The following is a 285,098-nucleotide window of genomic DNA, read 5'->3' on the forward strand; positions in this document are numbered from 1 at the left end:
TTGGCCACCTCAGGGCCACCTCCAGGGTCTCCATAACTGCCTCCTATTAGGCTTTGCCCTACTAGTGTGTTTATTTCTGGAAATTCCTCACTTGGAAGCAAGGTGGAATTAAGGAGTTGTAAGATCAGAGTCAGGAGAGCCAACCCAAAGAACAGGAAGAAATCTATTTGCTTTGTGGTGATAATCCCTTTTTCTGAAAAGAAAACCACATGCCTGTCAGATTTTTAAATGCTGAATGAGTTTTAAAAGAGAAGTTAGAGAAGAAAGATGTCAAACCCCATATGTTCCAGTTATTAGTGCTGTGTAACACAGCAGCCCAAACTTACCGGTGGAAAACAACCGTTTCGCATGCTTGTGGGTCTGTGAGCTGAGAATTCCGACAGAGCACAGCGGCAGGGTTTGTCTCTGCTCCCCCATACCTGGGGCCTCAGCTGGGAAGACATCCCTTGGAGGCACCTTCAGGTACACATCTGGAGGTTGATGCTGGCAGACAGTACGGATCTGGGTTGGTGCCGTTGACCGAAGCATCTCAGTGCGGCCTCTCCATGCAGCCTGGGCTTCCTCACAGCACGGCCTCCCAGAGTAGTCAGACTTCTTACATAGTGAGCTGGGGCTCCGCAAGCATGAGGGCCAGCAGACACGGCAGAAGCTGCATGACTTACCAATCCAGCCTTGAATGTCACACACGGCACTTCCCCCACAGTTCCTTGGTCAGGGCAGTCACAAGGCAACTGAGATTCAAGGGGAAGGGACATAGGCCCCACACCTCAATAGAAAGGTGGCCAGGTCACCTTGTAGAAAAGCGTGGGAATGAAGATACTGTCTCATCCATGTTTGGGAAATACAATCCACCATACCATGTTAGATGCACTGTGCCTCCTGGCTATTGGCTGATGGGGCAGATTGATCCAGCCACCGTATCTACCTACCTTCCTACCTATCTTCTATCTAAATCTATTCCGTCTGTCTATATCTATCTGTCATCTCTCTTTACCTATCGTTTATCTATCATCCATCTCTCTCTCTCTCATGTATTTATCTTTCTGAACTGATATGTCATTTTTCATTTCACTGCCCCTCCCCCTTCCCCCCCCATTCCTATATCAAATGCTTTTAAAGAAATAGGTTTTTAGGAACCTATTCTATTAAAAGTCATCATAGGAGATACTAGTATGATTTTTAATATCAGTTTTTTTTAAATAGTTGTCAAATAAGTGAGGCTGTTGATGATTTTGACTAAAATGGTCTGAGCTATGGCATTTGTAAAAATATATTTTGGTGGCAACATACATAACCAAGCAAACGTCCACTCACAATTTGTCCATCTGCAGTGTGGTGACATTGGCTCCGTACTTCACAAGGTGTCACCATTCTCGCTATCTCTACCTGTATTGTTTCATCTCCAGTAACTTCGACTCTCTGCCCCTTAAGCGAACCATGGAATTTTTCTGCATCCCCTCTCTGCAGCAGGATTCCAGGTTGACCTGGGTTGGGGTCCCCAGGTGGATTAAAAAACAAACAAACAAACAAAAAAAACGAAGCCATTGTCACTGAGTTGATTCCAACACATAGCGACCCTATAGAACAGAGTAGAACAGCCACATAGAGTTTCCAAGGAGTGCCTGGTGGATTTGAACTGCCAACTTTTTGGTTAGCAGAACGGCTCTTAACCACTGAGCCACCAGGGCTCTCCAGGTGGATGGAGGGGGTCAGTTTGGGAAGGTTCAGGCACGCTTCGCTCCTGGCCTTTTCTCTCCACTCGCAGATCGTACACTGATATTCCTGGCCCTTCACACTCCTCCTCCTCACCCCAAAATGGTGGGGAGGAATCCTTATTCATTTCCAGCCCTTGTCCACCATCCTTTCTGGCAGGGCCACTCTGAGCAGACTCACCCCGCTTGGGTCAGGCCCTTCCCTGATTGTACTGCATCCCACACAGTCTTGGCAGTCCCTTGAGTCAAATGCCTTATGGTGTCTGTAAATGCTGCCAAGAAAGTGGGATTGCCGACAATCTTGTGAATTTTGCCCTAGGCTGGAGATCAGAGCCTTGCATTGGAGCCCAGGCTCTCCGGGAGGTGGCTGTGGGACTTCAGTAAATACCTTCTCCTGGGTCTCTGTTCCCACATGCTCACTGCAGGGTCTGGCCAGAGGACCTCAGGGCCAGCCCCATGCACCCTCCATGGGCCACAGCTGTCCCTGCAGCAGCCCCTTAGTGCTGGGCTGCCCTTCTTGGCACCACCAGATACCCTCTCCTCTGTCCATCACCCAGAATTCTAGGCGGCCAGGTCACAAGACCCTTGTGCCAGGAGCAGGTGGAGGGTGGGCACCAGCCCAGCCCCACTTCACGTCAAGGACGTGAGGGCAGGACAAGTACCAGGGCTTTGGCACCCCCGGCCAGTGTGTTTCCAAAATGAGGCATTTTCTTGTATTCTGTGGCTTGTCCCTCTGACTCTGAGAGGGATTGATCCCCAGCCAGCAGATGCCCTAAGACCATGGAGTGGGTTTAACCTGCTTGAATGGGATTTAAATAATAAGTGTAAATACTCGTGCACACACACACACATTTTGAAACCCTTGTTTGCGACTCCAAATTCCAAATAGCCTATCCTTTGCTGTGTTTCTTTTGTGATAACTTAAATAAAGATTGCATTTGGCACTATTCAGTTAAGCTTGAGATCTTAAATATTTATCCTAAAGTGCCTTGTAAAGGGGACGGGGCAGTGACAAGTCTGGGGTTATGCAATGCTCAGTGTGGGAATTTGGCCGCTGGGGTGCTGTGTCTGGAACCTGAGTCCTGAGCCTAGAACCTGGCTATCAAATGTTTATAATGATTGCAAATGGCTAAGGCAAGTGTTGAGCTCATGCCTGAGTCTTACATATACACACATGTGCCATAGCCCTTTGAAGGCCTAACAGAAGTTTTATACCCTTTTAAGAAAAAAAGCTTTATTTTGAAATGTTGGTATATAGGAAATCCATGAAGTGTTTTGGCAAAAAACAAAAACAAACAAACAAAAAAACCAAAAACAAAAATAGCAACAACAAAAGTAACTTTAAAACAATAATTTTAAAAGTTATTATTAAACAATTTGAAAAATTAATAATTTTCTAACGTTCAAAGAAAATGCACAAAAAAAGGCCAAAGGTGATTGAGAGATGAAAGAATCACTTGAATAAATGTCCCAGACCAAATACAAATTAGAAGGCGCAAGAGGGACAAGTGTCTAGGTTAGAAGGTGTATAACCAGCGGGGGAGATGCTCACCAACATGGCACATGTGAGCCCATATTCTGTGTAAATAAAGGCTTCGTGGAAAGCGATAAGCCGCATTTTCAAAAATAAAATAACAAAGAACAGAAATAGACTATTGATAAAACAGGAAATAGCAAAGAATGCTTGTGGAATCTTTTAACCTCTCTACAAAGAGAACTCTGGTTAGTGTAAGTGGTTATAACATACCCAGCCGCGAACAGAAAGTTTGAAGATTCCAGTCTACCCAGAAGTACCTATGAAGAAAAGCTTGGTGATCTACTTCCAAAAAACAGCCATTGAAAACTCTGTAATTGTTGCCGTGTCGGGTGCCATTGAGTTAATTCCCACTCATAGTGACCCCATGTGACAGAGTAGAACTGCCCCATAGGGTTTTCTAGGCTGTAATCTTTATGGGAGCAGGTTGCAAGGCAATTCTCCCACAGAGCAGCTGGGTGGTTTCAAACCGCCAACCTTTGGGTTAGCAGCCAAGCACTTAACCGTTTTTGTCACTGGGCTCCCTTTAAAAAGCCCTGCGAGGCACAGTTCCACTCTTGACACACATGGGGTCGCCATGAGTGAGTCAATTCAACGGCACTGGTTCAACTGTTCATAGTCAAAGGCCCTTCAAGAGGATGGCTGGGGCCATGGGACTCCACACACTTTACCCAGGTATATAAGCTCATGAGCTCATTTGTGTGGGCAAACACCTTCGAGCATCTCTGTGTGCTGGCCCTCCACTAGGAGTAAGAGAGGTGCTCTAAACTACAGGGCGCCATGTTTTAGCCCTGGGAGACTATGTGGGAGTCGGGGAGATGGGCAAAGAGAGTTGGTCAGGTGGTCGTGTTACAAAGGATTTCGTAAGACTCACGGAGTATCAGGAACTGGACAAGAACTTAGAGCCACCAAGCCTGGCGCATCCCAAATGGTGCCAATTTGGGATGATGTTTCCACAGGTTCACAGTAACATGAAACAAAAGGAGGACAATAAACCAAGCTTTTTGTAAAGCTCCCTTTATCATTTTCAGCAGGGACCTTTATTCCAGATTATGTCTTCCTGTTGGCAGGAGACAGTGACCTCAGAAGGCTTTAGAAAGTTGGCAACCCGGGTCGCCTTCTGATGTTTTATTTTACCAATGGATAAACTCCCCCATCCTGGAAGCCCCTGAGCTAACTCAGCGCCTCCCCAGTGCGAAGGGGAAGGCTGCGAGGCCGAGATATAGGCAGGAACTGGGCCAAGGCCAGGTGGGCACTCTGGGGAGGGCAGGTGATGGTCACCTCCTTTGAGGCCCTGGCTATTCCCTGATTCCTCACTCTGACCTTGGAGTGGGAGGGGACCCCCAGTCCCAAGCGGGTGTGCAGCAACTCCTGTGGGGGGCTGATTGCAGGCAGTCAGCGCAGGTGGCAGGTGTAGGCTGCCCCAAGGGAACACCTGGCCATGCCCTCATGACCCCATCTGGGTATCTATCACCTTAGCTTCTGTCACCGCAGCCAATGCTTGTGGCTTCTTGGTCCTCATGCCCTAAGATGGTGATGGGCCCAGGAGGGGGTGGATGGATGGGCCACTGTTTACCTGAAGGAATTGGGAGGTTGGCCAGTTGGAACTTTGGAGAAGTCTGAATTAATCGGCTGTTTTAAATCTAATCTTAGGACTTGGAGAGCATATTGGGCATGTTGAAAAGGCTCGTGACAGCTACTGAAGGTTGTCTCCTTAATGGACCAGGCACACTAGGATTGAGTCTGTCTCCTTAAGGGACCAGGTACAGTAGGATTGGGCCTGTCTCCTTAAGGGACCAGGTGCTCTAGGATTGGGCCTATCTCTTGCTCCAGGTGAACAGTCAGGAGAGATTTCTGAGAACGTTTTCTCAAACTTTTCAAAAACCTGCCTGGCAGTGGTCCTGGGGTCTTGAATTTACATTGCCCATGAGTTTGTTACAAAAAGGCCCCAGGCTTGAAAAGTCAGAATCAGCGTCACCCAAAACAGTGAGCGTTGGTAGGTTTTGTTTTGTCTTACTTTCAAGAACAGGGCTCCTTATGGAGTTAGGATTGCAGTTAAAGAGTCAGGGGTAAAAGCAAGGGCTCTGGGATCAGAAGTACTTCCTCTAGGTGACCCGGAAGAATTCCCTAAATGCCCCAGCCAATGTCCTCATCTGTGAAACGCAGCAGTAAGACCCGTGGACACAGTTGCTGGGACCTGAGAGCGCTGCTTGTAACACGGCCCCTAACTCACCCCAGACCCTCAGTGGGAGCCATTATCGCGGCCATTGTTGCTACAATTATTCTTGCTTACATGGAATGTCCAGTCTCTTCCAGCAGGCAGCCATTCATTAATTACTTTCTGTTCTTCCCACACTTCAAACCTTTGGATGAGGTTGCACGTTTCCATTCGGGCACAACGCCCAGAGCTGGTCACGTGCCCTTCTTCATGCTTCAGCAGCGCCCCTTCCCCATCTCTCCAGGACAGAGCACTGCACAGGATTGTGACTGCTGCCTAGAGAAATGTGCCCCCCGGACTCCAGGCTGCTTAGAGTGCGAATCAAGGCTGATTTCCAGGCCTGACACAGAATAGGAGTAAGATAAAGATTTGTTGGATGTCTCTGAGACTCTTCATAGAACCAACGGATGGGGAGGGGGCCGTGGATTGAAGGTCTGATGCCTACCACCAGCTCTGCGCATGAGAACCCGATACCAGCAGAGCTGTGGCCCCAGGTCCCTGCTGCTGAGCCAAGGGGCCAGGCGTTTCCCACTGTCTCCTGTGTCTGTAGCCTTTCCATAGTGAAGTTTTTCTGTGCTGTCGATGGCATGCAATGATCACCTACTGTGTGTGGGTCCTGACCTGGGTGCTGGGGGGGACCAGCGAGCACCTACTGTGTACAGATTCTGGGCTGAGTGCTGGGGGCACCAGTGAGCACCTACTGTGTGCAGATTCTGGGCTGGTTGCTGGAGGGGCACCAGATCCTAGATTTTGGATGTTGGAGGAGTACCTACTGTGTGCAGGTTCTGGGCTGGGTGATGGGGGGCACTTACTGTGTGCAGTCCTAGGTGCTGGGTGCTGGAGAAACACCAGTGAAACCTATGGGCAGATGGATGAGAATTGGCCCCTACAGTACCGTGTGAAAGTGCTGTGGTCGGGATGTCCCCAGAGGGTCACAGGAACATGGAATGGGGAACATGTTCAGTTGGGAAAGGGTAGGAAGGCTGGAGAACATCAGGGGAAGCTGCCTGGAGGAAAAGACTTTTGTGCAGTGGGCAGATACTCCTGTTTCTACCTTGCTCTGCAGGAATTCTCTCTCCTGTCAGTGGGGGCTGGTCGGTGTCACCAGGCTTGAGGAATGGTGAGCCCCACTCCTCTCTGGGTCTGTTTCCTCACTGGTCAACAAGAGTCTTGCACCTGTCCTTGTTTTATTAAACGAGACATGACTGGGAAGCCCATGAGCAGTCATGCTCTTGTCAGGTGGTGGAGGACTCTTCAGGCTCTCCTGCCTTCCTTGCAGGGCCTGGACCTCTCTGTCTTTCTTCCTTCTCATCTCTCCTTTCCACCTCCTCTCCCAAGGCAGCTGCCTAGCAGGGAAGAACTCCCTTGTGTGTCCGGCCCAAGAGATCAGAGTTGTGTGTGGTGCAAGGGTGCCCTTGCCTGGCTCCCACTTGGCCAGAGCAGCGTCCACCTCAATTCATCAAACCGTTAGGACCACTCCTGCACTGTTTAACTTGGCTGTGGGTGGCTCAGTGAACCTGGGCACCGTGGCCAAGGTAAACTTGCCACTGCAGGAACTCCAGACCCAGCCTGTCCTAAGGGGCCACTCGGGGCTGGGGAGGGGAAATGGTGTTGCTTTCTGAAATGTCAAGGAACCCATCAGCCAAGAACCCCCACCCTGGCACCGCACCATGGGGGATGAAGTGTCCTGGGGAGAGACCAGTGGGTGCCTGGCACACCATGGCCCACAGCAGACTCTGCTTATTAATCAACACAGATTAGTGGAATCTGTCCCAGGCATGAGGGGACAGCGGTGGGTGAAGGAGACACAGACCCTGGTCTCTCGGAGACCCAACCGTGGGAAAAGACAGATACATAAACGACAATGACATCAGGTGATTGTTGGGGCGAGGGGACTGGGCCTTGACAGCAGGTCTGGTTTGGGAAGAATGAGTAGGCGCTGAATTGGCAGCAGTGGGTGGGAGGAGCGTCCAGGTGGAGGGGCTGGCATGGGCACAGGGTACAAGCCATGCGGAGCTGCCGGCATGGCTTGAATGCAGGAGTGACGTGAGAAACAAGAAGACGCCCTCCTAGTTACATCTCCTTGCTCCCTCTTATGCCCCCACCTCAAACACTGAGCTCTAGATACACTGAGTTCCAAGATTTAAAACCCAATACATAATCATTACAGCATATCAGTCAATGACTGGCCAGGAAAACAGAAACCACAGCAGTTATTTCAAACAAAGGGAATTTATTAGAAGGAATTGGTTACACAGATGTTGGGAGGTTGAAAGAGCATAAAGGAAACAGTGACATAATGCAGAGCTGGTAACTTCAGGAAGCTGCTACCACTGCTGGGTCAGGAGGAATGAAAGTGAAGAGACGGGAGGGTGCTGACTGGCTGCTGTTGCCATCTCTGAGGGCATGTGGTGAGGAATAAGCTGGCCTCAAGAGCCAACTGCTGCTGCCAGGGCAACAGTGAAGGACTTAGGAGAAAGCAAGGAGGCTCTCCCTCCAAGACGTGCACGCTACTATTTCTTTAGTGATTTCTATTGACGGATCCCATCATAAAAGCAGTTAGCAAGGAAGGCTGTGAAATGCAGTTTGCAGAGCTTCAGCCCTAGCATCGTACAGCAAAATATAGACAGATGGGTTTGAAACAGAGAGAATAGATGAGTGATAGGTATACACATTACATGTAAATGGAAAAAAGTCCTCGAAATATAAATAAAAAATTTTCAGACTAGATAAAAGAAAATCCAATTCTACACTTCTAATAAGACATATTCCAAAATAGAAGGATATAGAAAAGTTGAATCCAAAAGACGAAAAAAGATATACCATGCAAACACAAACTGTAAGAAACCACTGTAGGGGTACAAATATCAGACGAAACATGTTTTAGGTAAAGACACATTGTTAGAGATCAAGAGGGACATTTCATAGTGATAAAGGATCAGCTCCCATTAGCAACATATAACAATTCTAAACATGTATGTTGTTGTTGTTAGATGCTGTCGAGTCAGTTCTGACTCATGGTGACCCCTGTGTACAGCAGAATGAAACACTGCCCAGTCCTGCGCCATCCTCAGGATTGCTGTTACGCTTGAAGCCATTGTTGTAACCACTGTATCAATTCATTTTGGTGAGGGTCTTCCTCTTTTTTGCCGACCCTCTACTTTACCAAGCATGATGTCCTTCTCTAGGGACTAGTCCCTCCTGATAACATGTCCCAAGTATGTGAGACAAGGTCTCGCCATCCAAGGAGCATTCTGGCTGTACTTCTTCCAAGAAGGATTTGTTCATTCTTCTGGCAACCCATGGTATGTATAGTCAATACTCTTTGCTAACACCGTAATTCAAAGGCATCAACTCTTCTTCGGTCTTCCCTATTCATTGTCCATCTTTCACATGCATATGAGGTGATTGAAAATACCATGGCTTGGGTCAGGCACACCTTAGTCCTCAAGGTTTCATGTTAGTAGGTACATAAAAGAGTGAGAAGAAACTTGTATGTACCTACTAACATATCTTCAAAAAACATAAAGCAAAAACTGACAAAACGAAAATGAAAAATAGACAAATCTATAATCCTAGTGAAAGATTTGAACACATCCCTCCCACAGAGCTATAGAAAAGGTAGTAAGCTAATATATGCTTTGAACAGCACAGTTAGTCAATATGACTTTATTGACATATGTTTTATACAATTGTACTCAACAATTGAAAAATGCACTTCCTTTTCAGGTATACTTGGAATATTTACCAAAATTTATCATAAGCTGGGCTGTGAGTCATGTTTCAACAAAATTCTAATGTTTGAAATAACAGAATATATTCCTTCACAACAGTGGAATTAAGGTAGAAATCAATAATAAAAAGGTAACTAGAGAACCTCCATAAATTTGGAAATTAAGCAAAAAATACTTCTAAAACACTCATGTAAAAGAAAAATAAAAATTGAAAAATACTTTGAATACAAATGATATTAGAACACAGTTTCAATTCTGGAATGCAGCTAAAGCTGTGCCTAGAGAAAAATTTATAGCCTTGAATGCACATTTTAGAAAAGAAGAAAGTCTCAGAATCAATGATTTAAGTATCTATCTCAGGAAGCTAGAAAAGTACCTTCAATTAAACTCAGAGAAAGAAGGGAGGAAAATGATTAAAGGAATAAGACAGGAAACATATTTAGCATGTCCTTTGTGTCTCATGAGTCAAAGCGTTCTTCCAAAGGTCATGAAGATGCTCACATCAGCTCTTCTGCTCACAACTGTTCTTCATGACAATAGGGAAGGGTTAGGCAAGGTTTCAGGGGGACTACTTAGGGGTTAGAGAGGATAAACTTCGACCTGCTCAGGATCAATGACTACGGGTTTGAAATAAGCCAAGTAGGGGCAGTGGTGGTTCAGTGGTAGAATTCTCACCTTCCACGCAGAGACCCGGGTTCGATTCCCAGCCAACGCACCTCATAAGCAGCCACCACTTGTCTGTCAGCAGAGGCTTGTGTGTTGCTATGATGCTGAACAGGTTTCAGTGTAGCTTCAAGATTAAGGTGGGCCAGCAAGAAGGCCCTGGTGATCTACTTCTGAAGAGTCACCGATGACGACTCTATGGGTCCAAGTGGTCCTTCTGCGAAACTGATCATGGGGTTGACGCAAGACTGAGAAGCGTTTTGTTCTGCTGCGAATGGGGTCGCTATGAGTCAGGGGCCAGCTTGAAGGCAGTTAACAACAACAACAAAACAACAAGGCAAAGATAACAGCAAAGACAAATGTGGGCCAGCGGAACCTGAACTCGTCTATTCCCCACAACCCCGGCTGTTGGGAACCAGTGGGGTTCTACTGGACTTTTCCACCTGTGAGTCTCAGAGCTTACTGCCAAGGCCTCAGTGGTCCTTCAGTAAAATGGCAGGCAGGTTGGGGGTGTCTTCATGTCTCTGGATGAGTTGGTCTTATGACCGGTTAGTGAAGACAAAGATCATTTTTTTAAATATGATTTGTTTTATATTTTGTTATTGCTGTTGAAAATATGCACAGTAAAACATACAGCAATTCAATAATTTCTGCGTGTACAATTCAGTGGTCTTGCCTACATTGTTCACATTGTACAACCACTCTCACCCTCCTTTTCCGAATGATTCCTCCACTGTTTCCATAAACTCGCTGCCCCCTAAGGGGAAGCAAAGATTTGGGGCACTGAGGAGGGCAGCCTGGGGCCAATGGAGCCACAGGTGTGGCAGGAGGAGCCCAGGTGTGGAGTCAGGAGGAGGAGGGGACTGGTTGTCACAGGCATGTCACAGGGAGGCTGTCCATGCTGCAGAAGATGGCCAAGACCAGGCCCTGGGGGTTCTCAGCACTGGACCATCAGAAGAAGACCCTGCAGGGGGCCGAGGAGGTAGTCCAGGGAGGGAGAAGAATTCTCAGACCCTGAGGGAGGGCGGCTTCCAGGGCTGGGGTGACCGGTGGTGTGGAACACCTCAGGGGACACCAAGAAGATCTGGTGGCCAAGTGTCCGTGGCCCCATTCATTCCTGACTGTGTATGCTTTGCCTTCTCCTGACATGGCTCTTGTGGAATGTAGCCCAAAATTCTCCTGCAAGTGCCTTAATAAACTCGACCACATCAGTTAGGTCCAGGGCGAGCCCTTGCTTCTCCCCTCTCCAGCCTCCCTGAGCCATTAGCCCACACCCTCCTGAAGACCTGCTGGGAGCCAGACACTTACAGGTTCTTTCCTATTTTTTTCCCTTCGTCTTTTGGCCAAAAAATGCCCCAGGATAATGAAGAAACCTATTTACAGTAGCAATATCCAGTCTGGTGCCTTTTGGAAAGAAATGGCCACAAGAGAATTTCTAAGCAGTTTTTTTTTTTCTATTTGAAGTCTAGTGCCACTGAGGTGGGGCATTTGAAGCTCCGGATCCACTTTTGTTGAGCTGCCCCTTCCAGAGCCCTGCTTCCCACCATGCGAGGGTGGGCCTGGGCAATGCCAGCTTATGAGGCCCATACTTGTCACCAGCCACAAAGCCTGTGGCGGAAGGGAGGCTGCAGGGGGCTGGCACTTCTACTCGCTCAATTGTGTCTCTTGCCTTCTGAACAATCCGTGTTCTGAATGCAGGTTATTTATATCTGCTCTTCAAGGCAGGCCCAGAGAGACAGGGGCTGGCGTGACTCCATGGCCGAATGTCCACACTGCCGACTGTGTTCCAAAAGACTTGGTTCCCCTATAACAAGACCAGTTTCCTTCATGCCAGGTAGTCCAAACTGGCCCTTGGCTGTGGGCAGTGAGTTTTGGCCACCTCTGTAGGTGACCCCCCCTCCCTTCCAGAACCTTCACTTTGGCAGGGAAGCTTGGGCCAGCTGTGAGGCCTGTCTAGTGTCTCCTGCCTCCGTGGACGTGTGTGTAACGAGAGGGAGCCCACATCTGCTCTGACTCACCCTGCAAGCATCCTTTCTGCTGGCCTCACTGCCCCCTCCCGGCCAGGCCTTGAGGCCCCCTGGGTTCCCAGGCTCGGGCTCTGCTTGTGCAGTGCCAGGCCCAGCACTTGGGGTCTCCAAAGGGGGCAGCAGCCTTGGCTACCATGCCAGGTGTGTGAGGGTAGGTTGAGCCAGCTGGGTCCTCTTGTTTGGGAAACGCCTCCTGGATCCCCGGGCTATCCAGGCTGCCACAGCAGGCTGTGAAACCCTGGGTTCTGGAAAGAATGGGTCACTCCACATCTGGCCCTGCTCCCAGGGCCGGGAGAGGCTGCTGTGGGTGGACATCATTTTCACATGGAGTCACGTCCACGTCATCATTCTCTCCTTTTGTTCTCCCAGGAAGCCCCTGGGATGCTGGTCAGCCAGCTGGAGGAAGAAGGATCACCCCCAAGATAAGGCCAGAGGGCAAGGTGGGCAGGTGGGAGCTCAGAGCTTCCAGAAGGGGTAGCAGAGGGCTAGGTCCCAATGGTCTTACCTTGTGCAGCCTCCAGGGCTCTCAGATCCATGCAAGATTCTCCGCCCCACTGGCTTAACCCATGCCCATCTGTCAGTATGTCATATTGTGGGGGCTCCTGTGTTGCTGTGATGCTGGAAGCTATGCCACCGGTACTCCAAATACCAGGAAGCTCACCCATGTTGGACAGGGTTCAACAGAGCTTCTAGACTAAGACAAAAAGAAAGACTAGGAGGAAAGGCCTGGCCATTGACTTCTGAAAATCAGCCATTGAAAATCCTGGGATCACGATAGAATACTGTCTGGCTTGCTCTGGGCGTGTCATCCGGAGGGATCAATCACTGCAGGAGGACATCCTGCCGGGTGAAGTAGAGGGCCACAGAGGGTGAAGGAGATCCTCAGGGAGGTGGATTGGCACAACAGCCACAACGATGGGCTCGAACGTGCCAGCGATCACCAGGATGATGCAGGACCAAGTGATGTTTTGTTCTGTGGTACCTGAGGTCGCCGCAAGGGCAACAATCTACCTGTCTGTATGTGTCTGCTCAGCCGAGCTACAGCACCAGCGTAGGTGCTGCTGGGAAAATACTCTGTAGATGGGATTCAAGTTCGTGTGACGGCAATAGGAAGGCAGCACACCCTTCTAGAAAAATCTCACCAGAGGGTGCACTCCAGGGGTATAAGAAAGCAAGCTGCAAAGCCTCTTACAATGAGGGGGAGGGGGGTCTTGGGGTGAAAGGGCTGGAGGGAGTGATAGGTCGGTTCCATGGGACTTCTTGTAAATTTGGCCATAAAATTGGGAACAGGCATGCATGTCCTCAGAGGGCCCTTGAGGAGTAGACCCTAAGCGTGGAAATGTGTAGATGCCAGCCATGTGATTTCTTCGTTTAATACTATGTGACCCTGGGGTGGGGGGAGGTTCTTTTCTCTACCTGGGCCTCAGTTTCTCTGTTTATAAAACAAAGAAGTGGCCTTTCACCCCTTGAGGGCTACCTTCCTGTACAGCTGGGTCATTCGCTGACTAACAACCAAACCAGTAGTTTTTATTGACCCCGTGTTGTCGGAGCAGGACTGTGCTCCGCTGGGCTTTCAGGGGCTGATGTTTTAGAAGTAGGTCGCCAGGCTTTTCTTCCAAGGTGCCTGTGGGTGGACTTGAACAGCCAGCCTTTTGGTTATCAGCCGAGTGCGTTCCCCGTTTGCAGCGCTCAGGGGCTCCCTTTGATAATGAAGCCCACCCACCTCCCCTCTCCTGGTCTCACTGATTGTTTCAGATTGTGACTCACTACACAGTGTTTGTGTGCTTGTCTGAGGGATAATTTCATTCTGGGGATCTCAGGACACCCCTAGAATGAGTCTGAGGCCCCTTAGGGAACTGTCAAAGCAAGAGTAAATGTTCTGCATTTGTGGTTTGGGACAGGTACGAGGAGAAATCCAGATTCCTGGGGGAGTTGGCCTATGGCTAAGTCCTACTCTTAGCTGGACACCCCGACATCCACTCCCTAGAATGCAGGGGAGCCTGGAGGTGTCACCCCCAAGGTGCTGTTACTGGCCTGGCTTCTGTGAGCCCCGCCATCTCATTTGGGGCAGGACCCAAACCTCAGTCTGCCTTGATTCTGCAACTTTTTCCAAACCCCGAGCATGACTCACGTCTCAGACCGACTAATGGAATTTCTGCACACAGGGCTGAGTCTCTGTCTGTGCTTCCGAGAGGTCCCCCAGCTCCCACCTTTGGGGGCAGCCTGAGAAAGAGAATGTGAAAACACATACCACATTCTTCCGGAATGAAACACTGTCCCTATCAGGGAGGAAGTAATGACAAATAGCCTGAATAATTCTGCATTGAGGCTGGCTGTCTGTAAATTCGCTTAGATTGATTTCATTTGACGAGCCCAGTAATTATCTGAAACCACCGGAGAAGCCGAAGGCCACAGTATTACCAATTACTGACAAAGACCTTAGATTCTCTCTTGTCGCCATTACTGTCCTCCTCCTTCTTCAAGGAGATGAAAACACCAGCCCTGAGTGTAGAGGGGACGGTCCCAGTCCCTGTCCTGTGTATGGACACTGTGACCAAGTCCCCAGAACAAGGCGGTGCCTGGGAGCACTGGCTTTGCTAACTCCACGTTCTAGCGGGGTTGTGAAGAAAGGAGTGACCCTTGTATGGTTAACTGCTACTTGACTTCTCCGTGAGGATGAGAACACACCCTTTTCTCCTGGGCCTTTTATCGGGCACACAGGACAACGGTGGGGGTGCCAGGTTATCACCACCCTGAGCCGAGTGATGAGCGATGGGTGATAAGGGCAGGCAAAAGTGGAGGGCTCCTTGGGCTCCGCAGAGCCAGAGAGCAACAAGGCTGCCATTGTGCAGGCCACAAAGGGCCAGCTTTCTGTTCCCAAACATGAGGGGAGAGGAGCCGACGGGCGCTTCACCAAGAGGGACGTGATAGGGAGACTCGTCCCTGTGGGAACGTGCGCCTGGCTGGATTCTGCCGTGTCTGTGAAGGCCGAGGGGGCAGTGGGTTCAACTTGGTTCACATGAATGAGCACCAGTGGTTAGGGCTGCCTCCCAGAGCTTGTGTTTTGAGTTAGGCTCTGAGCACGTTCATTTTATATCCCCAGCATAGTCCACAGATACGAGAGACACTAGGCAAGTGTTTGACTGAATGAATAAATGAAAGAAAGAGAGAGGGAGAAAGAGAAGGAGAAAAAAAGGTGGAGGAGAAAGAAAAGGAAGGGGAGGGGAGGAAAGGAAGGAAGGAGATGAAGGAAGGAGAGAGGGAGGAGTGAAAGAGAGAATTTCCCATGGAAATGTGACCCTTCTCTCTCTCTCTCTCTCTACTTTGCTGCCCCTCCTCTGCCTTGTGACCCTCCCTCCTGGACTTCTCCACGTCCCCGCTCCGGGTCCTGGTGCCCTTGGAAAGGTTTGTGTACGTTACCACCAGTTCTGGATTCACAATGCGTCAAAACAATTCTCACTTGGAATTAAGAAGAATGGTTGTCCAGCACTTCCCCGTTTGCAGAGCCCTTCCAATACTAGCATCTTATTTGACTGGGTGGACACCCTCTGAGGGAGGCCTTCTCATTACCCTCATGTTACCAAAGACACGATGTTGTAGAAAAGGGTTAGACCAATTGTCCAGGCCAAGCAATTTCCAGGAGGTGGAATATGGGTTGAGTTCATCTTAAAATTCAAATTCCATTCACTCACCTTTGTCTCAATTTCATTCTCAAATTCAATTTCTCTCTTGCTCTCTTTCTGTCACACGCACACACAAACTAAATTGAGATCCTATGTGCTTGGCCCATGGTATTATATACAATAAATATTGGTTGAGGGATCAATAACACCCCAGGTTCAGTTTGTCACTTCTCATTACATTGTGGACATTTGTCCTGTAGCCCAGTCCTCAAAGCTTGCCTTTTAATGTTTGTCTCATCGTGCATTATATTCTTTGGATACACCATAATATATTTAGCCAGTTTGTGTTACTGAATATTGATTTTGTGGTTGCTACCATTTTGCTACTAGTAATCTTATTATATTTACCTAGGCCTGGTTTATCCTTGGGATACAACTCTATTAGGGGAATCTGGAAGTCAAACTGTTGGAATATTTTGATACATCATGCCAAGTTGTCCCCAGAAATCACAACTCGGTTTACACTCTCACCATCAGGACAGATTCCATTTACCCAACCTCACCAACACTGACCATTATCGCTTAAAAAATGCTAATGTTTTTAGAAGGCACACTGCTTTTAATATACATTTCTTTGATTACTAGTGAACTTGAATACTTATTCTGGAAGTTTGTTGAGTGTTTTCAAGCAAGTTTCCTGTTTATATTCTTTTAAAATTTTGCTTCGTTAATCTGAAATAGTTCTTTAAAGACAAGGTATATGAGCCTTTGATGCTCATATCATTTCCAGATATTTTCCACAGTTTGCTTTTTACTTTAATTCACCAAGTTCTTTTACTAATAGAAGCGTAAATAATTTTTACATTTTATTTCATGTTTTCTTCCTTCCCTTCTTACGCTTACAAATGTCTTTCCCATTTTGGAGCTCTATACTTTAAGTTTCGTTTTATGTGTGTGTTTTTTGATTCTTCAGTTCATCTGGAATCTGTTTTGGTGTAAGATAGAACTGTAATTGAACATTTTTCTAAATTACTAACCAACTATCCAATTGTTGGTTGTTTACTGGAGAATTCTTTCTACTTTCACTAATTTCAAATGCTACTTATAATGGTGTATTTCTAGAATTCTGTTCATTTTTACCAATCTCTAGATCTCTTGCTGTCACTTAAGCTGGTGCCAAACATTTAAAATAGTTGAGCTTTATATCCTGTTTCAACCTGGGCTACTGCCTGTTACGACTCACTATTTACTTTTCCAAAAATGCTTTAGCTATTCACACCTGTTTATTCTCTGAGATTAATTTTAAAATTACTTTGTCGAAGTGCCCTCCTGGCAAGAAAGACAGAACTCTCTGAGGCAAAATAACTCGGTATAAGAGGGAGCCCGAGCACCAGGACAGGCCTTCATTATGCTGAGTTTAGGTGAGCTTCAGCATCTATTTTCATGGCCCTCCAGAGGGCAGGGGACAGAGAAAGGCCAGGGCCTGCCCAACGAGGTTTCAGTAGGAGCCTATTGCTGTGACTCAAATGCCTGTCATTGCCAGGGTGAATTACACATACTCCCAGCAAGCCCAGGGGCAGCAAGGAAACTCGTCTATGAAGAATTTGGCACTGAGTGGAGGAAACAAATTCTCCCTGAGAATTTATAACCACAAGTCAGCCCTGTTCCCCAAATGATTTGAGTCCAAACTTATACTACCTGGGTGGTCCAAAAAGCCTCAACCTGAAGATTTATTTTAGAGTGGTACTTGACAGTGAGTGGAAAGACTAAGTTTGAAATCAGGCCTCAAAGAATTTCTCAAAATAAACCCACGATGAAGAATTTTATTTAGCAGTCAAAATCACATTACAGACAATGAAATGGGGGCCCCTGAACAAGATCCAGATAAAAAAACAAAAACAGCAACTGGAAGAATTTGACCAACAGGACTTCACATATTGGAAATATTAGATGAGACTGTAACTATGCGTAATATGTCTAAAGAAATAAAAAGGAAAGATAGAAAATATGAGTAAGAAGAAAAAGAATATGAAAAAAATGAACAAGGAGGTTTGGGAAAGAATCAAACGTAGTTGCTAAAAATGGAAAACCTTATAACTGAAATTAAAAACTCAGTGGACAAATTTAACCACAGATTAGACACAATTAAAGAGAGAATCAATGAACTAGGATAGAGGCGTAGAAATTACCCTGAACACAGCACAGAGACAAAAAGAGCTGAAGATATACAAGAGAGATAAATAACTGTGAGGCTAGAGTGAGAAGGTTTAATTTACATCTAATGAGATGCAAGAGGGGAAATATTTGATGAAATAATGGCTAAGAATTTCCTAGAATGATAAAATATCTCAATCATCATATTTATGAAGCCCATCAAAATTAAAGCAAGGCAAAAAAAAAATCACTCTAAGGGACAGAAAAGTAAAACTGCAGAACCCCAAAGATTAAGAGAAGATCTTAAGCAGACAAAAAGAAAAGGCAAATTTCCTTGGAAGGAATGACAGTTAGATTGACACCTAACTTCCTGACAGCAACATTGGGAAGCCAGAAGACAGTGGAATTATATCTTTACTTTGTTGGCAGGAAGTTGTTGTCTACACTGTCTGTATATACCCAAAGGAAATGTCTTTCAAGTATAATGGAAAAATACACACTTTATAGATTAAAAAAAATGTATCTCTACCAACAAATCTTCCCTAAATGAAATTCTAGAGGATGTATGTAAGGCAGAATGAAAGAAATCTCAGATGACAGATAAGATGAAAGAAGAAATGATGATCAAAAAAGTGGCAAGTGTAATTAGATATTGATTGTGCAAAGCAATAAAAATATAGAGTTAAAAATTACAATAACATAAAAGTCAGAAGGCAATGGCTAAACTTAAAATGTTTTAAACATTTAATGTTTGAGAGTAGAGTAAATGTATTTATTAAATTTGATAAGTTCAATGTATACTTTAAAATTTCTAAGGTAAACATTAAAACAGTAGAAATAGTGTGTATAACTTTCAAACTAGTAAAGAGAAAATTTGGAATGAGGAAAAATTCAATGAATCCAAAGGAAGTAGAAAAGAGAACAAAAAGAAACAAAAGATGCAAGATAGACAACAACTACAAGAAAAATGACAGCAATAAATCCACATATCAGTGATTAAAATAAATATAAATGTACTAAGGACGTCATTAAAAGAAGATGAAAATGGCCAAACCATATAAAAAAAAAAATCAATTATAAGCTGTTTAAAAGAGACTTAGCTAAAATATAAGCATAAGGGAGGTTAAAAATAAAGGATGAAAGTTAATAGACCAAATATATACTAAAAAAAAAAAAAAATGACATACCCAAAACCCAGTGCCGTCAAGTTGATTCCAACTCATAGCGACCCTACAGGACAGAGAAGAACTGCCCCATAGAGTTTCCAAGGAGCACCTGGCGGATTTGAACTGCCAACTCTTTGGTTAGCAGCCATAGCACTTAACCACTACACCACCAGGGTTAGCTAGATTAATATTAGATAAACAGACTTTAGGGGGAAAAAAAGAATAAAACTTTACTGTAATCATTTCCCAAAATGCAAGACATTTACAGCAGTTTAACACACCCATGTCCTTGGTGCTATCATTGCCGTTTACTCTGCTTTTACCTGCATTCCAATATCAAGGAGACATTATTACCGATACTGTCTTAAATAACCAATATTCATTTTTACCTTTTTGAGCCCTCTTTATTCCCTCCTGCAATTCTGTGATTCTATTTGGGGTTATTTTTCTTCAGCCTGAAGAACTTCTTTTAGTATTTCTTGTAGTGCATATACATGAATAAAGCAAGAGATCATTAAAAAGACAGGAGAGAAAGAAAAGACCAAAACGCATGTCAGAAGAGACTCTGAAACTTGTTCTTGAATGTAGAGTACCTAAGGCAAAAGGAAAAAATGATGAAGTAAAAGAGCTGAACAGAGGATTTTCAAAAGGTGGCTCCAGAAGACAAAGTGTTATAATGACATGCACAAAGATCTGGAGTTAGAAAACCAAAAGGGAAGAATATGCTCAGCATTTCTCAAGCTGAAATAACTGAAGAAAAAATTCAAGCCTTGAGTTGCAATACTGAAGGATTCTACAGGAAAAAAAATACTGAATACTGAAGCATTCTACAGGGAAAATATTAAATGACAAAGGAAGCATCAAAGGAGATGGAAGGAATACACAGAGTCACTATACCAAAAAGAATTGCTCGATGTTCATCCATTTCAGGAGGTGACATATGATTAGGAACCGATGGTACTGAAGGACGAAGTCCAAGCTGCACTGAAGGCATTGGCGAAAAACAAGGCTCCGAGAATTGACGGAATATCAATTGAGATGTTTCAACAGACAGATGCAGCACTGGAAGTGCTCACTCGTCTACGCCAAGAAATTTGGAAGACAGCTACCTGGGCAATCAACTGGAAGAGATCCATCTTTATGCCTATTCCCAAGAAAGGTGATCCAACAGAATTTGGAAATTATCAAACAATATCATTAATACCACATGCAAGCAAAATTTTGCTGAAGATCAATCAAAGGCAGCTGCAGCGGTACATCGACAGGGAAATGTCAGAAATTCATGCAGGATTTAGAAGACGACGTGGAACCAGGGATATCATGGATGGATCCTGGCCAAAAGCAGAGAATACCAGAAAGATGTTTACCTGTGTTTTACTGACTATGCTAAAGCATTCGACTGTGTGGATTGTAACAAATAGTGAATAACATTGAGGAGAATGGGAATTCTGGAACACTTAATTGTGCTCATGAGGAATCTGTACAGTCGTTCAAACAGAACAAGGGGGTACTGCACGGTTTAAAGTCAGAAATAATATGCATTGGGGTTGTATCCTTTCACCATAGCCATTCAATCTGTATGCTGAGAAAATAATTTGAGAAGCTGGACTATAGGAAGAAGAACAGGGCATCAAGATTGGAGGAAGGCTCATTAACAACCTGTGATACGCAGAGGACACAACCTTGCTTGCTGAAAGTGAAGAGGACTTGAAGCACTTACTGATGAAGATCAAAGACCACAGCCTTAAGTATGGATTACGCCTCAACAAAAAGAAAAGAAAAATCCTCACAACTGGACCAATAAGCAACATCCAGATAAATGAAGAAAAGATTGAGGTTGTCAAGGATTTCATTTTACTTGGATCCACAATCAACACCCACGGAAACAGCAGTCAAGAAATCAAAAGACGTATTGCATTGAGCAAATTGGCTGCAAGAGATCTCTTTAAAGTGTTAAAAAGCAAAGATATCACCTTGAGGACTAAGGTGTGCCTGATCCAAGCCAGGGTGTTCAATCGCCTCATATGTATGTGAAAGATGGACAATGAATAAAGAAGACCGAAGAACTGACGCCTTTGGATTGTGGCCTTGATGAAGAATATTGAGTATGCCGTGGACTGCCAGAAGAATGAACAAACCTGTCTTGGAAGAAGTACAACCAGAATGCTCCTTAGAAGCAAGGATGGTGAGGCTACATCTCACGTACTCTGGATGTGTTGTCAGGAGGGATCGGTCCCTGGAGAAGGACATCATGCTTGGTAAAGTAGAGGGTCAGTGAAAAAGAGGAAGATCCTCAGCGAGGTGGACTGACACAGTGGCTTCAACAATTGGCTCAAGCAGAGCAACAATTGTGAGGATGGTGCAGGACTGAGCAGTGTTTCCTTTTGTTGTGCACGGAATTGGTATGAGTTGGAACCAAATCAATGGCACCTAACAACAAGAACAATTTTTTAATTATATGAAAACATTTTAATTTCATCCTGATTTGTGAAAGATATTTTCACTGGCTGTAGAATTCTATATTGGCACTTTTTCCTTTAAGCCATTTTAAAGATATTCCATTGCCTTTTGGTTTCCATAGTTTTGTTGAAAATCAGACATAAATCTTACTATTGCTCCTTTGAAGATAATATGTCTTTCCACACTCCCGTCCTCAACCCTGGCTGCTTTTTAAGAGTTAAAAAAAAATTAAAAGTTTACCTTTGATTTTTAGCAAGTTGATTACGATGTGTCTAATAGACTGTAATAAGTCCAAGATCCATATTATAATTTCTAAAGTATTCATTAATCTGAAAAACTGATAAGGGAAAGAATATGAAATAACAAAAAGATTTTTATAGGAAGTTGTATGCTGATTCTGAAATATATATGGAAATGCAAGTGCCTAGAATAAACGCCAAATTATTTTTGAAGAAAAAAATGTTGGAGGGTTTACATGGCCAGCTTTGAAGACTTATTATAAAGATACAGTCCTTAGGACAGTGTGGTTTCAGTGTAAGAATAGAAAATAGACCAATGGAACAAAATAGAGAGTCCATAAATAGCCTTACACAAAGCACCAGTCAAATTCATCGGGGGAAAATGAGAGTCTTTTCAATACGTGGTGTTGAAGCGATTAGCTATGATCTGGAAAACCCAGATTTGGGTTCCTATTTTACCCTATGAGCAAAATTTAACTTGAGATTATAAAAACGGCTTGAGGGTGGCGTCTGACCTCCTCTAGCCCCACAAGGGAGAAGGAGAACTGAACAGCACAAGGCTGACTCCTACAAGGGAGGCCAGATAAGCCTCCTCTGTCCACCATCTTTACCAATTCTGACACCAGCTGTCCCTCCCGCAGCACTCTCTACTTCTCTCCTGGGTTCGAAAATTCATTGCGATGGCCACACAGACTCACAGACCATACTCATGATTATGGGGTTTGTTAGGGAAGCAACAGTTACAATTCAGGCTCAGGAACACTCAGGAGGCAGTTCTTCCACCAGGACGGCCTCTTCCCAAAGACGCTCTCAGGCATACACCTCCCTGGCCCTAGGCCTCTCCCCAAAGCCACTCAGCTTTCTTTTCCATGGGCCAAGAAGCCCACCCCACCAACTCCTGCTGTGGGGTCTCTTCTGCTGTGGCTTCTCACCTCTTCAGGGTTACAGCTCTCTCTCTCTCCTGCTTCCAGGGCTTCTCAGCACCGGGTTTCCAGGACCAAAAGAAGGGCTCTCCGCTCTTGGCTGTTCTTCCTTGGTGGTGGTAGGATCCTCCTCTCTGCTCTGGAATTGGCTCTCTTTTAAGGCAAAACTGACCAACCCCCTTGGTAGGCCACAATTACCCTATTACACAGTCTCCCACCCCATTACCCTGGTGGGGGTTACAAGACCATGGGTAGAAAGGCCACATATAAAAGTAATTAACCGCACCACAGAAATGGATCATAAACCTAATTGTGAAAGATAAAACTACAAACCTTCTAAAAGGCAATATTGGAGAATATCTTCATAACCTTGGGGTAGGAAAAGATTACTTAAACCAGACACAAAATGCCTGAAGCATTAAGGTAATGAATGATACAGTTAAAAACATTGTTAAGAAAGTGCAAAGGCAGATGAGGAGAAAAATATCTGCATTGTATGTATCTACAAGGAATTTTGACCAAAGTATTGTAAAGAACTCCTAAAACTTATCAATAAAAAGACAAAAAACCTAATTTTAAAAATGGGCAAAAGACGTAAGAGTACAAGCTATCTGAACGGCGGATAAGCACGTGAGATCACAGTCAACATCGTTAGTCAGCAGGGAAATTTAAACCATGATGAGACGCAGATAGGCCCACTACAACTGCTAAACTTAACGAGACTCAGCAATCATTTGTAAGTAACTTTCCAAGAGAAATAGAATTCCAAACTCACAGAAGCACACGTATAAAAAGGTTTTTTGTTTGCTTCCCTCGAATCGGCCCAACTCATGGCAACCCCACGCACAACCCTACGCACGATGGGATCCGGCTGTTGAGAACCATTGGGTCTCCACTGGCTGAGTTTTCAAGAAGTAGGTCATCAGGGCCTTTCACAAAAACGTTTGCAGAAACTTTATCCACGGTAGCCCCAAACGGGACACGGCCCGTATATTCATCAAAGCAGAATGGATAAGCACACTGTGGTATATCCATGCAATGGAATACTTGTCGGCAATAAAAAAGAACAAACTATGGATACCCACAACATGGATGGATCTCCAGACACGATGCCGAGTGAAAGAAGCTAGACACAAAAGTACATACTGTATAATTCCATTTATTCAAATTTCAAGAATAGATAAAACTAATCTACAATGCTGAAACCCAGATTAGTGGTTACCTCTGGGGGTGGGGCAGCCCTGGTGGTGCAGGGGTTAAGTGTTTGGCTGTTAACCAAAAGGTCGGTGGTTCAAATCCACCAGCTGCTCCTTGGAAGCCCTATGGGGCAGTTGTGCTCCGCCCTACAGGGTCGCTATGAGTTGGAATCGACTCGCTAGCAACTATGAGTTGGAATCGACTCGCTAGCAATGGGTTTGGTTTGGTTTTGGGTTCTGGAGGTGGTATTGGCTGGAAAGGTCATGACGGAATCTTCTGGAGTAACATAGATGTTGCATATTTCGTCTGGGAGGTGTTCATGTGAGCACAAACATATGTAAAATTCATTGAAATGTGCGCTAAAGATGGATGTATTTTACCCTGTTTTAATTACACTTTGATGAACATATTGCTAAAAAGTTACCTAAATACCAGCATTTAAAATATAAAATAATTAAAAATAAACCTTTAAAAGCATGCTCCAGCTCTTCTGTGGAGAAAATTGTGAGTTTTCTTTAGGGTCTTTACAGAAAATGTAAATAAATCATGAGATACCACATTTGGTAATGGTAGACTTTCATAAAATGGTCATTTTTCCCAAATTGAAATATTGACCAGTGGGATTCCAATAAAACTCCCAACTGTGTGGGTACAACTTGAAAAGCTGCGTGTTTGGATATTTATGTAGAATATTGGGGAATCAAGAATAATAAGACCCTCCTGAAAAAGAAAAATATGGTGGGAGAATTGGACTTTTTAGAGTTCAAGGATTATTGTAAAACTGAAGTAAGTAACTGTAGTAATTTTTCAGGAATAAACAAAGCAGCCAATGGGATAAAATAGAGATCTCACAAAACAGGCCTGAACCCTGATTTATGATGTAGACAGCATTGCAGAGCACAAAGGTAACAATGGCCTTTTACACAAATGATTCAAAGGTGATTAGTTATCTAAATAAACAAAAGAAAATAAATTGGACTCCCCTCCCACCTCACAGTATTCAGAAAAACTAATTACAGGTTGATTACAGATCTAAATTGGAAGGCAAAATTGTAACAACTCTTGGAGATATTACAGGACAATATGTTTCTGACCTCAGGGTAGGAAGGATTTCTGAAACCAGACAACCAACAACGGTGAATTCCATAAGGGAAAAGAGGAATTGCACTGGCCCCACTGAACTTAGAAACTTTCGGTTATTAAACAGAATACAAAGAGTGAAGAAACAAGCCCTCGAACTAGAAAACTTTATTTGCAACCCATAGCTAAAAAAAGTCGCAGTGCTCCAAATTTATAAAAAAACAAAATGAAACAAAAATCTGTCACCATCGAGTAGATTCCGACTCATAGCAACCCTACAGGGCAGAGCGGAACTGCCCCATGGGGTTTCCAAGGAGCAGCTGGTAGATTCAAACGGCCTGTCTTTTGGTTAGCGGCCAAGCTCTTTAACCACTGTGCCACCAAGGCTCCTGTAAATCAATAAAAGGATAAAAATATTAAGAAAAATGGTCAAAAGACTTAACAGGCACTTCACAAAGCGGGGAAATTGAACGGTCAGCAAACAGATACAAAGGCATGCAACCTCATTAATCATCAAGGAAATGTCGACAAGTCCAAAGCGTTATACCGTTTCACACAAACAGTATTGGTAAAAAATGAAAAATTCTAAAACTATCATAGGTGTTGGCAAGCATGTGAAATAGCAGCAGGCTTCTTATAACTGCTGCCTGGAATGTAGATTGGTTTGACCACTTTAGAAAACAATAGGGCTGCTTGCAGTGACAAGGTGTGGAAACCCCCCCAGATATCCATCCATACAGGCACGGACTCAGAAACTGTGTTATATTCATATAATGGAGAACCATACAAGGGTAACGAGGAAAAAACCAAAGCTGCGTTCAACGAGATAGATGAATCTCAGAAATTAAATGCTGGATAAAAATGCAAGTGGAAGAGAAAGGCAGTGAGTATGACTCCATGCGTGTAAATTGTAAAAACATGCGAATCTGCACATATCGAGAAGTAAAAGTGTGATAACCCTATACAGAAACCATAGGGAAGGTAGACACACATTAGGAGTCTGGTGACCTTCCAGAGAGAAAGAGAAGGGATGGGATTGAAGAGGGGTGCGCAGGAACGTTCGATGTCTAGCCTGGCGTTGGGGATATGAATCTTTGCTGTATGTTCTTGTTATACTCAGCAACTGTTTAATAAAGATTCTTTTTCATCAATCCAATATTTAACGGAAACAATATTTTTTAATTTACGGAGATGAAGCCCATGTCCAGTTACTGGGACAAACCCTACTTGGTCCTGGTGTATTGCTCATGAAGCATGTTACTGATTTGACTTCCTCCCCCCGGTTCAGGGATTTCCATCTCAATTCATAGGTGACGGTGGTCTGCAGAGTCTGTGAGGCAGTGCTTTGTGGGAATTAAGGTGACCGGCTCTCTCGTAAGACATCCAGGTTTGAACGCTGATTATGCTGTTTATTAGCCATGTGAAGGTAGGCACAGAACTTAACTTTTCTGTGCCTCAGTTTCCCCTATGTAAAACAGGGGATAATAACTATACCCATACCATTCAATGAGCAAAATGTTTAAGTGTTTAGCCCACAAAAGCATTCACATGTTAATCTTTATTATATACATATATATTTTTTTAATGCTACTACTTTTTTGTTGTTGTTTTGCCCTGCTTTTCCTCCCAATCAATAGACTATTTTTAAGAACAGTTTTGGGTTTACAGAAAAATTGAGCAGATAGTACAGCGTTCCCATATACCCCCCTTCCTTGAACGAAGTTTCCCTTGTTCTTAACGTCTTGCTAGTGTGGTGCACTTGTTACAACCGATAAACAAATACTGATACGTCGTTTTTAACCAAGGTCCGTAGTTTACGGTATGGTTCGATCTTAGTGTTCTACAGCTCTGTGGGTTTTCACAAAAGCTTAATGTCATGTATCCACCATTACAGTATCACGCAGAATAGTTTTGCTGCCTTAAAAATGCCTTGCACCCCCTAGTCTTCCCTCCCTGTCCCCAAATTCCTGGCAACCACTGGTCTGTTAACTGTCTGTCTAGCTTTGCCTTTTCCAGAATGTCATAGAGTTGAAATCCTAAAGTATGTAGCCTTTTCAGACTGTCTTCTTTTACTTAGCAAAATGCATTTAAGGTTCGTCCATGTCTTTTCATGGCTTGATGGCTCATATCCTTTTATTGCTGAATAATACTCCACTGTATGGATGTACCACAGTTGCTTTATCCATTTACTGATTGGCAGACATCTTGGTTGCTTCTAATATTTGGCAATTATGAATAGAGCTGCTATAAACAATTGTGTAATTTTGTGTGTGTGTGGACATGTTTTCAATTCATTTATGTAAATACCTAGGAGAATGACTGCTGGATAGTTTGTATGTTAAGACTGGGTTTAGCTTTAGAAGAAACTGCCAGACTGTCTTGCAAAGGTGGCTGTAGCATTTTGCATTCCCATCCTCGGCGAGAGTTCCTGTGGCTCCGCTTTCTCACTAGCACTTGATATTGTCAGTGTTTTGGGCTGTAGCCATTCTAAGAGGTGTGTAGTGGTCTCTTATTGTTTCTTTAATTTGCAATGCTCTGATGACATTATGTTCAGCCCCAGTGAGGGACTCACCCTTACTTTAAGCCAATAGTGGTGATTCTGTTCTTTTTGCCTAGGACTAGTGTAGGAAGGCCCATGAAGGGAATTCTGCTAGGGTAGGCAGTGGAGGGGTGGTTCTGGGAAAGGTTCTTGGCTCTTAAAAAATCCTCAGAAGACCTGGTCCTCTTCTGGCTTGGGACACTGGTGTATAGGGCATCATGCCTGGCTGCCATCTTGCATCCCTGCCAAGGAGGGAACATGGGAAGAGCTGGGCTTCTGAGTTCCACTAAGCTACTCCATCAACCAGCCCTGCAGCCACCTGGCTTTAGCTCCTGTTTGTCTCCTGAGACCTTCACGCCCCTTAGTGCTAGGCCTCTCAGCGCTCGGATGAGGCCACCTTGCTGGAGAATCAGAGCTCTTCCTGCAATCCTCTAAGAGTGTCGCCAGCCCTCTGCCCTGGGAGTGGGCTGAAGGCCAGAGCCCCTTTCCTCTAGCTGTTCTCGCTGCCTTCTGTCCCTGGCCTGCTGTCCAGCCTCCTTTCCCCCAGAGCTTCTCTCTGGCTCCTGGCTGCTGGAGCCCAGGAGAAGCAGACGAGAACAGATCCTCCATTCCTGCCCTGTGGTCACCAGCCAAGTGCCCTGAGAACCGCAAGCTGTAGGGCTATCTCAAAGCCCTCTCTCCCTCACCCCTGCTCCACTCAGGCTGTTTCCTGTCCTATGTTCCAACTTACAGCCCAGGAGCTTTTACGAGTGGCCTTGGTCCTCACATGTGGATTTCCTCCTGTGGGGACGCCAAGCGCTGGCTCCCCGACTGATGCTGAAACCATCTGCTCTGCGTCCTGACGGGCCAGGGCCAGAACCCTCCTGGCTCCACTCCCCTCTCCTCTTGGTTCTCTTGCCAGGAAGGGTTTGATGTGTTCCATTCTAAGACCAGCAGCATGTGTTTGTCCTGTGGCTCGTCCACTTCCCTTCCTGCAGACTCTCAGACGCGCCTGGCCCTGGGCCCCTCCCTGGGACCCAGGGTGGATCTGGAGGCCACAGGATACCTGTCCAGGGCCTGAGGCCCCTCTCCGCCTTGTTCAGAATGACAGCTTGGGCCAGTAAGGTGGCTGGAGGAGCCTGCAGGCAGGGGCTCTGGGTGCTCTAGAGTACTGGGAGTCAGAGGTGTTTGGGGGTGCATCCTGGGCCCTGAGAGGATGGCTAGGTCTCCTAGAGGAAAGGGGAAGGAAGGTGTGAAGTGGAGGAGGTAGAGACCTCGGGGGGCGGAGGCAGCACAGAGAGGGGAGGGCACCCTGGCCTCCAGCTTTGCAGACTCTGCCATAGGTATGTTGGGTGTAGCTGTGTCCTCTGGCTTTGCAGACCCCACCACAGGTGTGTTGGGTGTAGCTGTGTCCTCTGGCTTTGCAGACCCCACCACAGGTGTGTTGCGTGTAGCTGTGTCCTCTGGCTTTGCAGACCCTACCACAAGTGTGCTGGGTGTAGCCATGCTTTCCGGCTTTGCAGACCTTGCCACAGGTGTGTTGGGTGTAGCTGTGTCCTCTGGCTTTGCAGACCCTACCACAAGTGTGCAGGGTGTAGCCATGCTTTCCAGCTTTGCAGACCTTGCCACAGGTGTGTTGGGTGTAGCTGTGTCCTCTGGCTTTGCAGACCCTACCACAAGTGTGCTGGGTGTAGGCTGCTCTCCAGCTTTGCAGACCCTGCCATGGGTGCATGGGGTGTAGCCGTGCTCTCCAGCTATCAGTTTGTCAGCCCTCTGTCCTGGGAGCAGCTGCTCTTTGCATCTTTGCATATGGCAGTCATGGTGGCGTGACTGTGCCATCAGTCAGCAGCTAGTGGTGAACTTGGGGCTCAGTCGCCAGGCTGCCTGTGCTGAATCCCTGCACCCCAACCCCAGCACCTGCTGACCCCACTCCAGCTTCTCCATAACACTGGATTCTAGTGATCTATGTCCATGTCTGTCTCCTCAGTGGGATTTCAGGGTTTGTCCTTGGGTGGCAAAAATGGTTAAGTGCTCGGCTGCTAACCAAAAGTTTGGAGGTTCAAATCCACCCAGAGGCACCTCAGAAGAAAGGTCTGGCAATTCACTCCTCAAATCAGCCACTGACAACCCTATGGGGCACAATTCTACTCTGACACACGTGGGGCCACCATGAGTCAGGGTTGACTCGATGGCAACTGAGGGTTTTGTTTTTGTTTGACGGGCTCAGTAAGTGCCCGTGGCGGGCTGACAGAGCGCGGGTCTGGGTCCGGCTGGGCCAGGATGGGAATGAGAGAGGGACAGGCTTGTGGGTGCTGACCTGGTCCTGTAAGTGTGGGGACACAGAGAGATAGGCAAGGGTCGCTCTCACCAAGTCGCCACATCCATTTGTGATGGTCACCACAGCCATCACGTTGGACATAGTGGGGACATGGCTGCGTCCTGGGTCACTCGCAGCCAGTGTGCAGGCTGCAGGCCGGGGGTGGTCTCCCTCTCCATTTGCCGCCACCTCTGGTGTGTGGGGGGAGGGAAAGGTAATCTGGAAAGATAAACTATCCGAAGAGTCCTTTCCGCCCGACCTCCCCGAGGACTAACCCTTGACACTTGCTGGATTAGAAAAAGTGGCTCTTCACGAAGGGCAGGCCTGGGCCGACCCTGCCCAGGGAGGATGGAGAGGCCCAGCAGAGAAGCTGTGCTCACAGGAGGGAGGAGAGGCCTGCACACCCCGATCAGCGCATGTCCCTTGGGCAGCACCCCCATGCCAGCAGGTCTTGAGCCCCACTGTGACTCCTCTCCCCAAGACGACTGTGGTACTTGCCCTCTCAGGCTCAGCAGGAGAGGCCATGGGCACAGCAGGATGGGGCTAGGATCAGATCCTGGAGCGTCTGTACCCAGACCCCTTTGCCCTCTCCAGGTTAGTGCTGAGCTGACTGGGGCTGGGCAGAAGCCACCTGACCTCCAGGTTAGTGCTGAGCTGACTTGGCCTGGGCGGCAGCCCCCTGACCCCAGGTTAGGGCTGAGCTGATATTGGCATTGCTGCCCAGGCCTCTCCATTGTAGCACCCGTGTGCTGAGTTGGCAGCATCTTGGTTACACCTCCAGCTCCTCAGATTGACCCAGAGAGCCTTGGCAAGAGGCACCATGGCCTTGTATTTACTGCTGGCGTGGCCAGGATGATCAGAGCTGGCACTCAGCAGACATGACCCACAAACAGGCATGCTAGCTATTCTTGGCATTTTTGTAAATTGTAGGGGGGCATATCTATACATCTGTTCCCACAAAACCGTGGCATGCAGGGGACAGACCCTCTGGGGGCAGACATAGCAGGGGCTCAGTCCGAACACTCTGCCTCTGTGAGAGCCCCTGAGATGGGCCCACTTTGCCCAGCTGAGCTCGAGGGGGCTGCCAGCCGTCCTTACCATGCTGGACCTGCCCACTCACCCACGCAGCCTCCAAGCCCCACCCTCACCACAGCTGACGTGTCCTCCACTCAGCCAAGCCCCAGTGCTGCCCGGCCGAGCCCTGACTCCGTCCCCTTTGCAGATCCAGATGCAGTGTCCAGCAATTTTGGTTCTTGGCTCACCCTCCCCACCGACCTGCAAGTACCAATTTGGAGGGAGAGATTTTCGGCTGGGCATAAAAAAAGGGACCAGGCAGAGCTATAAATAGAAGGTCTGGTCCCTGAGGGAGCCCTGGTGGTGCAGTGGTTAAGGTCTGGGCTGCTAATGGAAAGGTTGGTGGTTCGAACCCAGTAGCGGGTGTGCAGGAGAAAATAGTTGGTGGTCTGCTCCCATAGAGAATACAGCCTGGAAACCCGACGAGGCAGTTCTACTCTGTCCTGTAGGGTCGCTAGGAGTTGGAATCAACTCTACAGTAATGGGTGTAGTTTTCAGTTTGGTCTTGTCCTCCGGGTTAGAATCCCTTCTGGGGTGACAGTGACTCAGGCTGGTTTGGTGATTTAGGGAAGAACAGCCTGGTTGTTGAGACAGGGCCTGGTAGGTCCCGGAGATGGGACAGTGGGGTTGTCTTTCCTCCTGTGAGGTGGTGGAGGAGCCCGGGTTCTGATAAGCCACAGCCGGAAGGCTTTTCCTGATAATGTGTCACGTGGACGGTGAGCCTTGACGAGGTGGCATTAACCCTGGGCACTAATTAACCAGGCAGAGATTGATGTTAATGAGAAAAGGCTGCACGTGTATCCCAGGATATGAGCAGCCTGGGCTGACCCCCCCACCCAGGATCAGGTGGACGTGGTTCAAGTGGGAGGTCAGCAGGCCACAACTTCAGGACCGGAGTGTTGGGGACAACTGTCCCAGGCATGCCCCTTCAGGTTTTATGACTGTGGACAAACCCCCTGCCTCTTCTGCACAAGGAGACAGTTGGGCTTGATTAGGACTTGGCCAACAAGGGCCCAAGGCCGTGGTGGTTCGGTGGTGGAACTCTCCCCTTCCATGGGGAGACCCGAGTTGGACTCCTGGCCACTGCACCTCGTGTGCAGCCACCGCCCACCCGTCAGTGGGGCTGGGTGTTGCTGAGATGCTGAATGGATTTCACTGGAGCTTCCAGACTAAGATGGACTAGGAAGATAGGCCTGTTGGCCTGCTTCTGAAAACCAGCCAGTGAGTACTCTGTGGGTCACAATGGTCCTATCCACAACCTGTCATGGGGATGGCGTAGGACAGGGCAGTGTTTCGTTCTGTTGTGCAGGTGGTTGCTGTAAGTTAGGGATTAACTCTACTGCAGCCAAAAGCAACAACAAACTAGGGCCCAGGGGCCAACTCCACCCCACCACCAGTTTTTATGCAGCCCATGAGCTAAGGATGGCTTTCCCATTTTTAAGAGATTGGAAAAAAAAAAATCATGACACGTAAAAATTATATGCTATTCAACTTTCAGTGTGCATACAGTTTTATTGGAGTAAAGCCACACCCATCCATTTGCCCGTCTGTGGCTGTTCTCGCTCTAGAAGGTAGAATTGAGTAGTTGTAACGGAGACCATATGGCCTGAAAAACTGCAAATATTTACTACCTGGCTGTTTAAGAAAAAGTTTCGAACTTTTCTAGGTCAAGGGTCTGACCCTGTAGGTGATGGACCCCGTGAGCAGCTGCTGAGAACTGGCTTCTCTCCCCAGAGAAAGACGGTCTGAACATACACTCGTACATGCAGTTCTGGGGACAACCTGCTAGAAAGTCCAGCCACAGACCCCCAACCATGCATGGACACGAGACTGCTAATTCCTGGAGCCCTGGCTGGCTCAGTGGTTAAGAGCTATAGTGAGCTACAGCTGCTAACCAAAAGGTCAGCAATTTGAATACATCAGCTGCTCCTTGGAAACCCTGTGGAGCAGTTCTACTCTGTCCTGTAGGGTCACCATGAGTCGGAATTGACTTGACGGCAAGAGTCTTTTTTTTTTAGCTTTAGACTTTTGGTTCTTAAAAAGGATAATTTGCCCCCAAGGGATATCTGGTCATGCTGGAGACATTTTTGTTGTCACTAATGGGAGGGTGCTACTGGCATCCAATGGGTAGAGGTCAGGAAGGCTGCAAAACGTCCTGCAGTGCACAGGACAAACCCCATGACAATCAGTTTTCCAGCCCCAAACGTCACGAACGCTGAGGTTGAAAATCCCTCCTCTCGAGAAACAAGATTCTAGCTGTGTGTGAATCGTCTGAGTCAGAAGCTGGGAGCTGGGAAGCTGGGCAGGGCAGAAGGCAGACCCAGGGGACAGACCCCAGGAGGCAGACCCCAGAGACAGACCCTGGAGACCGACCCCAGGAAGCAGCCCCTGGGAGGCCTCAGGATCTCCCACTAGAGCTGAGCTGCACCCACAGGATGTTCTCTGACCCCCTCTCTGGGTACCTGTGGGTTGGGCACTGGGGCACTAAAGGAAGATAGCTCACACTTTTAATTCACTTTACTGATAGCTGGGGGCGGGCGCACAAAGACAGCGCGGCTGACTGCAGACAAGGCCCTTCATGATTAACAGCCCGCTGCCCACCTTGGCCTCCTGCACCCTCTCCTTCTTACAGCTCTGAGCCTCACGCACAGCCTGAGGTCACCCTTCACTTTTGTTTCTTGAAACTTCTTTACTTTGCCTTTTGAACTCTTGCTTACTCTTTAAGACTCAACAGTGGTTCTTCTCCATACTGACTGACTGACTTCCTTCCCTCCCTCCCTCCCTCCCTCCCTCCGTCCTTCCCTTTCTTCCTTCCTTCCCTCTCTCCCTCCCTCCTTCCCTCTGTCCTTCCTCCATCCCTCCTTTTCTCCTTTCTCTCCCTTTCCTTCCTGCAAGTCATCCTTCCCATCCATTTGTCTATCGGTCCATTCAGTCCATGTCTCCTCCCGCCTTCCCCTTCCTCTCCCGTTCCCTCCCTCCTCTCCCCAGAATTAGCTTTCGCCTTCTCTGGGTATACACACCACTTTGTATGTGCTTCTAAAACAGAGCTTTTCCTGGTGTGTTGTAGTGAGCTGTTGACACTTGCTTATGTCGTTGCCACCAAACAGGCTCCACAAAGCCAGGGGCTACACTTTGTTCCACGTTGTAACTCCAGTGCTGAGTGCCAGACCCGGGCCTGGGTGGGTGCTCTTTAGAGAACTGATGACTGAATGGAAACAGGGAGCAGCCTGAGATCATATGGAACAAGCATATGGCCTGGGAGTGGGAAGAGCGCCGTGGGCTCAGGGTAATTGGGGAAAGTTCCTTGGAGACAGCCGGCAGACTTGGCAGGAAGGGCAGGGCTGCCCTGGGCAGGAGGGAGGTTTCCAGGCTGGAGAGCGAACGGCAGGGGCAGCCCCACAGCCTGACAGACAGCCTTTCAGAGCTTTCTTCTGGGTCCCTCTGATGAATTTTCCAGAACTCAAGCGAATCCAGAGCAGGCTCTGCAAGCCCTGAATGGACAGAAATCAGCACATGGGCCTGGCTGGGGCCAAGAGTACATGATTCATTCTCAAGACTCTGGCTCTGGGTTCCCTCGCCAGCTCTCTCTGCCTGAAGGTTGTTGCCATTAAACTTTCTGGAGGGCTGAAGATGTTTTTCAGTGGCCAGGACTTACTCATAAGCTCTGTGACAATTATTGTGTTTCTAAGCCACTGGTTTTAAGGCAGAAAAGACGGTTGTTGTCATCTGAGGTACCCAGAGAGCAGTAAGCTATAATTTGGGAGGTCAAAGAAACCAGGAGTGTGTCACCTTCGCCCGGCAAACACTAAGGCCTCGGGGCTGCAGAGGGAAAGAGGACAGGACCCCTTGGGCCTGACGCAGACCCCTGGCCCAATGATGGGAATGAAGGAGGCCCTGGAGCCAATGCCCGTACGTGAGCAGTTCCCTCACGAGTTCCAAGGTCTGGGCTAATTGTGGGCTTAAGCTCCACCCTCTGTAAAGACAGTGTCTATTAGTTCACCATTGCTGGTCAGAAGCCCTGGAAGCTCCTTGAACATGAAGATCCTGGGTGTCAGGGTCTGGGCCCCTCTGAGCAGAATCCCCAGGGGTAGGGCCCAGGGATCTGCATTTTTAGCGGGTGCCCCAGCTGGTTGTGGGTCCATCGAGGTCCTAGACAGAGCTGTCCAACGCGGTGCTGTGTGACGATGGAACATTCTACGTATGGGCTGTGCGGTTGGTAGCCACAGTGTCCACTGAGCATTGAAAAGTGGCTAGTGCTGCTGAGACACTGCATTTTAAATTTTATTGAATGTAATGAATTTTATATTCATATTTACATAACCATGTGTAGCTAGAAGCTCCCCGATTGGACAGTGCTTTTTGGAACCATTGCACTGGGTAAGCCCACAGTCTTACCCATTGCCGTTGAGTTGATTGTGACTTAAAGTAACACTATAGGACAGAGTAGAACTGCCCCATTGGGTTTCCAAGGACTGCCTGGAGGATTCAGAGAGTCTGGTATAAGTTTTACCCGTTAGGAAAGCTACCAAAAAAAAAAAAAAAAAAAGAATCGAGTTGATTCTGACTCATAGCAACTATATAGGACAGAGTAGAACTGCCCCATAGAGCTTCCAAGGAGTGCCTGATAGACTCCAACTGCCAACCTTTTTGATTAGTAGCCATAGCACTTAACCACTACGCCACCAGGATTTCCAGAAAACTACAGCTATTATAAACTTCACTTGCTGAGCACTTTCTCTGCTCTTGGTGTTGGAGAAGCTCACAGTGTGGGTGACCCTATTTCATCCTCAGCAGAACCCAGTGAGGTGGAAGCGGAACTGCAGAGGGATAAGACCATTGCTCGAGGACACAAGACCAGCCAGGTCTTTCAGACCACTTTGACAGATCTGCAATGTAATATAGGGAGAATGTAAATAAAAAAAAACCGAATCCATTGCCGTCGAGTGGATTCAACTCATAGTGACCCTATAGGACAGAGCAGAAGTGACCCATAGGGTTTCCAAAGTGGATTCGAATTGCTGACCTTTTGGTTAGCAGCCAAGCTCTTAGCCAGTGCGCCACCAGGGCCCCAGAAGGAAGAATATAGTCCTATCTTACGACTGGGTCTTCATATTATCTCAGAGAGATTCTTTTTTCAGAACCAGAAGAAGAAAATACTCTTCAGTCCTTGCAGGGAAAAATAAGACCCCAAAAATCCACTGGCCAACTGGGCTACCTCTCTCAGCTTCTCTGTGCAAAGGAACTGCTGACGTTCCAGAAGCCAGCCCTAGAGCAGACACCAAATGATTTTCAAGGCTCGATACCATCTTAAGCTTTGTCTCCTCAGAGGCCTGACACTCTGGCTTTCCACTCAAATGTCCCCCACCTGACTCTAGTCCTGCATCCAGCATCACCCACAGTGGCCCTCCCAGCTCAGGGCCCACCTACCGTAAGGGCTCATGCTCCTTAGTCATCTGCGGCCCCACCACTGGGGCTGGGCAGTGAGGCCTATCTGTTGACCTACCCACATGCCGGGCCCTCTCCCTAGAGGATGGGCTGCTTCTGTCCTTCCAGACACCACCAGCCTGTACAATTGCTAACCAGCCGAGGGTGACGGTGCCTTTCCTGCCAGCTGACTCACTCAGCCTTGAGGATACATGGATGGGGTACAGTTTTCCTGGAGCCATTAGCCTCCTCCCAAAGAAGAGGGGAAAGTAGGTCAGCCCCATGCATTAGGTGAGACATTGGCCCACGGGCCTTCCTGCCTCTACAGCTGACACTTCTCAAGTGCAGGTGGCCTCTCAGTGTCATGCCAACTACGGTGGCCTTTTGAGCATAACCTATACTTGCTGTCTTTGCAAGTAACAGAGTTTCCCCTGACCCCAACTCAAGACACCGAGTGGTTTCAGCACAGGGCAGAGCTAGTTGGCATGACCCGAGCAGTGGAGGCATTAGGGTGTAGTGATTCAGGCAAAAAGCATGAGCTGTGGAGCCGGAAGACTGGATTCCTGCTCAAGCTTGGAAGTTTCCCTAGCCCAGCTAAGCTCCAGAAAACAGGACCCACCTCCAGAGATTGTTGTATGAATGATATCCGATTTTGTGGATCACGTGCCTTACACAGTGCTTGGAAGACGTCAGGCTCTCACTTGGTGGAATCTATTGAGCCATTCCTTGGAAACCCCATGGGGCGGTTCTACTCTGTCCTATAGGGTGGCTGTGAGTTGGAATTGACTTGACAGCAATGGGATTATTTATACTTGGATTTCCTGTTTGGCACAAATGGCAAATGCACTCAGCTAGTAACCAAAAGGTTGGAGGTTTGAGTCCACCCAGAGGCACCTTGGAAGAAAGGCCTGGTTATCTACTTCCAAAAAATCGGCCACTGAAAACCCTGTGGACACAGTTCAACTCTGCCACACATGGCACCATAAATTGGACTTGACTCAACGGCAGCTGGTTACTGTCTGCACTGTTACCATCATTTTTGAATTTGGGAGGTAGCCATTCTACATGGAAAAAAGACTGAACCTATGGCTGGAGGCCAAGAACCCCTACCTAGGCCTTGCTGCAAACAAGCCCAGTGGTGTGGGGCACCCTTGGCTCCCACTTGCCCTCTTTATTCTTCCTGTAAGTTTCTCAAGAAGCATGAAAGAAACGGTGTGTCAGAACGTGTTGAATGAACCGTAAACAGCAAGCAAATGGAAGGAAATGTTTCCATTAATTGGATAACACTTGTCCTCTTACCGACAACACTAGCTCAATGTTGATCTTCAGGCAAATGTGACCAGTGCCCCAGAAAGACTGCTGGTCATCCCGGTTTCAAATCTACCATTGATTATTTTAATTTGTTTCAAAAGTAAGCAAAACAAAGCAGCATGTCTTGTATCCAGGTTGTCAAGTTGCTGGTCTGAATAGGAGCCTGTCAATCGTCTGTTTGTGAAGCAGCCCCAGACCCCCCGAGAGAGCAGGGACAGTGGGAGAGCTGTGACGGGACGGTCCTCCTGGGTGCTTCCTGAGAATAACGGGACAGTGCTTGCTTGCGTGCCAAGCAGCTCACCCTTGAGAGCGGTCCAACTTTGAAGTGCTGTGGTTTGAATGCAGATGAGAGACCTGTTGGTACCACGAAGTGAAGTCTTGCTTTGGGCCGGGCCTGTGCGCGGAGCTGTACACGCATCACACGTTTCCCCAGGAGGACAACCGGCTGGTCCCAACAGGAGGAGGCAGGCACGGTGGTGACTGGCTGCGGAGCAGGGAGGGGCTTTGTTCTCAATGAAAGTATCTCCTTCACTCTGAAAATGGACTGAATTTGAAGGGACCCTCAGACAGGAAACAGGCTGGGGCCTGGAGAGGGCCCTTGTGGCTCTAAGACAAATGTGGAGCGAAAGGAGAATGGTTTCCCCAACATCTGGCCAGTGGTGTTCCTTCTCTGCTCTGGGCCCATATGGAATAATTCTTTTTCCACATGACGGTCCTTCAAACATCTGAAGACAGCTGTTTAGGATAGACGGCTTCTTCAGAATGCAGATGGCTGCCCCAGAGGAAGTCCCAGCTTTGAAAATGGATCAAGCGAATATCCTGCTCCTCATCCTGCCCTAAGGGCTCCATGTATGACCTGAAGATTCCAGGGAAAGATGGCAGCCACCACCTGGGCCTCAAGGAAGATGGACCAAGGGCAGGTCCAGCTAAGTGTAAACCAGTGGGTAAATGCTTAACAACCAACTCTTCAGGGGAAAAAGCCCTGATGTGTAGCGTTTGCCAATTTCTGTGCTGTAAAGGCCCCCACTGCCACAAATTCCAAGCCGCCAACATGGCGTCAGTGAACATGGCGTTGGGGAAACATGGGCAGGTGAATAGACTCAGGCAAGGCAGGGAGTCAGGGTCAAGGTGAGGGCACCCAGGTTCTGCAGGGACAAAGGGGAGAGACATGAGGGGGTCTGGTCCTTGGGACAGGGGAAAGGCTCCTGCCAGTCTGGAATTGTTACTCATGTTTAGATCTCTACCTGTCTGAGGTGTGCACACCAGCCAGTTCAGAAACCAACCCCAGTCAGAAGCCTCCATGACTGGCTCCCCCTGCCTAGGTTAAAGCCAGTCTGATGTTAGCAACCCAAGTTGAGTCCATTCTGCGTGCCAGGCACTGTTGTCAGGATGTGTAATACCTCATTTGATCCTCGTGACACCATGTACAGCTTCTTACTCTACAGATGAGGAAACTGAGGCCCAGAGAGGCTAAGCACGTCTGGTGTTAACACCTCCCTCAGGAAAGGGCTCAGCGTCTCTACCTGGGGTCAGAGCAAGAAGCAGGGGTGGAAGAGAGGACCATGGCACAGACGCCGGCAGAGGGAGGCCAGGCTGGGTCTCTTCTCCCACCGGACGCCCTCCCTCCTCCTCCCGTCCTTCCTCACTGAATCCCCTTGCCCCAAAACTTCACAGCTGTCCTGCCTGGGGTGGGAAGCCAGGCCGCTGCTGCCGAGACCTGCAGGAGTGGAAAATCTCTGACCTTAGTTCTGCCGGTTCCCATTAAAACAAATCTCCTGTTGACAAAAATAAAGAGAACCACATCGACGCCTGCATTGACTGCGTGTTGCTTTCATTCTCCGGCGAGGAGCTCAATCCCGTGCCCCACACTGGCACCAGCCCATGGGCTTCAAAGGCAGAAATTCCTCTCTGGGAAGGGGCTTTGGCTGGGAGCCTGGTAAATGGAAGTGCCTCCCAGAGCAGGGGGAAGGGAGCAGCAGAGATACCCAGACCCAGAGTCTCGTTAACGAAGCACAACAAATCTCCTTCATGTTCCTTGGCACGGAGCTCAGATTGCCCTAAGCTGAGAGACGGGATGGTCGTGGCAAGCCTGGCCTGCAAAGCCAGCACTTTCTGAGCTCTGGTAAGTGGAAGGCCTGAGGTGGCACCACTGGGTGGCCGGCTCCTGGTGCCAGGGGCCATTTGCAGCTGCCAAGGGCCGGACAGAGGAGAACGAGTGGGTAGCAGGCGGAGTGGACACGGCGCCTCCAATTCCCAACTCCGGTGGGATTTCCGCCTGGTCTTTCCCATCTTTGCGCTCTGGGTTTTCTAGATGGGAAACAAGAGTTCACTTCCTGGGGCTGCCCCAACAAATCAGCACACACGGGGTGCTTACTAACAGCCAAATGGTCCTCTCAAGGTCCTGGAGGCCGAGTCTAAAATCCTGGTGTCTGGTGTCTGCAGGCCCCGATCCGCTTGAGGCCCTTGGCGAGGCCCTTCCCTGCCTTTCTCAGCTTCGGGCAGTGGGTGGCCAGCTGCCTTGGCTTGTGGCCTCATCACTCCAGCCTCTCCTCTGTGTCTGTCTCCTCTTTTCTGTCCTTTCGGGACATTTGTCATTGGATTTAGAGCCTGTCTTAGTTTATTAGTGCTGCTGAGACAGCAATACCACAAGGGGGTTATTTTAAAGAACAGGAATTTATTTTCTCAGTTCAGGGGGCAAGAAGTCTGAATTCAGGGCATGGCTCTAGGGGGAGGTTCTTCTTTATCAGTAACCCCAGAAGTCCCTTGACATTCCTCAGTGTCTGTCACTGTATGTCTCTGTGTCTATTCTGCTCTTTTTATAACTCAGAAGCAATTAGGTTTAGGACCCACCATACTCTGGTATGAGCTCATTAAAAAACAAAAAACCAAACCCCTTGCTGTTGAGTTGATTCCTACTCACAGAGACCCTATAGGACAGATTAGAACTGCCCCATAGGGTTCCCAAGGAGCGACCAGTAGATTCGAACTGCTGACCTTTTGGTCAGCAGCTGAACACGTAACCACTGCGCCACTAAGTCTCATTAACATAACAAAAACTCCTATTTCCACATAGGATATAGCCACGGTACAGGGACCAGGACGTCAGGACATATTTTGGGGGAACACAATTCAATCCCTAGCAGGGCCTAACTAGGCAATCCAAGATGATGCCCCATTTCCAGGTTGTTGACTTAATCACATCTGCTGAGCCCCTTTCTCCAAATAAGGTCACACTCACAGGTTTCAGGGATTTGGATGTGGACAAATCATTGGGGGGGGGGTCACTGTTTAGCCCACTACACACAGTGTTGGTTACAACACTTGTCAAGTACATACAGTCACACCTAGGTACCTGCGAGGGATTGGTGCCAGGACACCCCCCTGCCCCAGCAGATACCAAAGTCTGAGGATGCTCGAGTCCCTTATATAATGGAGTGGTCTTTGCATATAAACTACGCACATCCTCCTGTGGACTTTAAACCTCATCTCTAAAAAAAAAAAAAACTATGTTACCTGTAATACCTAATACAACATAATACAACATAAAGGCTATGTAAATAGTTGTTATACTGTATCATTTAGGAAATAATGCCAAGGAAAAAAGTCTGTACAGCTTCAGCACAGATGCAATGTTCAGTGCAGACGCAACATTGTCAGCCTAACTACACAGTACACGCCAGATGCGAGGCCAACAACCCGCGAACGACGAGTGATGGAGAGAGACTGAGGATCTGGGAGACGGCGGAGGCTACAGCAGGGGATGCCTGCACTCCGTTGTTTTTTAACTTTCAGTCCGTGGCTGGTTGAATCCACGGACGTGGAACCTGCTGACGTGGAGGACTTAAGGTATGTAAAAGGCAGAGATGCGTAGGATGTTTCTCTTTATACGGACTTGCACAACTTTGGGCAAGTAGCTCTATCTCCTGGCTAGTTAATGAGAATGAATGATAATGATAACAATTAACCCCATGGCTGTCAAGTAGATTCTGACTCATAGCAACGCTGTAGGATAGAGTAGACCTGCTCCATAGCGTTTCCAAGATGAGGCTGGTGGATTCAAACTGCCAACCTTTTGGTTAGCAGCCGAGCTCTTCACCACTGTGCCACAGGGACCCTAATGATCAGGGGGGTACTGTTAATCAATGCCAGCAGCCTCCACCTGTGAGCTTCTGTTGTGCTCACCATTACTCTCCAACCCTCTATCCTCTGAGAAGGATAAGCTTCCTCTCACTCCAGCCCCGCTCTGATGACCATCCACCCTCTGCCCCTCGGTGCTGCTTGGTGGCTGAGTGTGCCAGTGGAGAGCCCATGCCAGTGGTGAGCCATCTGTGCCCAAGCTCCAGGCTACTCATGTCTGGGCCTGGTGTGGTCCAGTGGCCATACCACTGCCCTGGAATACCTTGCCACGCCTTTTCTTCACTCCACTCATCACCTCCTGCCCATCCCTGTTCTCAGCCCATGATCCTACTGCTTATTTCACGGAGGACAGAATCCACAGAAGAGAATTTTCACGCGCCCCAAATTCACAACCCCACCTGCATCCATGCCCTAAGCGCTGCCTTCTCCGTGGTTAACCTGGTGAGCTGCCCGTGCCTGCTCTCGGATGGTGGGGAAGGGAGACGTGCAGACAGCCCGTTATCATCACTCTGCTGCCTCCAGTTGCTCACCCCAATGCCCCTGCGCACCTGGGAACAGCTCACACCTCCGGCTGCAGAAGCCCCATGGAGCTCCGGGGCTGTACTTGCCTCAGCAGCTGGGACCCTGAGGCTTGAGGGTTGTTGCCCCCAACTGGGGATGGCTTCCTGGGCAGAGTCATCTGTGTCCACCAGGATCCCCCATAAGGTCTGGGAGGAGAATGGTTCAGGTTCAGGGGCAGGATTTGTCCCTGGGGACCAGGTGAGCTGCCCACCTCTCCCTGTCTCCCTGAGCCTGCACCTCTTCTTCCAAGGGCCCAGTCTGGAGTAGATACAGCAGGTATGTAGGTGCCTCTGTCTCAGCTGTGACCCCAGCAGTGTTGAGGGCTGGCCCAGGCCAGAAGCCTTCTCTCAGGTGCACCCCTTTGGTCAAGAAAGGGGAGAGGTTCCCAAGAGGCTATGTCACTGGGCCAGGTGGGCTAAGGGCTCTGGGCTTATGTTGCCAGACCTGCCACCTGGTGCTTCCCACCCCCTTCCCCAAGCCCCATCCCTGCCTGGGTCTGCCCACCTGGCCCAGAGTCATCAGACACCCTCAAATCCTAGAGCCACGGTAACAAATGGCCACAGCTTGGTGGCTTGAAACAACAGAAATGTATTCTCTCATGGTTCTGGAGGCCAGAAGTCCACATCAAGGTGTTGGCAGAAGGATCTACAGGAGGACCTTTCCTTGTCTCTTCCAGTTCTTGGTGGCCCCAGGATTCCTTGCCTTATGGCCTCATCATTCCACTCTCTGCTTGTCTTCACATAGCCTCCTCCTCTGTGTCTCGCCTCTTCTCTCTTTTAGAAGGACCCTTGTCTTTGGATGTAGGGTCCACCTGGATAACCTGGGATGATCTTATTTTGAGAGCCTTCACTTAGTTACATCTGTACCTTTTTCCAAATAAGGCCACAGTCACAGGTTCTAGGGATCAGCAGGTGGACATATCTTTGGGATCCATTATCAACTTACCACAGTCAGACCTACCCAGTGTCCCCCAGCATTAGCTCCTCCCCAAGGCCCTCCCAATGTCCCTGTTCTGCTCCCCATCAGGCCCCTAGTGTCACCTCCTGATCTGATCAATACCAAAGAGTGTGCACCCTAGCGTGACCAGGCTGGGAATGGAATCCTCGCCCTCTTCTTGGGAACTATACAACCTCAAGGCCCATTTGTAAATGCTCTGGTGTGAATGCTTACCTGCAAAATGGTGCCAGTAGAGATCAAAGAAGATGTTAGGGCAGCTGGCACATGCTGGGCTCTTGCCAACATCACCATCATTCGCTTCTTCATTCCTATCCTGAGTCATAGGCATCTACTCAATGGCTCAGCCCATGGAACCACTGCAATCATCCTGAGGACCCATGAATTCATGTGCTGAGTTGGAGTCCAGTTTGGGAGACTCATTTTAAATTCTATATTGTATTTTGCTTCCTCTTATGGAAGAAAATCTAATTTGGGAGGTATTTCCATAAAAACATGGGTTTAATACTAAAATGAAAACAAATAAAACCAGAGCCTATTGGAAAAGTCAACAACCCCAGAGAGTGTTTGACATTTCCTAGCCCTGCGCCATCTCATGAGGGCTACACTGGGCTCTGCTGCATGTCAGCTACAGCCTCACAGCTGCGCCATGCTCTCAGTACACAGGAAATGCACCCTGAACCTGGCTGCACGGTGAGTACGATTGACCCCTTTCTCCAAACATGGCCAACTCCGGCCTCAGAGCCTTCTCAGCCCCAGTGTGGTGGGGCTCATGAAAACATAGCCCTGTTTTATCATGTCCAGGATTGCAGTGGGCTGAATGGTAGCCTCCAAAAGATACGTCCACATCCTAACTCCTGGTACCTGTGGATGTGACCTTATTTGGAAATAGGATTTTTGCAAATGTCATTAGGGATTTCAAGGTGAGTTCACCCTGGATTACCTGTGTGGGCCCTAAACACAATGATGACTGGGAAGAGAAGGGGACAGAGACACAGAGACAGCCAAGTGAAGACAGAGCAGAGACTACCACAACCAGGGAGCCCCTGGGTTCACCAGCAGCTGGGAGAGACTAGGCAGGGTTCTTCCCTACAGCTTTTGGAGGGAGCGTGCCAAGCCTACACCTGGATCTCAGCCTTGGGGCCCCAGGACTGTGAAAGGATAAATCTCTGCTGTTGGAAGCCATCATGTTTATGGTACTTTGTTATGGAAGTCCCAAGGCACTAATATTGAGCATTCTGACTGTACCGCTTCCAAGACAGATTTGTTCGTTCTTCTAGCAGTCCATGGTATATTCAATACTCTTTGCCAACACCATAATTCAAAGGCATTAATTTTTCAGTCTTATTCGGTAATGCAAGGACCAAAGGCAGCATGGATACAGGGTTGGAACTTCTTGAAATTAAGCTTGATTGTTTTGACCAATGAGCAGGATATTTTTGCCCTGCCTGGATGCTGTTTTTGTTGTGTGCTGCCAAGTTCATTCTGATTCATAGCAACCCTACAGTAAAAAGTAGAACAGCCCCCAGAGCATTTCCTAGGCTGTAATCTTTATGGGAGTAGATCACCAGGTCTCTTTCCCATGGAGCAGCTGGTGGATTCGGACCACTAACCTTTTGGTTAGCAGCTGAGTGCTTAACCATTGTGCCACCAGGGTTCCTGGATGCTATCCCTCCCATAACCCCTCACGCCCAGTGGCTAGGGAGGAGCGTCTTGATGAGGGGAGTGCCTGGATGGTGCACACACCTTAGCACCTGCTGGTGGCAGAGTGGTTAAGTGCTACGGCTGCGAACCAAAGTGTTGGCAGTTTGAATCTGCTAGGTGCTCCTTGGAAACTCTATGGGGCGGTTCTACTCTGTCCTATGGGGTCGTTATGAGTCGGAATTGACTGGACGGCCCTGGGTTTGGGTATTTTTTTGGTTTGCAGTAGGGTAGAAACCTCTCACTCTTATGAGAAATTCCTCTACATTATGTCATCATCATCCCCTTCCCTCCCCAGTGTAGAGTAAGAAGGAGGTGTGTGGAGCACCAGGGACCCCGGAGAGAGCCATGCTCAGATCTGGGGGCTGGGCTGTTCTACCAGTTCCACTTACGAGGTAAGTCTTTTGCCCCTCTGCCTTAGGCTGGGTTCTCTAGAGAAGCAAAACCAGTAAAGTGTTGTTGTTGTTGTTAGGTGCCATCGAGTCGGTTCCGACTCATAGTGACCCTATGCACAAGAGAACGAAACACTGCCCAGTCCTGAGCCATCCTTACAATCGTTGTCATGCTTGAGCTCATTGTTGCAGCCACTGTGTCAATCCACCTCGTTGAGGGTCTTCCTCTTTTCCGCTGACCCTGTACTCTGCCAAGCATGATGTCTTTCTCCAGGGACTGATCCCTCCTGACAATATGTCAGAACTATGTAAGAGCACTCTCGCCATCCTCGCTTCTAAGGAGCATTCTGGTTGTACTTCTTCCACTGCTATTCATGAGGTTTTCACTGGCTAATGCTTTTCAGAAGTAGACTGCCAGGTCCTTCTTCCTAGTCTGTCTTAGTCTGGAAGCTCAGCTGAAACCTGTCCTCCATGGGTGACCCTGCTGGTATCTGAATACCAGTAGCATAGCTTCCAGCATCGCAGCAACATACAAGCCTCCACAGTATGACAAACTGACAGACACGTGGGGGAGTAAAGTGTATAAATATGTATAGAGAGAGATTGTATCAAGGAAATGGCTCATGTGGTTGTACAGACTGAAACATCCCAAGTCCATGGGTCAGGCTGGAAGGCTTCTGCTGATCCACGTAGCCACAGGGGCTGTTGAACCGAAGATCAGCTGGTCAGACAGCAGAACTCTGGCTCACAGCCTTCAAAGACTGACAAATCCCAAGATTGGCAGGCAAGATGGTGGGTAAGCTGCTAGCTCAAGTCTCAAGAACCGGAGATCAGATGAATGAAAGCCAGCTGTGGGATCCAAGGTGAGCAAAAGCCCATAAGCCTTGATGGAGAGTTCACCTATATTGGATAAGGGCTACACCCTCAAGAAAACTCCCTTTCAACAGATTGGTTACTCACAGAGATCCTATCATGGAGGTGATCACATTAGATCAAATCTCATCATGAAAGTGATCACATCACCATGTTGTTGCAGTTGAGTTGGTTCCAACTCATAGCCACCCCTATGTACAACAGAATGAAACACTGCCTTGTCCTGCGCCATTCTCACAATTATTGTTATGTTTAAGCTCATTCTTGTAGCCACTGTGTCAATCCATCAAGTTGAGGGTCTTCCTCTCCTTCACTGACCCTCTACTTTACCAAGTATGATGTCCTTCTCCAGTGACTGATCCCTTCTGACAACATGTCCAAAGTACGTGAGACGAAGTCTAGCCATCCTTGCTTCTAAGGAGCATTTTGGTCATACTTCTTCCAAGAGAGATTTGTTTGTTCTTTTGGCAGTCCATGGTATATTCAATATTCTTCACCAACACCGTAATTCAAAGGTGTCAATTCTTCTTCGGTCTTCCTTATTCATCATCCAGCTTTCATGTGCCTATGAGGTGACTGAAAACACCATGGCTTGGGTAACGTGTACCTTAGTCTTCAAGGTGACATCATTGATTTTCACCACTTTAAGGAGGTCTTTTGCAGCAGATTCTTGACTGCTGCTTCCATGGGTGTTGACTATGGATCCAAGTAAAACAACGTCTTTGACAACTTCAATCTTTTCTCCGTTTATCATGATCTTGCTCATTGGTCCAGGTGTGAGGATTTTTGTTTTCTTTATGTTGAGGTGTAATCCATGCTGAAGGCTGTGGTCTTTGATCTTCATTAGTAAGTGCTTCAGGTCCTCTTCACTTTCAGCAAGCAAGTTTGTGTCATCTGCATATCGAAGGTTGTTAAGGAGTCTTCCTCCAATCCTGATGCCCGGTTCTTCTTCATATAGTCCAGCTTCTCAGATTATTTGCTCAGTATACAGATTGAATAGGTATGGTGAAAGGATACTATCCTGACCCACACCTTTCCTGACTTTAAACCATAAAATATCCCCTCGTTCTGTTCGAATGACTGCCTTCTGATCTATGTACAGGTACCTCAAGAGCACAATAAAGTGTTCTGGAATTCCCATTCTTTGCAATGTTATCTATAATTTGTTATGATCCACACAGTCGACTGCCTTTGCATAGTCAATAAAACACAGGTAAACATCCTTCTGGTATTCTCTGCTTTCAGCCAGGATCCATCTGACATCAGCAATGACTTCCCTGGTTCCACGTCCTCTTTTGAATCCGGCTTGAATTTCTGGCAGCTCCCTGTCAATATACTGCTGCAGCGGCTTTTGAATGATCTTCAGCAAAATTTTGTTTGCATGTGATATTAATGATATTGTTCTATAATTTCCACATTTGGTTGGATCACCTTTCTTGGGAATAGGCATAAATACGAATATTTTCCAGTCAGTTGGCCAGGTAGCTGTCTTCCAAATTTTGGCATAGACTAGTGAGCACTTCCAGCATTGCATCCGTTTGTTGAAACATCTCAACTGATATTCTGTCCATTCCTGTACCCTTGTTTTTCGCCAATGCCTTCAGTGCAGCTTGGACTTCTTCCTTTGGTACCATCAGTTCCTGATCATGTTACCTCCTGAAAAGGTTGAACACCGACCAATTCTTTTTGGTATAATGACTCTGTGTATTCCTTCCATCTTCTTTTGATGATTCCTGCGTCACTGAATGTTTTCCCCGTTGAATCCTTCAATATTGCCACTTGAGGTTTGAATTGTTTCTTCAGTTCTTTCAGCCTGAGAAATGCCTACCGTGTTCTTTCCTTTAGGTTTTCCATCTCCAGCTCTTTGCGCATGTTATTATAAAACTTTACTCTGTCCTCTAGAAGCCACCCTTTGAAATCCTCTGTTCAACTCTTTTACTTCATCATTTCTTCCTTTTACTTTAGCTACTTGACATTCAAGGGCAAGTTTCAGAGTCTATTCTAACATCCCTTTGGTCTTTTCTTTCTTTCCTGACTTTTTAATGACCTCTTGCTTTCTTCATGGATGATGTCCTTGATGTGGTTTCACAAACTGTCTGGTCTTCAGTCTTTAGTCTTCAGCACATCAAATGTATTCTTGAGATGGTGTCTAAATTCAGGTGAAATATACTCAAAGTTGTATTTTGGCTCTCAGGGACTTGTTCTAATTTTCTTCAGCTTCAACTTGAACTTGCATGTGACCAATTCATGGTCAGCCCCTGGCCTTGTTCTGACTGATGATACTGAGCTTTTCCATTGTCTTTTTCCACAGATGTAGTCGATTTGATTCCTGTGTATTCCTTCTGGAGAGGCCCACATGTATAGTTGCCATTTATGTTGATGAAAAAAGATATTTGCAGTGAAGAAGTTGTTGGTCTTGCAAAATTCTATCATGAGATCTCTAGCACCGTTTCTATCACCAAGGCCATGTTTTCCAACTACCAGTCCTTCTTCTTGGTTTCCAACTTTTGGATTCCAGTCACCAGGAATTATCAGTGCATCCTGATCGCGTGTTCAACTTTAGACTGCAGAAGGTGGTAAAAATCTCTAATTTCTTCATATTTCGCCTTAGTGGTTGGTGTGTAAATGTGAATAATAGCCGTATTAACTGGTCTTCCTTTAGGCCTATGGATATTATTCCTGACAGCAATGTATCTCAGGATAGAGCTTGAACTGTTCTTATTGACGACAAATGCAACACCATTCCTGTTCAAGTTGGCATAGTAGACCATACGATCCTCCAATTCAAAATGGCCAATACCAGTCCATTTCAGCTCACTAATGTCTGGGATATCAATGTTTATGCATTCCATTTCATTTTTGCCAACTTCCAATTTTCCTAGATTCATACTTCGTACATTCCAGGTTCCAATTATTAATGGATGTTTGCAGCTGTTTCTTCTCACTTTGAGTCGTGCCACATCAGCAAATGGAGGTTCCAAAAGCTTGACTCCATTCACGTCATTAAGATCAACTCCACTTGAGGAGGCAGCTCTTCCCCAGTCATCTCTGAGTGCCTTCCAACCTGGGGGGCTCATCTTCCAGCAATATCAGGCAAGGTTCTGCTGCCATTCGTAAGGTTTTCACAGGCTAATTCTTTTCAGAAGTAGACTGCCGGGTCCTTCTTCCTAGTCTGTCTTAGTCTGGAAGCTCAGCTAAAACCTGTCCGCCATGGGTGACCCTGCTATATTTGAGTACCGGTGGCATAGCTTCCAGCATCACAGCAACACACAAGCCCCCACAGTACGACAAACTACATAATAACTGCCAAATCACTGAGAATAATGGCCCAGCCAAGCTGACACACAACCTTAAGGATCACACTCTCTGAGGCTCAGTTTCCCTGGTTGCTCGACTGAGGGGATCAGCTTGGACCACAAGCTCTGTGTCCACACAGTCTGAGAGGCCTGATAGTGAGTCATCTCAGATAACCCTCACGATGACCATGCAGGGTGCCAACTCTGACCCATTTAGAGGTGGAGCTGGGGGTCACAGTAGCCCTCAGTAAGAGGCAGGCACAGCTGTTCATACTCAAAACCCTGTTCATTTTGGGTACCAGGGATACTGGGACTGAGGGAAGATCCCACGAGGTCTCAGCTGTGGAGGTGCTGTCACAGATACCCTAGAAATGGTGTTGGAATCTGGGGGGTTCCGTTAAGTTGTCATGAATATTCCACTGACTGGCAAGTGTCGCTCCATCCACGCAGACAGGTCTTTACAATAATTAAAAATAGCCATATTTGCAACAGACGTTTTTCTTAGGCTGTAAGCTCAACCTTTATCTATGAACATTTTCCTGGAGGTGTCACGCCAAGCTGGTCCCAGTCTGGAGAAGGAGCCTTGGCATGCATTGTTGGAGCCAAGGATAAACTCAGTCCTTGTCCATCCTGAGCCACTTGCCTGGAAGTCCCATTATCTTGCGGAGTTTTCTTGGCAGCTGGTAGAAGCACCGAGGTCCAGGAAACCCAGCCTGCGTGCACACGACATGAAAACGGAGCCGGGTCATGGGGAGCAGAGCCAGGGACAGGAAAGGTGGCGCAGCGAGGGTACGGCTGGGCTGCTCTCCCCATCAGTGTCAGCGCCTTGGCCTCTGAGATTTGTACCACTCTGTCCCTTCACTCCAGGTGGTGGCTCTTCGGCTGCTTTGAGCTGGACTTCCTGGCTGTTGTCAGACGCTTTGCAGCTCTGATGCAAAGAACCCCAGCCTCTTGCTTGCCTTGTACGTTGTGTCTGAAGTCCAATTGGTGATGGGTCTTGTTGGCACAGGTGTGATTAACTGGGCTAGGTGTCCTGGCGCTGTGGAGTCCTTGGGTAAGTTCTCAGGAAAAGAGATCCTTTGCTGGACTCTGGCTTGGGGGCACTGGAGGAGGTGAGGGCAGAAGAGGCCATCTTAGTGAAGCCTTTCACTCCATGGAGTGTGGACATTTAGACTGGGAGCACCAATACCAGTGTTTGCCAAGTCCATCACCAGTCAAGCGACCCCTTGTGCATCAGAGGAGAACTGTGTTCAATAGGGTTTTTGGTGGCTGATAGTTTGGAAGTAGATTGCCAGGTCTTTCTTCCAAGGCACCTCTGGTCGGGCTTGAACCTCCAACCTTTTGGTTAGTGACTGAACACTAACCATCTGCACTACCCAGGGACTACGTACCCTTGGAAAAGACCGTCAAAACTGTTTGAGTAAACCCATGGAGTTTTAGGTGGAAACACGGGCCGGGGAGTTTAGTGTGAAAATAGGTCCAGAACGTCAGGCTCCTGATTCCCATGAGGGTGCTTCCTAGGACACCTCCACCCACTTGCCTGCTCATTCCCAAATCCTGATTGAGCATCACTGCGGCCTAGGTGCTGGGGAAGTAGAGATAAGGCATAGTGGCACCCTGTGGAGGCTTGCGACCACATGTGTCCCGAGGCCTGTCTTCACCCATGATGTTGACAGCATCTGCTCACACATGCACACACCTGGGGGTGCTTCCCCTTTGCGCCCTTGGCACCTGGATGGGGAGGCTCTCCTGACTCAGCAGGTACCTCACTGTGCACTGGGAAGAAGGGTGAGAGGGCTTCAGGTGGGGCTGAGTCCTAAACTGTGTCGTGGTCACCTCCACACTCTGCCCCAACTCTCATGCCCAGCATAGGGGTGTCACAGAGGAGAGGTGCAATGGCATTTGTGGGCAAAGCCAGGGAGACACCCAGAAGGCCCAGCCATCAGAGGTGCCCCATCCTCCCTGGTGGACGGGAGGATGCGTTAGGTAGATAAAAGAAAGCCTCATTGTTCCGGAAAACAGGGTGTCCATTCCTGGGTTCCTCCAAAAGGCCCACCGACTGGGATTGCCCAGCGAAGCCTGGAGATTTCAGGACCAGCCCTTGGCCCACTGGCCAGCCCCGCATTCCTATACCCTCCTAAACCCTTCACTGATCCGACCTGAAGACAGCTTCACAAACAGGTGACTACAGTGGCTTTGTCCTGGACCGTTACGGTGGAAGACTGTCCCATAATAGTTAGGAGATTGTGGTTGTTGTTAGTTGCCGTCAAGTTGGCTCCAGCCAGCTTGTACATGACCCCATGTACAAAGGAAGGAAAAGCTGCCCAGTCCAGTGCTATCCCCACGACTGGTTGGGGATCAGACTATTGTGATCCGTAGTGTTTTCACTGGCTGATTTGCAGAAGCAGATAACCAGGCCTTTCTTCCTAGTCCATTGTCGTCTGGAACCTCTGTTAAAAACCATTCAACATCACAGCAACATGCAAGCTTCCACTGACGGACGGGTAGTGACTGCACGTGAGGTGTGTTGTCTGGGAATCGAAACCTGGTCTTCCGCATGGAAGGCGAGAATTCTATTACTGAATTGCTCGGGATTAGTGGGGTCTCCCCCATCCCACTCCAGTTTGGAAGGAGAGTTTGGCTGGCTCCTTGAGCTGAGAAAGACACAGCCCGCATGTGGCAAGGGTCAGCTTCATGGGTCAGAAATTAAACCCGGGGCAGCGCGGGGCAGTGGCAAGGGCTCCTGGAGCAAAACAGAACCCGCCTGGTCAGTTGTGGGTGCTCTCTGATTGACCACTTCCTTGTCCACCCTCCACTGACCAGGAGCAGTGTTTCCCAGGGGTTAGAGGTCCGAGCCAGGAAGGTCTGGATTCAGGTGTGGGGGCTGTGTCATCCTTGCTGTTTGAGCAAGTAGCCTCACCTCCCCAAGCCTCTCTTGCCTCCTATCTCCATGAGCTACTGGTGCACTGATGAGGCCCTGCGTGCAAAGTGGGGGTAGCTGCAGGCAGGGGCAGTGGGCTTGTGGGATCCGAGGGAGGAGAGCGCTGGCAGCAGGGCACAGGGAGCAGAGAAAGAGGGGACTCATACCTCTCAGCTCCCACATGTGCCGGCTTGTCCTCACCCATCTTCTCTTCGAAGCTTCCCCAGCACCCCAGGGCAGGGGCTCCTCACCCCATTTCACAGATAAAGAGCAGAGGCTGCTCACAGTTGAGAACTCACTTGCCCAAGGTCACAGGGCTGGTGACCAGCACTGCTGGGATTCTCATGGAAGTCTGTGTTGTCCCAGGACACCAGCTGTAGGATCAGCCATAGCTCCAGTGTGGGCTGCAGGGTTCACCATCCTCCTTGGCAACTGAGGGGCCTCACTGCCTGAGGCATCCCCATAGGTGTAGGCAGGCGTGGGGCCCTGCCAGCCACTCTGTGGCTCGTGCAGTCCCTCCTGGCCACCCAGGCTCCAGAGGACCATGAATTAACTCTTCGAGGGCAAGCAGGCAGCTGGCCCCCCAGGTCCCACAAGGACGAGCTACCCATGTTCCTCCCCTCCACTGGGTGTGTGCTGCCACCTGTGACAGAAGGAGGAAGGGAAAGAATCTGGCTGCCCCGCAAGGACTTCGACCTGGGAACGGAGCCCCATTTCTCAGCCAGGCAGTGACTGTAGGGGTTGGTGTGCCTCTTAGGATCAAGGACTCCACATCAACTCCACAAGAGGGGCAGCACTTGCTGCTTCTCACGGACACCCTGTCGGGGGCCACCGCTCTTTGCAGCTTAGAAAAGGAATGAGCAGGAACACTCGGCCATGGAAAGAGAAGTCAGGCAATCAGATCCCAGGGACAAAGCGCGGGCCACGCCTGACCTGCCTCCCTCTCTGTGGGCACCATGGAGATGTGCAGAGTGCCATCGGTAGAGGGGTGTGCATGGTGATGGGCTGGACCAGAATGGGGGTGATCACAGAAGGTGTGGGAAACACACACGCAAGCCCGCAGCCCCCTCTAACCTTGGAGTAGCTCCAGTGCTTTCCTGGCTAATGTGGCAGGACCTGGAGCATGAGCGCACGGGGTCACCAGCCCTGTACAAGGGACTCTGCGTATAATCGATAGGGGACGCTGGGTTTCGGTCAGTCTCCACCAGGCATCACTGTGTGAAGTGTCCAGAGGCTCAGTGCCTTTCTACTGGAAGGCAGGCATTTGGCCCAGATAGAGACCTGGGTTCAAATCCTACCTCTAGCACTGAGGAGGGGAGGCTTTGGGCAAGGCCTTACCTCTGGGATCCCCAATTTCCTTATCTATAAAGAGGCGAAATTGAAGCATTGCCTCCTGGTGCTGTGAGAGCTGTGCAAGCAGGGGGCCCAGCGCATCATGCACCGGAGGGTCGGCTGACATTCTTATTATCACCTATAGAATTCCAGCGGCGTGCAAATTGGGACTGGCAGCTTGGTCATTCTCAGGCTTCCTGGGCTCACAGACCAGGCAGCCGAGTTCCGGGACTTTCCTCTGAGTTTCTGATGGAAAAGAAACTTGCCTAAACACCCAACTCTGGGCTTGCGTGAAGGTGAAAACCCACTTTGTCAGCTTGGCCAGCCATCGCACCCCTTGCTCCCCAAGAGTGGAGAAAATGCACCCCTCCTGGCCGGTCGCAGCCATATGCCATGAGTCCTTCTTGTCGTCCCTGAGACCTCCACTCTGGGCCTTCACTTTCAGCTCCCAGGCCGCAGCTCAGACGCCGGCCCTGAGTTAGAGGTCGGAGGGCGGCTGATGGGCGCAGACTCACACGTGCAAAGGAGACATTCCTTAAACTGGAACCGGAAAGCCTGCACTATCTTCTGATAACCAGGCCACCGGCCTGTGTCAGCGCCCAGGCTGGGGAGGAGGGGTCTGAGGAGCAGCTGGCCCTCCAAGTGGGGCTGGGGCTGGGGGCTCAGGGACAGGTGGAATCTCCCTCGTCAACTTGGTTGGGAGAGTAAAGGAAGGGCTGGGGCTACATGGCTGAGGCCAATGACTCCAGCTTAACCAAAAATACACAAACACACACACAGATACACACGTCCACACACACACACATAGACACATACGCACGCACACATAGGCACACCTATGTATACACACATACATACATGCACACACACATACATGCACACACACACACACTTCTCCTTGATCACATATGTGATTTATACAGTTAAGGAAACAAAACTCAGAAACTCATGCTCTCACACCTTTCTGGGTCTGCGTATAGAGCCCTGTTATGGATTGAATTGAGTCCCCCCAAAATATGTGTTGTAAATCCTAACCTCTAAACCCCCGGTTATAATCCCATTGGGGTGGGTTGTCTTAGTTATGTTAATAAGGCAGGATTAGTGTAGGGTGTATTTTGAGTCAATCTCTTTTGAGACATAAAAGATTAAACAAGCAGTGAGCGAGCAGAGGTGGGGGAAGAGAGAAGCCAAGCCACGTGAAGATCGCCCAGGGCAGAAGCTCGGAGAGACAAGGACCTTCCTCCAGGGCCAACACAGAGAGAAAACCTTCCCCTAGAGCTGGTGCCCTGAATTTGGACTTCTAGCCTCCTAAACTGTGAGAGAATAAATTTCTGTTTGTTAAAGCCACCCACTTGTGGTATTTCTGTTATAGCAGCACTAGATGACTAAGACAGCCCCATCTTTCTTTTTGTGCCATATCTACACCTGGGAGATGTGTGTGACAGGTGTGTAAGCGAAAGCCAACTAACCAGGGTATCACCAGCGGGGGGTGGTGGGGTCTTGCCAGCATCCCTGAGCTGGACTTCACCCTGTCCAGAGGGTGGGAATTGATGCACACTTGGGGAATTTCACGCCTGGCCTGGAGCTGTAACTGGAGCCAGGGAGCAGGGGGGTCCAGCCCTGTCGGGCATCAGGGAAGGGGATTGTTTGTACAAAGGGGATGGAGATGGCTTAGGGTTTGAAAGCCATCTTAAGTCACAGGGATTCTCTCTCTCTTTAAAAACAAGCCCTGCAGCTCTCTGAAAAGAGGTGTGAGTCATAGCAGGCAGGCAAGGTGGCTTCTGGGAGGCCTCCTAGGCCTGGGGAGCCTGGTGGAAGAGTCCCCTCCCCCCTGAACTCACCCTGGAAGTCAAGGCGCTGGGGTGCTGGGTGCTGGGGGTGCTGGGAGGAAGACTTCTTAAGGCCTTAAAGAAAAGAAAGCAGAAAAAGCCTAGCTCAGGAGCTCTTTCCCCAGGGGGTCCCTCACGCCCTCTCCCCCCTCTTGTCAGTGGGCAGAGGGGATGTCCCCTTTGGTTTCCTTCTGGGAGTCCCTAGGAGTTTCCAGAGTGGGTGTGGGGGAGGGATGGGGAGGGGGAGCCGGGCAGGAAGACTTCACTCCGTTAATGCCCCAGATGGACCAACGTCCGGGCGCTCTGGGGATCTCCTGGACAGCCCGACCCTGACTCCCACCGGTGCAAGTGAAGCTAGGGGAGGCGGGGGCGCGCTCTCTTTCGGGCAATCTGCCGGCCAGCCTTGGGCGCCCAATCTGGCTGGATTCAAAGTTCAGTCTCCGCCCAGAAGGGGAGCTCCGACTCCTCCACATTCAAGAAAAAGTTAGCCAGGGCAAGCTGCGATTCTCTTTTTTAATTCAAAGTGATCAAACTTCGGGCCCTCTGCACTGCTTTCTGGAGCTCCGCCAGGCGTGGGCACCTTGAGTGGGGAAGGTGGGGGCCGGGAGGAGGGGGGCGCGGGGCTCAGGGCCACCCTCGCCCGACCGCTCCAGGAGAAGGGCCGGCCCATCCCCTCGGCCCGCCCGCGTCCCCACCCCGCGCCCCGCGCCCAGTGGGAGGCGGGGGCCGGGCCGGCAGCGCGCAGCCGGGGCTCTGATTCGCTGCGGGCGTCGGGGAGCGACAGCCGCTGGGAGGCCTGCCAGTGGAGAGGAGGGACGAAAGGGGAAAAGTGCTCGGCGCCGGGGCGAGTCCGCACTCCCGTCCCCGCGGCTGGCGCAAGACTCCAGAGCAAGCGCCCAAGGGAGCGGGTCGCGGGGCGGAGAGGCGGCGGGAGGGGCTGCAGAGAAGTAGGAGCGAGCGAACGCCGGGGGGTCCCGGCTGTCCTGCGCGCCAAGGCCAGACTCCCTCCAGGACAGCCGCCGCCACAAAGCACCGAGAGCCGGCAAGGGCGCCCATGACTTCCTAGAGTTGTGTGTCCTCGCCGAGTCGCTGTCCGGGCGTCCCCCGCTTCCCCGCGCCCCGTGCGCCCCCCGCGCCCCGCCGGCATGGACGTCCACACCCGCTGGAAAGCGCGCAATCCGCGCCGCCCGGACGCCCCGCTGTCGCCGTTGCTGCTGCTGCCGCTGCTGCTGCTGTGGGCGCCGCCTCCGAGCCGCGCAGGTAAGGGCTCCGGGCCCCGGGTGCGGGACAGGGTGTCTGTCACCCGCCCGGGCGCGCTGTCATTCCTGGCGCCGGCGCCTTTCCGTGCTGCCTGCGAAACTTTCCCCCCTGGGCTTCTGGAATGCTAGGGCCGAGTCTGGGAATGCCGTTCGCTGGGGGCCCTGAGGGGGAGAGGAGCCAGCACAATACCCGCGGACTCCGCAGCCTCCTCCCCAGCCCGGCCGGCCAGTTGGGGCTGTCGCGCAAGCGGGAACAAGGACTGCGCGTTGCAGACCTGGGAGGTTGTCCATGAGGCAGGCCAAATCTTTCCTGAGACCCCTGTGTTGTCGGCCAGGAGCGCAGGCGCCAGCCCCGTCCCACGTAGCCCCACCACAAGTCCAGGCAGGGTCGCCCCCTAGAGTCACAGCCCTTCAGTTCTGGCCTGGACTCCTGGAGGGCACTGGGGGGACAGTGTCACAGAGGCCCCCAGCCTTGGGCTTGCCCTCTCCCTCTAGGCTGAGGAACTTTGGGTAGGCCAGGTTCTTGCCACCCTGGCACCTGCGTGTTCAGTGGCAGTGGGGAGCCCTGGAGGGTGGCAGAGCAGCCCTGCTTCAGATCCCACTCCAATGAGCCTGATGCCCTGGGAGGCAGCTTCTCTCCCAGAGCTGGGACACGCCGGGCAAAGCTACTGAGGCAATCCTGTGAGTGGGGTGGATGGCCAGAGTTGTGGGATTCCTTCTGCCCGGGGTCTGCCCTTAGAAGGGGCCCCGTCCAGAGGAGGTCTCTAGGGACCACAGGGTCTCTCCCTGCCTGGGTCCTCCAAGCTGCATTCCCTCAACATCCTGTTGGGAGAATCACCTTCTGTGATTGGCTGTTGGATGGGCCCCAGGCCTCTGACCTCCTCATTGATGGATAAGGAGAGGAAGGCTCAGCTGGGCTTGTCCCAGATCATGGAGAGTCAGGAGGGGGCCACGGCTCCACAGCACGAGACCAGCCAGACATCCCCCAGCGAGGAGGGACAGGCTCACTGCTTTCCTTTCTCTTTCCACTTTGTAATTTGAAGACATTTGGAAAGAATCACTTTCCATGTGCCTCTTGCCAGTTACAATGTTTTCCCCCCTCTTTTCCTGGCACAGTTAGCACTTGGTGGGCTCAGGAGGGCCAGCAGGAGTCTGGGTGTGGGGTGGCTCCGGGGCTCTGGGAGATGTCCTTACCCTGTACAGACTGCCTTTCCGTGTCAGGGGAGGGGGGTAAGGTGAAGGTTCTGGACAGTGCAGGTCTCTGGAAGAGTGGTGGTGGGATGGGGTGGCGAGGGATGTGGTCTGGGAACCAGCTGCCACCTGGGCCCCCTCCCTCAGTCCTGTCCTAGCTCCTCTGAGAGATCTGTCCCCCCTCCCCAGGGGATCTGTCCCCTTCAGGGAAAGGCCAGGACTAGGGCTGGATGGGTAGACCACGAATTTGCAGGGTCTAGGATGTTGGTCGCTTTGCCTATCCCTCTCCCCCCGTGTCCCCTGCTGCGTCCCTGTTTTCTGATTTCTCTCCCGAACGGAGCTTTTAAGTGTGGGCCCTGGACAGCAGTGTGGTGGGGGCACAGGTAGGGGCTGCCCCATCCTGGACAGCTTGCTTTTGTCAAAGCAGGCTATGTCGCAGTGTGTGAAGACGTCGCTTTTCTGGGTGGGCTTCACAAACCTCTTTCCAGCTCCCAGGGTGGGTCTCCCTTTGAGGTCACCCGCAGTGCGTGGCCGGAGCGGCAGCTGCCTGCCCACTGGGGATGTGCAGGGGGCGGGTGAAGGTCCTGCGAGCGCCTGTTCGCCTCTCCATCTTGGGACTTGCCAGATGTTTTCCAACTGTTCTCTGAACATGGCTCGTTTCCCGACCTTCTTGGCCAAGCGTGTGAAGGAATGAGAAGTCCGATTTCATTTGGGGCTGCTTAACATCACGCTGGGGGAGGGAGAGTATGTGAAGTGAAACGTGACCCCGATATTTGGAAATTGAGGTCATCTCCTCTGCACCTCATTGGTGAGCACCAGTCACATGACTGCTTTTTGCAAGAATTTGTGGGAAGCATCGGCCAAGTTCTGTGGGACTTCCATCAAATGGTTAAATTTCCTCTGACTCAATGAAGTTGGCTGGAAAGACATCCTTTTCCACCCCCAACCCCATTAACGCACAGTTAGTGGGAGGAGCCCAGAAGCCCCTCCACCCCCGTCTAGCCCAGATTTCAGTGCCCGGAGGGGTTGGCATTTCGGTCACTTCCCCAGGGATGTGACTACCCAGCAGTGGCCCTGGTCAGGCGTTTCTTCCTGGTGTTGAAGCTCCAAGTTCCTTCTCTGATAATGTCGCCTCAGGGCTGTTCCTGGGGTGCTGGCCAGAGCCTGCCCCTTCACCCCACCCTTCAGATATTTCTGGACTCTCCTGGCAGCCCCGCCCTGAGAGCACAGCTGATGCGCTGCCCGCCCAGGCCTCCTGTGTCTGGTCCTGTCTCCCTCCTCCTCCTCCCTGGGCTCCAAGGGAGACCTCAGGCTCCCCTTCCCTCCTCCTGGGTCCCAAACTTTGTTGGGTGGGTAGAGGGACGTGGGGGAACTGACACCCACCAACTCTTCCTCAGCCCCTGCTAAGTGACAGTGACTTGGGGAGGGCAGATTGCCCCCCCCCCACTGCCAGTCATCGGCACCTCTGAAGGTGCCGTGTTTGCTGGCTGGTTGGAGGCAGAAGCCCAGGTCTGCTTTTAAGGCACCCTGCAGGGCCCTCCTTCCCCGGTTCTAGGCTTTGCCAGCACTCAGTGGAGGTGGTGGTGACTGCTCTGAGTCATTTGCTGGCACTTGTCTGATCCTGAGCAAGGCCCTGCGCCCATGTCCTTGCCTCGGCCCCTTAGCAGTGAAGGAGGGGCTGGTGCTCCAAGGCCAGCAGGGACCCCAGGCTGGAGCTTTCTGACCCCTCTCTCCTTCCTTTCCCTCCCTCCCTTCTTCCCCTCTCTTTCCCCCCTACCCTCTTCTCCTCTCTCCCTCTCTTTCCCACTGCTCCTTCCTTCTCTTCCTTCCTCTCTCCTCCCCTCCCTGCCTTCAAGAGGCCCCGAAACCTTCTATTGGTCTCAGTCACCACCAGTGCTTTACCCATCAGAGACCTGCCTGGCCCTGTAGAACTGTGGGGAGACCCAGGTGAATGGTGCGGGGCCCCTGGCTCCAGGAGTTCAGGGTCTGGTGGGCACAACAGACATGGACACTGTTCATTTCACTCTGGGGCTCACATGGAAACTGCTCAGTGCCCTTTCACACAAACTGGGAGAGCTAACTCCACTGGAGAGATCCAGGGAAGCTTCCTGGAGGAGGTGATGCTAAACTTGGCCTTTTCCTCCCCTCCTTCCCCTTCCTTAGTGGGTGCCCTCCTCCACCTCGGGTTTTAATCTGTCCCTCCTCCTGGCAGGGACTGTGCACCCTGCCGCAGTGTCTTGGAGCCTGCTCCCCTTGGCTGGAAAGCCCCTCATTAACTTGGCTGGCCATGCCCCAGCCCATAGTTGCCCTCGGAGGGCCACGTGGCCAGCAGAACTCACTTCTTCTGAGAGACAGGAAGTGCCACAAAGGAGAACAAGCTTCCTTGGGTGGAGGGGGGAGGGCTTTAGGGATCCTCGAGAGTTCGGTATCAGACTAGCTTCCGGAACCCTCAATCTGCTCCCCGCCTCCTGTGCCTCCTCCCGGGCATCTGTCCACACTTACACCCTGGAGTAGTTGCTTGAGAACCCCTGGAGCCTCAGGCTGGGAGGGGCCAGAGGCACTCTGGTTTCGGTCTGCAGCTCTGCAGACACATTGACGGACCTCAAGGCAGTGGCTCGGGAAGTGGCCCCCTGGCACGATTCTGGCCCCTGTGGGGATGACTGGGCAGTCGGAGGTGGAAGACCACCCACATGGGAGGCCCACTCCTTGGCAGTCAGATTGTCCAACCCCAGGGCAGCATGGGTGCGCTGACTTCTCTGCCTCTAACAGGACTTGGGGAGGGAGGTTTGGCAGGGCTAGGGCCAGTTGCAGGGGCCTCAGTTTCCCCCTCCGGGAAACGGGGAGAAGCATATCATTGCTTTGAGGAGTTGTCTTGAAGACTGACTGAGGCGACGCATGTGTGTCAACTGCTTTGTAGGGTGCCTGGCTCACAGCACCAGAAAATCATTCCCAGTCGAATCAACTCCAACTCATGGGGACCCCAAGCGTGTCAGAGCAGAACTGGGCTCCACGGGGTTTTCAGTGGCCGGTTTTTTGGGACTAGACCCCTAGGCCTTTCTTCCAAGGCTCCTCTGGGCAGACTCTTAAGCACTGGGTACATGGAGGACGCTCCTTTCACTGCCACCCTTAGCGGTGTGTTTGTAAAGGCAAGTAGCATAACGTTAGCGCAGTTCTCTTCAGATTTAAGGGTTTCAGAAGCACAAAGCGTTCCTTCCACACGTGTGTGTGTCTGCTTCTCCAGCTGCCTCTTGAGCCAAGTACATGGAAGGGGGGGGCCCCAGGTGTCAGGCTGTGTGTGTGATTGTTTGTGTGTGAGTGTGCATGTGAGTGTGTGTGAGTGTGCACGTGAGTGTGTGTGTATGTGTGGGTGTGAGAGTGTTAATGTGTGAGTGTATGTGTGAGTGTGTGAGTGTATGTGTGTGAGTGTGTGTCAGTGAGTGTGCATGTGAGTGTGAGTTTGTGTAAGTGAATGTATGTGTGTGAGTGTGTGAGTGTATGTGTGTGTGAGTGTGTGTGCATGTGAGTGTGTAAGTGTGATGTGTGGGTGCGTGTGAGTGTGTGTGCATGTGTGTGAGTGTGTGAGTGTGCATGTGAGTGTGCATGTGTGAGTGTGTTTGAGCGTGTGTGTGAGTGTGAGTGTGCATGAGTGTGTCTGTGAGTGTAAGTGTGTGTGAGTGTGAGTGTGTGTGAGTGTAGGTGTGAGAGTGTAGGTGTGAGTGTGCATGTAAGTGTGTGTGTGAGTGAGTGTGTGAGTGTGCGTGTGAGTGTGTGTGTGAGTGAGTGAGTGTGTGAGACAGATGGTTAATGTCACCAGTCCCCTGCAGCCACAAAGCGGAGGAGGCGTGGGTCCCGGGCAAGAGCACTGAGGGGGCTCTCAGTCCCCAAGGGGCCCAGTCCTGGCCCCGCTGTCCATAAGCCCCACCTCCCCGAGCCTCAGTTCCTCATCTGCATGTTGGGTACAGTCCTGAATTGCCTCATGAGGTCGCTGTACAGATCATTGTACAGATCGACTCAGGGCTGCACCTGTGTGTGAGTGTGTGTGTGGTCGGGTGCATGCATGTGGCTGTAATGTGTGCGTCCATGTGATTTATGTATGCTGTGTGTTTTCGTGGGAGTCCCTGCCTGGCACCCACAAAAACCCAGGGACTCCCACAAAAACACACAGCCACACATATATCAGGTGCACACACACATTACACACACACGCACACAACCCAGCACATGCACACGCACAGACGTGTGCATGCCTGGCCACTCTGTGTGTGTGTTTGTGTGTGCACATGTGTGTATGGTCTGTACACACCCATGGCCCAAGTACAAGTGTGGCATGGCCCTCCCATGAACAGTGTCCACGTCTGTCCCGCCCACCAGACTGTGAACTGGAACCAGGGCCCCACCCCATTCACTGCGACAGTGTCCTCTGCAGGCAGTTGTGATGTCTCTCCCTTCCGTGACCCTCCCCCACACCAGACAGGTGGTGAGGGGTGGACACACAGCAGGGAGCCCCTGGATGACCGCGACGCTCCGCTCGTCCTCAGGGCAGGGAATTCCACCTGGGCCAGGTGCTGGGATGAGTCCTGTTTTACCCACAGGAGGGCGGTGCTGTCACAGCTCTGCTTCCCTCTGACTCGGCCAGGTGTTCATTTTGGGATGTCTGGCCCAGTCTTGGATATATGGGAACCCTGAAGAGGGCCTGCCTTGACCCTTCCCAGAGGAGCCCCAGGACACAGGAGGAAGACCAGGGGGTGGCCTGAAGCTGGACCATCTGGGCTCAAGTCTTGGCTTCCCTTCTCACCACTGCACATTTAGCCACTTGGTGCCTTGGTTTCCCCACCTGAAGTATGGGGTGCTGAGTGGAAATACTGCAGGACTTTTATGAGGGTTCAGTGCACCTCATTGCCCCTATTTTGTCCCTCCTGACCCAAGGAGCATGAGGCTGTGGTGGAGGGTCGGGTGCCAGCTCCCAGCTCCTGCCTGTCAGCCAGGGGGTCGCTCCTCCCTCCTGGGGCTGAAATCATGAGGAGGAACTGCACAGAACGTGGGTTTATCAGCGCTGCTCATTGCTCCTCTGAGGCCTGAGGCTGGGCAGCTGTGGGGCAGGTCAAGTCCAGCATGCCCCTCCTTGCCATTGTCATGAGTAGGAATTCAGGTCCAGAGATGTGAACAGACCCGGCAATGCCCTGGCCCAGGACTCTGGTCTCCTGGCTCTGCAACACCACTACACCTGGGTGGGCGATGAGTGGAGAAGGGTGGGTCTCTGGGGGCTCCATTTGAGGGGTGGGCTCAGGTGGGGGCTTTGCTGTCAGAGACTATTCCCAGCTGGGCCTGGCCCAGGTCCCTGGAGGGAGCTTTACAGAATGGATGACTTCATGGCTGAGTGTGTGCTGTGGGCAACGGGGGCTCTGTGCGTCTCCCGCGTCAGAGAACTGAGGCCAGCCTCACAGCAGCTTGACCGGAGGAGCGGTTTTCCTGGAAGTTTCCCAACCTAAGTACTAACCCCACATTAGCGGCGAATGTCATCAGCTTTAGGTGACTCAGAACTGAGACATGGAATCACAGTCTGACCCAGTTTTCTTAAAATTTAATTACGCGGCACAAAGGGTGGGAGCCCAGCCCCTGGGTCGGGGTCTTTGCCCAGGAGATGGGAACACCTTCATTTTCTGCCTTCCTTACCTGGGCTTTTGGGGAAATACATTCTTCTGTCCTTTCTGTACTGCCAGCACCTTGGCAATGGGGTTTCTCTTGACCTCCATATTTTTAATCAATGTCACAAAATGACATAAAAATGTGGGCATGACCCCTGGACACCCTGCTAACTCAGAACTGAAGCCACTCCCAAAGTCCACCTTTCAGCCAAGGACTAGACTGGCTTATAAACCAAACAATAACACGTGTGAGGAACGTGCTTCTTAGTTCAGTCAAGTATACAAGACCAAATGGGCAACACCTGCCCAAAAGCAAAGAGGAGAAGGCAGGAAGGGACAGGAAACCTGGACCAACTGACACGGAGAACCCAGAGTGGAAAGGGAAAGGGGGAGAGTGCTGACACATTGTGGGGATTGCAACCAACGTCACAAAACAACTTGTGTATAAATTTTAGAATAAGAAACTAATTTGTGCTGTAAACTTTCACATAAAACACAATAAAATTTTTTTAAAAAGTGGCATGTAGGGGGAGTGATTTAATTTAAAAGCTCCCACCCTTACATTTGAAAAAAAAAAAAATCTCCAATGAAAAGGAGGGTGAGCTTTAATGTCAACAGAAAATCGGAGGTGACTGTGACCCTGTCGGCCCTGGGCTCCTGGGAAGGGGAAGCGGTGCCCCACCGTGAGCGCGGCCGTGGGCTTGTTCTCTCCCGACAGGGGTGAGCGGAGGGAATACAGGAGGCCCCCACGCGAGAAGCCTGCAGGGCTGAGGCTTTGTCTGACAAGCGTTTGCATCGCATCAGAGGTGTGCTGGGCATGGAGGGTGCACAGGTGAGCAAAGGGCTCGCTGACCTGCCTTACACGGAGCGGGTAGTTAAAGCCTTCAGCAGCCAGACCCCAGGGCCACCAGCCAATCAGAGTGAGCCAGGTGCGGCACTGGCCAATCAGAGTCCAGCCTGCCTTACAGCCGGCGGCTGGGGCCACCCCCTGGAGGGCTCAGAGGAAGGTGCCCTCGATGCTCTGCGGGGCGTGGGCGAGCCCTGCCTTAGGCTCCGCTCCGGCTTACTCAGGGCCTGCGCGGCGGTGTTGCCTGTGGAGTGGGGATGGCTCGTGACCCTCACCATTCTGCAGCTGAGAAATGGAGGCTCTGCAAGCCCGTTTGACCCAAGAGCTCACCCTCCTGCCCAGGGTGTATTTCCTACAGTCCTGTAACCCCAGAACCCATTGCTATGGAGTCAGTTCTGCCTCACAGCGACCCTACAGGGCGGAATAGAGCTGCCCTGTAGGGTTTCCAAGACCACATCTTTCCCCCGCGGAGCCGCTGGTAGGTTCGAACCACCCACCTTTCAGTTAGCAGCCGAGAGCTTAACCACTGTCCCACCAGGGCGCCCTAGCCCTGTAGGCCCACCTGAATTGCCCCTGACCATGCTCCAGTTCAGGGGACAGGGCGTGGGCCTATTCGGTGGCAGGGCAAGTCCCCTGCTTCTGGCTCTCCTTGCTGTGGGAGAATCCTGGCGGGCAGGGGTTTTGAGCTTCAGACAGGGATGCGTGACCCCACACATGGGCGCCCCAGTGACTCAGAACTGACACAGGGAACCACAGTCTGACCTACTTTTCTCAAAATTCACTCGGGGGTAGCAGTCTGAGCCTTGGTGTCTCCTCTTCCTCCTCCTTCTTTAATGTTGTTGTTGGTTTCTGTCCAGTCCCTTCCGATTCATGGTGACCCCATGTGTGCAGGGTAGAGCTGCTCCTTAGGATTTTCAAGGCCCCGGCCTTTCAGGACCAGATCGCCAGGCCTGTCTTCTGAGGTGCCTGTGGCTGGGTCCGACCTCCAACCCTCTGCCTAGTAGCTGAGCGTTTAACCATTCGCACTACTCAGGGGCTGTTCTTTTCACATAGACCGTACTTTTTAGAGGAGCTGAAGGTTTACTGAATAATTGTGGGAAAGTACAGAGAGTTCCCTCGTACTCCCTCTCCCCCTGCTCGGGCTCTCCTCTCCTCACCATCTTGCGCTCGCTTGGTATATTCGTTACATGATTAATAACTGAAGTCCATAGTTTACGCCAAGGAGACCTAGTGGTGCAGTGCTTAAATGCTCAGCTGCTAGCCAAAAGGCTGGCAATTCAAACCCACCAGCTGCTCTGTGGGAGAAAGACCTCCCATAAAGATGACAGCCTAGAAGATCCTATGGGGCAGTTGTACTCTATCGCTCTGAGTAGGAATGGACTTGAGGGCAGTGGGTTTTTTGCAGTTCATACCAGGGTTCACTCTCGGTCCTGTGACCGTGACAAATGCTCCATGCCACACGTCCACCACGACAGTGTCCACACCACAGCCTTCTCGTTTTGACACATCGAGGCGCACACTCAAGAGCTCGGGTGGGCTCCCCTTTGCCAGCCAAGCTTCCATCTTGCCCCCCTCTTTGGGAGCACACTGGCACAGCTGTGTGCAGAGTGGACCCAAGGGATCCTGTCCCACTTGGGTTGGTACTCAAGCCTGTTCAGGGGAGTGGAAACAAGCAATGGGTGTGGGGGAGCAGGCCGAGTGGGGAGCCCGGTAAGAGGGAAAGTGGCCGTGGGCACCCGAGAGAGGGCTCACCTCACTGCTATGGCCAGAAGGTCACCTCAGGCCCTCTAGCTGGGTTCGATCTTGGGAAGCCGGAGCAGCGTTTGCAAGGGGCCCTTTTGGGGGAGAAGCTTCCTCGTGTTTCCACGACCTTCCCAGCGCTGCTGACGAGGTGACGGGCTGTGTTTGTGCTGGTTTCTGCTTTCACTTTTTCTTACCTCTTTGTGAACCATCTGAAACGCTGGCTCTCCTTCCCGTCCACTCAGCGTTCTTCCTCAGGAGGAAGGAGAGGAATGTGGGCGTTGATGCTGCCTTTCCTTTTTTCTGGGTCCGGTGCCCCTGCAGCCCTGGTGTTTGCTGCAAAGCTCTTAGCAGAGGGCCCAGCACTTGGCTCCCCACATGTCAGCAGATGTCATCGGAACACTGATAATAATAATGGCGATTGTTATGTAAAAAACCAGTAAAAAACAAAGACAAAACAAACAAACAAACAAAACATTTGGTGTGGAGTTGACGCTGACTCATGGCAATTCCGTGTCTGTCTGAGGTCAGAGTAGAACTGTGCTTCACAGAATTATCAGTGGCTGGTTTTTCAGAAGTAGATTGCCAGGCCTTTCTTCTGAGGCACCTCTAGGTGGATTCAACCACCAACGTTTTAATCAGCAGCTGATCCCGTTGACTTTTTTGCACCGCCCAGAGGTGCCCTTAATAATGTGCAGTTACCAGGTACTAATTGTTAATGGTACTATAGATTGTGTAATTGTCACATAAAACCAGACCAAACCCAGTGCCGTTGAGTTGATTCTGACTCATAGCGACCCTACAGGACAGAGTAGAACTGCCCCATAGAGTTTCCAAGGAGCACCTGGCGGATTCGAACTGCCAATCCTTTGGCTAGCAGCTGTAGCACTTAACAACTACGCCACCAGGGTTTCCATTGTTACATATTGTTACTGTTATTATTGGCAGGGGGGTGGTAGTTGCTATAAAGTGCAAACCCAGACAAAGCTGGTGTTTGCGGGTTCAGGGGGTACAAGGAGGCCTCGGGAGGGCAGGACAGTTAGCGCAATGGGGCACGGCTGGGCGGCCAGAGGCGGCCTTGTAACTGAGGTGGGGAGTCTGGTGTGTGTGGTGCCTTTTGCAGATGATGTGGGCAGGCTACCTTTCACTGTTTGTGAGAGCAGGGGCCGCTTCGGCCATGCTTTCTTACCCAGGAGCGTGAGGGGCTGACCGTGAGAACAAGTCCCACATGGAGGCCTACCCCTGTTCTTTCTCTTGCTGGCCCTCCCCGTCCTGTGATGCTGCTCGCTAGAACCTTCCAAGGGGGAAGGAGGATCAAGGCGGAAGCAGCACAGGCTATGCCTGAGTTGGGTTTCCTACCCGGGACCAGCATGTCCTCACATGCCCCTTAGTCTGGGCCCTTCTCAGGGGACACGCCCCTCCTCCCTCTCCGGGCCAGGTTCCGTCCAATTGCAAACAGCTGCCTGGCCCGAGAGCGGGTATGCTGGGCTGTAGAGGCTGCTCTTCAGGGCCTGGTCAGTGTGGGGAGCACATGGAGGCCTAAGTGGAGTCAGTGACCCTCCTGTTCCCCGCCTGCTTCTGCCCTCTGGAGCCCAGGGGACGTGGTGGGCAGATGGACGACTTGACCATCTTGCAGGCCCTGTGCTCAGGCAGAAAAAAGCTACAGGCTGGTCAGTCTTTGTGCCCCGGGAGGGGGCAGCTGGGCTCCACGCCGGCTGGGGTGCAGGCTTCTGAGGCCTCGTGGGGGTCCAGTGGTCGATGCCAAAGTGAAGAGGAAAGAGCACAGGACACGTGAGGGCTGAGTGTTGCCTGGGGAGGGTCCTGGAGATGAGAGCTGAGCTTCTCTCCTTCTCTTTCTCCCCTTTCCCTTTACCTCTTCTCTCTTGCTTTTTTTAAAATCTGTGTCCTAAGAGCCTTTACGTGCTGTTTTATCTTGATGGTATCTTTCCAAAGTAAGAAGAATCATCCCCAATCTAAGAGTGAGAAGACTGAGGCCGAAGGAGCCCCCTAGCTAATAGTGGCAGAGCCGAAGCCTTCACAATAGCCTTCTGTTTCTGGAAAGAACCTGGCTCTGTCCAGCCTTTTGGGAACACACCAGTGCTCAGAGCAAGTGCCTTCCAAGCTTGAGTGCCACAGTGAGGGGCCTTGGGCTCCAACTGGAGGCACGGCCACTTCTTTCAACTTTGCTGGTGTCTTTGTCCCAACAGTAGAGGCAGGGAGAAGAACAGGGCTTGGTGAAGCCAGTGGCCACATGGATGGCCCTTTGTCCTCCCACCCTTTTGTCTCCTCTGGCCCCGCTGGTGGTGGGTGCTGGGGCCCAGGCTTCAGAAGGATGCCATACCTTTTGGTTCCTGTCCTTCAGCACCCACTTTCCACTTGGGTCCTGGGCTCCACGGTGTCCTCCTTGTCCTGTGTCAGATGCAATCTTGGGGATTAGGTCTGGAGCCTTGCACTCAACCTCAAGTGGAGTGTTTTATTCAGGGGGCGAGCTGCCCAAGTCTGAGCCATTTTTTCCATTTTAGGGGAAAGGAAAGAGTGATAAAGCAGAGTATAGCCAGGTAGGTCCTGCCTGTTTAATATCAGCTGACACACCATGGAAAACATGTGGGAATCCCTGCCAGCAAGCTAAATGTAAAAGATAAGGGCAGGAGTGCCTTTTACAGCGCCCCTCTGAGGGCAGGGCCGGGGTTGGCCAATAGATCAGATGTTCCTTGAGCTAAGCTGGTATAGCTTAGCCAGAACCTCTTCCAGGTTGGGGAAGCTGGGCCATGACAGGGATCCATATCTTTAAACCACCAGTATTTCAGAAAAGAGATATCAAAGCCCCTGAGAGAAGGAGGGCCCTGAGGCTCAGTCACTGAACCCACCCTTTGGTTTTATTAGCAAAGGCCTGTGATGTGTCCAAAAAACTGATGAGTCCTCAGGTTTGCCAGGGTCAAGGCCCCAAAAGTTCTACTCTTGTTTTTCCTTTAAAGTGGACCCGGAGTCCTAAAGAGCTGCCAAACTTCTCAGAAATTTTATTGCCCAGGCAACTCACCTACCCCTGCTCCAATCAGATTCTACTCTGCCATGTGAAAAATTGAGGGGCTTCATTTATTTGAAGCTAAGGGAATGGGGCTTATCCTGCTTTTGTGATCCTAGGCATTTCTCATTTTAAATCACCTCAGTAGGCAGAATTCACAGTTTAGAATGGTAAAGAGAGGCCCTAGCTCATTGTAAGGACCCTGAATCCTCAAATTTAAGTGAACTGTTAAAAAAAAAAAAAAAAAAAAAAATTTTTTTTTTTTTCCTGTCTGGCCAGAGAACAAGTGTGGAAGTGTTCCACCTAGAGGTCAGCTCTACTAGACATTGTGAATAGGTAGGCTAGGCTTGGGTTGATATAACACTCTCATGGTAAGACCTCAAAGAAGTCATCTCCTTCTGAGTCTCAGTGTCCTCATGTGTAAAACAGAGCTGATGATGTCTACCTCACAGATCTGTGGTGAGAGCCTAGGGAGGCAGAAGCCACACCTCCACAAAAACAAGCAGGTCTGTCTGGACCTCTGTTACACTGCACAAGCCTGCAGCATAGGCGATGCTTAACAAATAGTTGTTGCATTGAAGTGAAAGTGTTTTGTAAACTCTGAAGGGGTCCCTTAAACCAGAGTGTGGCCATGTTTTAGGCAGGCTTTCTGGAGCAGGGTGGGCAGAAGTCAGGAGGCCCGGGAGGCCCTAATACACGTGGCTGCCTTGGCTTTTCTGGGCGAGGGTGGAGGGCTCCAGGAGGGTGACTTGCACTCATCTTCCCAGGTGTCTGGCAGAGTTGAGTGTGCTGGGTTGGATGTCCCAGACAGGCCAGAAGAAACAGAGGATTTTCAGGATCACTCGGGGAATTGGTCAGAGAGTGTGGGAGAATGCTTTCTCTGGGTGCCTCCAGGGGTCACGTCCACCATGCTGTTCAGGTCGGGATCCATGAGCTCAAGGCACCACTGGGTTTTCCCCTGTCTGACACTAATAGAGACTCAATGACGTGTTGCCACACTTCACATAGCAACCTCCGCCATCCCAGATCTTTCAAGGACTCCCCAAGCCAGTGGCCAGTTTGTGATGAGGTATGTGTGTGCATGTGACATGTGCATAAGCAACGTGGGCACCCTCTTTGTGGCATCTCCACTCCTGTTGGCACGTTGCTGAGCAATTTTTGAATGGCTCCTGTGACCTGAATACTTTCTATCTGTGGTATTTTAGTCCATTCGACAAACTGTCAGGTCAGATTGATGTCCTCTCTCTGTGGGTGAAGACACTGAGGTGACTCAATGAACAAGGAACAGACCTGAGATTGGAATGTGGTCCCCTGTGACTCTGGCTTCTCACTCTTCGCACACCCTACTCCATCACCCCCCTCCACCACCAAACCCTGTTCCACCTCTTGATCGTTCTCCCGGCTATCACCCTACTCCTTCTTAGCTGCAGCCTTTTCAGATGAATCTTTTCAGCCCCTTGAGTCTAACTTCATACCAAACTCCTTTTAATTATAGGATCAATCATCTTATCCTATAAATAACTTCCAGATACCCCACTTTCAGCCATGTTTGGGGAATTCTTTAAATACTGTCAGCTTTTCTGTCCACTCTCCTTTCAACCACATCTTTGCCTTCGAGCTCTTACCTTGAACCGCTGTGCCCCAAGACTTCCAGGGGGTGACGCGATTGTTTGCAGTGCCTACCTTCTGCTCTTCAGCCCTGGTCACAGACCCAGCAACGTGGACATTACATGCGCAAGGCCACACTCCCTGGCATGGTTACTTAGGTGGTAGCTGTGACTTAGCTCTTCTGTGCCTGCCTCTTGGTTTCCAGGATCCGGCCCTCACTGTGCTGACTTTAAACCCAAGGGAGAGCCAGGGCTCAGGCAGCAGCCTTTCTCTATATACTTTGATGCCTGGCCAATATCTCGGCAGAAAAAAAAAAAAAAAAAAAAAAAAAAACCCTCTGAAGAAAGCTAGTCTGGTCTCTTCCCAATCACTTATTAAAGTATTTCCTGATTGGATTTCTCAATAGTACGTATGGTGGGCACACACTGCACCTGAGTGAGACCTGCCCCGGCGTCTGTGCTGTCCTGAGTTGCCCGTCTCTGGGATATGTCAGGCTTACATTTAACACATTTTTCTCTGACAACTCAGCTGGTTTCTCTCCCAGTCTTGCTGCTCCCTTCCTTTCCACCCTAACTTTCCCAACACCCCAGGGAACAGTGAAGTGAGGTTCTCAGGCCTTCTAGGGCCAGCTTGGCAGGCCTGGTTCCCTCTCAGCATCCAAACCTATCTCTAACTCCAGGCACAGCACTTCCTGCCCAAGGCTGTTCACACCTTCCCAGTGAGGCGCTCCTTGGGAGGTGGGGGCTGAGGGTCCGGAGTGAGGCTGATGCAAGAGAGCAGGCCTGTTGAAAGAGTGTCTTGGAATATTTCTCCACTCTGTCAGTGCAGCCTACTGCTCTTATCGCTCCTCTGATCGTGTTCCTGGCCTCAGCTTTCACAGCTTTGAAATGGATGCAGACCTGGGCAGGTGCCAGTTTTGGATGGGAATGAGATAGCTCACAAGAAACCCTCAGCCTTGGAAATCAGTGCACCAAATCTGCTGTTAATCATGGTCTTTGTTGGGTCACAGATTCTGCACCAAAACCCATAATTCTAAACCAAGCTTTGAACTGATTCTGCTCAGTTCAGTCATGGCTGAGGAAGCATCACCAAAACAGACCCAAAATTTTGAAGTTGTGTTGTATAGGAAAGATAGCCAGAACAGGAAAAATTATAAGTCGAAGCCCTGGTAGGAACTTAATCTCCGTCTTAGAGAACAAGGGCAGCATACACGTTGCATAGCAACCAAACCTCTTGACCTAGGATTTTGAGCACAGCCTGAAGCAGTGCTGCCCTGGTCAAAGATGGTGGCACCCCACACAAAGATGGTGGCTGACCGCACCGCTTTGAATGTGTGAGGCTCTCCTACAGTTCTGCCAATAATCCAGTCTCATGCATCAGGCTCCTGTAAGGGATCACTACGCCTTCTCCAAGTCTCCCATTCTAGGGCTTTGACCTGTAATTTTTTCTGTTCCTGTACTACGCCAAATCGGCCAAATTGTAAAACTCTGGGTCTGTTTCTGTTTTTCTTCACTGGCTATGACTGAACCAGGTGGAACCATTTCGAAGCCTTGCTCTAAACCCAGAGCTGCTAACAGTAAGAGAACCTTGGCCTGCCCCATTAATAAACTAGTAAATGTTTTAGCTCACAAAAATGTGCTCTGCCAGGCTTCACAATTGAAAATTGAATAAAAATGTTGCTGCTGTTGCTAGCTGCCTTTGAGTCAGCCCCTGACTCATGGAGACTTCATGCACAGTGGAACAAAACGTTGTCTGGTCCTGAGCCATCTCCACAGTGGATTACGGACAAGGTTGTTGGGATCCATAGGACTTTCGTTGGCTGATTTTTGGAAGTGGATCACCAAGCCTTTCTTCCTAGTCCGTCTTAGTCTGGAAGCTCTGCCGAAACCTGTTCAGTATCATAGCAACACACAAGCCTCCAGCGACAGACGGGTGGTTGCGGTGCATGAGATGCACTGGCTGGGAATCGAACCCTGGTCTCCCACATGGAAGGCGAGAATTCTACCACCCATGCCTCATGTGTAAAAATAGTGCTTCTAACTTAAACTCAATGTATGATCTGCTCTGGTAAAGATTACAGCCCGGGAAACCCTATGGGGCAGTTCTCCTCTCTCCTACAGAGTTGCTATGAGTGGGAATTGACTTGGCGGCACACAACAATAACAGTAACAGCAAACAACAACGTTTAAAGCAGTGTGGATGGTTTTGCTAAGGAGGCTGAAGAAACCACCCCCTAAAATTTATTTCTGCATCTGCCGAGCCCTGTGCTCTGCATGTCACTGTGGCTGGTGTGCAGGATACAGCCTTGCCTGGAGGGCGGGGGGACAGGCTTCATGGAGTGGAGGGGACGGCCCTGTCTTCCGACACTCGTTCTCATGACAGCCCTGCGGGAGCACGAGAAGTGCCCGTTTGAGTGTCAGGGACCCCAAGGGGCAGAGATCAGCAGTCAGAGGTCACATTGATGACCAGGGCAGAGCCAGGATCCAGCCGACTCCTACCATACCTAGCTCTGTGTCCCCAACATAAGCCTGCTTGAAGTGAAGGGCCCTAGGTCTGTGCACTGCAGACTTGGAGGGCACCCACGGGGTGCTGAGCCCAGGGGGCCAGGCGGAAGCTGGCCTGGTGTTGGGGTGAGCTCGTGCTCCCCAGGACATCCACGGGAACACAGTGCAGACGCTGAGAGGAGAGCCACTTGGCTGGGAGGTGCGTGAGGAGGCATCCCCCTAGCCTGGGCAGACCATGGCCTCTCAGGGCACACCCTCTTGCTTCTGTCTCCTCCTCTTCCTCCTTCCTTTATAATATGTATATATTTTAATACGAACAGGTATAAATAAGAAAATAAATGTCACCCATAATTCCCAAACTGGGGCTCCCCTGGGTCTGAGTACAAAGAAAAGAGACTGGAGGGAGGTCCATCACTGTGCTGTTCTGGGAACACCAGCCAATGCTCCTGTTCCCGTTGGAAGTGAAGGCCTTGGCTCTGAGCCCAGCAGACTTTGACTTTCTCAAATTATAGTACATAAAAAAAAAAGTAGCCGTTGAGTAGTCAGCTCCAACTCATGGGAACCCCACATGTGCAGCGTAGAACTGTGCTCCATAGGGTTTTCATGGCTGTGACCTTTCAGAAGTAGATCACCAGGCGTATCTTCTGAGGCTCCTTTGGGTGGACTTGAACTGCCAGCCTTTCAGTTCGTATCCAGGTGCTTAATAGTTTGCACCACACAGGGACACTTGCAAGATAGCATAGGCATCCATGCATCATCCATGACTGCTGTAACAATCCTATGGATGGAGTCCTCATTCATTTAAAGCACCCTTTAGGGTTGGGCATTTGGGTTGTTTCCAGTTTTTCAGTATCATAAGTAATCTTGCATGGACAAAACCACCCTCCTACCGGAGAAGCTCCCACTGTGGGTTCTAGAGTCGTCCTGGGGGCACACTGGAGGCGGTGGAGGGCTGCATGTTGAGAGGCTGAGTGGACAGCAGAACCTCTACCGTGCGGGACAGTCAGATGAAGGGGACAGTCAGCTGAGGGGAATGTAGCTCCCTGGCTTTTAAAGTGTGACCCCCACAGGAGTCTCAGATTTGATAAAGGCAGTACTTCACGTCAGCTGGGAAAGGAAGGCTTAGTCATCGGGTTGGGTGGGATTCAAGGAGAAGCCATCTGGGAAAAAGAAGTTGGACCCCTGCCTTCCTCTTGCAACAAAATGCATTCCAGATGGATCAAAGACTTGAACTTTAAAAACGAAACCATAAAACTACTAGAAGAAAACAATCTGGGTTTTACAGTCCGGAGATGGGAAGCCCATGCTAAGCATGACATAAGCCCCAGAAGTTATAAAGAAAAACACTTGACTTTGTAACAGTCAAGATTTCTGCCTGGTCCAAACAAAATGCAACCAACCACTGTAAGAAAAGTATTTACAAAATATATAACAGAAAGGAGGCCGATGTGCTTACAATACACAAAGAATTCCTGCAAATCCATTAAAAAAGATCAGCCACCAAACAAAACATGGAAAAAGGCGTGGATAATTCTTAGACAAAAATACAAATAACTTATAAGCTTGTGAGAGGATGTTTAATCTAACTCCTGTGGAACGAATGCAGATTAAGCCCCAGGGAGAACCATTTCTCACCTCCCAGACCGGCAAAGAACAACAGCCGAGGATGTGGGCTGTTGGCGAGAGCAGGGGAAGGCACTTACTTCCCAGTGTCTACTAGGATGTTGTATGCAGGGACCCTTTGAACCAGCACTTCCACTTCTAGGAGTGTGTCCTGTAGATAACTCAGACGTGTGTGCGGAGACCCATGCACGAGGACAGCCACTGTGTAGAAGAGCAGAAGATGGGAACCCTTACATGCCCACCAAGAGGGGGCTATTTAGATAAACTGTGCATCCATAGAATAGAATCTGGGCAGCAGCTGAAAGAACATGGAAATTGAGGACTCTCCAAGACACATTAAGTAAAGAAAAGCAATCTGAAGAACGCTCCTCATAGCACCAATCCATCACTATAAAAAGAAAGAAGACCCTTGAATTGAGGTTTGTCTGTGTCTGGGTTATGTGGAAGGGTGCACAGACACCTGGGACTATAGTTGTTTCATGGTGGGCAGCTGGGTGCCAGCATACTCTGGCAGCTTTCGAGTTGTGTGCGTGCATCCATCATCCAGACAGCTGGAGGTAGGCAGGTAGGCAGGAAGGCAGGTATGCAGATAACAGAGACAAAGTGAAGTGTGGGGTGGCAGGTCTGGGGCTGCTGTTTCCTCACTGGCAGGCAGCTGCTTTTGGCTGGAACAACCTAGTCCACTGAAAAAGTGTGTGGTCTTAAAACAAAGAACAGAAAGAAGACCCACAAGGAAGGGGCCGTTTGATGGCGTGTGTATCATTCAGGAATTGGCAACATGGTCTGAGAATAGGAACAAGCACTAAAGTCCATAGTTTACATGAGGGTTCACTCTGTGTTGACCCGTCCTATAGCTGTAGACAAACGCATCAAACCCTGTGTCCACCATCACAGTATCATATAGAATAGTTTCACTGCCCTAAAAATGCCCCGTGTTCCACCTATTCACCCTCCCCGCACTCCCTGGAAACCACTCATCAGTCCACTGTCTCTGAAGCTTTGCCTTTCCCAGAATGTCATAGAGTTGGAGTCCTGCAGCTTGGACCCTTTTTAGCCTGACTTCTTTCACTTAGCAATGTGCACTGAAGGCTTCTCCATGTCTTTTCGTGGTTTGATAGCTCGTTTCTTTTTATTGCTGAATGATATTCCGTTGTATGGATGTACCACAGTTTGTTTATCCATTACCTGTTGAAAGACATCTAGGTTGCTTCCAAGTTTTAGGAATTATGAATAGAGTTGCCATAAACATAAGTGCGCAGGTTTTTATGTGGACATGCATTTTCAGCTCGTCTGGGTAAATACACCTAGGAGCACAATTGCTGGATCCTTTGGTCAGCCTATGTTTAACTTGGTAAGAAACAGCCACTGTCTCCCAAGTGGCTGCACCATTTTGCATTCCCATCAGCAATGAATGAGGGCTCCTGTTGCCCCACCACCTGCTAGCATTTTCAGTCATGAGGCTTCGAGAGTCCATTATCTGGAGGACCTCAGGTGCTGACCGTCAGGGGAGGAGGTAGTGACCCCCACCTGGCACCAGGGAGGGGACTGTGTGGGGTTGAGGGGTAGCAGAGATCCGTCTGTCCTAGAAAAGAGGCTGAAATCCCCGCTCCCTCCCTGGGACTTTGTGTCTTGTTTCTAGAAGCCCTCTGTTGGAACATACACTTTTCCTCAAAGCTATGGGAGCGATTATTCCCACCCGAGGAGGCCGAGCTGGTCTGTCTTCTCGGAATGCAGAGCTGGGAGGGAATGAGTCGAGACTCATTTATTCACTTGATTATCTGATGGTGTTATGGATGTGCTGGGCGTGTTGTGTAATCATGGTGCCAGATGCCAGAAACAAAAGGATGGCTGGGGTCATCCAGCCCCGCAGCCTGTTGGGGTTGGATAATCGCAGGAGTGCATGATGGGTTTGTTAGTTGAGCCGCCTGAAATTGCTATGTTGTGGGCTCCCAATCATCAAGTTTTAGCCATTTCACATGGTTCAAATGAATACGAAAAAAGCAAGCGCTGAGGAAGGCCCCCAATCTGTGTTTGGGGGTTTAGGAAATCTTTCTCAGAGGTAGCACCTAAGCTTTGGTCTGGATGATGGTAGGGATTCCCCAGGAGTGGGGGTGAAGGGATAGGAGATTCCAAGCAGAGGAAACAGGTTGTGCTGTGATGCTGTGAGATCCTGGCCTTTCAGTAAGAGCTTTAGTGTGGCTGGATCAGAGCATAAGTGGGGGTGGCAGGAGAACTGGAGTGGCAAGAGTTGAGGCCTTGAGTATCTTTAATTAAGTTTAAATTGACAAAGGTGTGTTGTCGTCTTCATCCACCTATACATACATTCAAGCATCTAGCCACTCATCTACCCACCTGTCCATCCATGCCGTCCAACTACCCACTCATTCATCCATCCACCCATCCATTCACCCACCCACTTACCTGCCTATCTATCCACCTGTCTTAGTTATCTAGTGTTGCTATAACAGAAATACCACAAGTGGATGGCTTTAACAAACAGGAATTTATTCTCTCACAGTCTAGGAGGCTAGAAGTCCAAATTTAGGACAGTAGTCTAGAGGAAGACTTTCTCTCTCTGTAGGTTCTGGGGGAATGTCCTTGCCATCAATCTTCCCCTGGTCTAGGAGCTTCTCAGTGCAGGAACCCCAGGTCCAAAGCATGCACTCCACTCTTGGCGCTTCTTTCTTGCTGGTATGAGGCCCCTGCCTTCTCTGCTTGATTCTTTCCTTTAGATTTCAAAAGAGATTGACTCAAGAAACAGCCTAATCCTGTAGATTGAGTCCTGCCTCATTAACATAACTGCCTCTAATCCTGCCTCATTAACATCATACAGGTTAGGATTTACAACACATAGGATAATCGCATCAGATCACAATATGTTGGACAACCACACAGCCCTGGGACTCATAGCCTAGCCAATTTGACACACATATCTGGGGGACAAAATTCTCAATCCATAACACCATCCAAATCATAAATCCACCCAATCCATCCATACATACACTCATCTATTTAGTTATAAATGCACCCAGCCACCCATTCATCCAGTTATCCATCCATCCATTCATCCATCCAACCATAAAACCATTACTCCATCCACATACCCATGCATCCAAATCATAAATCCACCCAAACATCCATCCATACACTCATCCACCCACTCACCCACCCTCCCATCCACCCATGCATCCACCCATGCATCCATGCATCCATCCACGCATCCATCCACGCATCTACCCACGCATCCATCCATCCACCCACCCATCCATCCATCCACCCATCCACCCACCCACCCACCCATCCATCCATCCATCCATCCATCCATCCATCCATCCATCCATCCATCCATCCATCCATCCATCCAACCATCCTTCCATTCATCCATTCCTTCACAGATCGATCCATTCTTCCATCACAGTGTGGGGCTTCCCTCTCTACCACCCCACTTTGCGTTATTGCTTTACCTAGGGTGGCTTATGACCACCTCAGATGTCTGCTGTCTACACCAGAGCTCCTTGAGGCTAAGAAGGGCTGATTCACTCCAATTTCTGCAGACCTTAGCATGGTACCGTAGCCTTGATTCTCAAGCTCTGTTTGTTTGTTGGCTTTAACTGAGGAGACATGATAAATCCAGTTGCAACAGCAGCGGGCTGTACAGCCAGGATAGTAATGAGGTGTCGATTGCTTAGCAGTTAAGAGAGGAGGAGGCCCCTGCGGGCCCTCAGCCCAGGTGGAGTTTAGACAGGTGAGGAGCAGCCAGGGAAGCGTGCCGATTGGCAGGAAAGCTTGCGATGACTCCGTCTGGGGACCGGGAGGTGGGAGGTCCAAGGGTCTCAGGGCACTTGGTCAGAGGTTCAGAGACCACACCTTTTCTTGACTATAGAAGTGCATTACAGCGAATTTGAAAAATGTCAAAATAGCTTTTTCTTTTCCTTTTCCTTTTTCTTCACATTTTCTCCTTTCCGTGGTTGAGCTCACGTGTAGAAACGGTATCGTGTCCCACCCTCAGCCGTGACACTTCTCCCGTTGCTATGAACTCTGGAGCTATCTTGGTGGATGCCTCACGTCCCCTTGTATGCTCGCGTTTACAGTTTACTTAACGGCCACTCTGATGTTGGGTTTGGGTTGTTTCCAGTTGTTTGCTGTTATAAATAACACTTGAATGAACATCTTTCTGGTGAATCCTTTCTGCCTCTCTGATTATTTCCTTAGGGTAGATTCCTAGACGTTGATTCACTGCACCAAAGCATAGGAACACTTTAAAGCCCTTTGTGTATTGCAGAACTACATTTCAACCAAAGTGGGCAAATTGCACCTGGCCTACCATGCTGTGGTCGACATTATGATCAGTCATTGAATTCGTGTGGACCCCTTGTTATAGAACTGGGGCTCCTTACCCCACTATAAGCCAGACGTTCTCCTCTTCCTGATTCTGGGGAGGAGTAGGGAGCCTCTATTTAATGCTGGTGGCCTCATAGGGCCATTTACTGGACCTCTGGTCACTAGGGTTTTTATATGACACCATTTCCTCATCTAAAGAATGGGCAGTAACTCCAATTCTACAGGGTTATGGTGAGGAATTGAATTATTAGTAAGATTAGTAACTCAAGTGTATTCAGACTTCACATCCCTCCTCCCATTCAGTCAGAAGACATAAGGGAATCTTCTAGAACTTACTAGGCATTCAGTAGATGCTGATTATCTTCCCTGCCCTTCTTTCCCTCTGGTTGGTGGTGGGTATATTTGCTGAGTCCCTGCTGTGGGCAGGCCAGGCTCTTATGAACAGAGCCAGAAGAGTTGACAGTGATATCAGGGTCTTCTCACCTCCAAGCAGTCGCATCAAAAGGATGTCCCTGGGGTCTGCACTGGGACAGTGGTGAAGGGTAGGGCAGCGTGGAGCTGGTGTCCGGGAGTGCCACAGAGGAAGATGCCTGGTCTGGGGTGGGGAGGCCGGGAGTGCCACAGAGGAAGATGCCTGGTCTGGGGTGGGGAGGCCGGGAGTGCCACAGAGGAAGATGCCTGGTCTGGGGTGGGGAGGAAAGACCTGCCTTTGTCTTTGGCTGCAGCACCTGCCTGGTTTGTCTGGGGCCACAGGATGGGCTCTTCTGATGAACTTCCCAGCAGTGAAAATGGTCTGCGTTATCACCACACATTCTTGTGCTTCACCCACTTCCAAGAGGGCTGGCTGAGGTTTCTGGGCCTGGAGCTGGTCCACCCGGCGGAGCCCTTGGAACTTGACTTCATTGTCCTGAGCCCTGAAGGTTGAGCTAACCCATTGAGTGTGGGGGCCAGGGGACTCAGCTGGGATTGGTACTGTAGCCTCATGGGTGAGGACAGTGCAGATCCCGTTCTTAGTTCTGCCCCCAATTTGTGGTGCATCCTTTGGGGTAACTTACGTAGACATCGTCCAATTATGTGTCCACGTAGCTGGCTCTGAGTCACAGTGCTGAGTATTTTGACAACTTGCATAGCGCTGTAATTGAAAAATGCCTTCTGGTCCTGGGGGAAATCCTGTAAAATATAAGTAGTCCTCCAAAGGTCAGAGTGACCCACTGCGGTGTTCCTCTCCTTGAATCTCGTAATTGGATAAGATAACGTCAGAGCCGAATCACTCTAATATGCTCTAGCTGCGGCTCCATACGAGGGCTGTTCATTCTGGCGGGGGCGTGAAGGCGTTGATGGGATAGACGGCGGCTTTAACTTCTAACAGAAAACTTACTCCTTTTGACTCCATCTATCAGATTATGGTTTGGGATGAGATTGTTTGCCGGGTAGCATTTCATAAGTGCTAAACCATCTCCAGTGGCCAATTGCTTTTTGCTTCTAAAGCTGTCTTTTCTAATATGAATTTAAAGCAAACACCAGCCAATGCCAGTGCTGGGAGCACAAACAATGAGACAACAATGCATTCGCCTTTTGTCTACATTTCAGTCTGAAAGGGCGAGGGTGAGATGGAGCCAGGCCTTGATGAGGGCCCTGTGGGCACCGTGGGCCCGTTTCAAATGTCAGCCTCCTGTGAAATGTAGGCATTCCTGAGAAATGCAAACACAGCCTTGTTTTACAAAGGCCAGTTAAGACTTGCCCACCATAAGGCAAAGACCAAAAGGACTGTGACTGCCTTGCGGTTCTGGGTAGGCATGGGGAGGAAGGGTATTTAATTGTATAATGTCATTTCCTGCTGGACACTAACTAAATAGCATTTGTTATTCTGTTAACGTTTTAGTATAAAAGCAATACATGCCCATCATGGAAATGTTAAAAACTACCAAAAAGAAAGAAGAAGACTGAAAATTAATCATAATTCCTTACTTGTTTAAGCCACGATGATGCTGAGAACGATGGTTTCTATTAAGAGCAACCAAATAAATGACTAAATGAACATTTTGATGTAATTACTTCCCAGCATTTGTTCTATGCCTGTGTTTATAAAACTGGCATTATTTGCTACATTGTGATAGTTTTTTAAACATAAAATATGATGATCAAGTCTCAGTAAACTAGGTATCAAAGGGAAATTCCTCAATGATGAAGGCCATCTATGTGAAATCTGCAAACTGAATGCTCTCCCCCAAAGATCAGGAACAAGGCAAGGATGGCTGCTGTCATCACCTCTATTCAACGATATATTCATTGAGGTCCTATCCAGTGCAATAAGGCAAGAAAAAGAAGTAAAAGCCATGCAGATTGGAAAGAAAGAATGCAGATTAGAAATGAAGAAGGAAAATTCCTTTATTCACAGGCCACACAATTGTCTAAGTAAAAAAAGTCTAAGGAGTCTGTAGAAAAGCTTCTACAACTAATAAGTAAGTTTAGCATGGTCATAGGACACAGAAGTCAATTGTATTTCTACAATGGAAAAAAATATTTATTACACTGTGCAATGGAATATCACTCAGCGATAAAAAGAAAGAAACTAGTAACACACAAAGCAATGTGAATATGAAAACGTTATACTAAGCGCAATAAGTCAGACACAGAAGACTACATATATGGCATGATTCTCTCTACATGACGTTCAAGAAAAGCAAAGCTGTAGGGACAGGAAACAGATCAGTGGTTGGCAGAGGCCAGGGGGTGAGGAGGGGGCCCGGGGAGCTTTCCGAAGTGATTCGAGTATTCTATGTCTTGACTGTGAGGGTTGGAACATTGAGCTTCTCTCAGGTTTTTGGTGTGGGCCGTAATGTTGAGGTGAACATCTCTAATTAGGTACCTGCGCTGATTGTTAATTCATTATTAGAGTTTGATTTTAACAAGTGGGTGATGAGTATGAGTGCTTTTAAGACTTTTGGTTCCAAGTGTGAAATTGTCCCCTAGAAAGGTGTCAATTTAGACGCCCATCTGTATTGAATGAAATCTACAAACTGAATGGTTTCTCTCTACCATCAGGGAGAAGGCAAGGTTGATATCACTCCTATTCAACAATGTACCCATCGAGGTCCTATCCAGTGCAATATTCACTTCCTTATTATTTACATCCACTTATTTATATCCTTGCCAGGTTTGGGTTCATCATACATATATATGTATGTATGTATGTATATATATATTTATACACACACACGTATTTGTTTTGGAAAGGAGACAATGGAGTCATTTTAATTTGTGTTTAACTGTCACTGACATTGAACACTATTTGTTTGACCTTCCCTCACCTTTTTAGTTGCAAGAGTTTTTATTTATTTATTTTTTTACCCTATGGTATTTCTCTCCTAGTTTATTTGCTTTTTATTGTGGTTATCCATTGCTGCATAGAAACCACCCTGAAACTTAGTGTCTTAAACCAACAGCAATCTTATTTTATATGTAAATCTGCATTTTGGGTAGGCCATAGTGGGAACAGCCTGTCTGCTCCACATAGTGTCAAACTGGATAGCTGGACTGGGCTGGCGAATCCATTTCCATGAAGATTTTCCTGCATGGCAGGCAAGTTAGTCCTGGCTGTTGGCTGGGGACCTGAGTTTCTTGGCACATGGGACTCTCCAAGGGGCTGCTTGGGTTTCCTCACAGTATCGAATCTGGGTTCCAAAACAGAGAATTCTAAGAAATGCAAGAAGTAGAGCCTACCAGCTTCTTAAAGCCTTGACCCTCAACTGGCATGGCACCCCTTCGCTCATACTGTGGCAACAAGGAGCTGCAGAGACCACTTGGATTCTAGGGGAGGGAGCATAGACACCGCTTCTTGATGGGAGGTTGTGTTTGAGAATTTGTGGCCATTTTTAAACTACCACACTAAAAAAAGCTGTTTTTGTACTTTTCTTTGATCATTAAAAATTATACCGTTTTTATGTACATGTATACTTATGGAGATTTTAAGAAGTAGAGGTATATAGAGGATTTCATGGAATGAACTGTGTCCCCCCAAAATATGTGTCAACTTGGTTAAGCCATGATTCCCAGTATTGTGTGGTTGTCCTCAATTTTGTGATTATAATTTTCTGGTGTGTTGTAAATTCTAATCTATGCTGTGCTTAATGAGGCAAGATTAGATTATGTTAAAGAGGATTAGGGTGGGATTGTAACACCCACACTAAGGTCACATCCCTGATCCAACGTAAAAGGAGTTTCCGTGGGGTATGGCCTACACCACCTTTTATTTTACAACAGATGAAAGGGAAGCAAGCAGAGTGTGGAGGACCTCATACCACCAAGAAAGCAGCACTGGAAGCAGAGTGTGTCCTTTGGGCCCAGGGTCTGTGCGTGAGAAACTCCTCGACCAGGGGAAGATTGATGACAATGATTTTCCTCCAGGGTCGGCAGAGCTGATGCCCTGAATTTGGACTTGTAACATACTAGGCTGTGACAGAATAAATTTCTCTTTGTTGAAGCCATCCACTTGTGGTATTTCTGTCACAGCAGCACTAGATGACTAAGACAGAGAGTGATAAGCAGACATTCCCCTATATCATTCTGTCAAATCTCTTCCTCTTCCCAGTGGTAACCCGTTAACAATTTAATTGGTCTCATACTTATATACACATGTTTTTGTGTGTGCATTTACACTGTGTGTTTGCAGATTATATACACCCTTTTAATTTATTTTAACATAATAATGGATCATGCATTTGTTTACCTTAATATAAAAGAGAACATGTCTTTTGGATTTCTCTGTGTTTTTACTAAATGACATGTTCTTGGCTGTCTTTCCACATCAGGACATCTAGACTGACCTCATCCTTTCCAGCCTCCCCGGAGCACATCATTGATGTAACTATGGTTTATTGAACCAGTGCCCGATTGATGGGCCTTTCTTTTGTCTCTAGACTTCTCTGTTGCAAATGATACTGTCTTGGGCATCTTTGCACCTATGGAATCAAGTCTGTGGTTCAGCTCGAACAGTAGAAACGCCAGGTCAGCATCCTAATTGAGATACTGCAAAGGTGTCCCCTGAGGAGCTTTGCTCTCCCACTGCCATTTATCTGGAATCCACAGAACACGTGTTTCCTTTGTTGGCTTGTTGTTGGTTGGACTGTCGGTTGGTTGGTTCGTTCATTCAACTTACTGAGTGTCCACACTGGACTAAGCACCTTTCCCTCTGTGGATTAGGGGTAAGATTTGTCCCTTTGCTCAATCAGTTCACCCTTTGTGGAAATAGCAGGCCCAAATTTCAGTGCCAGCGGCGGGGGGTGGGGGGGGGCGTGGAGTGTCAGGTTGTGACTGGGGTGCTGGAATGCTGTGGGAGCAGGGACACCAAGATTTGGAGATTCTTCTCAATTTATGGTGGGGGCTTTGCACCCTCCTCAAGCTTCCTTAGGCGAGTGGGTCTCTTTGGCCATCACTTTGACTGGTCACAGTGACTCTTGAGGGTGGGAGGGGGCCCAAGAGCATCATTAGTGCTACTACGTTCAGCTGCCACTCATGGCATCCCCAATGAGGGAGGTCTGTTCTTACCCCCCCCCACATCGGGGAAACTGAGGCTCAGCATGGTGGAGCTGCTGTTGATTTTAGGGTATATCCCTGTACCTGGTTCCACTGAGCATTTAAGTAGAGAGGAGAACGTTTCTCATTGGCTTCTGATGGAGAGGACTCTACAATCACGATCACCTGCAGAAAGTTGGGCAGCCCCTGTGGGGACATGAGGGCTAGAAATGCTCGTATCAGTACCATCGGGTTTGCCTCTGACTCTGGAAGAAAAAAAAAAAAAAACAGGGTTAATTCAGAAAGGTGACAAAGAACCTTCCAAACATACTCAACACATGGCGAGTGCTTGTTAAAACATTGCTGATAGGATGAATGCTGAATGAATGAAGCTACCCATGGAACGTGAGGCAGGCCTCAGTGACCGGCGCCTTTGACCATTTCAAGCTTGAACTCAGCTGGGGCCTGGGAGCATCTGACTAGAAGCTGCGCGTCTGTGGTGGTCTTACACCTGCCCTCCAGCGTACATTAGTGAGTGTCCACTGTGGGCCTGGGCCAGGCCTTGTGGCAGAGATTGAAGACACAGCCCGCCATCTAGGGCGCCCTCCACCAGAGTGACCCTGGCTGACCCAATACAGCTAACCTACCCTCTGAGCCCTCCTGGAAGCACACAGACCTGTGCCAACAGAACCTCTCCTGGCATGCTGGAATTGGCCCTGTTGTCATCCCCACATTTTTCTCTGGAACAAGGAGATAAACCGCCTTTGAGGAGCTAAGATTAATCATTTGGTTCCCCATCCAGCCTGCTGGCTCTGATCCTGGAACAGCTCTCGCTGGCAGCGCAGTGTGTGTGCATGGAGCTTAGCCTCCCTCTTTTGCTGGGGCGTGGTGTCTGTTGCGATGTTAGTAAATGATATTGAGGAACGATGGGGTGAGAGAGACATAGATACAGATGTCTATATAAATATATAATATATAGATATCCGTATTTATGTCCCTCTCACCCATTATTCCTCAATATCATTAATAAAGATAAAACCCCTATGCGTTTGTCTGTTTGTCGTACTGTGAGGGCTTGTGTGTTGCCATGATGTTGGGAGCTATGTCACCGGTATTCAAATACCAGCAGGGTCACCCATGGAGGACAGGTTTCAGCAGAGCATCCAGGCTAAGATGGACTAGGAGGAAGGACCTGGCAGTCTACTTCTGAAAAGCCTTAGCCAGTGAAAACCTTATGAATAGCAGCGGAACATTGTCTGATGCAGTGTCAGAAGATGGGCCCCCCAGGTTGGAAGGCACTCAAAAGATGACTGGGGATGAGCTGCCTCCTCAGAGTAGACTCAACTTTAATGATGTGGATGGAGTCAAGCTTCTGGGACCTTCATTTGCTGATGTGGCAGGACTCAAAATAAGAAGAAACAGCTGCAAATATCCATTAATAATCAGAACCTGGAATGTACGAAGTATGAATCTAGGAAAATTGGAAGTCATCAAAAATGAAATGGAACACAAAAAGATCCATATCCTAGGCTTTAGTGAGCTGAAATGGACTGGTGTTGGCCATTTTGAATCAGACAATCATATGGTCTACTATGCCAGGAATGACAACTTGAAGAGGAATAGTGTTGCATTCATCATCAAAAAGAACATTTCAAGATCTATCCTGAAGCACAACGCTATCAGTGATAGGATAATATCCATACGCCTACCAGTTAATATGACTGTTATTTAAATTTATGCACCACCCACTAAGGCCAAAGATGAAGAAACTGAAGATTTTTACCAACTTCTGCAGTCTGAAATTGATTGAACATGCTATCAGGATCCACTGATAATTACTGGTGATTGGAATGCACAAGTTGGAAACAAAGAAGGATTGGTAGTTGCAAAATATGGCCTTGGTGATAGAAACGATGGTGGAGATCGCATGATTGAATCTTGTAAGACCAGTGACTTCTTCATTGCAAATACCTTTTTTCACCAACATAAACAGCAACTGTACACATAGGCCTCACCAGATAGAATACACAGGAATCAAATTGACTACATCCGTGGAAAGAGATAATGGAAAAGCTCAATATCACCAGTCAGTACAAGGCCAGGGGCCGACTATGGATCAGACCATCAATTACTCATATGCAAGTTCAAGTTGAAACTGAAGAAAATTAGAACAAGTCCACGAGAACCTAAGTACAACCTTGAGTATATCCCACCTGAATTTAGAGACCATCTCAAGAATAGATTTGATGAGTTGAAAACTAATGATCAAAGACCGGACAAGTTGTGGAATTACATCAAGGACATCATACATGAAGAAAGCAAGACATCATTAAAAAGACAGGAGAGAAAAAATAGAGCAAAACGAATGTCAGAAGAGACTCTGAAACTTGTTCTTGAATGTGGGGCAGCTAAAGCAAAAGGAGAAAGTGATGAAATAAAAGAGCTGAACAGATGATTTGAAAGGGTAGCTTGAGAAGGCAAAGTAAAGTATTACGATGACACGTGCAAAGACCTGGAGATAGAAAACTAAAAGGGAAGAACACACTCAGCATTTCTCAAGCTGTAAGAACTGAGGAAAAAATACTGAAGGATTCTATGGGGAAAATATTAACCGCTGCAGGAAGCTTCAAAAGAAGATGAAGGACTACAGAGAGTCACTATACCAAAAAGAATTGGTCGATGTCCAACCATTTCAAGAGGTGGCATATGATCTGGAACCGACGGTACTGACGGAAGAAGTCCAAGCTGCTCTGAAGGCATTGGTGAAAAACAAGGCTCCAGGAATTGATGGAATATCAATTGAGATGTTTCAACAAACAGATGAAGCTCCAGAAGTGCTCACTCTTCTATGCCAAGAAGTTTGAAAGACAGCTACCTGGACAGCCCACTGGAAAAGATCCATATTTATGCCTATTCCCAAGAGCGGTGATCCAACTGAATGTGGAAATTATTGAACAATATCATTAGTATCACACGCAAGCAAAATTTTCCTGAAAACCATTCAAAAGCAGCTGCAGCAGTATATCAACAGGGAACTGCCAGAAATTCAAGCCGGATTCAGAAGAGGACGCAGAACCAGGGATATCATTGCCGATGTCAGATGGATCCTGGCTGAAAGCAGAGAATACCAGAAGGATGTTTACCTGTGTTTTATTGACTATGCAAAGGCGTTCGACTGTGTGGGTCATACCAAACTATGGATAACACTGCAGAGAATGAGACCTCCGGAACACTCAGTCGTGCTCGTGAGGAATCTGTGCATGGATCAAGGCAGTTGTTCAGACAGAGCAAGGGGATGCCGCATGGTGTAAAGTCAGGAAAGGTGTATGTCACTGTTGTGTCCTTTCACCACACCTGTTCAGTCTGTATGCTGAGCAAATAGTCTGAGAAGCCAGACCATATGAAGAAGAATGGGGCATCAGAATGGGAAGAAGATTAATTAACAACCTGCGTTATACAGATGGCACAACCTTACTTGCTGAAAGTGAAGAGGATTTGAAGCACTTACTGGTGAAGATCAAAGACTACAGCCTTCAGTATGGATTGTACCTCAACATAAAGTAAACAAAAATCCCCACAAATGGACCGTGATAAATGGGGAGGAAATTGAGTTTGTCAAGGGTTTCATTTTACTTGGATCCACAATCAACATCCATGGAAGAAGCAGTCAAGAAATCAAAAGACACATTGCTTTGGGGAAATTGGCTCCAAGAGATGTCTTTAAAGTGTTAAAAAGCAAAGATGTCACTTAAGGACTAAGGTGTACCTGACCTAAGCCATGGTGTTTTCAATTGCCTCATATGCATGCGAAAGCTGGACAGTGAATAAGGAAGACGGAAGAACTGACACCTTTGTATTGTGGTGTTGGCGAAGAATATTGACTATCCCATGGACTGCTAAAAGAACAACAAATCTGTCTTGAAAGAATTACAGCCAGAATGCTCCTTAGAAGTGAGGATGGCGAGACTAGGTCTCACGTACCTCGGACATGTTATCAGAAGGGATCATGCTTGGTAAAGTAGAGGGTCAGGGAAAAAGAGGAAGACCCTCGATGAGAAGGATCGACACAGTGGCTGTCATGATGGGTTCAAACATAGGAACAACTGTGAGGATGGCATAGGACTGGGCAGTGTTTCATTCTGTTGTACACAGGGTTGCTATGAGTCAGAACCGACTTGACGGTACCTAACAACAACAAACAACAACTACTACAACAACATAAAAAAACATAAAGACGATGAAAAGCAGTGAGGACCAACAAAAGGACAGTGCTGAACAGGGGCTGTGAGCAGTGGGCCACATCCCTTATTTCCTGGTGGCCTTCTATGGTGACATTTCCTGCCCGCTCTGGGTGTAGACTGTCAGGACGATCTGCAGCGGCTATAGCCATTGGAGATGAGGAAGCTGGCCTCCTCCGTGTGGCCCAGCTCTGCCTGACCAGGGCTTCCTCTGCTGTCCGATGAGCTTGCCCTGCTGGAGATGAACTCCCTTTGCCAGGAACACTCCTTGAGTGGCTTGAGGGTGAGGCTTGAACGTCAGCAGAGGAGTTCACGCTGGAGGAGCAGGAGGAAGCCACCAAGAGTGTTGATCAGGGGTGGACGGGATGAGGCCGGTGTTCCAGGTGGGTGCAGGGAAACTTATTTTCCCTGTGTGACCCTGAGCCTGGCCATACACCCTGAGTTGATATGCACCAAGGATCATGTCCCCCCAAAGGAAGTCCACCTCCACCGTGGACACCGCCTGAGGGTGAGTGTGAGGTGGGAGAGGGAAGGGATCTGTAGCCGCGAGGTGAGGGCAGCCCCCCTGGACAGCTCCAGGGGTCCCCACATCCCTACCCTGCCCCGAGGTGGGGGCAGTCCCCCACCCACACAGTTCCAGGCCTCTGCATGTCCCCGCCCTGCCCCAGCTCTGTTCCCAGTGGGGTCACTGAGTAAGAAGTTCAAATGGAGACTTCACATGGCCTGCTTGGTTTTCCCCTGCCCGGTGAACCCCTGAGGAGGCCCTGTGCTCCAAAGGGAGGCCTAGTGGGGGAGCCTGCATCCTGGGGCGCGTTATCCTCCATGGCCACCTCTCCCTGGCTCATTGCTCAGGCCTGGCGCTTTAAGGGCTGTGGATCTTCTTGCTTCCAGAAGCCTGGGAAGGGAGAGAGTAGAGACAGCAGTGAGAACAGAGACCCTTCCACAGAGGTGGGATGGGGGGTGTAGGGGTGGGGATGGGCGTGTGTGGGTGTCGGGGGTTGGGGGTGGAGATGGAGTGTGGGGTGTAGGGGATATGGGGGTGGGGATGGGGGTGTGGGGGTGTGGAGGAGGGGATGGGGGTGTGGAGGTGTGATGGTGGGTCGGGCCCCGGGCTGGCTCTCTGAAAACCTGCAGAAAATGTGGTGTTCACTAAGAAACACTGGAAGTGTCTGCTGGGCCCTGTGCTAGACCAGGAGTCCACTGGCAACAGGCAGGCTGGGCCCCACCCTCCTGGAGTCCACAGCCCAGGAAAGGAGACGGATGTTATACAGGTAATTTGCATAGGCAGTTATATATTTACAACAATGGAAAGACAAACGCAGTCAGAGCTATGAGGCCATGGGACTGCACGTGGGGAGGAAAGCAGGCCACTGTGGTCCAGAGGACCAGTCCTTGGCTCCACGCTTTCAGGAGCCTATGATGAGAGTGTGAAGGTCAGGAACCTCAGCGGGGTGGAATAGAAGCTGAGGATGGCTTGGTCCTCATCGGCTTCTCACTCCCCTTCTCAGGACCTCGTTTTCTGATTCCGTTGTTGTCCATGGCCCTTTCTAGCTCTGATATTAGTTCTATCCTGGGAAATTCTGAAGACTTAAACCTTGGGGGTTATTTAGAGAGCTCTGAAGTTTTGTCTTGAAGATAATGATGTTGACTTTGGAGCATGCAAAAAACTTCATCCCCACCCCATTTCCTTCTTGCTCTCCCCAGCTGGCTTTTTCTATCAAGTCTGTCTTGCTGGCTTGGCTCTAACTGCCCACAGGCCTTTGCAGGCCTTGGCCCTGGGCTCAGAGTCTGGAGAACTTGGTGATACAGATTAAATTTGGGGCTGTGACTTCTGGGCTCCAGGGCTGAGGCAGAGATACTGTCTCCTTCCAGCTGAGAGGCCTGGGGTCCCAACATAGTGGCCAAGTTTCCACAGGAAGGGGCAGTATCACCGCTGCTGGGTGCTGGGGACTCAAGCCATTTGCTTCTCCTTGCCTCAGCAGTGCCGCTGGGGACCCGTGATCTTGAGTTTTCTGTGACAGTTTCTAGAAACCCATGGTGGTCCTTTATAGCATTGAGGGAGGGGGTGCGGATGGGCTGACTATGCATGCTTGCCCTGGAAGCCTGACTCCTGGGGCAGAGGGAGCAGGCCTGCTGGGGAGGTGGGGGCAAGGGTTGAAAATAACCTTCTAATAGGGTAAAGGTGGTATCCTCCAACCCCCTACTCCATCCCCCCTGCCGGCTCTGACCTGAGAAGGGACCCAGGACCTGGAGACTAGCAGATAGATGGCAGTGGCGCTCATGAGAAGCACTACTTGTTATAACATAGCCGTGGACACTGCTCCATCTTAGGGGACCACCAGGACTTGGGGAGTCCGAGGGCACGCTACAGACTCTTAGGCCTGGAGGCCTCCTCTGTAAATTTGCTGGCAAGAGAAAGCAGGTTGTGATAAACCACGAGTTCCCAACCCGAACCTTTAGGGCGGCAGAAAAATAACCACACACTGTCTGGCATGGACGCAGACACCTGGACTTCAAAGGCAATCTTTCCCGATTAGCTGGTGTTTAAAAATATGCGTGGCTTGTTTTTTTATTTAGGAAAAAAAAAAAAGTGGATTTAGAATGGAAGACCCAGGTGCAGCACTAGCACCGCCTCTTGGGGAGTTTGACTGTCTCTGTCCTTAAGCCCAGCTTCCCTCCGGGCAGATAAAACAGTAGCCTCTACTCTGTTGCGTCCTGGGGTACCACGAGAGCAAGTCCGATGCCATACAGTGACAGTAACCCAGCGTGCAAGGGAAGGGATGTTTGCTCATTTTTCCTTGCAAAAGTAGCAACAGTAGTGAAGCCGTTATCTTCCCCTTCCCTCTGTGGGTCACGTGTAAAAGCCTCGGGCTCACTCATTCAGTCGCTCAACAGACTTGGTTGAGCACCTAATGTGTGCTGGCCCTGTGCGGGGCAGGATGGATGACCAAGCCCCGCCCCACACGCCCCGCCCAGCCACAAGGCCCCACCCACACCAGAAGCCCCGCCCACACTGGCTTCTCCCACAGGTCCAGTCCACCCTCGAGGCCCGGCCCAGCACACCGTGGCCTCGCTCCACCCACCTGGCCACGCCCACCCAGCACCATAGGCCCCGCCCAGGGCTACGCAGCTCCACCCTGTCCCACACGGCCTCCCCCACACTACCGGGTCCCCGCCCAGCCCCACCCAGACTTGCCCAGACCACCCCAACAGTGCACGGTCCCGGCCAGAATCACAGACCCTAAGACTCCACCTCTCCCTACATGGCCCCGCCCAGACTGGGGGGCCCCGCCCAGACCGGGGGCCCTGCCCCGCGCTTCACCGCCCAGCCCACTCGGCAGCCCGCCACTTCTGGTCCTGCCCTGCTCCTGTCACCATCTGTGGTTCGGCGAAGTGGAAGCAGCCCAAGGCACGCCCATGGCCCCTAGGCCTGCATTTCTGGCTGTGAGTCACTTTTGTTCTCTCTGATCCCCCAACTCCTTCACCACGTGCTCCAAGCAATGAGAGCTGATGTCAGCAGTTACCGGGGGCTCCTTTGAGCATTGCCATTCCTGGGGCTAGCAGAATAGGGCAGCATGGCGCACAGCAGCGGTATGGGGTTGGAGGATTCCGGATTCCATTCCGAGGACACAACCCTTGTAGCTCCAGGTGGTGGCCTCAGGCCGGCTCTCACTCCCTGCCTTGCCCCTTCCTTAAAGCAGGATATTTTCTGTCTGTTTGCACGCGCAGCTGAGCTATGGTCTTAACTGAGTGGGTCCACTTACAAAGACAGGTGCTACTGAGCCTATGATTGGCGATTGAGCCCTGGCAGGTGGAAGCCCTGGCCTCAGTCACCCCTTTTTGTTTCTAGCACCACAGAGGGGTGTCCAGGTGCCAGCTGACTGTTGGGGGCCAACTTAAAATCCTGCCAGAAGCCTCCTCCTCACTCCGTCTGCTCTTGTGGGTGCCAGGTGCCCGTAGACACCTCGCAGCTATCCTAGCCCCAGGAGGAGAGTGGGGCACTGGTTGGGTGGTGGGCTGTGCAGGTGCCCTGCTGAGGTCGGTTGTGCTATAGGCTTTAGGGAGTGGTTCTCAGCTCAGCAGTTTGGTGTGAGTCCTGTCATCCCCGGCCTCACGTTGCAGGCATGTTGTGCTCTGCAGTGTTCTGGGTCTGCTTCAGTACCTGTGTCCGGCCAGCTGAGTGTGACAAGGAGCTCGGAAATTCTTGTCATAGCTCTGGGACGGCACTGGTCAGCTGAATTAACAGATGATTGTGGATACACTTATGAGGGCCGGGTCACCCTTGTGTGGCTAGCTGAGACATTGCCATCGGCTGTTGAAACGTTTGACTACTTAGATGACCAATTGTAAAATTTGTCTCTGGCACCCCTACCTCCTGATTTGCACCATTTGCTCATCCACCCACCCATCCATCCACTGATCCACCCATCCACCCATCTACCCGTCCATCCGTCCGCCCGTCTGCCCGCCTGTCGGTCCACCCAGCCACCCACCCAGCCACCCACCCAATCACCCATCTACCCATCCATCCACCAACCCAAGCAAACAGTGCGAGGTTACAGCATCACACATAAGAAGGTCACGCAGCTTTACTCAGGCCCTGGAGGGTGGGGGGAGTGTTATTGACCCCTTGTCACGCAGTGGATGTCTCCTGGGGCACTTCTTCTCTTGTTCTTGTTGTCGTTAGGTGCTGTGGAGTTGGTTCCGACTCGTAGCCACCCTCTGCACAACAGAACGAAACACTGCCTGAGCCTACGCCATCCTCACAGTTGTTACTATGCTTGAAACCATTGTTGCAGCCACTGTGTCAATCCATCTCTTTGAGGGTCTTCCTCTTTTTCACTGACCCTCTACTTTACCAAGCATGATGTCCTTCTCCAGGAACTGATTCTTCCTGATAACACGTCCAAAGCATGTGAGACCTAGTCTCGCCAGCCTTGCTTCTAAGGAGCATTCTGGTTGTACTTCTTCCAAGACAGATTTGTTCGTTCTTTCGGCAGTCCATGGTATGTTCGATATTCTTCGTCAACACCACAATTCAAAGGTGTCGGTTCTTCTTCGGTCAGCTTTATTCACTGTCCAGCTTTTGCATGCATGTAAGGAGATTGAAAATGCCATGGCTTGGATCAGGTGCACCTTAGTCCTCAATGTGACATCCTTGCTTTGCAACACTTTAAAGAAATCTTTTGCAGCGGATTTACCCAGTGGAATGCGTCTTTTGATTTCTTGGCTGCAGCTTCCATGGGTGTTGATTATGGATCCAAGTAAAACGAAATCCCTGACAGCCTCAGTCTTCTCTCCGTTTATCACAATGTTGCTCATTGGTTCAGTTGTCAGGATTTTTGTTTTCTTTATGTTGAGGTGTAATCCATGTTGAAGGCTGTGGTCTTTGATCTTCATCAGTAAGTGCTTTGAGTCCTCTTCACTTTCAGCAAGCAAGGTTGTGTCATTTGCATATTGCAGGTTGTTAATGAGTCTTCCTCCAATCCTGACTCCCAGTTCTTCTTCATACAGTCCAGCTTCTCGGATTATTTGCTCAGCATACAGATTGAATAGGTATGGTGAAAGGATACAACCCTGATGCATACCTTTCCTGACTTTAAACCCATCAGTCCCCTTGTTCCATTCAAACAACTGCTTTTTGGTCTGTGTAAAGGTTCCTCATGAGCACAATTAAGTGTCCTGGAATTCCCATTCTCCGGAACATTATCCATAATTTGTTATGATTCACATCATAGTTCAGTGCTTTGCACAATCAATAAAACACAGGTAAACATCCTTCTGGTATTCTCTGCTTTCAGCCAGGATCCATCTGACATCAGCAATGATATCCCTGGTCCCACATCCTCTTCTGAAACTGGCCTGAATTTCTGGCAGTTCCCTGTCGATATACTGCTGCAGCCATTTATGAATGATCTTCAGCAAAATTTTACTTGTGTGCGATATTAATGATATTGTTAAATAATTTCCACATTTGGTTGGATCACCTTTCTTGGGAATAGGCATAAATATGGATCTCTTTCAGTTGATTTGCCAGGTGGCTGTCTTCCAAGTTTCTTGGCATAGAGAAGTGAGCGCCTCCAGCGCTGTATCCATTTGTTGAAACATCTCAATTGATATTCTGTCAGTTCCTGCAGCCTTGTTTGTCAGCAATGCCTTCAGTGAAGCTTGGATTTCTTCCTTCAAAACCATCAGTTCCTGATCATGTGTTACCTCCTGAAATGGTTGAACATAAACCAACTCTTTTTGGTATAATGACTCTGTGTATTCCTTCCATCTTCTTTTGATGCTTCCTGCATCGTTTTACTAAGCGTCTTCTCTTAGGGAAACCAAAAGTCCTAGAGCAATGTACAATGGGCAATGAGGCCAACAGAAGCTTTGGCCCTCTCTCCTTCTCCCTGTGCTCTGCCCCAGCCGTGGCCCAGTTTCCTTCAGGGCCTGGCAGCTCTGCTGTGTCCTGCGAAGTGTGGTGCCCAGGGACCTGAGACAGTAAAGGCTCAGCTGAGGCCCACATCTGGGTTTTGTGTGCAGTTTAGCAGGAAAGTGGGTCGGGGTGATCCAACCTTAGCATCAATCTTGTGGTCGAGGTGGAATGTACAGCCCCCGTAGAGGGTCCAGACAGAGGAGTCATTCCAACAGGCAGCTCCAGAGCCTCTCTCCTCCCGCTCTCAGCACAAGGGTCTCACCAGCAACGCCACTGGAAAACCTGCATGAGCCAGGGGAGGGGACGGCCCACTGGAGCCATGAATGGGGGGACTGGGTGGGGGGTCTCTCACAATGTGTGCCCACAGATCTGCTCATTGGCGGCCTGTCCCTCTGTGTTCTGAGCCCAGGTCATATCCGTCTCATGTCTGAGGCAGATGCCCCACGATCCATGGTGTTACAGCCACTAGGAAGGTGAAGTCCAACTTGGCCTGGCCAGCCCCACATCCACCATCACCACACTCATCCCTCTCCACTGCCTCCCCAAGTAGGGAAAAGAGCACCCTAGAATGTGCCTGCATTCCTCTTCACAGAAGTTCAGGTTAGGCAGATTGACAAGGCCGTGTGGAGCTGAGAGAAAAGGACTAATCAGACTTTTGGATGAGGTGTGCAGTGCAGATGTGTGGAGCCAGGCTCCGGTCACCTCCGCCGGCCTTCCCAGAGAGAGAAACTGCTGCCTCTGGCAGAGTCCCCGATCATCACAGGGCACACAGGGCTCACACTTGTGCCTGGATTTGCACCCACCAGTCACCCGCACAGGCCAGCTCTCCTGTGTGCTCTGAGGCGTGCTCATTGCCTTTTCCCACACTGTCACCTGGTATGCCCCTGGACAGACGGTGGAGTCCTGGGCCATCATGTCCCTCAGTGCTGTGTCTCCACACCCAACACCAGGTTGGCCCAGGGAGGGCCTCAACAAACTGTTGTAGGAAAGGATAGCTCCTGGGAGGGCCCCAGCCTGGGACGTGGGTGTTAGGACTAGAACTCAGGCCCTGACTCTAGGCTTGGCCCCCTCTTCCATTGAGACCTTGGCACCATATGTGCCAATGGCATGCATCCATCCATCCAACTGTCCATCCATCCATCCATGCATCCATCCACACATCTATCCATGTATCCATCTATGCGTCCATCCGTCCATCCATCCGTCCATGCGTCAGTCCATGCATCCATCCGTCCATTTGTCTGTCCATCCGTCCATCCACCCATCCACCCATCTACCTTATTATCCACACCATTATCCATGCCTCCATGCCTCCAGGATTCCGAGCCTCCATGCCTCCATACACCCATGCATCCATGCATCCATGGATCCATGTATCCATCCATCTGTCCATCCATCCGTCTGTCCGTCCACCCATCCACCCATCCACCCGTCCACCCATCCATCCATTTACTTTGTCATTCACTCTGTTATCCATCCATCCATTCTATCATCCATCCATCCATGCATCCATCCATCTACCCTATCATCCACACCATTATCCATCCATCCATGCATCCATCCATCCATTCATCCAACCATCCATCTCTTGTCATCCACCCTATCATCCATCCATCCATTCTGTCTTACATCCATTCATGCGTTCATCCATATATCCATCCACCCTGCCATCCATTCTATCATACATCCATTCATCCAACCATCTGTCTACCTTGTCATCTACTCTATTATCCATCCATCCTATTATCCATCCATCCATTCATCAGTCCATCCATCCATCCGTCCATCCATCTATTCATCCACCCACCCTATTATGTATCCATGCATTCTAGTATCCATCTGACCGTCTGTCCATCTATCCATCCACCCTATCATCTGTCCATCCATTCTAGTATCCATCAGTTCGTCCGTCCGTCCGTCCGTCCGTCCATCCATCCATCCATCCACGTGTCTGTATTTGTATTTGTGCCTCTCCTACGTACCAGGATTTTCACTCCTGTATTTCTCTCCAGGGTCTTCGTGCTGCTGTCTGTGGCCCATGGCACCTGGAACATGTTTCAAATTCTTTCTCAATTGCCACCTTTCTCCCTTTGCCCTTTCCTTCATGGGTCTGCAAATGGAAATCTTCTACCTTGACATTAAAACGGCCCCTGAGGATGCTGGCGCTTTAATGACAGGTGTTTCTGGAGATAAGTGAAAGTGATTCCAGGCAGAGTTATGCTTGTCTAACTGGTCATTTGTGGGATGTGGCCAGGGGCCTTCCTTGGGCTTGTGTTGAAGGTGTCATGTCCATGAAGCTGGCCTTGGAGTCCTGACTGCGGGGAGCCTGGAGTGAATGCTCCTGTGATGGAGACTGGGACTCAGAGCGGCTTGTGCTGGTGACTAGAGGGCAGCTCCTCGTGCCAGGCAGGGCTGGGGTGAGGCAGAGGTTGAGCTGGCTGTTAGGAGAAAGGGTTTGAATGCAGGGAAAGAGGTGCTGACACAGTCATTGGAAGAGCTGGGGGGCTGGGGGTCAAGGGGCCTCATTGGAAGCTTATGTTCAGAGCCCCACGGCCACAGGACAGCAGCTGAGCAGACCTCCAGGAGCTGCTGCGTGTGCCGCAGGTCCCTGTGAAACCGGCCCCAAGGCCCTGGGATGTGAGTCACCTGTGATTGCTTTTCTGGCTGGTGCCCTAAGACCCTGCCACCAGCATGGATCACTGCTGGAGGGAAGGCAGCCTCTACCTCCTGGCTGGTGGAATCTGATTTGCACTCTGACCTGGCCAGCATCTGGGGAGTGTGGTTTTAGCGCTCCACAGGAAGCCATTTTGGAGGTGGGCACGCTGGAGTCTGAGGGAGCCAGGGCCTGGTACCTGCTGCCGCCCCTCTTCTGGGTCTCTTTGATCCCTTCACACGCGTGTCCCGGCTGAGCCAGGTCATGGCCAGGTGATGCGGAAGCTCAAAGCTTTGTTCCTAAGGCTTTGGAGGTGGCCTCCCTGGGAACCTGTAGGCACATCTAACGCAGCTGTTACATCCAATAGCTCGGACAGCCTAGTTGGGTGCCGAGACTACACCGTCTGTTCCATTTCTGTCTCCCCTGAGCAGCCAGAACCCACGGAGAGGCCTGAGGGGACCGATGGTGGTGTTCTCCCTGCTCAGCATGGAGGAGGGAAGGGAAGGAAGAAGGGGCAGTGTTCGTAAAGCGGGGACGAAGGGCTGGGAAGGGTGCTCGGGGCACTATCCCTCCTGCCTTCTCTCCCTGGATGTACCAAGGCCTTCTCCTAGAGGTGGGGGCCTGGCTTTCAAACCCCCACCCAGATGTCCCCAAAGCTGGTGCTGTTTTCCAGTGGCCTTCTCACCCTGGTAGAGAAACAGGCTCTGAGTTTCTCAAGAAATCACTGTTGGAGCCGAGGGCTTGGTGTCCAGGGCACGGGAAGCTCACAGAACGCCTGGGCCTGCCAGATCCGTCCCGGGCCCTTCCCACACCTTCTTCAAACTTCAAAACATTTTTCTATCTGGCACAGGAAGCCCCTGGCCAGTGGGAGGGGTGGCACCAGGCCTGGGAAAGGGCTGATGGCCTCTTCCACTTGTTATAAAGATCTATAAACATGTCCACTGGGCTACTGGCAAACAGCTCCGCCCTGCAGCAATGGAGAACACAGGTCCCAGGCCTGTGGGTCTGGGAAGAGTATCGTGGGCTTGTTATGATGGGAATCCCAGAGTCCTGCATGGTCTTCGCTCTTTTCTTGGGCCATCGCTGGTCTTGGCGTCACATCTCAGAGATGAGCCAGGGCACGGCATCGTGGCCTGTCCAGCAGGTGAACTGGCATCGGTGTGGCTGGCTGTGCCTGCTGCCAGTGTCCAGGCCTGGGGCTTCACCACGTAGCTTGCCAGGCACCTGAAATGGGTGCTGTGTCTGACGTCGAGCTGACAAGCAGCTGGGAGGGCTTCGTGGGGGGCAGAGTGGGGGCACAGATGCATGAGGGACCACCACCCTGGGCGAGGACTGGACTCTGGCTGGATCCGAGAGCTGCTGGAGAGGTCAGAGGGGCCATGAGAGGAAGCGGCTCTGTCCCTGAGGGAGGCAGGCCCCGCTGGCAGCAGTGTCCTGGGTGCCTGGGTCTGTGGGCATTGCAGGTGTTTGCAACTGCCCTCTCTGCCCCCCTCCCACCCATTAAGGTTTCTGTGCGGAAAGTGGGAGATGCACAGCCTCCGGGCTCCTGGTCGCTCGGTTTCGTTGGCAGGAGGAGTGCAGCAAGGCCAGCTGCAGAAATGGCGTTGCTGGAGCAGGAACCCAGAAACTCTGGAGGAGGGATATGTAGCGCCTCCCCCAGAGAATGTGGGCCGGGGGACGTGCTGCTGATGGAGAGGAGCCTTGCTGACTTCCCTCCCTCCCTGGGGTCTCCTTTGGAGCCTGGTCCGGGCTGAAGTCTCCCCGCTCCTGGCTTCTCCTTGGGGGGCACACCGCACTCACCACCTGATCCTGGCGTTTGTCCACCTTCTGGGGTCCCCTCCTGGGGCCTCTTGATAAGGTGTGGCTGGGTGAGCGGGGCGGTTGCACGGCCATCCTGGACCCACCCTTGCTAACGGTGGCACTGAGGCCCCGGAGCTGTAGTTGGCTGTGGGCTTCCCCAGAAGCCGGTGAAGGGGAGCCAGCATACCGGGTCCTTCTCACCTCCAGATCTCTCACTCTTGTTAAAAAAGTGGGACTTTCCTCTTGAGCAGCCGGGGGTCGAGCTATGTCTGCAGCATCTTCTGAGGGTCAGAAATCTGAGGAGGTGGGAGTGGTGTGGGGGGTAGGCTCTGATTCCAAACGCTCTAGGTATCTCCAGGGAGGGGAGCTTCGTGGTGTGCCCCCCTTACCTCTCTGTGGCTAATCTGCCCCTCCCGCCTCTCATTTCAGCTCAGCCAGCAGACCTCCTGAAGGTTCTAGATTTTCACAATTTGCCTGATGGAATAACAAAGACGACGGGTTTCTGCGCAACACGGCGATCTTCCAAAGGCCCAGACGTTGCCTACAGAGTCACCAAGGATGCCCAGCTCAGCGCACCGACCAGGCAGCTGTACCCTGGTGAGTATGGGTGTCCGACGCTCTGGGCTCCAGTTGGGGTGCAGGGCTGGGGGAATAGGCACAGTGTTCCAGGAACCCCCGACTTGATCTCATTGTATGGGAACCCATCTAAGCAGCCGTCCCCATACGCCAGTAAAGATGGGTGTGTAAGGCCCAGGCTAGCCCCCTCGCTCTCCGGGGCCAGCGTCTCTCTGGCAGAAGAGGTGGATGGTTCCTGGGGACACGGTTAAGAGAAACTGCGGGGTCACAGGAGAGGAAGTGCCTCCAGACAAAGGCTTAATTGGGAGCAGTGAGTGGCATTAAGAAATGCATGAATCAAACACTGCTGCTCTTAGCAAGGGAGCCGAGGCCGCAAGGAGAATCAACTGCCAGGTGCCAGATCCCTGCTTTTAATTACACGCCTGGAGCAGGAGCAGTGCCAGCGCTCAGAGGCATCCAGGTCGTCCCTGTCACCTGGCCTTGGGCAGTGTATCCCCCCAACCCCCATCAATTAAACCCTCGAGCTTATCTGGGCATGTGTAGATAAGCCAGAGAGTGATAAGCTCTTCCCCTGCCCTGGGCACTGGAGGCTGGGCCTGGAAGGAGCTGCTCTTTCTGGTCCAGGTAGAAAGGGGCCAGGGGCAGGTGGACACACCTGTCATTCTTCGAAGACTGTGCCCTATCTCCTGGGGGCCTGCACGTGACCCCAACACTGAACCTGGACTTGGGGTTGTCTTTTGTCAGTCCCACAGCCCGACCGAGTCCCAGAAGGATCCACTCTTTTTTAGGCTGGCTGTGCTTCCTCCCACCCTTCCACTCATGACTCGGTACCTGTCCCCAGCTAAGCTCCCACCTCCTTTAAGTCCACGGTGCTTTCCAGAGCTTGTGTCTGAGAGAGACCGGGTCAGTCTTTTCAGGAATATCATTTTGGATTGATAGGATGGCTCAGAGACCTCTGTCCCTGCCTATAGCTCTGCAGAGAGGAGGCAAGGCAGCCAGGGACCCTCCCCAGCACAAGACCTCTCAAAAGGTCTGTCTTTGGGTGAGCAGACCCTCAGCCCCGCAGTGTCTCATCTGCCAGTAATAATGGGCCCTGCGGTGGCTCCCTGGTGTACTGAAAGCCCAGTGACCTTCCCTCACCAGAACCATGGGGGTGTCATGTTTCCAAACACCTAGAAGCAGTTTCCCTGTGTTTTCAGGAGAACACATCTTTAGAATCACCCCCTGCGTGGAGTTGCCATGAGTCGGAATTGACTTGGCTGCTAACAACATCTGCGTGCTTATTTGCATGCTTGCCCGGAATTTGCGTGCTTTCCTGCCCCGTGTACCTGGCGTGAGAATTCCTGAGCTGGAAACATCAGGGTGGGCCTCCGGGAAAGGCCTGGGAGGGCTGACTGCAAGGACCCTGTGGACTCTGAGCTTCAGGGTGAACTGCCCTGGGCAGCAGGTACATACCGCTGTCCCATAAAAAGCACATATTTTGGAAATAAGGGGTCCTACTCCCTTGGATCCCTTATTTTTTAATTCAACTTTTATTATGTAATCCCAATATTATTCAAATTTATGCTAATTTAACCACTAAAGCCAAAGGTGAGAAAATTGAAAATTTTTACCGACTTCTGCAGTCTGAAATGAATCAAGCGTGCAATCAAAATACATTGATTGGAATGCCAAAGTTGGAAACAAAGAAGAAGGATCTGTAGTTGTGAAATATGGCCTTGGTGATAGAATCTATGCTGGTGATCACATGATAGAATTTTGCGAGACCAGCAACTTCTTCATTGCAGATACCTTTTTTCAACAACATAAATGGCAACTATACATGTGGATGTCACCAAATGGAAAACACAGGAGTCAAATCGACTACATCTGTGGAGACAGTAGAAAAAAACCCAACATCATCCATCAGTCAGAACAAAGCTAGGGGCTGACTGCGGAACAGACCCTCAGTTGCACATATGCAGGTTTAAGCTGAAGCTGAAGAAAATTAGAGCAAGTCCATAAGAGCTAAAATACGACCTTGAGTATATCCTACCTGAACTTGGAGACCATCTCGAGAATCGATTTGACCCAGTGAACACTAATGACTGAAAACCAGACAGTTGTGGGATGACATCAAGGACATCATACATGAAGAAAGCAAGAGGTCATTAAAAAGATGGGAAAGAAAGAAGAGACCAAAATGGATGTCAGAAGAGACTCTGAAACTTGCTCTTGAACATCGAGTAGCTAAAGCGAATGGAAGAAATGATGAAGTAAAGGAGCTAAATAGAAGATTTCAAAGGGCAGCTCGAGAAGACAAAGTGAAGTTTTATAATGACATGTGCAAAGACCTGGAGTTAGAAAACCAAAAGGGAAGAACAGCCTCGGCATTTTTCAAGCTTGAAAAACTGAAGAAAAAATTCGATCCTCCAGTTGCAATTTTGAAGAATTTTATGAGCAAAATATTGAACGATGCAGGAAGCGTAACAAGAAGATGGAAGGAATACACAGAGTCACTGTACAAAAAGAATTGGTTGACGTTCAACCATTTCAGGAGGTAGCATATGATCAGGAACCGATGGTATTGACGGAAGAGGTCCAAGCTACACTGAAGGTAGTGGCGAAAAACAAGGCTCCAGGAATTGACGGAATACCAATTCAGATGTTTCAACAAGCGGATGCAGTGCTGGAAGTGCTCACTTGTCTATGCCAAGAAATTTCGAAGACAGCTACCTAGCCAAACAACTGGAAGAGATCCATATTTGTGTGCATTCCAAAGGAAGGTGATCCAACAAAATGAGGAAATTATCAAACAGTATCTTTAATATCACACACAAGTAAACTTTTGCTGAAGATAATTCAGAAAGTGTTACAGCAGTACATCGACAGGGAACTGCCAGAAATTCAAGCTGGATTCAGAAGAGGATGTGGAATGAGGGATGTCATTGCTGATGTCAGATGGATCTTGACGAAAGAGAATACCAGAAAGACATTTACCTGTGTTTTACTGACTATGTGGATCGTAACCAATTATGGATGATATTGCAAAGTATGGGAATTCCAGAGCACTTAACTGTGCTCAGGAGGAACGTGTACGTAGACGAAGAGGCAATCATTCGAACAGAGCGAGGGGTTACTGCATGGTTTAAAATCAGAAAAAGTGTCTGTAAAGGTTGTATCCTTTCACCACAATTAATTTATATGCTGGGCAAATAATCCGAGAAGCTGGACTATATGAAGAAGAACGGGGCATCAGGATTGGAGGAAGACTCATTAACAACCTGCGTTATGCACATGACACAACCTTGCTTGCTGAAAGTGAAGAGGACTTGAAGCACTTACTGATGAAGATCAAAGACCACAGCCTTCAGTATGGATTACACCTCAATATAAAGAAAACAAAAATCCTCACAACTGGACCAATGAGCAACATCATCATAAATGGAGAAAAGATTGAAGCTGTCAAGGATTTCCTTTTACTTAGATCCACAATCAGTGCCCATGGAAGCTGTAATCAAGAAATCAAATGGTGTATTTACTGCATTGGGCAAATCTGCTGCAAAAGACCTCTTTAAAGTGTCGAGAAGCAAAGATGTCACTTTGAGGACTAAGGTGTGCCGGACCCAAGCCATATTTTCAATGGCCTCATATTCAAGGGAAAACTGGACAATGAATAAGGAAGACTGAAGAAGAATCAAAGCAGGTGAATTACGGTGTTGGTGGAGTATTGACTATGCCCCGGACTGCCAGAAGGACAAGCGTGCCTGTCTTGGAGGAAGTACGAGAGTGCTCCCTGGAAGTGAGGACGGCGAGGCTTTGTCTCATGTACTTAGGACATGTTATAAGGCGGGACTGGTCACCGGAGAAGGACATTATGCTTGGCGGTGGTGATACTGTTCGATAATTTCTGCATTTTCAGAGGAAAAGAGGAAGGGCCCTGGAAGAGATGGATTGACACATTGGCTGCAAAAATGGGCTCAAACAGCAAGATTGTGAGGATGGCACAGGACTGGACAGTGTTTCGTTCTGTTGTTCATAGGGTCACTATGAGTTGGAACTGACTCGAGGATACCTAACAACTCCCTTGGAGATAAGCCCCAGACAGTTAGCTGACAGTTATTTGGCCCTTGCCCTTATCACACAACTCAAGGTCATTGGCACAACAGATTTACTGCAGCTTGTGTCTTTATGTCACCCTCCCTGTTGGATTATCTTGTGGTAAGAAATATCACAGGGTCTCAAGAATCAAGGCTAATTGTTGCCAAAGCCGGTGGGGATCCCTTAACAAGAAGCTGTGGAATTTTGATTTAAGTACAGGCTTATTTTTTTTTTAAGCTCTCAAATTAGTAACTTGATTAGACAGCCAAAGAGATTAAATTGCTTTTACAGGGTCTTCTACCATTAATAAGCTTATACAGAAGAATGGATATATAAACACAAAGCTGGAGCTTGCTTTGGAACTATTTAAATTATAGGGGTTTCTTGGGGTCTGTTCTGCAGGCCCCAGAGTGTTGAGATGGGGGACACTGTTGAAGGGATGTTGTCAGAGAGGCGTGCACCGGGACTCTGCTTACCTCCCATCTAACCACAGGACACGACAGTCTCTGCTCCTTCCTCCCTTGTAAACCTCCGAGTAGGCATACCTTTGCAGTCTTTTGAGCTTTGGTGTCCCTGGGACCCTCTTTCAGAGTGGGGTGCAGAAGGTCAGTCTCAGATTTGCTGTTAGAAGGCGCTCAGAACACGCAGGACAACCATGTGAAGTGGCTGTTGGTGTGGGGAAAGGTGGTGACGTAGCAGCCAATTCCTGGGGCTCTGTCCGATATCTGGGGGGCCAGGAGACCCGCAGGCACAAATCTGGGGAGCGGGCGGCAGGATCTGTGCAGGGTCTCACCCCCCAGGCCCAGACCTGAGCTCCAGGCAGCCTTCGGGGCAGGACTGTGGTGTAGATGGGTTTTCTCGGTGCAGCCCTTCCTGGGCCCATGGACCGGCCCTCCCCCCGGGCACCTCCCAGCGTCCAGGTGTCTGCAGTCACCTCCTCAGAGGGCTGCCTGGCCACCAGGCCACAGTTAGTCCTCAATCCTCATCATTATCTTGCAGCCTCCTCCCCCGTAGCCACCCCCTCCAATTCGCACTTATTTAATTAACCCTTTTTTGTCTCCATAGTTAAAGTGTCGCTTCCTGAGGGCAAGGGCCATGTCTTTCCCACCGTGTCCCCCGGTTCCTGGCACACAGTGGGGACCAATCACTTTTGATGACAGGGCTAATCAAATGAGCAATCAGTGTGCCCAACAACTGCTCCCATGGCGTACGTAGTATGAGGTAGTTCAACGGCAAATGCATCTCTTAAACTCCTGCCGCGCACCTCAAATGCTCCAGGGCCTTTGGGCCTCTGCCGAAGTCAATAGGGAGTAACCGAGTGAAAGAATCGGGCCTCCCGCCGAGCCCACCTCTCCAGGGGACTTGTCTCTACGAAATAAAATATGAAGCCTTCGACAGCCGGCTCCCTCTCCCAGACGCCCAGTTAGATTATAAAACACTCCGGCGCCCGGCTCATGTCAGCCGCAGAATGGACTATCTCCGGAGTGACAGTAAATCCATTGTTATTTTGCTGGGAGATAGATTAACGTTAAACATAATTTATCCTTTCAGGCCATCTGAGCTGAGAAAATTTGTTACCATAGTGATTTTAAAAATGGTGAAACACCATTTTATGAGCCGACAAGGTGGAGGGTAGTGTGGCCGGAAGCGGTGGATCGCCCACAGGGGAGTGGGTCCCTAAATGCCTGTTCTGCTCATCGTTCTGGAGGGAGCGATGCGGGGCGGGGCGGGGGGCTCTTGGACTCGGACCACCGCTGTACAGCCGCCCTGGATGTGGACAATGACCCCTGAGATGCTTGAGGACAAGCATCACCCCTGAGCCCCTTGATGACCGATCACTCTCAGGGACCATTTCAGGTCACCATGAACAGCTGCCGGCCACACAGTCAGGAGTCCTGGCAGTGGGGGTGTCCCGCAGTTGGGGTGTCCCCAGCAGGCACACACAGCAGGTCTCACTCGACCCCCTGCTCCCACTTTTGAAGGGACAGGGTGAAGCTGATGGATGTGACCGTGGTGGTCTCCACAGACTTGTTCCGAAATGGCTGCCCGTGGGAAGGGCAGCCCGGCTGTCCCCTAGTAAGGCCAGCCTTTCTTTACAGAGACCAGAGCACTGGCCCCCCTCCCCGCCCCCTGTGGAGCTGTTCTCAGTGCTGGGAGCGAGGCCTTGAGCCAGGCCTCCTGGAGCTCCCCCCAGAGCCTGGAGGAGGGCTAAGCCTGCAGGGCACAGCAAGCAGACCCGGTGCCCCCAGCTCTAGGGCTGCTGGACACTTGTAGGGAGGGATTGGGGCTCCTCAGAATGGATGTCCTAACTTGGCCTCCTGTCTTATGTGGTGCTCTGTGCCTGCGTCTGGAGGCCCAGTGGGCTGCAGCCTGCAGCTGCCATGGTGCTTCTTTTTACCTGGCCTTTGAGACCTCCCCCTTCCCTGGTAGCCTTTGAGGTCCCTGTCTTCGCAGCATGGTCACCAGCCCCACTCTGTTGAGTGATTGGAGGCGGAAGAGGTGCGCTGCTGGCTGTCCCCAATTCTACCAGCAGAGGGCGCTCCCAGACAGCGCTCGTAGTGACAACCGCCTAGACCCAGCTCTATCATCCAGCAGGGCTCTGGCGCCTGGGCCAACTGGTTGACCTTGTTACAATCCCAATGAAAGGCTGGAGCTGGAATGGACTGCTTTTCCTATTCTGTGTATAAGGCAGAGTCACTGCCCTCAGCAGCATTACCAAGGCCGAGGTGGTCAGAGTGGCAGGCCGGTGCCCTGGTCCTCGGCATGGCCTGGCTGATGTCTCTCTGCCGCCAGCTCCTTCTGGCTGGTTGTGAGAAGCCCATTGTCTCAGGCTGAGGGTCTCTGGAGGGCTTGACTGCACGTCCATTTGCTGCCGTGACATCCACCAACCCCCAGCCTCTGGGAAGAATTGCAAATTGCACTCGGTGAGAGAATTGCTGACTTCTCACCAGGATCAATACAGAGAGAGGAGGGGGCCAAGCCCCGCTTCACAGCCAAGGGTGGACCAAGGGCGAGCGTGAGGGGAAGTCTGCAGCGGCAGGGAGTGGGCTTGGGCGGACTGGGCGGGCCGGCCCGACCACACTGCTTCTAACGGCCTCTAATGGTTTCTGGCCTGTGTTGTGGGGGCATTCTCCCCATCAACGTGCCAGGTGTTTCATCTATGTTGTAATTTGGACTGAAGTCTTCTTATTTCCTTCTGCTTTCTTCTCTGTTTTCACATGAGCCAGGGAATGTCACAGAGCGCAGTTCTGGACAAGGTCCCACACCTGTGCCCTCCTTGTCCCCTTCTCTCTGCCCTTCCCCACCTCCTGTGTGTGTTTGATGAGACGCAGTCTGGTGGGCACAGCTCTAGGCCCCACGGGGGATTCCAAGATGCCTCAGAAACAGCCCTACCCACAGGAAGCTCACAGTCTAGAGGGCTCCAATGAGGATTTTCTGCACAAATGTGTTGAGACGTAGGAACTGAGTGAGAGACTTGAGGGGGAGCAGCCGGGAGGACCAGAGGGGCTTCATGGAGGAGTCTGTGTGAGCTGAGCCTTGACGGGGATAGATGGGACACGAAGCGATTGGGAAGGGTTGCAGGGACAGTTTGATCAAAGGGCAGATGTGCTCCTGAGCGTGTCTGCAGGAAGCTGTGTGCTGGGCACGGCTGGGGCTTCCCAACAGCCTTGTTACCCCTGTCCTCTGTTGCAGCGTCTGCCTTTCCCGAGGACTTCTCCATCCTAGCCACTGTGAAAGCCAAGAAGGGCAGCCAGGCCTTCCTGGTGTCCATCTACAACGAGCAGGGCATCCAGCAGATCGGCCTGGAGATGGGCCGCTCCCCCGTCTTCCTGTACGAGGACCACACAGGGAAACCTGGCCCGGAGGACTACCCTCTCTTCCGCGGCATCAACCTGTCAGATGGCAAGTAAGTGGGCACATTCGGAAACCAGTTCTTCTTCCACCAGGGGACAGAGCAGGGTGCCTAAAGCCGCTGGCCAGAGGTGGGGCATTAGAGCTGGTGGGCGGTGGGCAGGGCTGAGACGCCCCAGGTTTGGCACCACATGGAGAGACCCTGTGTCCCAGACGCCAGCCTCAGCTTATCCTCTGAGGCTTTGGGGAAGGACAGGAGGACAGCCTCCTCCCTGGGCCTCCGTTTCCTTCTGTAAAACATGAGAAAGTACCTCGGACGCTGGCCTCGGCAAGTCAGAGGGGACATAGGAGGTTGTGTGGTCGCCCCCAGCTTGTTCTAGGAGAGATTTAAGGCATTCTTCAAGGCACAGACGCATTAGACGTGTGAGTCAATGATTTAAAAAAAGACAAGGCTTGCCAGAACTCTGTCAGGTGCTCAGCTAGACACCGTGGCTCGGAATCTCGTCTGTGGCTGGACACTTCTGAGGCCACGCACGGTGACCTTTGAAGGCCTTCTGAATTGATTCCTGGGTTCCTCGTTAAGAGCTTCAGGTAGACCCACTGATTTCCCCACTTCCCATCCAGACTGAGTCCTCTTTGGCAGCCTCCCATTTGTCATCGGTGGTCCCGCTCATACACGTAAGACCCTAACCGGAAACCAAAAACCCGTTGCCAGTGAGTTGACTCTGACTCATGGCGACCCTGTGCATGTCAGAGTAGAATTGTACTCTGTAGGGTTTTCAATGACTGACTTTTTTGGAAGTAGATTGCCAGGCCTTTCTTCGAGTTTCCTCTGGGTGGACTTGAATGTCCACCCTTCCGTTTAGCAGCAGAGCACGAACGGGACCGTCACCTCCCTGCCCTTCCACTGATGGAGTGACAGGTGCTGTTGGTGGGCCCAGGCCGGATGTTGAGCACCAGGTGTCCAGGCCTGCACTGGTGTCTGAGCACACACCGGGGACTCCACGCATCTTCTCCCACTGGGGTTGCCTGACGAGATTGCAGGGTCCGAGTGGTCGTCCTCACCTTAAGATGACAAATCTGGGGTCGGGTGAGCATGCGGAGCTTGCACGCAGCCCCACTGGGTTGCTGGGACGTGAGCCCCTTGCTTGTCTGATGTGAGATCTGAAGGCTGAGCCGTCAGTGCTCTGCCCCAAGGATGGTGAGGGAGTAACTGGGAGCACAGTCACCCTGTATCGATATTCCAAGACCACAACCCCCCTTCACCTGCCCGGCGTGTCTGCTTCTCTGCAGGTGGCATAGAGTTGCTCTCAGCATCCACAAGAAAAATGTCACTCTGGTCCTGGACTGCAAAAAGAGGACCACCAAGTTCCTGGACCGCAGTGACCACCCCATCATCGACGTCAATGGCATCATTGTCTTCGGCACCAGGATCCTGGATGAGGAGGTGTTCGAGGTAAGCGGGAGGGGCTGCTGGCCCCAGTGTAGACGCCCTGAGAGGGGCTGGCCCTCGTACAGATCCGCCACGGTGCTGGTGGGAAGTCTGTCTCTGCAGTCGAGGACCAGGTAGGCTTCGGGGAGGGGGCCCTGTTTCTGGGCCTGAAGCTGCTGCTGCTGTCTTGTGGGGAGTGAGAGGCCAGACTTGGTGTCAGCCACACGGGGGCAGCATGGCCGCTGTGGTCCAAGGAGCCCATGTATGTGTCTCCAGTGTGCCGGTGTGGAAGGATGGAGGCTTTGGCGAGCCCTGACCTGTGGCTTGTAGAAACGTGTGTGCCACCTTCAGAACCCGAAGGGCTGCCCTGGAGAGAGAGCAGCCACCTTTGGGGTGGACTCAGGGCAGAGCTGGCCCAGTGGGTGACGCCGCAGGAAGGCATAGCTGATGCCCTAACTCTGGGGTGTTGGAACCGGGTCTGGCCTGGAGCCTGGGGAGGCTGGGCAGAGCAGAGCGGGTTGGTTCCAGGAACCCCACATCAAACCACGGATTCCTGCCTCTCTCTCCTTACTGTATTGGGATTCAGCCTAAGATAGAGTTGGGAAACTTCGTTCCACTGCCAAAAAGTAGGTTGGGAAGCTCTGCCGTTGATCAGGGCTTCCCAAATGCCTTGGAACCACCTGGGACCCTGTGAAAACCAGATTCCCAGGCCCTGCCTCCTGAGGTGCTGGGGCCCCAGGTCTGTGGCAGAGCCTTGAAATCTCTATTTCTAAAAAGCGCTCAGGGGACTGACGTGCCCTCTGGCTGGGGTTAGAGGGTGGCCAGGCCCTCTGCCGTGCTTCCTTTTCTTTCACACGATCGGGCTTGGTGGGACTTAGTGTTTGAACCAAGGGCCCCATGTAGGCTAAAATGTGTTTGAAAACCGTCAGGCTAGAAAGTCTTTAAGGGCGGTCCCAGCTCTCGGATGTCATCATGGGGTCCCAGACGCAGAGGCCAGGACGGGGTACCACTTCTTTCCCAAATTCCCAGGAGCCATAATGGGCTCCCCAGGGTCCCTACAGACTCAGCCCCGTCAGAATGGCCTACTCTTGGCTATTTCACTGCCACGTCTGCTGGTCCCACAGCTGGTGGTGGGGGCCTCTGGGATCATGGTCTTTGCAGTGACTCGGGGCCCCCAAGCCGGATGCTTAGGCTGAACTTCTGCCCCCGACTTGGTCCCAGCAGCGCTGTGCTGAGGGCACACTTGGCTTCTTCACCAGAAAGATGAATAAACCCAGAAAATGCTGCTGCCCTTGAGTTGACCTCAGCTCTTGGTGACCCCATGTGCTTCACGGTAGAGGTGTGTGCCATAGGGTTTTCGATGGCTGATTTTTAAGCCGTAGATTGCCAGACCTTTCTTCCAAGGTGCCTCTGGGCAGGCTCAAACCACCAGCCTTTCCCACGTGCTCATTCTGTTTCATTTTAACCATAGCGACGCCTCCTGAGGTGTGTCCTAGGCACATAAGAAGAATGGCGTTCTGGAGGTCTTCTCTTTCTACAAAATTGTGATGTGGACACGTAGCATGACCATGAAGAATAAGTCACACAGAGCGGCTGGTCTTGGACGGGCCCACCTGGGTTGCACTCTCAGCTCCACCACGTGCTGGACGTGGGGCCTTGGGCAAGCCGCCCTAACCTTTCTCAGCCTCAGCTCCCCCATCTGTAAAATGGGATGATAAATGTCGCTACTTCCCAGATCCCTGGCAGGAATTAAATGAGGCTCAGTGCTGGAGACCTGCACGCTCCCCCTCACACACCTGCTTTGTACTGCTGCCTTGTTCTGGGTACCAAATGCAGCCGGGTGGTCCAGTGTGGACAGCAAACAAAAGAGCCAAACAGCTACCTGGACATGGAGGGGGGGGAACCTGTAAAGGAGGGAGGGGTGAGTGCTTGGTTCCCACGGGCAGCTGGGGCTCCTCAGCCAAGAGGAGGTGGCTTCCTGGCCTTTCTGCTGGGGAGGTGTTAAAAGATTGGGGCCGAGTGTCGTGATCACCACTGGATCTAGGTAAAGCAAGTGTTGTCGGTGAGCTGCTGGTCCTTGTTTGCAAAATGGGGATCGCAGTAATGGCACCTTGAGGGCTGTGGGGCTTGCCGGGGCTCAGGTACGAAGCCTCGCTGCCTGCTCAGAGACTGGAGCTGGCTTTGTGGTGGCTGCTGCTCTGTCCACGTCTGTGTGGACAGGGTCCGGGTCCAGAGGTGGGAAGGTGAGCCGAGGCTGGGCAGCGGCATCGGGGAGCTCGGGTTGACTTAGGGTGCAGTAGCTTTTCTGCACTGTGCCAGCTCTTTGTTGTTCCCAGAGCCTCTCGGGTGATGACCATGTACCTTTTATTATGAAGATTCAGGAAAATGAAAAGAAAATGATCCTAAAACAAATACCGCTCCCTTGGTTTTCTCGCAGATCGGGAAAGGCTGTTTTCCGTAGACACGATACGTTAAAGAGTGACAGCACCGTAGGTTTTTCAAAATAAAATGAACCAAATTCAGTAGGCTTTGTTTTCCTTCTCTGCTTGTCATCCCAACAAGCGCTGCGGTCCCACGCTGCGCCTCAGGGAAGCAGAATTGTGTTGGAAACCGTGGGTCACAGGTCTGCTCCGAGCCCGCGTCCCTGGCGAGCTCTTGCTTCCAGTTGTGGAATTCGAGTTGCAGGAGAGACTTGGCAGGAGCCGCTCCAATGGCTTTGTTGACCACGGTTGCTGGCGGCCCGGGGAAGTGTCCTCCAGCCCCGGAGTTTCCTGGCCTTCCCTGGCCCTTGGGCACGTTCGCGCTGGAACGCAGGACCTGGCTGTCTCCGCGGAGACAGCGGAACGGAGCGCAGCGAGGCTGTCGGGGGCCCCGCCGTGGCCTTCTCCGAACCGTGTCAAACTCCTGTGAGCTGGCCTCTGATTGCAGACCCCCTTTGTCACCGCAGGTGGAGCAGAATTTTTCTTTCTTTTGAAATAGCAGTGACTTAACCCTTTATTTTCTTGAAGATTCCAGCTCATGGATCTTCCTGCTTTCGCCACGTGCTTCTCTGGGAGACTTAAAAAGGAGGGGCCAGCACCTCCGAAAACCCTTCCGCCGCAGCCCCACCTGGCAGGGCGGCCTCCTCTCATCGAAAGTCCATTTGCTGCCAGCTCTGTGGCGCTTTCTCTGAGCAAATGGACTTTCATTTCATTTCAAAAATCTGTTTGAGGCACCGCGGCTTTTCCCGGGGTGCATGCAGCCCCACAGAGGCCCCTTTTCCACAGAGAAGCACTGTTGAGGGAGCGTGGAGGGGTAGAGACTGCCCGGGGCAAAATAAACGCCTCTCTAGCAGCGCCTAGCTTTAGCCAGATGACACTGTGCACGTGTGCCCTGGGTGCAGGCTCTGGGCCTGGGTGTGTGGCCTGGGCCAGAGTTTAGCAGCACCCCCCTCCCCTGCCCCATCTACCTGGGCCCAACCTCCCTGCCTCCCCAGCCCTGGTTACTGCCTGGCTCTAAGGGGCTGCCTTGCTATACAGGGAAGGAGGGACACAGCCGTGGCCCTCAGAGCCCTCCCGGGAGGAAGATGGGACACAGCTGTTCCCCTAAAGATCCCCCGGGAGGAAGGAGGGACATAGCTGTCCCCCGCAAGGTCCCCCAGAAGAAGGAACAGCCATTCCACCCAAAGCCTCCCAAAGAGGAAGAGTATACTGGGAAGAGGAGGTTCCCTCCGGGTTTGCAGGCCTCAGGCCTCCAGCCACCCTTGCACTGTCCAGCCAGATGACCTGACCATCACTGAGACTCCCTGAGCCCAGCGTCTTCACCTAAACACCAGGCGTGACCAAGCCGCACTTCGGGTTGTGGTGGGTGAGACGGATCCTCCCCACGATGGCCATACCTCTGAGGGCCACACGAGCTGGGCAGACTCAGAGCCTGACCGTCAGGGCTGGGGGTGTCTTGGAGGCTCTCTGGGCTGATGGAGATGGTCACCTGCCCACCACGTCGGCAGCAGTGTTATTGGCCCTGATGGCACCACCATGCGTGGCTCTTAGTTGCCTCCACTTTTCCTGACTTGCCATGTGAGTTAGGGGCTGGGACCCCTCCTTGAGAAGCAGGCTTTGGGGCCTGGGGAAGGTGGAGCTGCGTGGAGACACCAGTGCCCTCGTCTGTGCTGAAAAAGTCGAGGGAAAGGACTGGCTGAGGGCCCGCAGCACGAAGCAGGGTTAGCACTCCAGGATTGCTCACGAGCTGCCTCCTCCGTCCTCCGGGAGGTGAGGCTCGGGCTGTCCCTGTACAGAGCCTGTGCCATGAGATGGCAGGGGGTTGGGTTGACCTGATGCAGGCCAGGCTGGCTCTACAGGGTCACTTTGCCACCTCCTGGTGACAGGTGACTGACCAACATGTCCTCTGGGAGCAGCATGATGAAGACGGGCCCTGCAGTGCGGTGGTGGGGGGACCCTTCCTCTCTGGACAAGCTGCAAACAGGAGGGGGACATAGAGGAGGAGGAACCAGCAAGCTCTGAGCCAGGAGCCAAGTCTGCTTTGAAACGGTTGAAGGTTTCAAGGGGCAACAAGACCAAACAGACTGTAAACTTGAGCTTTCTCTGCAAATTCCCTGGAAGTTGGCGGGAAAAATTAAGCCATCAGCAGCAGTCCCTGCCTGCTGTCCAGCATCCCAACATTGTGAAGGCTGCACGGGTGATCTAACCCCTGAGACCTTTTTTCCAGTGCCCTGGCTTTTCCACTGATGTGCTTTTTCCTGGAGGCTGGCTTCCCGACAGGGTGGCGCCCCTGCTGAGGCATCTCTCTCAGCAGTCCTCCAGGTGGCCTGGAAACTCTCTCATGAACAGAGGGCCATCGGCACATATGGGCCAAGCCTGGAGTCAGGGCCTGCGTTCAAGTCCTAACACCCACGTCCCAGGCTGGGGTCCTGCCAGGAACCAACCTTTCCTACAACAGCTTGTTGAGGCCCTCCCTGGGCCAGCCTGGTGTTGGGTGTGGAGACACAGCACTGAGGGACATGATGGCCCAGGACCTCACCGTCAGGCCAGGGGCGTGCCAGGTGACAGTGTGGGAAAAGGCAGCGAGCACGCCTCAGAGCACGCAGGAGAGCTGGCCTGTGCGGGTGACTGGTGGGTGCAAATCCGGGCACAAGTGTGAGCCCTGTGTGCCCTGTGACGATCGGGGACTCTGCCAGAGGCAGCAGTTTCTCTCTCTGGGAAGGCCGGCGGAGGTGACCGGAGCCTGGCTCCACACATCTGCACTGCACACCTCATCTGAAAGTCTGATTAGTCCTTTTCTCTCAGCTCCACACGGCCTTGTCAACCTGCCTAACCTGAACTTCTGTGAAGAGGAACGCAGGCACATTCTAGGGTGCTCTTTTCCCTACTTAGGGAGGCGGTGGAGGGGGATGAGTGTGGTGATGGTGGATGTGGGGCTGGCCGGGCCAAGCTGGACTTCACCTTCCTAGTGGCTGCACCACCATGGATCGTGGGGCATCTGCCTCAGACATGAGACGGATATGACCTGGGCTCAGAACACAGAGAGACCGGCCGCCAATGAGCAGATCTGTGGGCACACATTGTGAGAGACCCCCCACCCAGTCCCCCCATTCATGGCTCCAGTGGGCCGTCCCCTCCCCTGGCTCATGCAGGTTTTCCAGTGATGTTGCTGGTGAGACCCTTGTGCTGAGAGCGGGAGGAGGGAGGCTCTGGAGCTGCCTGTTGGAATGACTGCTCTGTCTGGACCCTCTACGGGGGCTGTACATTCCACCTCGACCACAAGATTGATGCTAACGTTGGATCACCCCGACCCACTTTCCTGCTAAACTGCACACAAAACCCAGATGTGGGCCTCAGCTGAGCTTGGCTTCACCATCTCAGATCCCTGGGCACCACCCTTCCCAGGACACAGCAGAGCTGCCAGGCCCTGAAGGGAACTGGACCACGGCTGGGGCAGAGCACAGGGAGCAGGAGAGAGGGCCAAAGCTTCCACTGGCCTCACTGCCCCTTGTACATTGCCCTAGGACTTTTGGTTTCCCTAAGAGAAGACGCTTAGTAAAACGATGCAGGAAGCATCAAAAGAAGATGGAAGGAATACACAGAGTCATTATACCAAAAAGAGCTGGTTCACGTTCAGCCATTTCAGGAGGTAACACATGATCAGGAACTGATGGTATTGAAGGAAGAAATCCAAGCTTCACTGAAGGCATTGCTGACAAACAAGACTGCAGGAACTGACAGAATATCAATTGAGATGTTTCAACAAACAGATGCAGCCCTGGAAGTGTTCACTTGTCTATGCCAAGAAACTTAGAAGACAGCTTCCTGGCCAACTGACTGAAAGAGATCCATATTTATGCCTATTCCCAAGAAAGGTGATCCAACCGAATGCGAAATTATTCAACAATATCATTAATATCGCACACAAGCAAAATTTTGCTGAAGATCATTCAAAAACGGCTGCAGCAGTATATTGACAGGGAACTGCCAGAAATTCAGGCCGGTTTCAGAAGAGGACGTGGGACCAGGGATATCATTGCTGATGTCAGATGGATCCTGGCTAAAAGCAGAGAATACCAGAAGGATGTTTACCTGTGTTTTATTGACTATGCTGTGTGGATCATAACAAATTATGGATAAAGTTGCGGAGAATGGGAATTCCAGAGCACTTAATTGTGCTCCTGAGGAACCTTTACATAGATCAAGAGGCAGTTATTTGAACAGAACAAGGGGACTGATCAGTTTAAAGTCAGGAAAGGTATGCATCAGGGTTGTATCCTTTCACCATACCTATTCAATCTGTATGCTGAGCAAATAATCCGAGAAGCTGGACTATATGAAGAAGAACTGGGAGTCAGGATTGGAGGAAGACTCATTAACAACCTGCAATATGCAAATGACACAACCTTGCTTGCTGAAAGTGAAGAGGACTCAAAGCACTTACTGATGAAGATCAAAGACCACAGCCTTCAACATGGATTACACCTCAACTAAAGAAAACAAAAATCCTCACAACTGAACCAATGAGCAACATCATGATAAACGGAGAGAAGACTGAGGTTGTCTGGGATTTCGTTTTACTTGGATCCACAATCAACAGCCATGGAAGCAGCAGCCAAGAAATCAAAAGACGCATTCCATTGGGTAAATCCGCTGTAAAAGATTTCTTTAAAGTGTTGCAAAGCAAGGATGTCACATTGAGGACTAAGGTGCACCTGATCCAAGCCATGGCATTTTCAATCTCCTTACATGCATGCAAAAGCTGGACAGTGAATAAAGCTGACCGAAGAAGAACTGACACCTTTGAATTGTGGTGTTGACGAAGAATATCGAACATACCATGGACTGCCAAAAGAACGAACAAATCTGTCTTGGACAAAGTACAACCAGAATGCTCCTTAGAAGCAAGGCTGGCGAGACTAGGTCTCACATGCTTTGGACGTGTTATCAGGAAGAATCAGTCCCTGGAGAAGGACATCATGCTTGGTAAAGTAGAGGGTCAGTGAAAAAGAGGAAGACTCTCAAAGAGATGGATTGACACAATGGCTGCAACAATGGTTTCAAGCATAGTAACAACTGTGAGGATGGTGTAGGCTCAGGCAGTGTTTCGTTCTGTTGTGCAGAGGGTGGCTACGAGTCGGAACCAACTCCACAGCACCTAACGACAACAAGAACAAGAGAAGAAGTGCCCCAGGAGACATCCACTGCGTGACAAGGGGTCAATAACACTCCCCCCACCCTCCGGGGCCTGAGTAAAGCTGCGTGACCTTCTTATGTGTGATGCTGTAACCTCGCACTGTTTGCTTGGGTTGGTGGATGGATGGGTAGATGGGTGATTGGGTGGGTGGCTGGGTGGGTGGCTGGGTGGACCGACAGGCGGGCGGACGGGCAGGCGGATGGACGGGTAGATGGGTGGATGGGTGGGTGGGTGGACAGACAGACGGACGGATGGATGGGTGGATGGGTGAGTGGGTGGGTGGGTGGATGAATGGGTGGGTAGATGGATGGGTGGATGGATAGGTGGATGGGTGGATGGATTGGTGAGTGGGTGGGTGGGTGGATGGATGGGTGGGTGGGTGGGTGAATGGATGGGTGGATGGATGGGTGGATGGGTGGATGGATTGGTGAGTGGGTGGGTGGGTGGTTGGATGGGTGGGTGGGTGGGTGAATGGATGGGTGGATGGATGGGTGGATGAAGGGATGGATGGGAGGGTGAGTGGGTAGATGAATGCATGGGCGAGTGGGTGGGTGAAAGGATGAATGGAAGGATGGAAGGAAGGATGGATGAGTGGATGAATGGATAGGTGTGGGTGGATGTATGGGTGGATGGATGGATGGCAGGGAAGATGTCACTCAAAATGGGAAGTGTGGAACACAGCATGTGGAGCAGCTCTGGCCTCTAAAACAAATCACACCTCCCCATACCGCCTACCTGTCCCTCCTCCCTTCACCTCCCACCTTGGCAGGAAGGTGTGTGTTCTGCGTTAAGGTGAGAATTGTTCTGATGGTTGTTGATTTGCAGGAAGACCTGGGAGTCAGAGTCAGGTCTGTCACATCTGCAGATAATGCCAAGTTAATATATTGGTTGACAGAATAAAGACACAGAAAGATTTTTCAGGCTGGGACTATATCCTGGAACCAAGCAAATGAAATTCAATAAAGATGAACGAATTTCTGCTCTCGGGTTCCAAACAATCCATTGTGCTGGTGCAGGCTGAGGAGACGTGGTAGCAGAGTGTTTTGTATGGAAAAGACTTAGGGGTTTACGGATGTCAAACCCGTTAGCGACTGTGTGTGTGACCTGGCGGTTGTGGGTGGCACTAGACACAGAAGGCAGGGCGGTAAAGGGTCTGGAAGCTCTGCCACATGGAAGCTAAGTTGAAGAGGTGGGAGGTGAGCCTGGAACAACACAGGCAGGACGGAGAGGAGAGCCGGTGACCTGAGTATGACGAAGTGTCCAGTGGGGAGGGAATGTGGTGTTGGCAGAACGAGAACAAACGAATGGGATGGTCATGGGTGTGAACCTTTTAACCTTCACCTCCTCCTTCAGGTCCCAGCTCTGAGCTTATGTCCTCCGTGATGCCTCCCCTGACCTTCCCAGGCAGAATGAATTACTCCTTTGCCTGTGCTACCTCTCAAAGGTGCACAAAGGACTCATCCTTAAGATGTGAAGTCAGGGATACTGACTTATTCATTGTTATGTCCACAAGGCTTATCATGGCAGGTGCTAAAATTGCTGGTTGAATGAATGAAAAAAAAAAAAAAAACGAGCAGTAGGAGCTGAGTGCCTTGTGAGGTCCTTCATGCTAGTGAGAGGTATTCCAGAAAGGCTTGTGACCCTTTGTCAGGGGCTGAGGACTGCTGATGGTGGTAGTGGTGGTGGGGTGATGGCAGTGATGATGATGATGGTGGTGGTATTGGCAGTGGTGATGGTAATGATGGTGGTGATGGTAGTGATGATGGTAATGATGGTGGTACTTCTGATGATGATGATGGTAGTAGTGATGGTGATGATGGTAGCGATGGTGGTGACGGTAATGGTGGCAGTGATGTTGTGGCAATGGTGGTAATGATGGTAGTACTGGTGATGGTGGTGGTTGTGATATTGATGGTGATGGTGACAATGATGATGATGATGGTGGTGGAGGTGATGGTAGTGATGATGATGGTGTTGATAGTGTAGATGATGCTGATGGTAGTGATGGTGGTGGTGATGGTGATGGTGGCGGTGGTGGTGGCGGTGGTGATGGTGATGATGGTGGTGGTGATGGTGTTGGTTGTGGAGGTGATGATGGAGGCTGGGATTACTTAGGCCTCGCATGTGCAGGCACACTGCTCAGTGCTCTGCACATGTGACCACGTTCAGTACCAAGGACACTTGTGTGCAGTAGACCCGTTGTCCTCACTTCACGATTGCACTAACAGGCCTACTGAGATTGAGCGATTTGCCTAAGATCTCACAGCCCACGAGGGGGGTGACAGTGCCCCCGGACCTTGCTTCCTCTGTGGAGCTGCGCCCAGGGTGTGGTTCCGTTCCTGCCTGGAGCTTGGCACGGCTGTCAGTGAGCCCTGTGTTCAGCGAGGCCCCCGTGCTCCAGGGTTAACCCTGTGTGCACTGCCCCTGGATGCCCAGGTGGAGGGAAGCTTGGGGCCCATTTCATTCGTGTGCCACCAGGTTAGAATGGGGTTTTGTAACCGTGGCCGGGTGCTTTCTATGGCCCTCGAAATGTCCAATTGCAGACTCAAGGGCCACATAGTTGGCCCAGAAGGGACACGAGGTCCATGCACTATGTCCTGTGAGCTTGCTGAGGGGGTGGGCATGTGGGTCTGGTCCTGCCCTGCTCTCCTGGTGGAGCCGAGGCCATTCCCCTGCTCCTCGCCGACCCTCTCCTAGTTCGCCAGGCTGACTTCTAGCCTCCAAGGCCAGGTCCACCCTCTGGCCCCCCATGCACCCCCTCCCCGGTGGCCAAGACACAGGCGTGGATTTCTCAGCCAGCGCCGTCCTGAGTAAACTTGATCCTACACACCCCTGGAGCCTCACTGGCTGGTGGCCGTAGGTGAGAATTTTACTGGGACTTGTGGAGGCCATGGGGGGCAGGGGGTGGTGGGGATGTGGACCAGGTTGAGGGACCTGGGGGACGGCAGCAGAAAGTGGCTTCACCCCCATGGCTGTATTTCTCTAACACCCTGCTAATACTGTTAAAATCATTCTCAGATTCCACAGATACCCTGAAAATCGGAAACAATGATGTAGACCCCCTCTGGTGTAGGGCACTTTCTTTTTCCACTCTGATGACTTGTGGGTGACAATATCCAAAATATCCAAATGAGGCTTATTCGGGCCCACAAGAGCGTGGAGAGAGAGGGGAATCGGGAGGCCTTTTACTAGCTGAGTCTGCTGGGAAATGGCCCGTGGACGGGGGAGCCCTCCAGAAGCTGCCAACCACCCTCACTGGTCCTGTCCATCTTAGAAATTCGAGGGATCCCGGGGGAGCCGATGCTTGGCGAGGGTGGATGTTGGTTTGAGTGCTTTGCCCCGGCTGTGTCCCTGGCTATGTCCCTAGCAGGTTCCGAGCCTGGGTCATCTCTTGTTGCGATGTGTGATCGCACGTGCCTGAAATCCCTCAGCTGGCGAGGGCACACTTTAGATTTTAACTCAGGTGTGGAGTTCCTGGTGGTGCACATGATTAAGTGCTCTCCGCTAGCTGAAAGTTGGTGGTTCGAACCCACACAGAAGTGCTTTGGAAGAAAGCCTTAGCGACTTCCTTCTAAAACATCAGCCATTGAAAACCCCGTGGAGCCCAGTTCTATTCTGACACACGTGGGGTTGCCTTGACCTGGAGTTGACTCGATAGCAACCGGTTTGGCTTTGGTTTGGTGCCGGCCCCAGAGTCCTGGGACTCCCCCAGCCTCACCTCCCTCCTTCCATGATCTCGAGGCTGGGGACGCCCTGCCGGACCCTCTGTGAGTCACAGGGCAGCCTCTGCACCAGGTGGCCCCAACTCTACCCATGCTGCGAGGTGCCCACGTAGTGTGGAAAGAGCTCTCTGCCTGCCAGCCCAGTGGTCAAGGACACTGGGGAGGGCTGTGTCTGAGGCGTGTTGCCAGTGAGAGGGCTGGCGCTCCCCTCTGGTTTTTGCTCCAAGGAGAACGTACTTGCCAACCATCTCTCCTGCAGCCTCGAACAAGCAGGGTTTGTCTTCGCAAATTATTTGTCTGTCTCAGCTTACAGGCAGGAGTGCTCGGGCTAAAATTAGCCAGCACACGCCACAGGAAAAGCTAGAGCGGTCGGCTGGGATTCCTGTGGTGCCTGTTTGGGTTGGAAGAGGCCGTCCATGGTGCGGGGAGGCACAGTGGGGCTGGCCAGGGTGAGGCTGAAAGGAGGGGCGCAGAATGAATGGAACAGGAAGGAAATAGGAGAGCAGGCGTGTGATGGAGGGAGTGAAGCCCCACAGAGTGACTGCCGGTTGGGGGGCTCCACCGGGGCATCCCTCTCAGGCGGGCACTGCGTTCCCCGTCTCCGCGCTCCCCTGGGTTGCGCAGGCTCTCCAATGAAAACTTTGCTGTTTCCTCAGCTCATACAGCCACACGGCCTGGAGGAAATCTCATTCTGGGAAAAGGCAGAACTGCCTCTCTCAGCAAAACGCCCCTGGCTCTGCCAGAGCCAAGGACAACACGCGCCCACCATGGCTGAGCTGTCTTGTGGGTCGTGGGCTGCCCAGCCTGTCCCCGGTGGGAAGACTGACCTTGGCCGGCTTGGTGGGGTGGAATGGCCGTGATGACCACCAGGCAGGCGCTGGAGCCTCTTGGGGGCTCAGCAGAGCTTTGCTGATCTTGCAGGGCCAGAAAGGAGGGTGTGCGAAGCGGGAAATTGTGGTTGGTTATCAGAAGGAGGGGTGGGCTGAACCACCTGGCACAGGTGTCTCTGGGCAGGTGGCTTTGGGCACCTGCAGGGCAAGTAGGTCTTGGGAGTGTGCCTGTAACGTTAGACTGAGTGGTTCGAGGGCTGGGCCTGGCAATCAAAGCGTGGAACTGGGTGTGGCCTGAATGCCTGTGCATGGCTGAGCCTGCCCAGCTTGTAGGCCATGTGTGAACTGAAAGCCCAGGGCTTCACTGTGGGGTTTGAACTCAAGGGGAGAGCAGACAGTAGGCAGTATTCCTGGGAGCTGCAGGGGCCGTACCTGAGACCCAGGAAACCCCCACTGTGCCTCGCCCATGCTGTGCACCCTGCTGAGAGTGACTTGCCTCTCTGAGCCTCCCCTTGTGCATCTGTGAAATGGGGCAGGGGAGAGGGGCATGGCTCCCCTCTCCTGCAAGGCTGTGAGGATGGGGTATGTGTGAACACCCCAGAACTGCACATCTGCAATGGGGGTGAGAGAAGGGTGCGGCTCACCCCTCCTAGAGTGACTGTGAGGATAGAGTATGTATGAGCACCCAGGATTGCCAGTCACAGGAAGAGACGAGGAAGTTGCTCTCAAGGACACATGCCAGGGGCTGGGCTGGGGCCACAGTGAACCCCCAGGGCCTTTCTGGAGGCACGAGGGCACAGCCAGTCCCACTGAGGATGTCTGGTGTGTAAGCATGAGGCATCATGGGGGTGGGAGTGATCACAGGGGTGGTGGGGCCCATGCGGTGCGGGACATGGCTACCTGGGAGCCCACCTGTGTGAGGCAGGTAGGGGACTGCCCAGGCAGGTGCCTATCTAGCACCCTTTGGCAGTCAGAGCGCTGGAGACCTAGGGCCCTCAGGGCCATCCTCGGAAGCTCTCAGTCTTGTCAAGACCACTTTACAAGGTCCTCATCATCAGCCACACCCACCCTGCCAGTCACAGGGGGCAGTAGGACCAGGAGAACAAGCCCAGCCCTGGATGAGGCCAGGGTCTCCCCCTCCCTGGGGAGACAGGCTGTGCACCGAGGCACAGGGGGCAGCAGGACCAGGAGAACAAGGCCAGCCCTGGGCGAGGCCAGGGTCTCCCCCTCCCTGGGGAGACAGACTGTGCACCGAGGCACAGGGGGCAGCAGGACCAGGAGAAGAAGCCCAGCCCCGAACGAGGCCAGGGTCTCCCCCACCCTGGGGAGACAGGCTGTGCACCAAGGCACAGGGGCAGCAGGACCAGGAGAAGAAGCCCAGCCCTGGGTGAGGCCAGGGTCTCCCCCTCCCTGGGGAGACAGACTGTGCACCAAGGCACAGGGGCAGCAGGACCAGGAGAAGAAGCCCAGCCCTGGACGAGGCCAGGGTCTCCCCAGCAGGCAGTTCGCACACCGAGACAAATGGCTTAGCGAGATAATCCAGCTCCTGTCAGAGCTTCTCCTGGAATTTCTGCCAGCTGTCCACTGGGACATGGAGGTGACCCCTGTTTGCTCCACCTGAAGCCCATGTCCCCGTTGCTTCTCTGGGTCTGGGACCCTGGTGACCTGAAGGCAGGCTTGTTCTCCATGGGTCAGGTGTGGCAGTGTTCAAATGAGAATTGTGCAATTTTTCTTAGAGCCACTGTAGCAAAGTGCCACATGCTGGTGGGTGGGTGAGTGGGTGGTGGTGGGGGGGAACTTACACAACGTAAATAACTCTCTCACAGTTCTGGAGGCCAGGAGCCCAAGTTCAAAGTGTCAGCATGGTGGCACTCCCTCTGGAAGCTCTAGGGGAGGGTCCTTCCTTGTCTCTCCCAGTGCCTGGTGGCCCCAGCATTCCTTGGCTTGTGGCTGCATCACTCCAGTCTCTGCTCCCTCTTCACATGGCCTCCCTCTCTGTGTCTGTGTACCTCCCCTTTCGTAAGGAAACCAGTCACACTGGATCAGGAGTCACCCTTCTCTAGTGTGGCCTCATGTTAACTGATGACATCCGCAAAGACCCTGTTTCCAAACAAGGTCACGTTCACAGGTGCCTGCTGGCAATTACGACTTGAACACATCTTTTCGAGGGACTCAGTTCAACCCTTAACAGGCATCCTGGGCTTGGCTCTGCTGTGGTTTCTGCAGGGCATAACAAGGAATTGGTGAAGACGCATGAGAAAGTCATGTCGCTGACAGGGAGGGATACAGGACACCTCGCCTGGCAGCACACATGCACACATGCACACACATGCAGAAGCACACATGTGTACACACATGTGTACACACATGCATATTCATGCATACAAACACATGCACACAACCACACTAACAAACACACATGCATACACAATAAATGCACACACGTACACACACACGTACACCCCAGACCACCGGGCACCCGGGTCCTGCTGCTCGGCCTGTAGGGGAGGGGATGGGCCTGGTTCTGGGGTGCCTGCTTGCGTGTGGTTGGGGCATGTTTGGGCTCCAGGCCAGCATCATGAAGAAGTGGAGGCCAGCAGAAAATGAAATCCCATAACTCAGAGCTTCCTCCCATCGCGAAGGCGGAGCAGGCAGAGTTGGAGCTTCAGCCTGCATTTCTGGGGTGATTTGTCTTCGCCGCCTTCCTAGGGTGCGGAGCCGTGGACACCGAGGGGTGCTTAGGAACTGTGTCGGAGGATGGGGGTGGGGAGAAAAGGGGTGACTCTGAGGAAGGCTTTGAGGGAGGGGACTTGTGCCCATCCTTCTGACCCAGGGATGGGGTGTGTGTGTGTGTGCAAGTGACACCCCAAACCACACCCAGAATGAGAGGGAAGCCCGGCTGCCTCTGGGGCAGCAGCATGTCGACACCTGCTGGGTGCTTGAGGGGGCATGGCAGGCTGTTCTTTCCTCGGGGCCCTCAGAGGTATCCCTCCTCCCGCAGAGGCCCTTCTTTGGGCGCCTGGGGTGTGGGTCCGCCATGTGGGGAGAGAAGCGGTGGCGAGGGGGATGGAACCCTGGAAGAGGGCCTGGGGTCTTGAGCTGACCTGTTCTGGCACCTCAGTTTCCCCTTCTCCATGGTGGAGGTCAGGACGAGGTTCCAGGGTCTCAAGCTGAGCCCACTCCCAAGGAGCTCTGTGCACAGGCCCTGGCACCTGCGCCTCAGTTTCCCTTCCCCACGGTGGGGGGTTGGGTGGATGCCTGCTCTCTGACAGACCTGTCCACAGCACAAACACATGTTTTCTGGTGTGAGAACTTACCAGAGGACTGGTGGGAAAAGGTCTTGAAAACAAGCAGGGGCATCTGCAGAGGAGGGAGGGGCATTTGAAACAAAGGGGGGTCCATGCCTGCAGGGGCTGCGCAGGCCCTGCCTTAGGTGACTGATCCCAGGCTGATCAGTAGGGACTGAAGAAGTCCACCGGTGGTCTGAGGGCCAGCCAGCACCAATGTCCTTGGGTTCCACAGAGCCGTGGTCTGGCCTGGCCTTTACTGTTGGTTCTCTTTGGGTGTCTGGAGTGTGGTGTGCCCGTGCACCGGGATGAGCGCAGACCACCATGTGGAGGCAGGGATGGGTGGCCTCTTGCTGGGCCCTCAGGGGCAGAGAGGGGCTGGACATGTCCACCAGCCCTGGGGACCTTGGGATTCTCTGTGAGGCAGGCCCTTTAACCAGCCACTGTAACACAATGGAGAACCAAAAATTCCAATCAGCTGCTGTCAAGTGGATCCCGACTTACGGCGACCGCATGTGTGTCAGAGAAGAGCTGTGCTCCACAGGGCTTCAGTGGCTGATTTGTCGGAAGTAGGCCACGAGGCCTTTCTCTGAGGCACCTCTGCCTGGACTCAAACCTCCAGCCTTTTGGTTGGCAGCTGAGCACGTTAACTGTTTGCACCATCCAAACAAACAAACAAATTCAAAACTTCTTACCATGAAGTCCATTCCGACTCATGGCGACCCCGTGTGTTACGGAGTAGAACTGCTCCATAGGGTTTTCTTGGATGTAATCCTGACAGAAGCAGATCGCCAGGTCTATCTTCTGCAGAGCAGCTGGGCGGGTTCGAACCGCTAACCTTTGGGTTAGTAGCTGAGTGCAAACCATTTGTACTACCTAGACCCCCCCCAAAAAAAAAGACCCAGAGACTGCTAAATTGAGGGGTGCTCCCCAAGGGTTCCAAGGTTTCCTGTCCCCTACTGTAGCATTTGGAGAACAGATGGGCAGATGCCTAGCTGCTGGGGCAGGAGAAAACGCTTTATCTGAGTTGGATGAGATTTGAACTAGAAGTCACATTGCTTCCTTCACAAAAATGTGTGGTTTTGATTCACGGTTCCTGTCATATGGTTCACGTCTGCTGGAGGGTTTAAAACATGGGCCAGGTGCCTCTGACATCCGAAGGGGAGCAGGGATGAGAGAGGAGAGGGGAAAGGGGAGAGGGAGGAGGCGGCTCTGCCAAAGCCCAGGGGGTGAGAGGGCAGCAGGGAGGGAAGAGGGACCCTGCCTCTTGCTTGGGGTGGGCGTTGGGAGAAGAACCAACAGGCAGGGAGCTGAGGTGTGGGTGAGGGGGCCGCTCTCTTGTCCCCCAGTGTCTGGAAAACCTGACAGCCTCCCTCACAAAGGCATCGGGCCGGGGAGGCCCAGCAGCAGGCAGCTGTCTGTGGTCACTCTCTGTACCCTCAGCCCCGACCCTCTCCTTGTTGGCTGAAGTCCTGGCGCTGACGCCTGCCTGTGGAGGAACCCATTGGCCAGCCCCAGGTGCAGCAGCCCTTTGGCAGGGACCTGTAACTGTCTTGAGCCACCGTTTTTGGCTTGTCCTTGAGAGGGTGCGGGTTTGGAGGGTGGGGCAGAGCCTTTGCCTTCATGGTAGAGACCTGGGCTTGGGGGGAACGGGCAGTACCTGTGTGTGTGCACGTGTGCGTGTGTGTTGGGGGGCATGAAGTGCTTCGCTGAAAGCCCAGGCAGCAGGTGCATTCGTGCCCAGGGGCACCAGCTCGTCTTGGGGCTCAGGCAGCCAGAAGAATGTGCGTCCCAGCCTGGAGGCATTTCACTCTAGATGCGGGCACAGGAGGGGGCACATCTGTGGGTGTTTGGGGTCCTATCAGCCACTCCCCCAGCGCTGCTCTTAGTGCCCATCAGGGATATCCTGAGGGACGTGGGTGCCCCTGAGGGCCTGAAATACTGCCGCTGGGGATTCTTTTAGGTGAGCCAATCTTGGCCTCCCGCCCCCCTCCTCTTTTTTTGAAGCAAAATTCACACCACGTAAAATCCGCCTTTTTGAAGCATACAGCTCTGTGCCGGTTAGTGCAGTCACGGTGTTGTGTACACCACCTCCTCTGGTTCCAGAACATTCTCACCACCCCACAGGAGACCCTGCGCCCATTAAGCAGTTCCTCCCCATCCCCCCGCCCCCAGCCCCTGGCAATCACTCGTCTGTGTCTGTCTCTGTGCGTTTGTCTGTTCTAGATATTTCGCGTAAGGGGGCCATACAATGTCTCCGTATGTGTGGGCCTTATTTCGCACGGCATGATGTTTTCAGGGTTCGTCTGTGATGTAGCGTGTGTCAGAACTCATTGCTCTTCACTAATACCCCATTGTGTGGGTGGACCACATTGTGTGTATCTACTCATCTGCTGATGGACACTCGGCTTGTTCCCCCCTTATTGTGAATAATGCTGCAATGAACATTGGTGTACAAGTTTTTGTTTGAGTCCCTGTTTTCAAGCCTCTTGGATATATACCTAGAAGTGGAATTTCTGGGTCATATGTTAATTTCTGCGTTTAAGTCTTTGAGGAACCAAGCATTGCCTCTTAAAAGTAAAAGCCTCCAGTGGTTGGGGGGCAATGGGGAGGAGGCAGGGTGTTTCTAAGCCCTCTCAGTTTAGGGTTTGTTTAAGGTTGCATCCCCCACCTACAGCAGACAAAAGCTCTGTGCACTAGGTCTGGCCCATAACAGCTGCTCAACAGGTGTCTGGTGGGTGGATGGGTAGATGGACAGATGGATGGGTAGGTGGGTGGGTGGCTGGCTGAGTGGGTAGGTGGGTGGAGAGAAGGATGGTTGGGTGGCTGGGTAGATGGGTGGATGGAAGGGCAAGCAGGCAAGCCTGGCTTGAGTGGCTCTTGGGGTGCAGTCCCTAGGGAGGAAGGCCAGCACTGAGAACAGGCCCCTCCCATGGTCTAACCTAGGCTCCTGTCAGCCTCAAGAAGTCAGGCTCTGTCTTGGCTACATGGATCCCCTGTGTGCCTGCTTGTTCACGGTGCCTGTCCTTTTTCAGGGTGACATCCAGCAGCTGCTCTTCGTCGCGGACCACCGGGCGGCTTATGATTATTGTGAGCACTACAGCCCTGACTGTGACACTGCAGTCCCTGATACCCCCCAGTCGCAGGACCCCAATCCTGATGAATACGTGAGTCAGCTCTGGTCTGGGTCACGTTGGGGGCTGGGGGAAAACCACCTGGGAAGGGGCTGGTTCTGGCAGGCAGGGCGGGAGGGAAGGGACATCTAAGCCATGGGACCCCCGCTTTAAATCATCCCACTGGGCAAGAATGTGAATTGGCAGAGGGATGAATTTTGGGGTGCCAAAGGGATCAGTTCACAAGAGGGTGTTGTTCAGTAACTTCTCTTCTCCAAACTGGCCCTAGATGGTAACAGGGGGGCCCTCTTACTCCCTGGCTTAAGGCCTGGGGAGGCACTGTGAGCCAATGTCAACGCTGACCTCTGTGGGCCGAGTGTCTGGAGGGGCTGCCTGGGCCTGCCAGTGGGTGGGGCTTAGGGCTGTTGAAGGTAGAATAAGCCGGTCCCCCCAGAGTGGCAGCGAGTCTGAAGAACAGCCATGCCTGGAGCATGTTCAGGACACGTCTCACGCCTTCATCCCTCTACTGTGACCTGCTGGGTTTGTGGTCAGCCGGGCGCATCCATGCACCCGCACACTGCAGCCCTGCCTCTGTTTACTTTTTTGGCTATCTTTCTACAACTTCCAAATAATGAATACCCCCTCCCCGTTCAGATCGGACTCATGTCTCAAGTAGCATGAAATCCTGGACTGTCCCCTCGGGTCTCCCCTTTCTCCCGCATGTGTCAGAGCAGAGCCAAGTGCACCCTCCTGAGCTGGGGATCCCAGGGAGTAGGGGCCAGAGCCCAGACCGCTCTTACAAACCCAAGAAGTAGGGCTCAGAAGGAATACCCCAATGGAATCCCGCAGCCGAGATCCTTACCTGCCCTGTCCTAGGTGCTATGTGGGAAGGGTTGGGGGACAAGGCCACCTCCTGTCACTGTGGTACCTCCCGTGGCCCCCAGGTTTGTGTTTTGGGGCTGAGGGTCAGAGAAGATTCTGAGTGACAGTACAGTGCCGTGCAACCCCACAGTCTGGCTGGCTGTGGGTTCTACAACTTCTGGGACTCAGTTCTCATTGGCTTCTGCTCGGGGGACCTGGGGTACCCCGTTTCCTCCCTCGCTTCTCCAGGGGCTGACTCAGCTTCCCAAGGAGGCCTCTGCTCTGTGGTGTCCACTGTGCACTTTTTTTTTTTTAGCTTATAATTTTTAAATAATACTTTATTGTGTTGTCGGTGAAAATTTTCAAAAATTAGGTTCCCATTTGACAATTTCTATATAAATTGCTCAGTGACATTAGTTCCATTTTTCACAACATGCCAACATTCTCTTTAGTTGCAGTCTGATTGTTCCCTTTCCAGTACCCTAGTTTCCCTGCCTCTTATCCTCTCGTCTTTGCTTTAGTGTGATTGTTGGCCTCTGGGCTCATTTGGATGGTTTTTAATGGAGCACTGCACACACGGGTAATAGCCTTTATTTTGTGTGCCAGTCTGTTATTTCACTAAAGGGTGGTCTCGGGGGGTAGTTTCAGTTCAAGCTTTGAAGAGTATCTCAGAGCGACAGCCTCTGAGAGTCCTCTAGTCTCAACTGGTTCGGGAAGTCTGGACTTTATAAGAATTTGAGTTCTGCTCTGCATTTTTCTCCCGTTCTACCTGGGTCCATCTATTGTGGCCCTGATCACAACAGTTGGTAGCTGGGCACCATCTAGTTCTTCTGGTCTCAGGGTAGATGAGGTCGTGGTTTGTGTAGCCTATCAGACCTGTAGACTAGTTTCTTCTCGGAGACTTTGGTGTGGGGACCACACTTCCTGGGCTGAGACCTGCACTGTGACCTCCATGGCCCCACTCCTCCCTCATGCTACTGGTTGACTTTCAGTACCCAGAAGGAGACGGTGAGGGTGACACCTATTATTATGAGTATCCATACTATGAAGACCCTGATGACCTGGGGAAAGAAACTGCCCCCACCAAGAAGCCCGTGGAAGCTGCTCGAGAAACCACAGAGATTCCCGAGGTGAGGGCCAAAAAGGGTGGGCTGGGGGGGGATGCTGTCCTGGGAGCCCATGGGTGCAGGGGTGGGATCAGGGCAGAGGAGACATGCTGAGTGAGTGGGTGCAGGGTGGGATGGGGTGGAGTAGGTGAGCTGAGTGAGTGGGTGCAGGGGGATGGAGTGGAGGAGGTGACCTGAGTAAGTGGGTGTAGGGTGGGGGACAGGGTGTAGGAGGTGTGCCAAGTGAGTGGGTGCAGGGGGAATGGGATGGACGAGGTGAGGTGAGTGAGTGGGTGCAGGGGGGATGGGGTGGAGGGGGTATGCCAAGTGAGTGGGTATGGGGGGACAGGGTGGAGGAGGTGTGCTGAGTGAGTGGGTGCAGAGGGGACAGGGTGGAGGAGGTGAGCTGAGTGTGTGGGCGCAGGGGGGATGGGGTAGATCAGGCATACTGAGTGAGTGGGTATGGGGGACTGGGTGGAGGAGGTATGCTGAGTGAGTGGGTGCAAGTGGGAGGGGGTGGAGAAGGTGTACAGAGTGGGTGCAGGGGGATGGGGTGGATGAGGTGAGCTGAGTGTGTGGGTACAGAGGGGATGGAGTGGAGGAGGTGAGCTGAGTGAGTGGGCTCTTTGGTGGCTTCTGGAGATTGGTGTGAATGGGAGGCGGTAGAGCTCTGTCAGGGAGGAAACGTGGCCGAGTGACTGTGGCTAGTCCTTGGGGATTAGACAAAGGTGCTCCCCCATGTTGGTGTGAAGGAAATTGTCCCCACAGGGCGACTGGGCCCAGCTCTGGTCCTGACTCTTCGTCCGTCAGCCTGGGCCCTTGGGCAGGCCGGTAGGGCTTGGGGCTGTTCCCTCAACTGTCCACGCAGGGGGGAGAGCAGGAGGAGGGCTCAGTGGGAGCTAGTCCCCGAGGTCGCACCTCTGTGAATGGCCAGCTCCCCACCTGGGACACCGGGGTAAGGACGCAGGGGCGTGGGCAGCGGTGGAGACACTGCGTGGAGATGCTCAGCGTGTCCCAGGGCAGCAAGCGCTCAGTGGCGCTGCTATTGTTTTGGGGCTGAATTGTTACACCCTCTAGTCTGCCGGAGAGAATTTTAAATACATTAGGGAGATGTGTGCCTGACTGTGAGTTTCAGTGTGTGAGGGAGTATGTTTGAGTGAGTGTGGCTGTGACTGTATGTGAGTGAGTGTGTGGGGGTTAAAAGCGTGTGTGCATGTGTGTGCAAGCATGAGTGTGTTGCATTAGATGTGAGTGTGTGGGTGTTGTGAGTGAATATTTGTGTAAGTGTATACGTGAGTGTGTGTTTGTGTATGTGAGTGTGTCTGAGTGTGTATGTGTGAATGTGAGTGTAAGAGTGTGAGGATAGATGTGTTTTATGTGTGTGTATGTGTGTCTGAGTGTGTGTGTGTGAATGAGTGTGAAGATAGATGTGAGTTTCATGTGTGTGTGAGCGTGTGTGTGCATCCTTCCAGAGATGCTTGAACGTGTGCACATGGGGAATCCAGACCCCAGGGCCCCGCTGCCCCGTAAAGCTGCCCGTCTCTGCTGTGGCTACTAGGAGCTGACCCTGCCGCCCACGGAAGCCCCTACTGTGCCCGAGACCAGAGAGGGGCCTGGGAAGGAGGATGACCCTGGCATTGGGGACTACGACTACGTGCCGAGTGAGGATTACTACACGCCTTCGCCCTATGAGGACATCAACTACGGCGAGGGCATCGAGAACCCTGACCAGCCCACCGACCCCGGGCCAGCGGCCGAATTTCCCACCAGCACTGAGGCCACCACCAACGCGTCCAGCGTAATTTCTGTCCCTCCACGTTGGCTGGCTCGGGGAGAAGGGGAAAGGGCCGAGGCTAGGGGTCAGGAGACCTGAGCTCTCCATTCTCTGCTTCTCGCCCTTGGGTGTCCTTGGGTGGCTCCCATGTCTCCAGTCCCACCAAACGCTGGCCTTGGACCCTTTGCAGCAGTCGTTTTAAGTGGTCCCTAAGAGAGTCCATTATGAGCAAGCCTGGAATCACTGGCTTGCTGAATTATCTCAGGGCGGTCGATTTTTCAGCTGCGAAATGGAGAGAGCAATCCCTGCCCTCCTGGTCTCTTGGGTTTAGGTGGAGATGGAGAGGAGGAGCAAGTTTGCAGACACGATTTCCGCCCACGAGGAGCTGGGGTCTGGGAGCAGGCGGGGTGGACAGATACACGGGCTGGGGATCCAGAAAAATCAGAACATGCCTGGAAGGTGGGCGGAGCTGGGTGAGACAATGGCCTCACGGGCGGGCCGCCCTGGACTGGGACCCCTGCCCAGTCAGCAGTTATCTGGGTGAGCTTAGACATCTGTGGCACCTCTCTGAGCCCCGTTTTCTCACTGGCAAATGGCAGTAACAATGCCCCTCCTGAGTTACTGAGGGATATTCAGATCAGGATAGTGTGTGCTGGAAATGACCATGGTGTGAGCAGAGCTCCTGGCTTCCAGAGGGGCATGTGGATCCTGTGGTTCTGGACCCCAGCAGCAGACGTGGATTTGGGACACTTAACCCCAGGTCCCCGAGGCCCTGCTGAAGCCCCCTGGCTGCGGGCCACCTTCCTCAGGGGCACAGGGCAGCCTAGCTCTGCCCTTTCTTGTCCTGGGGCCTTGGGCAGCTTTGGGGGATGGCTTTCCCCTCGTGAGAGGGAAAGATGTGTAAAGAGGGTACAAGGGGCCCCAAGACCTCGCCCAACAGGCCAGCCCCACTCTCTACGCTCAGGCGCTCTGTGGCTTAGGAGGCCGCTGGCCTGAAGGCCTGGGGTTGTCTGACCCAAGCCCTGGGTGGGAAGGATGTGTCTGTCCAGCTCACCGTGGTGGCTTTGCTGCACACTCGCACCTTCCCAGGTGACCCTCTTCTTCCTCCTCTCCTCTCCAGCCAGCACTGTCCCCAGAGGAAGGGAAGGATGACTTTGACGGGGAATTCACTGAAGAAACCATCAAGAATCTCGACGAGAACTACTACGACCCATACTTCGACCCCACCATCTCCCCATCAGAGATTGGGCCTGGGATGCCAGCGAACCAGGATACCGTCTATGAAGGGGTGAGCAGCTCAGGCGGCCCGGCAGGAGGCGGCCGGAGGGTGTTGGGAGGGAGGCGGCTCCCCTGGGCCCTCTGCAGGGGTGAGGGCAGCCCTCCCGGGGCACAGTGGCAGTGCGGTGGGCTACAGGAGCAGGGCGCCATCTGGAAACCTGAGTTTTAAGGGGTCTCAGGTGCTTAGAATTGGATTCTGAATGATTCATGCTCTGTGGCACCATCGCCGCCCCGGTTCCTGCGTGACCTTCTTGTAACTGGCCCGTTTACTCATTTATTAGAACCAGAATGTAGCGCCCCGGGCCCCTCCTCTGTCCACTGCACCTTGTTCTCCTGGGCGGGGGCGATGCCCACTGTTAGTAGCCCCCTTGTTTTGCTGAGTCATGTGGACTTTGTGTAACCTGTACTTCCCTCTTCCCTCCTCTCTCTTTTTCTCTCTCCATTTGCCCTTGACCGACCCCAGATTGGAGGACCCCGGGGCGAGAAGGGCCAAAAGGGAGAACCTGCAATCATCGAGCCAGTAAGATCACTATCTTCTCTTCTCTCTGGACCAGGGGGGTTGGCTGCTTTAAGGACATGGCGAGTTATGGGGGTGTGACCAGGTCCACAGGTCTACTGAACCCTGTTCTTTGGGTCACCATATAAGCTGCCTAAGCACATAGTGTCTACTCACTGCTTATTACTAAAACATTCTAGAAGCTCCTGTGGTGGTGGATAGTCTAGACTCTGATTGCCCGGGTGGGTACACGCGATGGTCATTGATCAAAACTCTGCGTTGTACACTTACTGTCTATGCTTTTTCAATGTGTGTGAATGTCACCGCCATGAAATAGAAGCTCAAACTTTTTAGGAGGGCAGAGTCCCTTTGGAGGAGGGTCAATGAGGATTGGCTACATAAATTATCAATTTGGTTCTAAAACTCTGGAAAACATCAATGTACCCAGCAATGGTAGAGAATAGTTAGTGAAGGGCTTTGTCGACCCTGGCCTCTTACCCAATGGTTTGGAGTAAGTTTGACCAATTGTTGAAACATGGAAAACTGCTTATGAAACCATGTCAAGGGGATTAGATAAAACAGCATTGCCCTGACACTGCAGTCGAGTGCAACTCAGCTGTGTTAGGTAATGGATCATGGGTAAGTTAAAAAACAAAGCTAAATTGCTGATAATGTCTTAAAGTGGTTAAACGTAACGGAGGGAGTTCTGGATTCCTTTCGTGGATCAGTAGGTGTCGGTGGTGGGATAGTTTTCTGCCTCCGATTAGCCTGTGGTCTGCTTGGGAGCCAAGAGTCTACCCTGTAGTCTCAATTGCCACGGTAGTTGGGCATGGTGCCACGCAGATCAGCTGTTCTGGGCGTGGCCTCCACAGCTGTACAGTGGGGGGGGACACACAGTAGTGTGGGCTGGGACACAGCTCTGGATGGCTGGAGGGTGGGAGGAGCCAGCTCCCCAGGCCCACCCTGCCACGTCCTCCAAGTGCCATAGGGAGGAGACAAGTCCTGCAGCCACGGCCAGGCAGGAGGCGGAGGCTAGACTATTGCTTCTGAGGCCACAACTGGTTCCTGAAGGCTGAACTCAGGATACCACGTCAGGGGCTCCCGGGGACTCTGAGGCCCTTCAGATTCCTGGGATGGAGAATTCTAGTCACACTCCATGCTCCTGTGGCACTGGGGAGGTTCTGGAAGATTCTGTGACCAGTGCCACTTAGCAAGCCCTGTTTCTCCAGAATTCATTCGTTCCAGAAAGACCCTCAGGTCCAGGGCCAGGCAGGCAGGGTGTGTCTAAAGTAGGGGTTCAGCAGGTGTTTCTAGGGATGGAGCTCACAGGAGGCCGAGGTCCTAGTGGTCAGCCCTTTCCCTGACCACTGAAGTGTCTAAAATGATAGAGAGGGTGTCTTGTTCGGCTCTGTGCACCCCAACACAGGCTGCGCTGTCCATCTCCCTACCCAACTTGATGCCATCTCCATGCTGAGTGGCTGAACACAGAACCTGACTACCCTGGATCAAGTTGCCCTGGTCAGAGGGGCCGTGCTTTGCTGGCCCCTCCTCCGGCCAGGCCTGAGTTCTCGCCATGGTCCTGTTCAGGGATGGGATGTGGTGGCCCCACTGGGCTGCTAGACACACATCCTTCTCTTAAACTGGGAGCCTCCCCGCTTCCATGTTCTCTGCAGATCCAAGGAGGTTGGGGCTCTCTGGAGGCCCAAGGATTGGGGGGTGCAGGGGACAGGGAAACGGTGCCAAGGGAGACCCAGTGAAGAATCCCAATGCCAACTCCCCATGCAGGGAAAATGGAGCCACGGAGAAGAAGAATGGCAGCTTGGTCAGAATCATCCCCAAAGAATGTGGCTGAGGGAGCTCGTCCCAGTCTTTGCTGGGAGTTTTGCCAGAGGGTCAACAGCACCAAACGTCGCTCCTCTGGGGTCCGTGCTCTGCAGGTCTCCCTGGGGTAGGGACTTACTGCAGTGTTGCCCCGAAGGTTGACTGTCTTGGTCCTAGGTGGACCTGCTTTTGACTTTGTGTGTCTTCCGTGGTGTCCCTACTGCTTCAGTGAAAGGGAACTTTTGCCTGGGGAAGGAGACAGGGTCCCAGGAAAGGGCAGGTCCCCATGGCTCAGCTGAGTCCCAGGCTTTGGTCTCTTCCTGGGAAGGGCCAAGTTCCGGGCTTTGGTCCTTCCTGGGGCAGGCCAGGCTGACTCCTCTGTCTGGGTGACCTCTGCGTTCTCTCGTTCTCTGGAGGAGCCAACTCTAAGTGTGGACGTGGCATCCAGCTCAGTGAGGAGGGGTGTGTGCAGTAGGAGCCCAGGCTGTCCCACTTCAAGGCTCTGGCCAAGTGGGCAGTGGACAAGGGTGGACAAGAGGAGAGGGCTGAGAACATAGAGGTGGCCAACCAAAATATCATGTCTCCAGAAAATCCACTTCTTTGGGGAAAACGAACCATCTGGATGCAGTTAAGGAAGGAGCCCTGTGCTGCCCCACCCCTGCACTTCCCTCCTTCCCAACCCCCAGCCCGTTTGGGTGTCCGAGGGGCCTTTGTCCAGTCCGCCTAGAGGCATCATGTAAACAGCTGGAATTTCTCAACCTGGAGCATTGCCAGATGTCCTCGGCGTCTTAGCTCCCACCAACAGATGGCAGGGTCCTGAGAGATGGCCTGCGTGAGTCCGGCCAGCTGGCCTCGTGGGGGTACTGGCCCTGCAGTGGTGGAGGGCACTGTCTCCTCTCTTCCCCATCACCTGCCCTCATCAGCTCCCTCTTGGGAACTGCCCACTCACTGCAGACGGAGCTCATGGACCCAGCTCCTTCTCCCCACCCACGACTGGGCCACGGTTGGCTGTTCCCGCTCAGAGCCGGCACCTTCTGGCATCAGTCAGCAGCTTCGGAGGCTCCCTGAGAGGACAGGAATCTACTCAGTTGAGAGGTTCATCAGCAACACGGTGGTGCTGGCCGGGCTGATGGAGTCCCCAAGGGCCTCGAGGTCCCAGATTCAATGGCTGACATCACTGGCTAACGGCCATCAGAAGACACACGGATCGCCTTCTGTTGTTCGCTTTTTTTTTGTAATTTGCTATTTAACTGATTGGTAAAGTAAAGGGTTAGCGAAAATGAGAGAAACTCTCCCTGAGATGGATTGACACAACAGCCATAGCAGGGGCTCAAACATATGAAAGATCGTGAGGCCGGCAGGACTGGGCAGTGTTCATTCTGTCGTACAGAGGTCGCCGTGAGCCAGGGCCAAGTCAGCGGCAAGTGACAGCACCGTTTAGCTGGTGGGTGGGCCTCCATTGAGTGTCGTCTAGAGTTCAGCAAAGTGTGAGAACTTGAGCTTGTTGTTACTGTCCCCAGGTGAATTTTGAGACAGGCGGTAGCTGTGGGGAGTGGAACATTGCCTGACCGCCCGCGGCACGAAGTTAAATGACGCAAGGTGGTTGGTCTCAGAGAATGGGAATGGGAAGATGGGCTCACGGTGGCGGTGTCCGCACAGGAAACTGGAGACCTCTCCCTCCACTAAAATTGCTCATCCAGCGATTCCCAACTTCCTTCCTGTGCCGACCCGGACTGATCCGGCCGCCCTCCCGTGAGACCTCAGCTCAGCGTCACCCCAGGTTCCCGAGAACAAAAATCCGTGTGTTTGGGAAGAAGGCAGCTGCGGTCCCCCGGGGCAGACTCGGTCAGCGACTTCTCACTGAATCCCAGCTCCGCTTTGAGCCTCCTCAGCTGCCTGGGTCAGAGGGGAAATGGGAGCTGGGATTTGTGAAGCTGTTTGGATGAACTCGTGGTGTACACCACAGGCACAAATATTTCTGTGTGTGCATATGTGTAAACACAGCCCGTGTCTTCATGGCACCTGGGCTTCGGAGCTGGAGGGCTGTGTGTCCCCCGCCCCGTGCCCAACCCCGAGTGGTCCCTGGGGCTCTGGTGGCCCTTTAACTCTGAAGCAGTTGGGATTTCCCCAGAGGATCCTTTACTTCCGATGAAAACCCTTGGCACAGCAGCAGGGACATCCGGAGAATACCAGCGGGGTGTGTCCTGGTCTTGGGCGGGGGGGCGGGGGGAGGCAGGGACCTACCAGGGCCAGGTCAGGTCCTCGCTCCTGCTCACCCTGCTGCAGTGGCTGTGAGAATCTGTCCACTGTCCAAGCACGCAACATTCATGCAGCCTAAGAGCAGGGCTGCCTAGCAGGGCCTGGCACAGCGTACACGTCAGGGGACCCTCACACACATCTCGACTGCTTTCTGAGTTTGCAGACCCCTGCAGGGGTCAGCCCTTCCCTTCCCCTCTAAGGGGACATTGAGCACTGCAGGGAGTGGGGGTGCCTGACCCTGGGGTGGCTGGGTCAGGAGGGCTGGGCAGGGGCTGGGTGAGGAAGGCAAGCGCTGGGGGGCGTTGGTCAGGGAGCCCGTCATTAGGAATGGAACCCCAGGCTCCATCCACTGCCCATGCTGCCTCTCCCTGTGGGGCTCAGGCAGGTGGGGACCCCATTATTTGGAGTAGAGAGAGTGAGGCCCAGAGAGGCTCGAGGCAGGGAAGACCTTGGCCCGTGAGGTGAGGGTCAGAGGGGCGTTCCTGGGCTGGGGGAGGGTGCCTGGGCGTCTGCGTGAACTTGGAACGTTCGTTGCTCACTTTAGGCTGCGCGCCCTGTGCATGCTGGGAGCACCCTGCCTGGAGGGAGGAGGGCTGAGCCCCGTGTAGCCGTGTGGGCAGTCCAGCCCTGCGGGGGCGGGATGGAAGCCCAGCAGGCAGCGGCCATGATGCCTCTTGTCCCCTGTTCCTCCCTCACCCTGACCTGGGCCCCAGTCCTAAGCTGACTCCCTCTAGGTTGCCGTCACCCTGCAGCTACCTGGGCACTCACCCTCGGGTGGTTGGGAGGCCTGGAGGGGACCAGAGGGGGCCTGGCAGGCTGGATCCCCCTCCTCTCCTCTCAGTGTCGTGAGGGAGCCTGCCGGGCCCTGACCAGGGCTCGTCATTGTGCCTGGGGACTCTAGGGTGACAGTGATCACAGCCCCCACAGTCTCCTCCTGATGGAGACGTCCTCCGAGAGGACGACAGGTAGGTAGACAGACAGTCAGACAGGCAGATAGCTGCCTTTGCTTGGCTCCAACTCACGGCAACCCCATGCACAACAGAACAAGAAGTTCCCGGTCCTGAGCCGCCTTCGTGACTGCCGGCACCGGCACGCCGAGTCTGTTGTTGCAGCCGCTGTGATTTTTCAGCGCCTTCCAACCCAGGGGGCTCAGCTTCGGCGCTTTGTTAGACAGTGTTCTGTGGTGATCCGTCCACAGGGTTTTCATCGGCTGATTTTCAGAACCAGATCGCCAGGCCTTTCTTTCTAGTCTGTCTTAGTCTGGAAGCTCTGCTGAAACCTGTCCACCATGGGTGACTTCCCCGTATGTGAAATACCTGTGGTGGTACAGCATCACAGTGACACACAAGCCACCCAGTATGACGGGCTGACAGAGGGGTGGTGAGAGGGACAGTAGAGGCTGCTAAGTCTGCAGCCTCTTGTCCTCTGATCCCAGAGGCTTCCACCCTCTGGGGTCTCAGGAGACTCCCCTGCTGGACTCACAGGGCTTCTCTTCTCTCCCAGGGCATGCTCCTGGAAGGGCCGCCCGGCCCCGAAGGCCCCGCTGTGAGTATCAGCTGTTGTCCCCACAGCTTGCGGGAGGTGCCACTCCTCCGGGGTTGGTGACCACCTTAAAGCCCCTGGGTGGAAAAGAGGGGACTCGGGGGGCCATCACCTTTAGCAGGAACCCTTGGCCCAGCACTTCTGGACCCCACCTCCGCCCTCGAATGGGTAGGCGGGAGGCGTGGGGCGGCATCTCTTCCTCCTGTCCTAATTTTATTTTTAATTCTAGGGTCTTCCAGGACCTCCAGGAACTACGGGTCCCACTGGCCAAGTGGGTGACCCTGGAGAGAGGGTAAGCCGGAGTTCCCTGAGACCACGCGCTCTGGGGGCTCATCTGTGCATCCTCCCGCCCAGGCTGTCTGTGTGTCCTCCTGATCTGTGGTCCTCGCTCCTCCTCAGATATGGAGACGGCAGCAGGCACATGCTGTCCTGCCCAAATCTCCCCTCGCCCCACTTACCTCTGATCCCACCCTCCCATGTTGAGGGCCTCAGCAGGTGTCGTGGAGGTCCGCCATCATAGACCCCGGGCAGGGGCAGGAGGAGCCAGCAGCCCATGAACCCGCCGAGGTGCGGTGCCCGACACACTAAGTGGCTCTCCCACCCGGCACTGCTCAAACAAACCACAGCAACAGCCATAATCATAGCCCAGGAGCCTTGAGTACCCTTCTGTGCCGTGCCCGGGGTGGCCTCCTTCCACGGCATCTGCCTCTGTCCTTCCTCAGCTTGTGAGCTTCCTCCGCCCCAATTCCCCATCTCTCACACCTCCTTACTGAAAATCAGAGGCGGACTTGGGGGCCCCTGGCCCCTGGTCTAGTGAATGAGATTTCTCTCTCTGCCCAACAGGAGGCTTCTGCCCTGACACCTAGTGGGGGCTCACAGTACTGCAGCCTCGAGGGCACGTGTCGGGCTGGGTTGCCTTTGTTTCTCTTTTCTTCCTCTGGTTTTCCTGCCAGGCTAGTAGACATGGGTACGACTGCATCCAGGTTAAGTGCTGATACTCGGACGGCAAGTTGCAGATATGAGAAACAGGCTGTGTTTGCATCTGGATGGCCTTCTACCTCTGGGATTGGGACCTGATGGGGATGTGGTGGGTGGGTGGACAGGTGGACAGATGGTCTGGTCATGTGGACAGCGTATTACTGGCAGAGCGCCAATGGGCCTGACTTCCTCTGGGGCAGTCGTGTGGGGAGATGGCTGTGTGGAGGTGGGGTGTGCTTGTCAGCCCGGGTGGGGTGGCGGAGAGCTCCACAGACGCAGGGGGGACTGGCCATGGCCCTGGACTCCAGGTTCTGGTGGGAAGCAGGGAGGACAGGACAAGCCAGTGCAGGAAGGAGAGCAGGGAGGGGCCTCGCTAGAGGAGGCGGAGGAGGAAGGCAGGAAGGCGTGGCTGACCTTTGGGAGGAAACAGGAGCTGGGCGAGCAGTAGGGGGTGGGAGGGTCTCCATCCTGCAGGGCACTGAGGGGCCTGTGACAGCAGGGCAGCCAGGCTGGGCCACAGATGACATCCCTCATGTATCTGTTGCTTCTCTGCTTCTAGTCCAGAATAGGTGGTCCTGTCACATGGTGAGGGGTGTGGCCAGAGGCAGGGGCCCTGGCTGGCCTCTGCCTGCCCAGCTTTCCCATGTCCCCCAGCTTGACAGCCTGGTATGTCCGCCCTGGCCCAGCCTGCCTTGTCAGCCCAGCCTGGTACTGGACCGGCTTGAGCTCACAGGGCTGGGGCTGCAGTCTTACCCCAGCTCACTCTGGAGACCCTTTACCCCAGATCTGGGTCAGATGGGGTGGACAGCCAAGCTCCCCTGCACAAAGCGGTCACCAGGTGACCCATGTGAGTGCGACTGAGTCCAGCACCAAGGCTGGCTGACCACGCGCTTTGGGAAGCCCAGTTTCCTCTCCACGCGGCGCTCTGGAATGGTAGGACTGTGAGCTGTGGATGGAGGGAAATTGTAGGTGTGACCAGAGCACCCTTGAGGGGGAACCCCTTGTGCCCCGCACCCCTTGTGCCCTGCACCTCTCTCTAAGGCCATGTGCTTCAAGGGGGCTCTGTGAACCCAGTCCCATGTGACAGTCGATGGATATGTTTTCTGTTTTGGGTGCTGTGGCTAAGACCATCCTGAGACTCCACTGCCTGCTGGATACTTTAGTTCTCATTTAAAAAATAAGTTGCTTTACCTTCTCACGGACTCCCAGGAGTCCCAGCTGGTGCTGACCAGCCTCTGCGGTCTGTCACCTCAAGAGATTTTGCACAGATTTTCTATTTGCAGTATATTTATTTTTTTTGGTTAGAGCAGTAATCACTTTCTTGGGCCTGTGATTGGCTTGAAGTGAAGCCCCTCCCACCCTCTCAGATTACGTGGGTTCTCCCCTGGAAACCCTCAGGAATTCTGTGTACAAGCTTCCTTCCAGGAGCATTCCCTGTCAGAATGGAGGCCCCTTCTTGTGTGCTTCAAGTGTGCAGGGCACCTTGGCAAAGGTGCACCGAGACGTGCGTGCATGCACGCACACACGTACACACACTATAGGTTAATGCCAGCAGTGGTGTCAGCGCAGTGTTGGGGGCAGGTGTAGGGTGTGTGAGCCCTGTTCTTAGCAGCCTGGCCTTGAATGACTTCTGGCTGTTTCCGGTCACGCTCACTTCCTAGGATAAGTCTTGTCCCCTTGAGGTGTTGGTAGGATTTCTCTCAGCTTGGGGTGCAGTTCCAGAAGAACCTCGGCTAAGGTGCCTCCCCTACAGGCCCTGGAGTCAGTGCACAGCTCCCAAAGGGGACTGTGGGCTGGAGGACTCATTTGACCATGTAGATTCTGGGATATAAAAGGAAATCAAGCACGGGTTATGGAGAGAGAAGGGAGGGAGAGAGAACACAGAACATTCTATAGGAAAGGAACAAGAGTCAAGGTCACAGGTCAGGGTCTGGCTTAGGTGTGCTGTCGTCACACCTGGTTGTGGGGACCTGCTGGGGTTGTCACTAGCATTCATAAATGACCACACACGCACAGCCATGCTTGTCCTTCTCGTGCCGGCCTGGTCATGGCTGCAGGTCTCTCTGAGAGTTCTTGTCTTTGGCTATCCACATGTGATGAGATCCCTTGGCACCAGCTCCCTGGTGTCAGTCCTTGTGAGGGAGAAGCCTCAGGCATCAGCTTCCCTGTCCGTGCCTCAGCCATGGGCCCTTTGCATGGAACTCTGAAAGCTCCTGGGACAGTGTCTAGCTCATGGTGGATGCTTGGTGAGCATCTGGTGGATGGGTGGATGGGTGGATGGATGGATGGATGGATGGATGGATGGATGGATGGATGGATGGATGGATGGATGGATGGGTGGGTGGGTGGGTGGATGGATGGATGGATGGGTGGGTGGGTGGGTGGGTGGGTGGGTGGATGGATGGATGGATGGATGGATGGATGGATGGGTGGATGGATGGATGGATGGAAGGATGGATGGATGGGTGGGTGGGTGGATGGATGGATGGATGGATGGATGGATGGATGGATGGATGGATGGATGGATGGAAGGATGGATGGATGGGTGGGTGGGTGGATGAATGGGTGGATGAATGGGTAGATGTTGTATTAGTGTCCTGTGGCTGCTGCCAACAAGTTACCACACACCAGGAGGCTTAAAACAATAGGAATTTGTTCTGTTAGAGTTCTGGAGGCCAGAAGTCCCAAATCAAGGTGTTGGCAGGACCATGTTCCCTCTCAAGGCTCTAGGCAAGGACCTTTCTTTGTGTCCTCTAGTTTCCGGTGGCTCTAGGCATTCCTGGGCTTGTGGCTGCATCACTGCAGTCTCTGCCTCTGTGGTCACATGGACTCTCCTCTCTGTATCTTCTTCGTGCATCTTTTTCAAGGGCACTGGTCATTGGATATAGGGCCACCCATGTAACTCAGGGTGACCTCACCTCAGGATCCTTAACTTAATTGCATTTGAAGAGACCCTTTTTTCCAAATAAGACCACTATGACAGGTTCTAGGGATGAGGATGTGAACACATCTTTGGGGCCACCATTCAGCCTGCTGTGGACGGTTCCTCATGTGTCCCTCTGAACAGCCAGGTGTTGCTATGATGTCCTGGCTACACACCACAGTGGCAGGGAACCTTCCAGAAGGTGGCGACTTCGCCCTTTTGTGGGCATGATGGGGTCACAGTCCTCACTGTAACTCTGGTTGTTCCTCTCCATGGAATATCATGGTGGCTGAGCTGGGGCCTCCTACGTCTTTTTGTTATTCCCCTTGAGCCCTCTGCAAGCCAGAAGGCCCCTCTGTCCATATACGTGAGCAAACTGGGGGATCATTCTCCTGAGAGGGGACAAAGGCTGACAGTAGAAACAAGCCCCAGACAAGTACTGGTAAGGCCCTCAAGATCTTGTCGACCTGTGAGTGCGTAGAAAACCTTGGCACAATGTGGACTTTTCCGGCCCACTCCAGGGTGATTGGAGTTTGGAGGGGTTGGGAAGAGCCCCTGTATCCAGTTTTCAGATCCAGAGCAGAAACTGACCGCCAAAACTTTTACCAAACTGTTCCCAAGCTGTGTGCACACAGGAGTTGAACCTAAAAGGGAACAGTCATGGGCACTTTGGGGATCTATGGAGATCAACCTCACACTCCTTTTCTGGGTCTTTCTAAGAGCCCAAAGACTCCTTTGCCCTTTGGGTCCCCATCTCCCCCCACCCCCCATTAGGTGAACATTCCCAGGCTTTCCTTGCTGCTCTGACCCCGCCCACAGTGGGGGTGGCCCAGTGCAGACCACTCGATGCCTACTCCCAGCTAACTGGTCCAGCCCCTCCCCTCTGCACAAGATACCCTTCCCTTCCTTGGGAACTCCGTGTTAAACACCCGCAACCTCTGAACTTGGACATTGAAGGCCTTATTTTATACCTGGCATGAGTTTAACATCAAGAACTCTTTTATGCCAGTGCTTTAAACGTTTTTTTGTTTGACCAAGTTACGGCATTGATTTGGGGGCCAACCGATCAAGTAATACAGAAAAACGCGTGTTCTCTTAGGCACCAAGGCCCAGCGGTAGCTTTATTCCGTCTTTAGCCCAGTAGCTGGAACTGGCTTGTCGGAGTGGCAGCGGCACCTCTGTGCAGAACACTGGCCGCCTACCAGAATGAGAGCTACATCACAGGCCCGTGCTTTTTGGAGCGAAAACGGGAAGTGGTATTGAGACTTAGCCTCATCTTCCAGCTTGCAGGACGAAGTCTTTATGCAGATGAACCGTGTGTATTGGCAATAGTAAATCCAAGTTCAGCCTCATGGCTATGTAGGACTCGTGTTTTTAACCTTTGGGTGTGTGCTAACTCATCCAGTGTTTGTGGGTTGGGGGAACCCACCTTTTTTTTTATTTTTATTTTGGAAACCCTGGTGGCATAGTGGTTAAGTGCTGTGGCTGCTAACCAAAGGGTTGGCAGTTCGAATCTGCCAGGCACTCCTTGGAAACTCTATGGGGCAGTTCTACTCTGTCTCATAGGGTCTCTATGAGCCGGAATCGGCTTGACGGCACTGGGTTTGGTTTTTGGTTTGGTATTGTGCTCTAAGTGAAAGTTTACGAATCAAGTCAGTCTCACACAAAAACCTATACACGCCTTGCTGTATATTCCCAATTGCTTCCCCCCTAATGAGACAGCCCGCTCCCTCCCTCCACTCTCTCTTTTCGTGTCCATTTCACCAGCTTCTAACCCCCTCTACCCTCTCACCTCCCTTCCAGACAGGAGATGCCAACATAGCCTCAAGTGTCCACCTGATCCAAGAAGCTTACTCCTCACCAGCATCCCTCTCCATCCCATTGTCCAGTCTAATCCCTGCCTGAAGAGTTGGCTTGGGAAATGGTTCCTGTCCTGGGCCAACAGAAGGTCTGGGGGGCATGACCACTGGGGTCCTTCTAGTGTCAGTCAGACCATTAAGTCTGGTCTTTTTATGAGAATTTGGTGTTTGCTTCCCACTGCTCTCCTTTTCCCTCAGGGGTTCTCTGTTGTGTTCCCTGTCAGGGCAGTCATTGCTTATAGCCAGGCACCATCTAGCTCGTCTGGTCTCAGGCTGGTGTAGTCTCTGATTTATGTGGCCCTTTCTGTCTCTTGGGCTCATAATTATCTTCTGTCTTTGGTGTTCTTCATTCTCCTTTGCTCCAGGTGGGTTGAGACCAATTGATGCATCTTATATGGCCGCTTGTTAGCATTTAAGACCCCAGACACCACTCTTCCAAGTGGGATGCAGAATGTTTTCTTAATAGACTTTATTATGCCAATTAACTTACATGGGAGGAGGGGTGCACCTTGTGTTCCAATTCTGATGTGAGCGTCGGCCCTGGGCAGAGAAGGAGGATCATGGTGGGGGGAGCTTTATTTCCTTTCTCTTCCGAAGCTGTCTCTCTCTTCCAGGCTTTGGGCCATCCTTGCTCACCACTGTCACATTCTCTGGGATCGTTGGGGTTGTAGGAAGTGTTCAGAGTGAGAGCAGAATTGCTTTCACAGCCCCTGACACTGAAGTTTCACCTCTGTGGCTTAGCCAGAGCTGGGGGGAAGAGCCTGAAATGTGGGTCTTTGAAAGTCAACCACAGTGGACCAGGGGCCGCCCCTAGTGTGCTGGCTTCTAGCAAACATGCCGTGAAAACAGGAGCGTGCACACGTACACACATGCACGCACATACGCATACCATATGAGCAGGAGCATGCGTGCACATGTGCACAAACACACACACCACATAGATGGCATCTTGTCCCTGGGAGACATGGACCCCATAGCTTTCAGCTGTGGATTTGGGTCAGGATTGAGTCTGAGGCAGAAAGCTCAGATGTGAGCAGCTGTCGGCGTCAGATCTCCAAGAGAAAAACTGGGCAGCAAAACGTGTTCTGGATTTTTCTTTTGTAAGCAGGATTTTCATCTTCTGAGAGTGTCTTTCAAAATGGCAGGCGAGGGCAGTTCGGCTGTCTCCATCAGCAAACTGCTGCTGTTGTTAGTTGCCATCAAGTTGGTTCTGACTTCTGGCAACCTGAAGTGTGCAGAGTAGAACTGCTCCACAGGGTTTTCAACGGGTGTGGTCTTTAGGAAGCAGATGGCCAGACTTGTCTTCTAAGGTGCCTCTGGGTGGGTTCGAACCGCCAACCTTTTGGCTAGCAGTTGAGCACTTAACTGTTTGCATCACCCAGGGACTCCTCCTTTAGCAATAAACAGGTGTAAATCCTTTGACCCCGCAGCTCCACTTCCAGAAATCAACGTAACGGAGTATTCATTGGGGCAGTGGTGTCATGATGAAAACTGGACCCATCCAGGCATGCATCAGGAGCGGACAGGTTAAATAAATGACTAGCCCACCATGCGGGGGACTACAGCCGTTCTGTAATGATGGCGAGCCACACAAATGTCCAGGTTTGCCGTGAAGAGAAAAGGCAAATTGCCTTAATGACTCCATTAGAAAGTGAAAGAAGACAGCCTCCCACCCCACACAGCCCTGCAGAATAACAAACAGGTTATGTGTGATGTGTGTTGTGTGAGCTTCCAGCTCTTTCTCTGCACAGACGGAATTGTAGCCCCAGTTAGTTCTGGGGAGAGAACAGGGGCTTCCACTTTTCACTTTCTGTAAATCGGTATTATAGACCATTTTAGAAGAACGCAGGTTCCTCCGTAATTAAGACATGACTCTAAAGAAAAGAAACGGCAGGCAGATTTTGGTTCAAGTTCAGATGGTTCCACATCTTTCTGGACCTTTCCAGAAGAACCACCTGCTTCTTGTCTTCTCAGCCGGGAATTAGGAATCAGTCCTGTGCCTCTGCCCTGGGAGCAGTGCTGTTGGTGGTGTTAACATCCTCGCTGGAGCTTAGCAATTGTTGGTGTGAAAGCTGGGGACTGTACCCCGCCCTCCTCATGTGTGGCCTAGGGGGTCCCTCACTTTGGCCGGATGGGAGTTAAACGTCCGTCTGTATGCGAAACAAACCTCGTCAACTCCCAGCTAGCTGGGAGCCTGCCTGGATTAGTGACAAAGCTGAGTGATACAACATGTTGTGAAAGTAAGCCGTCTTACCAGCTTTCTCTCCATGTGGTCCTGAGCTGGCCAGGGCTCATCTCGAGCCTGTATGTCCTGCCTCAGCGGCCAGAAGGGCCCAGCTGTCGTTGGTATATTAATGGGTTATGGGAATTGCCTGAGGTGAGCCTGTGTTCCTGTGGACTGTGCTCCTGAACTTCATTCCCTGTGTCTGTCGAAGCAAGTGGACACTTGGGCCAAGTGTCCATCTGAGCTGCCACACGCGCAAAGTTAGTGAGGCTGGACCAGTGATGTGTCGCCTCCCGGGCAAGGCAGGAGGGCTGGGCCTCTCAGCTGTGATCCCTGATTCCTTGGGCTGCACCTGTGGACACTGGGTGGACAGTATCCCAACGCCACATCCCTGCCACCTCTAGGCGTTGCTCAGCCTCACCCCGTCCCTCTGCTCAAGCCGGCCACAGAGCTGGATTGCAGTCTCCACCTTTCTGTTCTGCCACTCTCCTCCAGCTCAGCTCAGACCTCCTGCCCTCCTCACTTCCTCCTTGGAAGCCTCCAATGGTCCCAGCCCACAGCGATGCTCCTAGCTTCTCTGGGCTTTCTGGAACATTCCCTGCCATGGGTCAGTGTTGCTCTGTGCTTATGCTGTGAGTCTCGTGGCTGAGCTGCCCTCGTCCTCCTCCTGCACAGCTCCCCCATCCCTCACTGTACTCTGACCCTGCTCTCTTCGCCTCCTCTATCCCAGGGTCCCCCTGGACGCCCAGGCCTCCCTGGGGCCGATGGCCTGCCTGGACCTCCTGGGACCATGCTCATGCTGCCGGTGAGTGTCCTTATTTGGGGGGGAGCCCTTTCCTCAGGGCTCAAAGTGCGGTGGTGAGGAGGGGGCCAGCAATTTGTGGCACCCTTCCTCAGCCTCAGGTCAACCCCAGTGGGCCAGGCTGCTCTGGAGAAGCCGCTGAGTCCTGTGGGAGAGGCTCAGGGCAGCCATCCTCGCTAGAGGGGGTGGTACCCCACCTCCCAGCAGAGGTGAGGGTGAACGGGGTCCCCTCAAGCACAGCATGTCGACACCGGCCGGACCACTCACCTCTGGACCCACCTACGGGCAAGGGAAGAGGGGATAGGGAGCCCTGGGTGACCCCGTGCCTTACACCCACAGTTCCGGTTCGGAGGGGGTGGCGACGCGGGCTCCAAAGGCCCCATGGTCTCAGCCCAGGAGTCCCAGGCTCAAGCCATTCTGCAACAGGCCCGGGTGAGTGCAGTGTGGGCCCCTGCGGGGGCGGGGGGCGGTGGGGCCCAGAGCTTGGGGGAGTGTCTTCCCTGCCTCAAGGAGTACACCAGTGGCTGGTAGACTGTCCCCTCGCCCTGTCCAGTTGTCAGCACCGGGGAAGTTTTAGAGGCTGCCCAGGGACCCCTCATCCGCACTGACCACCCAGTCCCAGATGGGGAAGTGACAGCTGGAACCTCGTGGGGGGCTCCTGGGCTGCCCCACCCGGATGGCCCTATGGGCTGCATCCCTTTCCCTTCACCCGTTGGCCTCCTCCTCTGCCTGGTCCTCTACAAGGTCCTGGAGGTGGAAGGAAATGCCCCCATGGCTCCGAAAGGGGCTCCCTGGGAGGGGGCTGGGCAGAGCCAGGCCCCCTGGGAAAGAGCCCTGGGCGCCAAGCTCCTTGCTGGCTCTCTGCTCGGTCCCCAAAAGCAGGGCCCACAGAGGGGATTTGCCTCCCTGCTAATTAGCTAATTAGATTGTGCTAAGCAATGTAGCTCCGGATTGCTGACTGCCAGGGATGGGACCAAAGGCTGCCCCAGGGGGCGGGGGCATCTTCGAGGAGCACCCTTAATGGGGCATCGCAGGAAACTGCTAAATTTGCGCAGTATTTAGGCAGCCAGCAGTGGAGTGGATGTCAATGACGGAGCGCCTGCGTAATTACAGGACAGAGCAGCGTGGAGTTGCTGCTGGGAAGCAAATTGCCTGGAAGCTGCCATAGGAGCGTAACAAACCCCATTTTCTGCGCTGGGGTTATCGACTTGGGGCTGCCTGGCTGCCTTTAGTCTGTGCTGAGTGGTGGTGTGCTTAGGGTATTTGATAAAGCAAAGACCTTCCATGTTTAAAACTGGGATTCCAGCGAGCGGCTCTTAAAGGAGGTGGCTGAGCCGTGTGGGCTGGCGAGCCACGGTCAGATGGGTCACGGTAGGTGGCAGAGCCGGGACGTGGCGTGGCCTTGGCTCCTGACAGTGAGAACGCGAAGGGCAGGCGCGTCTGGGCTGGGCCCTTGGTGGCTGCAGTCTGACAGCAGCTCTTCCCTGGGTCTGGACGCCCTGGGAAAGGCTCCCACTCTCCCGGCATCCCCCCAGTTGCAGGAGTGCTTGTGGTGCCTCTGGGGTAGGGGGTGAAATCCCCCTCCGTCACTCAGTGTGAGCTGCTCCGGGGTTGAAGACACCCCCCGCCTGGCCCAGGAGGGGAGGGAGCGTTTTGCATCCTGCAGCGGAGTTGGGGCTGAGGCAGATCCTCTCCATGAGCAGGGCGGGCTGGGAAAAGAGAGGGGATAGGCTGGAGGCTCCAGGCACCCCAAGTGGACAGAGGGCCCCCCAAAGGGAGGAAATGGGCACTGAGAGCCCCAGGGGAACAGCGCTGGTGGGTTCTGGAAGGGTCTGGGGGTCTTCTGACCATCGCTTCCTTCCTGGCCATGCCACTTTGGCCACTCCGTGGCATGTCCGTTTTCTCTTGCAGTTGGCTCTGAGGGGACCGGCTGGCCCAATGGGTCTCACCGGCAGACCAGGCCCCATGGTGAGTTGTTGGCACGTCTGGAGCTTGGCGTTGAGTCAGGTCTTCCCTGCTTGTGCCCACTGCAGAGTGGGGGCTGTGGGCGTGTTGACACAGCTGACATCTTTCCCCAGGCTCTGCTTTTCAGGGGTGGGCGGGGGGGAACAAGCCACGTCTTCCTGGTGCTACAGCCCCTCGTGGTGGGAGTGGGTGGGTCGCCTTCCTTGGAACAGGCAACTGTGCTGGGAGTTCACCCAGGGGATCCCAGGGCTGGAGCTGACAACAGTGATGCCTAGGGATGGCCCCTGCTGCAGGGGCGGTGAGGGGGTGTGCCAAGCTGACCCTGGAAGGGACACTCCTGAAGCTGTTACCAGACAGCACCAGCCCTCCCTGACACGTTAGCAGGAGAGTGTGTCTGAGGGGTGGGAGGGGCCCCAGGTAGCCAGGGGGCTGGGGATGTCCAGGGAAGACTTCAGTCCGTAAGTGGCAGCACCACCTCCGCTTGGGACCGGGGACCCTGAGCCTCGTTGGTTCTGGGCCCTCCATCATCGTTTACACCCGTGTTTCCAAAAGGCGGAGGCAGCTTCCTGCCCTCTCCTTCCCTAGCACCATCTCAGCTTTATCTCCCCTGGGCTTTCTCCTCCGAGCGGACGTTAATCCAGAATGTGTTTCCATAGGGTCCGCCTGGGAGTGGAGGCCTGAAGGGCGAGCCTGGAGACATGGGGCCACAGGTAGGTGGGGACGGGCCCGGGGGTCTTGGGTGGGCATTTCTGGAACTGCTGGCGTGGTGATGCCACATGCTGCACTTCTTCGAGGGAATTGGGGGAGACTGTTGTTGCTTTGGGCAAAGCTGAAAGCAGGACAGAACTAAGACCAGGAACTAGCCGGCTTACAGCTATCCCCGGCCCTTGCTCAGTGAGCGGATCCTGGGCCCGGTCCAGCACTGCCTGATTGGTGGAAGCCAGGGCCAGGGCCGGGGCCATGTGGGCAAGCACAAGGACAGGCATAGCTCTTTTCTTGAAGAAAACGGGCACCCCAATGACTCTCTGTCCTCTGGTTCCTGGCAGGGTCCCCGAGGGGTGCAGGGCCCGCCTGGCCCCACAGGAAAGCCTGGAAGAAGGGTGAGTGTTTCATGCTTGGATCATGCATTGGGGGGGCCTGGGGGGCCACAGAAGCCTCCTTGCTGGTGGAGCCCCATCACGCCTCACTGACGGAGCCCCATCACGCCTCACTGACGGAGCCCCATCACCCCTCACTGACGGAGCCCCATCACCCCTCACTGACGGAGCCCCATCAGCTGTGGGCTTGCTCCAACCATAGCGCAGCGGGGGCCGGCAGGACTGCAGAAAGCCGGCTTCTCCCGGGTTCACAAGGCGTGTCCATCTCCAAGGCCACTTCCAGGGCCAGCACCGTGAGCCCCAGGCAGCTGCCCGGGAGGGGCTCTCTGAGGGCCCCCCCACCCCTGCCGCCTAGACCTCTGTCCTGAGCATGCTAATTTAGTTTGATATATATATATATATATATATTTTAATTAAAACAATTTCATAGGCCCTTTGGGGGCAGGAATTGAGAGGACAAAATTCTCAGTGGGCCTTGTTTCTTTGAGGCAGCCTTGTTCTTCTAGAACCAAACTGTTGCCAACTCCCGGTGACCCTACACGTGTCCGAGGGGGACCGTGGCCTCCAGGGTCCATTTCTAACGGCTGAGTTTTCGGAAGGAGATCACTAGATCTTTCTTCTGAGGCAGCTGGGTGGACTCGAAGCTCCAAATTTTCGGTGAGCAGCCGAGTGCGTTAATCATTCATGCCACCCGGCGATTCCATGTCTCCAGAAATGAGCCTGGTTTGGGGGATGTGGCCGGGGGGCTGCTTGGTGTTCCTGCACCCCACCGACTCTCCTGGCCCCCAGGGCTTTCTGTCTGGAAGGCAGGTCTAGTGAATGAACTAGTTTGTTTCCATGTGACCGTGGCTACTGAAAGAGGCTGTGCCTTTACGAGTTAACGATCAGCACCCAGGCAGCCAGGGACACCACACTCACCCGTACCAGGCGCTAGCAAAGGCCTTCAGCCAGTGAGTGTTTCTGGTGAGTGAGGGAAGTGTATTTGCCCTTGTGTCGTATTGACTCAGGTGTGAACTGTTTCTGGTGAGTGAGGGAAGTGTATTTGCCCTTGTGTCGTATTGACTCAGGTGTGAACTGTTCCTGGTGAGTGAGGGAAGTGTATTTGCCCTTGTGTCGTATTGACTCAGGTGTGAACTGTTCCTGGTGAGTGAGGGAAGTGTATTTGCCCTTGTGTCGTATTGACTCAGGTGTGAACCTTTGCAAAGAACGCTGAGCACAGATGCTGCAGTTCCCTGCTTTCACTTCCAGAGTATGAAAACAACAACAACAACAAAAACATCCAAACCCATTGCTGTCAAGTCGATTCCAACTCACAGCGACCCTATAAGACAGAGTACAACTGCCCCCTAGGGCTTCCAAGGCTGTAATGTTTATGGAAGCAGACCGTCACATCTTTCTCCCTCAGAGCAGCTGGGGGATTTGAACAGCTGACCTTTTGGTTAGCAGCCGTGCGCTTGACCACTGTGCCAGCAGGGCTCCTTTTTTGGAGTATAAAACCCAAAGACCAAACCTGTTGCTGTTGAGTTGATTCCGACTCATAGCGACCCTACAGGACCGAGTAGAACCGCCCCATAGTGTTTCCAAGGAGCAGCTGGTGAATTTGAACTGCTGACCTTTTGGTTAGGAGCTGAGTTCTTAACCACCGTCACCAGGACTCCGAAAAGAGTAATCCCGTGTGCCTGGGGGAGTTAACTGTCAGGATAACTGAATGACCTGTGGAGGGGATCCAGGCGCGAGGCAGAGTCGGACTAGAAGATTCTCAAGGGGTCGTCCGACTCTGGAGGGCTGTGGTTCCTGAGCGGACTCCTGGGAGATGTAGCTGGAACCAGATTCTGAGGTCTATTTCATTGAGGTTTTCTTGGCATCTCTGTAATCGCATCTTGTCGAGTTCCGCTAGAATTAATCTGTTTTATCAGCCAGGGAATCACAAGGTAAAAACTCAAGAGGGAAGAGAAAATATATGGGAAGGGATTTACATTGTGACTAGTAGCTGAGTCATAGCCCCCCCCGCCAAAAAATCGAACTTGTTGCAGCTGAGTTGATTGCAATTGATGGAGACCCCCTGTGTGCAGAGAACTGTGCTCCACAGAGTTTTCAGCAGTAGGTTGCCAGGCCTTTCTTCTGAGGCACGTCAGGGTGGATTTGAACCTTTTGGTTAGCACCCGAGCACATAACCGTTTGCGCACCACAGGGTCTCCTTTTGTCCCATCAGGGCTGTGCGTACGCGTAAGCGGTAAGGCAGCGAGAGCCCCGGCGAGGCCCTGAAGGAGCAGGTGGAGGGAGGCTTAGAGCCGGTGGCCGGTGTGCGGAGCTGGTTCTTTGCTCACGTGGCCCACACAGAGGGAGTCCTGCCAGAACATTCTGCAGAGCAGTGTCGTGCTGCGGACTTGCGTACTATCTCCTTTTAATCCTCCCCACTGTTTTTGGAGATTTCAGGAGCTCGGCCCCCGACTAGCTGGGCAGCGTCTCGTTCAGCCGGGCTGCTCGATACCTTTTCTGAGACGGTTCATCCTTGTGGCCCCATAACCTTTAAGCAGAGGGAGCCCAGCCCTTTCCTATTATCTGTTGCGTCCTCTGTTTTCCTCTCTGCTGCTCGGGGTGCTGCTTTCACAGCATTTGTTGTGCTTTGAGAGACCAAAGCCCAGGTTAGCCGACGTCCTGGTGGCTTGGCCTTCAGGAAGTGGCGTCTGGACCTCTGTGAGCAGAGTGAACTGGCAAGCCCACGCTTGGCCCATGGGGAGCGGGGAAGGGAGAAGCAGGGAGCCCAGCCGCCCCGTTCTCCTCTCAGGTGCCCCTTGATCTGGTCTCCAATGTGCTTTGCTGATGCTCCTTGTTAGTACGTCAAGGTCTGGCCAAGTTTAATGATGGCTGGCAGGGTCTCCGTCCCCATCTCGGTGGTCACGGCCTAGCGGGGCTCTCCTGTGTGCGTGATTGTGGGAGCTTTGGGGTGGATCTTAGAAGACCCAGGCTGTGTCCGTCAGCCCATGGCCAATGAGGTGGGGGCTGTGGCTTGTCTGTGGCGGCACAGTAGCTGGCAGTATCGGCCAGAGAGCAGCTATCAGGGATGAGGTGGCTGAATTAGTCTGGACCTGCATCTGGGCACTCGTGTGGTCTCAGTAGAACATCACCTTCTGGGCCCCGGTTCCTTCTGTAGTCTGGTGGCCTGACTGGATGCTTGCTTCCTCTCCCTGTGACTCTCTGGCCTGTAATCTGACTTCCACATGCAGAGAGTAATGGGCGTGCAGGTACGTCAGCGGATGCTCTCACCTGAGAGAGCGGCCCCACATGGACATAGCTTTTCATCACTGTTGCCCCTGCCTGGTCTCATCTGCCTAGTCCTGTCATCTCCTCAGAAGCTCAAGGGGGGCAGGTGCCTCCTCCCCATTGGCGTGCAGGATAGAGAGGCTCGGCAAGACCAGCACCCTGTTCTAATTCCTACAGTGTGAGGCGTGGAGCAGCCTCAGGGGTCCTGTGTCTTGGTCCTCTGGACCAGCCTAGCCAAAGGGCTGTGGCCCATGGTGGCCATGTCTCCAGTGTCCCTCAACTTAGTAGACCAGGAAACTCCCTCTCAGTAGCCTTGGTGACCTGGCCACTCTTGTACTGACGATTCACCCTCCTCTTTTCCAGGGGCGGGCTGGGAGTGATGGAGCAAGAGGAATGCCTGGACAAACCGGCCCCAAGGTAAGGCTGCCACTTCCTGCTATCTTGGTGCCCTGGACCACGGTCACCATCATGGCCATCATCATGATGGTGACATGGCCAGTGTACTGTTTACGTGATGGCTGTGATCATGGTGACAGATAATGGCCTCCAACACTTACCCACATCTGGGGTAGAAGCTTGGGGGTGAGGAGGGTTCTGTCTGGATGTGTCACTCTGTGGGACGTTGACATGGACATGGGTTGGTCAGGGGAATTTTATGATCAAGCTTGATGGCTGCAGTTGGGTTTCTGAAAGGTGGAAACAAATTTGCAGTGGAAATCATGGGGGATGGACTTCCAACTGTGAAAACTATTCATGAACATTCAGATGAAAGTATCTCACACACGTGGGAGCTGACGCAGGGAATACATGGCCTTCAAGTTGCCAGGGAGCTCCTGAGTGTAGTCCAGGGAGCCGGGAGCCTTCTTGTCCAGCTGTGGAGTGTCCGGGCTCCTGGTGTTGGTGGGAGTGAATAGACACTGCGTGAGTGAAAGTAAGAGCCCAGGTTTGTGCGTGAACGACATCTGCACTGGGGTAGCTGGTGGCCTTTGAAACTCCAGTCCCTGTATCTGTGAGGTTCAGAGCATCCATTCCTCCGCGCCCAACTTTGCTGTGACATTTCTCCTCCATTCTTGGTCCTCCTGGAAGGCCATGCCAGGGGCAGAGGGAATATGGATCTTTTCCGATGAGAGACTACCATGGGGGCAGCAGATGTGATTAGAAGGGAGGCTAGAGACTAGGTCACCACACAGGGCCAGATGTCCACTGTGCCTGGTCACCTCATCACCGGCATGGTTGAACTCTAAAGAGCTTCACTGAGCCTGAGCTACTAAGCTCTCTGGTTCTGTGGCCTGGGCTGATAAGAGGAAGACAGGACTGACTCAGTGCATCTGCCTCTGTAGATTCACCATCTTCCCTCAACCACGGAAGTACTGAGAGCCTAAGTCATCTCACCCTTGCTTCACCTCCCCTGGTTTGCAATAGTCATGAGTTGGGGTGCTGTTCCTGGGTGACGAAAGTCGGGCTGGCTGGGGAGCCAGGGTGTCAGAGGCCTGCCAGCGCTGGTCCATTCTCCAAGTGAGCATAGAGCACCTACAGTGTCAGGTGACTTTTGGCACTGAGGACACGGTGAGGAGCAAGGTCCCTGCTTTCAGGACCTGCCCTCAGGTGGGGAGGGGACAGCAGACACACACGCGCTGACACTGCAGCTGTCACCTGAAGGCTGAGCTCACCACAGTCTGTGACTCTGTGATAAAAGCCACCTCTCCCTTTGCCAGCCTTTGCTGGCGTCTGGGGAGAAGAGGCTGGGATTGCAGACCAAAGCAGAGAAATGCCCATCACACATGAGGGCCATGGTAGGGTAGGGGGATCCTGGGGTCCCAGGGTGCATGGACGCAGGTGTAGCCCACCTGTGTGGATGGTCTCTGAAGGTCTCTGTTCTTCTCACAGGGTGACCGTGGCTTTGATGGCTTGGCCGGCTTGCCGGGTGAGAAGGGCCACCGGGTAAGTATTTCCTCTGAGAGTCCCCAGAACAAAGTCCTGAAGGGGAGGCCCTTCAGCGAGCCTTTGGGTTCCTGGGTGGGGTTGAAGTGCCTCGATTCTGCAGGGGTCGTGCCAACTGATCTGGTAGGAGTCAGGGCTGGAAATGAAAGCCAAGACGATTCCTCTGTGGAGGGAAGCTCAGCCCCCAAACTGGGTTCTGGTCTGCAGTTTATAGAGAAACAGCCAGTCAGCCCGCTCACTGGGGGCCGTACGAGGGGAAAGGAGGAGTCCTTCCTTTCAGAAATGTGCTGAGTGTTCAAGTCTCAGTTGCTGCAAATGGCCGCCATTTTGAGAATTGCTGAGGGAACCTTGCACCATTAAATGGAAATCCTGGGAGGTTGGGCACGTCTGAGTGCCTGCTCCGATTGAAGAGGGTTGGGGTGTCTTTGGGGAGAGAGACCTGTGAGCAAGCAGGGGGCTTCCCTCAGCACCAGGTGTACCCCAGCGGGAGCTCTGGGAGGCCACCAGAGCGGGCCATCTCCTCCACATGTGGCCTTACAGCTGATTTTAAATCCGTGGCTCAGCAGGAAGGGGCTTCTGCTGTCCCTGTCTGAGTCACCCCAGGGGCATGTCTTTATCCTCTGTGGATGGGCTTGGGAGCTTGGAAACATCCATGAATAACTCAGAGCCTCTTCGGGTCAGGCTCGGGCCACTCATTTTGGGTCAGGCATGTGGAAGGGCTGCAAGTAGTTAGGATGGGATTCCCAAAGAGGAATTCTGGAAATGCTTCCAAGAGCTGGCTCTGTCTGCTCCGGGGCTCTTCTGCCAGGCAGCCCCTTGGAGTCCCCGTGTGCCTCTCCCCGTGGCCTGCGTGCCCGTATTGTCATCTCCTCCCTTCCCTGTGGTCTCTGGGGTAGATGGACATGGCAGTTATGTTTTGGCATATTGTGAGTTTACATGCATGAACACCCACACACACCTGTACATGCATATATGCTCACTCATGTGCACGCATACGTACATACACACACGCATGCACACACACACGTTTACTGACTTTGCCAGGTGGATTTCTCCATGACATTTCATAACGTTTGAGGAACAGGCTGTCACAATTTAGCCAGAGCCTATGCGCGTTCTCCAACAGCCATGTGAAAACAGGACACGCAGCCACAGGACTGGTCCCTGAGCTGACAGGGACAGCTGACAGCTGCTTGACTGACTGACACACATGTCTTGAGCACCTACTGTGTGCAGGGCCCTGAAGCTGCAGGGAACTGGGGTGACATAGCCCTGACCCTCACGGAGGCCACCATCCTGAGTAGTGGCTCTGCTGGGGGCTGGAGTGACCCTGCGTCAAGTGGCTTCAGGGACCTGCCTCAGTGTCCTGGGCTGCCCTCCTGTCTGCGGACTCCTGCCTGCCCCCAATGCATGCTCAGCCTGGCAAACGTCCCCCCTTCAGGACCTCTGTGCTGCCTCTGATAAGGTTCTATGCAACCAGCCATCAGCCCAGTCACTCCAGTGTCCGTGAGCTCCAAAAGGATCTTATCCCAAACTGGGAAAGCCTTCGGACTACTTATACGTTTCAGAATCAGACTTAGAGAAAAACTAAATGGGGGGCTGGAGACAAGCTGTGTGTGAACTACCAGGGATGGCTGACGCTGACCTTGCTTCCTAGGGTGACCCTGGTCCTTCTGGCCCCCCGGGACCTCCGGGAGAAGACGGAGAAAGGGTGCGTATTCTGTGTTCTCTCTCCTTGCACCTGTCTGCCTGATCTCTCCATGGTTTGGGCAGGAAAACTGACGGAATCCAGACTTTGTGTGACTGGCCGCCTATGTGCTGGGGTGCGGGCTGGGGAAGACGAGGATCTGAATGCGAGGCAGCCTGGTGGTGGCAGCGGGCCACCCAGACTTAGAGAAAAGCAGATCACCAGTGCCCACCATTTATGTTACCATTGTTGCTGATGCGTGGAGCTCAGGAGTGGCTTTCAGCTGTCAGGAGCTCGGAAAGGATGCGCCTGACTGTGGGAGACAGGTACCCCAGATCACGCTGGAAGGGGGATTTCGGGGGAGCCAAGGAGCTTCACAGCTCAGTTCATCTCCCCTGAGGTGTTGGATGGAGGCGTCCAGAATGGGGAGCCAGGGGACTTAGGGGCAAGGGTCAGGGGAGGCACGTAGGGAGTCATGGACCTGGAGGCAGCCAGGGCACAGTCACTGGGAATGTGTGACCAGAAGAAGGGAGTGGAAGCTGTTGTCCAAGGTGGGGGCAGGGGCCGGAGTCAGGCTCCTAAACAGGGGCTCGTGCACCCCGCAGCTTGTAGTGCTGTCACGTGCGCCTTCTTGGGGGTCGAGGCTAAGCATCTTCTTTAGACCATAGCACGGGTCTGCTATGGTGTAGAATGTGCCAACTGCAGTTTTTGGCCCCTCTTCCCCTCCAGCCCCAGCCGCCCCAGTAGCTCAGACATTTTCAGCGGCTTTAAGGGTCTTTTAGGGAAATGTTTAAGCAGCCATGGTAAATGAGAACAAGGAGCAGGAGGGAGTGAGGAGGCAGGCTCCAGCAGCATTGCTGTCCTTCCTCGCTTTCCGCTGACATTGTCATTGACACGGCCTGGTCACCCAAACGGGCCTCAGCTTGTCACCTGCTAGATGAGGAAGGAGAGGGGCACTCCCCTAGACGTACACCTCCAAATTCTGTGCTTCTCCAGGCAGAGGAGGGGGGTGCACTTATGTGCACGTGTGTGTGCACGTGTGCACGTGTGGTCATGTGCGTGTGTGTGTGCGTGTGTGTGTGCATACACATGTATGAGTATGTGCGTGTGTGTGTACTGCGTGAATGTGTATACCCATGAGTGTGTATATGTGTGTTCACGGGTAGGAGTGTGTGTGTGCCTGCACACATGTGAATGTGCGTGTGTGTTGTATGAATGTGTATGTGTGTACATGCACAGGTGTGTGAGTGTGTCTGTGTGGTGATAGGCAGAGAGAAGCTGAGTGTGACAGTATCTCCGGTGTGTGAGCCCGGCAAGGGCAGAATGTGCCCTCCAGAACCAGAAGGAAAGGCTGATTTGCTCTGCTGGGTGTGTTTCTGACCCTGGTGGAGACACCTGGCTCCCAGGGCTTGGCCCAGGGATCTCGTGGTTCCCAGAGCCCAGGCTTCACCTCTCACCTGCAGCATCCACACACCTACCAGGGCTGCTGGTGTGAGCACATTCTGGACTGTTTTGGCTGGTATGTGGCCACAGCTCCAGCCTGCTGATGGCTGCATCATCACAGGGAATGGTCTCTTGTGGTGACCTGCCTGTACAGCTTGTCCCTACAGCCCGCCTCTTCTCTCCCCACAGGGCGATGATGGAGAAGTCGGGCCCCGAGGGCTGCCTGGGGAACCCGTAAGTCTCCGGCTGGGTGGAACTCTGGACTGCATCACGGGGATGACCCCTTGGGGGCTGGCTTGGAGCACAGTCTAGAATGGGTGTGGAGTAGAGACTGAAACAGTAGCCTGGCCTGGAGAAGTGAGGCAGACCCGGGTGTTACCCTGGGAAAGAAGGAAGGGCACATCAGGAGGTGGGCGGGGTGCTCTCAGGAGTGGATCCTGGGGGCCTCCGCTGGCGAAGAAGCCCAGGCCTTGAGAGGGTGTGGTTGGGTCTCTAGGCCACAATCTGGGGGGGGGGGTCTCCAGGCCACATCATGGGCTCTCCAGGCTACATCATGGGCGTCCAGGCTGCATCTTGGGGGGGGTCTCCAGGCCGCATCCTGGGGCCCCAGGCTAGATCGTGCGGGTGTCTGGGCTGTATCATGGCGTCTCCAGGCCACATCCTGGGGGATCTAGGCCACATGATGGGGATGTCTGGGCTGTCTCTGGGAAGAAGGAGACCCTTCAGACTGCGGCCTCTGAGCTGAATCAGCCAAGCTGGCTGCTGGTGTAGACCGCCACGCCTTCCAAAGCAGAGCCCTCAGCAGCCTGCCTCTGACCCAGGCATAGAAAAGCTCTTTCGCCTTAAACGCACTCATTTTTAGGCCCAAACAAAATGTCCTCGACAACAAAGGACATCAGTCACTTCTCACCTGCCATTGCTTTTTACACGCCCCCTTCCCCACCCTCCCTGTCAGAGTGTGCCTGTCACTGTGGATTGATGGGGGCGTCGCCGCGCTGCATGGAGGAGGGTGCCGGGTGGCAGGTGCCGGCTCGTGGGTACTGATTCCGCCCTCGGTGCCTGCCTAGCTGTTAAGGCGGATTTGTCAGCCCGCTCGCTCCTAACACATATCTGAGCAGTATCTTCTGGGCTATTAACTTCTAAAAAAACATTTATATGACTGGGTATTAAGATAATGAAAGCAACATTTAAGTGGCAATGAACGTGGGCAGGATTTCTCTTCCATGGGATCTAACAAGGTTCTGTAAAATTAAGGGCACTTGAATCCACGGCCTTGGTCACAGGCTCCCTAGCTCCCTGGTAGGCAGGTGGGTGGGGGAGATTCAGGGCGGGCTCCCTTTGGGCAGCTCCTAGGCACAGACACATGCATTGTACACGCCTGTCACCCACTGCCTGAGAAGGGAATGACCTATCTCGGTCCGAGGTGGCTGCCCCAGAAAAGCGGTGAGCTTCAGGCTTCTCTCCAGGCACCTGGTCAGGCTGTCCCCAGCTGAGACCTAGTTTCGCCCATAGTCTCCCCCCCGAACCCTCCAACTCTCTGATATCAGAAACACCCTGGAATATTATTGCCGAGAGAGAGGCCTGAGCCGGTGACCAGAAGTCACACAAAGGCGCCATGGGCAGCAGGATGTGGTTGTGCAGCCTGGCTCTGGGAGGCTCACGTGCTGCCTGCCCTGTTCTTGCACCGGACATAGGCTGCCGACTAGAAAGGCCCCCTGTCCTGGAGGACGCCCCTTCCTTCCCCCGTCTGGACTCCCCAGTTCCAGGCACCTCCTGCCCTCTGGTTCCCAGTGCAGAGGTGGGGAGGTGGGGGTCAGGAGACAAGCAGGGCAGGGAGGGAGCCTGGGGACCCAGCCACAGCCAAGGCTCTCTCCAGGGTGGGGGCGGGGGGCAGTGGGGCTCAGGGCAGAAGGGTTTGCCTGGAGAACAGGGAGATGGGATGGGCATCCAGGCGGTGTTTGACTCTTCCTTGCTCTTCTCTCTTGCAGGGTCCTCGTGGTCTGCTTGGGCCAAAGGGGCCTCCGGGCCCTCCTGGACCCCCGGTATGTCCTGCTGCCCCTTTGCTTGTCTGTGCCCTGAGATCAGCTGCTGAGCTTAGCGGCCTACTCGGGCCTTCAGGCTCCTCATCTGAGCTGACCTCATGCAAACCCACCTGTGCAATGTGGGCCTTCAGGCTCCTCATCTGAGCTGACCTCGTGCAAACCTGCCTGTGCAATGTAGGGCTTTAGCAGGCCTCTGAGCCCAGAGCAAAGGAAACAGCTGCAGCCGGTGGGGTTTGCAGACCTCAGACAAGCTGACTCCACGGCCCTCCCGTTTCCTAGCTTCCCCTTTCCAGGCACAAAGCCCGGGTTATTTCTGGTACACCAGGGCTTGGAACTGGTTCCTTCCTGTTGGAACCCCTGCTGAGAATTTGCACTTCTAGGAAGTTCCCAGGTGATGCTAATGCTGCTGGTTAGGGACCAGTTCCGAGAAGCACTGGCAGAGCAGTGGTCTGAAAATTTATTATACAGAAGAACCCGAGAAGCTGGACTATATGAAAAGGAACGGGGCATCAGGATCAGAGGAAGACTCATTAACAACCTGCGTTATGCAGATGACACAACCTTGCTTGCTGAGAGTGAAGAGGACTTGAAGCACTTACTGATGAACATCAAAGACCACAGCCTTCAGGATGGATTGTACCTCAACATAAAGAAAACAAAAATCCTCACAACTGGACCAGTAAGCAACATCATGATAAAGTGGCAAAAGATTGAAGTTGTCAAGGATTTCATTTTACTCGGATCCACAACCAAAACCCATGGAAGCAGCACTCAAGAAATCAAAAGATGCATTGCATTGGGCAAATCTGCTACGAAAGACCTCTTTAAAGTGTTGAAAAGCAGAGATGTCACCTTGAAGACTAAGGTGCACATGAAACAAGTCTTGTAGTTTTTAATTGCCTCCTATGCATGCGAAATCTGGACGATGAATAAAGAAGCCTGGAGAAGAGCTGACACCTTTAGCTGTGGTGCTGGAGAAGAGTACTGAATATACCAAGGACTGCCAGAGGGACGAGCAAATCCGTTCTGGAAGAAATACAACCAAAATGCTCCTTAGGGGCAAGGATGGCGAGACTACAACTCACATACTCTGGACATGTTTTCAGGAGGGCTGAGTCCCTGGAGAAGGACATCGTGCTTGGTAAAGTAGAGTCAGCAAAAAAGAGGCAGACCCTGGATGAGATGGATTGGCACAGTGGCTGCAACAGCGGGCTCAAGCGTAACAATGTTTGTGAAGATGGCACGGGTCTGGGCAGTGTTTTGTTCTGTTGTACATGGGTTTGCTATGAGTCAGAACTGACTGGACAGCACCTAACAACAACAACAACAACAACAACAAGAATCACCTGGGATCTCGTCACACTATAGATTCCGATTCAGCATATCTGGGGTAGAAATGCACATTCTCAGCAGGGGTTTGAACAGGAACTAATAGGTTTGAAGCCCTGTGTTAGGAGCACTATCTTGACTCGCATTTCAGGGCTCTGGCAGGAGACCGAAGCCCTGGGTTCCAGCCTCACCAGGGCTGGGCCTATCCCTTCACCCTTCCTAGGCCCCTGCCCTCCTTTCACTACACTGAGGGCCTGCCCAGGTTATGCTCAGGGCCTAGGCAGCTGGTTAACCCATAGCTGAGGACCCCCATGAGCTGCAAAGTGGGGGTGGATTGAAGATCCAGCCCGTCCCCTTCACAAAAGGTGCCCCATCATCTGATACGCCTCAGGCAGGGTCCACACCAGGGGAGGGTCTTCTTTCTGAGCCTCATGGGTTCTGCTACATTCAATCTCTTTCCTCCTAAACCCCCCACAGGGTGTGACTGGCATGGACGGCCAGCCCGGCCCAAAAGGAAACGTGGTGAGTCACGGGGTCCCGTGGCAAGGCCTCTGGGTAGATGTTCACTGGGCATGATCTAGATGTGGGGGATCTGTTGCTTTCAAAATTAGATGGGAGTGAAGAGGAGGGTGCAGACTCCCAGTCCCTGGCCACTGTGCATGCCAATGCAAGAGGCCTTGCACCAATCTGAGCCTCTGACGCTTGCTCCATCTCGAGCCGGGCCCAGCCAGTGCACACGTGGAGGGGGTGGAATTCCCTCCTCACGGTGCCCTGTGAGCTGGTGGTGCACACGTGCTGTGAAAAGCCCCGGAGAGAAGGCCCGTGGGTGCCAGGTCTACTTTGAGGGCATTTGGGAGACTTTATTTTTGAGTCTCAGATGGGCCAAACGGTGAATGTTCTGCGCACATGGGGTCGCCATGTGTGGGAATCAACTGGACGGCAACCGGTTTTTTAACTGGTGGGAGACTTGAGCACGACAGGATGATTTGGGCGTTCTCTGCCAAATAAAATATTTTTGAACAATTTCCTTCATGGACTACTTGGACATGTTTGCATAAACAAGCTAGTGTTCCTTACAAAAAAAAACCCATTGCCATTGAATCAATCCTGAGTTACAGCGACCCTACAGGACACAGTCGAACTGCCCCATACGGTTTCCAAGGAGTGGCTGGTGATTTGAACTGCCGACCTTTTGGTTGGAAACCAACCTCTTAACCACTGCGCCACCAGGGCTCCAAACTGACCTGTCAGGAGTGCCCCTTACATGGGGTCAATGTTGAGTGCTTGGAGGTCATGCGTTCTAGTTGGGTCTCTGGGTGCGGCCCTGCCTGCCTCGTCCTGTCTGGGCTGTTCCGGAGTGTCTGGTGTTGTTGGGGGCAGTTAAGAGCAGACTGAAAAGACAGCTGGTCAGGATGGTGGGGGGAGACCCCCAGGGAGGGCTGGCTGCGGTCAGCGGCCCCTCCCCCTCCTCCAGGGCCCACCGCAGTGCCTTTGCTTTTGTTTCCCGTAGGGTCCCCAGGGAGAACCGGGCCCCCCGGGCCAGCAGGGTAATCCAGGTGCCCAGGTAAGTGCGTGGGGGGGAGGGAATGTTCATTCGTCAGGTGGTGGGGTTGCTGGTGCAGCTCTCCAAGTGCATTATGCTGGGAGCAAGCAGCCCCTGAGCCCTGGCCCTCCGCCACCTGCCTGGCCCAAGGGTGACCGCAGCAGGAGGTGGCCAAGCCGGGCCCCGAGAGGAAGAGGGTCGGAGGGAAGGTGGGTGGGTGGAGGGGCTCTGCGTTGTTGGTGCCCTGGCCTCTCCCACCTGCTCTTCCCCTTGCAGGGTCTTCCCGGCCCCCAGGGTGCGATCGGGCCTCCAGGAGAAAAGGTAGGGGGCCTGAGTGGGCGAGGGAGGGGGCCAGGGCACAAGGTGACTGCAGCGTGCAGCCTGGGGAGGGGTGCTGGCCGTCCCAGCTCGTCCTCCGCCTGTGTCCACCCGAGGCGCAGTGGTCTCTTTTCTTCCACGAGCTGAGCAGTGAGCTGTGAGGAAGACAAACTGGAGCTTTGTCCCCACGTACTCATACATCCACATGTTCACTCATTCATCCTCTCGGTGTATCTAGGGTTGTCAGAGTGAACCTCCCCACCAAAAAAAAAAATGCCTTTAAATTTGAGCTGTTCAGTGTTTATCTGAAATCTGAATGTAACTGGACATCGCGCGCGTGTGTGTGTGTGTGTGTGTCTATGTTCTGCGTGTGTGTGTGTTTCAAAATCCGGCGGCCCTAGATAAGTCTTCAGCACCTAGCACTGTGTCCTAGGTCTCCAGAAAGAGCCATAGAGACTATGGAGGCTGGTCCCTCCTGGCTGTGGCCTAACCCCAGGCCCTAGGCATTTTAATTAATTCACAGTGCCTTGGTTTTTTGCCTGGGACCAGCACAGTTATCTCTGAGGTGGTAGTTCTCAGCACATAGAACCCCTGGAAGGCTTGTCTAAACACAGATTCCTGGGTCCACCTGAGTTTCTGACTGAATAGGTGAGGGGAGGGCCTGGGAATATGCATTTCTAACAAGATCCCTGGGGATGCTGCTGCTGGTGCTTCAGGGAACACAGTTTGGGAACCACTGCCTCAGGGATTGATGTGCCGGTGTGCCCCACAAGGTGAGGTTTAACTGAGAAGGCCCACGCAGCCTTGGTCTCGGGGGAGACAGGCTGGCCCAGGAAGGGTGCTGCCGAGGGGCCAAGGAGGCTGGCCATCCTGAAGGTGGCACCAGGACAGGCTCCCGGAAGACTGGCACCTAAACAGGAGGGCGTGGAGGGAGGGGGAAGTGCATTGTGCTTTGTGGTAACTTTCGGAAGGCCCTGGAAACAGTCGGGGTGAAGGCCTCCGCATGGGTTGTTGCAGGCACTGGAGGCTTTGAAGAGGGAGCAGAGCGCCCCTGGCCCAGCCTTTCAACTACTGTCCTGGGGACAGGCAGGGAGGCTGGCCAACTCCAGAAGGAAGAGAACCCCCAGGCATGTCCTTACAGAGCCTCTGATTTGTTCTAGGGCCCCTTGGGTAAACCAGGACTCCCAGGGATGCCTGGCGCTGATGGACCCCCGGTGAGTACCCCTGCCCTCCTCACTCCCCCAGTACCTGCCCCAGAGATGGGGGCTGGAAAGTCGCATTAGATAACTAAGACAGCTGCCTCCCCTTCCATGCTCCAGGGTGAGGGGATGGTGGGTCTACTTGACAGTCTTCCAGCTCTGTTAATGAACACCCATCCCGTTCAAGAGCTTGATTGCTCAGGAACTACTGGGTTTGGGGCATGCTTTTCGTAACGTGTTAGGCACGTTAGTCAACATTGGTGTGTGCTGTCTAGTTTCTGGAGCTCAACCTTGCATAGTTAGCTATCGGGGGCATTGGCTGGGCTCCAAGACGTGGAATGTGTCACTGGTGTTTGAAGGGAAGGGGCCGGGCGTGGTGTGTGTATTTTTGGTGTTTGTGTACTGAGGTGGGTGGTGGTTAACAAATGCTTTCGGGACGTGTGAGCACACAGCTGCAGAGCCAAATTAGATACCACCTAGAAATAGCAAGTTAGTGACGAGTGCAATCTGTGGGAAGGCCAGCGAAGGACGAGGAGTGGGGGGTGTGTGGGCGTGTTCGTGTGTGAGAGCCCGTCTGCACCCACAACACTCTCCGTAAGCTGCTGCTGAGATTTTTTTTAGAGTATTCAATAGATGCTGAATAGAAACCCTATTTCAGAAAACAAGATGAGCTAAACGAATTATTCAAGACTCAGTGTATTTTACTGTTTTAATAACGCCGTTTTAAAAGCTCAACTAGAAAGTTACTTACGTTAACAGTTAACTGGTGATGTTTGACAGGAGACTGTCTATTTCTTTCCCTATGGCCGAGAATCAGTTGGTCCCAGGCTCCATGTCACAGGCCACCATCTCTCGCCTCAGCCAGCGGGTCACAGCCATGGCCAGGTCCATGTGCACCACCCACTTTGGGGACCTCCAGTCACCCGGCCCTTTGGGAGCTTGGTGCTGAGCGCTTAGTATTCTGAGATGTGTCATTCATAGCCTTTAATTTACAATTCCACGTAACTGTGTGTTCTAATCATAAAAACAGTGCATCTGGTTAGAGAAAATTAGGAAGATAAAATGACGCAATGAAAACCACCCCTGATCACGTCTCTGAAGGTTAGCTGCTGGTAACAGGTGGAGGTATATCCTTCCAGACATTTTTGCTATTTGTATCCTGCAGCATGTAATGGGACTGGATCCTAGAGGCAGGAGACCCTGGTGGGTGTGGGACGGGCCACTTCCATGACTAGAGGTACCCCTCAGGGTCCACAGACGACGGTTACCCCTCAGCCCTAGAATCCCCTTCCCCACATCCCGGACATTTAAACTTTAAAATCTGAGGGTGCGTTGGTTACCATTGGAGTGTGGCCATGCTGGCTCACTGACGTTGTTGTTGTTGTCAGGTGCCATTGAGTCAGTTCCGACTCCTAGCGAGCCCAGGTGCAACAGAATGAACCCTGCCCAGTCCTGCACCATCCCCATAATTGTTACTGTTTGAGCCCATTGTTGTAGCCACTGTGTCAGTCCATCTCACTGAGGGCCTTCCTCTTTTTCCCTGACCCTCTGCTTTACCAAGCATGATGTCCTTCTCCAGGGACTGATCCCTCCTGAGAACATGTCCAAAGTATGTGAGATGTAGTCTCAGCATCCTTGCTTCTAAAGAGCATTCTAGCTGTACTTCTTCCAAAACAGATTTGTTCATTCTTCTGGCACTCCACAGTGTATTCAATATTCTTCACCAGCACCCTAATTCTAATTCAAAGGCACCAATTCTTTCGTCTTCCTTCTTCATCGTCCAGCTTTCACATGCATAAGAGGCAATTGAAAATACCATGGCTTGGGTCAGGCACATCTTAGTCCTCAAAGTGACATCTTTGCTTTTTTAGCATTTGAAAGGGGTCTTTTACAGCAGATTTGCCCAATACAATATGTTATTTGATTTCTTGACTGCTGCTTCCATGGGCAGTGATTGACATTGAAGGAACTTAAAACAAACAAACAAAAAAAAGAACAGGGAAAAGACTAATACTCTATGCCTTGAGAAGTAGCTCTCATTGTTTTATGCAAATTTGGAAAAGGCAACCAACAAATCAAAATAAAACAAAAACATTTACAAAGGCAGCCAGCAAAACAAAGTAAAACAAAAACAGTTGCTGTTGAGTTAATGCTGACTCCTGGCAACCCCATGTGTGCCAGGTAGAACTGTGCTCCAGAACTGTGCTCCAGGACTGTGCTCCAGAACTGTGCTCCAGAACATTTTCAGTGGCTCATTTTTTGTAGACGGCCAGACCTTTCTTCCCAGGTGCTTCTGGGTGGACTCGAACCTTCAACCTTTGGGTCAGCAGCTGAGTGCTTTGACTGTGTGGTCCTCCCAGGGACTCCAGAAAGGCAACACATTGTTCATAAACCTTCAAGGGAAGTGTTTGTTTTTCTTGGTTTGGTTTGGTTTTGATTTCCGTTAAAGGAAGGAAGGAGGGAGGAAGGAAGGAAAGAGGAAAGGAAGGAGGGAAGGGAAGAAAGAAGGTGATTTAAAATTCATCTAGAAGTGTGGAGTGTTTCCAAGCACACTCAGTGTGCTTAAGTGTATTGTTAAATAATCCCTCATAGCCCACAGGAGGGAAATGGTTAATGAACCATGGCCCCCACAGAATAGTATGGAGCTAGTAATGATCAAATTTTAAGGAATATCCAGTGACACGAGAAAATGCTCGCAGTAGGATATAAAATTAAAATAAATCATACGATGCCAATTTTGCGTTGCGTGTATGTAGAGAAAATAGATCAGAAGGGGCTTTATCACAAATTACCCGTGGTTGCCTCTGAGTGGTGAGGTTATGAAGGATTTTAATTTTCTTTTCCCCTTGCCTAATGAGCATATATTACTTTTTTAATCAGAAAAAAATCAGATACAAATAATTTAAGCTTTATTATTTTTCCATTATAAAGGTATTGCTCATTATGGAATATTGGAAAATGCAGCAAGTGGAAAGAGAGAGGAAAGTGGTCCCCGCTTTTTATTGTGGACAAATCAATCATGCTGATCATTTTGGTCTATTTCCTTTTAGTCTTTTTCTGTTCAAGGATTTTTAATAAGAGAGTTTTGTTTTCCTCGCATAGTTACTCTGATTTTATAAACTTGACTTCAGATATATCTAAGGATATGCGGGAGTCCCTGGGTGATATGAACTGTTCACGTGCTCAGCTGCTAACTGAAAGGTTGGCGGTTCAAGGCCGCCCAGAGGCACCTCAGAAGAACGGCCTGGTGATCTACTTCCAAAAATCAGCTCTGAGAGCCTTATGGGGCACGGTTCTCTTTCGACACACATGGGGTCACCGTGACTCAGAATTGACTCAAGGGCAACTGGCTAAAGAAGTGTGGCCTCAATTCAAATAATAGTGATAACAGTAATTGCAGACATCTGCAGGTCATTTACTGTGTGTGGACACTATTCTAAGTGCTTTGTAAACATCCAACTGCTTTGTGAATATCCTCTTTGTAACCTACCGAGCAGATTCGTGGTACAGGTGTATGGTAACCCCTAATATACAAAATTGTTCCCTGAGTGGCCCAGATGTGGGTTCTGCTCCCCAGTGGGTGACTCTGAAGCTTGGGGCTTGACCACCCACAGGCCACCCCACCTGGTTCCTGTAATAAAGGCCCTGTAAACACAGTAAAGGTCCACCAAGGCCGCAGAAGAGGCAGAAGGGGCAGGACCCCCAGGCTGGGGGCTAGCTGAGCAGCTGGGAGCCTCCACCCCTCCTGCTGCGGCTTCCTCAGGGTGGGAATAGGCAGGGTCCTACAGGGGCCTGGATTTCCTCCCAGGCCGGTGCCCCCAGGTTACCACGCCCATGGGCTCCCTGTGGGCACCACCCTCGGCAAAGGAACATGCGCACCCTCCGACTCCCTTTGCCAGATTTAGAGCGATCAGCTCTTTGGAAGGCGTCTACTCCAACTGCACAACTAATGAGGCTGAGAAAGAAGACACGCAGACCAGTTGTTCAAAGAGATGAGACCCAGGTCTCCATAGCACTGCTGTCATTTGGTCTGTGGGCGGCCAAAAGAGATGTTCGGGACTTGGAGGGCTATCAGACTGCAGGAGCGTCCAACCCCACCTCATTTTGCTCATGAGGAAGTGGAGGCCCAGGGTGGGCGGTGACCTTGCTGAGGTCACACAGCGGGTCAGATGTAGCCAGGGTAGAACTGAGGGCTCCAGACCCCTCCGGCCAGCATCCCCACCACTCCACAAGGTCACCTCTTCTCACTGGAATTCCTGGGGGCGGGACTGTATATGGCTGTGTCTTTATCATATGCGTTTGGCCCCCTGATGTGAACCCGAAGGTATTAAATCCCCAGGACCAGTCAGAGAAACTCCTCTCTGACAAGGGAGTTCAGTCTGGGCCCAGGCTGATGGGGATGGTGGCCAGAGGGACGTGGCCATTTCCGCCGGACCTCAGTTTCATACCTGTCATGTCGGGTGTACATCCCTGCACCTCCCATCTCCCCTCTGGGCCTCCACTGGGATGTCAAGGCACCAGTATGGACACCCGTAAGCATGTGGGACCCCTCATGAGTGACAGGATTCTGCTTCTGCCCGGCCCTGCCTTTCTTTGTGTTCCTTCATAATTAGTGACCCCGTGTTTCTACTGCTCCAGGAGGCTCTGGTGCCTGGCACTCAGATCCCCGGCCTTCATTCCTGGTCTGGATGGGGCTCACTCTGCTGAGCCATCATTAGCAAAGGCCGTGGTGTCTGTGCCAGTCCACCTTCTGTGGGGCCCATGCCGGAGGGCAGGCTGGGTCCAGCTGAGTTGGGGATCACCTGGGCAGGGCCAGGCCTCACCCTTGCTCTCTGGTTTCTAAACCTGTTCCCCTCCATCATCCACCCTGACAAGGGTGAGGCAATGGTTATTGTCCCCATTTTACAGATGAGGCACCTGAGGCTCGGGGCTACATAACAAGCTTAGGGTCACATGGCTGTGAGTGACTGAGCCACACTTGGCTGCTCTGGGTGATGTCAAGTCAAGTCTGTGGGGAGGGAAGAGGGGAGGGGCTTGGCTGCCATCGTCCCACATCTAGAATGCTAAAGATGAAGCTGAGCATGAGGGGGGCTGGTTTCAGAGGTGGCAGCTGACTAACGGAGGCTTCTTTTTTGTGGCAGGGGCACCCCGGTAAAGAAGGTCCCCCAGGAGAGAAAGGAGGACAGGTGGGTACTCGCTGCACCCTGGCTCCCACTGGCGGCTCATAGAGAGCAGGCCTGGGGTTCTCAGCTCTGCTTCTGCCCTGGGACACCCCAGTGAGCCGAGGACAGCTCCAACCCTTCCTCAGGTGCCCTACCTGGGGGCCCTTACATGGAGCCTGCAGGGGCCTTTGTCATCTCTGCCCTTGGGAGCCCTCACTGTCTCGGCCACCGAGGCCTGGACTTGCCCCCTACTCCTGATTAGCACGGGTAATGGGTGCAGGTACGGTCATAATCCACAGTGCCCTGGTGTTCAGCCCTGACCTTGACCACGACCCAGCTGGATGATCTTGTGGTTCCGGGCTGGAGGGCTGAAGAGGTGATGGAATGCTGACCCAGGCAGGGGTTGGAATTGGAAGAATCTGGACAGATGAGGAGCTAGGGTCTGGTCAGCGCTGGGGATGGAGGTTCCTCCCAAGGGCATCATTGTGATCTCTCTGCTCATAGCAAGAGGGGAATATGGGGGTGAGAGATGCACTGTAGCCAGCCAGGCTGGGGTGAACCTCACGCTGTCCAATGAGATGGTGCTAATGGCCTTTTCCCTCTGGTTATAGGGTCCACCTGGCCCCCAGGGTCCAATCGGCTATCCAGGGCCTCGAGGAGTCAAGGTGAGAATCTCGCAGATCCATGTCTACCTGGAAGTCAAGGTTGGGTGTACAAGGCAGGGTTTGGAGGTTTTAGGGACCCCTCCGTGGTTAACCTCCCAGTCACATGAGTGCAGTGATTGGGCCCCAGGATGGCGGAACTGAGCTGTGAACTCAGGAAGGGCTGGTTCGGTGCAGAGGGCACTCACAAGTCAGGCTGCGGCAAAGCAGCAGGCACAGTAGCCATCTGTCAGCAGGACAGTCTCCTTAGCCTCTGGCCTCTTCCACTGTTACCCGGTGTCTTCATTGGCTAGTGCTGTTGTGACGCAAATACCACAGTGGGTGACTTTAAAGAAGAGAATTATTTCCTCACAGTTCAGGAGGCTGGAAGTCTGAATTTAGGGCGCAAGCTCTAGGGGAGGGCTCTCTCTGCTCTGGGGCAGGTCCTTGTCTCGGCTTCTGTAGCCCCGGTATCCCTCGATTCCTTGGCGATATTCACGTGGCTTCTGTCTTCTCCCCATTTGTGATTGCTTCTACGTCTGATCCGCTCTTTGTATAACTCAATAGTGCTTAGGTTTAGGACCCACCCTATACTAACAGGAAACCCTGGTGGCATAGTGGTCAGCAGGTCAAATCTACCAGGAGCTCCTTGGAAACCACAGGGGACAGTTCTACTCTGTCCTACGGTGTCACGATGAATCGAAATCCACTAGACAGCAATGGGTTGTTTTTTCCCTACACCAATATGGCCTCATTAACATGACAAAGAAACCTTCTTCTTAAACAGAATCACACCCACAGGTATAGGGGTCAGGACTCCAACACATATTTTCGGGGGAAGCAATTCAATCCATAGCACTCCGTGACCACTCCCTGCTGCTGTCTGGAGCCACCTGCCCACTCGGATCTTGGGCGGGGGAACAGCTTGGGGCTCTTTCCTGTCCTTCTGTGCCATTTTCACTCTAAAGGAGCGAGAAGGCTGTGTTCTTGCCGAAGGCATCGGGCTGACCAGAGTTGTTAGGTGGTGGAGTTGGCGCGAGGTGTTCACTTACAGTCATGTTCTGCTGTTTTAAAGGCTCAGGAACCTTATTAAATGGGCCCAGAGCTCCAGAGCGATATCTCAAATACAGGCCCCGTCTGTTGCATCCGAGCAAACTGTGTTTGCTTTGAACTGTGTGATTCAATCTTGAGGTGTGCTGCCCCGGGGCACACCTGGGCGCATTTCTATGCAGAGGGCTGTGCCTCAGGAGCGTGGCGGGGGGCGCTCTTCTCCGAGAACACCGGCATTGCCGCCTCTGCAAGCTCCAGGCTTCAAGCAAATGGTGTATCTTGCCTTCCAAGCGATTTCAGCTGAGTTTGAAGGAAACATAGTTTAGCTCGAGCAGTTTGCGTAAACACACCCGTCGGCCCCTGCCCTGGCCCACCTAGGGTATGATGCTGTGTATTTTCCAAGTGTTTCTACACATTGCTTCACCCCGGGTGCCCCGGCCTGCCGTGTGGCCATGGAAACCCTGAGCCTCCAGGGACACTCCCAGAGTCACACTAGAAATTGATGCACTCAGGACTGTGCTCGGCCCTAATCCAGCGCCCTGCCCTTGACCCCGAGGGCCCCGACTCCCGGGTTCTAGGGATCAAGCCAAAGTGTAAGAGCCACCAAGAAGAGACTTCCCAGTGGCTGGGGGCCTGGTCTCTGTGGTGGGCTTCTTCTGGCACGCCTAGTGAGTTTCCTAGGGTGATAAATCTAGCAGAAATGCTGATTATGTCAGCTCTCTGCATGTTTATTTTGCAAATTCTTGCCTTGTAACAAAAGCCTTTGCCAGCTACCGTACATGGCTAATGGCACAATGCGGCTTCCGCTAGCTGAAAAGGTGTTTGATTTAAGCGCTTGTGAGGAATGCCCTCATCTTGTCTATCCAATTAAAATTCACTCGTGACGGGAGCAATCCAGTCAGACTTGGAAGCAGAGGGTGGAAGGAAGCAGAGATTCAAAGTTATTTTCATCAGAGAAATAGATCGTCACGTTCCTGTGTGTTTGAAAGCGTCAGTGGTATCCACAGCCTAATGAGCTATGGGCCCTGGACGGAAGTGGTGGCCGAGGCGGGATTGATGGGCTGGTTACTGCCATGTAGAAGGATGTCCCTTGGTCAGGGGAAAGCTGATTGTTGCCCACCAAAGCCCTGCCTTCTTCCTGAGAAAGGGCCCCCTGGGTCTTCCTTGGACATCACTGAGCTATAAGCTGCCTCCGTGCCCCCCTCTGCCTTGGCCCCTTTATAAGGGGCATCTGTTTGGGGTTGACTGTCAGCAAAATCAAACCCACCCTCATTAGCCTGTAGCACATTAGCCTGCAAACCCACCCTCATTAGCCGGCAGTTTGGGCTGGCAGAAGCCGACAAACACGAATTTGCACTGAGACTCGGGACCCTGCCCTCTCTGGGCTTCTCTTTCCATATTTGCCAGTCTGAGTGACTTCCCCCTCTAGGCCATTCTGAACCTCTTTTCCCCTCTTCCAATGCCGGCCACACCAGGGGCTTAATCAGGGGTCCAGTCCATGGTTCTCCACCAGGGCCATTCTGCTGCCCTCCCCCGCACCAACCTGGGGGACTTTTGGCATGTCTTAGTAGTCACCTAGTGGTGCTGTAACAGAAATACCACAAGTGGATGGCCTTAATAAAGAGAAATTTATTCTCTCATGATCTAGTAGGTTATAGGTCCAAATTCAGGGTGTCATCTCCAGGGGAAGGGTTTCTCTCTGCCTCGGCTCTGGAGGAAGGTCCTTGTCCTCAATCTTCCCGTGGTCAAGGAGCTTCTCAGGCACAGGGACCCCGGTCCAAAGGATGCGCTGTGTTCCTGGCACTGCTTTCTTGATGGTATGAGGTCCCCACCCTCTGCTTGCTTCCTTTCCTTTTATCTCTTGTAAGATAAAAGGTGGTGCAGGGCACACCCCAGGGAAACTCCCTTTACGTTGAATCAGGGATGTGACCTGGCAAGGGTTTTACAATCCCACCCTCATCCTCTTTAACATAAAATTACAAAGACAAGATGGAGGATGACCACAGAATACTGGAAATCCTGGCCTAACCAAGTTGATACACACATTTTTGGGGGGACATAATTCAATCCATGAGAGGCCATATCTAGGACATTTTTCTTTCTTTGTTTTAATTTGTTTATTTTATTGTACTTTAGATGAAAGTTGACAGAAAAACTATCTTCTCATTAAACAGTACACATACTGTTTTATGACATTGGTTAACAACCTTACAACATGTCAACACTCTTCCTTCTTGACCTTGGGTTCCCTATTACCAGCTTTCCTGTTCCCTCCTGCCTTCTAGTTGTCTGGGGACATTTTTCATTGTCACAGATGGGAGTGCTGCTGGCGTCTTGTGGGTGCACAGTACATAGGACGGCCCCACCACAAGGAACGTCCAACCCCAGATGTCAGTAGTGGGGTCTATCTGAATGCAGCAGGTTCTTCTATCTGCTCATCCCTGCCCCAGTCTGTGATGGGATCCTAGCTCTAGGCTTGAGAAGGATCCCAGTGATTCTCTAATCTTGCCTTCTGGTTTTCAGAAGGGCGTGGAGAGGGGAAGGACCCTCCTGTTGCACACACAGCAAAGGTGAGGAAGCTGTGCCTGACCCCACTGCCCCCTGGGCCTGTGGTCGGATGTTTGCTGCTGTGGAAGGAGGCCCTGCACAGCTCCACCTCTTCCAGTTAACACCAGGGGGCAGAAGCTGGACCCAGGCATCTCCTTCCATTCGAGATCAGGCGTGATTTAGTGGGTGATATCCTGGATCCCGCATTGGGGGAATCCCTTTGATGTTCTTGATCACACCTGCGGTTTTCCTGTGCATTTCACAGAAAATCAGTGGAATCCAGGACTGAAATTTTATTTAACGAGTATGCAGAGATTCAAGACCGACCACCTAAGGAGCACGTACTCCTGATCTCTCTCCTTTGAGTGGTCTTAGTGCGGTGGGTTCGGAGCCCTTGTTCTGTGGAGATGGTGGGCTCTGGGTCCCCCAGGTCTGGGTCAACCTGGGCAGCTCCTCAGCCCCTGTTTTCCTGTGGGGGCTCCTAGGTAAATCACCTGGGAAGAAAGCGTTCTGCTGGGAAAAGTAAAAGGGCTTGAAAAGCACTAACCTAGTGATCAAGCACTTGACTACCAGCCAAAAGACTGGTGGTTCAAACCCCCCCAGGGGCACCTGGGAAGACAGGCCTGGCCACCTGCTTCTGAAAGGCCACAGCCTGAAAACCCTATGGACACGTTGGGTCACTGTGAGTCAGATCGACTGGACGGCAACTAACCACAACAACACATGGCAGCTGGCCACCTGCCTTACTGCTCATCTTCATGGATTCTTCTGGGCCATGCATATTTTTAAGCCACTACTGTATTCGGGGGAGCCTGGTGGTACAGTGCTTAAAGGGCTCAGCTGCTAACCCAAAGGTCAGTGGTTCGAACCCACCAGCCACTCTGGGAGAGAAAGACATGGCAGTCTGCTTCTGTCAAGATTTACAGCCTTGGAAACCCCATGGGGCAGTTCTACTCTGTCCTATAGGGTCCCTATGAATCAGAACTGACTCGATGGCAATGGGTTGATGGACTGTGTGCGGGAGCTATGCAAGGCGGCTTTGTTGGGGCTCTACTGGGCTGTGTCCCTAATCCAGCCTGTGGACACTGGCTCACGACATGTCCCTCCTGTTTGTGTGTGATTCCTCGTGTTTGGTCCAATTCCATGTCATGGGCTCAGTTTGAAGCAAGCGGTGGAGAAAGGCTCGCTTGGAGCCAGGTCTCCCTGCCTGAGCCTGGGCCCTTTCCGTGTTCACACCTGCTGTGCCCCATATAGTTCCTGATTCCAGCTCTAGATCTGTGTACAGCAATGATCCAGACACCCACAGCGCTGGCCCGTATTAGTGTATTTAATGACGGGCTGAGTTAGTAAGGTCCGTCCTGAGGCCACCTTGCTGCCAGGTTCCTCCCACCCACCCCTGCCTTTCCCGCCCACCTCCACTGTGTACTCCAAGGCCAGTGCTGTGAACCCAGGTATCACGGCATCTCCTTTAGGGTGCTGGCCTAGGCGCCGAGCAGGGTGGCGTTGCCAGCAACAGGCGTAAGTGTGCACAGACACCAAGGTCTCTCCTACAGTCAGGGTCTCAGGGTGATAGGGCATGGTCCCCCGTCTGGCAGCACGAAGTGCCTCTGATTGGGGGCTGACAAAGCCGGGGGCTTCAGAGCCATCACTCCCTGGCCAAACCCCAGCTCTGCGGAGTGGGCCTCCTGTCTCCACCTCTCCATCCCTCTCCCCACCTCCCCAGCATTTCTCAGACCCCTACTCCACCCAGGCCCCCAGAGAGGGAAAAGGCTCAGAGCTGCCAAGTCCACTGGAATTTCTGGCCACAAGAGGGCAGCTGGCAGCCTGTGGTCCTCGGAAGGGGGAGGAGGTGAGAGGACACACATCTCACCTGGGGATCCTGTGGGCAGGTAGCCTGAAAAAGCCTTGGGCAGCAGGGGTCATCTCTGTGCAAAAGGTCTCCCTCTCTGAGGCCTGAGCAGCTGGGTGTGGCTGCTTCTCCGACTTTGTTGCCCTGGGTGTGGCACAGGTACCAAAAGAGCCCAGGTAGATCTGGCCCCTGCCCTTAGGTTCTTGTTTGTTACTGGGGTTGTGGAAGGATGTGTCCTGGACTGATTATAATCCTAATTAGTAGTCATAATAGCTATAATTAATAATTACTAGCGATAATAATGGTAATTCCAGTGGAGGCCCTGCATGGGGCACGCGGCTAAGCGCTTGACTTCTAGCCAAAAGGTTAGATGTTTGAATCCACCTAGAGGCACCTTGGAAGAAAGGCCTGGACGTGTGCTTCTGAAAGGTTCCAGCCATGGAAAACCCTGTGGAGCACAGTTGTACTCTGACATACATGGGGTCGCCATGAGTCAGAATTGACTCCATAGCACCTAACAACAATAATAAATATTATATATAATTACTATTATTAATAAGAAAGAATCAAAATAACAAGATGATGCAAAAACAAAACGAAACACCAAACCCGTTGCCATCGAGACAATTTCGACTCATAGTGACCCTATAGGACAGATTAGAACTGCCCCATAGAGTTTCCAAAGAGCGCATGGTGGGTGGATTCAAACTGCCAACTTTTTGGTTAGCAGCCGTAGCACTAAACCACTATGCCATAAGGGTTTCCACAGCTACCGTTTATTGAGAACCTACTGTGTGCCAGGCACTGGCCCCAGGGCTTTACTGGGGCCTCTCTCTCTGGGTATTATCTCCACTTCCCAAATGAGGAAACTGAGGCACACAGACGTCTGGATGTTGTCAGAGGCCACAGAGGGGGGCAGGACCTCAGCAAGTCTGCCTGACTCTAGAGCCCACGCCTTGCTTCCCCCACAAACCTCGGGGAGAGTCAGGGATGTTTCTAGAGGGGGCAGGATGCTAGTGTGGGAAACGGGAAGCCTTCACGTGGTGTGCGGATGTGGGGTGGGATCCTTGGAAGGCGAGTCCGGGGCTCGGGTTAAGTCAGGATGGGGTGGGCCACCTGCACACGGCGGCTAAGGACAGGCCTTGGCCTCCCCAAGGTCTCTCCATGGGAAGGAGCCTCTCTCCTGAGAGTGGGGGGCGCAGGTGGAGGGACTCGGCCTGGGTGACGGGGCACAGGGCTGCAGGGGCTTCACCTGACTCTCGTACGAGCCTCGTGGAGGCCACGATTGTAACTGCTCCTACTTTCCTGTGTCCCAGGGGGCAGATGGCATCCGCGGCTTGAAGGGCACCAAGGGTGAGAAGGTGAGTGTCAGCAGGTTCCTGCACAGTGGCCTCTGGCCTGTCACGGGGTGGCCCTGTGGTGACGGCACCCTGATAAAATAATATAAAAAATAAACTGGGGCTGAGGTCTCCGCTGAGTGTGAGCAGGAGGGAGCTGACACCACTCTGGGCAGGAGCTTGTTTATTCGCAAAGGAGAAATGGTAAGTGGAAGGGGACAGGCCCCCAGGGGTGCGTCTCCCTGGGGTGGGCCTGGGCTGGGCTGCAAGCTCTCTGCCCACGGCGAGGGACCCGGCCCCAGACACAGCATGCAGACCCCACACCTGCACAAACCCCAAAGCTCGGCTCGTTCACCAGTTCCTGGGTCTGCAGTAGAGAGCGGACAAGACAGCTGCTCGGAGATGCGGATGCTGACTGGACGGCAGGCTTGCTCCCTGACTGGCCATGCGAGCTTCCCGGCCACCTCACCAGGCAGCTCAACAGACAACCCCCCTAGCTGTTGGCATTTCCCCTCAAGCAGCCCTTGCAGTTGCAGAAGCTCGCACATGGGCAGCAAGGCCGTGAGAAGACGGAGTGGAGCCTGCTCACGGGGGGGCCTCAAGCCACGTCCACCTGGCAGACCTGGCCTTGGACTGTAGACGTTCACGAATGTACAGTGATGGCCCAGAAAACCATGCCATTTGGCTGGTTGGTGCTGTGGGCTGGGAGCCAATGGAACATTCTGGATAATAAGTAGTGAAGCTCTGCAGCCGTGTGTGCCCTGAAGAGCTGGCACGCCTGAACAAAGTTGGACTGTGTGGCTGGCCACTGTTCTTTCTAGGAGGGGTGATGCTCAGAGAAGGTGCCAGGAGGCCCAGAGCTGAATTCAGTGTCCACGAGGGCAAGTGCGGCCTGATGGGCCCCTCCCTCTGCTAGCCCACCCCACCGGCCTCCCTGTCCTTCGGGGAAGCTGTTTTAGTGTACGTTGTCCGTGAGGCACATCAGACCCCTTGCTGTGCACAATGTGGGGTTCTGGGGGATTCGGGGAGGCGGGCGGGTGCAGGGACCTGATCTCGCTGGATGATGGCTGCAGAGACATCATTGGGTTCTCTCCTGTGGACTTTGTTGGCCTTAAGATCATTCTCAAGGAGTCACTGAGTGGCCACACCAGGTCTGGGTGGGCCCTACGTCTTTGCTCAGCAGTGTCTGCTGCATGCCTTTTTTCTGGGTGGTTGCCCCCAGAAGGAGCAGCATAAAGGTGCCCACCGTCCAATGCACCGCCTCCCAAAGCACGGATAGAACGAGCAGAAGACCCTGAAGCTGGCACTCAGCACTCAGCACTCAGCACCCAGCACCCAGCACCCAGCACTCAGCACCCAGCACTCAGCACAGCTCCTAGGCCATTCATCTGCTCTCCCGGGGCTCCAGAAACACGTAACTGGGGGTGCCCACCACAAGGACACCGCTGTCTAATGAAGCCCGTCCGGGCTTGGGGACAAGCACGTCCCCTTCCAGCAGGTGCCTCCCCCTTGACCCCGTGTCCAGGAGTCCCTCCTCGCTGGTCCGGGTGCTGCACCACTCAGCACCTCCCCTCCTGCTACAGGTGGCTTTCTGAGCACGTCCTTCTGGGGAGGCAGTACACCCAGGGCAGAATGTCCGAGGGGTCTCTCTCTGTGGCTTCCTGAGGGTGAAGTCCAGGCTAGGAACTGGAGCAGACAGCAGACCACTGACCCTGAGAGGCTCACTTGCAAATCCCCACATCCACAAATGCCCTGATACGCACGGCTCCCTCTCCCAGAAAATGCCGGAAGGTGTGTCTGAAAGCCTTCAGCAGCCGCCGCCCCTGGGCAGCTCTGCCTGCAGGAGACGCAGCTCTGCCTGGTGTCTGCCCGGCTGGCCTCTCAGCACCTTTCTTCTGCAATGCCGGCAACGGCAGCTTGTCTTCTTTGGGGGCATTCTTCCAGCTCCCCCTCCTCACACTCGGGCTGTTCACCAGGGGCTGGGTCTACAGTGGTGAGTGGACGGATGCTGACTGGGCAGTGGGCTTGCCCTTGCCCCCAGGTGCAGAGCTTTTAGACAGCCTGGGCTGCGGCCCCCACTGCAGCCCCCCGGCCGGAACTGCAGGGCTTCACATCTGTGAATGCAGATGGCTGCAGGCAGCAAGCTTCACGGGGGACAGGCCCTGCAGCGTGGTCTGGGTGGGAGACGCTGTGCGGGGTGTGGCCCTGTTGTGAGCAGGGGTCACGTCTGCACGGAAGCAGTCCGTTCATCTAGACAAAGGCCCTTCTTGTCCCACTGTCCAGGGTGAAGACGGCTTTCCTGGGTTTAAAGGAGACATGGGCATCAAGGGTGACCGGGTGAGTGTTTGGGGTCTGGGGTTCGGGTCAGGGAAAGGCGGGGCGAGTCTGTGGGAGAGGCTGGGGTGTTTGAGGCCACAGGGTGGCTTCTCAGAATGGGGGGATCCTCCTGCAGAGAGTGCTGGTGGGGGTGTAGGGGCGGCAGGGGGCTAAGGCCAGGGCTTTCTTCAGCTCCCCTGTCTCAGCTTCCAAGCTCCAAGGCCAGGTGGATCTTACCCCTCTGTGGCCTGGGACGAGTGTCCACATCCCACATGGGTGCCCTATTGCTGCCAGAACAAAACACCACATGTGGGCAGCCCTAGAGAGCAGGGATTTGTTTTCTCAGCCTGGAGGCTAGAAGTCCGAGTCAGGGTCTTGGCCGTGTTGCATCCTTCTGTGGGCCTCTCTCCTGGTTTCTCGTGCCTACCGGCGAGCCTTGGCATTCCTTTGCTTATAGATGACTCTCACATGGTGTCTGTCTTCTCCCGCGTGTGTGTCTGGCCTATTTTGTTCTTTTATAAGACACCATCAGAAAGGATTCTGACAACAACTACAACACAGAAGGGGTTAGGTTTAGGACCACTCTGCTACCTACTGTTGTTGTCCATAGGGTCGCTATGAATGGGAACCGACTCTACAGCACCTAACAACCACCACTAACGACCTCATTCATGTAATGAAAGAAACCTGTATTTCCAAACCACATCCCATTCACAGCCACAGGGGTCAGGACTTCCACATTGCTTCTGGGGACACGATTCAACCCATAACAAGGTCAATGGAGATGTTTTTACCTGGCCAACGCTCTGGATTGAAGAGCAATTCGTATGGCTGAAGAACAGTGACGTGGGATGAGAGAGGAGGGATCTGCAGACACAAGGCCACAAGGATGGCACTCCAGGGCTGTGCCATGGCCAGAGCTGGGTGGCTCCGGGGGAGCCCTTGGAGCCCCTCGGTGCCACAGGCTCCTCTCTAGAACCACCAGCAGCTCTGAGTTCTACAGTCCTGCCCGGGGCTGTCAGGAGAAGCTGCGGCACCAGGTTGCTTTTTAATGAACAATGTAGCTCAGCTCCAGAGAAAGCGGGTCGCAGCTGGGAGAGGAGGGATCTGCTTGCAGTGGGGGACGCCCAGCTGAAAGCCGCCCGCTGGGCTGTGTTCCTGTAAACAAGGAGCCGGTGATGCAGAGGCTGCTCAGGGAGGTTTCAGGGTAGCTGGCTCTGCTGAGCACTCTGAAGCCTCCCCAACAACTCCAGGACGGATAGTAGCCAGGCAGAGGGAATGGGGTGCCTTCCTCTGCCATGCAGGTGAGCACAGCATGGCGGCAGAGCCTCGAGCACCTGCACGGACACCTGTCAGCTTAGACGGGCTTGTCATCGGCTGCTGCAATGATCCCCCTGCAAACCAGGTTCTGTGGGCATCTCCAAGCCTGCCAGAACAGGGGTGCTGTGTGTGCTTGGTGGCACTGTGCCCCACGGCAGGCAGGTGGCACAAGCCAGCTGTGTCTCTACCAGAGCTGGGGAGAACTCATTCACAGCGGTCATGTCCCAGTCATGTGGCTCTGAAGACACCTCCCTAGAACTTTCTCCATAGCTAAGGGCCCCTCTCAGCTTGACCTGACCAAGTCCTTTTATCCCTCCTCTGATGACGAAGCTCACATTTGGGGTCCATATGACGAGGTACAACTTCAAAGGAGATGGCACAAAAGACATTCCATGGTCCTTCTGCTCAGGCCCCGTGAGCAAAGTTCCTGTTGGCACGGAGGGGGGGTGGAGCGCTTCCCGAGGCCCAGGGAACAAGGTCATTCATCTTCATTTCCCCCAGAGAACGCAGCCCTGGCCTGGCATTTCACAGATGCCCAGTAAATGACGGGGGATTATCTCGTTGAGCTAGAGGAACGGTTCTCAGGGACCAAGCACTCCTGGCCTGCAGGCGAGCTGGCGCTTAGGAGGAGGGAAGTTTTTAGCCTTTATTATCATGCGACGCACATTTTGGCTTGGGGCTGCACAGCTGGTGTGCAGCTGCTCTTGGGAACACACTCTCAGAGGAGCGCTCAGCTATAGGCAGACGGGGGGATGCCAGGGTGGCCATTCAGGGGCTCACTGTGGCTCTGCTCCTGACCTTGGCAAGCCCCTTCCTTGTCCAGGCCAAGGCCTTCCATCCATGACTTGGGGATGGTGAGTGAGGCAACAGTTAGCCCCTTCCATCTCTGGAGTGACATCCTGTGGGTCTCCTGTGGACCCCTTGGGCCCAGGTAACCACACAGTTTAGGGACCTATGACCCATTTCACCACCTCTTGGAGTTTCAGAAGGACAAGGTAGTGCCCCCTTCTATCCCCCAGTGCAGGCTGTCCTGCTGTATTTTGGGAGGTAGGCCAATGGTGGCTCGAATGGTTTGGACTTGACTATTAACCTAAAGGTTGTCTGTTCAAACCCAGCCAGTGGCACCACGGAAGAAAGGCCTGGTGACCTACTTACTTAGAGATTACGGCCAAGAGAACCCTACATACCCATGTACCCACTGCCCTCGAGTCTGTTCTTACTCACAGCGACCCTACACGACAGAACAGAAGTGCTCCATAGAGCTTCCAAGGAGCAGCTGGTGGATTCGAACCCTACAGAGCAGTTCTACTTTGCACACATGGGGTTGCCAGGAGGCAGAATTCACTGAACGGCAACGAATTTAGGTTTTTTTTTTCCTTCCTTCCTGGGCTTCTTTCCATTTTATTTTGGGAAGCAGCAATTTCAGAGCTCCTATTGTTCACTGGTTGTTTCAGCCAAGAGGCTCTGGATTTGGAACCAGTAACAGGCCTGCCTCGGGAAGGGAGGCAGCGGTCCCCAGCCGAGCCCCGCCCTTTACCTCAGGAGGGTCCTGCTCTGTCAGCGACACGCCCACGGGCCATCACCTGGGGAGACATGTGTGCTGGGATCACTGAGCGGCTCTTAGGACTAGCTGCCTGGGGTGCGACCCCTCGCCCCCAGGAAGCTGGTGGGAGGTGTGCATGGGCAGTGGAGGCCTGCGGCGGAGGGTCTTCCTCATCTTCTCTTCTCTGACTTGCAGGGAGAGATCGGCCCGCCTGGTCCCCGAGGAGAAGATGGTCCTGAAGGTCCAAAGGGTCGAGGAGGTCCCAATGGTGACCCTGGCCCCCTGGGGCCCACTGGGGAGAAGGTAGGGAAGCAGGGCCTGAGCTGGGGGCTCTGACCTTGCTAGACTCCACGAGCCTTTCCTGGTGCCTTGGGTTCCAGGCCGGGGACTTGAATCGGCTGAGCTGTCGTGGTGGGGTAGGCTTGACCGAGGGTCTTGGCTCCGTCTCACCCCTCCACCTGGGACTCAGGCCACCCTCCCAGCAAAAACATTTGCTGGCTAAGCGATCCTTTCTTGTCCCGAGTGTGATCCTCTGTCCACTCCTCACACCCGCGGGAGCAGCTTCCTCGGGCTTTCAGAGCTGGGAAGTCTGAGCCGAGACACCCGTAGGCACCATTCTCATGTGGGTGAGCTGTCTTCTGCCAGCCCCCTGCCCCTACAGGGGGAGGATAGCCATGCCCCCGTGGCAGTGAAGGCACCTGTTGAGTCGGCAGGACCCACTGGGGATGGGCTCCCCTGGCCCCAGAAGGGGGTGCAGCAAACTTCCCACCGCCTCTCCCTGAGGCTAGAACGCTTTTGCCGAAGGTTAAGAAAAATCTCACCGGTAAAGAATACCTGGGGCCGTGTCTTTAACCATTTCGGCTTCAGAGATGGCATCTGATCTTTTCTTGCTGGGCCTTTGCCTTAAACCAGGCCAGGGGTTGCTGGAGACCCATCTACCTCATGGGTGCACAGACGCCACCCTGGAAGGACCGGCCGGGGCCTCCCCGTGATGACTGTGTTCTTCAGCCTTTGGAAACTGTGTCGCCTGTCACAGCACGCTGGCTTTCTGTCAGCTCTGAGAGGATGGCTGGAGAACACCATTTAATGGAACTCTTGTCTTTCCTCAGGGAAAACTCGGAGTCCCCGGATTGCCAGGGTACCCGGGAAGACAAGGGCCTAAGGTAATTTACATCCTCACATCCTGTTAGGTTTATGGGGATGCCTTAAGGATGCCCCCAGCCCGTCCTCACCCTGTCCCACTCCATCCGATTCCTCAGCGCCTTCCCATCCCTAGGAGAGCTTCAACGGCATAAACGGGTGTCGGGGCCCCTGGGCCTCTTGGGGTTCCTTCACACACAGCCTGGGCACTCACTTGGCTGAGGTGGAAGGGGGCGCGCGCACAACCAATGGGGCTTTCAGGGAAGGGAACAGACCCAGAGCTGAGGGTGGGCAGTACGCCTGCCTCGGCCCCACCGCCCGCTGCCCGGCAGGGCCCGTCCCCCACTGCAGTGCCCACATAGGACTGTCCCCTTTCAGCTCTGACTAGCTTTGGAGATTCCAAGGTCATTTGCTCCTTCATGAGATTCAGTGAAAGATGGAAACCTTTCCAGTGTGAAATCATGCCCTAATTTCAGTGAAACAGTGCCTTAAGGCTTTGGAAATCATTTAAAACATTATTTTTCCCCCTTGAATCCCACACTTGGATCTTCCTTAAAAAATAACTGGCTGCCTGGCACGGGAGACACAGTGAACAGCTGAGAATCCCTGGTCCCTCCGATTTGCACCCTGTGTTGTTTCTGCATGCTGTCAGCTTCTAGGACTCAAGACAGTCTCAGCAGAGGCGCTGTGGGCTGGCGTCTCAGGTCTGGGCATTTCCACGCCCCTGAAGGAACGTCTGTCTGATCCTGTCCTTCCTGTGCTGAACCCACAGACACCCCCAGGGTGTGCAAGTCCACCCCCAACACACAGGAGGGGGTGGGCTTTTGTGTTGTATCTGAAGTTCCTGCAGATCATGCCGTTGTCACCTGTTGGCTGGGTGAAGGGGAGCTTGATGGACACACCTTCCCTCTTTAAACACAAGTCCACTTGGGGAAGGAGAAGAGAGGGGAGGAGAGAGGAGGGGAGGGGAGAGAAGAGGAGGAGAGGGGGAGCTGACTTTTGGGGCGAGCAGGGCAGGTAGACATCAAGCCCAGGCAGCTTTAGGAAGGTGAGGGTGTGACTTTCAACTGCCCGTGTGTCCCGTGGGCAGTGATTAAATGCAGAAATGGCTCCCACACGCAGTGACCCCAACCTCAGTGGGGCTCTGGCAGCCCCCGTACCCCAAGTGTCCTCGCTGCTGTCCTCTGCTGGATCGGGAGGTGGGCACATGAGTGGGCTGACCGAGCGCAGCCCCCTAGGGGAGAAGCAAGATTCGGGACTTCATGCACTCTTCAGGGGTGCAAGCGGGTCAGGTCAGGACTTTAGACCACATGGGGAGGGGAGGCCTGTGAGGGCAGCTGCCAGCACCCACGTCTGTGGACGGGCGATACAACCCTCATTGTCCGGGGAGCTAGCCGGCTTTCCTCTTGCACATCGCAGCGGTTTGGGCATCCACCAGATGAAAGCCCTTGTGCTCATCTCTAGTCTGTGTGTCCCTGTAGAGAGCTGGATTGAGTGGCTGTTCGATGCCACAGTGGGTGCCTTTGCATTTGTTCTGATCTTGAAGGCTGCCATTCTTTATTTAGTGGCATCCTGGGAAGATAACGAAGCATGGCAACAAGGAACGACAAACAAAATGTCACTAATGGGAGACACATGCCTCTTTGCCTCCAGCAAATTCTTATAGTATCATCCCCTCTTCTTCCAGGCTAGCTGCATTATGCAGACGTGGTGTGTGGGCAGAAGGTGGAGGGGCAGCATGGTTGAGACTGAGTTTGGAATTTTAAATTTGGAGTCTAGGAGATAATTGGGAAGTATTTGTCTGGTGGGTGGATGGGTGGATGGATAGGCAAGTGGGTGGGTGGGAAGATATGTGGACAGATCCATGAATAATGAATAATAATAATGAATAATTATAATAATGAATAATAAAATGTGGTAGGTGAGTGGATAGGTGAGTGGGCAGGTGAGTAGATGGATGCGTGGTTTGGTGGGTGGATGGTGGGTGGGTGGATGAAGAGGTAAGTGGGTTGGTGAGAAGATGGGTGGGTGGGTGGGTGAGTGAGTAAGTGGATGAGTAGATGGGTGGGAAGGTGGGGGGTGGATGGGTGAGCAAATGGGTGAAAGGGTGGATGGGTGGGTGGGTGAGTAGATGGATAAGTGAATGGGTAGGTGAGTGGATGGATGAGTAGGTGGGTGCGTGGATGGGTGAGTGGATGGGTGAGTGAATGGATGGGCAAATCGGTGGGTGGATGGATGGTTGGGTCAGTGGATGTATGGGTGGGGGGCAGATGAGTGGGTGGGTGGATGGATGGGTGAGTTGGTGGATAAGTGGATGGGTGAGTGAATGGATAGGCAGATGGGTGGGTGAATGGATCAGTGGATGGGTGGGTGGATGGATGGGTGGGTGGGTGGATGGGTGAGTGCGTGAGTGGTTGGGTGGATAGATAAGTAGATAACTGGGTGGATGGATGGATGGGTGGGTGGGTGGGTAGACGAATGGGTGAGTGGATGGGTGAGTGAGTGAATGGATGGGTCAATGGATAAGTGGATGGCTGGGTGAATGGATGGGTGGGTGGGTGAGTGGATAGGTAGGTGGGTGAGTTCATGGGTCAATGGATAAGTGGATGGCTGGGTGAATGGATGGGTGGGTGGGTGAATGGATGGGTAGGTGGGTGAGTGATGAGTAGGTTGATGAGTGGATGGGTGAGTTGGCGAGTGGATGGACTTCCTATCAGGGACATTAACTACAAACACAGACCCATACTTCAGTTGCAGCACAGCCAACCCTTCTGGCCCAGCTTTTATGCAAGTTTCTTAAATTTCTCTTTTTCAGGGTTCCATTGGGTTTCCTGGATTTCCTGGCGCCAATGGAGAGAAGGGCGGCAGGGTAAGCACAGCCTGGCCTCTGGTCAGGCAGCTTCCCAGGGATGTTCCCAAGTCCACGGCCTGTTTGTTTCTCAACCACTCTCTGCCAACCCTGTCTTTCAGAATGGCCCACTTGAGCCCCTGGCCTTTAGCACTAAGAGCGGCGACTCTTCCTGATGCCGGGCTGGGTGGTGATGTGACAGGGATGCCAGCAGACAGGGAAGAGAGCATGTCAAGAGAGAAAATAGAGCTTTCTAGTAAACAACAGCTCCCAGCCAGCTCCTTCCAGTCATTAGTGGGAACCAGCTTCCTCTCTTTACCCCAGCGGCCATTCCTCCAGACTGGATTTAAAAGTTTTCTTTTGATATTTCCTACTACCTCCATGCAAGTCCAAGGTGCATCGTCCCCCTGTCATTACCAAGCTGCTATCATCCTGGAACACCCACCAGGGTGTGATGGGTCGTCATGAACAGAGGCGTACTGCTGGGTGGGGGAGCTGTGTTCCTCCCCAGCTGCCTGAGTCCCTACTAGCCAGGAGGCGGCTCTGGGCGCTCATCACTAAATCCTCAGCCCTGCAGAGTGCTGGCCATCAGATAGGATGCAGAGCCCACCATAGGCCTTCGATGCTGAGCTGGCCTTGCCCATGGGCACCTGGGGACAGAGGCTGTTGGAGCTGTGCATACGGGACAGCGGTGGCAGGGCACCGGCGAGGACCCCAGAGAGACGTGGCCCCCCCGTGTGCTGCCACAGAGCCGAGCCTTAGCCACACCCCTGCCGTTGTCCCCCACACAGCCTCTCCCGGGAGAGACAGAGCAATGGGATGTGACATGCTGCTCCCGCTGTCGTTCTTGAGTTAATGCCGAGTTCATGTGCTCCCGAAAGCAGGGAGAAAGGCCTCAACCAACCAAAGCTCATGCAAGCAGACACATGTCCTGCCCGGGCCACACACCAGAAAAGCAGAGGCTGTGCTGAGGCCATGTGGCAGCAGGGACACGGAGGGAGCCAGGCCCGTGGCCGAGGAGCAGGAGAGGTCTGTGCACCGCGGTGGTGCCCCAGCACTGCCCTCTGCATGCAGGCCCCAGGGCCGGCCGAAGCCCTTGGTGGCTCGGATGTGGTGGGGCTAAGACCGGATGGTGGCCTCTCTGCTCAGCAGCAACGCGCTGTTCCTCCACCTCTGTCGGGCTGCCAGCTTACCCTGAGCAGGGTGGACGTGGCTGGACCCCTCGGCTGCGCTGAAAGCCGTGCTCTGCGTTGGCTTATGAACCACCCACATGAACTGCCCCCATCCAGACCTGTGTCCCTGATCCAGGAGCAGCTGGGCGGCGTGGGCACGATCCAGGAGACAGCTGCTGGGAGAGACATGGCTGTGAGGAGGGACTTCTCCTGGCCACCGTGTGGCTCCCAGATAGAGGATTCACGCAGGTCTCTACACAGGGTTGGCTTTCCAGCTGAAGATGACTTTCCTGGCTTCTCCAAGTTTATGAGGAATTTTGGTTTTTCTGGTCCCTTCAGATGCTACAACTATGGTGTGTGTGTGCGTGCGTCCGTGCATGGGTGTATGGGAATGCGTGTGTGTGTATAGATGAGACTGGTGGGGCTGAGGTCACAGGCTGGGTCCCATTGGGACCCTGTAGGGAGAAGGGGCTGCTGGAGAGTCTGTGTATGATGGGGCCTGGGTCATGTTCTGGAAGGATCCCTGGAGCTGCTGAGTTGAAGATGAACAGTAGCAGGGCAAAGGGGAGGGGGAGGCAGGGAGGGGGCTGTGGCAGTATCCTGGCACGAGGATGGTGACACTGATCCGGGCAGTGGCTGAGGAGGTGGGGGAAGCCGTAGGTAGAGCCCACGGGCTTGGTGCCATCCTATAAAACTGGTTACTTACTAAGGCTTTGGCTGCGATTTAAAAGTGCTTCCCAAGAATCTCAAATAGGAACGATTACAATTTTGGACTGCCACACCTGTCATTGTTCCCGCAGAGACAGTGGTTGAGTGGCAGGGCTGGGGAAGTCAGCTGGCACAGGGACGCCCCAGCCAAGGCTCCTGGTCTGTGTCTGGGTGAACCCTGTGCCCAGGTCTCCCCTGGCTCCATCTCAGGGAGCTGCTGGACAAAGGCTGGAGATAGCGCAAGGCTGAGTCAAGACTCTCCAGCCCCTTCTAGACCCCTCCAGGCCCCAGACCACGGGTCAGCATGTCTGTGGTCACAGGGCACAGTGGCGCCAGGCCACGTGGGGGAGGTGAAGGCACTGCTGTCTGTTGCTTTGGGTGCACATCGCAGCATGGACTTGGGGCCAAGACCACGGCCCCGTTTTCTGTGGAGCCCACGGTAATGGTGACACCTTGTGAGATGGAGCCCCAGCCATCTTCATCGCCATCAGCAAGAATCACAGCCTCCCCATCAGGAAGCCACCTGCAGCCCCTCATGCACAAACCTGCTGCTCAGCCGGCACCAGCGGAAGGTGTTTAAGTTGAGGGGATGGCTGGCAATTGTTTAGATGGTGGAGCTGCTCTACACTGAGCTCAGGACCACAGGGCATGTGGGTCTGCAGCGCCAGGGACCCTCCCGGTGGGGCTTAGCCCTCCAACTCAGGCTGCTGAGTGGGGCTGCCCAGGCATCTGCAGGGGGGCGGGCCAGGCAGGTCCTGCAAATGGACCCAACTCTGGATTCACCATGAAGACCCGTGTTGGGTCTGCAGAAGCACCTGGATGCTGGTTTACTACCTGGGCCTTCGGTGGCCCAAGGCCACTCCATGTCCCAATGTGTGGCTGTCCTCGCTTGCTCTTTGGCTTTGGGATTCCTCGTAGCTGTGGGTTTTCATTTTGTGGCAGCTTGTTTATTGAGGATGCCGAGTGCTGGGCGCCACACAGGCACAGGGGATGCAGGTGCGCAAGCCTGATGCCCTCGCACAGTACAGAGGGTCTTGCCAGTGCTCCAGCACCCACGAGGACGGAACAGGAGGTCTGGGAAGGTGTCGGGAGGCAGGGACTAGGGTGTAGCCGAGACCTGCAAGGTGGACAGAGATTGGGTAAGTGAGGTGGAGTGGGAGGAGCTCAAAGCACCTCAGAGGGCAGGGAGAAGGCCTACAGGTGGCTGGGCCCAGCAAGCAAAGGCATGGGGGCTGCGTGTGGGAGGAGATGACAGGGCTGCAGAGCCTGGCCGGGGCTGGCAGAGCCTGGGAGAGCCTGGCAGAGCCCGGCAGAGCCCGGCAGGGACCAGCAGGGCCAGTAGCCCATCGGGGGTATTCTTTGCCCCAAGGAATGGTTGGAGATCCATGGAAGCGTGTGGTGGGGCAGTGACATGGAGGACTAAATGTAGTTCTGTCCCCAGAGTAGGGGATGGGTGGGAAAGGGCAGAAGGGCTGTGAGGGGGGTCAGGCCAAAAGTCTGTGCTCCTCTGGAGAGGGCTTTTTAAACCTCTATTTGGATATTCTGCTCAGGTGGAAGCTTCTCAGTGCTAGGATGCTAGGCATGACCAAGTGTACCGTGAGTGTGTGTGTGTGCGCGTGTGTATATATACATGAGTTTGTGCACACGTGTGTGTCCAAGGGCTGCCTGCGAACCTGTGGACCGCTCTCCTGCCTGCCCAGTCTCAGAGGTGGTGATTGGTTCTGTGGAAGGTCGAAACGTCAGCTATTGGTTAAACGGGACAACCACGGAGCATAAGCAGCAGGACAACCACGGAGTATAAGCAATAGTCTTCCACCAAGAGCTGGCTGTGGCTGAAGGAAGAGAAACAGGGTGACGGCCATCCCTGGCCTGGGCCTGGGCCAACACGGAGCCTGGGAGCCAGGGCTGTGGAGAGCCGTCCTTTAGAAATGCCCGCCAGCCACTGAAGCATTCAAGACCTCCCCTCCCTGTGCATTCAGCTTCTTGGCTTGAGACCATCCAGGCTGCCTTGGCAGGGACAGAGGACATGGGCGAAGACTGCAGACTGGGGGGACATCCTGCCCGACAGCTCATCAGGGCCTTGAGTCAGTTTACAAAGAGCACTGGTGAGCAAGAGGCTGACCAGAGGCCCAGGTGGACTTGGTGGCTGGCCCGCCATTTTGCTTCCTACAAGGTCTTCCTGCCTGTGCCTCACACACCATCTCCAGCTGTACCTGGACGGTACATGTGCTGTGAGCTGGGCCACAATCCGTGCCATCGGCTGATACTGTTTAGGGTGGAGGCTTTGGGCTTTGGTGTTGGTGATGGAGATGGAGGCAGATGAGAAAACCCAGCAGTGTGGGTCACCCACAAATGGCAAGCACTAGCCAGGTTCGGCTGTGGTGATAAACACTGGTGAAACGTTTATCCTTGAAGAAAGCAGATGTTTCATTCATGGTCTACATGCAAATATTTTTTTGAAGCCAAAGGATCTTCCTGTGTAATTAAAATACAGGAGCCAGAGTGTGTTGGTAAAAGGCAACATAATTAACTCATCATTATAAATGGTTTTATTAGACTCATTTCAAAACAGGAGACCCTAGAAAGCAGTGCTGGAGCTGGCAGCCAATGAATGAGAGATGGTCGGAGGACGCTTATCAGGGGCCTTAATGGCACAGATCCCTCTCGGCTTTATCGTTAGAAACCAGGATACAATCTGGGCAAACGAATTGAGAAGCTGCTGAGTACAGGACCTACATCCCATCTATTACTCCCATATGTGGTGGTGAACTACATTTTTCAGCTGTTATGTCTTTGCTTGGGGGGAAAGAAAAGCATTTCCCTGTGGTTTGGAAAATGCAACACAGCTGCAGCAAGAGAAAAGAGAGTCTAAATTCTATGGGAAGAGAAGAAATGGGCTCTTGGATATATATGATTTATATGTTAAATTCTGAGTTTACTTGTCTGCAGAGCCTGCTGAAAATTTAATGGCTAACACTCTTAACTGTAGCACAAATAAATTATGTATGAAAGGGGTTGCCTTTCCTCCCTGTTCTTACAATAACGATACCCCCCTGCTGAGAAGGAGGGAGCTGTGGGAAGAGGGCTGGGGGGGCAGCTTTGTGGGAAAGAGAAGAGATGAGGGCAGTAAACATCCATCAGACAGCAAGACTGGATTCCAGCAGCACTTGGGCAGGAATGGGGAGACCCGGGCAGTGAGCCGCGACGCGTTTCCTCAGCCTGACAGGTCTCCTGTGGAACCAGAGCTGGGGAAGCTGTCCCAAGGCCTCTCGATATCCGCGGGGGGGGGGACTCCTGGCAGGGGTGTGCATTGCACAAGTGATTGACCACCCCTCTTCTTTGATTCTAGGGGACCCCTGGAAAGCCGGGACCAAGGGGACAGCGCGGCCCAACGGTAACTGTCCTTGTGGCTCTCGGGCGTCTGAGAGTGCACATGGGTGGGGTGGGCAGGGAAACTCTGTGAGTGGGGAGAATTCAGGGCTGACCTTCCTCCCTTCTCTGTCTGTACAGGGTCCGAGGGGTGAGAGAGGCCCACGGGGCATCACGGGGAAACCTGGCCCCAAGGTATGTCTACGTATGTATGTGGTGTCTCTGAGGTGGCCAACCTGAAGTGGGGCCACCATCAGCCCCCCATCACAATGCCGCTGAGACATGGAGCCCCAGGGGTGATTCGTAGTTTTTTTTCATTAAAAAAAAAAAAAAGAACTTTTCTTGGAGATATAGAAAAACATGCATGTCGATCCGCCTTCGAAAGGTCTGAGCCTTGAAAACCCTATGGGCGGTACTTTGCACACGCTGGGTTGCTGTGAGCCGGAGGCAACATGACTGCAACTAATAACCACAGTTGAAGACGCAGCTCTTCTCCTCCAGCTAGGTCAATCCAATCACGCGGCTGCACATGACCCCCGCAGGACATGGCTCTGTCCCCTAAAGACAGTGGGTCTGTGGCCTGAGAATGCCAGGCCCAGCTGGACTCTGGGCAGACTGCCTTCCTGGGGTAGACGTGCCCAGTTCTGCAGGGGGCCTTAGTTCTCCTCTGAAGGGGCTTTGCAGGCTGCAGAGAGACCTTTGCCAGAAACCTGAAGAAAGTTCTCTCTGCCTTGGGTGAGCCCAACCCACACCTTCCTTCTGCCGAGTGCTGTTGAAGCCCCTCCCCAAATCGTGAATCTGGAAGCTTCGACATCAGGCTGTTCCCATTCCATTTGGACCTAATTCTAAGTACGATCTTGCTAAAAGTGCCCTGGGGGCACAGTGGCTAGGAGCTCGGCTGCTGACGCGAAGGTCTGCGGTTCAGACCCGCAGCGGCCCTTTGGTAGCCCAGTGGGCCAGTTCTACCTGTCCTACAGGGTCGCTATGAGTCAGTGTCTATTCAACGACAACAGGTTTGGTTATTTTTGTTGTTGTTTTGTTTCGTCTTGCTAAAGAGGTGACCCTTCTGGTTGGCTTGGGGACAGAATGAGCTGTCCTCCCAGCCGGCTGCAGTGAGCCCAAATAATAAAACCCGTTGTTGTCCAGACGACTCTGACTCTTGGTGACCCCACGTGTGTCGCAGCAGAACTGTGCTCCATGGGGTTTTCAATGGCAGATTTTTTGGACGTAGATCACCAGGCCTTTCTTGGGAGGTGCCTCTGGGTGAACTGAGCCTCCAGCCTCCCAGTTAGTGGCCAAGCACTTAACCGTCTGCATCGCCCACGGACTCTGCCCACCAGCAGGCTACAGTCAGTGCTTCCGTAATCAGCTCTGGGGCCCTACTGCGCTCTCCCAGAAGCCGACCTAATGCTCACCTGCCAGGAACTAAGAACTTGATGGGACAGCAGCTGTTACGGGTCAGGGTGGCTTTACAGCAGAGCCTGTGTCTGTCTTGGTGTGAATTTCCATGTGTTGCTTGCCTGGAGCACAGCATTCCTCTCACCACAGGGGGCTGTCCTCTTCTCCCTGGAAAGTCAGGACCCTGGGCTGTCAGGTGGGTGTAAGGAGTCAGGAGGACGCAGCCTTGGGAGCACTGAGCAGCTCTAATGCTCTCCATCCTTTCTGAGGGTCAGGGTGACCTTCAGGAGCCCCTAGTGCACAGCATTGGCTCTGAAATTATGACGATGTCATGGCCAGGGTCTTTGATCAAAGTAATAAATAATAATAAGCTTTTCCCTGCTTTCTCCCGAGGGCAACTCCGGAGGTGATGGACCGGCTGGCCCTCCTGGGGAACGGGTAAGTGCCCCTGAATCTCCAGGAGGGAGTCATAATGCAGATGCCCCTGCTGCTTTCTTCTTGGGGTTGGCGGGGAGAGGGAGTGTGGCTTCACCCTCCTGGGGAGAGGGGTTTTCTCAAAGTCCTAATGGTGGATCGGTGACTCCTACTCTGGGATTGAAGTCTCCTGTTAGTTGGAGACCCCTACTCCATCCACTTGCCCTGGGTCTCAGGGTTTTGGAGGTGCTGAGATGTTGGAAAACTGGGTCCTTGCCCCATCCAGTCCCTGAGGGGCCTGTGACCTTTGTCTGTGACTCAGCTTCCTCCAGTCCCTTGTCTGGGCCTCCTCTTTACCATCTGAGAAGGAAGGAACTGGATTAGGTAGAGCTCAGGTTATGGGGAAGGAGCTGGACTAGGTGGAGCTCAGGTTATGGGGAAGGAGCTGGACTAGGTGGAGATCAGGTTATGGGGAAGGAGCTGGACTAGGTGGAGCTCAGGTTATGGGGAAGGAGCTGGACTAGGTGGAGATCAGGTTATGGGGAAGGAGCTGGACTAGGTGGAGATCAGGTTATGGGGAAGGAGCTGGACTAGGTGGAGCTCAGGTTATGGGGAAGGAGCTGGACTAGGTGGAGCTCAGGTTATGGGGAAGGAGCTGGACTAGGTGGAGATCAGGTTATGGAGAGCACTAAGGAATGGTGCTTGCACGCAGAGTCAACGGGTTGGAGTGGGTAGCAGTTGGGGACTGCCTGGCCCCTGCACCCTGGGGAGGACTTCTCTCTTCACACTGATCATTCTCTGTCCCCAGGGACCCAATGGACCTCAAGGACCCACAGGGTTTCCTGGACCCAAGGGCCCCCCTGTAAGTAGCTTCTTGTCCTTGCTGAGCTGGCGTATCTGAATGATCTAACCTTGGCGTTTCCTGGGAACACTTGTCCTTCCCTGAGGGCTCACGTGGTCTCATCACTGTGGGGCACCGGGAGGAGGGAAGCATGAGGCGAAACTCTGAGGGCTCGGGGTGAGGGGAACGTTCCTGGCTTGTAGACCCAGTGCTCCAGTCTCTGCCCCCGTCTTCATGCGGCCTCCTCCTCTCCATCTCTCCATGTCTTCAAACCCCTCACTCCTTGTAGGACACCAGTCACTGGATTAGGGCTCACCCTAATCAAGTATGACCTCACCTTAACTTGACCTCATCTGCAAAGACCTATTTCCAAATAAGGTCATGTTCACAGGTACTGGGGGTTAGCAGTCCAGCACATCTTCTTGGGGGACATGATTCAACCCACAAGAGATGCAATGTATCACTCTTTCCTTTAATACCCCTGCAAAAAGAACAAAGCCACCTGACAATGGGAACTGTTACCTACCTGGCTGCAATAGAGGGCCGCGGTCAGGAAGGAGTTTGGCTTTCTGAGTTGGACAGACTTAGGTTAAAGTCCGATTGTGCACCATCTTGGCCATGACTGTGGGGAGCTGTTACACTTTGCCTTGCCTCTGTTCCTCCGCCGGGAGACGAGGAGGTAGCGTGCATGTGTCTGGGGCGTTGTGAGAGTTTGATGAGGTGATTCGCAGGGAGGCAGAACGTGTGTCCTGCTCAGGACGGGCTCCACCTGTGCATCACCTTATCAGCACCTCTGCTGAGGTGATTGCCTGGTCAGAGGACACCCGTGGGCTAGAGCCATTGAAACCAAGTGGCCATTTTTGTTGCCCAGAGTGGCGTTAAAACTGAAGGTGCGAGCTGCCCAGAACTGAATGAGACTTCTTTCCTTCGCTTCTTTCTCTAGGGCCCCCCAGGCAAGGATGGGCTCCCAGGACACCCTGGACAGAGAGGCGAGACCGTGAGTATTGGGGCACTGGGGTCATGGGCTGCCGTCTTTCTCCCTCCTGATTTTCTCTGAGCCCCACAGTGGGCACTGCCTCTGCTCATGGCGAGGTCTAGGAAGAACCCACCTGCTTGGGAGAGACTGGGCAGCCTCGAGCAGGTCCCAGAGGGCCGGCGTCTTCTGCTGATGTGGCGCCAGGCCTGTGGTGGAGAGCCCGGGGCTGGGAACAACTGTGCGTTCTATGGTATCTGGATGCAGGGGCAAGGGCTGATCTTAGCAACTTTGGTCTCAAAGGTCATGCCACAAACCACCATGACTCAAAAAAAAAAAATGTCACCAGTATGTTGGAACCTTGTCCAGCCAACCGTTTCTGTCTTCCTCCAGAATAATTTTGAGTACAACCAGTTTCAACTACACGCATTTTCACTGAAAAAGTAGCTGGGACGGTTCTAGTTTCATCTGTACACTCCGTGTTATTTTATGTTGCAGAACTTCAGAGAGAACTTCACCAACCCCAGCAGTGTTTATCTTGGTTGTTCCTGCTCTGGGGTTGATGGTGCAGGGTTTGGAGTGCTCCTTCGACACCTTCTTTTATAGTGTTAAAACAAAAATCCTATTAAGCCAATAATTGAAATTGATTGAAGTTTATTTAATACGCAATTTGCAAATCGGGGTAACATCTCTGACTAGAGAGTCAAAAATATTCCCAAGAAGAAAAATCTTTTACAGTTTCTTATATGCCAGCTTATTGCTAGCAATTACACATTGGTATGGAAACAGGGCCAGAACAGTGTTGACAAAACAACATTTTCTTGGAAAATAATTCAGAATATTACTGATTCATCCTACATCATAGCTCTAGGTCTGACTTTTGGAGTTTCTTTTGCTGAAACTACACTTTGATAATTCTTTAAAAGAGCACAGTGCCCATCGTAAAGTGCTCTTTACTAAGTAGCTTAAGTAGTAAAGGCTATTGTTTGACTGAAAGGTGACTTTTAGAAAACCAGTTTCCTCAAGGCTCAAAGGTCGTCTCAGGATGGTAGCTTGGGTGGGTCACCTCAGCCTCCATAGAATCAGAAATCTGGATTCCACAAGAATTAAAAACTCCATTTTACAAGCAGGTAGGTGATGAACCATGTTGAAATTGGGCCTTTCCTTGGGCACTCAGCTGTGCTCATAACAGGTGTCGTTACAACCGAGGATCACCATCGGCCTTGCCCTTGCCCTTGCCCTTAGACGTTTCTGTAGAGGTAACGCCATCTACACCTCCAGCATTTTCAGTTGGAAGAGAAGGCATTTATCAGAAACGGGATCTTTTTTCTGGCTCCATTAGCCACCTGGGACTTGGCCCAGCTTCAAGCCCTATTCAGGGAAGGTGTACCCTGGGGAAAGGTGTGGATGCATCTGTGATTTTAGGCTCCAGCCTGTGACCAGCTGGGGACCTGCAGTGCTCCCCTGACCTCCAAGTTCCTGTGTTCCTTCTCTGTACTTGCACCCCTGCACCCGGCTGAAAGGACGGACATGCAGTGTGGGTGTAGATGCCGGGTGGGCACGCCACGGGCTTGCGGAACGACCCTTGGCCTCTGCAGCCAGGTTCCTTGTACAGAGGGACTCTCACAGCAAAAGCGGGCTCTGCAAGAAATGGGTTCTGAACGCCATATTTAATAGGTTCTTGGCATCTGCTTTTAGAAAGACCATTTTTGTCCCTGTTCGGCTCATTGTGATGGAACCTCTTTTAATTATATCTTTGCCGGTGTTCTCTGCACGGTGCACAGGGCCTGATTAATGGAGATTACTCTGCCCCTTTGTTTACAGAGAAAAATTAAAACGTATCTTCTGAGCCCGGCACATTTTTCTTGAATGCCTTTCTGAGGAGACAAGATAAAAGGTTTTGCATATTGTGTGCTTTTTCCCTCTGACTTATTCTGGGAAGATTCTGGTAAAATAATTAGGCTGCTTGTCTCTGCTTGGAAAAGAGTATACCTGCTTCTCAGCCACCTTCTGCCATGCCCCTGCAGTGACGCTGAGGTCCCCGGCACAAAACATCTCCACTACAGGATAGTCCGGATACCCTCACGGGAAAGGTCATCCCTGGGGTCCTGACTTTGTTCTTTCATCTGAAAATGAAAACACACGTGGTTATTATTTCTTCTAAATGTGAGTCAACAGTCTATTTCTCAGCAAAGGGCTAAAGATGAACCCCGCCCTCACTAGCCCTGGGTAGTTCCGGCCACGGGACAAATGGGGGCCTTTCTCACCTCAGCTGTTAACACCGACATGAACAGAGCTTGATGAGATGCCTACTCCACTTGGCTGCTGTCCTCTCCCACTGAGCAGGTGGACGCCCTGGCCCAGTCCACCGCCCCTTGTCCCTGATTCTGTAAAGGCCACCTGCAGACGACACGGCACAGGGCAATGGCCACTTCAGCCCATCGTGTGCAGCTCGGCTGGGGTAAGGCAGAGAGCCCCCTGGAATTTGCAAGGAAGCTGAGTCTTGCTCGCACGTGGGCAGCCGTGACAGTGATACAGGGCATCTGGCCCCCCATCAGGCACCTGGGGATTAAAGGAAGCAGCTTCCCTCTCCAGACTCTAGCATTTCCTTCTAAAGACCTCCCAGGTGTGACATGTGTGCATCTCTGCCTGTGTCACCTGGGGCTGCAGATGGCGCCTCGTCACACGGGCCCAGCTCTGCAGACGGCACCAGGAATGAAGCTGGCCTTGCCTCACAGCCAGCTTCCTCCTTTGAAGGAGCCTACATCCAGCACAGCCAAGTTATTAAAAGCTAAGGCAGACTTCTTCCCCACATGTGACTGTGCAGAGCAGAAAGGCAACCTCCCTGCTGAATGGAGGTAATAATACACCTGAGCCGCTGGGTTTTGGAAGCATCGAGCTCTCGCTCTCTCTTCATTTGATGAAGCCCAGAGGAGCGAGCCGGTTAAATTCCCTGTTGTGCGTCTGAGGCATCAAGGAAGAAAGCAGAAAGAAGCCCACAAAGCCACTCATGAGAACAGCACAGAGATAGCTCCCAAGCCGAGATCCTGGCAGCTGAGAAATGGCACCGAGTCTGCTCGGAAAGTGAAGGTTTAGTGACATGATAAAAATGAGTGATTTTAAAACCTGTGTCTCAGCACAAAAACACAGGAGTGGAAAAGCAGGTAGTGAAACTAATGTTTCTGGCTTCATTACCTTCGTGGAATTCATCCCAAAATGAAACACGAGAACTAGGCCCTCTCAAATGAAGTCTGGAGCGTCCACTGTTTGGGGGTTGGGGCGGAGGAAGCCTTTGAGTGAGAACCATGGTGTGTGGCGTTGGTGGGAGCTGCTCCTCAGTATGGACTTCTGTCTCTTCACAGGGATTCCAAGGCAAGACTGGCCCTCCAGGCCCCCCAGGTGTGGTTGGCCCTCAGGTGAGATACAGCATCTCTGCTTTCATTGGGCATCCAGCGTCTTAGTCGGAGTTCTCTAGAGAAACAGAACCAGTAACATAGGCAACCGGTTGATACTGAGTTGATTTTGACTCCTGGTGACCCCATGTATGTCAGAGTAGAACTGTGCTCCATACGGTTCTCAGTGGTTGACTTTTCAGAAGTAGATGGCCAGGCCTTTCTTCTGAGGTGCCTCTGGGTGGACTCAAACCTCCAACCTTTTGATGAGCAGCTGAGCCCGTTAACTATTCGCACCACCTGGGGACTTGTTAGGATAGGTAGCTATGCCTATCTATATTGGTAGAGAGGAGAAATACAAAAAAAAAGAGATAGATGTAGAAAAACTGTTTGATTTTGAGGAACTGGCTCACATGGTTGTGGGAACTGGCAAGTCCGAAATCCATTGGCGACACACCGGGGTAGAGATCCCAGCAGAGCTATGTCCCCAGGTTGGCAGGTCAGGTGACAGGGGTTCTGGCAGGGTGTCTGTTTGTAGCCTGGAGGCAGAACACACCCTGGGGAAGCTCCCTTTTTGCTGTTTGGGCTTCAACTGATTGGACAAGGCCTATCATATGGTGAATGACTTAAATGCATGTAAACCAAAACCAAACCCAGTGCCGTCGAGTTGATTCTGACTCATAGCAACCCTATAGGACAGAGGAGAACTGCCCCATAGAGTTTCCAAGGAGCATCTGGCGGATTCGAACTGCTGTCCCTTTGGTTAGCAGCCATAGCACTTAACCACTACGCCACCTCTAACTACTCGGTAATAGCCTCTAGACTAGTGTTTGACGCAACTGGGCTCACAGCCTGGTCGTGTTGGCACATAAAATTCACCACCACGTCCACTGTCACCCACGCACGCAGCAGAGGGGAACATGGCTCCGGTGTCCTGTCCCCCAGGACCCTGTAGATGCCGCTAGTAGCAAGTCCTGAGTCACGTGAGTTGCTTGTTAACATTGGGAGAGGCTCTGCTCCCTGAGGGAATGGTCCTGGCCAGGCAAGTGGAGCAGGTATAGCAGCTTGAGGCCTGGGGGTAAGGCGGGCAGTTGGGCCAGGCTCCAGGGTTTGTGCGCACCCTGAGGAGAGGAGCCAGCTGTGTGGGCTGCCCCTGGTTGCTGGTGTCCAAGGCAGCCTGGTTCTCTTGCCCCAATCCCGCCTGGCTCCTCAGTGGAGGAGTGGCCCACAGTGGGATGGACAGCTCAGAGTAGCAGGCCAGGCAGCAGGGGGGCCTTGTATCTTGGCAGCTTCTCCCCAAATGGGGCGGTGAATGAGTATTGACCCACCGCGCCACAGCTCTGAGTCCTCACAGCGCGCTGCCCTCATGTGGCTCCCCTCCGTGGCTGCCTTCCCAACCACGTCCTGGGGGGTGCAAGCTGTGCCTGCTGGATGAAGGCACGTCGGATGGGGAAAGAGTGCCAGGCCCCGTGTGGGCCATCAGCAGGACGTTTAACAGTATCGACCATGCTTACTTGCTTTACTTTCCAGATTTTGCTGGAAGGAGACGGTGTACAAAGGAGAATGGAGGCTGGGTGGGCGTGGGGTGGGCCTCTGCCTCCGAGACCAGGGCTGTCCTTAGACTTAGGACAGGGGTCAAGCCCTTGCACGTCACTTGAAAATGTGTCTGTGGCTAACACTGTTTGTCCCCACAGGGTCCCACGGGAGAGACTGGTCCAATGGGCGAGCGCGGCCACCCCGGGCCCCCAGGGCCCCCCGGTGAGCAGGGGCTCCCAGGCGTGGCCGGGAAAGAGGGGACAAAGGTGAGTTCCTTGGATCCTCCCTGTCAGGTTGTTTCCAGATTTGGAATTATCCCTTGCTCTGTTCTGACAAGCAGGCAATTTCCCAAACAAAGTTTCTGGACGCCATAGCTCTCACTCCAAGTCTCTGCTGTGTGAACCAGGACGTGAGCTGGCCTCGTGGGGCAGGGAGGGCAGGGAGCTGGAGAGGGCCGTCTCTGGGCTGCAGGCTGGGTCCTGCCCACAGCTCTTCCCTGCTGCTGCCCGGTGCAGGGATGGACAAACGCCCTTCTAGCTCCATGGGTCTGAAGAGAGCTCAGTAGACAGGGCAAATGCTCTTACCACTTCCTGCGTCTGACACGATTCAGTGGAGAGCAGACTTAAGACACCCAGCCGAGAGGTTAAAAATAAACTAAATATCAGTGGTGTGCTTACTTCCCGCGTCTCAGCCTGCTCTCTGTGTGTCCCCTTTTTGTACCTCTGAAGCCTCTTTCCTGCCAGCGGGGTCCTCCCGGTTAGGGGGCCATGACTTCCTATGATTTAGCATGAAAATAAACAGGCCTTCCCTGAAAAAGGGAGCCACAGGAAAATAGAAGTTCTCCAGCCTTTTACATGACCACACATAAAAAAAGAGTAGGCTTAAAAACCAAGAATGCGTGTAATAGGGTTGCTGTGAATCTGAAACACACCGGTTGTGCATTGCCATCGAGTTGATTCCTACTCATGGTTGGCTCTATAGGACAGAGTACAAGAGCCCCATAGGGTTTCCAAGGCTGTAAATCTTTACGGAAGCAGGTTGCCACATCTTTCTCCTGTATTGCAGCTGGTGGGTTTGAACCTCCGACATTTTGGTTAGCAGCCAAGCTCGTAACCACTGGGCCACCAGGGCTTCTTTTATATATACATGTGTGTCTGTGTATCCCATATATTATTCCATATATCCCAATATATTATTAATAATGTTATTATATTATGTATAGACCTGGTTTTATGTGTATATACACATATAAAACCCGTATAGGGTAGCTATGAGTCGGAATCGATGGTAGTGGGTGTGGTTTGGATATACATACATATATATTTATAAGTATATGTGTGTATATATATACATATGTGACTACATATATACGTATGTAAATAAAATACAGTGAAGCAAAAAAAAATTGAAAAATTTATAGATGTAATTTTTTCTGTATTTATTTGCTTCACTTTGTGTGTGTGTGTGTGTGTGTGTGTGTCCCAGCCACGGAGAGAGACCTTGAGTGTGGAGAAAGGTGAAAGGTGCCCCTTTCTGTAGGGGCCATTCAGGCGGGAGGCCAAAAGCATTTGACTTGCTGGTCTGGAAAGACCCCCTTGCTCCCAAGCTGGACCCCAGAGAAAATTCTAGAAGATGTTAGAGATTTCTTGTACCTCAGGGAAGGTATAAGGCTCAGGGGGCATATCTCTTCAGTAATTTGGCTTCCGGCTAGGATCAAATACCTGGAGCCACAAGGCCATTTGGGGTCACACTTTGAGTGTTTGTTTTAGCCATGGGGCCCTTTTTCTAAGTGGAGTCTGAAGAGGAGCCCAGACATACAGAGCCAGTGGTTGTAGAGCTGGAGCAGCTGTGCGCAGAGACTTTTGCAGCCCCTCACAGCCCTCGCAGCTATCCTGGTCCTGGGGGAGGGACCCTGGAGCCCCACAGAGCTTTCTGGGCAAGGCACCGAGCAGGCCATGCCTCCCAGCTGAGAGATCAGGGGGGCCCACGTGTGTGGAGCTGCCACCAGGTCCAGGCCAGACGCAGAAACTTTTTTTGAAGTAGGGGGTCACTGCAGGTTCACCTCCCAGTCCAGCCAGTCCCAGCTGGGCATCAAAGAAACCCCAGCTGTTCCCGGGAGACCTGCTTGTAGCCACCACATCTCCACAGCTGGCAGGGGCAGAGAAGCTAACTGACGGCTCTGTTTCAGGGTGACCCTGGCCCCGCTGGCATCCCTGGGAAGGATGGACCTCCAGGACTGCGTGGCTTCCCTGGGGACAGAGGGCTTCCTGGCCCAGTGGTGAGTGTGGGCCAGATGGGACGTGAGGTTGGACAGCGCTGGGCCCAGCCTGTCCCTGCAGGGCCCTCACCTCATTCTCATTACTTCACAGGGAGCTCTTGGACTGAAAGGCAACGAAGGCCCCCCCGGCCCCCCGGGGCCTGCGGTGAGTGGTTCTGGCCTGGCACAAAGCCCTCTCTCCCTTCTTCTATCTCGAACTTGCTCTGGAGGCAGGATGGGTGGTCCCGAGGGCGGGAGAGGGTACCTGCCGTCCTGGGCCCTCCGTGTGGCCTGTGAAGGGCGTGGTGGAGGAGGTGGGGTGTGAGGATCCCCTGTAAATCATAGAGCGTGTAGGAGCAGAGCAATGAGTGCTGCGGGGGGCAGGTGGCCCCAAAAGGGAGAACGAGGCCAGGTCCATGGGGGAGAGAAGGGTCTTTGAAGGCAGCAAGTAAAGAGGACATGTCTCTAGACACGTGGGGGTGGCAGATGAGTGCCTGAGATGGCGGGGGGAGAATATAAGAGGGGCCAGATCACACAGAGCCTCAAACGCCGGGGCAGACGGACTGTGCCTGCACACGGCCATTGGGAGCTGTGGTGGGCTCCAGAGTGAGTGAGCGAGGGGTAGGATCAAGTGAGGCTTTGGGGACTCATATTCACAGTTTGAAAGCCTTTGAAACAAACCGTTTTCTTGGCCCAACCCAGGGATCTCCAGGAGAGAGAGGCCCCGCTGGTGCTGCCGGTCCCATTGGAATTCCAGGGCGCCCCGGGCCCCAGGGTCCTCCGGGACCAGCTGGAGAGAAAGGGGCACCTGTAAGTACTGCCCAGGAAGGGGGTGCAGTGGGGGCCCCCAATGGACTGGGGCTACGGGGTTCCTCACATGTACAGCCTTGTCCCTCCCCTGCTGTGTCCCTGTGGGAGTTCTCTGGGGTGTTTATGGGATGGTGGCAGAAGGGCTGGGTGGGTTTATAGTGTGTTCCATGGTGTCCTGACTGTGGCCCAGTTGGAGGGTTCCAGTGTTTCCATGTCTTCCAGGGAGTACTGAGCTGGGGCTGGGTGGGGACATGTGGGCCATGTACTGGCTAGTTCTCAGACGGACAAGGGCCTGGCTCAGATGCCATGCCTGCCCTGCAGACAGAGGGAGGAGACAATGTACCGAGTGAAATAAATCAGACGTGCAGGCCCCTGTGGGTCATAACAGATCATCATGCTACTCAATGTCATGGTCACGGGCCTTTAACACAGCAGTGATCAGAAGGGTGATAAACAGAGTAGGGCTGATCAAGAGCCAGGTTCTTCCAGGAGGCCTGTGTCCCAGGTGTGATGTTTGACCATTTCTATGCATGCCCCTCAATGTGTCGTGGGTGAGGAAGCAAAGAGAGCCTCTGGCCTCGGGTTTATGTAGAGTAACCTGGAGGGCTAAGGCTGGATAGCATGGGAAAGGTGAAAGGGGGTAAGAGGGAGGGGCCTTTGTTTGGGTACAACGGCCTGGCCATCCTGGCACCAAGAAGGTGTCTTTTGTTCAGGTGCAAAATAAAATAACCAGGAAGGACATTCCTTCTCCTCTAGCTACAAGATTCATTTAGTAAGCCTGCATTTTCTGATTCGTGATTCACTGGGACAAAGTGCCTTTCCTGGGGTCTGTACTAAGTACATGGTGGGGTTGGCCCGGTGCCGGGTGGTACCTTCAATGCACAGAGACAGGGAAAGTTACTGTGTGCCTAGAAGAGGGAAGAAGGTTTCTCTGGCAAGGAAAAGGGACAGGGAGAGACAGAGACCCAATTCCCAGCCTCTGATCAGAGAATGCTCTGAGCCCAGGGCCTCAGCTTAGGCAGTCTGGACAGGAATCATAGAGGCAGACTGTCCTCCTGAATGAGGACTGGGTACACTGTACCCTCAGTGGACTTGGTCAGAGTCCCCTCAGGGTGCCATGTGTGTGGACAAGACATGCCACCTGCTATATGGACAGTCTCTCCCTGTGGCTGGAGCCCATGGCCATCTCTTTGAGAAGAGGTGCTCCCCTCTCTGGTTGGCAGCACATGTGAAGACAGAATGCCTACCCACACAGGGCAGGGGGATGTGTGATGGGAAGAAGTGAAACATGGACCTCTGACCCCACAACAGCCTGGCCTGTCTGTGAACCCCGAGCCCCAAATTGTACAGGCTTTGGGAAAGCTCAGGGTAGGGAGAGCATGTTTGCCAAGCCTGCCCAAATACTGGGTTCCATGAAGGAGATTAATGAATGCCCCTTCTTGCCTTGTGCTCAACTACCCTGTGGCATCACGGAAGAAAGGCCTGGCAGTCTACTTCCATAAGGATTATAGCCATTGGAAATGCTATGGCGCAGTTCTACTGTGAAACTTGTGGGGTTGCCACGAGTCAGAACTGACTCGCTGGCAGTGGGTTTCTTCTTGCCTTGGAAACTTCCTGGAACACACACTGCTACCCCTTCTTGCAAGCCTCCTCCCCAAAGTAACTCATGAGACGCCCCTGACTGCTTTGGAGTGGCTTACTCTGGTCCATGTCTGACGTGAGCCACACGAGTTGAACCTTCCACCGTGCTGTGCATTCAAACGGCCGTGGGGTGAGCCTCAGCTCAGTGTCCCCTCTGAATTTAGAATGGGAGAGTGGGCCTGAGTTCTGGGAATGAGCCAGTGACCACACAGACATCACAGATGAGATAGGATGTGGGTGCTGACTGGTTTGAGTTAGGGGGGTGTCATTTCCCTCGTTCCGCTCGTGGCCGTTCATGGGTAGAAAGAAGAGCCTGGTTGCATTCTTTGGGCAAAGGCTCCCCATCAAAACCTCACTGGAAACACCTGTGCTGTTGAGAATAAGTTCAATATGATATCAGGGATAAAAAGACAGTTTTAATGACATCTGATCATTTCCAACGAGGCACCCAGGACATTGATCTCGCTGAATAATGCTGTAGAAAACTGTGCGTTCAGCGTATAGAAATGACACACAAATCCATCGGGAACGGTTTGGTTCACTGTTGTGAGACAGTAAACATTTAAGCAGAAACTTAGCAGGAACTGTGCTCTCCAGCTAAAAGCTGTCATCCCGCAGAATAGCTCCAGAGGGAAGACAAGGTCGAGAGAAGGTCAGGGCATCTCCCAGAGCGCCAGCCTGATGTGTAATGTGGGACAGAAAAGTCCCAGGCAAGGTCTGTCTATAGCCTGCCATTTTTCCTGGCTTAACTAGAGTAGAAATTTATATGAATAGGAGCTAAGTTTGAGGAGTAGACAGTGACTTGTGCAGGAAGGAAAGGAGAAGAGGGGAGGAAGCCGAGCCCACCTCTCTGTCCCCTAGTGAGTGGAGGTTGGCTGCGTTCAGATCCGAGCACTGAATGTCCATTTCCTCCTTCGTCCCCCCTTCCCAGCGTGCACACCCCTTGTCCGTGTGTCTGTTGGAAGACGGGGGTTCACTGGCTCGTGTGAGAAGTTCCGGCTGCTCGCAGGGTGGTGTGATGTCTGACAGAGTTGAGCAAAGCAAGAACTTAGGGCCGTTTGAGATTGCCCAGGGGCAGTTATGATGCAAATGAATCGGTCATGATGAGAGGAAGATAGCGTGTGTGTGCACGTGAGAGTGTGTATGAGCGTATCCACGTGCGTGTATGCATGTGTCAGTGTGTGCGTGTGTGTGTGTGTGTGGGTGCACAGGGAGGCGTATCGGCAGAGAACTGAAAGCGTGAGAAAGGCGGTGGCAGGGGCTGGCTTTCAGGCCCCCGGCCACTAGCCTCAGCATGACTTGAGAGCTGTACACGTGGGCTCGGAAACGATTTGGCTGAGTTTGAGCCCTGGCTCTACTACTTGCTCACGATGCCTCCGTTTCCCCATCTGTAAGAGAGTGGCACTTCACAGGATGACTGTGGATGAGTGTGATGGTGCCTGGCTCAGAGCCGGCCCTCAGTGTCCCTGCTGAAACCCACTGGGATGGAGGCGACATCAATCCCCAAGAACTCCTGACTTTTCCCCAGGGCTCCCCTCTGGGGTGATGATGTGGGGCCAGATGTCCATGCGATGGAGCCACGTCTGACCAGGAGTTTTCTGTCCTCTCTAGGGTGAGAAAGGGCCACAAGGCCCGGCTGGCCGAGATGGTCTTCAGGGCCCTGTGGGGCTCCCTGGCCCAGCAGGCCCTGTGGGTGCCCCTGGAGAAGATGGAGACAAGGTGAGTGGATCACGGCAAGTCCTCCTACTGCAGACGGTGCCCAGGGGCCACAGAGGCTGATGCCGGCGGGGCAAGGTGGTCGTTTTAAAAGGAGCCCAGCCAGGTATAGGGCTTAGCGACAGGACAGCATGCCCACCTGTGGCCCCGGCAGTGTGGATGTTCTAGAAGCAGCCCATAGGTGAGTGGAGCTGAGCGAGACCTCCTTCATGCTTGGGGAACTTTGAGCCGGTCTCCTGTGCGGTTCCGATGTCCCGGACAGCTGCCATCAGGAGCCAAGGCCAAGAAAAATGCCCCGTGCTCCCCGAGTCATTCACATTCTGACTGTGTGGAACCCTAGGTAACGAGGCTCCACTCAATGTCTATTTTTAAATGTCTTCACTCGAATTATCAAGGCTCCCTTCATTAAGACCGTGCTTTACAGTCCTAACGTGATCACCGCAGGCGCTCATATTTTGTGCCTCGTTTAATGCAGGCAGTGAAATTTAGCTCTTTAGTCTAACGTTCTACTTGTGATCAGTCTCTGGTGACATTTCTGACTTTGTCACCTCTGTGTGGATGGAGCCTCGCACCCCAGGGTGGAAAGCCAACACCGGAGAAGGCTTTAATGACTTCTTTGGAAACATAGTAATTGAGTTGCCTATTACTGTGCCCTCACAATGCAGCCCAATCTGAAAACAAAGTAAATATTTTCAGCCTGAGTTTTCCCCACATTTTCAACTCTACTAAAATTCTGCATAAAGTAAGATGAAGGCACTGTTCCTTTTATGCCTTGTATTAAAAAAGGAAATAAAATTAATATATGGCAATAGTTCTTCTTGGGAAAGTTATCGAGCCACCTGGAGAAATCATTCTTAATCGCCAGGAAACATTAATTACGGGGATGGGAATGTCCACGTGGATAGGGGCTGTCTAAGGGAATCTTCCACTGTCTTCCCCAGGGCGAGATCGGAGAGCCGGGACAGAAAGGGAGCAAAGGGGACAAGGGCGAGCAGGTAAGAAGCACCTCAGTGCATGCGGACGGCTGTCGGTGTCAGGGGTGACCCACTGTGGAGCTCACATGGCTGGTGCGACGTGTGGACTTTATGATGACTGGTGGGATGCAGCTGACTGAATTTCCCGTCCCGTTAAAATCTCCTCTATGTGTCTGTAAGCGTATGTGTGTGAATGTATTGCAGGTGTATGTATATGTACACGTGTATGTTATAAATCTGTTGCTGTCCAGTTGATTCTGACCCATAGTGACCCTACAGGACAGAGTAGAACTGCCCCGTAGAGTTTCTAAGGGGCGGCTGGTGGATTTGAACTGCTGACCTTTTGGTTAGCAGCTGTGTCACTTAACTGCACCACCAGGGCTCCTGTATATGTATGTGCACGTATGTATGAGTATACACAAGTATACGTGTATGGATGTATGAGTATGTGTGTACATATGTGTTTATATGTATATATGTGTGGGTGTCTATAAGTATATGCGTGTCTATGCATGTGCATACATGTGTATGTATGTGTACGTGTATGTAAGTATATATGTGTGTATATATTGCATGTTTATATTAGTATATGCATATAAATGTATATCTGTATATGTATGCACGTAGATGTGTTTGCATGTATGTGCATGTATGTGTGCATGTATGTTATATGTATACACACATGTGTGTATATGTATATGTGTGTGTGTATACACACATATGTATGTATGGGAACAGAAAACTGTGTAGGTTTTGTGAAGTGAAACAAACGGAGCACTTTTGTCCCTGAGGATTCTGGTTCTAGACATGCTCACTGCCCACAATCCCGAGGAAAGCAGGCTATTCCCGCGGAGGCAGCACGCTGACCAAACACCTGTTCATTTCCCCTTCCTTTCCTTTTCCCTCCGTCTGCTCTGAAATGCCTGCGTGCCTTTGCGAAAGCCCTGTGCTTGGCCACCAGCTTCCTGGCAGTGGCTGTGAGACAGCCTCTTAGCCCCCGGTATCTATGTTCCCAGCAGGAAGTGCCTCTGTTCCTGCGGGCCCCGTCACAGTGGGGCTGCCCTCCACCACAGGTCAGGCCTCTGAGCGCAGTGGTGCCCCGTTCACCCTTGGGCTCCCCTCTCCACCCTCAGACCTCCAAGTGCCGCGTGGGAATGGGGCCAGGACCTCTGGCGGCCCCTGAGCTCCTTGGCCTCAGCTGTGTCTCTGGAAGCAACCTCGTGTCTCTGTTGTCCCCTACAGGGTCCTCCAGGGCCTACAGGTCCTCAAGGCCCCATTGGACAGCCAGGCCCCTCTGTAAGTATCTGTTGTTAATGACCCTCAGAAAGACCCACCCTGAAAACCGAGGTGTCACCAGCGTCTCATTCTCATCCTCGATTGGATGATTTCCCTGCAGGGCGCGGACGGCGAGCCAGGGCCTCGGGGCCAGCAGGGCCTTTTCGGGCAGAAAGGTGACGAAGGCCCACGAGGCTTCCCGGGTCCCCCCGGGCCTGTGGGGCTGCAGGTAAGGGTGCAGTTTTCACGGCGGCCAGGGAGGACTGTGGGTGCTCCTGAACCTGTCTGTGTCCCCTCCCCTCCTGCCTGTCCTTCAAGGCTGGGCTGCAGAGGGCCCCCCGCGGCCTCCCCATGGCATTGGAAGCGTGGCAGGCGCTGTGGTCCCAGACAGGCCGGTGGCACCTCTCCTAACCACAGAGGTTCATTCCTACTCTCATGTAAAACCTGGAAAATACTGATAAACTGTAAGAAAGAAAACAAGGGTGACTTCTAGAGATCCTCCCCATTTCCTTTCCAGACCCTCGGAGTGTGCGTGTAAACACACATGCCATTTTATCTGGTTTTTACAAAATGCGAAGCATGCTGTATGCCTGGAAAGCTCTGTGCCCAGCGTCCCCCGTTCCACGTCACGTCATGTGTTCTGTTGAATGTCATGGAGTGATCTTTGAGCACACGACTTTTTATGTTTGAAAACATATGATTTCTTCCCATTGGCCTGGTATTTCAGCATGTGGCTGTGGGATAATGGGTTCAAACATCTCCCTCCTGTTGGTTCGTTAGGTTTTATTGTTTTACAGAATACTCAGTTAAGCACCTTGTCCATAAATCTTGGAATATTTGGCTAATTATCTCCTGGGGCTGAGTTCTGAGAACTGGAATGACGGGAAGTCCTCACACTTTGCTGTACGTGTGCGAACACGTTCCAGAGGCTCTGGGTCTCCCGGTTGTGTTGGCAGAAGAACAAAAATGTCTGTGTGTTTGATAGACCGGCGGTGACCGCGTAGTCCCTGACCACTTCCTCTTCCCGCCCAGGGTTTGCCAGGACCTCCGGGGGAGAAGGGTGAGACAGGAGATGTGGGCCAGATGGTAAGTGTGATGGGGACACAGGACCGGGCCATGGCAGCTGGTTTATGTTTTGAGAAAAGGTTTGCATTTCCTCTGTGCTCAACGTCACTCCCTTCTCTAGGGCCCTCCAGGTCCCCCTGGCCCCCGAGGACCCTCTGGAGCTCCAGGTGCTGACGGGCCACAAGGCCCTCCAGGTGGAATCGGAAACCCGGGTGCAGTCGGGGAGAAGGTGACGCCTCTTAACTGGTTATAGTTGTCAGCTCCCAGCTGTGGGAGAGGACTGGGGCGTGTATGTGCATGTGTGTGCATGTGTGTGTGTACCTGGGTGTGTGCTTCTGTGCATGTACACAGATGTATGTTGCTGGGTTGTTCCTGTCGAATGCCTTTCAAAACTAAGAAATGGAGCAGGGCTGCTCTGACATGTTGATTGGCGACAACTTCTGGCAAAATTTCCAAACGATGCCACTGCCAGGAAAGCCCCTGCCACCCGTCTCCAAGATTGAGCTCTGAGAGAAATAATTATGTGTTCCTTGAAGTGCTGTAGTTGCTACTTTTAGTTTCTATTTCAGTCAAATTCTTAGCTTTGTATAGTCCAGGGTCCAATTCATGCAATCTGATGAATTTTAGGGCTTGGACTCTCAAAATGACTGAATAAGCAGGATGTGCGTGTGTGTGTGCATGCGTGTGTGTGCGTGTGTGAGTCGTGTGTGCATGTGTGCGTGTGTGTGTGTGTAATGGGTGTACCCTGTCAGGATCAGACTCCACTCCTGTGCTCACGAGTTCTCACTAGTCTAAGTGAATGCATCTTGGTTCCTTTGGATAAAAGGAAATAAAAATGCAAGCTCTCGTTCCGTGGCATTCCCTGTGTGCTGCTTCCAGAGATTTCTTTCTGACTTCTGACCATTAAATTGAAAGAAATCCACCGTCACTGCTCATTTTTATGATAAGGAAATTAAAGAGAAGCGGCCTTGCTGAGGCTACAAGTTAACGGTGTTTGTCCTCTGCTGCGAGGGGCGCCCTCTGTCTGTGCCCGCAGAGGCCTCCCTGCCTCCACTCACTCAGCTTCCCTTCCGCTGCCCTGTTCCTGCGTCTCCCGGCCTGCTGTGCTGCCTTCTCTCTCTGCCTTTGTACAAGCCGTCCTTGCCTGTAGATCTGTCCCCGCCACCTTCAAATCCCGACTTCCCCGAGAGAACCTCTTCCTCACCCACCCTTGCTATCCAGTGGCCCTCCCTGCGACCTCAGGTGTCCACATGAACTACTGTCACCTCTTCATGCCCTGACCCTGACTGAGGGTCCCTCCCCATCCTGGGGGCTGTTTGAGGACAGCACCCACTGTGTCACTGACCCCGGGTCCCTGGGGACGTGAAAGATGCTTAAAGCTAGAGCAGCGCCTGTCGCTACATCCATAACCGTGTGCTGCTTTCTCCTTAGGGTGAGCCTGGTGAAGCTGGGGAACCTGGCCTTCCGGGAGAAGGGGGCCCCCCGGTGAGTGGGCTTTGGGGGAGGGTGGACAGGGTGCTGGGTCGGAAGCCCTGAATCTGCCTAAGCTTTCTCATCCATGTAATGGGGTCATAACCCCTCCTGTGCTGACCTGGCAGGATTACCATTAAAAAAGGGGAAGAGAAGGTGTGATGGAGAGAGACGGTATGTGTGCTTGTGTGCACGCAAATCTTAGCGGCTAGCACCAGGACCAGTTAGCTACTCTGCCGTCTGGTGTTCAGGTCCCTTTCAGGGGTTGTCATAAATGTGAGGTGGGACTGTGGTCACCCTCATCACCCTAAAGGCTAGAGTTTGGCTGGGGCCAGCAGAGCAAAAAGGCCCCTGGGGCCACGTAAAGACATCATCTTTAACAGCAGCAGTGCTCTTTCTCACTGTCCTGGTATACTGGGGACCAGCACTGTGTCCGTCTCCCTCCTGATACACTGGGGACCAGCGCTGTGTCCGTCTCCCTCCTGATACACTGGGGACCGGTGCTGTGTCCCATCTTTGTCAGGTTGTGGGGGTCGAGGGGGAGAGCTATGGCTGGGAAGAGACGGTTCTCCCGTCTAGAACCAGCGAGTTGGTCAGAGGGATGCTCGCTATGAGGCTGTCCTACGGAGGCTTTCAGGCCCAGGCGGCCACCAGCCTCTTGGTCTCTAGCCACCCCCTCTTCCCGAGAACCACGGGACTCAGGGATGGGTCTGGGCCCTGCAGCCCCTCATGGTCCATGCTGCCTGCATTCATCCAGAGGTCAGCCCATCTGTACACAAGCCAAGTACAGCAAGTACACAAGCTCCCAGGCCCAGCCTTATGGGGCAGACAGGGGCTGACCCCGCAGGTCACAGCTAAGGGCCAAGGGGAAGCGGAACAGCTGTCAGCCACAGTCAGCGCTCACCAGGTGTCAGTTAAATGGGCGATGTGGCATGAACTGGGGTGAGGCACCCCCTTTGGCCGCCGTGAGGTCTACTCTGCACAATATGGACACCTGCCTTTCTCTCCAGGGGCCCAAAGGAGAAAGAGGGGAGAAGGGCGAGTCGGGCCCTTCTGGTGCTGCTGGACCCCCCGGACCCAAAGGACCCCCTGGAGATGACGGCCCCAAAGGCAGCCCGGTGAGTAACTCTGTGAGCTGTGTATGCCCATGACCCTAGGGCCTAAGCCCTACATCCCAGGTTAGGCTGAGAAGTCGAGGTTCACTCCTGCTCAGGGAAAAGGTCCATGACCATTACATGTCTTAGGGTGATTGTTCCAAAGTCTAGAAATTTCCAAAGCAGCTACTGAACCCAGTAGTCAGACAAGAAGAGGAGACTTGGGTTAGAGAAGAAGGCCTTCAGGTGCCCGTCTTTGGCGAACTCCTCGTCTTTGTGGACGAGGCTGAAATGCCCCGTGTGATGACGCCCAGGCTTCCACAGATGCTCTCTCCCCTGGCCTGCCCCTGAGTTTGCATTAGGGGGGGCTCTGTGCTCAGAAAGTCCAGGTTCTGGCCTTGGCCTAGAACTCCCAGGGCATGGGGCAATGTGAGCAGGCACCTGGACTTTCTTTGCCTGTCTCTGGAAGGGGGAGTTCTGATCCTGGCCTCGCCCACCTGTTAGGCTTCCTGTGTGGGTGGATGAGGTTGTTTCCAGTAAGGGGCCTCCTGTGTTGTAGAGTGCACTGTAGGCGACTGTTAGAACATTCTAGGAGCTAGATGGGACAGGATGGCTGCCTTGGTGCAGCAAGGGGCCGGGCAGTGTGTGGCCTCCACCAGGTTGCTCATGTCCTTGCATGCCTCTCTTTCCTTTTCAGGGCCCTGTGGGCTTCCCCGGAGATCCTGGTCCCCCTGGAGAGCCGGGCCCTGCGGTAGGTATCACAAAGTCAAGGCCACTCGGTCCCGCCACAGCCTTGGGGCTGCCCTTTGCCGGCCCTATGTCTTTTCCCTTCTAGTTGTTTCTCTTTGATGAATCAGAAGGGCTTGTCTAGGACACAGCACTCTCCCCAAAGGCATCCACACTCAGAACTAGACAGGGGGCACGTGCTTCCGTTCTGAGCACACTGGGTGCGGCTCCGGGTGGGCTGGGGTTTCGGGAAGGGACCGGGGATGTGTTGGGTGTCGGTGAGTGGACTCAGGGTGCAGGCGGCAGGAAGTAACCTGGTCTTGTCCCCACAGGGTCAAGATGGTCCACCTGGGGACAAAGGAGACGATGGCGAACCCGGGCAAACGGTGCGTCTGCCACAATCAGAGCCGCCTGGGTGCTCTGGCCTGGGCTCTCGGTGGAGGGTGTCAGCGTGGGTTCTGGGACTTCACAGCCTGCTCTGTTCATTTTTAAGAAAAGCGCGTGCCCAGTTACCTGCTGATGTTACTTCTTATCCAAGCTGGGTCACGAACTCCCTCTGAGGGTCTGCTGGAGGCAGGTGCATCCATACCAGCCATTGTGCACACAGCTCAGGGATTTCTTGGCCCGCACTCAAGGCTGACCCAGAGCTTCTGGATTCACCTGTATTTCTACCCAGCAAGGCCTCTGTCTCTCCTGCTGCAGCCTCTCCCAGCTTTCGCCCTGTGAGCTGGGACCACATTAGGCACTGCATTGCATACTTGACATTGAGGGCTTGAAACAGATGGAGCCCTGGTGGCTCGGTGATTAAGAGCTTGGTTGGTAACTAAAAGGTCAGCAGTTCAAATCCACAGGTTCCTCCTTGGAAACCCTCTGGGGCAGTTCTGCTCTGTCCTGTAGGGTCACTATGAGTCAGAATTGACTCGACAGCAATGGGTTAGGTTTTTTTTTTGCGGGGGGGCGGTCAAGCTAAGATAGTTCCCCTGCAATGGCGTAGAGCCCTGGACAGGATCATGTGATAGTGACCCCAGTTCTTACAGCTCCCTCCCCCCCATACCCCACACTAAGCGTGGCAAACTGCTGTCAGAAATTAGGGACCCAGAGGCCAGAGGTCCATGTCACTGATCTTAGATGGGCAGCAATGCCAAGGAAGGGTTAAGGGCTCGAGCCCCATGGTGGTCCCCTGGGCCTGTGTGCTGTTTCCACCACTTCTGCCTGGGGGTGGGGGGCCGTATTTATCTCCTCAAAGTGAGCCCTGTAGGGGGGAGCTGTCCTCTGAGTGCAGCGAGGCTGTGGGCAGGAGTTGGGACTCCATCACAGCCACTGAAGGAAAGGGAATTCCTGGGGAGACCTTCACATTCTACCTCGGAAAGGAGAGAGAGGCCACGCCACGGAAAGCCTAGGTGGAATTACAGTGTGGCATTAGCCTCAGACGAGCCCAGACGGCCCTGTCTGAGTCTCACAGCCCTGGATTCCTGAATATCCATGTGTTCTTTCTCCAATGCCAGGGATCCCCAGGACCGACTGGTGAGCCGGGTCCATCTGGGCCTCCAGGAAAAAGGGTAAATATTTTTGCAAGCACGTCTTTGCCTGGCGATTTCCTGCATGAAACGCGTGCCCCCTTACCCACCCCAAGCGTGGACCCTGAGCACTCTCAGCAACGCCGACGGGGACCCTGCTGAGTTTGAGCGCACTTTCGACTCAGCTTCCCGTCACGCCATCAGATTGCAGGCATGAGCGCAATGCGCCAGCTTCTTCATGATCAGCCAACTGCTAACACCATCCGTAACATCCATCCTGGAAGGAAAACACCCACAAAGCGGAAAATCCTTCACTATGTCAGACCTTTCTGAGAAGTCAGGACGCAAAGGCATGGGTTTGCATGCTGACTAATTCAGTCGTTTGCTGGGGCCGCAATAAGCTAGGCTGTCTGATGTGGAACCAGGCAAAGGGCCCCAGGTTCAGGGCAGAGGAGCACCGCCCAGGCTGGCAGAGGTCTGGAGGGACCTTGCTGCAGCAGCCAGGAGCCGTGTGCCGCCCCTCCCATCCTTTCCGGCCTCCTTCACGCCCAGGCCTGTCTCCCCAGACCCTGAGCTCATCACGCCGTGTCTGCCAGTCAAGCTTGTCACGTGTGGCTTTCTTGTTTCTTCCAGGGTCCCCCCGGCCCTGCAGGCCCTGAAGGAAGACAAGGAGAGAAAGGAGCCAAGGTAACATGCTTCTAGCCAGGCCTTCTGGAGTGCTACTGGCATAGTGCGGGTGGGTAGGCAGTAGGGGGTTTGGACCTAGTAAAGCCACAGGGCAGAGAGGAGCTGCTGGCCGGCCTCAGACAGGGGCCTGGCTCCCGTTGGAAACCTGGGAGAGAGGACGAATCTTCTGCAAAGGAAGCTAGCTCTGTGGGGGCACTGGACCCTGTGGCAGTGATTCCCGACGCCACAAGTCTGTCCGCCCTGCAGCCTGAGGGAGGTGGATGGTGGGCACTGGGGTCACAAAGACTGGGTTAAAGTCCTGCTCCGCCACAAACTGGTGACTTCCCTCTGGACCACTGACCTGGCCAGGCCTCTGCATCTTCACCCCTGAGGTGGAGATGAGGACAAGGCCACCCTCCTGGGGCTGAAGAGGCAAGGGAGCATGGGACCTGGCATCCAGAGCACCCAGAACATTCTCTCAATGGAGGTTTGGGGGGCCCGGCCTGGATGGCACCTCCACCTCCCTCCCGGAGATGCTGTGTAATTAAGTGACAGTACAAATCACATGGCCTGTTTAGGAATGGTGGCCATGACTCCTGGGGTGGCTGACTCCATCAGGGTAGCTGTGACCACCATGTCCCCCGTGAAGGATGTAACCACCATGTCCACTATGACTGCCATGTCCACTGTGGCAGTCATGTTCACCGGGGTAGCTGTGACCACTGGGGTGGTGGTAGCCATCGTGTTCACTGTGACTACCCTGTCTGCCACAGTGCTGTGTCTGGTACAGTGTCTGGGGTCACCATATGACTGAACATCCACTGTGACACCCCTGTTCACTGCGACTGCCACGTCCACAGTGGTGGCCATGACCACTATGTCCACTGTGCTGGCTATGACCACTATGTCCACTCTGGTGGCTGTGACCACCATGGTGATGATTGGTGTGACCCCCATGGTGGTGGTTGGTGTGGTCAGTGGGAGACTGGGGTGCCCAGCTGGCTGAGGAACTGAGTGGGACAGGGAATTGGCTATGAGAGCTTCCTGAAAGAGTGTGGAGAATTTGGGGTAGCCCCTGGATACCTGGGGGGATCTGGGGTTCCCTCAAATGCACCCTGGAGTTTGGGAGCACTGGGTTGTTGTGACCAGGTGTTCCAAGCCCCTTGACGCCACTTCTCTGTTCTCCTCACGCCCTGTAGGGAGAAGCCGGTTTGGAAGGCCCTCCTGGGAAGACTGGCCCCATTGGCCCCCAGGGGGCGCCAGGCAAGCCCGGGCCTGATGGCCTGCGGGGGATCCCAGGACCTGTGGTGAGTGGGCTGTGGCCTGGGAGGGAGCCTGCGGTCATGGGGTGGCAGCAGAGGGGCTGCCAGGGGAGGGACTTGGGCATGGGAAGGGGCCGTACACAGCTCATGGGGGCTCACGTGGAGGGTCGGCTGTGTTTCAGGGTGAACAAGGTCTCCCAGGATCCCCAGGCCCAGACGGTCCCCCCGGCCCCATGGTGAGTGGTGTCTCCATGAAGCTCCTCGTGGCAGTGGTGGGAAAGCGTGGTTTGTCCCTGAGACCTGGGGACAAGGAGTATGACCCCTCTGCCTTCTCCCGCAGGGCCCCCCTGGACTCCCCGGCCTCAAAGGAGACTCAGGTCCCAAAGGTGAAAAGGTAAGATGGGTTTGCAGGTGCCCGTGTGGTCCTGACTGGGCCCTTCGGCTGCCGTGGTTTCCAGCCCAACCAGATAGTGATGTCTCACCACGTTTGCCCCAGGCCTCTGTAGGCTCGCAACAGGCCCCACAAGATGGCAACACAAGGAAAAACTTATGTATATATACAGGTTTCTCCTGTAATCTGAAAGTAGAGCGTTCCTATGAAACCTTTCGTAAGCTAAAATGGCGTGAAGTGAATAAACAATTACCATTAACTTATATGGGAAATATTTTTGAGAGTTTCCAGGCCCAAAAAATAACCTACAGGGTCACACGGATAACACATGGAAGCTAAATTAACACAAGCGTAGAGCTATGAGTCAGAGTCGACTCGACGGCACTGGGTGTTGGTTTATAATAAAAGTGGGAATGACAGGGTGAATGCCCAGCCTGTATGAAGTAGAAATCATGTCTGTACAGGATTTTTTTTACAGGACTTACGGGAAGCGGGAAGATGCGAGCATAGGGAAGGCTGGGAGGTAGCCCCATGGCCTGGCTGGCAATGGCACGTGGGGCTGGGTTGAAGGGTGGGGTTCAAATCCCACAGAAGAGCAGGATTTATATTAGCTGTGTGTGGAGGGATGAGTCCTGCAGTTAGAAAAATGCACGGGGGACGCACAGGGGACCATAAGTTGAGGATGGGGTCTCTTGATGCGTGGAGCTTTACATCACCGGACATTTGATTGGATGTGGCTGGGTTCTTCAATAAGGGAGGAGGAGTTTGAAAGGAGGAGCTTGGTCAAGCTGCTAAGTAAACAGGGTGGCTACTCTGGGTGTGGAAACCCTGGTGGCATTGTGGTTAAGTGCTACAGCTGCTAACCAAAATGTCGGCAGTTCGAATCCACCAGGCACTCCTTGGAAACCCGATGGGGCAGTTCTACCCTGTCCTATAGGGCCGACTCAACAGCGACAGGTTTTGTGGTTTTTTTTTTTTTTTTGGTTTTTGGCTCTGGGCGTGTGCTGCTTCGTTAACGGCTTGCTGCGAAACTAACACTGAACGCTATTTCTGCTTTTCGCCTTTTTTTTCCCTGAAAGCGAAACCCCTCTTTGAATTTCTTTTGGTTAGCAAAAGCAGGTACTAATGTAGATCTTTCATAAAAGTGAAGGGGCGTAAAGCGAACTTTTGAAAGTGGAGGATACCTGCGTACTGGTTCTGAGGCTCGGTCCCTGCCTTCGGGGTGCTCTCTGAGCGGTTTGGGAGACGCACGAGGCCCACATGAAGTGGGCAAAGAACATGCCACATCCCACTGGGCGTGGAGGTCCAGCTAAGGGTGTCCCGGATCCAAGGCGCAGATGCTCACTCGGACACAGCGTCCTCAGCTGCTTCCTGGAGGACATGTGTGGGGCGCTTTGCAGTGGGGGAAACCTTTTTTTATTTTTATTTTCTTCTTCTTTTTTTTTAGTTGGTGGTGATTTTTCCCATTTACATTGCTTTACTTACAAACATAAAACATACTCACAAGCCAAACAACCAGCTGTGTATAAAGAAGGCAACGAAGAGTCTTTCTTTTCCACTCCAATGCCATCACTGCTACGTACCCCCAGCCCCCCAAGTAATGAAATTTGGAAGAATCCTTCCAGAGCTTTCTATGGGCTCATATAAAATGAACAAGCGTATACAGGCATATGTAGAGGATTTTTGTTCTCTAAAAAAACATAAAAAATGATGATTGTAATACCCTGCATCTTACTTTCCATGACAGTACATAAATGTTGCTTTTGATCATTTAACAAAGGATGTGTACATTCGACATGGAAAAATGGGAAAATTCATATGAGTAAAAACACAAACATAAAAATTATCACTCAGGAAAAAACCCCTTCTACAAGTTTGCTCGATATCTGTTTTTTCAGGTATAACTTTTACCAGATAAGGGGTCACGTCATGCCTACTGTCTTGTTGACTTACTGTCTTGCGAGGTTGTTTCCCTTCCATGAGATGCTGAGCAAGGACTTGTGGTGTCCCAGGCAGTGGGCATGCCACTGTTTCTAACTGGCACCTGCGGTTGAACGTAAGGTTCCTGGGTGGTGCAAACAGTTTGCACTTGACTATTAACCTAAAGGTTGGCAGTTCGAACCCACCCAGCAGCACCGTGGAAGAATGCTCTGGTGATCTGCTTCCAAAAGATTCCAAAAAAACCCAAAAACCCATTGCTGTCAAGTTAATTCCAACTCATAGCAACCCTACAGGACAGAGTAGTACCACCCCATAGGGTTTCCAAGGCTGTGCAACCCTCCAGGATAGAGTAGTACCACCCTATAGGGTTTCCAAGGCTGTGCAACCCTCCAGGACAGAGTAGTACCACCCCATAGGGTTTCCAAGGCTGTGCAACCCTCCAGGACAGAGTAGTACCACCCCATAGGGTTTCCAAGGCTGTAACCTTTATGGAAGCAGAGCGTCACATCCAAGAAAACTCTATGGAGCAGTTCTACTCGGTAACGTGTGGGGTTGCCAGGATTCAGGATCAACTTGATGGCAACGGGTTTGGTTTTATTGGTGATTGGACATGAGGCAGTGCCCCCAATGCTCCTTCTTGCCTTTGTCTTCTGACAGGGTCATCCAGGCTTGATTGGACTCATCGGGCCTCCAGGAGAACAGGGGGAGAAAGGTGACCGTGGCCTCCCTGGCCCGCAGGGCTCTTCCGGCCCCAAGGGAGAACAGGTACGTGAGGCAGATGCCCAGTGAAGCTCCTTGCTGGCTAGGAGCTCTGTTCTAAGATGAGGTCCTGTGAGTCTATGAAATTCTTAGAATGATCAAAAACCCAAGTGCCACACAATGAAGGTGAAGGAGGAGAGCAATTTCTCCCAACATGAAGTTCAGTGCCCACTCAGCCTACCTCTGCCAGTGCTCTTAGCTGACACCCTGCTGGGCAGGCAGTGCTGGACGTGGGATCAAGGTGGGAGTCAGTGCTGGACGTGGGGTCAAGGTGGAAGTCAGTGCTGGACATGGGGTCAAGGTGGGAGTCAGTGTTGAACGCGGGGTCAAGGCGGGAGTCAGTGCTGGACGTGGGGTCAAGGTGAGGGCTGCTATAGGGGCCTTCCACACACAGTGCTGGGTAATGGATGCATGTGATCGTCACTCTGAACCCCTGGTTTGGCCTGGGCAACGTGGGAAGGGGCCAGTGGGGCGGGACGTTCTTGCAGCGGCCAGAATGTGGAACCATGTTTAGGCTGCCAAGGACAGACAGAGAGGACAGGGCTCCCAGCACTTCCTGCCCTTGGGGCCTGCTCTCAGGGAGAGACCAGCACTATGAACAGAGACAGCAGAGAGAGAAAGAACAGTCCAGGACCAGGTGGTGGAGGGGACGGGGGATGGGCATAAGTCAGTTCGGTATTTCAAATTACAACAGTGAAAGCCATGTCCTACCTCCAAGTAGATGCCAGAGAGTTCCTCCAGGCGGGTCGGGGCAGTGGTGCCTGGGCGGTCAGCCTCACCTGCAAGGACAGGTGACATCCATCAGGGCAGCGGCCCCGTTGTTGGAGGGCGTCCATTAGGAGAAGGAAGAGGAAAGTGGCCAGGTCGACAAGAATGCTTTCCAGGATCCCTTCTTCCGAGTGACGATAACCCTGTGTTTTCTTCTCTTTTCTAGGGTATCACTGGTCCGTCTGGCCCGATTGGCCCCCCAGGACCCCCTGGTTTGCCGGTGTGTACCTGGAAGGGGGCGTGGTTCCCTCTGTTGTTGCTGAGGGAGGTTGGGTCCCAGTCTGGGTGTGTGGCCAGAGTGACGGGGAAGTCAGGGGAGACAGCCAAGGTTGGGGTCCACAGCCTAGGTCAGGGTTGGGGCCTCCAGGATTGTTTGCTCATAACCCAAAGTTGGGGTTCAGAGTGAGGACAGCAAGGAACTGGGGCTGCTGGGCCCTGGTTTGGGGTGGGGACGGAACAGGGGGAGCTTTTGTCTCTGGGCCTTCTAGGAAGATCCTAAACTTAAGGACGGTTGTCTGTAGGCATCTCGGGAAGGTCAGGGAGAAAGAATCGTGCTGCCTCGGCACTCCCAGTCAGCACGGAGGCAGCCTGGCCCAGGCGGGAGGAGTGGGGAGGCCCCGTGTACAGGCACCCCAGCCTGGGCCCCCCAACATTGATGTGAAACCCAGGGCCCCCATACACGGGCTGTGAAGCCCAGAACTCCAGAGACTTCCGTGGCCTCAAGCCTCCACTTGCCCAGCCCAGCCATTTCCAGAGCTGACCCGAGAGAGGGCATGTCTGTTTGGGCCCTGAGGCCAGGATGCCTGCTTTCCCCTCTAGCTCAGCGCCTCCAGCTGGGGAGGGGGTGGGTTGACCTGGGCAGATAACGGTGAGCCTGCGGGGTGAGCCCCAGTGCCCCCGGCCGTCCCTGCCTCCCCAGCCCCATAGTGCGTGGAGTCTTGCAGGGAGGGGCTGGCACGCAGAGGCGATAAGGCCTGGGCAGGACTGTGGTCAAGCGTATGCCCTAGGCGAGAGCACCGTCAGCTCCTAATTCTGTGACTTCCGCCCCCGCAGGGCCCTCCTGGTCCAAAAGGCGCCAAGGGCTCCTCGGTAAGTGGCTGCGTCCTGGACCCCACGCCACCGGCGTGTGGGTGTGGAGGGGAATGGTATGTCCTATGGGTGGAGACCATCTGTGCACCCTGCAGTCTGTTGCTCAGGCTCTGCCCTCCTCTATATTGTCCCGAGCACAAGTCCACCTGGTCAGCTGGTAGACCCAGGTGTGCGCGCCACCCACCCTGCCTTAGGAGAAGGGACCCCCCCCCGAAGTCCTCTTCCAGGGGACTGCATGGAGGCCCACGTGTCCTCCCCCGCACTGCAGACCTGTCCCTTTTCCCCTTACACTGTGTCACCTCTCCACAAAGGTCCCCAAGGCTGTTCTAGAGCTCAAGGATGATTTGTTCTCTCTTTTTTCCCCCAGGGTCCCACTGGCCCGAAGGGTGAGGCAGGCCAGCCAGGCCCCCCCGGCCTGCCGGTAAGTGGCCGGTGCAGCCTGGGGCAGGGCTCGGGGTTCCTGGTAATGAAAGGAGGTTGAGTGAAGCACTGTGCACGTGGTGCCCCGTAAGAGGCCTGTGTGGCCTGGCCCTCCCTGGGATGAAGCACGGCAGGTCACACAAGGCCCTGCCATGGAGCTCACGGCTCACTCTCCCTGGGAAGCCCAAAGAGGAGGACAATGTGTGTGTGTGTATGTGTGTGTGTGTGAATGTGTGTGAGTATACCTGTGTGAGTGTGTGTGTGTACATATGTGTGTATGGGTGTGCTGAGGGTGTGATGTGAATGTGTGTGAGTTTACGTATGTGTGTATGAGTGTGTTACGTGTGTTCTGTGTGTGCGGTGTGTATGTGGGTGTACCTGTGTGAATGTGTGAGTGTATGTATGTGTGTACCTGTGTGAGTGTGTGTGTGTATGTGTGTATGGGTGTGTTGAGGGTGCAATGTGTGTGTGGTGTGAGTGTACCTGTGAGTGTACATATGTGTGTATGAGTGTGGTGTGTGTGTGATGTGTGTGAGTATACCTGTGTGTGTATGTGTACGTATGTGTGTATGGGTGTGGTGAGGGTGCGATATGAGTGTGTGTGAGTGTTGGAGGTGCTCTGATGTATAGGATGAAGCTCAGTTGTGCACCAGGATGTGGTGATTGTGACATGCTGACACCCCTACCAGCCCCTTTGGCTGTGAGTCTCACGACCCCCACCCTCGTTCTCGGGGGCCCTCCTGCATGGCCCAAATGGCTTGTGCTCTCAGCCCCAAGCTGGGGCTGCCGTGGCAAGACGGAGGAGACCCCCACATCCTCGAGGCATGGCTTCAGTCACGTTGGCAAAGAAGCAGACGTGGTGACAATGTAGGTGTGAGCGGTGACTGTGGCTCCAGAGGGCAGTCATCTCAGACAGGCAGGGAGGGCCTGCAGAGCTGGCACTGGACCTGGTGGTAGGGATGGACAGGTGCATCCAAGGAGGAGGGAAGAAAAGGTGCTGAGAGGAACAGGTGCCGTGCGGCGGGGACCCCACGCTGCTCTGGCTGTGCGCCTTCCTCAGAAGCGTCCAGTCCTCTCCACCCACCATTCCCTCTCCCGCCCCCAGGGCCCCCCAGGTGAGGTCATCCAGCCCCTGCCGATCCAGGCATCCAGAACCAGGCGGAACATCGACGCCAGCCAGCTGATGGATGAAGGCAACAATGAGAACTACATGGACTATGCCGATGGCATGGAGGAGATCTTTGGCTCGCTCAACTCCCTGAAGCTGGAGATAGAGCAGATGAAGCGGCCGCTGGGCACACAGCAGAACCCTGCCCGCACCTGCAAGGACCTGCAGCTCTGCCACCCTGACTTCCCTGACGGTAGGGATGGGGCCTGGGGGTGTGGGCAGGTGGGCAGGGCCTGGACAGTAGGGGTGGGGCCTAGATGGTGGGGTGGAGCCTGGCAGGGCAGGGCGTGGAGTGTGGGCAGGGCCTGGGCAGTAGAGGTGGGACCTGGATGGTAGGGGCAGGGCCTTGGCACATGGGGCAGGGCCTTGGCACATGAGGCAGGGCCTAGAGGAGGCAGGGCCTTGCAGGTGGGAGAGGGGCCTGAGTGCGTGGGCAGGGCCTGGATGTTGGGTGGGCATGGTGGGTGTAGCGGGGCCAGCCCCCTCATGGGTGCAATAGGCCCTGGAAGACAAACAGAGCCTGGCAAGGCCAGTAGCTTGGCAGTAGTGGGACACAGGACTTGGAGTCAGGAGTCACTTTGCCTCTCTCAGCCTCAGTTTCCCCATCTGTGAAGACCCTTCTTCACCTTATGGGATCATCACTTACTGAGGTGAAGTGGTCCTTGGGAATCAGGCATTAAGAGGTCGAGGCTTGAGGTTGTACAGACCTGGGTTCTCATCTCGTCTAAGCCATTTCCTTGGTCCTAACCTATAAAAAGGGAATAAAAATATCCACCCATTAGGGGACATTGCCAAGTGAGACACGCAGAAAACACTGACCCTGTTGTTAGCGTTGGCTGCCACCGCTGCTGTTACAGTTAGCACTAGTCTTACCATGGCTCTTAGTGTCACTATTGGAAACCCTGGTGGCACAGTGGTTAAGAGCTACGGCTGCTGACCAAAGGGTTGGCAGTTTGAATCCACCAGGCGCTCCTTGGAAGCTCTATGGGGCGGTTCTACCCTGTCCTGTAGGGTCGCTGTGAGTCGGAACCAACTCGACGGCAACGGGTTTGGTTTGGTTTTTCAGTATCGCCATTAGTATTGCTGGAAACCCTGGTGGCGTGGTGGCGTGGTGGCTATTAGTATTCCTGTTAGTATCAGTACTGGCATTACTGTCAGTAGTACTATTAATACTACTATCAGTGTCACTATTAGGACCACTGTCATCGCTACTATCAGTATCACTATTGGTATCGCTACTAGTGTTATTACTATCAGCACCACGATCAGGACGACTGTCAGTGTCACTATGACTAGCGGTATCACTGTTACTACTACTAGCAGTACCGCTATTACTATTACTGTCGGTATCACTGTTACTAGCGGTACCGCTATTACTATTACTGTCGGTATCAGTATCAGCACTCCTGTCGCTATCGCTAGGAGCCCTGGGTGGCACACACGGCTGGCCCTTTGAATTCCTCTGGAGGCGCCTTGGAAAACTGTCCCGCTTCCAAAAGATCACAGCCCTGAAAATGCAGTTCCGCTCTGCACATGAGCTGGAATCGAACTGACAACGAACAACAACAAATTAGTGTCACCCTTGGGGTCAGGATGGGTATCATAGTATTAGGACTTGGGAAAACAAACTCTGGGGAATCATAGGATGTCAGTCATCCTCATTCTTACCATCTTTAAATCAAGACTGCTCACCTACTGAAAAAAATAGGATTTGTTCCGTGTTTCCCCTGGTGAGCCTCCTGATTCTCCTGCGGGATTTGAGGGGGCTGTCTGTGGTTGCAGTGGACTCTGCTCCGAGGGCATGGATTTTCGTTGTTCAGTCTAGAACGTTCTCTGTACTTTTGTCCACCCACCGAGTGGGCAGTGCCCCGCCCAGCCCTGCTCCTCAGAACACGCATGGAAGTACTTCACGCCCCGGCCCTCCTCGGGACTTCACCCCCAGCCCTCCTCGGGGCTTCACCCCCAGCCCTCCTCGGGACTTCACCCCCAGCCGTCCTCGGGACTTCACCCCCAGCCGTCCTCGGGACTTCACCCCCAGCCCTCCTCGGGGCTTCACCCCCAGCCCTCCTCGGGACTTCACCCCCAGCCTTCCTCGGGGCTTCACCCCCAGCCGTCCTTGGGACTTCATGCCCCAGCCCTCCTCGGGACTTCGCCCCAGCCACCCTAGGGAAATGAACCTGTCCATGGCTCTTTGTGGGCCCAGTAGGAAAAGCAAAGTGCAGCCCATGAGCCCCAGAAAGGCTGTGGTGGTGGCACTATGGCCCAGGCCCTGCATCCTAGCCGCTGGGCTCACATGCGCCAGTGTGTCTGGATTCGTCTGGGGACCAGCTCTCATGAGCCTCCCGCCTCTCCCGTCTCTCTATCAGGTGAATACTGGGTGGACCCCAACCAAGGATGCTCCAGGGACTCCTTCAAAGTCTACTGTAACTTCACGGCCGGGGGGTCCACCTGCATCTTCCCTGATAAGAAGTCTGAGGGGGTGAGTGCCTTTTCTCTCAGCCCCTCAGCAATGAGGGCTGTCACACGCAGGCAGCGTTAGAAGGAAAGTTAGCAGTTGGTCTGTTTCCTAATTAAGGGCTTTCTTCCAGAAGTAGACCTTAGGCTGTTTTAAGGAGACATTTTAACAATAAAAGGGTGTCGCGGATCCTCGGGTCACGGAAGGGGGGTGGGACCGCACTCACACTGCTGGGGTTTCCACTGGCCACCCCAGTGCTCCAAGTGGGACTGTCGGTCAGTAAAGTCCTCTAAGAGGCCTCGGGGGTCTTTCTGACCTGAGGCCAACTGGCCTCCACTGCAGGACATTCAGGGCAAGTGTAAAGTGACCTGAAGAGATCTGCTGGAGGCCACCATTTTGCTTAAATTCTGAGTGTGAGCTTGTTCCCGTGGGATCTGCTCAGCCTCCTCCGAGCGCAGTGCGTTGTTGTGAATGCTGCTTAGGAGCCCCGGAAACACAGTGGTTAAGCACTCAGCGGCTAACCAAGAGGTCAGCGGTTCAAACCTACCAGACGCTCCGAGGGAGAAAAACCTGGCAACCCGCTCCCGTAAAGATTACAGCTTCGGAAACCCTGTGGGGCAGTTCTAGTCTGTCCTTCAGGTTGCTGTGAGTTGGAACGGACTCCACAGCACCTCACAGCAACGGAAATCTTTGTAGTAAAGACTTTGGTTAGTGAGGCCCTGAGTCACTGAGACTTTGCAGTGTCACTTCGACAGCCACCTCTGTGGTCTTTCAAGGGCCTCACCTGTGGCGGGAGTGCGTGTGTGTGGACAGGTGTGTGCAAGGGTGTGTGTGGGGATCAGTGTGTACATGGGTGTGTGTGAGCGGTTGTGTGGTGTGTGTGGGGGAATAGGTGTGCATGGGTGTGTGTGAGCAGTTGTGTGGTGTGGGGGGGTTGGTGTGTGCATGGGCACGTTTAAGTGGTTGCATGGTGGGTATGTGTGGATAGGTGTGTACCTTGGTGTGTATGAGCAGTTGTGTGGTGGATAAGTGTAAGCATGAGTGTGTGTGAACAGTTGTGTGGTGTGTGGGGTAGGTGTGTGGTGTGTGTGGGCAGTTGAGTGGCATACGTGTGGGGGTCGGAGAGTGCACGGGTGTGTGTGAGTGGTTGTGTGGTGTGTGAGGGTCAGTATGTGGTGTCTGTGAGTGGTTGTGTGGGTGTGTGTGACAGGTGTGTGCATGGGTGTGTGTTAGCAGCTGTGTAAGTGTATGTGGATAAGTGTGTGGTGTGTGTATGACTGGTTGTGATGTGTGGGGGTAGGTCTGTAGTGGGTGTGTGTGAGCGATTATGTGGGTGTATGGGGGAGGGTTGAGGTGTGCGTGAGTGGTTGTGTGGATGCATGTGGACAGGTGTGAACATCGGTGTGTGTGAGTGGCTGTGTGGTGTGTGGATAGGTGTGTGGTGTGTGTGTGTGAACGGTTGTGTGGTATGTGGGGAGGGTGTGTATCTGTTCCATGAGCACCTGAGCCCAGCAGCTCCTGTGTGGCCTGAGACCGTGGCCTTGTTGGGCTGGCTGCCCTGTGCAGAGCAGACAGGGCAGGACAGGCAGGCTCCTGTGCAGAGCGGACACGGCAGGACAGGCAGGCTCCTGTGCAGAGCGGACACGGCAGGACAGGCAGGCTCCTGTGCAGAGCGGACACGGCAGGACAGGCAGGCTCCTGTGCAGAGCGGACACGGCAGGACAGGCAGGCTCCTGTGCAGAGCGGACACGGCAGGACAGGCAGGCTCCTGTGCAGAGCGGACACGGCAGGACAGGCAGGCTCCTGTGCGGAGCGGACACGGCAGGACAGGCAGGCTCCTGTGCGGAGCGGACACGGCAGGACAGGCAGGCTCCTGTGCGGAGCGGACACGGCAGGACAGGCAGGCTCAGGGCTGGTCACAGCACCAGAGATGGCGCCACAGAGAGGACGCTGAGCCTCCGGCCACAGGATCCCATCTCTCACAGAGCGAAGCCTCCCAGGCTGAGACAGTCTGGAAACCAGGGAGTATTTCAGGACACAGATGGCTTCTTCAAGGACCCCACAGGGCGGTGTGATGTCTGTGATGAAGAGGACATTCCTTGGAGGGCACTGGTCAGCGGCCAGGGCCTGTCAGACACTGCCCTTCTCCGACAACTCATCTCCGCACCTGTAAGACGGGTCCAGTTACAGAACTTACCTCAAAGAAGATGCTGTCTGGAAACTTGGCCTGGTGCCTGGCACGAAAATTTGAGAGTTTACCTGTTCTGAATTTAACAACATTTACACAGCTCTGAATCTGACGGCGAAGGAACAGGCATCACGGATGGGTCTCCAGGCCCAGATGCTACCCGCCTGTCTACCCTGCCCAGGTGTTGCCGTTTCTCAAACACGTGGCTGAGGCAGGAGTCCCCTTGGCACAGGCAGCAAGGAGGGTGGGGTCTTGCCCTGGTGGCGCTGGAGCCCAGGCCCAAGGGTTGAAGTCCTGTTACTGGGAAGATGACCCAGACGTCAGCCACAGGGTTGGCTGCATCCAGCCTGAACAGAAGCTCCTTGGAACATCCCTCTTAGTCGGCCAGTTGTGCGACCTGAAACAAAGCAGCCATTTTCTGGAGGCCACAGCTAAAACACCCAAACGTGCATTCCCTCCTAAATGCGCCCAGAGGCCGCTCCTTTGTGAGGGAGAGCAGCTGAGTTCCCAGGGCCGTGTACCACTGCTCCCTAAAACACACTGTAGGTGCGGGTCAGGAAGACAGAAGCAGATGCCTAATGCTGCCTGGGAAGATGTGTGGGGCCACATAGCACCCTCCCCAGCATTCCCAGAACAGACTTGCTGTGGCTGAAAGAGGCCAGTGAAAGCCTAGGACCCTCCATCTCGGCTCTTGTTTTCTTTAACCTCCTTGAGAACTAGGATGAAGTTCATGCTGCTGGCCTCATGGCCTGAGAAGGAGCACAGTGGGCCCCAAAGCACAGAGGCCTCTTGGGGCTCTGGGACATCCGTGGCTCAGTGAGCATGGGGCTGCTGAGGGGCCCCACGCTCCTCGCTCTTGCTTGACATGTGCCACCCAGCCAGGCATCTCTGGGGCCGGGCTGGGCATGGAGTCCCTCGGACAGACCACCTCACCCTCGAGGCAGCAATCTAAGGCAGAGGTGGACCAAGCATGAGCTCGTTGGCATCACTGAGCCTGCCCCACGGCCCTGTCCCCAGAAGATCTCACCTTTACATGACCCGCGCTCGGCCGTGACAGTGGGCAGGTTTGGAGACAGAAGTAAGAGAGGTTGGAGGTCCCTGGAGGGGCCGGAGGCAGACTGGCCACCCCTTGTCCTCCAGTGAATCCCTTTGCTGGCTCAAGGTCACCTTGAAGGAGGAGGCCTGGAGCATCAGGACAAGGATTCAGACTCTGCTTCAGTTGAGAATGACTTGGGCTGGGCCCTGGCAGAGGTCTCATGGGACTTGGGTAGGTGAAGGTGGGGATAGTGGCCTCGTGGGCCCTTACAGTCCCCTCCAGAGTCTCTGCACCTGCCCAGGTACATCCATGGGCAGCCAGCAGTGGGGAATGGGCCGCGCACTCACCCACCCACTCAGTCACTCACACGCTCACCCACCCAGTCACTGACCCACTCATCCACCCAGTCACTCACCTACCCTCCCACTCACTCACTTACTCATCCACTTGTCCATCTACCCACCCACCCACTTACCCACCCATTCATCCAGTCATTCATTTGTGCATGCATTCATTCCATAGCACTTCTGTGCTGGGCTGTCTGGGGTCCTATGGCCTGAGCCTCTGCAGAAACCAGACCCCACACAGGAAGGCCCCCCCACTACGGGGCAGAGTGACCACTCCTGATGAAGCGATGCGTCGTGAGGAGCCCTTGTTCCCTTGTCAACAGAGGCCCCTTGTAGCTCCCTGGGAGGACCCGCCAGCCCCGGTCGTCAGTCCCAGAGAGGACAGCCCACCACCACACCCACTCACTCTCACACACTCATACGTGCTCACACGCACATAAATACACTCACACACACGCTCACACACTCATATACACACTCACTAAATATCCATACACACGCTCGCCAAGCTTATACACGTGTATATGCCCACTCAACACACACTGTCTCACATGCTTACACTCACTCGGCACTCACACACTTGCTCGCACTCTCATAAATGTAATCACTCAACACACACACGCTCACACACTCACATCTATACTCCTGCTCAACACACACTCACACATCCGCGCGCTCTTATTCTCTCATACACACACTCACAGAGTTGGTCTGGTGTATCCATAGCACCCCGGGGTGCCCTGGCAGGGTCGCTGCCCACCACAGTCCCTGGGTGGAGGCCGTGAGAGGGAGCCCCACCCCAGAGGTTGTGAGGCTCCCACGAGAATGCCGGCACCCCCCGCCGCCCAGCAGCCGACGTTGACTCTCACTACCATTATCATCGTCCTTGTGGTCTCTGAGAATCCATTCATTCATGCGGTCACCCGTCCACTCAACAAGCATCCCTGAGCATTCGCTAAATGCGGAGCACTGTGACAGACGCTGTATACACAAACATCGACAGAACAAGTGTGAGATACAGAAGGTGAAAGAATGCAGAACGAGATCCCGCATGGGGGCACGTGAGCGAGCGCCTGCCTCCCCCTAAGCACGGGGTGCTGTGTCACCCTCTTCTCCTCACTGCAGCCTGGGCCCTGGAGCCTTGTCCTCACGGGTAAGGTGCCTGCATCTAAGCGTGTCCTTTGGCATCCTTTCCAGCGATGGCGGAGGCAGGAGGGGCCGGGGAGAACGTGTGCAGGAGGCATGCAGGAAGCAGGAGCGTTTCTGGCAGAGGCCGGAGAATAACCCTTTCGTTTTCTCTGTTTCTCTCCCTCTCCACTACCCCCCTCGATGTCTAGGCCAGAATCACTTCTTGGCCCAAAGAGAACCCGGGTTCCTGGTTCAGTGAATTCAAGCGCGGTAAACTGGTAAGGCACCTCACACTTCTTGGCGGTTGTCACTTTAAACCCGCCACGTCTCCTATCTTGCAGAGTAAAATGGCCCGCTGGCCCAAAGAGCAGCCCTCCACCTGGTATAGTCAGTACAAGCGCGGGTCCCTGGTAAGTGGCCACCCAGGCACTGCCTGCTTGCGGCTCAGCCTGGCTCGGCTCTGCATGGCACTCACTGCCGTGTGCCACGCCCGCTCGTGCCCATTCCAGGGAACTCCTTCATGCTCGCCACTCGACCCCAGGACTCGCAGTAGGTGCCGAGTCCTTCCTGCCCACCCGTGCCCACAGCCCCCGACGTGAGTTATTTCAGCCCACAAGTAGGTGGACAGCTTTCTGTGTAGAGCTAGGACGTGGGGCTGGCCTTCAGGGAGTGGAAATCAGACACCAGGAGTGGGAGGGCTTTGTGGGGCCAAGCCCTAGTGGACAGGTAGATGCAGTGGGTGCTGGACCACCTGCAGTGCTCAGAGTCCTTCAGGACTGATACCACTGCCCCCAGCCTCCTGCTGCTGGTGGGGGGCCACGAGGGCCACTGCTTCTGGCCCCCACCTGGCCCTTGAGTTGTAAGCTCTGAGACGGCATGAATACAGGTTTAACATCTAGGGAGCTAGACTTCCATAACCCATCTCGAAAACGAGGAGACACGGGCATCCCTGGAAGAGCCACACAGGATGCAGTGGGCTGTTTATCTGTCTAGCTCGGGGCCCCAAGCGCCAAGGCTTGTTTGTACCTATTGATGGGAAGCCGGTGGCTGCTTCTGCACAGTGGAACAGTCTTCCCTGCACACCTCAGGCTTTGATCTGGGCCCTTTCCTTGACAGAGTGCCCAGTTCCATGCTCACCTCCCAGCCTTGGAAAGGGCAAAGCTTCCGGAACACAGATGGGCTTTAGGTGCCTATAGAGCCCTGTATTTACCCCTTCCCACCTAGCCTGCCCACCCTTAACGGCCCTGGAAGGCGGCTCTTTTCTCATTCAGAAACTGGGCTTGGGCACCATGATGCCAGACCTCACCACCAGCCCTTGGTCCAGCGCCCACCTGGCCCAGCCTCAGCCTGTCTGTGTGTGCAGGGGCCATGCCTCCAGCATGGGCCCAGGCAGCTGTGCTTTGCCCCAGAACTCCAAGTGGCCTCCAGCCCGCCTGTGTCTGTGCGCACCCCTGACGGCCCCATCCCCTAACCCAAGGCACCTCATGGCTGGCGTAAATGTCTCATGTGCTGGGCATCGACTGGCCAGTCACAGCAGCTGCTTCCCAGACCTGTGAGGGCCGTGCTCACCTGGCCATGTCTCGGCTGCTTCCTCCTTCGTTTTGTGCTGTGGACCTCAGGCCTCCTGTTCTCCTTCCTCCTGCCGGTTTCCTCTTCTCCACCTTTGTTGTGCTGTCTTCAGAAAAGGGCTACTGGACACAGAAGGGCCTGGGACAGGCGACGTTTGAGCTGGGCAGGTGGGGTGCTGGGTGCGATGGATCAGGTGGTGGAAGGAGCCGTAGAGCAGGCGAGAGCTGCCCACTGCAGGCAGGTGGCAGGCTCCTCTCTGCAGTCCTCACGGTTACTGCCACGTGGAGTCCCTGGTGGTGCAAATAGTTAACATGCTCGGCTACTAACCAAAAGGTTGGTGGTTCGAGTCCACCCAGAGAAGCCTTGGAAGAAAGACCTGGTGATTTAGTTCCAAAAAATCAGCCGCTGGAAACCTCACGGAGCAGAGCTCTACTCTGACACACGTGCGGCCGCCACGAGCGGGCGCCGCCTCTGCGGCGTCTGGGTTTTTGTCGGGGTGTGTGTGTGGTTACCACCCACATTCTCCTCTCAGGAGAGAGCAAGCTCACACCCCTAAGACCACCTTTTTTGTCACCTGGGGAGATGACTATGGAACACACTGCCACCACCAGCTCCCGTGGCCCGCCTCCTGTTGGGGTGTGTTTGCACGGTAGCTGGCAGAGGAGGGAGGTGAAGGGACATGTAGCTTACCTGAGGCCTTGTCCACTCACTCATGACCCTGGCGCTCTGTGCTGCTCGCAGCGGGACAGCAGGTGGGGGAAGATCCCTCCACCCCTGGGGGCTTTACCCGGGCTGGTGGCCTGGATGTGGCCTGTGGGGATGACACTGCAGAGCCCCTTTGTGCCTGCAGAGGGGTCTTGCATGGGGTCTGATGCTCTGGTGGCCCTCGGCTCCGAGTCCTTCTGTGTCCAGTGCTCCCCTGGCCTTTCTGTGCATGCCCCCCCGAGTCAGTCACTTCCTCTCCGAAGGAGCACCTGGCAGGACCCGGATTCTGGTTGGTATTGACTTTTCCTCCTCAGGTCTGACTCTAGGGTTTGCCGTGCTGTGTCCAAGCACATGGAGTCTGCGTGTCGCTTTGGGTGGGGGTGTGCCCTCGCTGCCCTGTGGGAAGGGGCAGGGCCCCGGGCTTGGCTCTGGGACCCTCAGCACTCATTATTATATGGAAAAACTGGGCATCAGTGTGTTCACCCCCTTCCTGGTCCCCATCTGTACCCAAACACTGTATATGGGGCATGAGGCCTCCTCCTTCTCCACCTCAACCCATGAAACCAAACCCTGCCCTCGGGGCCCCACACCCTGTGTCTGTCCATCTGTCTGTCTGTCTGTTAGAGGAAAGTCAAACTCAGCTCCTACTCCGGGCCCAGTGGTCTGGGGTATACAGAAGCTCATCTGTTTCATGGGTGACAGGCCAGACTTAAGTCAACGGATGGTTCTCTGTTCATTCAACAAACATGGACCGGGGACCCCTGCCCTCCAGAAGCCAAGGCTCACTGGGGGAATGTCCACCACTTAGCAGTAGGGAAGGAGTGATCGGACACTACAGACCAACAGCGCATTCTGGGGGCAGAGGGGAGGAGGTCTGTGGTGGGCATAAAGGAAGACAGTCACCGTGGATGCCCAGAGCTAGGTACTGGTTGCAAGAGCCCCCTGGGCCTCTGCCTGAGAGGCAGGAGTTCACCCACACAGCGAGCCTTCATCAGCTCCCGCTGTGGCAGCCATGGTGCTAGGCACTGGGGTTCAGTTGTGGGCAGACTTGACACCACTTCTGGTAGGGAAGGCAGACACTTCAGCGAACCCAGATAGGGCAGGCGGCCATTGTGAGCCAAAGGGTCAGGGGTCGGAGTGATTGACCCAGATGGGGTGGGATAAGAGTGGGCTTCCTGGAGGAGGTGGCATGTATGGTGAGACCTGGAGGATGAGCCAGCCAGGGAGAGGAGTGGTTGGATTTAAGTTCCTGAAAGAACTAGGGTGCGGTTCACTTTGTTCCTGGGAGCTGTGGGGTGTGCTGGTCTTGGGCTGGGGTGGCAACGGCTTGTTTCCAGGACAGTGTGGATGTGGGTTTTGTAGCTAGGTGCATCCCTCTTTGCTGAGACTCTTCCGTCCCCCCGGCAGCTCTCCTACGTGGATGCCGAGGGCAACCCTGTGGGCGTGGTACAGATGACCTTCCTGCGGTTGCTGAGTGCCTCCGCCCACCAGAACGTTACCTACAACTGCTACCAGTCAGTCGCCTGGCAGGATGCCGCCACGGGCAGCTACGACAAGGCCATCCGCTTCCTGGGCTCCAACGATGAGGAGATGTCCTATGACAACAACCCCTACATCCGCGCCCTGGTGGATGGCTGTGCGGTGAGTGTGCCGGCGGGCCTGCCACCAGGGCTCCTCGGGGGGCTCCATCCATCCCTAATCCCTGTGGGTCATGCATTCACTCAACGCGTGTTGATCAAGCACCTACTGTATGCCAGGCCCTGAGCTCCACACAGGGGCTCAGTGAGGGCCCCTGACGAGGCTTCTGTCCCCTGAGTGTGATTGGTGTGTGGCTTGGTCTGGAAGCCCAGCAACAGCACAGACACGAGAGCCCCGAGCAGCCAGAGCTCAGGAACCTTCCTGGTGTCAGGGTTAGGAAAGGAAATGGGAGGCCCACAGGAGAAGCCCAGAGACCTGGGTCCTTACCTGAGCCTGGGTGGAGAGTAGAATTAAAGACCCGTTGGTCTATTTCAGAATTTGGAGACTCCCTCCCCTGAGTTCTGGTCTGAGAGTGACGGAACTAAGACTGGAGGCGGTCCTGGGAATGCGTCATTATTAGTTGCCGTCGAATCAGCTCAAGGCGGGCTCACGTGTAACAGAATGAAACGCTGCCCGGCCCTGCGCCATCTTCGTGATCTTTGTTATACCATCATAAACGATGAAGGAACATCTCACGCTCTTGCCGAATCCCATAGCAATCATTTCTAGCTCTGTGGTTATCCTTTGAGCATCTGTGGGCACAGTAGTAAGACGTGGGTCCCTGGAACACCCGGCTTGGATGCTGGGCCAAGGGAAGAGAGGCGGCCCTCTCCCCGTAATACTTCTGTTCCAGAAGAGAGATGCCATCCTTGAAGAGGTGGGGGGACAACTGCTGAGGGAAGGAACTGGTTCTGCCAGTGGCTGGGAAGGGGGGGCTAGAGGAAGCCAAGCAGGGTACTGCTTGGAGACTGGGAGGTGGGACGCCGTGGTTGTGGCAGGCAGAGAGTCGGCCTGGCATGGGGCTGCCCCCTCACCCCAGGCCCTGGCAAGTCCAGCCGCCTTTTGTGAAAAGCAATTACCCTCCCATTTAATGGGAGAGGCCAGTGTCCAGAGCATGTGGGAGGGGCTGGCCAGCTGTGACCCCGGAGGCCAGCTTGATTCATGTCGTAATAACAGCAAAAGCAGTTGGGAAGTTGGTCCGTGGTGCCCGTGGCCCTAATGGACGGCACAGAACAGGACCGACCCGTGGAGACACAGAAATCTCCAGGCAAGAGGGCTTGCAAACCCACGTCCCATAAATCCCAGTGTTTGTGCAGCTTTGTGGGGCCCCTGGGGACTTGTGCCCCTGTAACGATTATTTATGCCTTTGGAATAACGGGCAGGGGCGCTGCCTGAGTGTGCAGCTTCCTGGCTTTAAATACTCAGCTTGGAGCACTCTGATAATCGGAGCCATGGGCCTGGTAAATCCAGGAGAAGCCATCCTGGAGCTCAGCAGACGTCACTGTCCTTGGCGGGGAGGGGAGGCGGACACTGTGCACAAAGCTCTTTGTCTGCCCTTCCTGTGGGCAGAAAGGGGGGTTAGCACTGCTCTGCCCATGGGTCCCCTAGCTTGGGGACTCTCAGGCCGTGTGGCCAAGGGCATGGCTCCCCGTGACAGCACTGCCCTCCCAGGCCCAGTGAAGTCCAGGCCAGCGGCCTCCCGTGGTCTTCTGCAGTTCCGCAGGCCAGGCCAGGGGAGGTAGAGGAGGACCAGAGGGATGGAGCCTTGGTAGGCTGAGGTGTCTTCCAGCTCCTCCTTGCTGGCCTGGCCAAGGGAGTGGTGAAGAGGCGGCCTCCTCCTGGGCTTCCTGCCTGCAGGGTGACGACCTGCCTGAAGAGTGACAACCTGCCCACTCTCTGCCTTCCCAGCAGCCACAGGGATGCACTCCATCCTTACCCCACAGCTTCCTGAAAGTAGAGACTTGTGGCTGCCCTTTCCTGTCCTGTGGGCTGGTTTAAGGTCCCCTGGCCGCTCTAAGCAGGTCCTTTGCTTCTCAAAGGGTGGCCCATGAGCCCCGCTTATCAGAGTCACCTGAGGTTCCCATTAGAAAGGCAGACTCTGAATCCCACCTCCTGCCTGCTGAAGCAAAACCTCCTGGGTGGACTCAGAACTACCTCCCTGGAGAATTAGTGCTTGTCCTGAAGTTCAAATCTGGGCTTTAAGCCAATTCTGCCTGATCTGGGGTCCCCATCAGGGTGGGGTGTGGGAAGGACAGATGTGGAGAGCTAACTGGGGACTCGGAGGATGTCAAGTCAGGAAGCTCACAGAGCCCACGCCAGCCATGTGAGGGCTTCTCCAGGAGCTCTTACGCGAAGGCTCTTCTTTGGACAGAGAAGATTTCGTTTTTTCTCTCCAGGAAGTCAGTATACCCATTTACAACGGAGAAAGCTGAGTCAAAGAGAGTGTTGTTGCTCTTAGGTGCCGTCGAGTTGATTCCAGATCATGGCCACCCGTGTGTCAGAGTGGCACTGCCCCACAGGGCTTTCTAGGCTGTTTCGTTTTTATGGGAGCAGATCTCCAGGCCTTTCTCCCATGGAGCCACTGGGTGGGTTCGAAGCAGCAACCTTTGGGTTAGCAGCCGAGCGCTTAACCCTTGTATCACCAAGGCTCATTGGAAGAGCATGTATCGGTTATCTACTGCTGTGTAACAAACCTGTGGACCAGCTGCCGTGGAGCCGACTCCGACTCGCGGAGGTTCCGTGTGTGTCCGAGCAGGGCTGCTCCGTGGGGTTTTCAACGGCTGTGACTCTTTGGCGAGTAGCTCACCAGGGCTTCCTTCGGAGGTGCCCTCTGAGTGGACTCTAACTGCCAACCTTTCCGTTAGCAGCCGAGCGTTTTAACCATTTACACCACCCGCTAAGTACCCTAACATTTAGCAGCTCAAAACAACAAATATGTACTCTCATTGGGTTTCTGTGGGCCAAGAGGCTGGGAGAAGCTTGGCTGATGGTTCTGGCTCAGGGTCTCTCAGGAGGTCACTGGGGCTGCCGTCGTCTGAAGGCTGAACTGGGGTGGGGATGTGTTCAAGACAGCGCTGTCATGCGGCTGTTGGCAGGAGGTCTCAGTTCCTCCCTGCGTGGTTCTTCGCAGAGGTCTGCTCGTGACGTGGCCTCCCCCAGAGTGAGCAATCCAAGAGTGGAGGGGCATTCAAGACAGAAGCCATAGGGTCTTTTATAACCTGATCCTGGATGTGGCCTGCACCCCTTTCATACAGACCAACCTTGGAGCAGTGTGGAGTACCACACCAGGGCATAGGTGCCCTGGAGGCTGCCCACTACACAAGGGAGTGATGTTACAGTGCTCACCCACTTACTGGGTGCTTCTCATGGTCATGTGCAGTTCCAGGCCTTACATGGTCATCTCTGCACAATGCTGAGGAGGGCAGCTCCAAGTTGTCCCTATTCTGCAGATGTGGAGGGGCCTGACAGGCTCAGCGACCCTCCCACGGCCATGTGGCTGGTCAGCGGCAGAGTCAGGGCTGGCATGGGGGTTTCTGGCTTCAGAGTCTGGCTGCCAATCTCCCTCTGTTGGCCCTTGCTGATGACGTGTCCAAAGTAAGCAAGCTGAAATCTCGCCACCTCACGGCCATGAGCATTCTGGTTGTGTTTACTGTTCCGGTCGTCCACAGTACAGCCAAGTAGCTGTGATCTAACAGGAGGTGTCCACAGGCCCAGGAGGGGATGGGCCAGGGTGGAGCAGGAGGCCTGGGGGAACTTGTGGCTGCCCTGAGGCTCAGCCCCATGACCCTCCTCCCGGGGTCATGCAGAGGAGTGACCAGACTTCGTGGGGACTGTGTGTGTGAATTTGTCTTCTGCTTCAGTAAGGAGCCAGGGAGTTAACCCATGGGCTCCGCTGCTCAGTTCATGCTATGGGCAGGAACCAAGTACAAAAAGGCGGAGGCCACCGCCTCTTCAGACCCAGGTGGGATGTGTTTGGCGACCGTTTAACCCGCTGCCCCTAACCGGTGTCCGTCTCCCTCCCTGTCCACAGACAAGGAAAGGCTATCAGAAGACTGTGCTGGAGATCGACACCCCGAAAGTGGAGCAAGTACCCCTCGTGGACATCATGTTCAATGACTTCGGTGAAGCATCACAGAAATTTGGGTTTGAAGTGGGGCCGGCGTGCTTCATGGGCTAGGAGCCGCCGAGCACCCCAAAGGAGCAACCTCGTGACCTCAGTACGCTGCTTGTGAGCATCCTGTGCGCGGTCCCACCTCGGACTGCAAAGATTTCTCGTCCCCACCCCGACTTCAGCCATGTCTTGGCACCTCGGTGCTGGACCCCAAACCAAGAGAGAACCAAGGGAAAGAGAAGAGCCGCGCCCCAAGGAGCCAGATCACATGACCTAGATGCCCCACAGCCTTGGGCTGCGCTCAGCCCCCAAGTGCCTCCTTCTCCAGCCCCCTTCGCCTACAACCCGCCCATAGGGACGGAGAACAGGCCATGCTTCCCACCAGGCTCCATCGCCCATGTCCGCGGGAGCTCACATGGGGTGGGGGTGGGCTGTAGAGTTTGGATCGTTTATTTAGAAATTCAACTTGAAGATGTGTATTTCCCTCGGCCTTCAAAAGAATGTTCTGCTCTGAGGCAAGCCTTGTAAAGGTCACCCTGCTGTGGCCAGAGCTCCCACGGTCCATGTCATTCCACACGTGCCTTTCTGGTGGATTAAAGGTGCTTATGTTGTTGTGCGTTTTAGTAAATATTTGTTATTGTATTGTTGTAAATGTGCCGTGTCCCTGACTTTCAATCATGAACATAAACCCGGCCACCGTCCCCCTCCTCCCGGGGAAAACCTGGAACCGGGGTTGGGGCATGGATTCTAATGAACGGTGGGGCTCCCCTCCCCCCACCCTGGCCAAGAACTTGCAGTCAAAGGGATCTGGGCCCAGGGCAGCAAGGATCTGGGCTGTCATTTACTAAGCAGGTGCCTGTGCCCTTCTTAGCTGTGGATTTTTTTTTTTTAATGGGAAGGAAAAAAAAATTTATATTTTGCCTTCCCTATGTGCACTTGGATGAAAACGCAGGCTTGACTTCATTGTAATTGTCTCCCTTCACTTCTCTTCCTGCAGAGCCTGATGGGGGAAGGCTGTCCAAGGGCAGGGAAACCACCTTTCCTATAGCTAATAATTAAGCGAAAATTGGTGCTGATTTTTACACTTCTCTTTGTGGTGCTATCTGTTTTAAGATCTCCTTGAAGGTGACACTGGGGGGACCTGGCCACCCCTCACTCTCCCAGCTTTCTTTATCTGGGTTCTTGCCTCCCCAATTGTAGTTTTTGCCAAGGACTTTGAGATAACCGCATGTCTCGGCCTACCCCTTAGGCCCGGGGAGCCGCGCTCTGAAGCCTGGTTACGATATTGGGCTGTGAGGACTTGATCTGAAAACACACATACACAAGAAACACAAAGACTTCTCCCGCATTGCGTACGGTGTGACAATAGCAGATTGTATTCGGTTGCCGAATGTTTGTGGTGCTAAATCTGTGTTTGTTCCAAGAAGTGAGATGCAACTGTCCAGTTGTTATTCCAGCTGTCTCAGACGCAGCCCCAGGGACAAAGGGAGGCGTGATGAACTCTGAGGCGCTCTGCAGGCTGCCGGCTGCACCGCTTCCCCACGTGGGCAGCTTGGATTCCATCTGCAAGGCTCCTGGGTGCGCGTGCCAGGGACTTCGGAGCTCGGTGCTGGGGAGATGCCCTCTTGGCGCCACTCCTGCTCCTTGGCATTGAGGGAAAGGTGCCACCTGTGGGCAGGAGGACCCCAAGTCCTAGCAAGAAAAGACAACCCCTACTGTGAAAAGTCACACTTGTGTGCTGCCCTTTCCTGCCAAGGTGGGAAGAGCAGATGGGGCCTGGCAAGCCCCGAGCAGCCCCAGGAGCGAGCTGTGAGGCAGGCATGGTTTTGGTGCTCTCCCCCATCCACCTGTGTGGTACCGTCTAGGAACCCCCAGCCAAGCCACCCAGGAGTAGCAAAACAACCCAACACAAGCCCTCGAACTTCCCTAGGACATAAGTCTTGCTCTTGCCAAAGAAAAGTCTGGCTTGGAGGTCCTCTAGACCTGGGACTCCAGCCTCTGCCAGTGTCTCACAGACGTCTCTTGAAAGGAAAAGCCATATGGGAAGGAGGCCTGTGGAGCCTGTCTAGGTCATGTGATTCTGTTGTGATTTCTCATCCCGCCTGGTTTGTCCTTTTATTCCATCACTTTCTCCCTCTGTTGGTCCTTCCAAAGCTGTTGTGATTTGTACTGAAGTTCAAAACGTGTCCCATTGTCCCCAGACCACTTTAGCTACGCTATATTGCAATAAAATTTCTTCTTATATTTGCAGAAATTTTTCTGGTGTAATTTTATTTTCTTTCCTCCGGATATATATAATTGGACTAATGTTGAGGAAGATAAAAAGAAAGCAATAAACAGAAAACCTATGGTACAGATTCTAGAATATCAGGCCCTTCAAAATAGGATGTCAAACGCCACATTGTACGTTCCCTAAGAACACCATAGACATGTCATCAATTTTAACTGTACTGCCCAGGGAAAAGAGTATTTAAAACTATTTTAAACCTGTGTACCAAAGGAATAATTGTACTAGTGTTTTCAATAAATCAAGTTTACTGTTTCCACCTTAAACAGATGTGATTGCGATGTCTTCTTAAGTGTGACCAGGCCCTTCCCCTGCACTAAATCCATGTGTGATACAGTTTCTAGAAACTAAAAAAACCCAACCCATTGCCGTCGAGTCGATTCTGACTCATAATGTCCCTATAGGACAGAGTAGAACTGCCCCCGAAGGGTTTCCAAGGCTGTTACCTTCACAGAAGCAGGCTGCCACATCTTTCTCCAACAGAGTGGCTGGTGGGTTCAAACCGCTGACCTTTAGGTTAGCAGCGAAGCGCTTAACCACTGAGCTGCCAGGACTCCTTTAGAAACTCTAAGTAATAGCAATGGTCACAGAGAGGAAGGAAGGAGGTGCTCTAGGTAGTTCTCAGATGGAGCCGTCTCCTCACATTTCAAGGGGAGGGCCTGGCTGAGGACACAGAGCTGTTCCCTGTGGAAGATACTAGAATTTGGCCACGCACCAGACCATGAGGCTTCCTGGGTGCTTCAAGAAGTCTCGAGTGTTGAGACTTTTCACCCTGGGCACTCATCACTGGGATCAAGAGTCCCCCAAAGCTCTCCAGCGCTAACTCTGGGAGCCAAGCAGACTGGACTTCTTGGGCCCTCATGGCTGGGTGGGGCTGGGGGGTTCCGTGTGGCCTTTCCCAGCCAGTGACTGTTGACCAGTCTCGATGAGATGTGGCCCCTCCAGGCTGAGTGGTAGCCCCCTTCTCTGTGTCAACCAGCCCTATCCCATATGCAATGGCACCCTTGGGGGCCCCCCAGGTGAATCCCCAGCCAACCTTCGATAAACTCATAGCAGGGAAAGACACTGTCTCCAGTACCTGGGGATCCTTTACTCCTGCAGCATAGCCTAGACCAGTGCTTCTCAAAGTGTGGTCGCCTTGTCCTGACCTTGCATGAGAGACCCCCGGTCAGACACTGCAGGGGAGAGGCCCAGGCATCTGGGTTTCAGCAAGCTTCCAGGGCATTCTGATGCATGCCTAAGTGTGATAACCACAGATGAGATGGTCCAGAATTACATAGGAATCGGCGCCTGAAGGAAACCCTGGTGGTGTAGTGGTTAAGTGCTACGGCTGCTAACCAAGAGGTTGGCAGTTCAAATACCCCAGGCGCTCCTTGGAAACTCTATGGGGCAGTTCTACTCTGTCCTATAGGGTCACTTTGAGTCGGCATCGACTCAACGGCAGTGGGTTTGATTTTTGTTTTTTTTAGGCGCCTGAAAGGGGGGAGCTACTTTTACAACCACCACGAAGTGGAAACAGGAAATGCTGCTAAGTCCGGTGGTGGGAGCTGGAAGCGCCGGCCCAGGGTGGAAAGCTGATGGTCCATGTGGCAGCGGGGCAAAGCATTTGATAAGCCTGTTGTCATCAATGACCCAAAGTGGACCGTGAGCTAGTAATGTGGGTCCTAGGGGAATAGAATGACTTTGAAGACTGCCACGTGTTGTTGGTGGCATTTGCAAGGTAGCACATGGCTGAGGTAAGCTCTGGAAGGAACCACCACAGACAGAAAGAAACTCAGTCCACAGTCCAGGGACTCTCGGGGTTGGAAGAGGCAACCATTTCTCACCATCAGTAGTTAAAGACGTTACTCAGTCATAAAGGGAAACAAAGTCCTGGCGTGTGCCATGACACTGATGAGCCTAGATGATATCATGCTGAAGAAAGCTATGGGTGACCCTAGCCATCATGCTGAGCAAGGCTATGGGTGAGCCTAGACAACATCATGCTGAACAGGGCTGTGGGTGAGCCTAGACAATATCATGCTGAACAAGGCTATGGGTGAGCCTAGACAATATCATGCTGAACAAGGCTATGGGTGAGCCTAGACATCATGCTGAACAAGGCTATGGGTGAGCCTAGACATCATGCTGAACAAAGCTATGGGTGAGCCTAGACAACATCATGCTGAGCAAAGCAAGTCTGCCACAAAAGGACAATTACTGTGTGCTCTCATGTATAGGAAATAAGCAAATGCATAGAAATCAAAGGAGCCCTAGTGGCGCAGTGGGTAAGCCCTCAGCTGCTCACCGAAGGGTCAGCGATTCAAATCCACCAGCTGCTCTGTGGGAGAAAGATGTGGCAGCCTTCTCCCGTAAAGATTACAGTCTGGGAAACCCTATGGGGCAGTTCTACTCTGTCCTGTAGGGTTGTCATAAGTAGGAAATGACTTGACAGCAATTTTTTTTTTTTAAATATAAGCCAAAGAATATTAGTGGTGACCAGGGGTTTGGGGGGAGGGGGAAGTTTTTGCTTAGGGAGCAGTGAGATTATGTCCAGGGTGCTGGAGTGATTTGGGAAAGGATAGCAAGAGTGGCTGCACGACTTGAAGAATGTAATCAACGTGTCTGAGTTGCACATGGGGAAATTGCCGAATTGGTGAACTTTTCTTGTGTCTGTTTTCACCGCAGTGAAAAAGAAAAGAAATATATCACTGAAAAATGACTAAAGTAAAAATAATAGGACAGAAAGAAACAGTTAAAGATGAGAAGGAGAACTGCTTTGAGGTACAAAACCCCGTTGCCATTGAGTCGATTTCAACTCATAGTGACCCTATAGGACAGAGTAGACTGCCCCGTAGGGTTTCCAAGAAGCAGCTGGTGGATTTGAACTGCTGATCTTTTGATTAGCACCTGAGCTCTTAACCACTGCGCTACCAGAGTTTCTGGAGGGACAAAGACCAGTTAAAACTCAGCTGCGGCAAGTTGTCAGTCAAGGGCTTGAACAGCACATCCGTTTCTTAAAACCTCAGGAGGGTTGAGGTAGAGCCTCTGAATGGGACAGAAGAACTCAGGAGAGGCGTGACACTGCCATCGAAGCTCGACAGGGCTGAAGGTACCTACAGTAACATCGCAGAGGCGTGAGGGAGGCAGGCAGGTAAGGAGTGAAGCCATGTGTGAGGAGGAGCCCTGGGTGCAGCACCTGGAGCCAGGTGACGTCCACTAGGTGGGAAGTTGAGTGAGACTTGGAGAGAGACTTGCTGCAGAAGGGGCCATCAGCCTGGCCTGACAGAGCCCGAGACTGAGACTCACTGAGGCCCACAGCCCTGGGAAGTTCTGGGCAGGCAGCAAGCATCTGAGAAAACTGCTCAGCCTCCAAGAGCCATAGCCTGGCTGGAAGTCTCCGTGATAGCTGGAGATGCACAAAGACCTGGGCTCTGGGACCATTCCAGCCCCCTATGGCCCAGAACCTGCTCAGCCTGAAGGGCTGTGCCCCCTGGAGCCCAGGAACAAGGCAATGGCAGGGTGGAGATGGAGGTGGAAGGAGCTTGGGGTTGTTCCTTCTGTCCCTGCCCCAGGCTGGGCAGAGGGGTTTCTCACGACAAGTCGAAGGTCTTTTAGTAACAGTCCTGGGGGTTACCTGGTCATTGGGGGCCACATGGCAGCCTCAGGGAAGACTGGGGTCTGGGGACTGGACAGGCACCTGCAGCTCAGACTCAGCCTTGGTCAGCTAGGCACTCAGGGTTAGGTTAGTGTCACCACCAGGCTCCAGCTGTGTCCAGGAGGGCCCTGCCCTGTCCTCCCAGGTCGAGCTCCAGGCCAGGCCAGGAGAGCCCACATCCCTGGTGGGGCCTCTTGTCCTCTTGGGGTCCAGGGCAACCCCTCTCCTCTGCCGGGTGCTCTGGACTTATGAAGCTCGCCACACCCCACCCCTCTGCGAGGCAGGCCTCCTGAGCTTGGCCTCAAGGTCAGGAGACAGAGGCTTAGGGAGTGGGGAGACTGGGCAGCCACTGAGAGCACAGGCTCAGAGGGACCCCATGGGAGGAGCCTGGCAGAGCCCCTTGTTTTTCTGCAGAGCTGACAGGAGTACCCTCCCTGCAGGGTGGGCTAGAGGGCTGGGAGCCTCACCTGCTGCTCAGCCCGTGACCAGTGGTGCCATCATGACCCAGCACGATGTCACTGTAATGTGAGCAGAGGAGCTGACCTGGGCACCGTCTTCTGACCCAGAGTGCCCTCCACCGTCGTCCATTGACACACCTGCAAGAGCTCAATCACACACCTGAAGGGGCACTCACCTGGCTGAGCCTTCTGGGGAGTGAGTCCAGATGCGACTCTGGCCTTGCTCACGGTCCTTGAAGAGACCAGATGCCCATGAAAATGAAGGTGCTTTGGGCATTCCCGGCTCATGGTGCCCAGAGCCCAGGCGCGATGATACATGGACTGCCCCCTCTCACCAGGGCTTTCTAGTTGCTGCCCCTTTGTTCCTAGCATCCCCAGGGGCTGGCTGGTCCTTGCAGGAGGGGTAAAGTATCTGTCCCCACAACAGAGAAAGCAGGTCACTGTGTTCACGGCCCGGAGCTGGAAGGATTCAAGCTCTCCGCCCTGGAAACAGCGTGGCTCGAGTCCCTTTGTGGCTCCCTTGGTTGGGTGGTCTGGGGACAGGACAGAGTCAGGGAGACCAGCGATCTGCCTCTCAGTGCACACATGGTCACAGTGCACCCACACGTGTATACGCATGTGCATGTGTGTATACATGTTCAAGCAGATACGCCACTGCAGGGAGTTGGAAAGAACAGAGGACAGCTGCCTGAGTGACCAGACTCAGACCTCACTGATGGCAACAAGTGAGCGACACAGAGAGCTGGCCCCCAGGAGTTCTCTCTGCTCCTCGGTGAGGTGGGGACAGTGGGCACATGAGGGGACACTCCTGAGGTGTGATGCCCACTCTGACCACAGCTGTCTTGGTGGGGTGAAAAGGTGGGAGCTTGGGAGCTGGCCTAAGCAGGCTCGGTGTGCTCTCCACAGACTGCTCAGACTTGTCCTAGGAAAGCGGTGAGTCACCTTGGCTGCCTCAGAAAGATGAGATCTAGTCTGCACGGCGGTGGGTAGTAGAGGGCAGAGAAGGCCAGCCTCCAAAGCACTCCAGGCCCAGTGGGTGGGGCAGCTGCTGTCACCTGGAGCTTCCCTAGCTGGTGCCCCCCACACCCACCTGTGTGTGGTCCAGGTCCCAGGCAGGAAGCAGCCTCAGAGCTTCCATCTGCCAGTGGAGCTCCCCGAGGATGCCCGGAAGAGACCTCTGTGGCGAATCCCTCCAGCGATTGCCATCACTCCCTCACTTCAGCCTGGCAGAAGCCGTGGGAATGGGGCCTCCGACCCTGCCCTCTCTCTCACCTGGCACAGGTGGAAGGACTGACAGGGCTGCCTTGCTTGGCTCCAGTTGGGCTGCGATGACCTGGTGGCTTCTCTTGGCTTGGGGCTTGCTTTTGTGCCACAGTCAGGAGCATATCATTCTCTGGAAATCTCCCAGGAGCACAGCTCTTGTACGTTTGTGTCCTTTTTTGTTTTTGTTTTTTTCCAAATTGACAAATGGCATCACATAGGTTTGGGAGAAATCCAATTCCCAGGCATATGCTCAGGACTGACATGTTCCACAGTGCAAGAATCTCACCACCCTTTGGGATTTTCTGAAATTCACTTTAAAATAAAAGTCCGCTCGTCTGGGAGCTCCTTAAGGGTTAGGAAGATTTGAAAGACTCTCCGGTTATGAGAGGAGGACTCGGCAAGAGCACAGCCTTGGGTGTTCGGCGAGTTACTCATTGCTGTGTAACAAACTACTTATCTCATCGTGTGTGTGTGCGCCTCTGCTTCTGCACCTCTGACGCTGCCATCAAGGGGTCTGCCAGGACCAAGGTCTCGCCTGAAGGCTTGGCCAGGGGAGGGTGAGCTTCCAAGCCTCCTCATGTGGGTGTTGGCAAAATTCAGTTCCTCAAGAGCTGTTGAGATGAAGACCCCAGGGCCCTGCTAGCTGCTGGTGGGAGCCCACCCTCTGGGTCTGGCCGTGAGGGGCCTCTCCAGCAAGGCAAGTTGCTTCTTCAAAGCCAGCAAGAAAGGAAGTCCACCGGCAAGCTGAAAGCACACCTCTTGTAACCTAATCACGAAGCTAACACCCCATCGCCTGTGCCACTTTCCATTGGTTGGAGCAAGTCAGTGTCCAGCCCACACTCAAGGGGGAGTGCCAGGGGACAGGAGTCATTGGGCCACAAGAGGATCCACCTGCCCACGTTGGTACGATGTTTCTGCAAGTCCTGGATCTGCTCCTCACTGACCTTGAGACCTCAGGTGCTCCTTTAGCCCTCCTGCAACTGCGTCCTGCAGGAGCCTTGCATCCCCGCCTGGATCCACGCCAGTGCTGTTGCCTGAATGTGGCCGAGTGGGTTCTGGGCCATGTGTGAGGCTGAACCCTGCAGGGTGCAGCCAGTGATGGCTGTGGGTGGATTGGAAATGAGAAGACATGGCTCCTTCTGCACTGCGCTTGGGTGCACATGAGAGGCGGGACTCGCAGCAGAGGCTTAGAGGCTCACAGAGAGGGGAGGCCAGTGTTCGGTACTCACAGCTGAGGGATGGAAGGCGGGGAGCAGGCTGGGATTGCTGGGTTCACAGGAGGAGGTGGGTCTCACCTTGGGCAGGAAGGAAGAGTTTAGAGAAGGCAGAAGGAGGATGTCACTTGGGATTAATGGAGCACAGCTCTTGAACGTCTGTCTGCAGAGGGACTGCTTTGGACACTTGTCAATAGAAGAATAAACCAGTAAACCATTGGCCATCAAGTTGATTCCACCTCACGGCAACCCCATGCATGTCAGATTAGAACTCTTCTCCATAGGTGTCTTAGTCATCTAGTGCTGCTATAACAGAAATACCACAAGTGGATGGATTTTTAACAAAGAGAAACGTATGCTCTTACAGTCCAGTAGGCTGTAAGTCCAAATTCAAGGCATCAGCTCCAGGGGAAGTCTTTCTCTTTGGAGGAAGGTCCTTGTCATCAGTCTTCCACCAGTTGAGGAGCTTCTCAGTCCCAGGGACCCAACTCTGCTCCCAGCACTGCTTTCTTGGTGGTATGAGTTCCCCTACTCTCTGCTCACTTCCCTTTCCTTTTATCTCTTGTAAGATAAAAGCTGGTACAGGCCACACTCCAGGGGAGCTCCCTTTACACTGGATCAGGGATGCAACTTTAGTAAGGGTGTTACAATCCCACCCTAACCCTCTTTAACATATAATTATAGTCACAAAATGGAGGGCAACCACACAATACTAGGAATCATGGCCTAATCAAGTTGACACATATTTTGGGGGAATGCAATTCAATCCAAGACAGTAGGGTTTTCAATGGCTAATTTTTCAGAAGTGGATTGCCAGGCCTTTCTCCCAATGTGCCTCTGGGTACGCTCAAACCTCCAAACTTTCAGTTAGCAGCCTACTGTGAGGGCTTACTGTTTGTACCACCCAGGGAACCCAATAGCAGAGGAGCCCTGCTTCACTGCAGCCTGTATGCTGAGCACATCCCTGCTCCTGGTATTGCAGGCAGTGGGGAGGCAAAGGGGAACCCTGGCCATGACAGCTGAGTGGAAGGAGACCCATTTTGCACAGCTAGACCCAGGCTTCAGGGTGGGGGCTGGGGCCACAGGTCATCGGCCCACCTTGATGCAGCCTTGGCCCGACCATTAGACACCCACAGGCTTTAGTAGGGGCTCTTGGGGGAAGTGAAGTGGTGTGATTTGACCTGGCCTGGGATAATGCGTTGGACGGGATTCCCTCACCCTGCTTGTCTGCTCTCCACCCTCATCCCTCCACGGGAAAGCCCCCTGCTCACAGCTTCAGCTCTCTCAGGGGATTCCTGGGCCTGAAGGAGTTAACAGGAGCTGGCTGGGCGGCAGATGGCAAACTCCCAGCCCTCCCAAGGCAGTGGGCACCAGATGGCAGCTTCCTGAGTGTTCTGCGCCTTTAGCTTTGCGTGGGAACTGCATGAATCCCACCACGAGCTCCCGCAAGGCAGCCTGTGCTCTTGAGCTGTGTCTCTGAGTCACCCTCCTGGGGCCCTTGCCCACCTAGCCCTGTGATGTGCCTGGGAATCCCTGAGCACACTGGGACGGCTGGGTGCCTTTGGTTACCAGGGCCAAGTCCAGTCCTGCGGACGGTGAGGGCGAGGGGATTCCCAGGGGTCCTCTGCCCAGCTCCGGACACAAGGAGCTTCCAATGGATGAAAGTCTCCAGCTCACTCAAACTTCTGACATTTAAGCCCCTCTGTGCCTGCCGAGGGAGGGGGTGAGCCCACATGCACCCCATGGTGAGCGAGAGGAACCCAGCCCTGCAGGAAACACAGAACAGTACAGCAGTGAGGGCACAGTGACGCAGGTTCTGATGGGAGATGGGGGGCCATGACGTGCAAGTCACCACCCAGACTGGGGTGCTCAGAAGGCCCCAGTGAAAACCCTATGATCACAGAATATTGTCAGAGACCTTGACTCACTTACTCTGGGTTCATCATCAGGAGGGACTCCTTGCCGGAGAAGGACACCAAGTTTGGTAAAGTACAGGGTCATTGAAAACGATGGAGATCTTCCATGAGAGATGTACACAAATGCCGCAACAATGGGCTCAGACAAGGCACTGCTCATGAAGATGGTGCAGGACTGGGCGACATTTTGTTCTGTCGTCCATAAGGTCACCATGAGTCAGAGCTGACTCGATGGCATCTCACAGCAACAATATTCAGAAATCACTTTGAGAAGCACCGGCACAGTATAAAGGCGTTGGCTGTTTTACTCCGTTCTGCTCATTCTTGAGGCAGAGGCGGGGTGGACAGTCGGCAGAAGCCCAGCCTAGTACCCAGGACTCAGGTGGCAGATGGGTGGGATTGGAATGGATGGCCCGTCAACAGCCGTGATCAGGCTCATGGGATGGAGCTGAGGGTGCAGGTGCGGGGCTCCAGGACTGGGCCTTCTGGGACCAGGTGAGGAGAAGGGGTTTGGAGCAGAAGAATAGAGGTGTGTGACAAGTGTGGAGGTGGGCCGACTCCCCTTCATTTCCCAGGAAAGCACCTGGAGCCTGAGGCCCAGGGACTGGAAGTCACTGGAAAGGGTTAGCCAGTGGTCCTCCCATGTTAGCTAGATTCAGAACCCCTGGAGGGTTTGTTAAATCAGCTTGCTGGCCCTCCTCACCAGGGTCTCTGACTCTGCAGATCTAGGGGGAGGCCATGGATGTCTGTTTCTCACAGGGGCTCTGGGACATGAGGGTGTGGTGAGTTTTTCCATCTTCTCCCTAAGTCTAGCCTGGCCACAGTCAGAGTAAGATACCGCTTGCACACTGGCCTCACAAAGTCTGCAAAAATGTACCCCCAGGGTTCCTGATCTTGACATTTCACCCTAAAGAAATTTGCTCCTTTTGTGTGAAGCTTTGCATCCTATTAAAATGAGAGCTGCACAAAGACTTGAAGGGTGGCTTATCGGTTGACCCTGTGGTGGAAATCATTTTGACAATCTTTGTTTAGAAGGAGATTTTGGTAAAGAAGAACAGAACCCAAGAAGGAAGAGAAAGTGGGGAAGGCTCCCCTAAAAAATGAAGGATGGTGAGGAACATGGTGCCTCAGGCACCGGGAGCCGATTTCACCATGTCGATAGCTTGTCGGTGGTAAGGTTGATTCTCTCTCATCCGGGTCTTGAGGGACTAAGCCACAGATGGAGGGGATCAAGGCCTCACTCGATTGCTTGTTCCACCCTGGTTGGCATCAGATTCTCTTCTGGGAGAAGATGACTTGTGCTCAGGAGGAGGAAGCATGAAGTGCCAATAGGAAGTGGCTCACAGACAAATGAGGGGGCACTCACAGCTAGGAGCACTGTGATAAGGGGGAGCAGAGGCGGGGCCGGAATGCAGGTGTGAGTCAGGGCAACATTCCCTGCTTGGCCAGAGGGTAGATGGACAATGAAACATGATGCAGAAAATCAGACATGGCGTACATGCATGGTGGCTGTGAGTACTCCCCTGGGCTTAGCCTCTGTCCACACTGGACAATGGCTGTGAATACTCCCCTGGGCTTGGCCTCCATCCAGGATGATGGACAAACGCCCGGGAAAGGCTTTGAGACTAGGTTTGGATGTGATCAGTGCTGAGCTTTAGTCATGTGGACCTGGTGTTTTGGAGCGGGGAGAGGTCTGTGAGGGCATGGAGGCCTGTTAGAGGGTTACTTCAACAGTCCAGGAGATGTAAAGAACCTTAGTGAAAAGTGGGTGTCAGAATACCTGTGCACTGACACCGTACTTGGTGAGGAGTAGGTGTCAGTGTGCTGGGACACACTCTTCTTACCTGGTGGGCAATGGGTGTTAGTAGACCTGTACTCTGACATCATACTTGGTGGAGGGGTGAGTGTCAGGATACATGTACAGGCAATACCTCCCACACCAACTCTTACCCATTATCTCCTCCTTTACTATCTCTGCCACGTGGATCCCTTGCTGTGACTTGAATCCACCAAGGCCCTTTCATCATTGTATAAGGCTGACTCCTCACATAGTTGCACATCTGGCTCATTGTCTTTCAGTTATCTACTAAATGTTACAACCCCAGAAACCACATGATAGAATTTTGCAAGACCAACAATTTCTTCATCTCGAATACTGTTTTTAACAACATAAATGGTGACTACACTTGTAGGCTTCACCAGATGAATACATAGGAATCAAATCGACTCCATCTTCGTAAAGAGACAACGGGGCCATCTGTGAAACAGACCATCAATTGCTCCTATACAAGTTCAAGTTGAAGCTGATGAAAATTAGAACAAGTCCACGAGAGCTAAAGGACAACCTTGAGCATATCCCACCTGAATTTAGAAATCATCTCAAGAATAGATTTGATGCATTGAACATTGATGACCGAAGACCAGCAGAGTTGTGGAATGACATCGAGGACATCATACATGAAGAAAGCAAGGGGTCATTAAAAAGACAGGAAAAAAAGAAAAGACCAAAATGGATGTTAGAAGAGACTCAGAAATGTGCTCTTGAATGTAGAGTAGCCAAAGCAAATGGAAGAAGTGATGAAGTAAAAGATGGGAACATAAGATTTTAAAGGGTGACTCAAGAAGATAAAGTAAATTATTATAATGAAATGTGCAAAGACCTAGAGATAGGAAACCAAAAGGGAAGAACATGCTCAGTGTTTCTCAAACTGAAAGAACTGAAGAAAAAATTCAAGCTTCAAGTTGCAATACTAAAGGATTCTATGACCAAAATATATTAAACGATGCAGGAAGCAGCAAAAGAAGATGGAAGGAATACACAGAGTCAGTGTACTAAAAATAATTGATTGATGTCCAACCATTTCAGGAAGCAGCATATGATCAAGAACTGCTGGTACCGAAGGAAGAGGTCCAAGCTGCACTGAAGACACTGGCAAAAAACATAAAGCTTCAGGAATCGACAGAATACCAACTGAGAAGTTTCAACAAACAGATGCAGTGCTGGAAGCTCTCACTCATCTATGCCAAGAAATTTGGAAAACAGCTATCTGGCCAATTAAACTGAGAGAGCCATATTTGTACTAATTTCAAAGAAAGGTGATCCAACAGAATGTGGAAATCATCCAACAATATCATTAGTATCACACGCAAGTAAAATTTTGCTGAACGTCATTCAAAAGTGGATATAAACACTTATACACTGCTGGTGGGAATGTCAAATGGTACAACCACTTTAGAAATCGATTTGGCGCTTCCTCAAAAAGCTAGAAGTAGAACTACCGTATGATCCAGGAACCCCACTCCTTGGGATATATCCTAGAGAAATAAGAGCCTTTACACGAACAGATATTTGCACACCCTTGTTCATTGCAGCACTGTTTACAACAGCAAAAAGATGGAAGCAACCAAGGTGCCCATCAATGGATGAATAGATAAATAGATTATGGTATATTCACACAACGGAATGCTACACATCGATAAAGAACAGTGAGGAATCTGTGAAACATTTCATAACATGGAGGAATCTGGAAGGCACTAAGCGGAGCGAAATTAGTCAGTTGCAAAATGACAAATATTGTATAAGACCACCATTATAAGAACTTGAGAAATAGTTTAAACAGAGAAGAAAATATTCTTTGATGGTTACGAGGGCAGAGGGAGGGAAGGTGGGAGAGGTGAATTCACTAATTAGATAGTAGATAAGAATTACTTTAGGTGATGGGGAAGACAACACACGATACAGGAGAGGTCAGCACAACTGGACTAAACCAAAAGCAAAGAAGTTTCCTGAATAAACTGAATGCTTTGAAGGCCAGCATAGCAGGGGCACTGGTTTGGGGTCCATGGTTTCAGGGGACATCTAAGTCAATTGGCATAATAAAATCTATTAAGAAAACATTCTGCATCCCACTTTGGAGAGTGGTTTCTGGGGTCTTAAACGCTAGCAAGCAGCCGTCTAAGATGCATCAGTTGGTCTCAACCTATCTGGATCAAAGGAGAATGAAGAACACCAAAGACACAAGGTAATTATGAGCCCAAGAGGCAGAAAGGGCCACATAAATCAGAGATTACATCAGTCTGAGACCAGAAAAACTAGATGGTGCCTGGCTACAACTGATGACTGCCCTGACAGGGAACACAACAGAGAGTCCCTGAGGGAGCAGGAGAGCATTGGAATGCAGACCCCAAATTCTCGTAAAAAGGCCAGACTTAATGGTCTGATTGAGACTGGAAGGACCCCGGTGGATATGGCCCCCAGACATTCTGTTGGCCCAGGAGAGGAACTATTCCCAAAGCCAACTCTTCAGACAGGGATTGGACTGGACAATGGGTTGGAGAGGGATGCTGGTGAGGAGTGAGCTTCTTGGATCAGGTGGACACTTGAGACTATGTTGGCATCTCCTCCCTGTAGGGGAGAGGGGAGAGGGGGTTAGAAGCTGACGAAATGGACACGAAAAGAGGGAATGGAGGGAGGGAGCGGGCTGTCTCATTAGGGGGCGAGCAATTGAGAGTATGTAGCAAGGTGTATATAAGTTTTTGTGTGAGAGACTACTTGATTTGTAAACTTTCACTTTAAGCACAATAAAAATTAAAAAAACAAAAGTGGATACAGCAGTACTTTGACAGAGAGCTGCCAGAAATTCAAGCCGGATTCCGAAGAAGAGGTGGAACAAGCGACATCATTGCTGATGTCAGATGGATCTTGGCTGAAAGCAGAGACTATCAGAAAGATGTTTACCAAACTGTATGTTTGGTTTAAAGTCAGGAAATGTGTGCATCATGGTTGTATCCTTTCACCGTACTTATTCAATCTGTATGCTGAGCAAATTGTCTGAGAAGCTGAACTACATGGAGAAGAATGGGGCATCAGGATTGGAGGAAGACTCACTAACAACCTGCAGTATGCAAATGGGAACACCTTGTCTGCTGAAAGTGAAGAGGATTTGAAGCACTTACTAATGAAGATCAAAGCCCACAGCCTTCAGGATGAATTACACCTCAACATAAAGAAAACAAAAATCCTCACAACTGGACCAATGAGCAACATCAGGATGTTCATTTTACTTGGATCCACAATTAACACCCATGGAAGTAGCAGTCAAGAAATCAAAAGACGCGTTGCATTGGGCAAATCTGCTGGAAAAGCAAAGATTCACATGAAAGATAAGGTGTGCCTGACTCAAACCATGGTGTTTTCAATCGCCGCATATGCGTGGGAAAGATGGACAAGGAATAAAGAAGACTGAAGAATTGACGTCTTTGAATTATGGTGTTGGTGAAGAATATTGAATATTCCATGGGCTGCCAGAAGGAAAAACAAATCTGTCTTGGAAAAAGTACATCCAGAATGCCCCTTAGGAGGAAGGGTGGTAAAACTTCATCTCACATACCTTGGACCTGCTTCCTCCCGTCCTTGGCTGACTCCTGACCTGCACAGGCGTGGGCTGGGACTCCAAGGAACCCAGTGGGGAGGAGCAGCAGGAAGGCTGAACTGGCTGACCAGAGGTCACAGCAGCTTCCCAGTGTGCGGAAAATAGTTTGAGTTCAAGTTCGACCGAGTTCAGTGGATTTGGTAAACAGCTCAGGCTTTCCACTGAAACCCCAAAAAAGTCCTTCCTTAAGTAACAGGATCACACAACAGGACTAAAGTTTACAATTTAGGATTTTGGGCAAAGCTAAAATACGTTCATCCTACCAGGTGCCGTGGAGCCAATGCTGCCTCGTGGCTGGCTGCTCTGGCGGTTATTAAGACCGCGCCCCATAAAGTTGTCAACGGACGCGACCCTGTGGAAGCAGGTCACAGAACTTTCTTCTGAGGTACGTCTCGGTGGGTTTCAACCGCCAGTCTTTCAGTGAGTAGCCAAGATCTTAACCATTTGCGCTATCCGGAGGTCTTAGGTTCATCCTAACAAAGCTTGAAGCCCAGTCTACCATGCAACACAATACAAAACGGTGATTTGAGACAGCAGGGTGTTCTACAAAGGAGCTAAGCGGGATGAGTTAATAACAAAGCGGTGCAAAATAAGACAGATGAAGCCTGAAATCTCTGTGGCTTAACACACAATGTTTATTTCTTGTTCTCGTAAAAGTCAGTGTGGGTGCTCCTCACCTGCTGGCACAAAACTCAGCTCTTCGCTGAGGATGAGCACAGAACTCAACGTCTATGTAAAATACCATCCATAATGTCCCGTATAGAATCAAAATTTAGTAGACAGGCAAAGAAGGAGGAGAATGTGACCTATGTTGTTGGTTATTGTTAGGTGGTGTCAAGTTGGTTCCATCTCATAGAGACCCTATGTACAATAGAATGAAACACTGCCTGGTCCTGTGCCATCCTCACAATCGTTGCTGTTTGAGCAAATTGTTGCAGCCACTGTGTCAATCAATCTCGTCGAGCATCATCCTCTTTTTCGCTGGCCCTCTACTTCACCACGATTGATGGCCTTCTCCACAGACTGGTTCCTCTTGATAACATGTCCAAAGTATGTGAGATGAAGTCTCGCCATCTGCATTTCTGAGGAGCTTTCTGGCTGTACTTTTTCCAAGACAGATTTGTTTGTTCTTCTGGCAGTCCACGGTATATTCAATATTCTTCGCCAACACCTCAATTCAAAGGCATCAGTTCTTCTTAGGTCTTCCTTATTCATTGTCCAGCTTTCACATGCACACAAGGCAATTGAAAACACCATGGCTTGGGTAAGGTGCACCTTAGTCTTCAAGGTGACGTCTTGGCTTTTCAACACTTCAAAGAGGTCTTTTGCAGCAGATTTGCCCAATGCAATGCGTCTTTTGATTTCTTGGTTGCTGCTTTCACGGGTGTTGATTGTGGATCCAAGTAAAATAAAATCCTTGACAACCTCAATCTTTTCTCCGTTTATCATGATGTTGCTTATTGGTCCAGTTGTGAGGATTTTTGTTTTCTTTATGTTGACGTGTAATCCATCCTAAAGGCTGCGGTCTTTAATATTCATCAGTAAATGCTTCAAGCTCTCTTCACTTTCAGCAAGCAAGGTTGTGTCATCTGCGTAACGCAGATTGTTAATGAGCCTTCATCCAGTCCTGACACTGCGTTCTTCTTCATGTAGTCCAGCTTCTCGTATGATTGGCTCAGCATACAGGTTGAATTAGGTACAGTGACAAGATACAACCCTGATGCACACCTTTCCCGACTTAATTTTTTTTTTTTTTTAGCTGGCTTCCTTCCATCCTTTTTTTTATTATTATTATTTTTATTGTGCTTTAAGTGAAAGTTTACAAATGAAGTCAGTCTCTCATACAAAAATTTATATACACCTTAGTATATACTCCTAGTTGCTCTCCCCCTAATGACACAGCACACTCCTTCCCTCCACTCTCTATTTCATGTCCATTCAGCCAGCTTCTGACCCCCTCTGCCCTCTCATCTCCACTCCAGACAGGAGATGCCAACATAGTCTCATGTGTCTACTTCATCCAAGAAGCTCATTCTTCACAAGCATCATTTTCTATCCCACAGTGCAGTCCAATCCCTGCCGGAAGAGTTGGCTTTGAGAATGGTTCTTGTCTTGGACTAACAGAAGGCCTGGGGACCATGACCACCGGGGTCCTTCTAGTCTCAATCAGACCATTAAGTCTGGTTTTTTTACGAGAATTTGATGTCTGCATCCCACTGCTCTCCTGCTCCCTCAGGGGTTCTCTGTCGTGTTCCCTGTCAGGGCAGTCATCGGTTGTAGCCGGGCACCATCTAGTTCTTCTGGTCTCAGGATGATGTAGTCTCCGATTTGTGGCCCTTTCTGTCTCTTGGGCTCATAATTATCTTCTGTCTTTGGTGTTCTTCATTCTTCTTTGATCCAGGTAGGTTGAGACCATTCGATGTATCTTAGATGGCTGATTGCTAGCATTTAAGACCCCAGAAGCCACTCTCCAAAGTGGGATGCAGAATGTTTTCTTAATAGATTTTATCATGCCAATTGAGTTAGAAGTCCCCTGAAACCATGGTCCCCAAACCCCTACCCCTGCTACGCTGGCCTTCAAAGCATTCATTTTATTCAGGAAACTTCTTTGCTTTTGGTTTAGTCCAGTTGTGCTGACCTCTCCTGTATTGTGTGTTGTCTTTCCCTTCACCTAAAATAGTTCTTGTCTACCATCTAATTAGTGAATACCCCTCTCCCTCCCTCCCTCCCCCCCATAACCATCAAAGAATATTTTCTTCTCTGTTTATACTATTTTTCAAGCTCTTATAATAGTGGTCTTATACAATATTTGTCCTTTCACAACTGACTAATTTCACTCAGCTTAATGCCTTCCAGATTCCTCCATGTTATAAAATGTTTCACGGATTCCTCACTGTTCTTTATCGATGTGTAGAATTCCATTGTGTGAATATACCATAATTTATCCTTTCCTACGTTGATGGGCACCTTGGTTGCTTGTGTCTTTTTGCTATTGTAAACAGTGCTGCAATGAACATGGGTGTGCATATATCTGTTCGTGTAAAGGCTCTTATTTCTCTAGGATATATTCCAAGGAGTGGGATCGTTGGATCGTATGGTAGTTCTATTTCTAGCTTTTCGAGGAAGCGCCAAATCTATTTCCAAATAGGTTGTACCATTTTACATTCCCACCAGCAGTGTATAAGTGTTCCAATCTCTCCACAATCTCTCCAACATTTATTATTTTGTGTTTTTTGGATGAATGCCAGCCTTGTTGGAGTGAAATGGTATCTCATTATAGTTTTGATTTGCATTTCCCTAATGGCTAATGATCGTGAGCATTTCCTCATGTATCTTTTAGCTACCTGAATGTCTTCTTTGGTGAAGTGCCTGTTCATATCCTCTGCCCATTTTTTAATTGGGTTATTTGTCTTTTTGTAGTTGAATTTTTCCAGTATCATGTAGGTTTTAGAGATCAGATGCTGATGGGAAATGTCATAGCTAAAAACTTTTTCCCAGTCTGTAGATAACCTTTTTACCCTTTTGGTGAAGTCTTTGGATGAGCATAGGTGTTTGATTTTTAGGAGCTCCCAGTTATCTGGCTTCTCTTCTGCATTGTTACTAATGTTTTGTATACTGTTTATGCCATGTATTAGGGCTCCTAGCATTGTCCCTATTTTTTCTTCCATGATCTTTATTGTTTGAGATTTTATATTTAGGTCTTTGATCCATTTTGGGTTAGTTTTTGTGCATGGTGTGAGGTATGGGTCTTGTTTTACCTTTCCTGACTTTAAATCACGCAGTATCCCCTTGTTCTGTTCGAAAGACTGCCTGTTGATCTATGTACAGTTTCCTTATGAGGACAATTAAGTATTGTGGGATTCCCATGCTTTGCAATGTTATCCATAATTCTTATGATCCACACAGCGAGATGCCTTTGCGTAGTCAATAAAACACAGGTAAACATCTTTCTGGTAGTTGCTGCTTTCAGCCAGGATCTATCTGACATCAGCTATGATGTCCCTGGTTTCATGTCCTCTTCTGAACCCAGCTTGAATTCCTGGTAGTTCCCTGTCGATATACTCCTGCAGCCACTTTTGAAAGATCGTCAGCAAAATTTTACTTGTGTGTGATATTAATGATATTGTTCGATAATTTCCACGTTCTGTTGGATCACTTTTCTTTGGAATGAGCACAAATGTGGCTCTCTTCCAGCTCGCTTGGCCTGGTAGCTGTCTTCCAAATTTCTTGGCCGAGACAAGTGAGAGCTTCCAGCGGTGCATCTGTGTGATGAAACATCTCAATCGCTATTCCGTTGATTCCTGGAGCGTTGGGTTTTGCCAGTGCCTTCAGTGCGGCTTGGGCCTCTTCCTTCAGTACCATCAGTTCCTGATCACACGTTACCTCCTGAAAGGCTGACCTACACTCAAGAGGAAAAAAACCAACAGACAAAAATGAACAGGTGACTCAGATGTTTTCGAATTTGCAGGCAAGGACTTTATTGTAATTCGGCTGAAGATATGCTAAATAGTACGCAATAAAGATGGATATAATGGGTGAAGAGATGGAGATTTCAAGTTGTTATTGTTAGTTACCATAGAGTCCGTTCCGTCTCACAGTAACCGTGTGTGTGCCAGGAGGAAACACCACCCGGCCCCGCGCCGTCCTCACCATCATTGCTGTGCTGGAGCCCATTGCTGCAGCAGCTGTGTCCATCAGTCTCATTTAGGGTCTTCCCCTGTTTCGCTGACCATCTACTTTACCAAGCATGATGTCCTTTTCCAGGCTTTGGCCCCTCTTCATAACCAATCTGAAGAGAGATATGTAAATTCTGAAAATAAACTAAACAGAAATACAAGAAATGAAAAAATACAATATTTGAAATAAAAAAAAAATCATGGGATGAACAATGCAAAGAACAGATTAGAGAGTTCGAACACATGTTGATAGATAATATCCAAACTGAAGCATAGAAAGAGAAATGTTTTTAATCAAAGAAAACAGAGCCTCGTTTCCCAATGGGAAAGTATCCAAAGACCAAAACAGGGCTATCTGAGTGCAAAAGGTAGAGAGAAGATGGGGCAGAAAAATTATCTCAAAAAATATGAACGAAAAATTTCTAAATCTGATTAAGACCATGAAACTCCAGATCCAAGAAACTAAGCAAAACCCAAACAGAACAACAAAAAAATTATATATATATGTGTATGTACATATATGTATTTATATAGACATTTTTTTTACCAAAGCATGTAATAACCAAGCTGCTAAAAAGCAAAGGAAAAGAAAAATCTAAAAAGCAGCCCGAGATAAAAAGGCATTCAACGATAAGAATGATGCATGACGGCTAATCATAGGCCGTAGGAGACAGAAGACAAGCACACACCACTTTTAAGGTGCTGAGAGACAAAAATTCTTGGCCTAAAATTCACGTCTAGCAAGAAGTGATTCAAAAATGAAGGTGAAATAAAGGTATTTCAGCTAAATGAAAGCTGAGGGAATTCATTGCCAGCAGATTCATGTGACAGGAAGTGTTGGAGGAAACCTTTTAGGCACAAAGGAAAGGACACCTGGTAGAAATTTAGATCCCAGGGGAGAAATGGGGGGCAATAGAAATGGTAAATGCGACAGTAAATATAAAATGCTTTTCTCCCCTCCTTTAAAAAATGTTGTTAAAGACAATTGGCCTTTTCAGACAAAAATAATGAAAAGTCATTTTGGCTTTTATAATATATATAGAAGTAAATATATATTAAAACAGTAGGAAAAACAACTATGGTAAGTGTCTTTATAAGTGAAGTGAAATAATATTCATTCAAGGGAGATCGTGATGTTAAAAATGCTTATTGTAATCCCTGGAGCTACCACTAAAAAATAATATAAGGGGGTAGAAATAACAACTCAATGGAGACAGAATGAAGTAATAAAAAAATACTTGGGCACCCAAAGGATGACAGGCAAGAAAGAACAAAGATGGGGGTACAAATCTATTGCCTTTGAGTCCTTTTCAACTCATAGTGACCCTTTAATGGTAAAACTGTCCCGTAGGTTTTCCAAGGCTGTAATCTTTACAGACGTAGATTGCCACATCTTTCTCCTGTGGTACAGCTGGTGGGTTTGAACTGCCAACCTTTAGTTAGCAGCTGAGTGCTTAACCACTGTGCCACTAGGGCTCTAAAGATGAGGTAGGGGATATAAAATAAGTAGCAAGATGGTAGACTCAACACAATCATATCCATAATTACATTAAATATAAATCAACTAAACACTCTATTTAAAAGGCAGAGGTTGTCAGAGTGGATAAAAAAAAGCAAGATTCAGTGACATCCTGTTTACAAGAACTGTACGTTAAAGGCACAGGCAGGATGAATATGAACAAATGGAAAAACATATACCATTCAGATAGTATCTTGAAAAAATACAGTCTCCAGACATTTGAGCCCATTTTCCAGTGTGCTTAGAAACACCTGCTTCCTCTTCCCCTGGCTCACGAAGGTTCATGTTCCCCCGAGTCTCTTGTGGGTAGGTGGGTCCTTCTCACAGTTCTGGTCAAATGGATGTGAGTGGAGGGAGGGAAGGACACCTCCATCAGGCCTGTCCTGCAGATGTCTCCCCCACAGGAACCTTGATGATCTTTTCCTCTTTGGGTTGGTTGGAATGAAGATGACCCTCAGTATAGGAGCATGTAGGTTGTCGTTAGGTGAGGTTGAGTCAGCTCCAGCTCATAGCGACCCTAAATACAACAGACCAAAACACTGTCCGGTCTTGTGCCATTCTCAGTCATTGCTATGTTTGAGCCCATTGCTGCAGCAGCTGTGTCAATCCATCTCGTTGAGGGTCTTCCTCTTTTTCACTAACCCTCTACTTTAATAAACATGATGTCCTTCTCTGGGGACTAGTCCCTCTTGAACACATGTCCAAACTATGCAAGATGAAGTCTTGCCATCCTCACTTCTAAGGAGTATTCTGGCTGTACTTCTTCCAAGACAAATTTGTTTGTTCTTCTGGCAGTCCATGGATATTCAATACTCCTCACCAACACCATACGTAATTCAAAGGCATTGATTCTTCTTCAGACTTCCTTATTCATTGTCCAGCATCCACATGCGTATGAGGTGATAGAAGGGCCAAAGCCACATGCTAGAATCACCGCTTGGAGGAGAGGTACTTGGCCAAGAGCACTAACGTAAGACTATTATGAGCTAGAGAAATAAACATTTTGTGTGTTAAGCCACCGAGATTTCAGGCTTCATCTGTCACGGTTTGCATTGTCATCATTAACACATCCTGCTTAGTTCCTCTGTAGAGCACGTTGCTGTCATGGATCACCACTTTATATTGTGTTGTACTGTATTGTGTTTTTATTCTCTCTCTTACTAATTTTCTGTCTTCCCTCAATAGAACATAGGTCCCTGAGCAAAGAGACTTGTTTGCCTTGTTCTTCTTGTACCAATAGGGTGTAGAGCAGCTCCTGGCACGTAGTAGGTGCTCATTAAACATTCCTCTTCTCTCCTCCTGTGAGACCAACAGAATTGGAAGCCAAATCCCTGCATATTGACCCAGGGAAGGCTTGTATAAACCCCTGACAGTAATAACCAATAATAATAATGGTATCCTGAAATTCTGGGATTCAAGGCAGCCAATCACAGGATTTTAATTTTTGATCCTTGTCCCTGAACTGAACTTTCAGTTACTCTGAGAGTAACATTTCGGCTTCAGCGGGGAATCCTCCTAAGGGAATTTGGGGATGTCTAACCCCTATAACTAGGTCATTAAAGACGAGGGGCATGCAGTAAAAAGAGCAGTGGACCAGCAGCCTGAATACAAACTTTCATACCACTCACATTGGGGCAGAGGCTCTCGCTGGGAGCCAGAGTTAACTCGTGGCGGGGAGGGGGAGGCAGGGGTGGAGGATGGAAGGGAGGCACGAGCATCCCTCGAATATCTGGAAGCTAAGATCTAATCTCGGCTCAGCTACTAACAGGCTGTGGGGCCCCAAAGCAGGCTCTTTGCTTCCCTGGGCCTCATGCCCTCACCTGTAAGAAGTGCCCTGATTCTCGTGGTGTGGGGTTGATTTTCTGTGTGTACTGGTTGGTTTGGTTTGGTTTGTCTCTTATAGAAAAGTTTACGCAGCATAGTACCAAATGTAATTTATTCAACTTATTAAAACTACAACTTCAAAAGTAAGGTGGTTCCTTAAACTTCTAAGCTTGGGGTATAAACCTTACCATTCTATCTATAACTGGCAAATTTTAATAACTTCCTTTAATGAAGGGGCCTGGGAATAATTCTTGGTCCATTCACTGACTTAATTTCACATCTTTAAATGTTTTAATTGCATTTATAAATTGAATGTGTTTAAATTTCATTTTTTTAGCATTTCTGTTGTTTACATTTAACAAAACCTTTTGTGCATAAGCTAACTTTTAGAGTTTTAATAATTTAAACATATGACTGTGATGAACTTAAAACCCATTAAAACTCATTGCTGTTAACGTAGCTTATAAAGAATATGTTCTATATTCTACTTTGGTGAGTAGCGTCTGGGGTCTTAAAAGCCTGTGAGCGGCCATCTAGGATACTCCACTGGTCTCACCCCTTTAGGAACAAGTAAGAATGAAGAAAACTAAAGATACAAGGGAAAGATTAGTCCTAAGGACTAATGGACCACAACTACCACAGCCTCCACCAGACTGAGCCCAGTACAACTAGATGGTGCCAGGCTACCACCACCGACTGCTCCGACAGGGATCACAATAAAGGGTCCCAGACAGAACTGGAGAAAAATGTAGAACAAAATTCTAACTCAAAAAGAAAGATCAGACTTTCTGGTCTGAAAGAGGCTGGAGAAACCCTGGGAGTATGGTCTCTGGACACCCTTTCAGCTCAGTAATGATGTCACTCCTGAGGTTTACCCTTTGGGCAAAGATTGAACCGGTCCACGGAACAAAACAGACTAAAGGGGTGCACCAGCCCTGGGTCAGGGACTGGAAGTCAGGAGGGAACAGGAAATCTGGTAATAAAGAACCCAGAGTTGAGAAGGGAGAGTGTTGACATGTCATGGGATTGTTAACCAATGTCATAGAGCAATGTGTGTACTAACAGTTTGATGAGAAACTAGTTTGTTCTGTAAACCTTCATCTAAACTACAATAAAAAAAAAAAAAAAGTATGATGGTAAAAAACAAAAAATAAAAAAACTCATTGCTGTCAGGTTGATTCTCTCTATAGGACAGAGTAGAACTGCCCCATAGGGTTTCCAAGGCTGTAATCTTTACAGAAGCAGACTGTCACATCTTTCTCCCACACAGTGGTTGGTGGGCTCAAACCGCTGACCTTTTGGTTAGCAGCTGGGCACCTAGCCACCGAGTCTCTTGAATGTTCCAATACAACAAGATTTCCCCAGCTAATTGCTAACTGGTTTGATTACACAGTTTCTCATTCACAGGTGGACATGGCAGGTTGTCACTCTTATGGGCCAAATTCTTTTAAACATTGCCAATACTTGAAATGCCAAATTGACATAATTTCCTTTTACTAAATGAAATATTAATGCTATGAATTTCAATCTCTCAATCCTATCTTGATTTGTAAACACAGATCCACTGAGGAGGACCAGGACCACTCAGTTATTGCCAAAGACTAAGGACCGGGGACTTGGCCAGGATGATGTGGGGTTTCAGGTGGCCCCTCTGAGGTCCTCATGGTTTCTGTGCTTGTCCTGTCAGTGTCTCCATGGCATTGAGAGCAGACACCAGAAGGTCCTGTCTAGGGTTCTGTTTTCCCAAGTGCCCAGTTTTCTGTGTCTCCCAGCCAGGCTCCTAACTTGGTGGGATCTGGCATCCCCTAACGTTGATAAGTTGAAGTCATTGAACGTGACGGACTCAGGAGTGCTGTCATATTCTCTGCACCTTGCAGCTCCAGAAACACGGAAAAGATATCCGATGGGACATGTAATTCCATGGAGCCTCATTAGACTTGGTGGTCACAATTCTATTCCTTCTACTGCCACACCTGGACAGGGGCTGTTGGGGGCAAGGCTGGGGCCACAGACCTTCCCATTTTGTCTTAAACCTGACTTACCGAAGGTGAGAACTTGTTTCAGAATCTTCTCTTCCCCAAGACATGTGGATCAACCATGGAAACCAAGTGTCCCCTGGGACAATTATGTGTCCCATCCCCTCCCAGCCTGAAGTTTGCTGTTGTTATTAGGTGGCAAGTTGTTCCTGACTCTTAGCTACTGAGTTGGTTAAGATGGTGTGTCATCTTGGCTGGGCCATGATTCTCGGTGTTTTGGCACAGGTATAATGTTGTGATCACTTCCCTGTTGAAATCTGATACATGATCACCCCCATGATGGGATCTGCTGTGAGTTGGTACCAGCAGGGGTGGGGCCTGTGGCAGCTCATCACCCACCTCAGCCTTCATCTCCACCACCTAGCTTCTTCCTGCTCTCCTTGCCAGGGCTTTTGCTTATTCTGGATCCTGCAGCTGGCTCTTATTCGTCTGATCTCTGGTTCTTGGGACTTGAGCTACCACCTTACCTGTGGTCTTGCCTGCCGATCTTTGGATTCGTCGATCTTCACAGCCTGTGAGCAACAGCTTCTACTCTCCAGCCTACTGATCTTGGGTTCACTGGCCCCTGAGGCTGTGTGAATCAGGAGAAGCCTCTTTTCTGACCCATGGGCTTGGGACATTGCAGCCTCTACAACCTTGTGACCCATTTCGTTGATATAAATCTCTCTCTCTCTACACACACGCACACACGCACATATATATATAAGTACGCTTTACTGGTTTTGCTACTACAGAGAACTCAGCCTAAGACAGCTACCCTATGTACAACAGAACAGAACAGTGCTGCTCCTATGCCATTGTCATGATATCCTTGTTATGCTTGAGCCCATTGTTGTAGCCACTGTGTCAGTCCATCCCATTGAGGATCTTCCTCTTTTTCACTGACCCTCTACTTTACCAAGGATGATGTCCTGCTAAGGACTGATTCTTCCTGACAACATGTCCAAAATACTTGAGATGTAGTCTTGCCATCCTTGCTTCTAAAGAGCATTCTGGTTGTACTTTTTTCAAGACAGATTTATTAGTATTTTTGGCAGCCCATGGTATATTCGATATTCTTTGCCAACACCACAATTCAAAGCGGTTGATTCTTCTTAGGTCTTCCTTATTCATTGTCCAGCTTTCACATGCACACAAGGCAATTGAAAACACCGTGGCTTGGGTGAGGCGCACCTTAGTCCACAAAGTGACATCTTTGCTTTTTAACACTTTAAAGAGGTCTTTTGCAGCAGATTTGGGCAATGCAATGCATCTTTTGATTTCTTGACTGCTGCTCCCATGAGTATTGATTGTGGATCCAAGTAAAATGAAATCCTTGACAACCTCAATCTTTTCTCCGTTTATCATGATGTTGCTTATTGGTCTAGCTGTGAGGATTTTTGTTTTTTTTTACGTTGAGGTGTAATCTATCCTGAAGGCTGTGGTCTTTGATCTTCATCAGTAAGCGCTTCAAGTCCTCTTCACTTTCAGCAAGGAAGGTTGTGTCATCTGCATAACTCAGGTCGTTAAAGAGTCTTCCTCCAATTCTGATGCTGCATTCTACTTCTTACAGTCGAGCTTCTTGGATGCTTTGTTCAGCATACACATTGAATAAGTATGGTGAAAGGATACAATCCTGACACACACCTTTCCTGACTTTAAACCACACAGTATCCCCCTGTTCTGTTTGAAAGACTGCCTTTTGATCTATGTACAGGTTCCTCATGAACACAATTAAGTGTTCTGGAATTTCCATTCTTCACAATGTTATCCGTCATTTGTTATTATCCACATAGCCGAATGCCTTTGCATAGCCAATAAAACACAGATAAACATCTTTCTAATATTCTCTGCTTTCAGCCAGGATCCATCTGATATCAATAGTGCCATCCCTGGTTCCACGTCCTTTTCTGAATCTGGGCTTGAATTTCTGGCAGTTCCCTGTGAGTATGTTACTGCAGCCACTTTTGAATGATCTTCAGCAAAAATTTTACTTGGATGTGATATTAATGACATTGTTCAATAATTTCCATATTTGGTTGGCTCATCTTTCTTGGGAATAGGCATAAATATGGATCTCTTCCTGTAGGTTGGCCAGGTAGCTGTCTTCCAAATTTCTTGGCATAGGTGAGTGAGCAGTTCCAGAGGTGCACCCGTTTGTTGGAACATCTCAATGTTTCTGTCAATTGGTATTCCATCAATTCCTGGAGCCTTGTTTTTCAATGAAGCTTTTAGCTTGGGCTTCCTATTTCAGTACCATTGGTTCCTGATCATATGCTACCTCTTGAAATGGTTGAAAGTCGATCAATTCTTTTTTGGCATAGTGACTCTCTGTGTTCTTTCCAACATCTTTTGATGCTTCCTGCATCGTTTAATATTTTCCCGACAGAATCCTTCAATATTACAACTCAAAGCTTGAGTTTTTTCTTCAGTTCTTTCAGCCTGAGAAATGCCGAGTGTGTTCTTGTCTTTTGGTTTTCTGTCTCCAGGTCTTTGCACATGTTGTTGTAATACTTTACTTTGTCTTCTCAAGCTGCCATTTGAAATCTTTTGTTCAGCTCTTTTACTTCATCATTTCTTTCTTTCGCTTTAGCTACTCAATATCAAGGAGAAAGTTCCAGAGTCTTTTCTGACAACCACTTTGGTCTTTTCTTTCTTTCCTGTCTTTCTAATCACCTCTTGCTTTCTTCATGTGTGATGTCCTTAATGTCATTCCACAACTTGTCTGGTCTTCAGTCATTAGTGTTCAACGCATCAAATCTATTCTTGTTATGGTCTCTAAATTCAGGTGGGATATACTCAAGGTCATACTTTTGCTCTTGTGGACTTGTTCTAATTTTCTTCAGTTTCAACTTGAACTTCCATGTGAGTAGTTGATTGTTCCGCAGTTGGCACCTGGCCTTGTATTGGCTGATGATACTGACCTTTTCCTTTGTCTCTTTCCAAAAATGTAGTTGATTTTATACCTGACTGTCATCTCAGAAGCCCCTTGGACTGGGATCTGGTCAGCATTCCCAGGCAGCCCAGCACCCTTTGCCGTTGTCAAAAAAAAATGTAAGTTTTACATTGCGAAAACAGAAGGAGTTCTCTTACCTATGACGATAAAGGCCATCTTGTTACATGTTGTTAGAAACCTACGCACTGTGATGAGTAAATAATCCTTTTAGCTATGCTATAAATTAGCCTTTAGAAGTAGCTTATTTGTTTCACATAATTAATTGTTTCTAGGCGACCGAGCCCACTGGAACCAGAAGGGTTGGTTTCATTACCCATTAACTTTCGCTTAAAACTTATTCTTTCAGAAAACAATCAAAATTAATAAATGCACCCTGATTTCAAAACACATGAACTTATCTGTTTTCAAGATTGAGGAACATATCCTTTTTCACAACTTCAGGGGTCCTATAACCAAGACTCATTGATCTTGTGATAGTCTTCTGTTTAGCAAAGTTACTTAAATATCAATCAGAAATTTTGTTCAAAAGTTCCTGAAAGCTTTGTATATAAGCATTTAAAGAATATTGACTAATCAGAACTCTCATTTGTTTGGTGAATATGTGTTGCCCAGTTGAAAATTGTCTATTAAACCTAGTAAAACCCATTGCCAATGAGTCAATTCCAACTCACAGCGACCTTATAGGACAGAGTAGAACTGCCCACAGGATTCCCAAGGAGCGGCCGGCGGGTTCGAGTGTTGGAACTTTCGGTTAGCAGCCAAACACTCAGCCACAGCACCGCCAGGACTCCTGCTTAAACCTGTTGCCGTTGAGTCAATGGCTGCTCATTGTGGTATTGATGGTGCTCCTGGTGTTTGTTTTTTGATACGATGCCCCTGGTCTGGTTGGTCCCTGCCCCTGTCTTACTTGTGAGCCCCCTCCAGCTGGAGCCATATTGCTGCACACAGGCCCAGGGAACTGTCTACCCCCAGACAATCTGCTCTGTACTCTTCTCCCCTTGGAACCTTTCTAGACCTCCAGTGGGAAGTTCTAGACTTCTGTAGACTTGAGTCCATTATATGCAAGGCAACTACAGTGTAAGACGTGGGGGTAGGGTCAGTGTGCTGGGTTACTCCTGCACATCCCAGGCCTTGAGGCACTGTAGGGCAAAGCTGATAATGAGTGGGGAGTGGGCTGGCTTCTCCTAAAGACACAAACAAGAGGATCCCATCACACAGGAGCCCCTGTGGGAGCCCTCTTGGAGGGAAGAATTTCTCCTTGCTGAGGGGAAGTGAAGCTAATTTAGTAGGAAGCATGGCGGAGCTGGGGAAAAGAACACATTCTGCAGCTGTATCCACCTCCAGCTGGCACCACCCAGCCGGCAGGGAGGAAGTGGCTGTGCCCAGGGATGGTGAGAAACAGAGGCAGAGTTTCCAGTGGGCTGCTGGCCCTGTAAGAGGGAGGCGCTCCTTCTGCAGCAGAGACCAGAGCTCCAGACCCAGCAGAGCCTCCTTCGGCCGTGAGGCATGCCATACTGCTCATCGTAATCCTGCGTATCAAGGCCTCTGTGGCCACTGACACCTGCATAGGTGAGTCAGACCTCAGGCAAGGAGGCCCTGAGCATGTCGGGACCCTGAAAGCTGACCACTCACACTGTGCCAGGCCCTAGGCCCCACCTTTTGTGGCCATTCTCCCTTTCCTCTTCTCAATGGCTCGTTTTCAGCACTCTTTTCATAGAGAAGAAGCTCAAAGCAGCAGGTGTGCCGTGCTCGGAGGCTAGGAGTGTGCACTGTGAAGACAGCATCTGGGTCCTAACCCTGCTCCCAGCCCCTGCAGGGGTCCTGACAGTCACGCTCTTCTCATGTCTCAGGGCTCTGAGTCATGGTGACCCCATGTGTCAGAACACAACTGTGCTTCACAGAGTTTTCAAAAACTGATATTTTAGAAGTAGATTGCCAGGCCTTTCTTCCCCAGGCAGCTCTGGGTAGACTTGACATGCCAACCCTTCAGCTCAGGGCCAAGAGTTTTAGCCATTTGCATCTCCCAGGGACTCCACTCAGTAGAAGGACGGTAATGAGAGCCCATGTCAGGGTTGTGTGAGAAGGTGAAACATCTGGAAGGCTCAGCCTAGGTGAGCACGAGGTCAAGATGTGCTGACTGTCACCACTGAAACCTCCTAGCAGACGTGGCCAAGCAGGGGTGCATACCTGGGGGGGCTGGGCTTTCAGTCCAGGACGCACACAGCTCTGGGGACAGGCGATTCCCATTGTGTCCGGGACAACAGAAGCAAGGATAACACTGTTCCCACAGGTTCCAGACCTCATTCCCCTGGACTCCCAAGAGGACCTCAGTGTCCAAGCCCCCTCCTTGCACTGAGAGTCTGGCCTAGGGTCTTCTTGGCCACAAGTAGAGTCTAGCCTTGAAAGAGGAAATCACCTTCCAAACGCACTGGCGGGCCTGAGGTTGCTAACACAGTATGGAGGGACGGTGAGGAGTGATTATCGTATATCACTACGGAGAGAGAACAAGAATTGAGTTAGGAAGGAAATACACACACACACACAGTGGTAGCTGACTTCACTACTGATACTATCTGTAAGGAGCCCGAGTAGCACAGTGGCAAAGAACTCGGCTGCTAACCAAAAGGTTGGCAGTTCGAATCCACCAGCCACTCATTGGAAACCCAATAGTGTAGTTCTACTGTGTCCTATAGGGTGGCTCTGAGTCAGAATCGCCACGATGGAAACAGTTCTGGTTTTTTGTTTCATTATCAGTAAGTTAATTTTCTTTCTCCAAGTTTCTAATTCTGTAAATCATCTAAACTTAGCATGTGTTCTTTTGAAATCAGCAAAACTTAAAAGTATGAAAACTGAAGCAAAACCACACTCCAATGTGAGCTCTGCCTTGATGGTGCCACCAGCTCTGAGTCCCCACGGTGTGTGAGGTTGGACTCCACTGCCTAGTTCTGGAGTTGAAATGCCCACTTAGAACTGCCTTCCTCAAGTGAGATGTGAATGTTGGTTTTATTAACAGTGGAGATGGAAACAGTCAACAGTTGACACTCCTAAGGAGTCTTAGCTACGCCTTCAACTGTACATCCCTGTGAGGTCGTCCCTGTTCCCGTCCTCCCTGGGAGCTGAGGGGACAGAGGGTCAGAGTGCTGAGTTACTGGGGGGTCGGAGTCTCCCTCAGGCTCGTCCAGCCCCTCAGCCATTGCTGACCAGTACCCCACGGGGAGCAGAGACCTGGCCCCCACCATAGTGGAGACCCCTCACCCCTGGGCTGACCCTCCAGCTGAGCCTGTGACCCTGGTGGCCATCTTGCCAGCTGCCTGGTCCAGGGCTCCTGAGGCAGAGTCCCTTGTGGGCGGCCTGTCTGCTAGCTCTGCGGGCCTTTCTGGCCCAGGACACCCATGCTGAGGGGCCCCCTGTGTCTTCCTGCAGGGGTGAAGATGGTAGGTCTGGAGGACTCAGCATTCTCAGAGGCTGACTGGGGATGCCCGGAGTCCCGGGACCCAAGAGAGAGGCAGGCGCCAGTGGGGGGAGAGGTATGTGATCAGCCGTGGTGGGGGGTTGCTGACCTCCTGCTCTTGTTTCTAAACTCCCAGTTCCCCTGAACCCCAACCCAAACTCTGCTGAGATCCTTACTCAGGGCCACTCTCCTGACAAAACAGCAACAAGGGCAGGCCCCACCTGGCACAGTTTCTGGTCCCCTGAGCCTGGCATGAGGCTGGAGGATACTAGAGGCTCAATCAGGGACTGCCTTGGGATGGGGGGGTTGAACTCCCTGTGCCTTGAGAAGTTCAGGGGGACACTTACCAAGCACTGGGTGGGGATTCACGCTGGACACAGGGCAAGTTTGGACATTCCTACCCCTCACACATTCTAAGAGGTGTCAGGCTCAGGGTCTGCGTGGTAGGTCCCTGTCAGGTCTGTGGGCGTTGGCTAACTGTGCCGCCCTCACAGTGCTGGGCCCAAGGGTGGGATCTCTGCCTGCCCCCTGTGCCCTGCTGGGGACACCCAGACAAAGATCTGAGGGAGGTGGAAAAGGAATCTGAATCCAGCCTCTCTCGGACCACTTTCCAGCAGTGGGTGGGGTTCATCTGCCCAAAGCAGGACCCAGGCCCCCCTTCCCCAGCCACAGTTGGCGGATGTGTGAGAAGGTGGGTGATGCCCCTGCTGCACCCTCCCTGCCCCGGCTGTCAGGACTGCCCCGAGGCCCTCTGTCCCCACAGCAAGCCTGAGGTCTAGAGCCCTTGAGATCAGGAATTCTGGGGGCTGCAGCCATGGTAACCAGAATTACCAGAGGCAAGGACTCTCAAGGAGGATTTCTCAGGTTCCTAGACTTGGGAGGAGTCCTGACTGGCACAAACGACTAAGCACTTGGTTCAAATCCACCCAGAGGGGCCTCAGAAGACAGACTGGAGATCTGCTTCTAAAAGACCACAGCCTGGAAAACCCCATGGGTCAGTTCTCCTCTGCACACATGGGGTCACCGTGAGTCAGAGTCAACAGCAACGAACAACAACAACAGGTCTGGGGGTTTTGGTGCATGAGTGTGTTTGGAATTTGCAGGACAATGCGGTCCCCCTGGGAAAGTAGGGCCATTTGGGCCCAAAGGTAAATCACAATAAAGAAGAAAGACGCCCTGGGAAGAACAATGGACCTGCTGCAGAGAAATATGGGAGGGAACTAGGGGCTGTGACATTTGTCATTTCTAAAGAGCCAACTCCTGTCCCTGACAGGGCTCTGCCCCACCCTGGTCCTGGGTCTGGACCCAGGTACTCTGATTTACCCAACCCCAGCCCAGCAGTGGTTTCTGGGTGGACATCTGGGCCAGCAGAACCCTAAGCATCCCCAGATTAGCCCACCCCACCTCACTTGCATCCACGGGAGTGATTTGAGAAGTGGTTGAGTCCATCCCTGGGCTGACCACGTCTCTTTCCCTAGGACAGCCTGGACAGAAGGGGGTGCGCGGAGAGAAAGGTAAGCAGTCCTGAAGGGGGCGTCATGCTGGCTGTGTCCACACAAGAGGCTCTCAGGTCTTAGCCGTGCCTAGACTCTGGGGTGGGCCGGGGACCAACCTTCCCCTGTGAGGTAGACATGGTCTGAGTTGGGCAGGATGGAAGTATCTGCTCACCTCTCCCAGCCCTTCCCAGCCACACCCCACCTGGTCTGGTTCCAACCCCTAAGCAGGACTCCTGTCCTGTCCCCTCCTGTCATCTGACCCCTCACCTGCAGCACGAGTCCAGGCAATGTGTGAAAACCAGGGTTAGCCGGAGGAGGGCCAGGGGGACGTCATCTACCACCACTCATCACAGAAAAGTGGGGACGATATAATGTATACACATACAGGGAGATTTTTTTTTATATATACTTATAATTTATAAGGTATAACTTATTTTCTGTTATATGGGCTGTGGGGGCAGAGTCAGCTTTTCTGAAGGTGCTGACCCTTTCTTCTGGAAAGTTCTGGATTACTGTCCTACTTCCTAGTCCAGGGTGGGGGATGAGGGTTTGGATCTCCCACATGTGATGTGTTATGCTATTTTTTTCTATGCCATCTCAGGAGAGACTTGGAAGCCTCAAGGATGTCACACAGGTGGGTGACACCCCCCATGCCTTTCCTCAGCCTGCCCACAGACCACAGGCTGGACCTGGGCCCACCTGCAGGAAATGCTTGGCCCCCCATTCCTGCCAACCCTAGCGCCTTCAGCAGCCTGGAGGCTCTGCCTGTTCTTACTCCCAAGTTAGCCGACTACCTAAAACAACATTGTCTGGATACACATGTTTATATGCAGACACGCAGAGAGATTTACACCAGGAAATTGGCTCACACGATGGTGGATGGCAGCAAGCCTAAAATCTGAGGGTCAGGCAATAGCCTGAAGACTCCTGCAGGCTTGCTTCCCAAGACCCATAGATCAGGCAGTGGGAGGAGTGAGGAGTGGAGGAATTCGGGGAAAATGTCTATTTACAGTGTGGAGGCAGAACACTTACTAGGGGAAACTTTCTTTTTGTTCTTAAAACCTTCAAGTGATTGCACCACACCCACCCACATTATGGAGGGTAACAGGTGCTTTACTTAAGACCAACTGATTTTACCAGACCTCCCCCGCTTCACATTACGAAGGATAATGGGTGCTTTACTTAAGGCTAACTGATTCAGTCACGTGTAACTGCCACATAACAGCATCTAGACTAGTGTTTGGCCAAGGACTGGGCAGCAAACCCCAGCCTTGTGGACACCGAAAATCTCCATCACAGGATGGTCAAGGGGACTGGGCTCTGTAACTCACCACGGCGCCTTGTGGGCCTCCATCCCAGGCCCCAGCCTCCCCTGCCCATCCACACTCCCCTGTCCTGCTCTCCCTCTTCTTCCCCTGCAGTGCCCCTGTCCCCGTGCCCATTTCCCTGTTCCTCTCCAGGACCACAGAGCTGCAAGGAGCTGCTCACCCAGGGGAACGCTCTGAGCGGCTGGTACACCATCTTCCTCCCTGACTGCCAGCACCTGACCGTGCTCTATGACATGGACCGTGAGTGCTGGGTCACAGGGTTGCTGTGTGGCCTGGAGGAGGGGCTGCCTGAAATCCCCACACTCTCCCTGTGACTTTCTAATGGTCTCTTTTCCTCTGGGCCTCCGTTTCCCTATTGTCACTCATAAGGCACAGTCCCCTCCCTTTCACTGAGGACAGAGAGAATCAGAAATGGTGGGGGTGGATGACCCTGTGAGGGAAAGAGGCCAGGTGGGGACTGAGGCCTGGGAGGAGCCCACTCCCTTTCCGCTGGAAGGGTCTGGGGTTCTCCTACCCTCTCTGAGCCCCATCTCCTTCTTCCGAAACTGGGGAGCCCTCCTGACCATCCTGGGTTGGTGATAAGGTCCAGGTGCAGTGTCATGCACATGGTCTGTGATGTTGTGTGAACTGTGAAGTATTGCTCCCATGTGGGGTCAGGATCACTCCCTGAACTGAGGGACGTGAGCCTGGTGCCCCCTCCCCAAGCCCCTCTGGTCCGTAGGTTTTCCAGTGGAGGATGGATGGCTCCGTGGACTTCTATCGGGACTGGGCCATGTACAAGCAGGGCTTTGGCAGTCAGCTGGGGGAGTTCTGGCTGGCGAACAACAACATCCACACTCTGCCCAGGGTGAGGCCCTGCTGGAGGCTTGAGGTCTTGGGGGCCTGGAATGGACACTGCCCAGCCCTGAGACCCAGACCTTCCAGAACATAAGACCCCTGTGCTCCTGGACCACAAATGATGGGACTCTGAGAACATGGATGTCTCACTGTGACCTGCTGAGGTGTGCACCACTGCCTTGGGCTTTCAGAGCATGTGGACCAGGGGTGTGGGATCACTGGGGTGAAGACAACTTCCAACCATAGCGCCCTTGACACCGGGAACCAGAGAGTAAGGAGGGACATGGAGGCCTTCAGGACTTGTGTCCAGCCACCTATACTCATGTTCAACTCATCGCTAAGCTGGAACTGGAAGTTTGGCCTTTTGGGCCACTTTCCCAAGAGTAGCTGCTTCCCTGGGAATCCTGGGGAAATTGCAAAGCCATTCATGTTCTCTCTGCCCATGTAGACAGACACTCCTCAAGGGCTTACCCAATTCCCCACCCTCCATATCTGGTGGCAGAAAGACTCGTCAGCTGGGACCTTAAAATCTTTTCCCAACAGGCACTAGTGAGCTCTGTGCAGACCTGGTGGACTTTGAGGGCAACCACCAATTTGCCAAGTACAGCTCATTCAAGATGGCGGGAGAGGCAGAGAAATACAAGCTGATCCTGGGGGCCTTTGCAGGAGGCAGTGCAGGTGAGTCCGTGCAAAGCACCAGGGGCCTGGGCTTCACAGCGAGGCTGGGTAGTCAGTGAGATTGGGGCTAGAATCCTGGCTCTATTTCTCCCTGGGTGACCTCGTCCCCGGGGCCTCACCTCCTGAGTCCCTGTTCCTCCGTCTGTGAATCCAGGCACTCACACCTGCATCTCTAGGTAGGGTGGGATCCCAGGACATGACCCGTTACTGCCCCTCAGGCTACAGGGTGAGCTCTCTGTGAGTGTGGCCAAGGTTACTGACCATTGTCATTGCAGACACCTGGAAGGGGACAGTCATTTCACACATGTCCACAGACCTCCACTTCCCAAGCTATGTTCTCCGGGACATGAGCCCTATGGGACATTCTTTGCCAAAAGGCTTTTCCAGCTACATGACTTGGGGTCATTTTCCTATATAGCATCCTGTTGGGAATTCCCAGTGAACATGAGTTCCCCCAAAGACGGCAGGATCACTGCAGCAGGAAGCTGATATCTGTGTTTAACCCACAGTTGCCCAGACCAAGGCACTCCCTTGTGAGAAGTTACGATCATGAGAACCTAAGAATTTGCAGGTCCTTTTTACATTACTGAAGCTCCTTTGAGCCTCCTGGGAAGGGGGAAAGGACAGAGACCAGCACCTCCATTGTAGATGGTGAAGCTGAGGCTCGGGGTGAGCCTACTCCCAGCAGCAGCCAGAGCTGAGCTGGAGCTCAGGGGTCAGAGGGAGAGGATGGTGCCCTGGATGGTTCCCCAGAGTGGGGAACCTGCTGGAGGAAGGAGGCCTCTTCAGGGCAGGAGCTCTGCTCTGAGACAGCAGCTTACGGCTGTGTGGGGAGGGGTACTCTCAGTGCCTGGTGGAGGGGGTGTGGCCTGGGGGTCCAGGAGTAGAGGATGGAGCTCCTGGTCACCTGACCTGCTCCTCTGAAAAGGAAGATGGAACGCATCAGGAGCTGCAGCTGACGGGGGTTTGCCAAAGACTCTGCAGACAACAGAGAGGAGAACACAGGCGCCTCCAGAGACCGAGCTTCTCGGATTGAGTGTGAGCAAGCTGCACCGCTGTCGGTGCAGACCCCTCACCGCTGGTGCATGAGGGGTGTCCCAGCACTGCCTTCCAACACCCAGTTCTCCTCCTGAGCAGGCGATTCTCTGGCGTACCACAGCAGCCAGTCCTCCACCGAAGACCAGGACAATGCCGTGGATGGTAGAAACTGTGCTGAGCTGTATCAGGGAGCCTGGTGGTACAAAACTTGTCATGCGTCAAATCTGCATGGTCGCTACCTTGGGGGGAACCATGACAGCTTCACCAATGGCATCAACTGGATGTCTGGGAAGGGGCACAACTACAGCTACAAGACCTCGGAGATGAAGCTGCAGCCCACCTAGCTGGGGGCGAGGAAGCCCCGCCTTTTCCCAGCAGGGCCTCGTTCACACACAGTGGTGGGTGTGGACAGGAGATCATGTAGCCAAGGCATGTAGAAGACGGACATGTAATTTTAAGTTGTATTTCTCTTGCAGAAAGATATCCAAATCCTGTTCCATCTCTGGAATTATCAGCCCTAGGTTTGTGACATTTACTGATTTCAAGCCTCTTCCCCGCCTCAGCAATGAATGAGTATCCATTTCACCGTGCCCTTTCCAGCAATTAGTTCTATCATTAAGATAAAAAAATAAAATTCAAATGATATGATGTGCTAAAAATGGGCCCCATTTTTATTTGCATTGTGTTGGTCACAGGCCAGGTTCTCCCTGGGAATTCTCACATGGCTTCCCCAGGACTTGGGTCAGCAGGTGGAACCAGGACACCCTTTTGATTGATAGAATTTCAGATACATTAAGTCAAGGATCAACAAACTAAAGCTGGTGGTGCCTGTTTTTACCAAAAAAAAAAAAAAAGTTTGCTTAGGCCTCAGCTATGCCATTGGCTCCATGTGGTCTGTGGCTGCTTTCACGCTCCAAGCAGAGTAGAGAAGTTGGAACAGAGACCATGTGACCCACAACTCCTACCACGTCTGCTCCCCAGTCCTTTAAAGGCAGTCTACAAATCCTTGTACCAAGTGATGAAGCAGCTGGTCTCAGGTCCCCAGCATCTGGGTCCCACGCCCTATCCACACTACCCGTTCTTCCTTTGCCCCAGTCCCCTCTGTGCCCACATGAATTACTTGGAGACATCCTCACGCATTGAAAAAAGGTGATTTTATGCCTGGGAATTCCTTATCAAAAAAAAAAAAAAACACAAATGAAATAAAGCAAGTGAGAGTGGTCAGAGAGTCCAGGCTAGGGAAACGTCTCTGTCTTGTGTGAGTCCAGCAGGGAGGGACTAAGAGCCTCATGGTGGTGCAAATGGTTTGTGCTCATTACTAACCTAAAGGTTGATGGTTTGGGCCCACCCCAAGGGACCTCGGAAGAAAGGCCTGGTGAGCCTGGCCATCTTCTTCCAAAAAACCAACCACTGAAAAGAAAACTCTATAGAGCACAGTTCTACTCTGACACACATGGGTTGCCGTGAATTGGCATCAACTCCACAAACATGGCAAACTTGTGTCTGCTGAGGGCTGTGCATTGCCCTTTCTCTGCCCCCTTCTCACCCGCCCCACCCCCATCCTTGCCCTGGTCAGCCTGAGGAAACCCTGCGTTGGCCAGTGCTGAACTTCTGCGTTGCTGCTTGGGTCTTCGTATAACTTTCTGGCCTCATCCTTCTACTGAGAGAAATTCAGAAGGGCTCCAAGGTGGCCACTATCCTTCTTTAATTTGTTGACCCAGGATCCACAGATCCCCCTTCTCCTCCCCAAGAGTCCCTTGCCAAGGCTTTAGCTGGTCCAGGAAACATTGAAAACATGGAAAATGGTATGTGTCTGAGTTTTTCTGGGAAGGAGTCCATGGTTTCCAGTGAGTTCTGAAGGGTGTGTGTCCCACAGATTCAGGTGCTACTGCTCCGGGCTGCACGCTCCCTGAGCCCACCGCAAGCTCTTGTTCCTTGGGTGGGGTCTGAGTTCTGAGAGGAGCCCAGGAGAGGACCAGGAGAGGGACCAGCCCAGGGAGAGGCTGCTGGAGAGAGAGAGCGGCCCTTCCTGCCTCCTGAGCCCACAGTCTGGGACCATGCTCACCTGCCACTGGGACTCTGACCCATCTGCAGGACAGAAACCACCATCCAGCCCTGAAATGTGATGGTTTATTATTAAACGAAGAAGCGCCACCCTATAAAGTCACACCTCACAGCCTCTTCTCTCTCTGGGAGACCTGGCTCAGTGCTGTTTCCCAGAATCACCAATATATGGACGTGGATTCCTTGCTACAGAACACACCGGGCAGTCCATCATCTGGGGTGAGGTATTTGGCATCGTGTCTTTTGGGCAGCCAAGCGTCACCTAGCACGCGTCCCGTGTCCAGTGTCCCCAGGAGTCATGGTCGGATTCCCGGCAGGAAGTCCAAAGTTGTTTACCCAGCGTCATCAGAATGGATCTCCACTGGGCTGGTGACCAAGATGTAGGGGTCAAGGACAAACTGCATATTTGAGAAAAAAAAAAAAAGGCCACCCAGAATATAGCAGGCAAGCTTGGCTCTAAACATAGCCACCTGCATAACTAGATCCAGGGTTTCTAGAGAAGCCTGGGGACTGTGAGCAGGCCTAGATGTTGGCCAGTTGCCTCCCCTGATGATGCTTCTGGCTCCAAGTTCCTGGTCCTCTGGGCCTCATGGATTCTAATTGAAATGAGTTTGCGTTAATTTGCTCAGCTCTCTTCCCATTCTGGCCTCACCGTCTTCTGTAATAAGAGCTTTGCCCTGACAGGCCAGAAGCAGCAGAGCATTTGTGTGCTTGCACGGAAATCCTCAAATCGTTCACACGGCTCTCTGCAACCAGCACCTAAAAAACCAAACACAGGCATCTAGTAGATTCCGACTCAGGGCAACCCCGTGTGTGTCAGAGTAGAACTGCTCCATAGGGCTTTCTTGGCTGTAATCCTTATGGAAGCAGATTGCCAGCCCTTTCTTCTACCACACCTCTGGGGGGGTTCGAACTGCCAACCTTCGGGTTAACAGCAGAGTGCAAATCATTTGTGCCACCCAGAGAGTCAGAATCGACTCAACGGCAACGGTTTTTTTTTTTTTTTTTTGGTTAGGGACCTTATGGACACATTTTTTGTTGTTGAGCATTGTTGAGTCCATTTTTGACTTACGGCTCCCCCATCTGACATAGTAGAGCCATACCACAGAGTTTGCTAGGCTGTAATCTTTATGGGGAGCAGATCACTGGGTCTTTCTCCTGCAGAGCAGCTGGCTGGCTTTGAACTGGCAACCTTTTGGTTATTGGTGGGGAACTTAAACATTGCACCATCATTAATAGTACATTAGTGGTCCCTAAACCTGACTTCCCATCACAATCACCTGGGGAGACTTAAAAATACTTATGCAGAGAACTCATCCCCAAATTACAAAACCAAAATTTTGGTGGATAACACCTGTTGTAGTAGTTAGGTGCTGTTGAGTCAGTTCCGACTCATGGAAACCCTATGCACAACAGAACGAAACACTGCCTGGCCCGGCACCATCCTCACAATTGTTGTTATGCTTTGAGCCTATTCTAGCAGCCACTGTGTAAATCCATCTCACTGAGGATGAGATTGAAGAAGACATTGAAGGTCTTCTTCTCTTTTGCTGACCCTCTACTTTACAAAGCATGATGTCCTTCTCCAGGGACTGGTCCCTCCTGACAACGTGTCCAAAGTATGTAAGACGTAATCTCACCACCCTTGTTTCTAAAGAGCATTCTGGTTGTACTTCTTCTAAGACAGATTTGTTTGTTCTTTTGGCACTCCATGGTATATTCAATACTCTTCCCCAACACCACAGTTCAAAGGCATCAATTCTTTGGTCTTCCTTATTTATTATCCAGCTTTCACTTGCTTATGATGCAATTGAAAATATCATGGCTTGGTATTTTCAATCAATTTTCATGCATATGAAGCAAATGAAAACACCATGACTTGGGTCAGGCACACATTTGTCTTTAAATTGACATCTTTGCTTTTCGAGACTTTAAAGAGGTCTTTTCCAGCAGATTTCCCCGATGCAACGCGTCTTTTGATTTCTCTACGGCTGCTCCCGTGGACGTTGACTGTGAAACCAAGTGAAATGAAGTCCTCGACAACCTCAGCCTTTTCTCCGTTTATCAGGATGTTGCTCACTGGTCCGGTTGGGAGGATTTCTGTTTTCTTTCTGTTGAGGTGTAATCCATACTGAAGGCTGTGGTCTTTGATCTTCATCAGTGAGTGCTTCAAGTCCTCTTCACTTTCAACAAGGGAGGTTGTGTCATCTGCATAATTCAGGTTGTTAACGAGTCTTCCTCCAATCCTGATGCCCTGTTCTTCTGCATCTAGTCCACTTTCTCGGATTATTTGTTCAGCATACAGATAGAATAGGTATGATTAAAGGATACAATATGGATGCACACCTTTCCTGACTTCAAACTATGCAGGTCCCCTTGTTCTGTTCGAGCAACTGGCTCTTGATCCATGTAGGTTCCTCATAAGCACAATTAAGTGTTCTGGAATTCCCATTCTCTACATTATCCATAGTTTGTTATGATCCACACAGCCGAATGCCTTAGCATAGTCAATAAATCACAGGTAAACATCCCTCTGGTATGCTCTGCTTTCAGCCAGGGTCCATCTGACATCAGCAATGATATCCCTGGTTCCACGTCCTCTTCTGAAACCGGCCTGAATTTCTGGCAGTTCCCTGTCGATATACTGCTGCAGCCACTTTTGAATGATCTTTAGCAAAATTTTGCTTGCGTGTGATATTAATGATACAGTTGGATAATTTCCACATTCTGTTGGATCACCTTTCTTGGGGGTAGGCATAAATGTGGATCTCTTCCAGCTGGTGAGCCAGGTAGCTGTCTTCCACACTTTTTGGCATAGACGAGTGAGCTTCCAGTGCTGCAACCATTTGCTGAAACATCTCAATTGGTGTTTCGTCAATTCCTGACACCTTGTTTTTCCCCAATGCCTTCAGAGCAGCTTGGACTTCTTCCTTCAGTATTGTCAGCTCCTCATTATATGTTATGTCCGGAAATGGTTGGACATCGACCAATTCTTTTTGGTACAGTGACTGTGTATTCCTTCCAACTTCTTTTGATGCTTCCTGCATTATTTGGTATTTTCCCTGTAGAATCCTTCAGTATTGCAACTCAAGGCTTAAATTTTTTTCTTCAGTTCTTTCTGCATGAGAAATGCTAAGCATGTTTTTCCCTTTTGGTTTTCTGTCGCCAGGTCTTTGCATGTGTCATCATAATACTTTACTTTGTCTTCTCCAGCCACTCTTTCAAATCTTCTGTTCAGCTCTTGTACTTCATCATATTTTCTTTTGCTTTAGCTACTCAACATTTAAGAGCAAGTTTCAGAGTGTCTTCTGACATCCATTTACGTCTTTTCTTTCTCTCCTCTCTTTTCAGTGACCTCTTGCTTTCTTCATGTATGATGTCCTTAATGTCATTCCACAACTTGTCTGGTCTTCAGTCATTAGTGTTCAACGCATCAAACCTATTCTTGAGATGGTCTCTAAATTCAGGTGGGATATACTCAAGGTCGTACTTTGGCTCTCATGGACTTGTTCTAATTTTCTTCATTCTCAACTTGAAATTGCATATGAGTAATTTAAGGTCTGATCTGCAGTTGGCCCCTGGCCTTGTTCTGACTGATGACATCAAGCTTTTCAATTGTCTCTTTCCACAGATGTGGTCAATTTGATTCTTGTGTATTCCATCTGGCGAGGTGTTGGTGAAAAAAGGTATTTGCAATGAAAAAGTCATTGCTCTTGCAAAATTCTGTCATTCAATCTCCAGCATTGTTTTTATCACCAAGGGCATATTTTCTAACTACTGATCCTTCTTCGTTTCCAACTTTCAATTTCCAATCACCAGTAATTACAAATGCATCCTGATTCCATGTTCAATGAATTTCAGACTGCAGAAGCTAATAAAAATCTTCAATTTTTTCATCTTTGGCCCTGGTGGTTGGTGTGTAAATTAGAATAATAGTCATATTAACTGGTATTCCTTGTTGTTAGGTGCCGTAGAGTCAGTTCCAACTCATAGTGGCCCTGTGCACAACAGAATGAAATATCGCCCAGTCCTGAGCCATCATTACAATCATTGTTATGCTTGAGCTCATTGCTGCAGCCTCTGTGTCAATCCACTTCATTGAGGGTCTTCCTCTTTTCCCCTGACCCTGTACTCTGTCAAGCATGATGTCCTTCTACAGACACTGATCGCCCCTGACAACATGTCCAAAGTATATAAGATGCAGTCTTGTCATCCTTGCCTCTAAGGAGCGTTCTGGTTGTACTTCTTCCAAGACAGATTTGTTTGTTCTTTTGGCAGTCCATGGCATATTCAACATTCTTCGCCAACACCACAATTCAAAGGCATCAATTCTTCTTCGGTCTTCCTTATTCATTGTCCAGCTTTCACATATATATGATGCAATTGAAAATACCATGGCTTGGGTCAGGCGCAACTTACTCTTCAAGGTGACATCTTTGCTCTTCAACACTTTAGAGGCCCTTTGCAGCAGATCTACCCAATGCAATGTGTCTTTTGATTTCTTGACTGCTGTTTCCATGGGTGTTGATTGTGGATCCAAGTAAAATGAAATCCTTGACGACTTCAATCTTTTCTCCATTTATCATGATGTTGCTCATTGGTCCAGTTGGGAGGATTTTTGTTTTCTTTATGTTGAGGTGCAATCCACACTGAAGGCTGTGGTCTTTGATCTTCATTAGTAAATGCTTCAAGTCCTCTTCACTTTCAGCAAGCAAGGTTGTGTCATCTGCATAATGCAGGTTGTTAATGAGTCTTCCTCCAATCCTGATGACCTGTTCTTCTTCATATAGTCCAGCTTCTCATATTATTTGCTCAGCATACAGATTGAATAAGTATGGTGAAAGAATACAACCCTGACACATACCTTTCCTGACTTTAAACCAACCAGTATCCCCTTGTTCTGTCCAAGCAACTGCTTCTTGATCTGTGTAAAGGTTTCTCATGAACACAATTAAGTGTTCTGGAATTCCCATTCTTCCCAAAGTTATCCATAATTTGTTATGATCCACACAGTCGAATGCCTTTGCATAGTCAATAAAACACAGGTAAACATCCTTCTGGTATTCTCTGCTTTCAGCCAGGATCCATCTGACATCAGCAATGATATCCCTGGTTCCATGTCCTCTTCTGAAACCAGCCTGAATTTCTGGCAGTTCCCTGTCGATATACTGCCACAGCCTCTTTTGAATGATCTTCAGCAAAATTTTGCTTGCGTGTGATATTAATGATATTGTTCTACAATTTCCACATTCTGTTGGATCACCTTTCTTGGGAATAGGCATAAATGTG

The 285,098-nt window shown here is 52.1% G+C and overlaps 1 protein-coding gene across 2 annotated transcripts; it reads left to right on the plus strand.

Moving 5' to 3' along the window:
- The first annotated feature begins 56,199 nt into the window (after positions 1 to 56,199).
- On the plus strand, positions 56,200 to 241,974 carry COL5A1 (collagen type V alpha 1 chain). 2 transcript variants are annotated; one of them, XM_064290634.1, is made up of 66 exons: positions 56,200 to 56,629; positions 100,208 to 100,375; positions 108,128 to 108,341; positions 109,580 to 109,742; positions 128,270 to 128,401; positions 130,201 to 130,338; positions 131,873 to 132,112; positions 133,209 to 133,376; positions 133,830 to 133,886; positions 139,446 to 139,487; positions 139,714 to 139,776; positions 148,199 to 148,273; positions 148,610 to 148,702; positions 150,182 to 150,238; positions 150,892 to 150,945; positions 151,282 to 151,335; positions 154,960 to 155,013; positions 156,484 to 156,537; positions 158,195 to 158,248; positions 159,857 to 159,901; positions 161,656 to 161,709; positions 163,516 to 163,560; positions 164,549 to 164,602; positions 164,858 to 164,902; positions 166,060 to 166,113; positions 171,240 to 171,284; positions 171,872 to 171,925; positions 178,664 to 178,708; positions 180,968 to 181,021; positions 184,059 to 184,166; positions 184,973 to 185,026; positions 187,819 to 187,872; positions 193,081 to 193,125; positions 193,242 to 193,295; positions 194,892 to 194,936; positions 195,721 to 195,774; positions 196,697 to 196,750; positions 200,089 to 200,142; positions 201,813 to 201,920; positions 203,843 to 203,932; positions 204,024 to 204,077; positions 204,614 to 204,721; positions 207,974 to 208,081; positions 209,020 to 209,073; positions 210,295 to 210,348; positions 210,449 to 210,556; positions 211,360 to 211,413; positions 211,514 to 211,621; positions 212,824 to 212,877; positions 213,873 to 213,980; positions 214,654 to 214,707; positions 215,015 to 215,068; positions 216,188 to 216,241; positions 216,833 to 216,886; positions 218,065 to 218,172; positions 218,310 to 218,363; positions 218,468 to 218,521; positions 221,117 to 221,224; positions 222,153 to 222,206; positions 223,040 to 223,075; positions 223,443 to 223,496; positions 224,601 to 224,856; positions 227,030 to 227,142; positions 232,027 to 232,095; positions 235,499 to 235,732; positions 239,640 to 241,974. In XM_064290634.1, the coding sequence occupies exons 1-66, from the start codon at positions 56,515 to 56,517 to the stop codon at positions 239,784 to 239,786; spliced, it is 5,523 nt and encodes a 1,840-aa protein (XP_064146704.1). In that variant the 5' UTR covers positions 56,200 to 56,514; the 3' UTR covers positions 239,787 to 241,974. The 2 variants fall into 2 exon arrangements, with proteins under 2 accessions (XP_064146704.1, XP_064146705.1); XM_064290635.1 differs by lacking the exon at positions 232,027 to 232,095 and adding an exon at positions 232,159 to 232,227.
- Positions 241,975 to 285,098: the final 43,124 nt, after the last annotated feature.

The sequence above is a fragment of the Loxodonta africana genome, chromosome 9, assembly GCF_030014295.1.
Source record: "Loxodonta africana isolate mLoxAfr1 chromosome 9, mLoxAfr1.hap2, whole genome shotgun sequence".
NCBI classification, from domain to species: Eukaryota; Metazoa; Chordata; class Mammalia; order Proboscidea; family Elephantidae; genus Loxodonta; species Loxodonta africana.

What these genes read in the sequence shown, in the direction of transcription:
- COL5A1 (XM_064290634.1), top strand. Translation starts at nt 56,515, where the DNA reads ATGGACGTCCACACCCGCTGGAAAGCGCGCAATCCGCGCCGCCCGGAC. An exon ending in AAACCACAGAGATTCCCGAG is followed by an intron (nt 130,339 to 131,872) that starts GTGAGGGCCAAA and finishes TGTGGCTACTAG; the next exon opens with GAGCTGACCCTGCCGCCCAC. An exon ending in GAGGGCTTCCTGGCCCAGTG is followed by an intron (nt 203,933 to 204,023) that starts GTGAGTGTGGGC and finishes ATTACTTCACAG; the next exon opens with GGAGCTCTTGGACTGAAAGG.